The sequence below is a fragment of the Biomphalaria glabrata genome, chromosome 16 (assembly GCF_947242115.1).
Source record: "Biomphalaria glabrata chromosome 16, xgBioGlab47.1, whole genome shotgun sequence".
In the NCBI taxonomy this organism is placed as follows: domain Eukaryota; kingdom Metazoa; phylum Mollusca; class Gastropoda; family Planorbidae; genus Biomphalaria; species Biomphalaria glabrata.
In genome coordinates, this window is record NC_074726.1 from 166,140 (window position 1) to 454,497 (window position 288,358).

General features: G+C 34.5%; 5 protein-coding genes, 3 long non-coding RNA genes and 1 pseudogene across 27 annotated transcripts; 3 read left to right on the forward strand and 6 right to left on the reverse strand.

Moving 5' to 3' along the window:
* Nucleotides 1-2,273: 2,273 nt before the first annotated feature.
* On the reverse strand, nucleotides 2,274-20,025 carry LOC129923339 (uncharacterized). The gene is made up of 12 exons (XM_056013793.1): nucleotides 19,941-20,025; nucleotides 16,642-16,813; nucleotides 16,187-16,286; nucleotides 10,856-10,922; nucleotides 9,658-9,858; nucleotides 8,778-8,818; nucleotides 5,802-5,986; nucleotides 5,178-5,243; nucleotides 4,356-4,426; nucleotides 4,142-4,239; nucleotides 3,213-3,276; nucleotides 2,274-2,543 (listed from the first exon to the last, which is right to left on the reverse strand). Exons 1-12 carry the CDS (start codon nucleotides 20,023-20,025, stop codon nucleotides 2,509-2,511), a joined length of 1,185 nt encoding a protein of 394 aa, XP_055869768.1. The 3' UTR covers nucleotides 2,274-2,508.
* A 20,984-nt stretch (nucleotides 20,026-41,009) lies between these two features.
* Nucleotides 41,010-59,083, reverse strand: LOC129923474 (mitogen-activated protein kinase kinase kinase 13-like). Of its 5 annotated transcripts, none has more exons than XM_056014567.1 (8): nucleotides 56,651-56,849; nucleotides 54,837-54,945; nucleotides 53,661-53,770; nucleotides 53,271-53,387; nucleotides 50,069-50,194; nucleotides 48,535-49,516; nucleotides 45,307-45,618; nucleotides 41,010-43,591 (listed from the first exon to the last, which is right to left on the reverse strand). In XM_056014567.1, exons 2-6 carry the CDS (start codon nucleotides 54,900-54,902, stop codon nucleotides 49,354-49,356), a joined length of 582 nt encoding a protein of 193 aa, XP_055870542.1. In that variant the 5' UTR covers nucleotides 54,903-54,945; nucleotides 56,651-56,849; the 3' UTR covers nucleotides 41,010-43,591; nucleotides 45,307-45,618; nucleotides 48,535-49,353. The 5 variants fall into 5 exon arrangements, with proteins under 5 accessions (XP_055870542.1, XP_055870543.1, XP_055870544.1 ...); XM_056014568.1 differs by having other exon boundaries at nucleotides 56,619-56,849; XM_056014569.1 differs by lacking the exons at nucleotides 48,535-49,516; nucleotides 56,651-56,849 and adding an exon at nucleotides 57,720-59,083.
* Nucleotides 59,084-59,210: 127 nt separating this feature from the next.
* Nucleotides 59,211-79,972, reverse strand: LOC129923472 (peptidyl-glycine alpha-amidating monooxygenase B-like). 12 transcript variants are annotated; one of them, XR_008775440.1, is made up of 12 exons: nucleotides 73,146-73,259; nucleotides 71,440-71,523; nucleotides 68,928-69,074; nucleotides 66,215-66,373; nucleotides 65,048-65,120; nucleotides 64,670-64,809; nucleotides 64,403-64,488; nucleotides 63,777-63,895; nucleotides 63,454-63,586; nucleotides 62,805-62,941; nucleotides 62,276-62,481; nucleotides 59,211-62,078 (listed from the first exon to the last, which is right to left on the reverse strand). XR_008775440.1 is itself a non-coding variant. In XM_056014550.1 (12 exons), the coding sequence occupies exons 5-12, from the start codon at nucleotides 66,226-66,228 to the stop codon at nucleotides 62,347-62,349; spliced, it is 837 nt and encodes a 278-aa protein (XP_055870525.1). In that variant the 5' UTR covers nucleotides 66,229-66,373; nucleotides 68,928-69,074; nucleotides 71,440-71,523; nucleotides 73,146-73,259; nucleotides 74,268-74,675; the 3' UTR covers nucleotides 59,211-62,346. The 12 variants fall into 12 exon arrangements, 11 of the variants coding, with proteins under 11 accessions (XP_055870525.1, XP_055870527.1, XP_055870528.1 ...); XM_056014550.1 differs by adding an exon at nucleotides 74,268-74,675 and having other exon boundaries at nucleotides 59,211-62,481; XM_056014552.1 differs by adding an exon at nucleotides 70,894-70,971 and having other exon boundaries at nucleotides 59,211-62,481.
* Nucleotides 73,580-86,121, forward strand: LOC129923476 (uncharacterized). The gene is made up of 2 exons (XR_008775443.1): nucleotides 73,580-73,706; nucleotides 83,937-86,121. It is a non-coding gene; the product is annotated as an uncharacterized LOC129923476 (long non-coding RNA).
* A 2,026-nt stretch (nucleotides 86,122-88,147) lies between these two features.
* LOC129923473 (Fanconi anemia group I protein homolog) lies at nucleotides 88,148-113,282 on the reverse strand. Of its 4 annotated transcripts, XR_008775441.1 has the most exons (13): nucleotides 113,119-113,282; nucleotides 102,932-103,093; nucleotides 99,957-100,147; nucleotides 98,046-98,218; nucleotides 97,603-97,719; nucleotides 95,972-96,046; nucleotides 95,715-95,810; nucleotides 95,320-95,456; nucleotides 94,705-94,859; nucleotides 91,556-91,669; nucleotides 89,985-90,171; nucleotides 89,245-89,377; nucleotides 88,148-88,277 (listed from the first exon to the last, which is right to left on the reverse strand). XR_008775441.1 is itself a non-coding variant. In XM_056014563.1 (10 exons), the coding sequence occupies exons 4-9, from the start codon at nucleotides 98,097-98,099 to the stop codon at nucleotides 94,749-94,751; spliced, it is 603 nt and encodes a 200-aa protein (XP_055870538.1). In that variant the 5' UTR covers nucleotides 98,100-98,218; nucleotides 99,957-100,147; nucleotides 102,932-103,093; nucleotides 103,493-103,538; the 3' UTR covers nucleotides 91,556-91,669; nucleotides 94,705-94,748. The 4 variants fall into 4 exon arrangements, 2 of the variants coding, with proteins under 2 accessions (XP_055870538.1, XP_055870537.1); XR_008775442.1 differs by lacking the exon at nucleotides 102,932-103,093; XM_056014563.1 differs by lacking the exons at nucleotides 88,148-88,277; nucleotides 89,245-89,377; nucleotides 89,985-90,171; nucleotides 113,119-113,282 and adding an exon at nucleotides 103,493-103,538 and having other exon boundaries at nucleotides 95,320-95,469.
* On the forward strand, nucleotides 92,858-94,544 carry LOC129923475 (uncharacterized). Of its 2 annotated transcripts, XM_056014571.1 has the most exons (4): nucleotides 92,858-92,959; nucleotides 93,141-93,365; nucleotides 94,161-94,288; nucleotides 94,405-94,544. In XM_056014571.1, the coding sequence occupies exons 2-4, from the start codon at nucleotides 93,237-93,239 to the stop codon at nucleotides 94,511-94,513; spliced, it is 366 nt and encodes a 121-aa protein (XP_055870546.1). In that variant the 5' UTR covers nucleotides 92,858-92,959; nucleotides 93,141-93,236; the 3' UTR covers nucleotides 94,514-94,544. The 2 variants fall into 2 exon arrangements, with proteins under 2 accessions (XP_055870546.1, XP_055870545.1); XM_056014570.1 differs by lacking the exon at nucleotides 92,858-92,959 and having other exon boundaries at nucleotides 93,036-93,365.
* An 11,932-nt stretch (nucleotides 113,283-125,214) lies between the features above and the next one.
* Nucleotides 125,215-204,468, reverse strand: LOC129923406 (dynein axonemal heavy chain 6-like; annotated as a pseudogene).
* A 10,676-nt stretch (nucleotides 204,469-215,144) lies between these two features.
* Nucleotides 215,145-230,046, reverse strand: LOC129923255 (uncharacterized). The gene is made up of 3 exons (XR_008775170.1): nucleotides 226,914-230,046; nucleotides 217,197-217,361; nucleotides 215,145-216,488 (listed from the first exon to the last, which is right to left on the reverse strand). It is a non-coding gene; the product is annotated as an uncharacterized LOC129923255 (long non-coding RNA).
* On the forward strand, nucleotides 223,998-225,105 carry LOC129923254 (uncharacterized). Its single transcript, XR_008775169.1, has 2 exons — nucleotides 223,998-224,163; nucleotides 224,866-225,105. It is a non-coding gene; the product is annotated as an uncharacterized LOC129923254 (long non-coding RNA).
* Nucleotides 230,047-288,358: the final 58,312 nt, after the last annotated feature.

A 288,358-nucleotide genomic window follows, 5' to 3' on the forward strand; every position in this document is an offset into this window, starting at 1 on the left:
ATCGAGACATCGATTCTTGGGTATAGAAGATCGTACGACTACAACTTGTATTTGCTTGAGGCAGATAATTACCACCAATAGTACGAGTACCCTAGTGCTATTAGAGCATGGAATGGGTTGCCTGAGCTAGCCAGGAAAACCAGTGACTTGGCAGAATTTAGGTCATTGACTACATGCATGACGCGTAGAACGTAATCATCTTGTTTTTTTGAAGTAACGTCTGTATTATATAAGATAAGGCACGATACCTCGATACTGTATTTATAAGAGTGAAACCCTAAAATACTTCATTAAAATTCTATACCATGTGCATGATTTGATTATAGACCTAGGTTTAGATCCTTTGTATCTAGGAGAGTGGTAGCCATACTCGACTTCAAACATGACTTCATTGGCCTACGGACACGCGTAGGGCGTAATCATCTATTTGAAGTAAAGTCTGTATTTTATAAGATAAAATACACCCCTCCCCGGGTTGGCTTGCGGTAAAGAATGCTTCAGGAAGCAACGTCAAGGAAAAATCAGGAGTGAAGCCCCATAAGTTGGGAGTGTCAATTATAACAACTGGGTTGGTGCCAAATGTAACACGAAGCGTTCCATTGAATTTCACCAGCAAGGTCGAGAGGGGGATTGTGACCCATGGGTCACCCAAAGGCTAGTAATTGGCTGGTAGACCACAGAATCTCAATGTAGGCCTATAGCCTACAAGCACAACCTTATATTGAATTGCTGTTCTTTCTACAGCGAATCCTCTACGAAATATAGTAGTTATGTTGTTAGTTCATCACTTAGAATGGGAGAGGCTTGCAATATGGACCAGGATCAAACGTGGACCACCTCGATATTATAGAATGTACAGTATTGCCGTAAACCAAATATTTAGTACGCAGTAGTGACTGCCCTTACTTAGTTTCATATCTATGTTCATACATCAATGCACAGAAAACATTTCCCAAGTTTAAGTAATTTTGCGTTTTCGCACATTTTCTTCTAAACTTTGTTCGTTATTCATTTCTGTATGAAATATGGATCGTTTGTGTATTCTAATATAGGCCAGTGGTCTTCATTAGATTCTTGACCATATCGCTAGTGTTTTATATCAGATCCCATATGTATTATAGGCTAAGTTTCTGTATTTTTCATTTTCTGTATTGCCAGTAGTTGCTAACAGTGGTTAAGACAAGAACCTGTTTGATGTCTGTTGAAAACAGAGATTTGGGGCTGAATCAAAAGGCAAATACTTCTAAAAAAAAAACAACAACATGGACTGCAGCAGTAAATAGGATAATATTAAAGGGAAGCAACTTGGCAGAGTACAATTATTATCAGATGCCCGATGAAGCTGAAATAGTAATAAAAAACATTTCTAGGAGACTAGATGCTCTTTGGTGGTACAAAAAAAAAGGGGGCTAATGAAACTTGCAGATGATGTAGCTAAAAAGAACAGCCTCTATCATGCCTTGTTTGAGCAGTGAGATTGCAGCTATATATTCTTTTATATTCAGTTGCCTGTAGTTCTGCTAAATCGCCCTTTTGGTGCCAGTTACTTATATTGGTGAGTTAATAAGGCTTTTTGAGTATACAGTTTCAGTATTTCACATAACAGCTACACAGTCCCAGCTGTGACTTACATATAATGTTACATTCAGCAGACATAACAATGGTTCAGCTGTTATCACTTAAGGTTCTTTTTCGCCCGCTTCGACTTGTCTTGAATTTTCTTTTGGTTTCAAATGTGTAATTTCAGAACTAGTTTATAATTATTGATTTTCTTTCAAACTGAGATGTAGTTACAAAGTATTTAGATTAGTGCAGTACATCCCTCATTGTAATGTGCTGGCTGAGAAGTTATGAAACAATCTCAGTATTTCTTAACTTAAAACTTAATCTATTCAACACAAGAAAATATATTAACAAGCAAAACTATAATCTAAGGACATGTCAGTTCATTTATTCAATGATCAACATAGTCAACCGAGGTCACTTAGACCCTTAATTTGAAGCAAACATAAATACATGAAATCTGTGTGTAAAGCAAAAATGGTCCAGTAGATCCCACAGGACTGGAAGCAATGCTAGCCACTAACACTAAGACTTTGAACTAGGACTGGATAGGATTTCAATTGAACAAGTGAAACGATCAACTCAACACCTTGGTCCATAAGTTGAACTGTTTTGAACCTGGAGAAATGACTCAATATAATTTGACCAGAAGGCAGATCTGTTTCAACAAAAGCCTGAGTTCTAATTCATAAGTCAACAATATCAAGAAAAAAAAAGTGTCACTTTGTAATTTTACAGAACCAACTGAATGGCCAGAGTCTAATGTACATGATATCACACATTCACCCACACTAGATCTACAGATCAACATATGTTACTATCTAAAAATGTTTGAGAAATATATAAATCAATGTTTCAAAAGGAAAAAAAAAGGTTTAAAAAGCTGCACATTTGCCATCCAACTAACAATAGTCAACAAGAGACTGCAGTCTGGAAACATCCAGATCAAACTGGTTTTATTTTTTCTGTTTTTTTGGAACATGTGAGAAGAAGTTAAGGAAATTATACACTTTCAATCAGACTACTAACTTAAGTACTAAGAGGCAACATTATCTATTACTAGGCTCTAATTAGTAATATGATCACTAATATACCAAGACCCCCCTCCATAATGACGGAAATAAAAAGGAACAGATTACGCTGGGCAGGTCACCTTGAAAGAATGTCAGAGAACAGAGAAGCAGCAAAGATTGTTCACAAAACAAACAAAAAGCAGGCACCTCAAAGGTAGGCCACAGTACAGTGGCTTGACAATGTAGAGGCAGATCTAGAACAGCAGGATAGATCAGAATGAAAAGATGTGCTATAGTAGGTCAGGGCCCTCCAAGGGCTGTAGTCCCACCGGGATGGATGAACATAATGACTATTTTAAAGTTAAACTGCCATTATTACAAACTATTGAATTCAAACATGAGAAGGACCAACTGATTTTTATGTTTTTTTTTTAAAGTGACTGGATTTTTTTTTCTACCTTTCCCAATTGAAATGTTTAATTCCCAATTGAAATGTTTAATATACACACCTCACTCATGTATCTAGCAATGGAATGATTACTAGAAACTTTAAGACCAGAAAGTATTTACCATAAAGACTAAATAATTAAGCCCCAGCTGACTACATAATCAAGTCTCAGTCCCTAGATCAAGGATATGATTTGTCTCTCTTTTCTTTCATCTTCAGTTTTGGAGATCCATCTGTTTCATTAAACTGTTCCTGGAGAAAAGGAAAAAATCAAACAAGTCAAAACTTAAGACATAGAGAGGTATAGAGAATTATTAAATAAATTCTCTAATTCAAAGCAAATGAAAAAAATAAAAAAATAATTAAAGAAATGTGCACCCATGTAAAGCAATAGAACACTGCAAGTCAGACATGGTCATGCCTTATTACTGTTACACAAAAACTAACACCTGAATTGTATTACCAGCTTCAGATAAGAAAGATACTAAACAACTATTGTAAATTAAAAACACATATGTTTAACATGGCTTTACAATAGATTGATGCTTACTTAATTTGAAGAAGAAGAAAAAAAAAACTTTGTTTTTCTATTACTTGATTTCTAAATCAAAAGTGTATGTTATTAGTGGACTGTAAGTAATCTATGTACATTGTTGTGGTACTACTAATAGCATTGAATATACAATTAATTTAGTTACATTTTAGTATTTAAAAAATAGTTTAGATGTATGTGTATAAAATAATTTGAAAACAAAAGCTTTTAGACCATGCTTATTTATGTCAATTATTTCACATGTGAAGAATGGTTCTTAGTGAATATAACAAAACCAAAAAATCAGTTTTCTGTCCATAAATGTTTACCTCTGTAAAATAACACAAATTAAACCTTTATGGCAATATCAAAAGGTCCTCAGTGCTTGCAAAACTCTCCTCCAGGGAACAGCACCAGGAAAAAAAAGGAGACAGAGGAAGCAATGGGAACACAACATTAAAGAATGGACAGGCCTGCCAATGAAAGAGATTCTATTAAGAGGAATGGAGAAAGATGGTTGACCTATATTGTGTGGTGCCCCAATAGTTCAACAGACTAAGGGACAGGTGAAGGTGAAAAGTTTACCTTGCTCTTAGAGGAGTGACTCTGTTGTTTAGATTTCTCTTTATAATCTCTCTCTGCATACATTTTGGAGGATCCATTGGCTTCCCCATTTTGTTTGCCTACATTTAGTGGAGAAAAAAAAGTTTGGAGCCTTGAGGCAGTGCCTTCATCTCAAAAATATTTGTACAGAAGTGTGTAAAACAAGGAGTTCTAGAATGATTCTATCAATACGTACGTGAAGCTAGATAATGATCCTCACTTTTTCTTCTTTTGGAAAGTTCTGGGTCATAGGTTTCAACAGTGTTCCTGAAGAGAATCACTGGAGTTGATATAATACATTTATAATCTCTCCTAAACTAATTTGATACCACTTAACAATTATCCCAATGTGTCCTAGTCTACATTTTTATAGCATTTAAGAATAATACAATTCATAATCTTTTCTTAAAATATACACCAAAATGTTTTTAATTGCTTAAAATTTAATTTTGAATAGTTCCCCTTGGAATACACAGATTTCTTATTTTCAATCGTGTTTTTCCCAAAAAAAGGATGTTTTTCAAGAGTGGGGGCTAAAAAAAAAGGATCTATATTTAATATTAATTTTTCATATGAAAATGACATGGGATAGTGAGCTCAAGACAATTAATTTATGTTTTATATACATTATATATTAAGTTATGTTAAAATATGAATAACTATCATTAAGAACAGTTTTAGTTCAGTTTGGATCATAAAATATGGTCTAGATCTTAATAGACTTGGTAAGTCAGTAAGTTTTTATTTTTACATTCCATTATCCAAAATAAAATATCGGTTAGGTTTTATAAATATTAGTATTTATCTAAAAAAGGCATACAGTCCCATTTAATTCTATACCAAACTTAACATTTTCCGAAAACAAACAAACAAGTTGTTGAAGTTTAATCATAACAGGGGTAGTGAAATACATATGAGCAAAATGGATAATTCAGTTGGAACATAGAAAATAATTATGGAGAGAAAGAGTTAAAAAAAGATTTACACTAGGACACAAAAAAAAATAAAATAAACATACCCTCTTTTTATCTTTACGATCTTTTTCCATTTCAAAAGACTCATCAGCTTCTTGACTTGTGGGACTCTGTCAAATAATAAGTAAACTGGGAATTAGAGCTCTATATCTGTTGCTGTTACCAAACAGTGCTCTATCAAGTGGTATTTACTGTTAAAGTGTCCACTGATTGGTGTAAATACCACAATGAGCTTTAACATAAACATCTTTTACATTTCACAAATTAGTTGACCAAGTGCAGGCAATTTTCTTTTCTCATTTAAGGTATAAACAACAAGAGAATTTTTTTTAAAGAGTAAATCAATGAAACAAAAGCTGAGATTTTATCTAGGAATAAAATGTTTAAAGTTAACTGCAGACCATCAGAGATTGATGATCCCAAAATGACAGCTAAAGCAATTTAAATTAGTTTTATGTAATTTGATAGTCTAAGCCATTATGAAGTCACACTTTAAACAACGAATATCCAGGTATATATTGTATATCACATAAGCTAAGCCACCCCATCATTTTTAAAAATTATGTTTAGCTTGGACAGAAGATGCCATATCAAAAATACTTTTAGAAGGAAGCAGGCTAAAAGAGATGGGGCTGACTTAGTGTGTCTAGAGGTCACAAGGTCATTACCTTTCTGTGCTTGCTTTGTCCATCCACTGGTGACTCCTACAATCAAGAAGTAAGTTGCACAACATGTCAACATGACATGCAGTGGCTGTTGTGGTGGTAAAGAAGAAGATGATGTGGTGGCAAAGCATCTCATGTTTTGTTTTAGTGCCACAACCATGCCAGGCCAGTGTGCAATTCATCATGCCCTTATCTTCCCCCCCCCCCCCAAAAAAAAAACCAATGAAAACATTGCTATATCAAACAACATATGATCAGGGCATGATGAATTGAAGACAATTGAAACAGCTTTCATTGCAGCAAGAAAAATATTTTAAAACAATTAAACAAATGTTTCTGATAAAAGCAAGACACTAATTAGTGAAACTTTTATTTGACTTATGAGTTTAGCTTTTGCAGTTGTAAGACCTAAGTAGAAAATTTCTATAAGAAGTCTTGAGAATAAGATATGGTTTCAAAGAAAACCTATTACCCTATGTGATTCACCTTCAAGTTTGGGTTGAATGAAGGTGGACAGCACTATCTCTCATGATATTTAATATAGAAGTTTTATTTCTAGGTTATGTTGGTATCTTTTTTATGTTACTGAATGAATATTATTTCAAGATCTTTTTTTTTTAATTTGGATACATTCATTTCTTTCTGAACAATACATTTTACAAATAGGCCCACACATGTTTAGACTTGGGTCAGCTTTTACTTTCATATGGGTCTTGTTCTAATGGAAGTAAAACATTTTTGGTCAAAAAAAATGAAACAGGTTTACATCAATAAACAGAAAGAAAGTTTTGAAAAATACATTGGCATCCATCATTATCACTTAGATAATGGACATAAGTTACTTTTAGAACCAACATTCAAAGTGATGTGCAATAATGAAAAATAGAGACAGACAAAATCAATGTTGCATACAATCTACTGCTGGTTTGTTTATTCATGGACCAAAATGTACAGTACACTCACAAAACAAAGTGTACAGTACACTCACAAAACAATGTGTACAGTACTCACAACTGTTTCTATCAAGTTTGTTCTCCCACCTTCCTGTTAACATTTCATTTGTATTCTTACTAGCCAAGAAATGTACTCAGTCCCTCTCTACGGTCAACACTTTCTGGTCTTAAAAAGTTTCTAGTCATCTTTCCATTGCTACTTCGCTGAGACCACTGTATTGCCACTGATCACGGCTCCATTCCACCACCCCCTTTTTTTTTGGAACATGCTAACAGTGCAGCATAAAGACAAACATATTAATTACATTTCCTGTTATTTACATACTACAAAAGACAAGTATTGTTAACAGAAGTAAGACAAAGGAACAATCGCACTGGAGTGACAATAAGCAGCTACACGTCAAAACATCATCACAAAACAAGCTGACAGGTAAACAGGGGACCAAGAATGCAATGCAGACAGGTTGAGAGTCTAGTAGCCCTTTTATACTGGAAGCTTTAGTGATGTTATCTAATATATAGCATAGTGCAAAATTTACTCTCAACGTGGGCAAATTGAGTTGATGTCTACAGAAAACAGGTTATAACTCAAACATCACAAAGAAGCTTGTTTTAAACCTAATAACTATTTCCAATAGCATAAGTATCAGAATTTAAAAATGGATACCCATGGAGAATTCCAAATGGTCACTGCCTCAGAATACATGTCAAATCACAGCTTTCATCAATGTTAATATTTCTTATTGATATCTGCACTGAATTCTTGCCTTTTTAAATACTTTAAAACAAAATCCAGAAAGGGTTGGATGTTATAGGCCCTGCTAGTTGTTTTCATTTCAGTGGATAGAGGATGGAGAATGATTCGTTTCTGTATGGCTCCTTCAGTATGACCTTGTTCTTAGGTTGTTTCAGACAGCTGCAGAGGATGGATTAACTCTTGTATCACAGCAGTACATCAACGTAGCTGGCAGTCACTCAACATGCTGAAGACACCAACTTCACTTGAGACTTCTGACCAGGTGGGAAGACAGCACTGCTTCGTTCAGACAGCAGCATTTTATAACTTTGCTCAAATAATGACTTTCTTTTGATATCAGGACTCTGCTAGTCGAATGGTTTGCAGGTGGTATTAACAGCAGCAAGAAGAGATCATTTATTATCTTCCCTACTATCAACTTTCAAGGCGTCTATATTTCAGTCATCATATGTCAGTATCTTTCAATAAATGCTTCTTTGACTTTAACTGCACATATTGGTAAACCAAAGGCTGATGAGCAGCATGTTTCATAAGACCAATTTCCTCTCTTCACAGAAAGATTTTTGTTCACTACACCTCTATCTCCTCAAGAAAAGGATGCTTATCAAACAGATCAGGCTTTTGACACCTTGAAAGGTAAATTTCTTCCTCTGTTCCATTGGTTTCTTTGGCAACAATATTACATGACGCAATAGGCAGTCGTAGGCAGAGTGACGTTAGTTGGTTTCAAACCTGACCACTTGCAATATACATCAAAAAATAAGTTATCCATCCAAGATTTGTCTCTCTCTATGCAAGCTGCTTATCAATGTTATTGTTTTGAAGGAAGGGTTTCAAAGTGATCAAGCTCTTTGTTTTTAACATAGACATTTTCATTTTCCTTGTCACTGTGCTCTCTATGTCTGGGATTCACCTTTTTCTCAAGCCGCAATGTATCAGTATCATCCATTTTGTGCCTTCGTCTCTTGTCATCTGGCCCCAGCATTTTTGGATCTTACTGCCTCCATTTCTCTTGTTTATTCAAGCTCTCTTCTGTTAATTCTCTCCTTGTTTCACCTTCTACTTCCGTTTCCACATTGATTTCCTTATTGATTTGATCTCTGCTTTGAACACTTTCCATTTGATCTTGTTTTATTCACATTAGACTTTGGGTTATCTTATACGCTTTAACACTTGACGGAGAGGATACTCCTTAAACCATATTGTGGTTAGCTTGTCTGGGAGAACTTGTCTCAGGACAAAAACCTTCCACTACACTTGTATACTAACCTGAGATGACCCACTCATTTCCAGACGCCTTCGTTTAGGATCTGAAAAAAAATAATTAAGAAGTTTCCACTGAAACCAGATTTGGTCTTCAGAACAACTGTAATGGTATAGAACAAATGACAAATAAAGAATAATGCTTACAGTGATTGAGAAAAAGGATTGTCTGGCAAATGTGGACAAATAATCAGAGAATATTGGCATTGCTTTTGTTGCTAACTGATTGAATCAATCAAAAATGTATTCCACACTTGTAAAAGAAGAGCACTGCTTCTATTAACTGGATGTTTTATATCACTATTTAAAAAGCCCCATAGAAAATAAATAATATGGAAAGAAATCATGTGACTTAAAAGAATATTTTTTCTCTCTTCAGTAGAACTAGTATACACAAAACTGTACAACAGGAGGCAGAGTGGTAAAATGTCAAGCTTTGAAATAGACGTTTACAATTCCAGAGAAAAATGAAAGTTTAAATTCTGTATTTTAGGTCAGTCTATATTTAACTTAATTCTTAAAGGTACATTTAACTTAACTTTAACAGGTACATTTATTGGAAAACAGAAAAATTGTCACATTTTGCATAGATTAGAAACCAGCTATTTAGAAATACAGGTATCATAAGAACAGGAGATCTAGCCTTGAAAACTTAACTAACTGGCTACTTAATGTCCAGGAGATCTAACCATGAGAACTAACTGACTACTTAATGTCCAAGTTGGTCACAAGATTCCATCCCACTAAAGAAATGATGGAGGGCTAGCCCAAAAATAAATTGGTCAGTGAGAAGTTCACAGGAAGAGAAAGTTAAAAAAAAAAGGTAGATGAATAATCAACTTTCCTAACTGATCCTGAACTATTGATATTACAGTTGACTTTGTACCTCTTTCCTCCAAATGTTTGGGTGATGGCTCAGCACTATGTCTGTGGGAGGATGCGCTCAAGTTGTGGCTTGCACTGCTCCCTTCGTAGTCTTTCACCCTGGATGAATGTCTCTCTTCCTCCTTGGCAAAGGCTTCATGTTCTTTCCTCTCATGCTTCTCTTCTTTGGCTTTCTCTTTGGCCAGCTTGGTTGCTTCCCTGTCTTAGCGGTCACTTTTCTTCAATTTCTCCTCATTGGGCATTTCGGGCCTTACTGAGTCCTCAGTCTGATCTGTGCCTGCCTGCCTGTGGTATTGGTCAGGACTATCTCGAGCTTCTTTCTTTACTCTAACAAAATTGAAATAAATATTACAAGTTAAACCTGGGTTTAGTAAAAAAAACATGAAAAAATGTATTTTACTAACAAAGAAAAAAAGAACGATGCATTTATTGTACAGATCGATTGGGTTGGGATGTTTGTACAATTTAAATTGTCATTTGACAATTGTGGTAAAGTTTAAAATAAAGTCATAAACAAAGAAAACTAGCACAAGAGAACCACAATTTAGATATAACACAAAGGAGAAACTAGAGCTCCATTCTTCAACCTGATCAAACCACATGAAAGAAAAAGAAGAATTATGTAAATAGAAAATGTGAGGAAGTTTGCTTTCCTTTAGCACCAACTAGAACTGACAAGTTCAAGAAGTGACAGGTTCAAGAAGTGACAGACCTATAACCCTATAACTCCAATTAAAAGCAAATATTAAGAAAAAAAACTCAGATCAAAACTGTATGAAATATTTTGAATATGACAAAATTAATTTAAAAAATGTTAAAAACAAGTATATAATACCAACAAACATAGATAGAATGGAAGAATGATGCAGTACCTAGAGCAGGTAGAAGCAGTAGTCTGTGAAATAAAAGTCACTTGATGTCAGTTTACCAGTGTAGATTCTCTTTTTTCTCTGCTGCTCTCTTCTCTCTTTCACTTTCTGTAGCTCTCTTCTCTTCTCTTGAACTGAGTTCAGGTTTGACATCTTTGGAGCGTCCTGTTCAACATAAGACAAATATCACAAATGAATAAAAAAGATCAGAAGAATCATTGATCCTAAAAATAATTGACAAGTTTAAGCCTGCCTTAAAATCTACATCTCTCTCAATCACTGATCCTAAAAACATTCGACAGGTTTTAAACAAATTTAAGCCTGCCTTACCATCAACATCTCTCTTAGTACTGATTCCTGATGAGCTGTCTGACTGCCACTGCTGTTGTGTCTGATTCTGATTTCATTGACACTAAGTCATTACCATTCTTAATCTAATCATTGACATATTATTCTTAATGTAATCATTGACATATTATTCTTAATGTAATCATTGTCACTTAGACATTACCATTCTCAATCTAATCATTGACACTAAGACATTACCATTATTACTGTCATTATTGGCACTATGACATTACCATTCTCAATGTAATCATTGACTATAAGACATTACCATTCTCACTGTTATCATTGACACTAAGACATTACCATTCTCAGTATAATCATTTACACTAATACATTACCATTCTCAATGTAATCATTGACACCAAGACATTACCATTCTCAATCTAATCAATGACACTAAGACATTACCATTCTTACTGTCATTATTGGCACTATGACATACCATTCTCACTGTTATCATTGGCACTAAGACATTACTATTCTCAATTTAATCATTGACACTGACACAATACCATTCTCAATCTCATAATTGACACAAACACATTACTATTCTCAATCTAATCATTGACACTGACACAATACCATTCTCAATCTCATCATTGACACAAACACGTTACTATTCTCAATCTAATCATTGACACTGACACATTACCATTCTAAATCTAATCATTGACACTAACATATTACCATTTTCAAAGTCATCATTGACACTAAAACTTTACCATTCTTAATCTAATCATTGACACTAACACATTACCATTCTCAGTCTAATCATTTACACTAACACAATACCATTCTCAATCTTATTATTGACACAAACACATTACCATTCATAATCTTTTCATTGACACTAACACATTATAATTCTCAATCTAATCATTGACACTAAGACATTACCATTCTCAGTCTAATTATTGACACTAACACATTAACATTCTTAAAGTAATCATTGACATAGCATTCTCAATGTAATCATTGACAATAAGACATTACCATTCATAATGTAATCATTGACACTAAGACATTACCATTCTGAATCTAATCATTGACACTAGATCATTACCATTCTTAATCTAATCATTGACACTAAGACATTACCATTCTCAATCTAATCCTTGACACTAAGTCATTACCATTCTCAAAGTAATCATTGACATAGCATTCTCAATGTAATCATTGACACTAACATATTACTATTCTCAAAGTCATCATTGACACTAAGACATTACCATTCTCAATCTAATCATTGACACTAAGACATTAACATTCTCACTGTCATCATTGGCACTAAGACATTACTATTCTCAATGTAATCATTGACACTAAGACATTACCATTCTGAATCTAATCATTGACACTTGGTCATTACCATTCTTAATCTAATCATTGACACTAAGACATTACCATTCTCAATCTAATCATTGACACTAAGACATTACCATTCTCAAAGTAATCATTGACATAGCATTCTCAATGTAATCATTGACACTAACACATTACTATTCTCAAAGTCATCATTGACACTAAGACATTACCATTCTCAATCTAATCATTGACACTAAGACATTACTATTCTCAATGTAATCATTGACACTAAGACATTACCATTCTCAATCTAATTATTGACACTAGGTCATTACCATTCTTAATCTAATCATTGACACTAAGACCTTACCATTCTCAATCTAATCATTGACACTAAGACATTGAATCTCAAAGTAATCGTTGACATAGCATTCTCAATGTAATCATTGACACTAACACATTACTATTTTCAAAGTCATCATTGACACTAAGACATTTCCATTCTCAATCTAATCATTAACACTAACACATAACCATTTTTTATGTTTTCATTGAAATTAAGTCATTACCATTCTGAATCAAATCAATATTACTAAGTCATTACCATTCTCAATGTAATCATTGACACTAAGACATTACCATTCTCAATCTCATCATTGACACTAAGACATTACTATTCTCAATCTAATCATTGACACTAAGACCTTACCATTCTCAATCTAATCATTGACACTAACTCATTACAATTTTCAATGTTTTCATTGACATCATAAGTCATTACCATGCTCAATCTAATCATTGACACTAAGACATTACAATTCTCAATCTAATCATTGACACTAAGACATTACCATTCAAAATGTAATCATTGACACTAACACATTACCATTCTCAAAGTCATCATTGACACTAAAACTTTACCATTCTCAATCTAATCATTGACACTAACACATTACCATTCTCAGTCTAATCATTTACACTAACACAATACCATTCTCAATCTTATTATTTACACAAACACATTACCATTCATAATCTTATCATTGACACTAACACATTATAATTCTCAATCTAATCATTGACACTAACACATTACCATTCTCAATATAATCATTGACACTAAGTCATTACCATTCTCAATCTAATCATAGACAATAAGACATTACCATTCTCAATCTAATCATTGACACTAACTCATTACCATTTTCAATGTTTTCATTGACATAAGTCATTACCATGCTAAATCTAATCATTGACACTAAGACATAACCATTCTCAATCTAATCATTGACACTAAGACATTACCATTCAAAATGTAATCATTGACACTAACACATTACCATTTTCAAAGTCATCATTGACACTAAAACTTTACCATTCTTAATCCAATCATTGACACTAACACATTACCATTCTCAGTCTAATCATTTACACTAACACAATACCATTCTCAATGTAATCATTGACACTAACACATTACCATTCTCAAAGTAATCATTGACATAGCATTCTCAATGTAATCATTGACAAAAAGACATTACCATTCTGAATGTAATCATTGACACTAAAACATTACCATTCTCAATCTAATCATTGACACTAACACATTTCCATTTTCAATGTTATCATTGACACTAAGTCATTACCATTCTTAATCTAATCATTGACACTAAGTCATTACCATTCTTAATCTAATCATTGACATAACATTCTCAATGTATTTATTGACACTTAGACATTACCATTCTCAATGTAATCATTGACACTAAAAAATTACCATTCTCAATGTAATCATTGACACTAAAACATTACCATTCTTAATCTAATCATTGACACTAAGACATTACCATTCTCAATGTAATCACTGACAAAAAGACATTACCATTCTCAATGTAATCATTGACACTAAGTCATTACCATTCTTAATCTAATCATTGACATATTATTCTTAATCTAATCTTTGACACTAAGACATTACCATTCTCAATGTAATCATAGACAATAAGACATTACCATTCTCAATCTAATCATTGACACTAACTCATTACCATTCTCAATGTTTTCATTGACATAAGTCATTACCATGCTAAATCTAATCATTGACACTAAGACATAACCATTCTCAATCTAATCATTGACACTAAGACATTACCATTCAAAATGTAATCATTGACACTAACACATTACCATTTTCAAAGTCATCATTGACACTAAAACTTTACCATTCTTAATCCAATCATTGACACTAACACATTACCATTCTCAGTCTAATCATTTACACTAACACAATACCATTCTCAATGTAATCATTGACACTAACACATTACCATTCTCAAAGTAATCATTGACATAGCATTCTCAATGTAATCATTGACAAAAAGACATTACCATTCTGAATGTAATCATTGACACTAAAACATTACCATTCTCAATCTAATCATTGACACTAACACATTTCCATTTTCAATGTTATCATTGACACTAAGTCATTACCATTCTTAATCTAATCATTGACACTAAGTCATTACCATTCTTAATCTAATCATTGACATAACATTCTCAATGTATTTATTGACACTTAGACATTACCATTCTCAATGTAATCATTGACACTAAAACATTACCATTCTCAATGTAATCATTGACACTAAAACATTACCATTCTTAATCTAATCATTGACACTAAGACATTACCATTCTCAATGTAATCACTGACAAAAAGACATTACCATTTTCAATGTAATCATTGACACTAAGTCATTACCATTCTTAATCTAATCATTGACATATTATTCTTAATGTAAGCATTGTCTTTTGGACATTACCATTCTCAATCTAATCATTGACACTAAGTCATTACCATTCTTAATCTAATCATTGACATATTATTCTTAATCTAATCTTTGACACTAAGACATTACCATTCTCAATGTAATCATAGACAATAAGACATTACCATTCTCAATGTAATCATTTACACTAAGTCATTAACATTCTTAATCTAATCATTGACATAACATTCTCAACGTAATTATTGACACTTAGACATTACCATTCTCAATATAATCATTGATACTAAAACATTACCAGTGTCAATGACATAATTGACAATAAGAAATTACCATTCTTAATCTAATCATTAACACTAAGACATTACCATTCTCAAAGTAATCATTGACATTACCATTCTGAATGTAATCATTGACACTAAAACATTACCATTCTCAATCTAATCATTGACACTAACACATTTCCATTTGCAATGTTATCATTGACACTAAGTCATTACCATTCTTAATCTAATCATTGACACTAAGTCATTACCATTCTTAATCTAATCATTGACTTAACATTCTCAATGTATTTATTGACATATAGACATTACCAGATGTCTGTAATATCAGACCTATAAAATAGAAGAATGTCTATTGTATTAATATAAAATATAAGGTTTAGTAACTAAATATATTACAAAATGCATTTTCTAGTGTGTGAAATGGACAGCTTACATGGATAATCATGAAATCAGAAAGGCTAATTTAGCACATTGCAATGACTTAGTGAGGAGATTTAAGTTGTTTTAGTGAGCTTAACTTTTTATATTAGAGATATTTTAAAAAAGAATGCTTAAATGTGTAATAATTAGTAAACTTTATCATTAAAATTTTATATTCAATGCTTTGAGTCAGTTTATGGAATAGGCTTGCAACAGTAATAACCAAGCCAGATTGCATTATACAATCATATTTAAATAATGAGCAATGTATTATATTTTTATAAAGTCTTACATTATAGAACAAAAGTTTGGGTTTCCAAAGTATTGCAAAAAAAATTTTTCAGTTTCTATATACAAGGTGGCCCAAGAGTAGGTTTACAGGTTTACCATCCCAGACTACAGCCTAGTGTTTTTTTTTATATACTATACTACATAAACTACTATTTGTTTATCAATCATACTACTGCTACAAGTGTTGATATTTACTTGCTACACTACTTGCTATTATTTACAACAGATACTAGTATTTGACCTATTGTATCTTTCATCATTTCATGCCTTGTTCTAACTAAATACATTGTAATAAGAATTAAAGTAACACTGTAGAGAAACCTAAAACAAGGTTTTATTAAGCTAGAATGACACATGAACTGATGAAAGATACTAAGACAATAACACATTAAAATACATTCTCACAATGTTACACCAACATAAACAAGTATCAACTATTTTATCACAATGTAGCTATCATAGCTATCATGTTTACCATTAAAACTGATAATTTATACTCTGAGGAATGTTTTTATTGGTATTACTAAGCAAGTAGCTTCAACCATATGAAAGGTAGTTTAATAACTGTAAACTTACTTTTGGGTCACCCTGTATATCAACATCTGTAACAAGTCTTTCTGTAAAGCTTGCTAACCTGCTATTTCTATTATGTTTGGCTTTTATAGTAATCACTTACCAAGTATAAGAACCAACAACACTAATTGATTTGTTATGCAGATCAGAATCCCACCAAGCTACTGGATTCTCTAGAACCATTTGTCTAATAAACTTTGTTTGACCATCACTAAGTACTTCATGGGAGCCTGTCTGCTGGGCAAGATTGAATGGCTCCTGGTACTGTGGATAACCTAAACAAACATAGAAACAGTTTTAGAGTTATGTAAAGCTTGATAGTATTAAAGATAGTAATGAAGTTTGCATTACAAATTATGTTAGAAGGGGAAATCTAGCTAGAACTAATACTGTTTCTCATATTATGGGGTGCAAAGGCACTCAGTTTATGTTTCAAGGGACAAAAAAAGTATTTTTATTGTAATCATAATGCTTTAATGATTCTCTACAAACACTGAAAATAGATTGATGTAGCTAATTCAAGAGCATGTATCCCTTATGCCCTCCTACTGGACACCTGGTTATAAGTAACTGTACAAATGTTTTGGTAGTCACACTACTTTGACATAGAGTGAGATAGAATATACTCTGTAGGGGCGCACAGGGCTGGAGCCGGATACCTAAGAGTCTTGTAAATAGCTTGTATTGCTGAACATTTTACAAAACTGTTAAATAATATACTTATATTTGTTGGTATTATTTTTTTTCCTTGTATATACCTTATTGTTTTAAACTCTGTTACTGATTGATTTATTAAAGATTAACAGTATTTATAAACAGAAATTAATCTGTGTAGCATGAGCGTGTCTGTGTGTATGTATGAGGCCACCAACCATAAAGGCTGTGTGTTGGAGAGTCAATGTAAAATATGTTAGTATATATTTAACTATTTACTAATGTAAATCTCTCATCTGGCTTGAATGGTGATTGGATGTATGTGTTCAAGAATTTCTGAGCAACAACTGGTCATCAGATTTGTAATTTTTAGTCCAAAGACTGATTCTGGTTCTGGCTTTAAGGGCTTAATACTGATAGCTGTTAGTTAATAGTTGGAATCTTAAGCGTAGTAGGTCATATATTTATTAATACATTTGCGGCAAACGATATTTTATTAACAGCAGGAACATCCATTATACCTACTTATAACCTGAGCCTTAAATGTTGCGAAGCATAGATTTAATTGTAGTCTGTAGGCCTACTATTGATATCTATGTTTAGATCTACTGTTATAAGGATCTAAGAGAATTAGGAAAACCAACTATAGAAGAAGAAAAAACTCACCCACACCCTCCCTACCAAAAAAAAAACATAAATAGACTTTGTGTTCAACTGATTGTAGCAACCTGGTTAGATAGCCGTAGTGAGCCTACACATGTAGTCCTAGTGTAGTGGGTATAGATGATTGTGTTGACCCTCATGCATACGCAATAGTGTTTAGTGTGCAGGCAAAAAAAAGATAATACATTGGCATGGTCAGTCAAGCATATAGATAAATTATATCCGTATCTTAGTTACAGAGGTCAAGTGTTTCTTAACATTCCAGCATATTTTTTTCTTTGTTTGCTAGATCTAATTGTGGTGCTTTAGATCAATTTATTTTCTGCGATGTTAAATTTTACTGTAAGGTTTTCCTTTATATATTAAGTCAATAGAATTAAACATCGAAATTAGTTTTAATACAAGGAAAAAAAGATATATACATGCACACATGCACATATTTGTTTTATTTTATTGTGCAATGAATGTGTATTCAGCGCAAATGACATTTCTCTCCAAGTAAACAAACTTAGTGTCATCATCTAGTGACCTCTAAACAGTGTCAATGTTTCTCAACAATCTGCATTATCCATTCTGGCTTAAGAATGGTAAATGTCTATCAATACATTGTCATGGATTAAACAAATAAGAAGTTGGGGGTGTTGAGTCTCTTGAGCCCTCCCTTTAAAGATACCCCTGGTCAGTGTCTGTTTGCCTTGTAGTCCAGCCTCCTAATTGAGACTTAACTCAAACTAAACAAACTTATTACTTGGCCAATAGTATAAAAGGTGTGGCTTGTGGTCCAGACCCTTGATTGACAACCTATCTCATAATAACCAAACTCATACCAGATTAACCTTATAAAGATTTGGCTTGTAGTCCCCCCCCCTAATAAAAATTCTTCTCCAAGTAAACAAACTCAGTTTCCTCATAAGATGTGACCTCTAGACAGTGTCAACACGTTGACATCTGGCTTAATGTGGTCAGCTGTGAATTCTGTGAACTCAATGTTATGGACTAAAGAAACAAAAGGAGGTGGGGGTTGCTCATCTCTACCTCTGGAGATATACCTGCATATCTAGACAGATATGACGTAGTAAAGAAATATTACATGTTTACTTGACCACTCATAGGTCAAGACAAGCTTTTAAAAAGTGCCAGACATCACTGCTATGTATGTAATGCAAATTTTTAATGTAAAATTTTATTTCTTTTTAGATTAACACGCCTTGTCTTTGTACTAAAAAATATTTGATGCATAGTCATAGTTTTAAAAACCAATTCTTTTATTTGAAACAAAAACGTTAATGTATTTCAGAACTGACATTATTGAATCATGTCCACTTTTTGGATATTGGTATATTTTTATTAACATGGAGATTTAGTTTAAACTTCTTGTTGGACATCGTTTATCAGCGTCGACTACCATTATATTGTTTGCCTTTCGCCTGTGTTGTTTCGATATTTAAGTGTTACCTTCGTTTGGCGTATCTGGAAAAGACAGCGTGGAGGGGCCTAACAATATTAATAGAAATACAGGTGTAGCTTTTACTATCCGGTAGAACAAAAACGCGTGAATGCGGGACGGCGGAACATGTGAGCTTTTTTTTGATGATTTTGCGAGACGGTTCCGCATAATGCAGGATGGTAGGCATGTCTGTATAAAGCAAACATCCAACAAAACAAATAAAGTAAACATGGAACAGTGGAACACTGAACTGTCAACAGTTTTCTAACAGGATGTACAACAGAATTACACTGAACTATGTTGATCAAACAGTTGGTACTCATTTCTTACATATCACTTTTTTTTTCTTCCTCTTGAGATATTCAAAATAAATAAAGAGATCAAGTTTAAACCAAGGGTCAGAATGTGAGTCTAATAATCAATCAACAAAACCTTTTTTCTAACTAATTAGAGTGTGGGATGTGTGGCTGAGTGGGATAAACCAATGAGCTACCTACATCAAGAGAGCTTGAGTTCAAATTCACACTCTAGCTGAGCCGAGTTTGTTTAGCGCCTAAAGGTATCATGGAAAACTTCTCTCAGTTACCCCCTTCCCCCCTGTCTATGATGCTAGACAAATAATTTAAATTAAATCATACCATTGACGACTGGATTGGTTTTCAAAACTGAATTTGCCAAAAGTTTTCTTGATAAGTTAGAGTGCTGTTCCCTTGTCACACTCATGTAGAAACAAATGTCCAAAGACTTGACAAGAAAACATTAAGAGAAATATCAATACTAGAAATAAATTATATAGGTAATAATACATAATGAATGTGTATGCTGAAATTTATAATGAGTGAATATTCACCCCCTCAATATGATATTAATTGATGTTGAGACTTATTGTTAAGATGAACAAAGAAACTACATAATCCCCTGTTTTTGATATGTACATAATTTATTTAGGTTATTATTACTTCATACCACCTACGTATTTCTAAAGGAACTATGTTAAAACATTAATCTTATCAAATAAATACAAGAATACCAAACACATAGATGCCCAAGAATGGACAAGTAAAACAAAACCTTACCAAGGAGTACCAAAAAACAACAACCTTGGAAACATATAACATATGTAACAGCACTGGGGTCCACATTTTATGAGAGAAATTAGTGAATTATATAAACAAAATAAGGGACTGTAACAAGCAGGGCAATAACCAGTAACCCCAGAAACAGCCTTTATATATGTAATATGTTTGCATCATTCAGTTTCGAAGTGAGACTGCAATTTGTGTGGTCAGTTAACCAGGAGATTATTGCAAGCTTTATTTAAAGACCAATGTCTGAGTACCACTCATGGAATCAAATGTTCAGACAGTCTTACGTACATGAGGTTGAGTGAAGAAACATGAAGTCAATCTTAAAAAGAAATTTAAAACAAAAATCTAACATAAAATGGAAAACAAAATCTTACAGTCTGTGCTTTGTCTTGTGTTAAACGAACAGCCAAAAGAAGAAAGCAAAAGCTTCATGACACCACATCAGGTCCACATCTTTTAGTGCTCATCCCTTGATGTATATGACTCTATTACACCACTAGTAGATGACTTGCTTTCTGGTTTCCAACTCACAGGGACACAGCAGAATTGCATCTCTATTTTTGAAAAAAAAAGGTATATAAGGCTAAGCATTCTGATAGCTGAATGAAACATTTTTAAGTTTCTTGGGTTAAATTTTTTCTTTACAACTAATCAAGTTTTCAGTCCAATTTCTTTTGAAATATGGACAATCTTCTGTACAGTGACTCCCAAGCTGAGGCCACCTCATCCCATCTGTAGCAGTTTTGTTATTTTATCAGAGGCTTAAAGTACACTTTGTCATCAGTGTATATATAACAATGAGATGCCCCTGTACCTTAGAGAACTGATTACTCCATATGTCCCCCAGAGAGCCCTGCGCTCAATGGACTCAACGCTTTTAGTGGTGCAACGTTTCTCCCTCAAAAGCTACGGTCTGCGGGATTTTTCAGTGCACGGACCAAAGGTTTGGAACTCACTCCCCATTGATCTCAGACAGACAACATGCTATACCACTTTTAAGAAGAACATTAAGACCTACTTGTTTAAAATTTTTTTAGATTAGCTTTTTATTGTGATTGTCATGTTTGTGTTTGTAATGTTATTACAGCGCCTTGAGCCTACATTTTGTTTGTTAACAGCGCTTTATAAATAAATTATTATTATTACAACTCTGTTAAAGTTCTATTTATTATACACTGGTTGTATGTTTAAGCAATGGCCTTACCTCTAAAGTAGAATTACCATAAAACTCATTCAGGAACTCTATCAGACTGTCAGGGGCTAAGGTTGTAGCACAGACAATTACATGCTTCTTGTTGTTAGATAGACATAGATTGTAGTCTTTACCTCAGTGTATGTGGATAAGATTTCCTGAATCTAGAATGGCAAGAAATGATTAGTAACATTGTATTTTAATGAACCAGTTAGAAGAAATGACTTAAAATGTTTAATTTTAATTAGCATGTTTATAGTAAAGTACCCCTTTTTTAGATCTTGTGATTTATGAGGACAGATGATGTTAACGTCATTTGTTTCTTTGACCTGTGGTTAACAAGGGTGTCATGAAAACAGAAAAAAGCAAACACCACTTATGCTTTCCCCAACCTATATCTTATTTTATATATGAGTGTTTCTCAAGTACTGGTGACAAATAGGTATTGGTTCACTATAAAGTCTATAACTAAAAAAATTTGAATAAAAATGTCACTATTTTCTTTTCATTGCAATTAGAAATGGTTAATTTATAAATTGTGATATTTTGAGATTGAGAATCTAATAGTGGAATTTTAAAATTGTAGAAAATGTGTGAAAAAGTACATAAAATGGCCTCTTTTGATGTAACACGGAACATCTGTGTTAGGTTGAAGTAATATTAGCTGTCTTTTTATGTAAGGAAAAAGAATTTCAAATGTCTACATCAGGTTTTTGTTTTTTCTTATGTTACCCAGATGACTTTACCTCTTCTTAGGATTAAGAGAATATTTTTTTGGTTGGCTAAGTCTATGCTAATGAGCCCGGCAATACTTATTCTGTTTTTGGAGCTGTTTTATTTGATTCATAAGCCAAGTTGTTTTATTTTATACAACAAAAATAACAGGGTGTTTGAATTAAATTACAATTTTCTTACCCAAATTTATTTCAGACAGCCAGTTTTGGACATCAATGTTAATGATCTTATATTATATTTGTTTGTTTGTTGTTATTTTTTTATAGAGAATAAATGGGCAAATGTTTGTAGTGAGCTTGATACATTGAATGTAGTTAAATGCCTAGATCTAGACCTACTAGATAGATTTATAGAGAGAGAATATAGGGGATTCAGGTTTTTAGGCAAGAATGGCTATCCTAACCTGTACTATTCTACAAAAGATCATCTGTATTAGAAATGTATTAAATTAATAAACAAAAAACAAAAATTTAGTTAATATTAATGCCTAAATATAGAGACTGACTGAAATAAATTATATGGTCTCCGGAATAAAATAATGTGAGTCAAATTTGTCTGCATTAAATAAAAACACATGGCCTCTTTGCCCTTAAATATAATAACAAATATAGGTTAGGGGTACAAATATAAGTAGTCATCCTTATTCTCCTTAAACTTAAACTAAAGAAGATTTTGATACTTATTTCTTTTCTAAGTCAAACCATTGTCAAATAATGCGCTGTCAAAGTCAAACTTTGAAATTTTGGCCTATAGGTGTCCGAATAGCATAAACTACTCTAGATCTAGATTATAATAGATCTATTGTAATTTATTATTATATAAAATATATTACTATAGATCTAGAAAATCACAATAGTCATTATTATCATAATCATTATACTATGACTATCTCACACTATCTGTCTATATAGACTATAGATTAGTTACTAGACTATACTTAATTATAATACTAAAATAGTATGACTATCTCACACTATCTGAGTATCTGTCTATACTATTTGTCTGACAATACCGTCACTATAGTCACTATAGACTAGTCACTAGACTATACTTAATTAAAATACTACTATTTTATACTATATTTTTTTCATACTAAATAAAATTATAATATAGTTAATGGACCTCATTCACCAATCGTAAACAAACAACATTTAACCATGTGATTATCTATATCTTCTATACAAAGTACATGCCATCTATAGTGGCTGTCACCTGATACATATTTTTTATTGTTTTATCAATATTATGCCATGGCTAAATGTGTTTATTTACGATTGGTGAATGAGGTCCATTAATATTATTTATACTATATTTTTATATTATATAATTATAATAATATAATATATAAGTTATATAGTACTTTTATACTACTTATAGAGTCCATACTTTATTAAATTATTATAGTATTAAATTATAGTTACACTACTAACTAGTTATAGATCTAGACAATATAGTCATCTAGTCAGTAGATCTATGTTATACACATTATAAATAGTATTATACCATTTAGTCAGTTTAGTATAGATTTCTATAGATCTAGATCTATAATCTATTCAATCTAATCTATCTCTAGAGATCTATACGTTATTATATTATACTAATTATAGATCTAGTTTATATTAACCTTTTCACCACTAAACAGTTGTCAGAAACTATCTATCCCTAAGACAGGCTAAGAGAAGGGATATATAACTCTGTATCAGATATTTAAAAAAAATCAATTTTATGACTAAATTCACAGGAAAAAAATAATTAGATCTAATAAAACATAGCAAAAATGTCAAAAACATTCTTTTTATAATAGAAAAAAATAGACGTAGGGTTCACGTTCAGCATCATTGAATGATATTATGATATCATATTCACCGATTCATTCATCATGTTTAAAGTCATAAATAGGCCTGCAGAGCTCAAAAACATTAAAATATCACATCATATAATTTAGATTATTTTAGATTAGATCTAGATCTAGTTGCCTTCCAATCTCCCATTTCACTAGATCTATTCTAACATATATTCAATACTGGATCTACTCATCTAGCATCAATTTTTTTATTCATTTTCACTACTAAAAAAAATTGGTCTCAAATTTGTCAAATGTTAATGAGACAAATTCAACAAATTTATACAAATTGCTACCCAAATTGCTACTAGAAACTCTATATTAGTCTAGTTAACTCTAGTAACTAGTTCTAGATTTTTTCTAGATCTAGACTCTACTGTCTCTACTATCTACTAGAAATCTAGATAGATCTAGAATCTAGTTTACTCGTCTCTAGAACTATTATAGTCTAGATCTTGAATCTTCATCTAAATCTAGTCTATCTCTATAGTCTATTATTTATTTATTATATAGTAATATAGATGTACTTATTATAGACCTCTATACTCTATAGTTCTATAGGAGTCTAGTAGTCTAGTCAGAGTCAGACTAGTCTTAAAGTCTAAGCTAAGTCTAAGTCTACTACTAGAATTAGTAATTACTTACCCCAATCATTATTTATATCCATATTCTACAGCTGAAACATTAATATTCCCATTAGAATCTTATTCTATTAAAGCCTACACATAAGCCTAAATATGTTTCATTTTGAAGGCTAGTAAAGAGAAACGTAATTTTCAAAAAAACCATTCCAACATGCTGCAGAATGCAGATTTTTGCGATATTCATAAGCACCTAAAAATAGCTTCACTATCGCTCTTCTAGGTCAGAGTTAGTAAAGGTATAGACGTCTAAATAGTTATTTAAAAACTAGCAGTGCGTGCGTAAACGAAACAACCCAAAATCGGCGACTCTAATCGGCGCCTTCGACATAGCGGTCACGCTCTGGTTGTCTACCTACAGTGAAGTCCAGAAGGGCGTCGGCGCCGTAGGCGCCATTATCCCATTGGTGGTTAGAAAGGCTTTTATCTACCAGGCCTGGACGTAGGGCTCTTCACCTCTGTCCTGTCTGAGGCAGGGGCGTAGCTAGGAATTTTTCATCGATTGGGGGCCCGCGAGCTTGGCCTCTTTGGGGGCCCCTGCAGTTGCTTAATATTAAACTTTCAATGTAAAAAACACTCATTTGGGGGCCCCCTCAAGTGGGGACCCGGGGGGATTTTGAAATGCTCCCCCCTCCTACCCCCACTTTAGCTACGCCACTGGTCTGAGGGCCATATCGATTGACTGGGCCAGACCGGACCGTGACGTGTACACAGCGCACCGTCCCCGTTCCTGGGCCCCACTCGCTACAAGTGGCCGAGAACAGTGCTAACTTGGGGAGCTTGTCTCATATTCCTATACTGTAACCGCCACTGTTTCGTGCAAGGACCGCCACTCCAGCTAACGGGACACTGATGACGGCCCCCTTGTGGAACGGCGTGACGGACTTTTCGTACTGGGTTCCGGGCGTTTTTTTCCATCCCAACCCCGAGTGAGAGAAAAAAAAAAAAAAGCTCACCCAGGGAAGCCCGGCCGGGCCTGGTTCGCTACACGTACTTAGACTATCTAGTTTCCATCACTAGACGTTTCCACCGGAGGGCCACGCTGAGGCGACGGGTAGCTGGAATTTCCTCCGGCTAGTTGACTACCAGTAGCGGCGTATCCCGGCCACCAGTTGTCAAATGGTTAAATATTGACTCTATAGCTTGCCATGTTTGTGTTTCAGACGTCAATAAGATAAACTTCTTGCGGAAGTAATCTTTTTTGTAATTCATATTTATAATTTTAAATTCTCACTTTCTGGTCTTCGCCATAAATGCTCTAAATTTTAAATTATCTCGAATTATGTAATTTGAGATCGATCTAAATAAGAAGGAATACTAATAAAACAAATATTGATCAATAGTCTAGGCCAGGCCCTAGACTATGCTGACATAGTTTGAACGTAGAATTTGTGTACGCTATTAACTTACCCACATTTTAACATGTTCAGATGATTCGTTTAAAAAGGATTTTTCATTGAAAAAGTCATTGTGATAGATAAATAGATAAACTTAGATAGAGGAATTTAAGTTTGTAATGAACAAATTGGTTTTCAGAATACGCACATAGATTTTTTTGAGTGATCTTGCTCCTCGTCAGCAATGCAAATTACCTGGAACAAAAAGGTCTTTCAGAAGTACTGGATACACTATCTGGACAAGAATCATCATCATCATCATCACTCCTTTGAGTTCCTCATGGAACATAGGGCCTCGACAAAAACACGCCACTCTCCACGGTCTCTTGCTAGCTTTTTGATGGTGTCCCAGCTCTTCCCGGTCTTCTCTGCTTCTTCAAGTACACTGCGTCGCCATGTTCTTTTTGGTCTTCCTCTGCGTCTTGTTCCCTGGGGGTTCCACTCTAAGGCCTGCCTAGCTCTGTTGCTGGTATCTTTTCTAAGGGTGTGACCAATCCATCTCCACTTCCTCTCTAAGATCTGCATTTCTATATTTTTCTGTCCACTCATCTCCCACAGTTTGGTGTTTTCTACTTTGTCATACCAGTGTATTTTTAGGATATTTCTCAGGCATCTGTTGATGAAGGTCTGTATTTTTTTTTTGTTGTAGCTTCAGTTGTTCTCCATGTTTCAGAACCATACAGTAGGACAGCCTTGACATTAGAGTTAAAGATTCTTAGTTTAGTCTTGTTTGAGATGTAAGGGGATTTCCAGGTTGGTTTTAGCTGTGTAAATGTCTGACGTGCTAGATTTATACGGCGTTTAATGTCTTCATCTGTTCCACCTGATATACTGACTACACTCCCAAGGTATATAAAATTTTCTACTTGGTCTATTGTCTGAGAATCCAATACTATGTCTCCACTTTGTTTATTGTTTACTTTAAGTACTTTAGTTTTTTGGTGGTTTATTTTGAGGCCTACTCTTTTTCCTACTTCGCTTAAAGCTGTGACCTTTTCTTGCATATCCTGTAGTCTGTGTGATAATAGGGCTATGTCATCAGCGAATTCCAGATCTTCCAGCTTTTGTGTGAGAGTCCATTGGATTCCTTTCCCTGCGTTAGAGTAGGCTTCTTTTGTGACCCAATCCAGTACTAGAAGTAACAGGAGTGGTGAAAGAAGACATCCCTGTTTGACTCCTGTTGTGACTGGAAATTCCTCTGACAGCTTGCCACAGTGGGTTACTTGGCAGGTGAAACCATCATAAAGGTTCTTGATTATGGTTATTATTTTATTGGGGATCCCATAATGTCTCATTACAGTCCAGATAGATTCTCTGTCGACACTATCAAAAGCTTTACACTATCTGGACAAGAATAGGAACATAAAAAAGGCTAAATATGAAAATACTTTTAAAAAGCTTTTCTAGGGTATGGGGAAGAACTCCACATTCGCAACTATAAATTTCAATATTGTAAAAGGAAAGTTTCCCTTTCAGACCTTGCGATCTATGGGGCAGATGATGTTAAGGTCATCTGTTTCTATGGCAAACTTTTAACGAGCAGGGTGTCATGTGGCCAGCACAACGACCAACCGCCTTTACTTTCCCAAATTAAGTCAGGTCACCATTAGATTTGGGTGGACCGAAATTCAAAATCCCAGTCTTCACAAAGCCGAGCGCTTAACCAATATGCCACCACGCCCCCCTCCCCAGTACAAATTTGTTATTGATTCATGTATTTTCTTCGCCAAAGAATAATTGTGCTAAAGTTTCAACTTGATCCAAGAATGGGAATGGGAGAAATGACGTGTTCAAACTTTTTACCAGACAGACAAGATTTGGTATACGCTTTGTAAAAAACAGGTCTATTGTGTAAGTGATGTGGTTTTTTTTTTAAAGTTTCGGACACTTCTTTCGAAATGAAGATCATTCATTCCAGGCCAAACCTCATGCGTGACGTCGGGGGATGACGTCATTGACGACGAGCATTGAAGTGCATATCGCTCAAACAGGCGGCCACCAGGGGCGTAGCTAGGAATTTTTCATCGTTGGGGGGCCCAGGGCTTGACCTCTTTTGAGGCCTCCGCATTTTGCGTAATATTTATTTTTTTTTATATAAAAAAACACACTAATTTGGGTGCCCTCCCTATGGGGGGAGGGGGTTCCGTGGGGATTTTCAAATACTCCACCTCCCCTTCCCCAATGGACCTCATTCACCAATCGTAAACAAACAACAAAAAGTTTGTAGTTTTTTTTTTTAAGTATTTTTTTTTATTTTCTTGTTCATATATTAATTTTTAAGCGATGGGAATTTCAAGTCACTGTCCACTGAAAGAAAACCTAGATAAAAGTCAGCGCTATTGTGTCTCTAGTGCAGTGTTTCCCAAACTTTTTCCTTAAAGGAACACTTCGCACGTTCTGAGTATTTAGCGAAACTTTTCTCTTATTTTTTTTTTCACTTGGTGGCCTTAATTAGCCTTAATATGGATTGTGTATGTGTGTGTGTTTATATTGTTACGATCTTCTCTATCAGGCCTTTTGCAAACACTGCCAACAACACAACACATCTAAAACAACTTGACTACAAAAGCTTCAATAAACAAAGTGGCAGTTTAATGACAAATTACATCAACAACAGCCAATAAACACAATTGGCTACACTAACTGAAATGCTTTTCTTCACAACAGAACTGCCTAACTAATCCCTACAAGTCTCTCTAGCTCTCACAGCTACATCTTCGAGACTCTCAAGGTACTGCACAGTCTTTCTCTTGCTGTCTTGGACTCAACTGTCCTTTCTTTACACACTGAGTCTCTCCCCCGTAAAGGCTATCTGTCACATGACCTCAGCACAGGTCATACTTGCGTGCACTAGCAGTACTGTCCCCTTATTCAACAGCCCTAGACCTGTGTGATTGGCATGAGTAATGTATGTCAGTAGGCCGCACACACATTAACCCTTTCAGTCCGCCACTAAAGTTACTACAATATGGTGACGGTGGGAAGAGTTTAGCGGTTGTCCCTAATTAACATGCGTAACTAGATTAACACATGTATTTGATAAGGACGTAATTATATTTTTGAGAAACGTCTGTAATTCATAAGATAAAATAAGAAGTATTCTTTTAGCAACCCAATTCATTATAGTAGAAGTAAATAAGAGATTGTTACGTAAGACTTTGGTCCTTTTTTATAAGATGTCCGGCTAGATTAGGGTCACTATATACATGCAAGTCCAAGGAGCACAGAAAGAAGGACAAAGCCTTAAAAAGGAGGACAATGAAAATAAAACTTAAAAAAAAAAGTTTTGCAACTTAGTTAATGAAACGTGTCATTCAATCTTAAATTGCAAAACAACTCATAGGTAGCCTACCCATTTCAGACCTTGCTATTGATAGGGAGGGGTAGATGATGTTAAAGATCATCTATTTCAATGGCCGACTGTTTCAACGAGGGTTTTATATGACCAATACAACGGTCAACCGCCTTTACTTTCCCCAACTAATGTTAGGCACCCATTAGAGTTGGGTGGACTCAGCAGGGGCGTCCTAGGAATCCACGTAGAATGCAATTTTTCTGTTCTCTAAATGATTTGTGTACATCTGGTCACACACATGATTATATTTCACACCTATCTCCCATTCAATTCATCATTTGAGAGTGAGTTTATGTGATTAAAGCAGAAGATGTAAAGCAGTGGTTCCCAAACTGTTTTGTCTCGTAGACCCCTTGCCATTTTTTCTGGTTTTCGGTAGACCCATTGCTTAACTTGCAAATTTTTTGCAAATCCATAAACATTTTTTAAAAATAATTTCTAAATGTTGTTAGTTGAAGAGTGAAAATTTTAAACCTACATATGAAGTCATATAGAACTATTGCTGGCTGCCTGGTCGTGCGGTTTGCGCGCTGGACTGTCGTTCAAGATTTATCAATGGTCCAGGGTTCAAACCCTGCCCACTCCCATCTCCCGTCTTCCTGCGGTAGGTTTGGACTAGGAAGTAATTATCTTCAACTCTCAAGAAACATCCGAAAAATATAAAACAAACATTTATATTGAAATTTAAACCAATTAAAAAAAACAATTTATATGTATTGCTGGAATCACTAAACACACTGGAAATGTTGTTGTTTTTTTAAGGCTTATCCTCCGTTGCTATGAATATAATGCTTCATATAGGAATTTGTTGTTCTATGAAGTAGTCCTTCCAACATTAAATATTAATTAGTTAATTTTCTTGAAATATCATTGTAAAAGGTTTCGCAAAGAGCAGTTTCTTATGTATTTCTTGATTTTCACGTGTGGCACAAATATTGAATCTGCGGAACTGTTTTCATTAACCTTGGTTTGCTACCCACCTAGCAGACGGAAAACAGAACTCAAACCTTTGCTGCCTTGCAGCTATACCCAAACGTGGGAAAGGTTTTGTGGGTCACCCTGTGGAAAAATAAGGAGACGGCGTAGGCGACCATTAGGTAGTTTGTAGCACACAGCGCTAAACTATATGTAACCTCTTAATGTTGATCCCTGTATAGGCCTACCAGTGGTTTGGTTTGTTTCAATCAGGTTTTTCGTAATAGTGGCTAGCCCTAATCACACTGCACACGTGAGTCGGTATGACTTCCCCCTCCCCTGCATGTTGATGAAATAATTGATGGTATTACCGCAATTGGGGGGAGGGGGGGGTTCTTGTAGTCTCCTTTGTTCAAATGTTCAGTGTGTTCACGTGTTATTAGTGTGTTGGCAGTCTTCTGTTAGTTTTTTTTTTTTTTCTTCTTGTTCATGCTAATAAAATGGAATTGTATCTTAAACATTTTGGGTTGTAATGGGGTTGTTCCGAATCTCGATCTACTTTTCAAAAAGTCACTCTGTGGCGTGTTTACAGAGGCTAGGCCTTGTTATTTCCATTACTTTTCAACTGCTAATATCATAATATATAACATGCTAAAGTCAACTGAATAAATGTATGAATAGTTCAATTATTTTAAGCGTATTAAAGAAGGAACAACTGTTCCTACAATTAGTTTTTTTTTTTGGTAGCCTATATCTCAATGTCACTTTACCATTGAGATGTAGGCAGTATAAGCCAACTAGCCTCTGTCAAAAGTACTGATGCAACAAACGATAGCATATTTGGTCTAAACCCAGTTAATCTATTTGAATGGAAGTTCTTTTTTTTTATTTTATTTTATTTATTTTATATTTTTTGTGAAATCTATATCCAATAAATCCAGAAATACGATGTTTACAAACGATCTTGCAAGATAAAAAAAAGGCTGGTTGTAAACTACACACACACACACACACACAAACACACACGCGCGAATATATACCGGTATATATACTTATATATATATATATATATATATATATATATATATATATATATATATATATATATATATATAAGTAGTTATATATATATATATAAGTAGTTGAATCATTGGCATTGTTATACCCTTTTTTTTATAAACTTCAGCTATTAGTTCAACTTATGTATTTCATATACCGATAGTTCCTGATATATTATGCATATCAATGACATAATAAGAATTATTAAAATGTGTGTTGTATAGGCCTACATGTATTAGGCCCTATAATGTTTTTGCATTTTTTAGAAATTCAGTAAGTTACTTTATACGAAATGTTACAGCAAAGTTTAAAAAATGCGTAGACGAAATAGATCTCAAGACATTGTAGGCCTACTTGGCAAGTAACAATGAAAGGATGGGGTAAGACAAATTTGGCCTGTGTTATAGTCGATCTATAATTATCCTTGACCTTCAGTTGTGCTATTTATTCGCTAGACAATCAACCCTAGTATGCACAAGGAGACGGCAGTCTTTTCATCATTATAGCAACTAGTCGACATATCGAGACACCGACTACACGCTAGACTAGGCCTATCTGAACAATCCAACACAAACTAATGGTCAACTCTCCACCGTTTAGCGTTCTAGCCTGTTTATTTTAAGGCAGAAAGGGATGGGTGTGGATGAAAGCGTTACTGTTTTTTTTTCTAGGTTTGATCACCTGAATGCTCTGAGCATATAGCTTTAGTAATGTCAGTGTATGACCTATATGACCTATAGACCAACGCTTCCGAACCATCTGTCAATTGTTTAACTATCTTTTTAAGTGAAATTATAAAAAGATGTATATCTTAGATTTTCCTATTATTAAAATATTAACAAATTATAGTTTGGCGCTAATTAATTAATTAAAAATTAAAACCACTAAATATTGTCATAAAACGCTTCAGATTCCCACTCTAAACAAACAAAAACTAAGTACGGGGTGAGATGTAAACACAACCACGACGTGACTAGGAAGAAACACCCCATTAGATCATAAGTGATAATATGGTCTATCATCATTATCATCTTTCCTTTGCGTTCCTCATGGAACCTTGTTGATGTCCAAGAGCTGAGCCGAAGGCTCTTCGAGCTCTAAGTTTGAAAAAAAACCTGTTTGGACGCCAAACAGTAAAAAAAAAAAAAACTGTGAGAACACAGTTCTGTTTGAGAGAGACCCGAGTCAATGCCTATGTAAAACATTGCTGGTTCCAATGCCTTTGGCCCCGACGCATGCCTGGCTGCACATGGCCGAAGGCCGAGGGCACCGGGAGCCTCCGCCATTTTCCTTCGTTGTACCAAGCTAGCTGTGCGGGAACCGCCATTGATGTAACGGTCCCTTTGAGGAACAGCGCATGGATGTGGGACGTGTTCGTGGGGACTTTTTTACAACCCCGCCCGTACAATGGGTGGACTCTCGTCTACCCGTGGGCATCCCCACGGGAGTCTTGTGTTGCTACCCATTTAGCCTAGCCACTTCCTCTAATGGCCGTTTCCACGCGGGCGCCACGATGAGGCAGGGCAATGTTTGAACAATGATATGAAAGATTCTGGTTTCAAAAATAATTCCAATTTTATACCCTGCATTATGGATCATTGTACAAAGTTGTTGGCTGATTTCCCGTCTTTTATTTGGATACATTGCCGCCAAGAATCTCATGACATTAAAAAAAAAAGGACTAGAAATTTGTGATCGTTGAAATTAGCGGTTGCTATTTATAAAAACATTGACCCGGACACAAATACACTCCTAAAATCTCGTGACAGTTATCCAAGTCATTATTTTAAAACTTACTTTTAACAAAAGTTACAATTTCATAAATCAATCCTTCCCCTTTACTTTTTTTTCTACATTTTAAAATTATCTACTATGTAGTTCTGTAGCTTTGTCACTTTGGGATTCGAGGGCAAATTTTGACTATTGAAAGGAGTCCCCGGATCAAAAAAGTTTGAGAACCTCTGTTATAGAGTATGAAGGGGATATTATTTTTTCTGTTTTATTTATTTTGGTTCTTGTTACTGGTAATGATTAGGTCTGTTGACAAATTGTTATACTTTAAAATATTATTACATAAATTGCAGTATTAGCTTAGGCGCCCGAGTACTATGTGTATGGGTGTATTTACTCTATTGTCATCGGTTTTAATGAGATACTAGTATATGTGAATCGGCTGATCTGTAACTAAATCTAAGTTTGTACTTCATTGGGGAGTGTTGATATAGTCGTCGTTCACATTCAAGCAATCTAGAATGGTCAACCCATGTACCATCTCTTTCACATTTATATGTACTAACCGCTATCAGAATCATACTCTTTATCCAGCGTGTTGTTGCATTCACCCACACAAAGCCATTTGTCTACACAATACACTCAGCCCATCCGCATCTTTACACACGCTTTAAGGACCAGCACCCGAATTGCTCTTTCTTTTTAAAAGATGAAACGAAGTTTAAATAAAAACATTTGTAATACATGAAATGTCATTTGGCTTGGTTAATAACAAAACATGGATTGATAACTAGAACAAAAATATTACTTTCTTTTTTCTTCACTTGAAAAAGAAAATGACTTGCTCCGCCTCCCCCATTTAGTCAAGAGCTCGCACCCCCTATCCCGAGCTCCGAATTTACGGCTGTACTACACAAACTCACAAATATATTTATTTTTTTAAAACTAAAATTAGCACAATGAAATTTGCTTGAGAAATGAGATTCAATTTATTAGTATTCTTATTTCCATTTTCTACTATATGGCAAAGTTTTAGATCTAAGTATTATTTTTAAAGCGTGGATTTAAAGCTTCAGAAAAAAAATGTAGGGGCCTCCACTAACTCAAATCTGGACATGCTTCTAAGAAAGTATAAAATTTTCGAGAAATTCTGGCTAGTCTTTTCAATGGTCTGTAAAGAGAAAGTAGCAATGTTAAATTAGTCTAGTTCTTGAAATATTGATAGTAAAATTACAGTTAAATTATAGTTAAGTTGTTTTCAGTTCATTTACATCGGTTATAAACTGAACAGCTTGCCAGTAGAGATCACAATAAAATAAGAAGACGTGTATTTCTATTGTAGACTGTGTGACTTCGAAGTAGTCATACACACCGCTTAGTTCAGCAGCTCGAGGTCATTCTTAATATGCACCAGGAATTTGTTTTTTCGAAGGATTTAAAATTTGAGTCGAATAGAATGGACCTCACTTACCAATCGTAAACAAACAACATTTAGCCACGTGATAATATTGATAAAATATTGAAAAAACTGTCAGCCTGTGTGTATTACGTAATTTGTATAGAAGAGATAGAGAATCACGTGGCTAAATATTGTTTGTTTACGATTGGCGAATAAGGTCCATTCCTTTAACTGAGCGCCCTAAGTTAGTTTGGAAACATTCTTATACACATGTATTCCCTTTGCCCATTCCATTATTCTATAAATGAGATTGGACCCTAGTGCACTAAGCATGTTATAACATTAAAAACGCGCAATTTTTTTTTTTTTTGTGAAGGTCTTTATAGAATAGTAATAGACATACTAAACAGTAGTAAGGGACGAGTCGATTATTTTTGAAGTTATCCTATTGTATAAACTGGCTTTTAGAGAAGAATTTATTTTAATAGTATAGTTTTCATCTTTGTGTGGAACTTCCTTCGTCACGTGGAACCTTGAGATCCCCGGATACAGTATGAAAAACACTATGTGAAATAACAGTGCTTGACTAGTCACCTTTTTTCAAGTTTAATGTACAACAACACAGCTAGTTTCTAAATGCTAGCCACGCGAGTGAAACTCATGCACTAAAATCCTAGCCTATAGCACATGATAATAAAAACACGACCCAAAATACACGTGTCGACATGGCGACTTGAAACATTTGATTATATAGGATCATCACACACATGCGCATAAACACAAATACACACACACACACAGATACGAACAAATGAAATTATTTCTTATGAACAAAATCATGTTTTGGTTCAATGATGAACTAAGAAAGGCAGAACAAAAATTAATAATTGAAGAGACCAAGCAGTACACGTGCCCTAGACTGTTTGACCGCTGGGATACAACACATGATCTTTCGACCATCTTTCTCCATTCCTCTCTTTTGCCTTGGCTAGAATTTTTTTTTTGAATTACAGGCCCGTCCATTCATTTACGTTGTCTTCCCAGAGTCCCATCGCTTTCTCTATCTGCCTTTTTCTTTTTTTATGGTACTGTTTAATAAGGGAAGGTCTTTGCAAGAAATTGGACCTTGTGATATGGCCATAAAGTTTAGTTTGAGTTGTTTTTTTTACAGTTGTTAGCAAGTTGTCTTGGGGTCCAATCGTCGTTGTGATCCTAATTCTTATCGGTTCTTTTGTGATGCTGTCTTTGTATGAGATGCCTAGGATCCTTGTATATTAAATATTTACCATCTCAATTTCATTGATAGGATCTTCCTCTCTAGTTCCGCAGTCAGCGTCCAAGATTCACACACATAAGAATGTGGCAGTGACCAGGGAGCGTGTCGGTCTGAATTTTTTTTTTTGTTGAGGGCTATGCCTTTGTCTTTTTAAGTTGTTTCGCGTTTTTCAGATGCAGATGCCATTTTTCTCCACATTTCTTCACATTCTTATCTTCACAATTTCATTTCCACATTCTTATATTCACATTCTCATATTAACATTCATATCTCCATTTTTTCATCTCTACATTCTTATCTTCGCTTTCTAGTCTTAACATTCTTCACTCTACATTCGATGTTTTAGTATTAAATCAATAAAATGTGATTAAAAAGTTATTAACTTTTAAGTTAATGTATTAACTGAACAAAATAAATAAGTATTTTAAAACATCATAAATAATGCAATGCAACGCGCACTCTGTTCAAACTCTTTCTGCATCCCTTGGGATTCGCGTACGCCACCACACTTTGGAAAAACTGTGTTAGAAGAGACATTTTGCTGGCCGAGTCTAGATGAAACATTGAGGAATGTGAGAGGAATGTGTATGACCATTTCAAAAAGTGTAACAATTACAAAGTTATTTTTTTTTAAGGGAGAAGTCGTTGACCTTAATACCCTGTAGACTAGACACGTTATTGTCACGTGATTTAACTTATTACACTGTGCTAAACGAGGGAAATAGGGATGACATTGACCTAATTCGTGTTGGGGTGGGGAAGTGTCACATGAAAAAAAAAAGGGGAAAAAATCATTTTAAAAAATAAAGCTTATTATTAGAGTTATTGTATCAATATTTTTGTATTAGTCATGTAATCCAATTTGTAATAGATCTAGATTTTTAAAGACTAATAATAATTCTAAGCGATTAGAAATATATGTGAGAATTAACGTGTACAGGCTTTTTACCAGGCATACAGAGTGAGTTGATATAAGCTTTAAAAAAAAAGTTGACCTTCCATCTTTTAACAAAGACATCGAAGTGGCTACACATTTTTTTTTCAAATAAATTTACTAATATCTAATGTTTGAGAAAATATCTATCAACATTTAAGAAGGCCTTTTGTGTGTGTATGACATTCGACAAATATAATAATACAATAGATCTATAATTTTCATTTGGGGAAAGTTCTATTTGTAGAGTTCGAACCAAGTTTTTTATTTTTTTGTTAACAGAGTATGACGTGGATAAATCAAAAGAGACTCGATCGGATAGAGAATTATCTCATTGGGAACAAGAAACGGCGCTAAAACATCGCATGTGTTCAATGAAAAGGCTTTTATTGGACTTAGTGTTACAAAACTTTTTTGCTGTTGGTGTACTTGGTGATGGTCTTGGCTACCACACTGACAGCGTGCTGGGCCAACTCACCAGGAAGGAGGAGACGGGCCGCAGTCTGGATCTCAGAGATGTGATGGTGATGTGTTTGTTGCGGTGCGCCAAAGAGGTCATTGAGTTCATGAGGAGATGATCATTTTTTATTGCTTCACTCTTACGGTGGCTGTTTAGATTTGCCACGGCCTAGTCCATAGCTATATGACAGTCACTGGTACAGTTATATTTGTAAGGTGGTCCTTTCAAAGTAAGCCTATTTTAGAGTGGAGGCACCTTTGATTGAAGAACTATTCAAAATAGTGGTGACAACCACAGGTTGGTAGATGTCATTTATTTGTAGGCAGCATGAGTGAAAGAGGTACTTGCAAGACGGTTATCAACTTCTTTAATGCATTGGTTCAGCAGTTACCTTCACATTTGTATTTAGCTTATTTATGTGATACATGTAGCTTCTTTAATGCTAAAAAGGAATACAAGACCTAGCTACCCCACCTAAATGTCTCTGAATTACTTTCTAAAACATGGGGTCTATTTTATTTTTAGAATGCACATTTCTTAAATGAAATGAAAAAAAGACATCACAACTAAATTCAATCATTTCTAGTTTATTAGCTTACAGGCCTATTAGTTTATAACAAGTCAAGTTCAATACCTAGAAACCCATCATTTATTAATGGGAAGCATTATTCAGATTGTCTTTAGAATAATTATAAAAGATTTTAAAACCATATACACACAAATCATAATAACCATTTGCAGCACTAATTGACAACAATAACAACTGAATCATAGTCCTACAAATAACAACAAAATAAAATGGCTGCCACTAGAATGATTGTAGGAATCAGGAGAACACAAAAGAGTTGTACTGTCAATGTACAAGTGTTTGAATGTAATAAAAAAAATGGATTAGTAACAATTATGAATAATAACGTAATATAATATCATATACAAAACTGTTGTTTTTTTTTTAAATGTACTAATCACACAGCAAATTTAAAACTTAGTCAACAGGAAAGGCTTAAAAAAAAAAAAAAACGCCAAAAAGTGCTACCAAATATAATTTGTAAAAAATAAGTATTAAACAGATGTTCACTCAGCTTGTTTGCTTTCTTCAGACTTATAAAATGAGAAGCAAGACAAACTAAATGTAAATAAAACAAACCAAAAAGCAAACATAAAAAAAATTAATTAGAGGTCCACAGAGGACATTTTTGTTCCCCTCCCCCCTTCCCTAAAATTTAAACAACAGTAGTAGACATGGCAAAAATAAAACAATTGTTTCATGATTTTCCTGTCATTAATGTTTTGTATATTTGAGAGTGCCAAGTCAAACAAAAGCATAAAATAACATGAACTCTTTTCAATAAGAGGTAGAATCAAGGTGATAGTCCAGCCAGCGAAACCAATGTTTTGATGAAGCAAATTTTATCCAACAAAACTTGAGTTTGTCTAATGCATGGAATAGTGACAAAACTATGTTGCCAAATTAAACAATTATAATCTGGACATGTAATACAAATGTCACTGGTAAACTTTAAGACCAGTTCCAGACAAACGAAGCAATGTGTGTGTTAAAATAAATAAAAGGATCTATACAAAGAAATAAACACTTACAAATGTATGAAAGAAGAGTAAAAAGACACAGAAAAACTGAAATAAAAAAATTCATTTTTTTAAGATAATTTTTTTTTTTAAATTTTTTTTAGATAAATTTTTTTTTCTAAATTTTTTTTTCTAAATTTTTTTAAATATTTTTTTTTAGATAATTTTTTTTTTTAGATAAATTTCTTTTTTTTTTTTTATTTTTTTTAGATAAATTTTTTTTTTATTTATTTTTTTTAATTTTCTTTAGAAAAATTTTTTTTTTATTTTTTTATTTTTTTTTTTTTAGATAAATTTATTTTTTTTAAATTTTCTTTAGATAAATTTTTTTTAAAATTTTTTTTTTAGATAAATTTTTTTTTTTTTTATTTTTTTTTTTAGATAAATTTTATTTTTTTTAAATTTTCTTTAGATAAATTTTTTTTTTTATTTTTTTTTTAGATAAATTTTTTTTTATTTTTTTTTTTTTTTTAGATAAATTTTTTTTTCTAAATTTTTTTAGATAATTTTTTTTTTTAGATAATTTTTTTTTTCTAAATTTTTTTTTTAGATAAATTTTTTTTTTAATTTTTTTTTAGATAAAATTTTTTTTAAAATTTTTTTAGATAAATTTTTTTTTACTTATTTTTTTTAATTTTTATTTTTTTTCTAAATTTTTTTTTTCTAAATTTTTTTTTTTAGATAAATTTTTTTTTTATTTTTTTTTTTTTTTCTAAAATTTTTTTTTTTTAGATAAATTTTTTTTTATTTTTTTTTAGATAAATTTTTTTTTCTAAATTTTGTTAGATAATTTTTTTTTTTCTAAATTTTTTTTTTTTTTTAGATAAATTTTTTTTTTAAATTTTTTTTTTTTTTAGATAAAGTTTTTTTTTTTTTTAGATAAATTTTTTTTTTTAATTTTTTTTTTTTTTTTTTTTTTAGATAAATTTTTTTTTCTAAATTTTTTTAGATAAATTTTTTTTTTTTTTAATTTTTTTTTTTTTTAGATAAAGTTTTTTTTTTTTTTTAGATAATTTTTTTTTTTTTATTTTTTTTAGATAAATTTTTTTTTTAATTTTTTTTTAAATTTTTTTTTCTAAATTTTTTTAGATAATTTTTTTTTTCTAAATTTTTTTTTTTTAGTTAAATTTTTTTTTTTAAATTTTTTTTTTTAGATAAAGTTTTTTTTTTTTTTAGATAAATTTTTTTTTATTTATTTTTTTTAATTTTCTTAGATAAATTTTTTTTTTTTTTAGATAATTTTTTTTTTTTTTTCTAAATTTTTGTTTCTAAATTTTGTTAGATAATTTTTTTTTTTCTAAATTTTTTTTTTTTTTTTTAGATAAATTTTTTTTTTTTCTAAATTTTTGTTTCTAAATTTTGTTAGATAATTTTTTTTTTCTAAATTTTTTTTTTTTTTTAGATAAATTTTTTTTTTAAATTTTTTTTTTAGATAAAGTTTTTTTTTTTTTTTAGATAAATTTTTTTTTTTAATTTTTTTTTTTATTTTTTTTTAGATAAATTTTTTTTTCTAAATTTTTTTAGATAAATTTTTTTTTTTTTTAGATAGTTTTTTTTTTTTAGATAAATTTTTTTTTTTTTTTTTTTTAGATAAATTTTTTTTTTTTTTTAGATAAATTTTTTTTTCTAAATTTTTTTAGATAATTTTTTTTATTAGATAATTTTTTTTTTCTAAATTTTTTTTTTTTTAGATAAATTTTTTTTTTTAATTTTTTTTTTTTAGATAAAGTTTTTTTTTTTTTTTTTTAGATAAGTTTTTTTTTTAAATTTTTTTTTAATTTTTTTTTAGATAAATTTTTTTTTCTAAATTTTTTTAGATAATTTTTTTTTTTTTAGATAAATTTTTTTTTTTAAATTTTTTTATTTTAATTTTTTTTTTAGATAAATTTTTTTTTCTAAATTTTTTGAGATAATTTTGTTTTTTTTAATTTTTTTAGATAAATTTTTTTTTATTTATTTTTTTTCATTTTCTTTAGAAATTTTTTTTTCATTTTTTTTTTTTAATTTCTTTTTTTTTAATTATTTTAGATAATTTACTTTGACATTATTGTCATTATATAAAACTTCATCAAAATACACAAAACAAAAACAAAAATAAACTTTTATCTGCCTAATTTGATATTGTAAACAAGTAAAGCCTAACAAAGTCCTTTGACATATCACTATAGAAGTAGTGAATTCAGCACTAAATGTTAAGACACAACAAAGAGCTTAGCAATAAAATACTCATAAGGGGAGAATGTCCTAAATATTGTGCTGATGTCAGAAATAGATGATTCTAAATCAAAGAAAAAGAAACACCCAAAGAAAAATATCACATTCCATAGCTTAAATGTAAACAAGAAAAGGATGATATACCAAAAGTAAAGAAAGAGAAAAAAAAGTGAACAAAGAGAGAAAATAAATATCTTTGTTTAGAAGTATCAGTTAATGTCTTTAGACAATAGAAGGAAGTTAGTGTATAAAAAAAATTGGTCTCATTGGAGAGTCTGGTACAAAAACTTTTAAAACAAAGTGCAATGAGAGATAAAAACACGCAATTTCAGACAGCCAGGCACATCACTGTTGAATGTATAATTTGTAACATCTTGCCAATGTTGTAAGACTTGATACAATTAAAAATATTAATAGTATTAAAATGTTGTTGATGGTATAATTTCTGCTGTTGGAGCTGATCTCTGAGATTTGGTATTAATAATTACCAGACATATAAATTGTTTCAGAAGTGAAGCCATTTAATAAATGACATATTGAATAGGATTCCCTAAGATGAAAGAAGTAATAAAACTACATAGTGGAGAAAGTGACTATAGAGATGGCCTACTTATAGGTCAATCACAATGAATTGAAGCTAGACTGAGTTTAGCATAAGGAAATAAATCATTAGTGCAAAAGTTAATTCACTTTAAAAATAAATTAAAATATATAGCAAGGAAATGAGCATCATACACTTAGAAGCCTTTCTTCACAGGCCCACTTAGTTTTATTTCCAAATGTTCTCACAAACATCTGATGATTCTATCATTGGCTCTATCCCCACATGAAGTACCACCATTCAAAATCACTATATCACCACAGATGTAGTGGATACAGTACTAATTATTAAACTGATCTACAATGATTTTGGTAACTCATTGAAGTTTAAATATTATTGACTCCCCTGATAAAACTATATAAAAAAACGGGGGAGGGGGGTTAAGGGGGATTTTGGAAGGTAAATTTCATATGCACAAGATTCACATAGACTTGTTCAAATTGATTATTTATACTAGAAATAGAAAAATAGGTCCAGAGAAATGGAAAAATGTGTGAAAATCACTAATATTTGGAGCAGAATTTAACTAAATACATTTCAAAATTAGAATCTAAAGGTACTAATGTCCTTTGATCAAATCTCATTTAGATCAAAATAATTAATAAGGTAATTTTTTAAAAAAATCTATTAACCAGTAAGTAGTTAGTTCAATTGAAACAGCTGGTAGTTTTAAAAAGGATGAGTTCACAGAACTGTTAGAATGGACATAAAACAACAAAAATAAAGTTTAAAAAAATACTGCTCATCCTCCTCCACACAATGCAACAATGGCTCAGAGTTAGCTTTGAAAAGTTATTCTAGACTTGTATAAACCATTGACAAATCTGATATAAAATGACAACTTTTGATTCATTGATTTAGTGTATGCTTTTATTCTAAGTGTAAAAATATATAATTAAAGTTTATTCTAAGTGGGAAGCGTGGTCGAGAAGCTAAGTACGCTTGAACTTGGCTTGGCTACCTATGAAGGGGGCTCGAGATGCGACACTCAACTAAGGCATAGTTGTGTTTACTGAGCGCCTAAAGGCAGCACAGAAAACCTTCTCACAGATACCCCCTCCCCCCTCACTGGATCACGAATGAGATTGGACCATAGCATTATGAGGATGCCATAGGCATGAAATTAGCGCTATAATAAAGCAATAATTTATTTATTTAAGTGTAAAGATATACAATTAAGACATTTTTCATAGAAATTCTGTTTCTCCTGACTTGCTGTAGTGGTGACGTCAATTGTTAAGTTTTTTAAATTTGAGATCAACAATCAGTGATAATGAAAATCCTAATTGTTACATGACTTTAATTCAGATTTAAACGAATGCATTCCATAAAGGTCCTCATTTCTACAGATGGTGCACAATGATAAATGAAAATCCCTTTTTGTGCAATTGATGGTGGTCTCAGACCAAGAGCAGTGAAAACATTGGTTTGATGCACTGTTACATTCACCAAGTAATGCAATTCAAAGATGCTGTCTTTGTGTTTTAAGATGTTTTTGTTATAATGAAATTTTGAATCCATGACGTCACAGGACTAGTTTACTGCTTGATTTAAACAAATGACGAAACAGCGTAAATGGTAGTCTATCCGACTTGATGAATGTCCAAACAAAACATTGTAAATGGTTGTCTAACCATCTGTATCGATGTCCAAATGATGTTTATCTAGCACAGTTCACTGAACAACTGAACAGACTAATTGTAAGTGATAGAACTGATGACTTCTGTCTGGAGGAAATAGAACTAAGAGAAAAACTACTACCAGTGCGTACTAGTTTCTAGAGATCTGGTTTTGTGTATAGTTGATGAGACAGTCATGTCAGAGCATTCATCAGAACTTGAACTAGTTTCTGTATCACATTTCTAAAATGAAATAAAAATATAGTTACTAAGTGAAGCAGAATTAGAGTTACTTAGAGCTAATAGTGAATAATAAAAAATATTTGACATTATTCATACTTTTTATACACAGCTATTTGACTGCAAAATTACTTAAATTTTTCCAAGTTTACAGAGACAGCAGCTCATACATTATGACATATGGTTAACAAGTGTGTTAACCTCCCCCACCCTGCTGCTGATGAGGCAGATAATGAAAAAAAAAATACACATGAATTGACTGGCAGAAGAGACAGATGTGATTAAATATCCACTGTTGAATCTGCATAACATGTAGTTCCCAATCTCAGAGTTTTCTTGAATCAACTGTATCTGTAGGTCTCTCTGTCTGCAGCTGCACATATTAGGCAAGATTCTACCATATTTGACAAGTGTGTCAACAAAAAAGCTTGCTTTGGCATTCATACTCTTCTGGCTTAACTAATAAAATGCAACGCCAGCATGTAAAACTGATAAGCTGCAGTGAATTCAGAAACAAAACAACATGAGATTCTGTAGACTCTAGCATACACTTGATTGGCTTTCTGTGAGTACAAGATCAACTACAGGGTGGCCATACTTTGTCATTTTTGCATTTAGAACAAAGATATGCTCTTGTACCTTAGTGAACTGATCACTCCATGTGACCCTCTAAGAGCCTTGCTTTGGGCTAAACACTTCTAGTTTTGCCAAGTTTCTTCCTCAAAAGTTGAGGGTTTTTTTTTCAGTGCATGCAAGCATTGACCTTAGACAAGCAACATGCTTCATTACACTCAAAAAGAAAATTTTGACTTGTCTGCTCAAACCTTTTAAAAAATTGGTTTGTCATTTTAACTTTTTTCTTTAAGCCATGTTATCACAACACCTTGAGCCTACATTATGTGTGTTAACAGCGCTATAGAAATTAAAGATTTTTTTTTCAAATGATTTTGTTCTACTAGATGTGCGTCTTTCATGCAATAGATAAACCTTGGAGGTGTGAGGCCCCTAAAACCACAAGGCCATAGGCAGTCACCCACACTTTGAACCATTCTGGGGCAGATGATATAAAGGTCGCCTTGTTTCTATGACAGATGGTTAACAAGTGTGTTAAGTGGCCAGCACAATGACCAACTGTCTTCTGTTTAGAAGCCAAACAATCACTCTGCCACCATGCCCCCCCACCTATACTTTAGCCCTCTTAATTTTCTTTTCTATAACCTGAGGCAGTGTTTGCTTTTAAACTCTCTAATTAGCTGCATGAATGTTTTCCTTCTTTTCCCCCACATTTCTTCTATTTTCTTTTGAGCAGTACGCTACAACAGACATAGCTGTACATCTCATTAAGGAAAGTTTTCATGAAAGAGAAGTAGAGATGGCACAAGTTAGTATACCCCAACCTTTCACATTTTAACATGTGCTTTTACTTGAGGAAAAATATGCAGTATATGTTCCAGGCCATTTCAGTGTAGCCTCTTGATGTTCAGAGTTAATGCCTTTTTTTATTTTATTTAGTTTTTCAAATTTATTTATCGACAACTAGTTGGAATGGAAAGCAGGGCTGCCTGGTCACGTGGTATGCGCCCTGGACTGTTATTCCAATAATCCCTGGTTCAAACTTTGCCCGATGCCATACCCCATCATCCTGCAGGAGGTTTGAAAAATAATCTTCAAATCTAAAGGTACATCCAAAACAAACAAGACTAATAGTTTCTACTTACTTCAAATATTCTGTCATGGGAGTTGACTTTATTCTTCATCTTCCTGACAGTCTTCTCCCTGTCGGACAACCCATCAGGTATATTTGTAAACTTTGTCAACTCTGCTTGTAAATTTTCTGCACTGCCCGTAGACAACAAGCCATTACCGCCACTGCCATCTTGATGACCAGAGCGATTGCTAGTCATGTCCTCCTCAGACAACACACCTTCAGAACTGAGAGTTGAGAGAGACTGGTGACAGGGAGGGTGGCTACTTGATTCATCATCCTCACTAACATCTCCTTCTTCTTTGGACCATGAATCTTCAGAGTGCTGTGGGGACAGTTCAAAATGGTGTGATCAAAACATACAGTTGTCATTTAGTTTGAAGTTATAATCAATGAATGCACTGTGGATGAACTTATTTTTTTAACATTTGTCTTTAAACCTAATCTAAATTTGTCTTTAAACCTAAAATCTCATCAGTTTTCTTCACAGATTTTATCTAAAGAGAAGAACTGACTACTAAGTAAGTATGGCTTCTTAGCAGTGTGGTCTGTGCTTTGGCTGTCATTACAATGGCCCTGGGTTCAAACCTGTCATTCTGCAGGATGTTTGAACTAGGAGGTAATATGCTAAATTTCTGAAGAAAACATATAAAACAAAACTAACCCAAGACTTATAATTTATCCAAATTATGTTAAAGATTTTAAAAATATTTGCATCAAATAATTTCAGAAAGTGGTCAAAACATTTTCTAAGTTGGCCCAGATTGTTAACAATTTGTCTAGTGCAATCCCAAGCTAGAGCTTATAAAAATAATGAATGATGATAACTAGAACAAAGTATTATGTGAATGAAATCTTACTTCACAGAAACTATCTGATATAAACTTTTCACAGGTAAATTATGAGTGAGTCTGGAGTGAATGTACATTTTGGTTTTCTATAGTTATAATGTTTTGTTTGAAGTACCTGGTAATGCACAAATTGTAAGACAAGTGTCTTTACGGATAACAAAGATAATTATTATTATTTCATATCGACTGTACATTGAACACTAAAAAATTTGGCAAGAAAATATAGAATGTTTCATTTCTGACAATTTTTCTCACATAGCCGAATAATTGTGAGGTGGAAGGAAGCATCATCTTTAGGGTTTAATCCACAAAAGTGAAGGGGGGCAAGAGATCCTTTTTGATACCACCAGTTTGGAACCTACACATATGAGAAAGGCTTGACCCTTCAAAAGTCTTCAGAACAGGCAGCAGATCAACTCCAGCAGTAGCTCTAAAGTCTGACAATCACAGCCCTTAAACCAGACAAGCATGCAAGAACCACAGCTCATTGTTTTCCTCAAACAACCACTAGCATATCACCAGTTAGCCTGCAGAGGCCAGCGACTGTAAGATGTTTCACAATGCTCTTTTCAAAACATTCAAGAGGGTAAACTCCCTCAAGTTACCAGAAGGCACCAACTGGAGTTTGGCAGGCAATGTCCCCCATAGAGGAAGAAAGTAAATTTGCATACATTGCAAATACAATAATTATTCAAAGGAAGTATGTAATCGTTTAGATTTGTCATGTTCAAATGAAAGTTTCTAGATACATGTCTTATAAAGACTGCTTCTCCTCCCTCTTGTTTGGTGGGTGGTGGGGGGTTGGTGGGAGGGGCTAAGCCTACATACATTGGCAATAATTCGCCTTGATATCCCTGCTACAATTGAAAAGACATGGCAATGGATTTAAAATTTAACAAATTAATCTTGATTCCATATTTTCATAACTCATGAGGAGCATTTTCACCTTCAGTTTTTTTATTTCAAGTGTTGTTGTTTTTTACAAACCAGATGAAATAAGAAAAATGATACAAACATACAAATATATCATCTGTGATTTTATAAGTATCCCACTAACAAACCATATGCACCAGGAAATGATCATTTTGGTGCTAATAACTGGCTGGTCCAATTACACGGTGACTGGTTATTTCATCCTGTCACTTTGGTCAGATCATTCTCAATTAAAAATGTTTTTAGTCATTGTATAATTGTGTTGTTAAGGGTTTGCCTTTAAGCACTCATTGCATATAATATATAAATATTCTTATTTAGAATATTTTTTTTTATGTTTTGAACATGTTATTATAGTGTTTATAGTGTTCCCCCTATATATTGTAATGCAGGGTTTGTATTTAGTTATATAGTTTCTGTTTGTTGTAGGGATGTCAATATTATCCTGTGCATATTGCGTGATGTAATGACAAAAGGCCAAGGCATGGTGGAAGTGGGGAAAATCTTTTTAGAAATAGAAGTACAATTTGAATAATTATGATCATGCCACTCTGCTCTCATAAATGATCATCAAAGGCCAAGGTGTGGTAGTAGTAGTAGTGTAAATCTTTTGAGAGATGAGAATAGTTAGAATACTTATGACCATACCACAGATAAAGTATCACCTGACTGCCATCTTTCACTTTAACTTTCATTGTCAAACTTTTTTTCTTAAATATGTGCATGTCATTTCAAACCCTAATATATAACATTTTATTTATTCTAATAAACGCTGACTTCAAGACATATGCAACACTGGCCAAGAAATTAGGAACAATGTACAGCAATAAGAATCAAAAGATCTTCTTCTGTACCTACTATCAATAGCCTATCTTTTTTATTTCAATTAACAAGCAAAAACAATTTTTACATTGACATTATATTTTATTCTTATTTATTAATGTGTAATTATTATATTTATTATTATACTTATTATAATTATTATATTATAATGTGTAATAATAAAAATAAATATATGAAATATTGTTAATTTCATACTTTTTACAATTATAATTTGATGGATTAGAGAATGAAATGACTAGCGGATGAAATGACCATGGGATGAAGTGACCAGGGGATGAAGTGACCTGGAACCAATTAAATGATTATTCTATGTGATACAAGAACACTTTGGCACTTCAGTCCTGATTAGTGGACTGGTGTTTAACCTTTGGTGCAATGAAATTTATATGGTTTATGTTTTTTATTATCAAGATGGGGATTATCACCGCTGACACTGTGTGGAATAAATACTTGAGTCATGATCAAACTACAACTTTGGAAGACTACCACTGACACAGTGTGGATCAAAGTAACAGGGAAGTCAGGATTTTACTAAGATCAGTGTAGATAAGACCTACACAACTACACAACAAAAATGGTCATTTAACATTGATACAATATTTTACTATACTAACCTTTGTATTTCTAAACTTCTTCGGAGTATTGGTCTTCTCTGGTGACTCATTTCTTTTTTCTATTCCACTTTGGAAACAGTTGGTCTCTAAATTTCCTCGCGTATTGTATCCTCTAATGTTTTTATAACTCCTTTCCTCCATCAAATCAGATTCACGAATCCTTCTGGAGGGGCTTCTATTCTTCTGTCGCCTCATATCCTGACTGATTGGGTAATTTAAATTTTCATTTGAGTCTTTTTCTTGCACCAGATTTGATTGATCCTCCAGTATGTCAGCAGGGGAGGTAACTGGTGAACAAGAACATGAACCTGACCCAGTTTCAGGTCGGGATTAGATGTCAATATCCAGAGAGGATTTTTCACTCATAGTTTCCAAGTTCTGTTTTGGGCTGGGCAGAGGGGATAGGTCACATGTGCTCTCCACATCTGCACTGACCTGGGATGAGCGTTTGCTGCTACAAGTAGCATCACTGCAACCACCATCACAGCCAAAGCAGACATCATTAATGTTATTGTCTTGATAGGATGAAGAGTTCTGTTTTGATGCTGGTAAGTGTTTACTTACAGGTGAGTGTTTTGAGATTGGTGAGTGCCTGGTGGCAGAAGTGGATGAGTTTCTGCAACAACACTCCTGGCATTTCTTAATGTTGTTTTCCATATGAGTTAACCTGGTCTCTTGGCCATCAGCTTCATCTTCACTTCGATACTCCCTGATTGCAGTGGCAGGTCTCAAAAATTTAAATGTCCCAGTATAGGGTGCATGGTCAGTAGGATGAAGCCCAGCAGGGTTAAGTTTGATGTTTGGGTGTCCAGTGATGCTTCATATGTAGATTGAGATTTGAGCAGAGGTAATGTCTTTCATAGACCCTCTGCTGTTATTCCGACGATGACGAGACTTCCTGGCATGCATTTTTGTAGGAGACGCAGGTACCAGCTCAGAGCTAGTTGTCATGCTCCCTTCTGTGTTTTTCATAGAGTCGGGCCTAAAGTCAGAAGAGAAATAAAAAGTCTTTATTTTTATTATCTCATCTTCATCTCTTGTTATTCATCTTATAAAAACCACATATATATTCTAAAATTAAGTTCTTGTTTTCTTTTCCTGAATACCATTTTCATATTGTGACATATACAAATTTAGGGTCAAACATTTATAGGTCTAATGGCAGGTCATTTATCTATACAAAACTCAGCCTGTGCATCTTAATACCATTTGGTGAAGATATTCTTTATGATTGCTAGTTAATATTTACTTAACAGTGTTATAGATTACAAGTCTTTCCAGTTCCTCAATTAATGACCCTTACTTTGACATTAGGTCTACCTTGTCATTTCCCTCTGTAAGACTGTGCCTTGTCATTTCCCTTTTTGTCTATAAGTCTGTCTCTTTATTTCATTCTATACCTAAATTCTATCTTTTCATTTCTCTTTATGCTCTATGTCTACATGGCCAAGGATCCCTTGCAGTATGATAGTGGAGTGTGAGCTATAGATTGTGGATATAAAGATACACTCACATAACAAGAAAATTTACTTACGTTGTGACTTCAGACCCTGACCTATGTGTACGTTTTTTACCAAGTCGATCTAACTTTTCTTGAGCTTTTATGATTGGTCGAACGATACTCTTTCTATGTTTATTGTACAAAGTCAGTTGTTCTCGTCTGATAAAAAAAAAATTTCATGATTAAAATTGAATGTTCGCCATGATACAAAATAATCATACAGAAAATATCAACATCATGCATAAGTAACAAGAGATAGTCTCAAAAAAAAATAATAATGAATGAATGAAGAGCTGAAAATGATCCAAAATTATTTTATATAACTTTAAATCAATCTTGGGTTCAAAATTCATTTTTAGCATTGAACTTACCAATACTGGTCCTGATTTAAATAAGATATGCACTTCAAGAACCCAAAATCATGTAGTCATTTTTTTTTTCATATTTTAACCCAATAGCTTCTATTTCCGTTAGAAAAAAAACCTTTCAAGCCCCTAAGCAAAGAGGGATAACCTGAATTTAAAAAATCCTAAAAAATAGATATTTTGAAAAAATAATCAAACTTAAGATCTAATACTAAATAAACAAACAACTTTAAAAAATAGAACAATATGTTTAGTTTAAAAAAAATTATACTTTTAATACCTTTAGAATATAAAAAAGCTTCAAAAATACTCATTTTCTCAGGTGGGGGCTTATACACTGGGGTTTATGGGCCATTTCATTTGAAAAATTATTTAAACAATAAAAATCTTCCAGATTTTACTAAAAATAGAATCAATAATCTTCACAATGATTTATAGTCATGCTTGCAATGAGACTAGGAGAAATCTTCTATTTAAAAAAGTTTAAAGCAAGTAGGCCTATATTGAAAAAGGGGATTTTAGAAACATTCTACAACAGTTTACGACAACAATGACAGGAGAAAATGTTTCAGATTGCAGAAGGAGCTAATGGGTTAATTATAATAACAGTTTATCTTAGCATAAATTCTAATACAAAACAGAAAGTGTTTTACAAATTATATATTTTACATGTAAGGAATATTCTACCTTAAAAATAAGATAAATATTCAGCTAATTTTTTTTTCCAATGTGCAATATTTATATTCCAATATTTGGGAAACACTTATTTAGATACATCTATAATAGAATATTCTGTGCTTATGCTGTGGTTCATACAAAACATCTATATCAATAGTAAAATAGTAAGGCTTTCCAAAGTGGTAGTATACGCAACATTAAAGTTACTTTACTTGTATCTAAATGTGTATCCGTTGAAAAAGAACATTTACAACAAAAATTAACATAAATATAATATAAATAAATATAACTGATATATAATCTTAGTAAAATTTAATTGTACAATATAAAGTAATTTTATTAATACTGCCATAAGAAAGTTTTAAAAAATTTTATAAAAAAAAAAGGGACCAGATATGTGACTGCTCCTTGTCAGCAATTGGTGGGAGAGAATTAGACTAAAGCCCATAGCCCAAGACATCACAAAGCCAAAGTGGAGCTGGATAGGACACACCTTGCGAAAACCAGCTACTGATGTTGCAAGGTAGACACTTGATTGGAATCCGCAAGGAAAGAGGAAAGTGGGCAGACCCATGCAAACCTGGAAGAGGTCAGGCATCAGTGAAGTTGAGGGTACTTGAATGACAGGTGAAGAAAGCTGCTCAGAACCGAGTTTGGTGGAGAGGTGTGATTGCAGCCCTATACTCCCCTGGGAGTGCACAGGAATAAGTCAAGTCCTTGTCAGCGGGTCCTTTTGTGATATGGCCCACAGGTTGAGAAAACGGTACGTGACGTTTTAGCGCCGCCGTTTTGGCGACGGGACGTTTTGGCGCGAGCCGTTTTGGCGACGAGACATTTTGGCGCGAGATATCATTTGACGATAATTTAATAAGCACGTAGCTTTTATAACAATGTTTATTTCACTCTACCATAATATTGTATGTATAGTATGAATTCTAACACCGTTCAGGGAATTGTTTTTTTTTAATTATAAAGGTTTTGTTTATTTCATGAATATAGGTCTATAATAAGTCAGATTCCTGAATGGTAATGACATGCTATATATGAGTTCTGCTAATCGCACTGGATGACATTTTTGGTGTTCATACCAAAAGATTTTTTTTTTATTAGACATTTGTGTAATATACGAACTAGCTAAGTGTCACACTTTAATATAACAAAAACCATGTTAACATCTAAAACTCTATTACGCTGAATGACAACAATAACTCCACACATAGTAAAGATCAAGACACGGAATGTGGTCAGTACAAACGGTCAGTACAAACTCTAACGTGAATCCACAAATATAAACAAACACTTTGGGCGACAATAGATAGAAACAAATTCACGACACTAAGATACTTTGAAAAGATATATTTTGAGAAATTGGGTAGGGGTGATTTGGGTGACACATCTCGCATTGACACAAATGAAGACAAGACCAGCACCAAGCACTGGTCGTTGGCGTCATGCGTCTGGCGATCATCTCATTGGGAATGGTCATTACATGTGACACCTATCCCGCCCCCTCCCTTCTGCTCACATTTCACTCCTTGTATATACTCTTTCCTCCACCCCTCCCATGCGTAAAACCAATTCCAGCGACTTAGGCAAATAACCATGGTGTCTATGTATACTTAACTTAAAGTATTTTGAGAAACATGGTACATGTATTATATTTTTACTTATTATTAGCAAGTGTTTGGCATGTATGGCTGGAGATACCTTACAGTCATTAAATAAACAAATGTTAATGTAAACAAATAATTGCATTAATTTTTAGTCTATCATTGTTTCATTTTGTTTTTTATTTTTCTTTTTAATTTTAAAGTATTATCTTAAAAAACTTTTTGAAAGTAAAAGTGTGCCTCTTAATAAACACACATACACAAGCCAAAATGTTTATTAAAGAAAATGATGTGAAAAACAAACACACATTTATATTTAGTACGTGAAAAATATGTCTTAAAACAAACACTCATGCAAAACATAGATATGAATAATTCTTTTAAAAGAAATAATACAATAAACGTACATAATGTATTTCGCGCCAAAACGTCCCGTCACCAAAACAGCTCGCGCTAAAACGACCTTCGCGCCAAAACGGCGGGGCCAAAACGGCTGCGCCAAAACATCCTGCTTCGTGAGAAAAGCACCCCTAAAACATTGTAAAGCATGACTAACATTAACACCAAAGAACATGTCCTTACTTGATGAGCTCCTGTTCTCTCTTTTCCAGTTGCAGCATACAAGCTGTTAATTCCATATACAAATTGTTAGCACGCTCCAACTTGCTTTCATAATGCTCTCTGACATCTTGTGCATGTCTAAACAAAATAATTAACATATTGAAACATATTAGTTAACACTTCATAGCAACAAATAATGGAAATATCCAAATTTACTATATGTTTAGTCAAAGTCTATATAGATACGGCATGAGATAATTAAAAATATAATTGTCAAGCTTATTATATCTTACTTAAAAATAAAACAAAGTACTTAAAAGTCAAATGAAAAAAAAAAATTCAGTTGCATAAATAAATGATCTTAATTTCATGAGAAAGAAAAAAAAAACAAATACTCTCCATACAAAATACCTTAACCCTTCTTTTCTTCTTTTTATAAGCTCTTCTTCTAGCTGCGGTAAGTTGGAACCTTCAGCTTTCATTTTTTGGAAATTTTCACGAATCTCTTTCCTCCAAATTTCCTAAGCAAAAAAAGGTTTAAATATTTTCTTATATTTTTTAATATATATATAGTAGAAAAAAAAAAGAAATAATGAAAAAATATTTAGATAGGAATTGGTTCACTTTAAGAACTGATGACATTAGAAGATAAGCCAGAGCTGGAACAGAAAGGAGTTAAATTTGCTTTTTTTTGCATTAGGTCAAATTATTTCAATGCCATTCATGGTCAGAATAAGAAGTTTGAATAGAGTCTGAAAGAAGGTCACCATTACTACCATATAGCAGCAGGGATACTTGCAGTGTAAAAGCTTTTCTCTCTCAGAGTGTAAAAGAAGGCTAGAAAATAAGAGGCTGTCTCTTTTTTTTTGTATGAAGAAAGCTTAGAAGCTTTGCATTGGTTGAAAAAAGTTTTTTTAATCATTCAAAGCACTAGTTCACTTCTGGCTCTAGCATTGCTATCACACAGCTACATTAAGTACAAAGCCAACTTCTGATGACAAACCAAGATGCTGATACTAGAGTAATATCAATTCTTTGTACCCACCTAGGAGAAGGAAACTTCTGAATTGAAACCTCTGCTGCCTTGCAGCTATACCGAGTCATGGGAAAGGTTTCGAGAGTTGACCCTGAGAAAAAATCAGGAGACTGCAACCATTAGTCAGTTTGCAGACTAACCGCATCACCACTGATACCAAACTGTATCAGCACTTGCCACTCCTTTGGATACATCAGCTGCATGGAGAGGAAAGCAATATCATTCTGACCACAGCTGATGCCCAGGCATTCATCTTATTTCAATGAGATGATCCATAGTTGCTTTGTGACTGAAAGAGGCCATGATGTATTAAATATGTACTGTTAAACGTTAAATGCCATAAAAAGACAAATTTTCTAGCAGAATATGACAAGTCAGGAGGCCATCTGCTCTTTGCTCAAATAATAATGTATATATATATGCATTATGCACAAAGGCAGGTTTTTCATCTGTATATTTTAATTGGGAAAATGAGAACACCTCAGATAATTTCTTAAGAGTTTCTTGTTGATAATGACAGAACCCACAGTGTCAATCAGTAAAGGACTTACTTGAGATTCAGAAAAGTCCTCCCGACTGAACCGAAGTAATTCAGCAGTGGCAATCTCAAGGTGCATGAGAATTTGTCTAAATGATGGTCTATTTCTGGGCTTTGCACTCCTGAAAAAAGAAAAAGATATTTTCCATTAAAATAATTCTTTGGTGATGACCCTTTTTTTTTTTAAAGGAGTAGGTTGATGATTTATTTTTTAAATTTCATGTATATAGAGAGTGTGGTAACCTATGCATACAAATTTTTGCCAGTAAATACAAAGAAAAACATTTGAACAGTTTACGTTAAGATATAAAATGTTGATTAGATTAGAAACCTGAATAATAGTTATAAATTAATGTAAGCAATAAATTAATGTAAAATATACTACAACAATGCAACGAAGATGATAACCAGTTCCCACTTCTTAAACTTTCCTCAAGATCTTACTGTGTAATGTTATTCCTTGATTTATTGTTTGTTTGTTTTAAGTGGATCCTGTTAATTTTTTAACATAATTATACCATAAGAGATTATTAAAATACCCAGAGATCCAATCAACAGATCAACATAGCTTTATCTTTTTGGTATAAGGGGCAACTGCTATAGTCAAGGCTGTGAATTTTTTGCCTAATGTGTTTCAAATAATAAAGTCTGCTGTTGTGTAAATGTAAATCTTTCATAGTAACCTTTATTTCAATATATGTGGACTTAACTAAAACCTTTGACACTGTGAACAGAGAAAGTTTCTTGAAGATCATGTCAAATTATTATAAATGCACCCAAAAAAAAAATCATTAAACTATGGTGATGCTCTTTTGTTATATATATGTGTGGATTGTTCTTTTAGAATTGAAGATTACTACATCCTAGCCCAAATCTCCTGCAGGATAGTGGGGGATGGCAGCTGGCAGGGCTCAAACCTGGTCCATTGTTAGGACAGTTCAGAGCCCATGACCAAACAGTCCTCTCAATGGCATGAAAGCATGTGTCCAGGAGAGAAATTCATCAAATATTGATTTGCAAAACAGTATCCAATGGGTGCATATATACTTAACGAAAGTAATGTATGGAATAAATATAAGATTTAAATCCTATGATGGTTGTTTCAATTCCAAACATCACAAAGTAGCTAATGATTGTTATGAAGGTTTAATTTACTCAAGAGGAATTATCTAATAGAAGATTGTATTAATTTAAAGTCTCGTATTAGTATTATTACTCACACAGACCTGCCTACCAAAAAAAGTCCAAATGCGTAACGCTGATGGTCAAAGTGCGTATTTTGGCACCAGGATGCGTAACACTTACGCGATCCACTATTTTGTCATATATATATATAATATTAGATCTAGATGTCATGATTAGATCTACAATCTAAATCTAGATCAATAGAACAATAGAGATGATATCTAGACTAGATCTATGTCTTTATAATGAATATTATCTACTCTAGTCTCTACTCTAGATTTTTCTACTAGATCTAGAATCATTTAGATTACATTTCTACAACTAGACCAGACTTGAGACTAGTAATATTTAATTATGAGTATGAGGCTAGTAGTTAGTACAACTACTCACGGTACTAGTACTAGTAAGTAGTACTACTACTAGATCTACTTACTACTTAGACTTAGTATTTAGTTTATTTAGACCAGATGACTATAGAGTCTAGTAATAGTAATAGATCAGATGATCTAACTACATCTACCAGATGACTATAGAGTCTAGTAATAGTAATAGATCAGATGATCTAACTACATCTACCCAGAATAAACCAGATTCATTTAAAATTTATTACCGAAATCGTCAGTTATGCCTACAGTTAATTACCGTCAGTTAGAATCTGTTTACTAATCTCAATTGCAAGAGAATCAACAGAATCATCTAGACTTGATATGGGAATTTGAAATCTATCAATTTTCCCTGAATTTCTATGACAAACATTGAGTGTTGCCATTTCTTTTATTTTAGATCTAAATATTAATGTCACTGTTTTTTGTTTACAATGAATCATGAAAGGAATCTACCTAGGAGTAAGACACTAGGTCTATTCGTGATTTCAAAACAAATAAGCTTAAAAAGTTTTTTCTTTTTAAAAGCCACGAAATTAAACTAAATTATCAGTTACCAATGATATTTTTCAATACATCAATAGGTTTTATTTAATTTAAAGATTAAACGTATTTTAATATCCCGAATTTCATTTTCTTTGTCAGTTTTCTGTAGATCTATTCTTCTTACATAGATTCTAGATGTATGGCGCAACTAGATCTAAATCCTCCCCACCCCCATTTTTTTTTCCGCGGAAACGCTTCAAAGACCAGCTTAGGCGTCAACTTTCCTTGGCTGACAGAAGAGAGCACCTGGTTGCATGTGGCCTCAGAACGAGACAGCTGGAGGTCACTTACGAAGGCAGCGGGATACACATTTTAAAACCAAAAGAAAATCTGCTGTCGAGGACAAACGCAGACGGCGAAAAGAAAATCTAAATCGACCACCTGCGGACAATGGTTATGCTTTGCCTGGATGTGGCAAAATATGGGAAATACTGCATTCCTCACTGATCTTCGGACTCGAAGACTAGCCTTATTATTATTAGCAGGATGTCCAAAGAGTGGCCTTTTTTCCTAGTGCAGCCAGCTTTGCTTTGGACGACCCTTTCTTTGTGCTCCCTTCAGTGCCTCTCGACTTTCGACCCATAAAAAATGTTTGGGATCTACCTTTGAGCTGCTTACAAAATTAGTGCTGAATGTAAAGAAAGGATCCTGTTTTGAAAATTTCGATTTCACCAATGCCCATTGTCCTTTTCTTTTTAAAGCTATATTATAGGCAGCATTACTTAGGGAATTTAGGTGCCCTTACTACCAAGGCATCAGCATGCCTACTTTTCAATGTTTACCTGCAAGTGTTTTATATTGTTACGAATCTCGCTATCCAGGCTCTCTTCAAACTGCACCACACGACACAACGAACTTAAAGAACCTCACAACTCAGGGCTCCAAAGTAAAAGTAGCAATTTAATTTCAAATACAATACAACACTGTACAGTTGGCAACAATATTACACAAACTGTCCAAAAACCTAGCCTTGCTCCGCCTGAATTCACACACCGTACTGTTTCTAACTTCGCCTCGTACTGGTCACATTGCGAGGTAACGTGAAGTCCAGTCTTATTGACACACTCGCTCTTATATACTGTCTCTACTGGCCTTCTAGAATCGGATGGAACGTTCTTGACCACTCAGAATGATCACAATCGCCGTGACTTGCGTGCGTAATATTTACACACAGGTCGTTGCCGAACTAGCATGTACTGTCACTGGTCACAGTTGACCGCTCGTCCTGCGCTGGACTGGGGCGATTTGCGTCGGCTGACTACACACACACCACTACCCCCATCTGTTCCACCACCAGGTTTATAACAATATGCTTGTGAGTCTTGGACACTGACTGCAGAGCTAGAGAGGAGGATCCTAGCAATGGAATTGAGCTTCTACAGAAGGATCCTAGGTATCACATTTAAAACCGCATCACAAAGATATTAGAGGCAGGGATACTGCAGCGATTAGACCCCATGATGACCTGCTATCATAAAAAAACTTGAGCTAAAAATCTATGGCTATATTACAAAGTCTTCGAGGCTCGCTAAGACCTTCCTTCAGGGAACAGTACCAGGAAAAAGAAGAAGAGGCGGAAAGAAAGTGATGGAAAGATAAAGTACATAAAAGAATAGATGGGCCTGCCATTGAAAGAGGTTCTAACTAAGGTAAAAGACTAGTGGAATGGAGAAAGATGGTAAACAAATCTTGCATGGTGCCCCAATGGTCCAACAGACTAAGGGATAGGTAAAGAGGTTTTTCAGCAGCAGGTATCAAAACTCTCATGTTTCAAATTAACTTAAATCTCTTTACATGTTTTACAACTAAGAAATGAAAATGAAGATGTATCATTCCTTTTTGTAAAATAAATCACAAAAATTACTTGATATTTGTCTGCATTTAAAGATTCCTTGCTTTGTGGTTCAAATATTTAATTGGTGAAATGAGAACATTACTTTCTCATTATGATGTAGGTATGCAATTTCAAAACATAAGTCCACTCAGGTCTAAGAGCTATTTGATCTTGATTATTCACACTGCACTGTCAACATAACCTACCCTGACATTCATTAACTATTAATCAGATATTAATTTCTTAACCTGAAGAGAAGCATGTTATTATTTTTTTTAAAGCTAAATGATCAAGTTTTTTTTTATCTCAAGATTAGCTTTAATAAAGTCAGTCTGAGGGAACTTAAATTGTGCTTAAGCAGGTATGATTGGCAGTTTCATAATGGTGGATTTATTCAAGTCTGGTCATCTATTTAAGAAAAATGAAACAACATAATGAGTTAAATATTTTGTATTTTATTCTCTATACCCATAACTGTTACATATGATCACTTACAATACATCAAACACACATTAAGATAATAGACCACACAGTCCATGTTTTCTATGCTACTAACATTTGAGAAACAAATGACATTCCTATTTTGAAAGTCATTGTTAGTCCCATTTCATTTCAGAGATTAATATACATTGACTCTGCACCAGGTGTTTTTAGCAATGAACTTGTAAACATGTTTCTTGAATCTTAGCCACATTAAAATCAAATTAAGCATTATGCTCAGTCATTAAATAAAACATTATGTAGCACTGTCAGATGTTGATTACAATTAAGAACATACACAATAAAAAAAAGAGCAAAGTAAAAATGAAATGCTCTGAATGTGGTAAGTTTTAAAAATCTATAAACTTCTATTATGACTGGGATACTTTTTAGATTTCTAGCACTCCATAAAACACTCTAAGTGCAAGGTGGAGTACAATGGAAGTCAATGAAGGATGAGAAATTTTTACCAACAGCATAGAACCAATGTCTTGCATACCCCACCAACAAGAGACAATGTTGATGTAGATATCACAAAACAACATCAACATGTTAAGACAAACACTAACACACAAATATTATGTGAGTACATGACATCAATAAAGTAGTACAAATATTTTGAACTTTCAAAGACTAGGTGATCATTCACTTTTGATTTCATTTTTCACAAGAGACAAGTTAAATTTTTTTTTGTGGCAAAAACAAAATGGTTAAATGTCTCCACCAGATAAAAAAAAAATCGATTGATAAACCTTCAACAGCCTAAAAAATATAATTGATTAATGAAACTGTACATAAGTAAGTTTTGAAGTACTAATACAATACTTTAGGGGGACCATCACCAGTTGAAACCAATATCAAACCCATTAAATCTTACATTCTGATTAGTATAAGCAAATAGTATTTGAAAGAGATTAATAGAACTGCTTCAAAAAAGTAAAGTTATTGACAGTGCAGCATAGAAATCAAGAACCAAAGACTAAATCAAAAGCAGACAATGGATTGATGCACTAAACTAGCAGTAAACAGCTTGTTTATCAATGTTTTTGATTTATTTTAAAATTTTAGCTTTAATTCCAAAACTCTGCCTTAAAAGTTTAACTGTGTCTACCATGCTAATATCATTTCCTCTGAGTGTCTATAAATCTTTGCAGAAGTAACATCAAATAGGTTTGAGTATAAATATAACTATTACCAAGGAAAAAAATTCTGATCAACAGATTTAACTTGTGCTAATTTAAAATAAAAATTGGTTCAAATACATAAAAATCACACAAAAAATGATTAAGTTGTAATTTCATATTAGTTCTTAGTACATGTATGTAAATACATAAGTAAGAACTAAAAAAATGTGGGTTGAAATCTACGTATGTATGCACTAGAACTTTATACCCTGAACATGTAGAAAATAAAAACAAAAACAACTCATAACATAACAAAAAAATTGTATGTCATAAATATAAATATCTGATAACTTCTTAAAATGTAATCAATTCATCTGAGGTGAAACAACAGTCAACAATCTTTAATTGAAATGATTTTCAGTTTCTGTGTCAAATTAAAATTATGTGATGCATTCAAAAGTTGCTAACATAAATAATTCTATTCAATATAACTGTAACTATATTTACAAAAAATACAATTTTTTTCATTTAGGTTTTTAAATTTAAAATTATTTTTATATCATAACATTTTTATTTTGATTCATCAGAAATTAGCTAAAATGTGCTACTGATTTCAACTACCAGTGTTTGTATGTAAAATGCCACTAAATATTTTGATTGCACCAAATAGTAACACTTTGGAAAACAAACATTTGACTAAACAATTGAATTAACAAATAAACATTGTAATATGGCATAAAAAGTTGAGTGTCGAGAGATTTTAAACAAGCCTTAACAAGATTTTAAAATAAAGAAATGCAATACATGAATGAGAGTCTAGTAGTCAATCTAAGGAAGTCATAGTTTTCAAACACATTACATAAAACTAGTAACAATTTGGACAATGTTACCATCTAACAAGTTTTTTTTGTTTTTTAAATAAGATTTAATAATGACATGAGAAAGGGACCAGCAACATGGAAAGTTGTCTGGAACTCCATGTAGTCAAAAATGCTATAAAAAAACTAACCATATTATCCATATGAACATTTTAAAATTGTGCATAAAATGGCTAGTTTGCCAGGGTCACTAACACTAATGGTACATTCACTAGATGAAATAAAGCCAGCTTTAGAATTGAAGAAGGAAATGGTGGAACATAACAGGAATGTTGAATCATCACAACCAAGTGAGCAAACAATCATTTGGTAGCTAATTAAGTTTTGAGAATCATTGCAAAAAGAAAGTTGGCAGGCGTGTGCTTTGTAAATGACCTGGCATTATAACATCAAATCATTCATAAAATTAAAAAACAAAATATACTTATTAAATGATAATAATGCTGATAAATATTTTATTCAAAAGCAAACTTTCGACAAATATTAAACAAATTAATGAATTAAAAATTTTGATATCACATATTGAAATAAAAAGGTCAAATAGCCTTTGCTATCCAAAAAAAATCCAACATAGTAATCTTTTTTTCTTTTTTAGAATGACAAAAGCATTTTATAATTTTATTTTGAAATTTTATGAGCTCAAAATCACTTAGTTATTGTAATACAACTTACAACTAATAACATGTAATATGGCTGCCTGGTCGTGCGGTTTGCACGCTGGACTGCCGTTTGGATTTATCGATGGTCCCGGGTTCAAACCCTGCCCGCTCCCATCCCCCGTCGTCCTGCGGGAGATTTGGACTAGGAAGTAAACTATCTTCAACTCTGAAAGAACATCCGAAATATGTAAAACATTTTACAAAACATTTTTTTTTACATGAGGTGGGTCTATGGTTAATTATGTGTTTATGAGATTTAGTTGGTATCAGATTCAACATGTAAACAAGTTTAAACCCTGACTGTAATGGCAGAATATTATGATATGACCAACTAATAACAAAGAAAAAAAAAGATTAATTTACACAATTTAGTCAGCCTTGAACTTGAGGCTATGCTTTATTCGTCTTGGGAGGTGTCAAATAGTCTTTATCATCTAAATCATCTGGGTCAACCTCATGATCACTTTCCTCAGTACTAAGTCTATCAAAGCCTTTATGAGAATTCCAAGTAAAGCCTTTAAGGTTAAAAACCTTTCCCTTCTTTCCATGTCCATAACATTTAAATTTTCCTAATGAAAAAAAAAAAGAAAGAACAAATATTAAATTGTAGAAAACATCCAAATTTTAAGAAAAAGAATTTAAAAAATTAAATGCCTGTTATGTTGTAAAGGTTTTTAAATGACCTGAATATATTATACAACGCCCAATAATTTTTATTTCTTTTTATAGTATTGATCATTAAACTAGAGGAAAGGATTAAAAATTCTGTAATTTAAAAATATAAAAAATGTTTGAAATTTCATTCAATTTAGCTAAAAACTAAAACTAAAAAAAAATTTATAACACCAGACTGATGTGCCCTGACTAGAAGTAGCAACAAGATGACTGGTACCACAAGTAAGATGCCAATTGATGACAGAGGGAGAGACATCACTGCTATCTTTGATAGCCTCAGACAACTCTGTGGTATTGGTTTCACTCTGGTCCAATGGATTGCTGACAGTAACTGGCTCTGAGTACTTTCCTCAACTGTGGCATAAAATTGAATAAAGTTAAGGCATTGTAGCTTTTCCTAAGATGTCTACACAAATTACTTTTCACCTTATGAAACTAGGAAATTTCTTGAAAAATCTACACAGCTATTTGTAAACTTCAGTTGAGCCGAAGCAAAGTCTAAGTTATTTTACTTCTACCATTTTCTTTGCTCTAATAAAGAGTAAGCTAGTAGTTCACAATGACCACTCAATACGATAAATTCAATTATTGAAATGATTTTCTTTCTGTATTACAATCATCGCTTGCACTTCTAATCGGATTCAATTTGCTTTTACATGTCTCTAAGGAAAGTGATAAAATTATAGACAATAAAAGAGTCCAGGACATTTCATTCAGAGAGTAGTACAGATCACAAATACATATTTAGATTAATACTGATGCAAACGTTTTAACAGCCAATTATAAACTAATAACAGACTTTACAAATGAACATTCACATCAACATTCATTACCAGGTGAATGTGAAAGCAATCTTCCTTATTTACCTTTGTTATGCTGTGAACTTGACTGTACTGTAACAGGTCTGCTAAACTTCCAAACACTTTCAGGGTCCAATTCCCCTACATAGATGCTATGTGTTACTGGATCTGCTGCTACATAATGTGGGTTTTGCATGTTCTGAAAGATTGTGGAGATTTTAATGTAGTTTCCCACGAGGTCAATACATTCAAACATTTTTACTTTGTAAAAGTTGAATAAGAATAAATAAATAAAACATAACTTTGATAAATTATGTTACAATGAGAGAGATTAGCTATTTGTAGTTAAACTAAGCTGAGTTTTGTTGTCACATGAAATAGAACTTTACATCTGGTACATTCCACATTTCCAACAAATCTCCAGTATTTATGTCTGATGTGAAACCCTGGACAGTTGTATCAATGGGGCCATCAAAAGCAGGACCATTCACAGCATACAGTAAACCTCCTATAGAACAAAAAATGAGCTGTTTGATAATGCAGCAAACTACTGACCAAAATCTACAATAAAATATTAATGGTGATATTGTCACATTTTTCTTTGTTTACAAAATAATGAAGTCTCATCTTCTATTACCTATGTACCAGTAGAAACATAGTTTGAACTTTATAAAATGCTGATAAGGGGAAAAACCAACCAAGCTAAGCACATTTATGTAACCTAATTTATTTAGCTTAAAATCTTTATTTTGCTTAATATTTTTTTTAAGTTCTGGATGTTCCTTCAGAACTAAACATAACTATGTTCTAACCCAAACCTCCTGCAGGATGACAGGGGATGGCAGTGTTCAAAATCAAAACAATCCTGATGAGTTCGAAGGGCATACCACAAAATGTGGCTATTGAATACAATTCATATGGTATCTGGTTTTATAGTTTTAAATTGTTATCATGAAACATGACTTGAAAATCATGCACATCAAACTAAGAATCAGATATATATTTAGGAAGTTACCTGCACCAAACTGAACGTTCCTTTTCCCAAAGGACATCAAAAAAGTTCCATCTTTGGAAAATTTCAGAACTCTGCTATTACAGTACCTGTTTTACAAAAAGTAGGCTTGTAATAAAACAATCAAGATTTGATTATTTTTACATAATTCAAAATTTAAATTTAAAATATATTTTTTAATGCCTAATCAGTATCAATGGACTCATTTATTTAAAGCAATATTTGCTGACACAATATATAATTACAATTAATTGCAAAGCCTAGTATTACCCATCAGATACAAAAAACTCTCCAGACATAAGAACAGCTACATCAGTAGGGTTACAAAAAAGATTTGTATCTTCACCATGTTGGAACTTCTGTCCTAGTGTCATTTTTGGTACAGTCTGACCTGGTGGTATTTTAAAAACCTAAAGAGAAACAAAATTATATTAATTTGTAGACCAAAAAAAAGTACAGTAGTGAAGGAAATCAATCTTAAATAACTAAAACAAATTAATTATTTTGTTACATTTTTTCATCTGATATCAAGTGCTATAATATTTAGTGTTAGAATTCTTGTGTTTTTTTTAAAGCTTTTATGTTGTCAATAAGATCAATTCAATTTGTTTAACACATGTTGAGAAGAACAACAAAGAAATGTTTTACCTGATGCATTGCTACATCTGTTAACCAAATATTTCCTTGATGGTCCGCTGTAATACAATGAGGCATAAAATACCTGAAAATAATACAAGTTGGGTTGCAGTCATCATTCAGGTTATTGAAACAAAGTTTACAATATTTTTAAAAAAAGGCAAATTTTCAAATCTGTGATGTTTCTTTAATATCTGATTAGTCATATAACATATTCCCCTTGTTAATTATTTGTTTTAACTCTCTCTTAATCAAGGATATTAATAAACAGGTAAACCTTGGAAATCTTTTTGATAACTTTCATAGCAAAGTTTATGAAACAATATTAGGAATCAGCCTGCCATCTTTGTAAGCTAATGTTTTTTATGGAAGATAATACAATTACATTCTCTGGTATTACTCATTGGTTTGGTGTGCAAATTATTTTATTTAAAAAAAAGTGATTACACTTCACATATCCTTTCATTTTAATCAATAAATGAATTTAAATCTTGTACATTTTTTTATACAATGCTATCTACTCATTATATCCCTTCTCAATGATCTATATTAATTTCAAAAAGAAAGGACATGGTGCACTAGGGATTTATATTTGGATAATGTTTGTGACTAATGAATGAGTTTCATTCTAAGCTGCATTTGTTTAATGTACATGTCTTAATACTAAATTGTGGGATGTGTGGCATAAACCCCTTGGATAGCTAACTAAAGGGGCTTGATTAGAATTTTAAATCTGAGAATTGACTCAATCTGAATTTTGTTTACAAAGCACCTGCTTGACCTGAAATATGATCCTAGAACTTGATCCTAAAATGTGATTTCTAGAGCTTCCTAAGCCTCTAATCTTTATGTATTGAAATTTTTCTAATGTGAAAGACAATGTTTGTTTGTTTTTATTTAATCTGACAAAATGAAACAAAAAAAAAGGGAAAACTAGACATGTTAAAGTCTCAATTATAAAATTATAATGGCAGGATAAATTGTTGATAGGATGGCTGTTAAAAATGTATTTGCTATTGTGAATTGCTAGATTGCAAGCATATATAGCCCCCCCACCCCAAAAAAAAAGCATGCTTCTGGAAAAAGGATCTCCCCTAAGACTGCATAACATTCTAATCTCTAGCTTGTTATCTTAAAAGAAACTGTTCTTTAAATCATAAGCAGATAAAAATACTTTACCAGCACTGCCTCATCAGCAATTTAAAGCCCTCTGGGCAAGTGCCTGGAACAGGAAGGTGAAGGATATTGCTTCCCACTCCCCAGATGATAGCAGAAGAATCCACATCTTTGTAGGGTACTTCTTCTGTCAACAGTTCCCATAAGACAACACCATAAGACCTGTAATTTAAAGAGTAATATGACAAGATTCTTTGAAAAAAACTTATGACAAGTTTCTTAATATGAGACAGTGACTAAGGTTAAAGACTTAAAACCATTTCTTTATCACTGCACTTAGTTAAAATAGGTGAGTCTTTGTTGTTGTTTTTTTAAATTATAGAGCAATTATATTTATGAGCGTTGTCAGATCAAAAACAAAACACAATCTAATAAAATACACAGAAAGTCACATTTCCCCATATGAATTTTTTAAAAGTGCTCTTCTTCCCTAGTGCCATTACAACAAAGAACGAGTTGCCTAATCAACAAGGAAAACCAATAACTTAGCAAAGTAAGTCTTTAATGAACATGTAAAGCTTAACATATGGATATTTGTAAGATGTAAATATTCATAAAAACTTTTCTAGTAAGATCAAAAGCAAAATATGTTTGATGTTAGTGTAAATTGATAAGAATTTTAGTTGGATTCTAGTGTAAGTTGGTGAAACTATTCTGTTTTTTGTATTGATAATTGTTCATAAAAAGATGATCTATAAATTTGACATGAATTTGATGTACAAATATCCAATAATCTTTTAACTAATATGAATTTAAAAATCAGTAAATATAAAATTCTTTAGTTACTATATAGTAAACCTTGTTTGCATAAAAGTATAACATATGAAAAGGATTTCAGATATTCTAGGAAGCAAGTCTTCCATTACTGGAAGGGGAAAACGTTCTCTTATAAGTGCCTTGCTGAGAGGACAAGGATCTAAACAGATACGGAGTTTCCCAGATTTTTTAGTTGCAATCACATTCAACTGACCCAGTCAGTAAGTTTATCAACAGGCACAATGATTCCTTTTTCTGTTAGCAGTTCTAACTCAGACTTTACTTTAGCCTGCATAGCTAAAGGTACACGACCAGATGGACATGTAACTGGTGTTATGACAGGATTCACTTCTAAGTGTACAACACCAGGTAATTCACCCTGCTGATCATCAAATACATCAGAGAACTGTTCAACTATTTTTGTCGATAACCTTGGTAGAGGCTTATCAACACTTTCAAAAGTATGATAGTTTATTGTAATTAGTCCCATTTTTTCTGACGTTTTCTTCCCTAACAGGGGAGTTAAGTCATCTTTCACAACCACGAAATCAACACGATATCTCTTGTTGGTCTTTGGATTTTGTACTATGAGTTGTACCTTTCCAATAGGTATGAGCGTGCTACTGTCATACACACGTAGCTTGCTTTGAGTGGGACATATTTGTGCAGATTTAATAAGCTTCTTAGGGATAACATTAACGCTGGCACTCGAGTCAATCTGACACACAATCTCACCAGCTATGATCATTTCAGCTTTTATGATCTTATTGTTTGGTCCACCTTGTACAGCAAGCACAGCCTCATCACTAGAAGATAATGAATAACAATCATCACTGTCCTCCTGTACACATTGCAGTTTCTTTTGGTTGCATTGAATGCCAAAACAATTTTTTTGTTTACAGATATTACATATTTTACCCCATGCAGGACACAGTTCCTTTTTAAATGGGTGATTTTGTCCACAAAATTTACATTTGCGCTGTTTATGAGCAGCATTCTGTTGTAGAATATATTTGCGAGACAAAACAGCGAACGCCTCATCCTGAGGTGGTGAGGCATCAGATGTACCTGTTTCTAGTACCTTTAGTTGCAAGTCAGCAGCTTCATTTGCCTTGCAGATTTCTATACAAGTCTTGAGTGTTAGTTTATGTTCTTGTAAGAGTTCTTTCTTTGTCCTTGTGTCTCTGATGCCAACAACTACCATTCGGTCACTTATTAATGACTCTTCCATATGGTTGCAAAAATTGCAAATTGCTCATCAAATGCACATATTATGTCTTGAACATTGTGCTTTGGTTTAAAGGTGATACTGTTGTATACTGCCAATGCCTCTGGGCAGATAGTGTGCAAGAACAATGCTTTGGCATACTCTTCATCTATATCGTTTATTCTCTCTATAGTGCAATAGTTCAGCCACATTTGCTTGAAAAGCTTCCATTCCTCACACCCTTTCTTCACACTTAAAGGAGGTGGAGGGTTAATTCTTGGTTTAAAGTTAGTTTTACTTACAGTTTCCATTTTAGAACTTTTAGAAAGCTGCCTCCATGTTAAATTATCACAATACACTAACAATACTGATGTTTAAAATTTACACTCCATTTTTATTAACGTGAAACAAGGAGAGAACAACCAGCAGAGACTAATACACAGTGAATACACACAACTGACACACTTAAGAGTAAACCGTGAACATACTGAACAATAGAACAAGGTAGACTACAAGAAAACAAACAAACACACACACAAAATACATAAACATAAATACACATATAAATGTAACAATGGCTACAATGTTGTAAGCCATAATAAAGCAGTGTAAAAAAGATTATATGACAATGAATTATTTTCTAAACTAAAGTATTTCAGAACAAAACCAGTGTAAGTGTGTGTATATTATAATATAGCAGTAAATTGCGCCTGTTTATGTTTCTATACTAGCATTAGCAAAACAAAGACTTACCAAGTAAAGCATTGGTTTCATTCAACTGAAAGGCTATGTTTGCATTCTCATGGAGCCCAAACATTTCTGGCTCATCTAAAAGTGGTAGAGATTCAATGTAAGCCTTGACAGTAGCCAATGTTTTCACAAGAGGTGGATAGTAAATACCTTTAAAAATAGTTAAAATTAAAAAATTACCTTCCATGGCACATACAGGAGATTTAATAATAAACAACAATTTTTTTTTTTAAAAAGACTTTCTTTCTTATGGGGCTGATGACTTCTTGTAAGAGCAATTACTTTGCTCTTAATTACTGATAATAAATCTTTTAAAAAGGAACAATTTTTACCCGCCCCAAGGCGCACACCCCCCCCCCTACCTGAAAAATCCTTGTTAAGCACATGCATAAATCTAGTCAAGGTTAAGAAGTTACTCATCAGGGAACTCTTGTATGCTGATGATGCAGCTATTGTGACTGATTCTGATATTCAGCTACTGTCTCTGGTTGACAAACTATCTGCTGCTTGCCAGAAGTTCGGCTTAAACATCAGTCAAAGCAAAACTAAGATACTTGTCCAAAACACAAACACTGCACCTCAAGTAAGCATTAATGGCCAACCACTAGAAATTGTTGATCACTTTTGTTACCTTGGCTTCATCATATCCAGCAACACTCTACTGGATAAAGACATTAATAACAGAATAGCCAAGGCAATGGCCACCATGTCACGGTTGCAGAAAAGAGTCTGGGACAACATATTGCTGACTAACAGTACTAAAAAGCCCTAATCTACCGGACCTGTGTGTTGAGCACCTTGCTGTATGGAATTGAAACATGGTCAACCTACTCATGGTCTAAGGCACATCTTTAAAATAAGGTGGCAAGATAAGATAACCAAGGAAAAAGTGCTACGAAGAGCAGGGTGCCAGGACATCCGCTCTGTTATCAGCAGCAGGTGCCTTGGCTGGCTTGGCTATGTTCGTAGAATGCCAGTAGGTCGACTTCCACAGGACATTCTGTATGGCGATCTAATAGAAGGCAGGAGAGCTGCTGGTCACCCAGTTTTACATTATACGGATGTATGCAAACGCGACATGAAGCTCTTCAAAATCGACACTAGCAGCTGGGAAGAGGTGGCACTGGATAGATCCACACGGAGAGAGCATAAAGGAAGGGTCACAGATTGCAGATGTCATACACAACAGAAGCAGAAAGAAGGGTGAAAATGCAACAGCACATGGTGATTACATATGCCCAACCTGCGATCGCAGGTTTGTATCAAGGATTGGCCTCTTTAGTCACACAGGAAGTTGCAAAGGGAAAAGATCGTCTCTCTAGACGTAAAATGCCACAGGAAATCTAGTCAGAATATATAAAATTCAAGTTTGGTGATACAGACAGACATGGCAAAATTAAAAAAGAGTAACCTAGACTAGCATTTAATAGATCTAGATCTATGATCTACAAGGTTCTAGTTTGCAAAATATTCTATTAATTGAACTCTTTGATGGATGGCTGCCTGGTCATGTGGTTTGCACGCTGGACTGTCGTTCAGACTTATCGATGGTCTCAGGTTCAAACCCTGCCCACTCCCATCTGCCGTCGTCCTGCGGGAGGTTTGGACTAGGAAGTAATTATCTTCAACTCTGAAGGAACATCCGAAACATGTAAAACATTTTACAAACAAACATGAATATATGCAGGAATACTTTGCTGATGTATGTGTATTCAGGATATAGATTATCTAGACCTCCAGACCAAATTTAATTGTAAGATATTTATATTTTGAAAAATATAAAGGTCAAACCAGAGTTTTCAAGTGCGCCAATTAGCTGGTTATTCTTTTCCCCAAGTTATACTTAAATGGTCAAATTTGTAAGAAAATTGTTAAAGCAGTTTTCAAGATCTGTGTCCACCCAAGTATTTGTTTTTTTACCCTATGAAGAATTTGCAAGCTGATAATTATAAACTAAAAACTTTCTCACCCTGACAAACACAACCAAATCAGTCTTATTCAGATCTACTTTTACTATGTTAAATCTTTGCTCAAGTTGCATAGGATTCTGAAGTCAGATTAGAATGGATTTATTCTAATTTGTTATAACAACTTCAATTCTATTAGATTGCATCCCTCTCTATGACATGCATCTTACACAGGAATATAAACTTGATCAGTTTTAGCCTTTCTAAGCCCTGCATCATTTCTACAATCTATATAAAATGTTGATGTGCCAAAAACTATTGACTATAACAGTACCTTATCCTAATCTAATCCCTTTACAAAATGTTGATCTGTGTTAAGGACAATGTGTGTGTACTGACTGAAGTAATACTTGTACGAAGACTAAGATGCTACTTTTGAAGGTTGGATATGGTGTATAAAAGGAAAGTCACTACTGGTGAAAAAGGAAACTGGTCCATAATTTAGTTCTAGTTTGCAATCTGCTAATACACATTGACATATGCACCAAATAAATTGAATAGGACATAACTTCAAAACATACTTTATTTTGATTACACATTACAATTACCTGATTCCGAGTATTTATATTTTGGTTTTTAGGTTTCAGGTTTGAAAAATAAATTGTCCTTAAGACATCTTTCATCTTGGGCATCTGTAAAAGAAGTTTTTAAAAATTCAATTAATTGTGTTTTATACTGAAAAAACAACAACACATAAATATCAGCAATCTAAAATTTTGAAATTTTTGAATATTGATAAATTTGGAAATTATTGAATATTGATAAACTGTTAAGTCTTTGATGGATGTGTATAGTTTTAAAATTGTAGTGGTATTTTATTTTAAAATTATTTTTTTTTGTTGCGTTTAAGAAAATGTGACAATCATTCTTACTTCTTATAAATAATTAAATGTGGGCCATCTTTGGTCTAATGACAAAAAAAGTTTGGTCTAGCTGGTATATAGTTGCTGATAAAATACTTTTCTCTCTAAACTCATTTTAGAAAGACAGGCCCATTTCTGTTACTTCTTTTATCCAGCTAGGTGCTTAAAGCCTGATATTGTAAGTCTATCTGCTTAGCAAAATCCATATAGAAAGTCTATAATCATGTTTGATATAGCATGCACTGTTATGTCATTATCACAAGTATAATCAAATTTTAAAAGAAAGAAGACAGTGTAAATATTTTAAAATAATATATTTTTTGTTTATACATACAGATAAGCATATGGCATGCATAAATCTAGTCAGAATATATTAAATTCTAGTTTGGTGATACAGACACAGACATGGCTACATTAAAAAAGAGTAGCCCAGAGTAGAGTAATGGATCTAGATCTATGATCAACAAGGTTCTAGTTTGCAAAATGTTCTTGAATAAGTCTAAGTATTTATTTAACTCTTTGATGATACATGCTGATGTATGTGTATTCAAGATATAGAATGTAAAAACAACGAAGCCCAAACAGAATAAAAATGTAGAGATTGTTAACTAATTATAATGCAAATTTTTAAATAGCAGAATAGAGGTAAATGAGTTGCTCTTGTAACACTCTTGTTTAAAAAATGCTATATATTATTATGCAATAAAAAAAGTTTATGGATAGAGTGCTGATGAAAGATTGAGAAGACAATATTTGAATTCTTTGAGCTGTATTTAGTGTGGTCTTTTTTTTTTTAGTAATCTATTCTATGGTTAGATTAGATCTAGAATATAGAGATCTATAACTTATAACAGGAAAATTATTTTAGGTGTAGAATATTCTAGAATTTAAAGAATTTGATGTAGATGTAATTACTAATAATTACTAAGACTTAGGTCTAAATCTAGATCTAGATTATTCTAGATCTTAGATCTCATTCTATAGATCTAGCTAGTAGCCTTTACTATCATGCTATGATTTTAACGTATTTAAAAAAATCCTTTTCCTTTCTTAGAAACAGGTTAGTTTACTGTTAGATCTAGACTATAGACTATAGATCTAGTCAATCTAGAATCTAGATCTAGATGGTAGATCTAGCTCTTTATCTCCGTAAATATTTTCCACGTTCTGACGGAATTATTAATTTAATCCGATTGTAGTGCACTAACATGTTCTAATTATAATGGCATAACGTTTTTATTTACACTCATAGAATAATGAAATGTTTTTGATATTGAATTAAAGGAAAATGAATGTTCTTTTTAGATATTACAAAATCAAGTGCATAAATTAAAGTGTTATTGTTTTTTTTTTGCTTTATGAAAAGTAAAAATAAAAATCTGAAAACTCACCATTGGACGACAAAAAATTTAATCCAAGTCACATAAGAAGATCATTTCTATTCCAAACTGAATTTAATGCTATTGTTTCATAATCCTTATTCATATTTTCATGAAATTGAACCACTAAAACAATAAAAAACTCATGGAGTACAAAACTGGAGCACATTATCCAAGGTCACCACCATAGAAAATTTATGAGAAAAAAACAAACAACTTGCAACATTAAGTTTCAGTAAGAAAATAATTACACTGCACATGATATCTTTCAAAAAGTAATTCATTGCTATTTATATAATATTTGCCTGAACAAAAAACAACTTCCATGTTTTAACTGTGGCAATAAAATTAATCCATATGGATGTGTGGGACGTAACGACAAGTCTAATCCCATCATTGTAGTCGTGGCCAGAAATGTATCAATTTCATAGTTAGAAACTGGTTTCCATTTTGTAAAAATGGATGCCCTGCATACTGGAGTGTTTATTTTTATTATGTAGACTGCATAACTCTTTATTGCATCAACAAGATTATCAGATCTAGTAGAGTAAAGCTCAGTTGACTCAGAATCGAGTAAGCTCATGTTGACACCTATAATAAAATAGCCTATATATACCACATTGGCTGAAGTGGATTAGTAGATCTAGACTAATCTAGACTTATAACTTATAATCTTATTGGAAGGAATATATGTTACTGTATGTAAAATTGCTTTCTGTTTTAGTACGTATCTCTGCATTTTTCAAATTTGTTGAAACAGGCCAGAATCTAGAAATCTAGATGTATTCTTTGCGGTCTTTGCGCTAAGGCTAATACTAATACTAATACGTCTAGTTTTTAGGAGGGTCGTGGCAGGTTCATCAGCTTATGAACTATCAGATTCAGATCTAAAATCTAGATCTAGAATAATCTAGATCTAACAGTACTACTAGTTACTAAGACTAAGTTAGTAGTATAATTATTAGACCAGTCACCAGTTATTAGACTATTAATTTAAGTATTAACTATTACTCATTAAGAGTCATTAGTAACACTGAGTCACTGAGTGACTGACACTAAAACTAAAACTAGTAAAACTATCACAATGAACAGTTAAAACAAATCACTGTTATCTGAATCAATAAGGTCTTTTACATGTTGATCTGAATATAATTTAGATCTACAAGTTTTAGAGGATCGACCCATTTCCAAACATAAACAACAACAACAAAAAAAGACGACTTTCTGTAATATTAAACCCACGTTGAAGGAAGTAAACCGTGAACTCTTCTGCAAGCGGAAATCACGTAGATTTAGAATATAAGCATTTAAAATTATTAACCAAGAATAGGAACGAAACAAAGATGTTTAACTGCACCGACGACAATGTTGACGCTTAATCGGCTTTTACAAAAATGACCGACGCTATTATCGTCGCTTGGGAGATAAAGAGCTAGATCTAGAATCTAGATCTATAATTCTATATAGACTAGACCAGCGGTTCTCAACCTTTTTAGCTCCTCGACCCCCTAATCCAATTTTAAACTAGACGGCGACCCCAACCATACAATCTTTTTCGTTCATTGGCTGAGGTAAATGTGATTTACCTGATTAGATCATCTCCATAGAAATATTTCATTCCGCAATGGCGTTACGATGCAATTAATCGACAGTAATTTCGGTTGTTGAAAAAGTATACTGCAACAACGAAGATGTGGTCCGCAACAAATATTTTCAAATAACAATTATAAAACTGAAAAGAAAGAAGTAACTACCAATAAAAATCACGTCTACTTTCATTGATGATACATTCACTTAAGTGTCATTCGTATCTCCTGGCTATTTGTCAGTGTTCTTAGATCTATCTCTATTAGTATTACTCCCACTTTTTATTTTATTGATACTTGACGATCGTTTCATAATTTGTCCAGTAATAATATAATCTGAATGATTGTCCAAACCTACGTCATCTAAAAGTATAAATGTATTTCGACTATAGAACACATATGCTTGTTACAACACGTTAGAGCAGGGGTTCTCAACCTGTGGGTCGCCACCCCCTTGGGGGTCGATTGACCATTTGCCAGGGGTCGCCATCGAAAATATGGATTGTTATTGTCTACTCTTCTATTGCTGTATGTGTGTGTGTGTATGGGGGGGTCGCGGCAGAGTGGGGGATTGTAAAAAGGGGTCGCCGAACTTAAAAGGTTGAGAACCGCTGCGTTAGAGAGACACAGAAATATATTTTAAAAAAAAACAACTTCCGATGAAAATAGCCCCCCATCCAAAAAAAAATTATCTTAGGCGACCCCTCGCAAATAGTCATTTGACACCCAAAGGGGATGATTTAGCTCTAGATTTAGACATACAATACATCTAGATCTAGATTAAAAATCATTAAATGTAGCATTTGGCTCTGGATCTAGATTCTAAGAACATATCTAAATCTAGTATTATAGTATCTAGACTACTATAAATAGACTATATATCTAATCTAGATCTACGTATAGATTATAGTCTATATTAAGTATTTAGATCTAGATAATCCCGCTATCCCCTAGGCCTAGGCATTCGAGGACACATCAGTTTACCTGGTTGACCTAAAAACAAAACATGGGCTGCTCTATCTTACTCTAAGTATCTATAATCTATATAGTCTATATATATTAAACACAGTCAGTGTCTGACAAAAGAATAAGGCCCCAAAGTCAGTACTGAATATTTTTCCGGAGGGGGGCTAGCAAAAGCTATGAAATCTTGTGAACTGTGTTACCTATACATCTAAATCTAGATAAATTCCGCCTTCTCCAAGCCACCTGGATGACCAAAAAAAACAACGTATCTTCGAGCACGCTCAGTGTCTGTCGCACACACATACAAAAAGCATCAACGTACCAGCATGCTTAGTGTTTGTGACCTCATTAACGGCTTGACCTTAGCTACTTGGTCGATCAATAATTGGCTCCTCCCACTAGCATCATTGTTGTCAATAAAACTAGAGCAATGTTTTGGGGCTGTGTAGATGGCCTGGTTTATACCTGTGTGTTGCGCTTTCACTGAACTTTTTCTAGTGTGTCTTGACTTGGTCTGATGGCTGTGCGTGGATTGAGTCTTGAGATTTGTTACTTTACACTGAAAATGTGTGAATGTTGGAACGTGGCATTGTGTAAGGAGAAAGGGGGTGTAAACAGAATAATAGAGTTTGAGTGTATTATTTTATCCATTTGTAATGACATTATTATCTGTTTCAAAGGAGTGTCTTTGCAACACGTTGCGCTTTGTGGCAATATATATATTGAGAGAGAGAGAGCTGTGCTGGTAGGAGGAGCTAACAAAGGGGAAATGCGTGGTCATTTTTTTTTCAAGGACACAAAGTTTTTTTTTATTCGAATTTTATTTTTAAAATCAGTAATAATTATACAGTTTAAGAATAAATAATTATCTTAGCGCGGTATTACTGATAGCTTATATTAGAATAGTCACTAGTAGAACTTAAATTTACAAAAATCCTACACACACGTAACTGCTGCACGCTAGATCCATTTTGTCAAAAATAGGGCGGGGTAAGACACATTTGACCTGTGTAAAAGTGTTGGCCTCCTTCAGTCGTACAACGGACTAAGGTTATTCTCGCAGAACACTTTTTCTTGTATATAACTGTGGAGCCCTATTGTGGAGAGACACTCCAGTCCACATTTTACGCAAGTTAAGGTGGCATATTTCGCTTTGTTGGTCTATCTAGATGAGCCGGACATTTTCGAATAGCACGCTTTTTTTTTTCCAGAGCTGAGGTCCATGATTTTTCACTGTCCATACATTTCTTGGTCACCATCTCTCTCCAAGTAGTGCGTTCTAGGGCTATGTCTTCCCAGTATCAATTTTCACTGTTTTGAGGTCCCGTTTTATCTTATTTTATATAATACAGACGTTACTTCAAAAAAAAAAAGATGATGATTACGTCATACACATCATGCATTAAGTCATGCATATTAACCAATGACCTAAATTCTGCCAAGTCACTGGTTTTCCTGGCTAGCTCAGGCAACCGTTTTATTACATCCAGATCTAGATTTTTCCTAGACAAATGTTATTTGTTCGCTACTGAATACAAGGCAGTCTTTTCATCATTTATAGCAACTAGTCAACGTATCGAGACATCGACTATACACGCTAGGCCTATCTGACCAATCCAACACACGAATGGTCTACTGTCCAACTTTTAGTGTTCAGTTTAGAGCAGAGAGGGAGGGATGTGGATGAAAGTGTTACATTTTTTCCCTAGGGCTGATTACCCGAATGCTCTGAGCATATAACTGTCTGTGTAGATCAATAAATCTAGATATCAATACGGCAAACTATAGGATCTATAGGCCAACGCTTTCGAACCATCTGTCAAATGTTTAGGCCTATCTATAATATATCTGTTTAAGTTGAAACTATAAAAACAAAGATTCTCCTGTTAGTAACAAAGTATAGTTTGGTGCTAATTAATTACTTAAAACCTCTAAATATTTTGTGGGAGGGATTGCGAGCCGATTTATTAATAAAGAATCCTGACAAAGACCGCGAACTAATACCAAGAATTTAGCGGAGTTGCTTTACAAGATTCACCAACCCCACTTTTAATTATTTTTTTTTACACTCGCCTTGTAATTGTTTTAACTGCATTCTTCTTTCAAGCAACATTTCCTCCACTACTGCTACAAGCACTTATATAAACGCACTTTGTTGTGTTTCATATTATCGTTTAATGTTTTTGTATAGTTCCTTAAAATAGACACAATTTCTCTGCGAATCAAAAACGTCGGGTCAACCCACACATGCTTAAATTAAGAGCATGGTTCCACCCGAGTGGCTAAGAAGACTGCCCACAATGCAGATAGAAGTTGACTGTGTCACATTTGATGTCAAGGACACAAGGCGGGAGAGAAAATTTCCGAAACTTAAAAAGCTGATTAGTCCCTTTTGAATCTTTTGGAAACGTATAATTACCACAGAATGAAAACCACGAATAAAGAATCGAGATGCCCCAATTTTTTTGACATGCTGATATTCGATTTAATGTTCGGTTCGGTCGGATCTAAAGTTCGGTTTCAAGTTTAGTTGGATTTTATGAAATTAAGCTATAGCAAAACTAAGTAATTGGGTTCAATGCAATTTATTTGTTAAAAAACTTGAAACTTCACACATACAATGATAAAACAAAACAAAAAAACAACAACACACTAGCTATATCAAACCCGAAATATTCAAATTGCTGCAGTCAAATTACACATAGGATCGAAGCAGTAAAAGGGTTGACTATTGAAATAAAGTAGCTAATTATAGTCTACTGTCAGTTTATCAATCAGGGCTGCATGTTGTATTTGAGAAATATCACTATTTTTATGTTTCAGGCTTAGCTTAAGCCTTCGCTCACTGATTGTTAATGTACATTGAAAATACACTTCCACTGGCAGTAGGCCTATTTATGGCAGGCAGGGTTAGGTTTCAGCAATCAACTCAAGAAAACATTAAGATAGGGTGAATTGATATAAGCTATGTAAGAACACTTACAGTTACAAATGATGATACATAAATAAAGTAAGCTTAAAATAGTTTCTCAATTTTTTTGAGATGACAAAATAGTTTTAATCGACTTTGATTTGTTTTGCCTTTAAACAAAGTGGTTTATTGTGCTGTTATTCATAGTATGCGAATAGTAGAATATATGCATCTGTTTGGAATCTTTTGCTCTCTTTGTAATGCAAATAATTTTCGAATTTATCTTATCTTCTTATCTTATATAATACAGACGTTACTTCAAAAAAGAAGATGATTACGTCCTACGCGTCATGCATTTAGTCATGCATATTAACCAATGACTTAAATTCTGCCAAGTCACTGGTTTTCCTGGCTAGCTCAGGCAACCCATTCCATGCTCTAATAGCACTAGGGAAGAAGGAGTATTTGTACAAATTTGTCCTAGCATATGGGACGAGGAATGTGCCTTTATCTTTGTGTCTTTCAGAGTATTTTATTAAATTTTGTTTTTGTATTTGAAGATTATGGTTCAGTGTTTTATGTATGATTGCTACTTTACTTTTGAGCCTTCTGTCCTGAAGGCTTTCTAAATTTAGTGATTTTACTAAAGGTGTTACTCTAGTCAAATGTGAATATTCGTTTGTTATGAATCTCACTGCTCTATTTTGTGTCTGTTCTAGTTTCTTAATGTTTTCTTGAGTTGAGGGGTCCCAAACAGAGGATGCATATTCTATTATTGGCCTAACCAAGGTTAAATAACATTTATGTCTCGTGTCAATAATGTACTATAATAGAACAATAAGCATTTCACTGAATGATTGATTGCCTAACTTTTAACAACTAATAAATTAATAATATACGTTAAAATACAAGAAAAGTAATAATTTTTTCCCCACATTCAAAAAGGTGCCGGTACGCCGTATCGATGCCTTCCGTCACAAATAAAACCCTGCGTATATAGATCTGTAGATATATTGCTTTATATAGGCCTATACATAGAAAGAGAGACAGAGACATTTATACAGTATTATTATTTTTTCATTATTTGTAAGTTGTCTTTTTTATATTGACTTAGGCCTACATTTTTTAATAGATCTTTTCATGAAGTTGGATATTCATGTCATTTCTTTTTTAGCTTCTAAGAAAAAGAATCCTACCTTTGCGTAATAAATAATCCAAACTTTGCCTGTAATACCCGTATGATTATAATAATCCAATCTGTTGAAGAATCTAATTATTCCAATATCTGAACTTCACTGAAGCACATTTCTATACAAAAAGTAAATGATCGAAAAGAAATATGTGCGCGCATGAACTGCAATAACACGTCTGCTTTCACTAAAAATAGGTCAAACTTTTTTCCCGTGTCTGAAACAATTCATGTAAAATCAAGCTAACCCGGCCAATACAATGTTTGGTATCTCTCGCATGAATGACCTTTATTGTAAATTTACTATAAATATAGAATCTACTACCAAAAAACTACTACTACTAGAATCTACTACCAAAACATCTGACACATAGTGAGTACGCGATGGCGTGTGTAGGATACTATCTTGGATCGGATGCCTTCCAAGTTACTATTTTGAACCAACAGCATGAGTCTCAAAAGAAACAAATGAGATACAATGGTGACATATCAGCTTATTTCTCTGTAAAGAATGGCGTGAAGCATGGCTGTATACTTGCTCCGAAGACTCCAACCATCTTTCGTCTTACCAAAAGATTGCCTTTGGCATACGGTCGTCCCCCGTACGATATACGTGCCCTGCCCAGCGTCGCTGTCAAACTATTATAAGCAATCCCTCTATCATGTCCATATCGCATTCACAAGAACATCGCTGCTTGTGATGCGGTCTTGCGGCTCTTACCAGCGTATGTTCCTGGAGGAGCGCAGACGTCATTGGGAAAAGCGTTCAAGAAGTATCTGCTTTCTGTATAGTACCCATTCTCCGATCTTTATAGAAGGGTAGGGAGAACCACTTCTTGGTAGACACTGATCTTTGTAGACAGCCAGGGCGATTTATTCCATTTCCGCCACACTCTCGCTTGGAGGCGTCCGAAAACATACAAAACATTGAAAAGGATCATTTTTTAAAAGACATAATAAATGAAAATGTATAATGATTCTAATACATTGAGCACCAAAATGCCCTGTGTCAAAACGTTCTGCTTCGCACGAGCCGAGGAATAATACTAACAATAAAACTGCAGTAAAAAAAACAACAACACACACACACACACACACACAGATGTGACGAAGGCAGGGCATTTTCTTGAAAAGCAGCAAGCTGAAAATTATCGTTACAGCAACCGTACGCTTACTTAACAGACTTGAATCCACATATTGGGCATTGGCCAGGGAATACCCGGCATTTTGCGAAGTGGCCGGCCAAAGTAGAATAAACATTTTTAGTTACAAGTGATCAAGTAATGACCACACACCTGAACTGGCCAGTTTTAATTTGGGCCGATATGCCTGTATTATTTTAGTTTTACAATTATTCGAGGGTTTGAGGTCCTTTACAGCTGGTACGCTATGCTTTTTTTTTTTTTTTACTGTTGTTTTTGTTCAGTCCCTCCTAAATTTCGTGACATTTTGTTTTTCTATTCGCTGCTTCGCTTTTTTTTTTTAATTTCGTTCTTTATCAAAACGACACTTTTGTATTCGAGGGCATATTTTGAGTTGTAGGCATACAATTTTTCAAGCTGTTATCGCTTGTTGGAGTATCTTTTGTTACCCCAGTTGTTTTTTTTTTGTTTTGTTTTTGGACTGGTGGAACTTCCCTAATAGCCTCAGAGCTGTAGCCTATCTGTGTTTATTATTCTATTTTCTATATTTTCATTCATTGGCCTCCTTCAGTCTTAGAACGACTATGATTCATCTCAGAGCACACTTCCTCATGTGGCTGTGGAGCCCTATTTTGGAGAGACACTTCCGTCCACAGATAGCGCAGGTTAAGGTGCCTTTTGCTTCGGTGGTAGAGGAGCTGGCCGTTTTTCGGATTGTACGTTTTTTCTCCCTGAGCTGAGACCCATGTACTTTCACTGTCCATAGCTTTCTTTGTCAATGTCTCTCTCTCCATCTGTTTCGGTCCAGAGCTATGTCTTCCCAATTGTCTGTATTGATGTTTGCCAGCGCAAACTGCGTTGTCTGAGGGCTGTAAAGATGCTGCGAATACCTGATCACGCAAGGATCTCAGTATTGCACACTTTTTCTTGCCATGTAACATTCAAGATCCTACGGAGACATCTCAAATGGAAGGAGTTCAGTTTTCTCTCTTGCTTTGCGTAGGTGGTCCATGATTCACTGCCATACAGCAGTGTACTCATAACGCATGCCTTGTAGACTTCCATTTTGGTCACCGTAGTTAGCTTATTGTTTTCCCAAAGTCTTGGTCTGAGTCTAGCGAAGGTCGAGGCAGCCTTTCCTATGCGTTTTTTTTTTATCTCCTCTTCTAGAGACAGGTCATCTTTAATTGTGGATCCCAGATAGCAGAATTCGTTTACGGCGTCCAGCTATATTTAAGCTTATCGATTTGTGTGTCGACACCCTGGTCATTGGAGTCCGTCATATTGAGGTCTGCAAAGCGTCCTATATGTGTGCCTCAAATTTATTCAGGCTATTCAGGAGTCTTTCAATGTATTAGTTTAATGTAAATTGTATCCTCGTAGATCCTTGTTTTTTGTTACCTTTGTGTGTGTGTGTGTAAGTTGAAGGTCATTATAACAAGGTCAGAGTCGCTTCCAAAGTCAGCTCCACGAAAACTTCTTGTATGAATGCTTGACTAAAACGCTAGCGCAGAACCTACAGATAAGATTTGTGTTAGTGGAGCCAGGAGGTCCTACGCAGGACTTTTGTGGAGATATCTACCTTCTACAAGTTTCATTACAGATCTACTTGAGAAGACAATATACACTATAAACGCTTACGTACAGTAGCTCATACACATATGTGATTCAATGTAGTTAAGACTGTCCAATTAAGCTTGTCGCAGTTAGTAATGTTGTTGAGTATTTTTGTAAAAATGAACACAATCAAATAGGCGATGACGTCATTCGTTGTATTAATATTTTATGTATTTTTTTCCTTGTCGCATAGTCTTGTTGTGACGTAATTTATCAGCTCTTATTTTGAGAGCATTTTCGTCATATTGTAATTGATAGACAAGTTGTACTTTTTTTTTGTGGTCCTGAATGATTCATGTCTTTTTTACTACTGGCCAGCCTGAGCAAACTGCCTTGGATTTTAGCCTATTAATTCTTGTTAGGACTATTTGACCCCTGTTTAGGGTGAGTTGTATTTTATATTGTACGATACTCTTTGAACGGATTCGTTCGTCTTTGTACTTTTAGACGTTCGAATCTGTTATTTATTTCAATAGGGTTTCACTGTTTTATTTTTTTTTATTTCATCGTTGGTTCAATACTGTGGATTCTGATACTACCCTGAACATTGTTGTCAGCATCTTTAATTGTCTGTATTGTTGGTTGGAAGTTAACGACAGTCCTTGTATGCTGCTATCATGATTTATGTTCGTAGACAGTTTCTATAGTAGGCCTACCTATTACAGAGACGAATCCATAGATTATCATAAGTTATGAAACTGTGATGTTGTTGAAGTCAATGTTATCAAGCAACATAATATAAGATCTTTATACCTTTACCTATCACTTAGTCTAATTGACCGTTGGGGCACCATGCAAGATTCGTCGACTGTCTTTCTCCATTCCTCCCTGACTTTTGCCCAGATTAGGCGTTTAGTCGAATCTAGGCTTTTTAAAAATCTATTTTCTAGAGTATGACTCATGTTGCACTGACTAAAACTGACTTGAACTTTTTTTGTTTAGTATCCTACATTTTTACTTGCTAGATCTAGATTCTATATCTCTATCTATTAATTCTAAATCTAGACTTTTCTATTTTGATTATTATTATAAAACATAATTCTTAAAATGCAATCTATAGACTTGTAAAAATTTCAAATATCTTCACGCATAAACAATAGTTTTTAAAGAACTACAGTAAGTCTAATGGACCGTTGGGGCACCATGCAAGATTCATCGAACGTCTTTCTCCATTCCTCTCTGTCTTTTGCCTAGATTAGGTGTTTAGTCGACTCTAGGCTTAGATCTATTTTCTAGAGTATGACTCATGTACTGACTAAAAACTGACTTGAACTTTTTTGTTAGATCTAGATTCTATAATTTTTTTTAAGAACATTATATTTAGAAGTTTACTTTCAGACAAATAAATTATTTCTTTTATTAACATTTTGTATTTCTTTTTCTTGATTGCAGCCCTGTTTTGAATACAACTAGATCAACAACTTCTGAAACTCCAATAATACTACCTGCAAGGGCTGCTGAAAGAAAAATAACCTTAACAGCCTTTAAATTTACTACATAGATTCTAATGCTGACAACATCAATTAGATCTAGATGCTGCTTGAAGATTTCATGTCTGTGGCATTTTACCTCTCGAGAAAAGATCATTTCTCTTTGCAACTTCTTGTGTGGCTAAAGAGGCCAATCCTTGATACACAGCTGTAGTCACAGGTTGAGCACATGTAATCACCAGGCACCTATTGCATTGTCACCTTTCTTCCTGCTGCTGTTGTGTATGGCATCTGCAATCCGAGACCCTTCCTTTATGCTCTCTCTCCATGTGGATCTATCCAGTGCCAACAAGAACCTGTGTGCATCACACATTGTAAAGGTCGAAATTGAAAAAAATTATTTTTAAGCTCTGTGCCAAAAATGCTCCTAATATTCAATGATGAGCTCTGACCAGGATAACAATCACAGATTGAATTAAATCACAATTAAATAAAAAAAAAAGTTGTAAATCTTAATTATAAATTGAAAATATTGTCTAGAGCAAACATTAAGTGGCACTTTTGGGTAATGCTTCACAGACCAGACCAATAATTCTATTGAAAATGAAAGAACATTTACTTTTTTTTCAATTTCTGAAGTCGTATTTAAAATGCTTTCTTTCATCTGCTTTTTAAATAAGCAAGCCTTGCTAAATATTTCTTTAAATACATGATGACCCAAATTGATTTTTATGGATTTTTTCCTGTGTCAATGACACAGTAGGCCTACAAGATAATAAGCCAACAAATTGAATTTGTATAGAAAAATTGTCTCTTTTTTAAAAAAAGCAACCTATAAATGGCATTATAAAACAAATATGACAACATTTTTGGCTTGAGCCATGAATATAATATGGTTAAACTATGCCTATAGATTGGAGGACCGATGGGAATATTTAATCAAAAGAGACCATAAAATGAATAGGTGGTCAGGTTAGCTACAATGTTGCTCATATTTTAAGTAGATAAATGAAGCCATTTTCTGATGTGTAAAAATATTGATTAATGTAAGTACTAGATCCACTGGTATCTAATAAAAAAGTTTCAGTTCAATTTTATTTTATTACCTTTTAGATCATATGACCCGTGACACAAGTGTTGGAAATTAAAATGGCCTGCAGGTTGAATTAAGTTGAGCATCACTTTTCTAGACTAACATCAATACATCTGCTATTAGAAATTTTAACAATTGTTTTTATTTAGTGTAATTTCATGCTTTCTCAAGGTTATGATCCTATCAATTGTCTGAACCAGTTAGATAGGGGGTATCTTATGAATGTTACCATGGTTGCTTTTAAAATGCTTTTAATTAAAAAAAATGTATCAAGTACAATTTCTTTCCCTAGTTTGATACCACACAAAATATTTAATTTCCAAAAGTTTACAAAATTGATTCTTGATTTCAGGTACAATAAATAATTGTGCAAAGTTTCAACTTGATCCAAGATAGGGTGTGCAACAAATAAGTGTGCAAACTTTTTATCACAGTGAGTTGATATAAGCTTTAACAAAAATAAACCAATTTATGAAGTTAGATGTTTTATTTTATCTTGAGATGTCAGTAATGATTAATCATTTTGTAATTGATAGAATTATCTTTAAAAATGGTGTTAACCTAAGTGGCTTGTAATTGTTTATTAAAAGTAACCAATGGTTCCAATGTAGCTATTTGTAACTTTAAAGAGAAGTTTTTAAGAAAAATAAGAACCATACATTTTATTGACAATCTTATGTGTTGTGTGTGTCTTGGAAAATATTTTGTGTAATTGCTTTTCTTTATTATGGATGTAAAATTTAATATGATGATGTCTGTTAAGCATTAATAGTTGATAGTATTCAATTAAGCTTAAAAATGTGACAATGTGAACTGATACAGTGATGGTCAATACTGTTGTTGTGTATTCAATAATAGTTTAATTGCTTTTAGTTAGTTACAATGCTATTAATATTATAAGGCATTTTTTTTTAAATTTTTGTTTTTAATATTAGAGATAATGGTAGGCCTTTATTTGCTACAGTGTAGCAAATATACTGCACACTTATAGTATTCCTACTAGTAAATTATGTAATTTGTTGAATGCTATTAAAGAGCTTCCATATAAAATATGTCTTAACATAATTCTTTAGTTTTTATTTCATAATACTATTACTACTATTAATAATAACACCTTTATTATCCATGCAGAAAATGCCTTTACTTTAACTCTGTGAAAAATATTTACATGAACAATCCCATTAAAAAAAAACTATCTACATTGGATTTAAAAAAAAACAAATTATACTCGCTATAGCTCTAAAAATATTTTACTTAGTTTTTTTTTACAGTGACCAATAGTTAAGACTAAAAATTAAGGTGTAAAATAATATACAATACAGTACTAAAAAAGACATTGTTATCTTGGCGTAAATAGGGCTGCTTCATTGAAGGATGTCTTTACTGCTAACTGTTGATCATTGTGCAGGCCATATGACACCCTGCTTATTAACTAAAGTGTGCTTCAAGATTCTGCAGGCTTTTCATGACTTTGCTTATTTATCGTGCAATAGTAGATCATTAGCGGAACTAAGAACACTGATCTGGAAGCAGTCAGAAACTTGTTCTATATCAGCAGCATGTACATTCCTTTGAACTAAAAAAAATAATGATAAAATAAAAATAAAAATTACATTTTAAATGCAAAATATAAAAAGTATAATGCAGAAGTTAAATAAATATAAATGATGGTATCCATATCTTGAGTCCACTTCCCCATTAATGTTTTGTCAGCTACCCTTATGAAACTTTAAACTGCATCCTCTTTGAATGCCATCTACAAGACAAAGATGATAGTGCCTAACATTTGGTTTGGCAGTTTTTTGGATAGCAGTCAATCTTGGTACTGATGCCAAGGTGGCTGGCTGATGACATTTCTCATCATAAACTATTAGCTGGTTCAACATTGTTTTTTTTAAATACATTGACAAAGTTTAGTTTGTCTTTCCATTTTTCTCTTTTCTAGAATTCAGCATATTTTTATATTTCTATAAGTATGAGGGAAGAGGCTTCTGCCAATGACAGATCTTTTTGGAGACAGCTTGCTACCCAATGTGCCAGAGGGGGAGGATCTAAGTCTAAAAGTATGTCCCTTGTGTCGGTGGGCTGAAATCAATCAAAACTGAAATTTAATGTCTAGCTTTGTTTTAAAAACAAATTATTTCATATAAAACTTTTGAGGAGTACACATATTGGGGCCAAGAATATTGACTGATTTGGAAGGGTGGCTAACTTGGAGCAGTCTTCATATACACAGGAGCACCTGGCTGATGATATTGATGATAAAATAAGTTAGTTTGGGATTATCTGTGATAACAATCAGCCAACTTTTTGAGAAGAATACTGAAATTATTACGGTATAAACCTTATTCATTGAGCCAAAATATCAAACTACAGCCTATGGGAAACAAAAAAGTAAACAGAGATAGAACAAGAAATCAAATGAGGCACATGGGGATGCTTTGGGCACACAATGTGAAGAACAGCAGACAACATTGCAAGACTGGACTGGAACCCAGAGAGGAAGAGAAAGTCTGGTAGACCCATGCAAACTATCACTGATGAATGTGTGTATGTATGTATAATCTATTTTTACAATCTGCGCGAATGACCGTAAGTGTGTTGGTTGTTAGACAGAGACCAGCATGTGTGATATGCAGTAAAGCTGATTAAAGTTTATGTGTTTGATCTAGTGCTTTCATTGTTTTATTTCGTTAACTAGAACTGAACCAGGGACACCTAGACATATCGAGAACTAAGGTAGATTCTATAGAGTTATTATTATAAATATAATAGGGAATCTGTGATACAAACATAGATCAAACCTGCAGACCAAGAAGGAAAGTTGGCAGGATGGAAATGGATGGGGAATAGCCCAGAACAGAGTCAGAATGTAAAGCACAGATGCGGCTCTATCTAATTTCTTATGTTGCCTTTTTTTTTTTTTATTATGCATTCATTCAAAGATAGAAAGTTCTATTTAAAATAGCTATACCATAACCGTAGGCCACAGAAACAGAGATGACTTTATATTATTTGCCCTTTGGACCACAAGGTCTGAAAGGGAAACTATATCATAATGCTTTAAAAAATCTACTTGCCATGAAGAAGAATAAAAACAGGCCATCTTTGCTGCAGTTCTTTGTTTTCTATCTGTTCCTAAAATATGGTTTCATTAAACTGTGTGCAGCTCCTAATTCTTGATCACCAGGAAATTCTCTGCATCATTATCTGAAAAACATTTACAATTAATGATTTCACTAAAGCTGCACCATGTAACAATATATATAGAATCTTAAATTCTACCAAGTCTTGGTTTTACTGACAACCAGTTGACAAATGCAGTTAACAATAATTAAACCTGTAGCTTGTCTTTATTAAATTCAAAAGAGCATTTTGGCCCACTTCAAATACCTAGGAGCTATTGTCTCAGATGAGGGAACGAAACCTAAACTACTGACAGTCCACAGCAGCCCTTTCAAAACTTAAAATAATATGGAAAGACAAAGGCTTAGCCCTCGGCACCAAAATCAGACTGATGCGCTCTCTGGTCATAGCCACATTTTTATATGCTTGTGAGTCTTGGACGCTGACTGCAGAGCTAGAGAGGAGGATCCTAGCAATGGAATTGAGATGCTACAGAAGAATCCTAGGTATTACAACAGAAGAATCCTAGGTATTACATTCAGAGACCGCATCACAAACCAAGTGATTAAAGACAGGGTTACTGCAGTGATTGGACCCCATGATGACCTGCTAACTATCGTAAGAAAATGCAAGCTTAAAATCTATGGCCATATTACAAGATCTTCGGGGCTCACAAAGAACTTCCTTCAGGGAACAGTACCAGGAAAAAGAAGAAGAGGCAGACAGAGAAAGTGATGGGAGGATAACATAAAAGAATGAACAGGCCTGCCATTGAAAGAGGTTCTAAGGCAAAAGACAGAGAGGAATGGAGAAAAATGGTCGACGAGTCTTGCATGGTGTCCCAATGGTCCAATAGACTAAGGGATAGGTAAAGGTAAAGTAATGCATAGAGCACTTTGACACATAAGAAATGTAAAGTCTAATTATTTATGTAGTTTTGTTTACCCAGAAAGTGGTTCAAAGAAGCATCAATGTTTTGGATAACTAAAGAAGTCTTTAATAAAAATAACTTGCTATTGACATGGTAGTTATCAGATGTCAAAGGTTTCACCTGCTGTTCAGTGCTTGTATTGATTTGATCTTCCAGAATGATTCTTTAATGACTCCTTGATTCCACCGAGGACTAGTACTGTAACTCTAATGTTGAAAACTGTCCTCACGTGACCTTCACTCTTTGGTTCAAACTATAACATTATAAATAAACTTACATCAGATTAGTACATTTTCCTTAAATGAACTTTTATTTATACTTACATACTACTTCTTCTTTCTAGCCAGCTTTTTGCTGCTGAGCTCAGAGCTCTTTTGCAGACTGTGCCAAGGAAAAATAGTGCTTTGTTGTCTTCAGGGTGTTGGTTTGAAATGGTAGTAGGGTCTGCCTAAGGTGGATTAGGAAGGGGCATTCAAAGAGGATGTGTTTTACAGTTTCATAAGGGTGGGTGCAGTGGCTACAAAGAGGTAGGGGAGTGGGATTTATTTAACAGAGGTGTTTTTTTTCCTGTTCTTAGTTGGAAGGTTTTAGATTGCTCTTTGCAGGGGAGGAAGTTAATATTGTTCAGTTAGTTTGGAATGGTCATTTCTTTGTACATGGCTCTGCCTGTGTTTCCTGATGCCCATTGGCAGAACCACTCCTCTTTGTGACTGTTGACTAACATTGATCTTAGGGTGAGAGTTAACTGGTTGTTCCATAGTGATCCTGCCATACTTACTTTAAAAAGCTTAATGGAGTTTTATTAAAATCATTTATTGAAATATCTCTTAAATTGTACATAAAAAAAAGAAGCCACTTACTAGTTGTCATGTTACTTCTTAGATTAATATTTTGAATAGAGATTGTTGGATTTTGATAAGAATTATTGTTTTAGAGATTCCTTTTATCTCCATCGCTAATCTTAACTTTGTTCTCTATTGAATAGGGAGCAAAACAAACTTTGGACTCTCTTCCACTCTATTTTCTCATTTTACTGGCATCATGTCCCTGGGGAAATAAAAAAAGAAATTAATTTCAGCTCAATCCCAATGATCAAGGTCACTATTTGAAAAAAAATCCCTCTGGTCCTAATCCAATGATTCCCATGTTCATTTCATCAAAATCTATCAAATATTTTCAAGTCTTTGAAGTAGTAGTAAAAAATCTACTTGGTCATTGGAGACAATTACAAGATTCCCATTGTTATTTCTGTGCTGTCAGAGTATTACCATTGTCAAAAGTATTCATTATATTCAACAAGATTATAATAAAATAATGACAAGTAAAATATTTTCAGAGTTGAAGATAATTACTTCCTAGTCCAAACCTCCTGCAGGACGATGGGGAATGGGAGCGGGTAGGGTTTGAACCCAGGATCATCAATAAATCTGAACGACAGTCCAGCGTGCAAACCACACGACTAGGCAGACCATCCTGGGGTTTTTAGGTGTCCTAAATAATACTGCTAGTGATAATTAGTTGCTAATACAAAATAATCTTTTCCTTAGCAGTATTTTCAAAATATTCAAAAAACCTATGGATGCTATTTGTTGATGTGGACTGTCATCATGATGATTACAAGTTTGAACTCATCCCGCTGCCATCCTCCAACTCCTGTGGGAGGTTTGGACTCGAACGTAATAATCTTTATTTCTAAAGGAACTTCCAAAACAAAACAAGGGAGTCACAAATTACCCCACAGCCTTTCCACTTGCATTTCACTAAGTGAATAATAGTGGACCTTCCCCCCCCCCCCCCCCCCCCCCCCCCCAAGGTGCTTTTTGACGGAGGTCTGGATTGCACTACACCAGACGGAGGTCCTTGTCTCACTACATTCTAATACTAGACATAAATTCCTCATGAAGTGTTTTTTTTTCTGGATCTGGTGAATGTGATATCAAGGAGTGGAGTATAATTATTGTCATCAAATAAACTTTATATTTTGTCTGCCAAAGTGGATTTAAGTCAGTCTGTCATATCTATGTTTGTCATGTGTGACTCCAGGAAGCACTTAACCAGTATTCCATGACATTCGCATTAATAGTAACCAGTCTTATGTGTAATATTATAATACTACGTCAACACACACTTAACGCTGACATATGCATGGTTCTTAATTTGAAATAGATTTATGCATGAGTGCAAACTCTCAACCATAGTTAATGGCTTGTATAACATTTTTTAAAATGACTTTGCTATTTAATCCTCATTATTGTAAATTATTGCATTTAATATTTTTTTAAGTTTACCGTTTAGAGCTATCCTGATATTGTGTGAACTCATCTTTCAGGGGGCCTAGGCCTAACCCCAAGAGATCATTAATATGTAAAAACACAACCCTAACACTAAGCATCTCCTTGCAATGTTTGTTTAGGTCTTTATCACAACTCACCCTAGCCCTAGAGTGTTCATGGTAGTGAGATCTTCTTCTACAGAAATGGGTCTTTATTGTTGTCTGACATCATAGATATTATTCCTTTATTGACTGGATGTGATGGAACAGACCCTGAGTAATACAATGAAGAATGATTAGGACTTACTTCTGGTTCATGAACAGTGATTATCATTGATTTTTTAACACTTTCATATATTTTTTTCATGCAAAGTAAGGTTAACCCAATTAATGTATGAAATCTGAAAGTAATAAATTGAAAGCTCTTATGGAAGATAAAAAATCCAAAATATTGGTTATGACAGAAGAAATAAGAATTATGATTTCTCAATTACGAAAAGCTCTGGCCACTATAAAGGAATATAGGTGTTACATTGACATGGTAATTTTATTATAATTGCAATTTATAAATCATGTTGCTTAGAATTAACACAGTAACTGCAATGACCTAATATAGTTACTTTTTTTAAATATATATTTTATACCTCTAAAGGTACAATAATGTGAAACAAATTATTCTATAGATGTAGTTCAAAATTGATGGTAAAAAACTTGTTGATAATATGGTTATTAGTAAAAGGATGTTTACTTAGTTATGAGAGAAAAAAAATACTTTCCAACATTGCATTTTGCCAATATATTCAACTTTTACATATTTACAATACATTAAAAAGTATAATTTCAACCAATTAAAATGTATTCAAGATACAATGCCATTACAATTTTTTTAGTAGAATCCTCAACTTTGTCCATTATCGAACTTACAGTACATATCTATGTATCAAAACTTATTCAAAATTACTGTTTTAAAAACAATAATTGTGTAACCTGGCTGTTCATAGAATAAGTGAAACAGAAGACTGTGACTTTAATTTTCAGCTGAGAAGAAAGAGAGATCTCTTTGGAGCCCGACTAATAGAATCAAACATTCATGTTGGTTTATTCAAAAGAAAAATTGATAGGATTGAAAAAGTCATGAAGACATCTGCCTCTGGCTACCTTAATATGAACAATGATTCTTATATGCTTAAACTTGAAATAAAAAATTTGAGAAGAAAACTAAAGAATCATGAGATGTGTGAATTCACAATCACTACATTGAGGTAAATAATTTTAAATAATTTTTTTTTTTCACAAAAACATACTCTAAATCTTGACTTTAAGAACTATACTGTTTTTGTTTTTTTTAAACAAAAAAAAAATTAATATGCACTGTAGCTAAAAGGTTGAATTTTATTTTATTTCCTTACAAAAACTCAGATGACTTAAGACTTTTTATTTTCCCAACTTGTCAACAGACTAGAGCTTTCCAAAACTGCCAAGTTATTAGAACTAGAAAAAGCTAGAAATGTTGCTCTAGTGGCCACTAAGGAACCAATAGTTCACAGATGGAGAGCACTGCTGGTGAGCAGATTAGTCATTTAATAGAGCAAAGACAATAAAATGTATCCTTAACTTTCATTCAGTTAGAGAAAAAAAAATCTTTATAAAGTGTAAAAAAAAAAAAGCTCGCCAGAAATGACATTCAAGTAAGACATTTAAATCATAGTCAAATGTAAAGTTTCTTTCCACTTTTTATGACCAGGCTGCAGATCCATCCAAGTATGAACTTCATGTCAAAATCAACAGACTCACTTAAAGGCTCATTAACAAAACTACTGAAGTTGTTGAGAAGGAACAAATGATCCATAAAAAAGATCTTTGCTTTTTTGAGCTTCGAGCCCTTTTAGAGCGCCGTTTAGATCCTAATCTGACTGCTGAAATGTCCCTGGCTAAAGCCATAATTAGAAAACAACGTAAGCAAATGCAAGTAAGTCATTCCTAGATTTCTATACTTTAAATATAGTGAGGCCATAAAAAAAAATACATACATGATGTTGCAAAGAGCTATGGATCTATAAAATACCATTGATTGGATTAGCTTCAAAGTGGAAGGACTAGAAAACTTACAAAATCAGACTTTTTTTTTTCAGAATTGGGAAGACACATTCCCAGCAAAATGGTTGGCTGAGACTTATAAATAATCATAATATACATTTATTTAGGAAAATACTACTAATTAGCCTCACTTCGCTCTAGAGATTCTGTTATTAGCAGGTCAATTCTGTATTGATAATTGGTTATTTTATCCCAAATTCAAAATCAAACTTCCAAGTAATCATTTGTTTTTAAAGAGTTATTAGTTAGAGGAAATTCAAAGGTTCATTAAGTGCAGAGAAAATGCTTAGTTTTACAAAAAAAAATCCTTAATTTCTGTTTGTGAAGAAAGCTGCATTTCATAAAAGTTTTATAAATTTAATAAGATTTTTATGAACAGGGCCGAAATTAGAAAAAAAATTTGTGAAAAATTATAGTAGATTTCAATGATGCTTATAGTATTTTTTTTATTTAGCCACGATAAAGAATATATTTTTCTAACTCAAAAATTCTGATATAATCAAATACAATAAGAATTTCAAATCTTTATAAAATCATACTTGTGCATTAGTTTTGTCATTTCATTTAACTGTCAGTTATTTATAATAAAGCTTTTAAGATAACTAAGAATTGATACAGTTTTTGATTAAATCAGTTAAATTTAATTAAGCAAAACTTTTTATGCTAGGCACTTACAGCTGAGATCAACATGAATATTTATGATTTAGAACAAAAAGACATTGAATGCAATAAGAAACAACAAGAACTGGATAAAAGCAAAGCTAAAGTTGTTGTACAACAAAGAAAATATCTCAAGTAAGTAGGTCAAGGTTCTATCTGACTTTTCAGATAGAACTGCTGTGAGTTTGTTGTCTAGTAAGAAAAAAAAACAACATTCATGTAAATAGGGTTGAGTCTTTTGTCTTTTTCAGTTTACAGAAAAAACCTTTACCACCAATTGCTGTGAAGTCAATGTCATGTACAGGATCCAAACTGAGAGTATTTAAACCAACACTTCCATTACTCCAAATGTTCAACTAAAATGATGGAATAAACAAAGCTGACAAAATCATGTTATGTCTCCATACATCACTTTTAAAGTTAGCAAAGGAAATACAAATGTAGGCAAACATTGATTACATCTCTGGAAGGTGTCTCTATGTAATATTAAATAATGTTTACTGAACACAAATTTTGATATTTTTATATATTTTGATATTTGATTTATTTACCAACAATAAAGTCAGAAGAGAGTAAAAAAAAAAATGAGCTATAGCTAAATGTTTCTGGTTGTCTTTTTCTTTTTCTGTGGTGGTTGATGTTCACTTTTCTCTTCTTCAACTGGTCTCTTGTTTTCTTCATCATCATCATCATCCTCATTTGACTCCTGTCAACATTTAATGTCACAGGATTAGTTTATAAAGGCACTGTTTTAAGGTACTTGCTCAGTCTAAAACTTAGGTGCAAGTCCTAACAACAAAAGTAATATGAATGTTTATGTTTTTAGTTTAAACATTTAATACACTAAGGCTAAATAATTTAGATCATTTTGATTCAGACTTGTCTTTCTCAAAGAGAAGTGAATAGTGCAAAGAAATACATTGCAAATAGGAAGTACAAAAAAAAAGTAAAGTTCCCCTTTCAGACCCTGTGGTCTATAGGGCAGATGATGTAATGGTCATCTGTTTCTTCGGCCTGTGGTTAACGAGGGTGTCATGGCCAGCGTAACCACCAACTGCCTTTACTTTTCCCCAACCAAATATGAAGTAAACCACAATAAAATATTCAAGGGAGTAAAAAAATTATTTTACAGGGCTATTTCCAAACTACTTCAAACAAGAACTGACCTGAACTTCATTTTCTTCTGGCTCTTTAGAATTATTTTCCTCAGTTTCACTGTCATCAGAAATTCCCTGCTCAACTGCTGTATGCACAGTTTCTGTATTGATGCGAAAATCTCGAGATGTTGATCTTTTAAAATTCTCTGCTAAATTGACCTGACAATATAAGAAATGTAATTCTCTGATTCTTTTGCAAAAGCATAGTAGTAAAAAACAAGGTACAAACATAGGTGCAATATGAATGTTAATGTTTTGATGTATTAGCTATAAGCTAATTCTTTATAAACAATGAATTACTGTGGTAATCTAAGTGTATAGGTAGATCTAATGATTTGATTAAACTCAAAAGTTGGAGACAATACAAGATGTAGATTATAAAGATATTTCTTTAAGAACTATACCTTGGACTTTTTGCTCAGTTGAATTAAGAATTTTTCCAGTAGCTCTATAGTGCAAATGAGACTGGGTACCATTTTCCCTTGTTTCATGGCTTTTATCTAATAGATAAAACAAAATTTGTGTTCAAAGAATTACAAACTCAAGATTTGAGAACAAGAACACTATCATCTTACAACTACAAACCAACGTTAATTTAGAAATGTTTTCATAGGGGATTTCACTAATGCAACAATTTTAAATGAGTAACAAGTCACTTAACTATTCCTTTCTGATGTGTTGTATTTTTTTTCTTTCCTTTTTTCTCACTCTCTTCAGAGACATCTGATTCTAAAAGCTGTAACATACAAATTAATTATATTTTTTGTAGCAATGTACATATAAATGAAAGCTTATGTTCCATACAAATAAAACACACAAAAAAAGTGTTTTAGAAAAGAAAGCAAGTACGTAATTAAAAATTATTTCACATGATATTAGAAAATATCTATGACTTCAAACAACAGTTAAATTAGGAAAATAACATAGAGTATAATAATGTAATGTCCAAAAAACAATATATAAGTTGGCAAAAGTGAACATTTTCCAAAGCAGTTTTCAACATGATTTAAAACTAGATAATATCAAGGTTTTTATTTCAACCTTCAAAATTCACATTATAATTCACACACTTTCAGGAATGGATTTCTATAGCCCTTTGTTGTTTTTTTGTTCAACCATTAAACAGGCAGGGACACCCCTTATGTAAGCATTTAAAAAAAAAATATTTGTAATTGTATCCATTAGTTGTAGAAAATACATGTGCTACACTTCACTGAAAATTTTTATTTATTTTGACCAGAGCTTTTTTGTCTGGACATTAACACACGCCTTCATACAGCCATTTTATACTTGGAAAAAAATCAATTTGTTTCTATCAAAAGTTAATTTTTTCAACCTCCATTAAAAGAAGATATTCAGCTAGCTCAGTATTCACACATATTTACAATTGCAAGGCAGTGATTTAAAAAAAAGTATTATTTTGCATTTTTTACATTAAAACAAACATTTGAGAAAATTGATTGCAGGTTGTTTTGACATGAAGTGCATTATAAGTTATAACAGGTTCAAATTTAGTATTTTTTAAAATCACCTTCCTGATAGGAGAATTAGTGAAGTGAGTCTAATAATCTGCAATATTACACAAGTTTATACAGTTTCTGACATGTAGCCCTTAATTAAAAATACTGCAGCTATCTGGCCCATGACTCAGTTAAAAAAAACAACTGATCCCCTGTAGCAGAGATGAAACAGAAAAGGAGCTGCTGAAGCACTTATCTTATTTATCCCCTATCTTTCCCTTACTTAGAATGCAGCCTGATTAAGAGGCATTGTAAGCCACATGCACTGCTAGTACAGTCAGTGTCAGTGCCAAACGGCCCACATGAATAACAAAACTGGTCCTCATATACCATAAATGAATTAATTTACTATATCTAAAAAATATTACATGAATATCTACTACTAAGAAAATTATTTTAATTTGGATATTTCTGATAAAGAAGGACTTGTTTATGGCTCTTGATAAAAGTGAAATGCTAAAAAATATTTCCCACAATAAACACAAATTTTTGCACTAATTTTCTTCTAGGCAAAAAAGCTGTCTATTTCCACTGAGATTTTGAACATAACATATTGAACATCAATAACTTTTTACTGTAAAATTTGTATACAACTGTTTGTCTTTGGATTTTTGTCAAGCTCAAAAAAGTTCTATGTCATTCACCACATTGAATTATAGACACAAAAATTAAACTACAAATTGAAGTCTTACTATTAATGTTAAGTTTGACTGAAGTGCATGTGCCAAGTGTTCTATCTTGTGGCCATATGGTCAGTATTTAAGTGACTCACCTGGACATAGATGATCATGTTGTAAGTCTGGGGTGTAAGTTGCTGACTCACAAGTGGAACTAATTTTTCAAACCTACTACCAAGATGGCCGGCTTTGTTAGTATACAAGCTAATATACTGGCAAGAAATAAATAATGAGTCTTTATGCACTGATATATTTAAGAGATATATCATCATAACTTAAAAAAACAAAAGTATCTTTGATATGTCGATATTTCATACATTTTACCAATCAAACTTGTGCATAGTTGCTTATAATGAGATCACAAAACATGGTGTGAGGCTAATCTTGTTTATTCAAATAAAAGAACAATTTTTTAAAAATAAAATAAAATTCCATAAATGAACATGCTGTATGTTATAAGATCTTAAATGTGTGTGTGTGTATGACAGTAAGTTCTGAAAACATGCAGAAAAAATTCATGCTCGCCTCAATGACTTACGTGTTTGGTAAGTGAAGTGAGAACATTGAAGAGTTTTGTCACAGTCTTTAACATGGCATGTATACATGGGCTGGTAGTCACTGCATAGTGTGTCAGCTCAATGAAACTGTTGATTAACAGCCCAAGTCTAATGCAGATAGATCTGTCCAATGTTTCAACTTGGGTTGCTGTTTCTGCATTTAAAAAAAAAATTATTTAGAGACTCATTTGGTACGGAAGTAATAAGCCCACAGAAATAATGACAGGATATTATGAACACATTTACTTAGATACATGATGCGGGCTATGAAAACATGAACTTGACATATATGTATGTCTTTTATCTATTTATTAACAATCAATTTAATAATATACCTTTATGAAATTTTTTTTGGTCAGTAAAAAGTGTTAAATCTTTTTTTTTTTTGTTGCATTCTAGTAAGTCATTGACTTCGATTTGTGAATTCCAACCTGTGTTTCACAAGCCTATAGGCCTTAGCATTTGAACGATTAAAAAGATAATATTAATTAACAATCAAGATTATAATTTAAAAAAAAAATATATCTACAGGCTAAAAGAAGAAGAATGTGAAAAGTGAAATAGAACTAACAGTATTGAGATATGTGCCTGTAAATGTGCAGCTATTTAATAAGCTTTGTTTATTTTTAATTTTGCTTGTTACATTTCTTTCTTATTAGAGGCTCAATGTATTGAGAAACTATATTGTGATCTTATATTTCTGTATTACAGCATTGTTTCTTTATAAAATCAACTTGTCAGGATGTAACCTTATAAATTGAGAGCTTTAATTCATTCTTCTTCTAGCCACATTTTTGTTGCTGAGCTTTAAGCTCTTTAGCTGCCCACTTTTCCTCATTTAGACCTTGTGATCTATAAGACAGATGATGTATAGGTCATCTTTTTCTGTGGCCCACAGTTAATGAGGGTATCATGTGGCCAGCACAATGACCAATGGCCTTTACATTTCCCCAACTATTTCCAGGTACCCATTACAGTTTTGTTGACTCAGGAGCGCCCTTAAAATCCTGAAATTAAAAACCCAGTCATCACTCAGATTCAAACTCGAGACCCCTCAGTTTGAAAGCCAAGTGCTTTACCACTTAGTCACCACAACCTGTCCCATAGAAAAAAATGTGCTGTTTACTTTTTAGCTGTTCTACACTGACATACAGTCTTGGTTATTTTGTGGTAATTGGTTCTGTCTGCGATGAATTAACTTCTGTGAAATTTCCTTTATTAATTCACTATTGTGTTTATTATATTTCTAAGTAAAAAGAGAGAATGGTGTCAGATCATGTCTCAGTGGTTCAAGTGTAGTTACATAAATAATTTAGTGCTCTTGCCACTAGTCTGGAGCATAAAATTGAAAAAATTTCAGTAACTCAATGAAGTCTCATACAAACTAGAAAATCTTGATGAATTTTATTTTTATTTAATGTACATAATCCAGCTCAGGCTTTAGAACAGTCACAAAAACAGTGTTTCTTGTTTTAAACACCAAAGAGTTGTTTTTTTTTAATATTTGGCATGTTCAATAGAAGTGGAAGAAAGAGAGAAAGAAAAATATTGTGGGGTAATAGGTTGAACAAATTTGCTTCTTTAACTCTTAGTTATTTTTTTGTTGCCAGTTTCAACGTGACGCTAGGGCAGTAACCAGTAACCCCAGAAACAGTCTTTATATATGCAATATATATATGCATCATTCAATTTCGAAGAGAGACTGCAATCTGTGTTTTCAGTTAACCAGGAGATTATTGCAAGCTTCATTCAAAGACCAATGTCTGAGTACCACTCATGGAATCAAAGTTTTAGACAGTCGTACTTACATGAGGTTGAGTGAAGAAACATGAAGTCAATCTTAAAAAGAAATTTAAAACAAAAATCTAACATAAAATGGAAAAAAATCTTACAGTCTGTACTTTGTCTTGTGTTAAACGAACAGCCAAAAGAAGCAAGCAAAAGCTTCATCAGCTTGACACCACATCAGGTCCACATCTTTTAGTGCTGATCCCTTGATGTACATGACTCTATCAGACCTCTATTAGAAGACTTGCATTCTGGTTTCCAACTCATGGGGACACAGCAGAATTACATCTCTATTCTTGAAAAAAAAAAAGGTATATAAGGTTAAGCATTCTGATAGCTGAATTGAACATTTTTAAGTTTCTTGGGTTAAATTTTTTCTTTACAACTAATCAAGTTTTCAGTCCAATTTCTTTTGAAATATAGACAAATGGTCAACATCTTAACAAACTATATTTATTACAACTGTTTCTTATTGCTTTAAACTCAGATCTCAAAAGTGAAGTTTAGGAGATAGGTACTTGCAATCTATGAGAGATGATATAAAACTCTTCTGTTTATGTGGTAATGGTTAACAAGGGTGTCATGTGGCCAGCAAAATGACCAACTTATTTCAGGTACCCATTAGAATTAGGTGGATACCCCCTTTTGCCAGCACTGCTGAGGAAATGTATGTATTCCTATTCATTTTTTATTGATAAATTCTTAAAGTACAATGAGTAAAGAAGTGAATACACTTAAAATAAAACCAAAACCTTCCAATTTAATTTTTGGCCTAAAGTGACACTTTTTGTCACCAGTACTGGAGAAACACTCATATTATATATATAAATATATATATAACATATAGTTCGTCCATCGTGGTTCGATGATGACCACTTTGTCATCCAGGGGGCTGAAGGCTTTGCACTGGGGTTTTATGCCTCCTCATGTGGCTGGTGAGACCTATGTGTGCCCGGAATATTCGGACGCACACTGGGCAGGTTATTCCAGCTGGAGCTAGTGTCGTTTGCCTTGCTTTTCTTTTCTGGCGTTTTTCTTCTGCCAGCGTTGTTCTTTTTTTCTCAGCAACCTGTGTGCCAGTTTTCACAGCGCTACGCCATGATGCTCTGTCATGTGCCTCTGTCTCCCAGGTGCCTGGGTCTATGCTTTTTCAGAGAAGCTTTGAGGGTGTCCCTGAAGCGCTTTCTTTGACCACCTTGCCAGTGCTTTCCTTCGCTTAGTTGGCCATTCAAGAGTCGTTTAGGGATGCGGTGGTCTTCCATTCTGTAGATGTGACCTGCCCATCGCAGCTGGGACTGCATCAGGATTGTGTGGATGCTTTGCAGACACACTCTTAGAAGAACTTCTGTATCTGGTATTTTGTCTTGCAATTTGACATTTAGTATTTTTCTGACATGTCATGTGGAAGTGGTTCAGTTTCTTTGCATGTTTACTGTACACTGTCCATGTTTCTGAGGCATAGAGCAATGTAGGGAGGATGACAGCTCTATAGACCCCTAGCTTTGTGTTTGTGGTGAAGCCACGTCTGTTCCAGACAGTTTGCCATAGGATGCACTGGCCTTGGCGATACGCAGATCGATTTCACTATCGATTTTTCCATTCCTGGAGACTGTGCTGCCAAGATATGTGAATTTGTCCACTGCGTTTATATCCTGTCCATTTATAGTGATGCTTGGATCCATGTAGGCTTTCCCAGGAGCAGGTAGATATAAGACTTCAGTCTTGTTCGTATTGATGGTAAGGCCAAAGTCTGAGCATGCTCTTGAGAAGTCACTGACGATGCTCTGCAGATCGTTTTCAGAGCAGGCATTTAGGGCACAGTCGTCAGCAAATAGCAAGTCTCTGATTACTGCTGCATTTGTTTTTGATTTTGCTTTAAGCCGCCTCAGGTTGAATAGGCCACCATCAAATCTGTATGATATATTTATCCCGTTGTTTTCTCTATTTGTCAATGCATCTGTCAGCATAGCGGAGAACATGATACTGAACAGTGTAGGTGATAGGACACAGCCTTGTTTTACCCCGTTTGATACTTCGAAGGGCTTATATATATATATATATATATATTCCTTCAAAAGACAAGATAATTACTTTGCATTTCTTATGTCAATCTAGTCGTGCAAGTCAATCAGTGAATTACTCTGCTAAGTCATTGGTTTCCCTTGCTGATTCAGGCAACCCATATGAGGTAGGCATTAGAGTTTAGTGGACTCTAAGGCATACTTGATTCCAGAAGTTCAAAACACAGTCTTCATCTGTATTTGAACTCAAAATCCCTCAGTTTGGAAGCCAAGCATTTTACGACTCAGCACCCATGCTCCCAGGTATGTTTGTAACTAAATTTTTATTACATGGCTCAATCTCATTTGTGGACCAGTAGGGGGTAGTTATCTGGGAGAAGGTTTTCCGTGCTGCTTTGATAGATATTCAAGCCAATCTCAAGCGTACTTAGCCCCTAGATCCCACATCTAAAGGCAAATATTAGTTTTAAATACTGATGAAAATAAATATTTATAATGTCAAATGGCCAAGTCAAATACATGTCCATGTGTACCTGTCTAGATTATTTGTGTATAGTTAAAGAACAATGTATAACTAAGAGACATTACAAAATATTATTAACTTAGCTTCATAATGAAATATGTATATGATTGATTAATAATATTATGAAATACATTAAGATTATTTATTTGATAATGCCTAACTACATAACATTACATTGAGACATGGTGACTGAGTGGCTTCCGAACCAGGGGAGGTTCTGGGTTCAAATCCTGGTGAAGACTGGGATTTTTATTTTGGGATCATAAGGCACCTATGATTCCATCCAGTTCTAATGGGTACCTGACATTAGTTGTAAAATCGGTAGGTCATTATGCTGGCCAGATATCACCCTTATTAACTATGGGCTACAGAAACAGATGACATTTACATGATCTTCCTTATAGATCACAAGGTCTGAAAGGGGAACTATAAAATTACATAGCAAAATTATGAAATAACTGTAAAAATACTTAGCTAGATTATGAACTAATCCTAAAAATACTTAGACTAGATTATGAGACTTGAGTATGATTACCTGGCTAGATATAAAAACAAATGCCAGGGCAATGGTTAGAATCATTAAGAGTCGGCCCAGCCAAATGTCAGAGGAAACATCTCCATAGCCAACAGTGGAGAACGTGACAACAGCAAATTTGAAAGACTCAAAAATTTTGAAGTTTGAGCTGCTGCTTCCTCTCTGAATGTGTTGAATAGTGCAGATATTTGAAGGAAGGAAATCAAAAAGAAAACTTAAGTTAACTCATGTAAACCTATGTATATTTATGTTTATTACTGACAAAGAAAATAAGGCAAGCTATTAACTCAAGAAACTGGGTCAGAGAATACATGGTCACTTAATTATAACTAATTATTTATTCAATTTAACTCACACTCTGTTAAAAACTAACTCTACAGCACAATTTCTAGAGGCTATATTTTAGATTCTGATAAAAACAATATTTAGGCTATATTACATTTTACACAGCACTATATCTAGTCTATGCTACATATCACATAGACACACACACACAGATTTATTTATTATTGTTCTTTGGAATATACATATTATAATTAATAATAGCCAACACAAACGTACTTAGCCTCTGGACCATGCTTCCCAACATATGTCTTGATCTGTAAGTCTGTTAATAAGAGAATACTATGTGTACAGAAACAATCAATCTTCTGATCAACACAAACTCGACAGACCCAGATTAGACATATTATTGATCTAAATCAGACAATATGAATAATAATAACAATTGCTAGAGTTCTTAATGTCAAACGTGAAAAAGCTAATGAAAACATTGTTGCTTATGTAATGTGTCTAGAAGAAAGTGGACTCTTCTAATAAACTTGTTCTGAAGCAAATAGTCAAACAAGTTTGTGATACTGGCTATATCTCTGCATCAGCAATTGTACACAAAATAAAACTAAATGAATCTGAAAATTGACACAAAGAGATGCAGTGATAAAGGAATTGCAACATCAACAAAATACAGATGACATCATATGTAGCATCCTCTTGAGTGATAGTTAAAAAAACAGATTAGATTTTGCTGTGTTATTAGAGATCACATTAATGTGAGACACTTGAGACTTATTTAAAGAGATAGGCAACTCATTTATTAAATGTTTTTGAGTTCAATTATTGTGCTTTGGAATATGTGCTTTGTAGCCTAGATATAGTGCTGTGTAATATGTAATATTCTGTTCTACAGAATCTAAAAGATAGCCTAAAAATAGTGCTATAGGGTTAGTTTTTGATATATTGAATTGAGTACTAGAAATACAGATGGATGCCTGCCTGTTCATATGGTAATCGATCAGGCTGACTGTGTATTTTACATGTTTCTGATATTCCTTCAGATTTGAATATTAAATGTATTTTATCCAAGCCTAAGGATTGCAGGAGATGATGACAGGCTGAGTTTGAACCCAGGACCATTAAGACCAGCAACCAGGCAACCATCCTGTCATCTAGATGTTGTTCCAAGTTTTAACCAAGCTCATTCTCTGCCATCCAGCGAGAAGTTTGGGCTTGGTTGAAGAAATGGTTATTTCTGAAAGATGCGATAGGGTTAACTGTGTGTGATAACCTGACAAATGTGACCCAGGCCAGTAAAACAGTTCAGCGTACTGTGTTGGTGTACAAGGGACAGTACTGGTATGAATGTTACACATAAATATGACCCATGTGATTTTTTTGGGACCAAACTGTCAGTCTACCGTGAAGTCGGTCTAGGGACAGTGAATCCTTGAGTGAAGCAGTCACAAGTCCAGAATGAGATAGAGAGAGAGCTTAGTATGGCAATTTTGAGTTTATTAAGCATTTGTAGTCAGTGTATCCTATAGCCAATGGACCTCATTCACCAATCGTAAACAAACAACATTTAGTCACGTGATCTTATTGATAAAACTATGAAAAAAAAACGTCACGTGACAACCATCATGAATTAAACATGAGATCGTAAATTATATAGAAGAGATAAGCATCACGTGGCTAAATGGTGTTTGTTTACGATTGGTGAATGAGGTCCATTGTGTAGTATTTGATGTTATTTGTTTGTTATTAAAGTACCACATTATTTTGGAACTCTTGTTGTCAAGTTCTTGAGTTAGATGTGTTCTGTTGAGCAGTGTTTACAGAAGGCCTGTTAGAGAGAATCAGAATTATTACAATATACAAAACCAAACAAATATTTTTTTTTTCCAATTAATATCGAGAGAGGATTCCCAGACAGAATAATTATTCTTTTGCCATTTCTTCACTAAACATTGTGTAGGTTGAAGCTATGTGTTCAAATTGATCCAAGTAATTTTCAAGAGTTTCCTCTTTGATGTTAAAGTTATGGAATTTGGAGATGTTTGTGGGTCGATATATTAGGGTTTACTTTGGTTGCTTCTACTTTTGCTAGTTCTATTCATTCCTCACTTTCTTTTTGTTTGAGTTCTAAGTCTTTTAATTCTTTTTGATGAGCTCCTTGAGCTGCTCTTTCATCTCTTTCTCTTATTCCCCTATATCTGTTTCTAGTTTATCCCTCTCTTTCTTTTCAGCTTTTTCTAATTCGAATTCAATAAATTGTGAGAAATTAGTGGAGGGATCCACAAAGGCTATGGCACCTTACCCGAAAATAAAGGCAGCTATCCAGAGAGCTGAAAGGGGCAACCCTAACTACTTTGTCATATAAAAAACAAATACTGTTATGAAAGCTTCTACTCACAAGAAAACCTGGACAGATCTCAAAGGAAAACGGCCTCGGCCTGGAAAAGGACATGCAACATGCAAAGCCTTTATAGAGCAGGTGCGCTAGCCCAACTTACTGAAGTGTTAAAGAAATAAAGGATACCTCTTGAGGCCATACAGGAAACCAGGTGGAAAGACATTCTCAGAACTAAGGAGTATATACATACTATATTTTATAGTGGTGGAAGCATTAACTTAGGTACAGGTTTTGCTGTAAAAAGAAAATGGCAGATAATGTCATTGGATTTATACCTGTAAGTAATAGACTCTGCTCACTACGTTTGAGAGGAAAATTCTTCAACATATTATTCATCAATGTCCATACCCCTACTGAAGATGCAGATGGTAACACAAAAGAAGCCTTCTATGATGGACTGGAAAGAATTTATGATGAAGCACCAAAGCATGACATCAAAATAAATCCAAGGAGATTTTAATGCAAAAATTGGAAAAGAACCAGCATTCAGACCAACAATTGGCAAAGAAAGCTTACATGAATAGTCCAACAATAATGGCATAAGATTAGTGAATTTTGCATCAGGAAAAGGAATGTCTATCTGCAACACTAAATTTTAACATGAGAGTATTCACAAGGTAACCTGGATCTCACTCGATTTAACACCCAGAATCAAATAGATCATATACTCATAGATAAGAGACATGGATCAGATATAATAGATCAGAGGTGGGCAAATTACGGCCCACAGGCCACATGAGGCCCACCTAACTGTTTTATGCGACCCGCGCATACCTACAGAAATTAGGTGAGCTCATAGATTATACATATAAAGAATGCAAATATATAAAAAATAACTAATTTTAAATATCTATATAAATTATTGAAATTTCTGATTCTTATCAGTTATGATGAAGCGGTGAAAGAAATAGTCTCTACACATCATTCTAAAAAGCCTAAACTAAACCTAGCATAAATTCTTATTTGCAATATTTTAAAGATCCAGTTAAAGATTCAAACTCAGAGAAGTACTTGAAGATTTGGAAATAAAACATTCCAATGTTCGGTACCACAGTAGTGTCCGCTGGCTTAGCATGGACAAGATATTGAGAAGAATATAGAATTTCAAGGAAGAAATTGTTATGTTCCTTGAAGGACATTGACTATGACTTTGCTACTAATATTTCTAATGAAGAGTGGAAGACTCAAACTTTTTTTTCTTCGGAGGTAATGCACATGAAATGTATGTGAATGCTAAATCTTTTCAAACAAAACTTTCCCATTTTTCCAGGCAAGCAAGTGAAAACAGATTTTGACATTTTCCTTTGCTGAAAGGTAAAACTATTTCTAGTTAAACGGTTGAATTATTTAAATTCTTTGATTGTGGAATGGGCTGAATACTTTGAGGGGACAATGAAGTATATGAACTGTCACATTGGAGGACCAGATCCCTTAGAGAACCAACACTCATTGAAACATCAGAAATAATTAGGACCACGAAGAATCACAAAGCACCAGGAGAGGACCAAATTACAGCAGAACTAATTAAATATGGAGGAAAAGACTTAGATTCCCAAATACACAGACTAATATCCAGAATTTGGGAAGAAGAAGTAATACCAACAGAATGGGAAACAGCTCTTATAATCCCAATACACAAAAAAGGATCCAAGCTAAAGTGCTGCAATTACAGAGGAATTTCTCTACTAAATGTGACTTATAAGATCCTGTCTAGGCTTATAACTAAGAGGCTTGGAAAATACTCAGAAGAAATCTTAGGTGACTACTAATCTGATTTCAGATCAGATAGATCCACAACTGATCACATCTTCACACTAAGATTTATAATAGAAAAATGCCTTGAATACAGCATACCTATCCACCAACTCTATTTAGATTATAAAATGGCCTATGACAGTATCAAATGGAAATATCTATATGACACTCTACAAAATTTTTGAATACCTAACAAACTGACAAGACTTATACATATGACTTTAAATAACTCAAAAAGTAAAGTCATGATAGAAGGAGAACACTCACTGGAATTTAAAATTAAAAGAGGATTAAGACAAGGTGACTCACTTACTTGCATGCTTTTCAATTTGACACTGGAGAGTTATAAGAAATAAACACATAAACTTGAGGGGAAATATTACTAACTTTTTAAATACTTCAGGAGAGAAAATATGGTTCCACAACCAACAGGGACGATATATAGCTAACCTCTACAATACCTTGCTTATGCAGATGAATTGCCTTATTGGGTAAAGAAACCTCTGACATTGCTAGTTTTTTCACACAACTAGAAGCATCTCGACCAGCAGGACTTGAGGTCAATGACAGTAAACCCAAGTACATCGCAATGACAAGAAACAATCAAAAAGATAGGACCATATATTAAAATCATAAATCACAAATTTGAAAATGTCAAAGCATTAAAATATCTAGGAAGTACAATTGATTTAAAAAATGACCTACTAAACAGAAATAAAGGAAAGAAAAGCAGGAGGCAACAGGGCATTTTATAGCACCCACCATTTACTTAAGAACAAAACAATATAAAAAAACAAGAAAATAATATACAAAACCATAAGACCAGCTGCAGTGTATGCAAGTGAGACCTGAATGCTGACAAAGACAACCGAAAATATACTAAATACTTGGGAACGTAAAATTCTAAGGAAAATCTATGGTGCTATACAAGATGAAACAGGGTGGAGGACATGTACTAACCATGAGATATATCAATTGTATGAAGACCCACAGATAGTGACGGAGATAAAAGGCTAAGGAGAGATCTGAATGGAGGGATGTGTTGAAGCCAGCTAAAGCCCTCCATGGGTTGTAGTGCCATTGGGATGGATGGATGGACAGTGTTTCCTGCAAAATGACTGAAAAATAATGACAACATTAAAACAAAAAAAATATTTGCTCTATTCATATTTTACGATGTCTTAAGTATTTCTTTCAAAATAACTATTTTGTATTAAATAGGTTAAATAAGATCTAGATGTAGTGATAAATCTCATCATCTTGACATCATATGTGATACATGTACATGACTTGATCATCATATACATAAATCATACAGGAATGGACTGGATTTCTAGATGCACTAAGATTCTACATCATGCAACAATACAGGATTACAGGCAGCACTTTGGCTTTCTTACTGTCACTAATACCGTAGTCTAACTGTAATACTTGATCTAGATTCAGATCTAGACTCTAGTAGACTGTCACTTAGTTTACTCATAGTCATAGTCACCATATAGATCTAGATATCATAGTTTCGGTCAGACGTGAAGACCACCAGCAGGTGGACGGGGGATGGGAGTGGGCATGGTTCGATAAATTCAAACGACAGTCCAGTGCACAAACCGCACAACCAGGCAGCCATCCACAAATACTACATCTAGAGATATAAATATATATATAGAGAGAGATAGATCTAGAAACTAGAATCTATATATACTAATTATGTAATATAGATCTAATATAATTATAAAGAGAGTAGTTTATTTAATCCGGACATTACATGAATTCGGACACTAGCTGTTTGTGTGGTCATTAAATCTTTATTTTGATATTTAATATGAAACTAGCATGTCCATTTCCAATGATTCTGACCCAATTTCCTTCCATTTAGTTGTCTTTTTATGTAAGAAAAAAGAATTTCAAATGTCTACATGAGGTTTTTGTTTTTCCCTATGTTACCCGGATGACTTTACCTCTTCCTAGGGTTAAGACTATATTTTTTGGTTTGCTAAGTCTATGCTAATGAGCCCGGCAATACTTATTCTGTTTTTTGGAGCTGTTTTATTTGATTCATAAGCCAAGTTGTTTGATTTTATACAACAAAAATAATAGGGTGTTGGAATTAAATTACGATTTTCTTTACCAAAATTTATTTCAGACAGCCAGTTTTGGACATCAATGTTAATGATCTTATATATTATATTTGTTTGTTTGTTTTTTTCATAGAGAATAAATGGGCAAATGTTTGTAGTGAGCTTGATACATTGAATGTAGTTAAATGCCTAGATCTAGACCTACTAGATAGATTTATGGAGAGAGAATATATATTGTTTTTTTTTTTCATAGAGAATAAATGGGCAAATGTTTGTAGTGAGCTTGGTACATTGAATGTAGTTAAATGCCTAGATCTAGACCTACTAGATAGATTTATAGAGAGAGAATATAGAGGATTCAGCTATTTAGGCAAGAATGGCTATCCTAACCTGTACTATACTACAAAAGATCATCTGTATTAGAAATTTATTAAATTAATTTAATAAACAAAAAACAAAAATTTAGTTAATGTTAATATAGAATTAAAATCAGAGTTTATTGATGCCTAAATATAGAGACTGTCTGAAATAAATTAAATGGTCTCCGGAATAAAATAATGTGGGTCAAATTTGTCTGCATTAAATATAATAACAAACATAGGTTAGGGGTACAAATATAAGTAGTCATCCTTATTCTCCTTAAACTTAAACTAAAGAAGATTTTGATACTTATTTCTTTTCTATGTCGAACCATTGTCAAATAACGCGCTGTCAAAGTCAAACAAAGTCAAATTTTGGCCTATAGGTGTCCAAATAGCATAAACTACTCTAGATCTAGTTTATAAAAGATCTATTATAATTTATTATTATTTATATAAAATATATTACTATAGATCTAGACAATCACAATAGTCATTATTATCATAATAATAATAATAATCTTTATTATCCATAAGGAAATTTGTCTTACAATTTGTGCATTACACCAAACAAAAAACATTATAACTATAAGAAACCAAAGTGTACATACACACCAGACTCACTCATAATTGACATGTGACAAAGTTTGTACCAGATTGTTCTTATTTAATGATTTGATTGCCAGGAGAACAAAAGAGTGTTTGTGTCTGTTTGTCTTTGCTATCGGTGTCTTGTATCTCTTTTGTGATGGTAAAATCACAAAATCCTGACACAAAGGGTGATTCTTTATTTCGAGGATCTTGTTAGCTTTTTTAGAGATGTTTGTCTCAAACAACTGCCCAAATGGGGTTTGTTTTTTGCCAATGATTTTGCCAGCAGCATTTAGGATTCTATAAAGTTTATTCCTATTTTTAATGCTCAGATTGCCATACCAGGCAGTGATATTGAAACTTAAAATATTGCAGATGTGAGCGTGATAAAACATAGCCAAGGCCTTTTCGCTAACATTAAACGAGGACACCTGACGCACCAGTAGTTAAACTGGGTGATTTTAATAAATGCACCTTGAAGGGTGACCTACCCACCTTCTATCAACACATTTCATGTCCGACAAGAGAGCACAGAACTCTGGACTTATGTTATTGTAACATCAAAGGAGCATTCACATCTCGTGAAAAGCCACCACTAGGATCATCGGACCACAAAACAATACAACTGCTGCCTATTTACCGTACAAAACTTAAAGAAGGAAAAATCATTCAAAAAAACGTACAAGAATGGACTCAAGACAATATTCTCAAACTACAGGGATGTCTAGACTGCACTGACTGGAATTTGTTTAAAGAGACCACTTCCAATCTGGAAGAATGGGTCGACGCAGTGACAAATTACATCAAATTCTGCGAAAACATGTGTGTCAGCACTAAGAGCATCAAGATATACCCCAACAATAAACCATGGGACACTGCAAAAATAAAATGGGAAATAATAAAAAAGAAAAGAGCATTTATGAGTGGCGATGGACAGACAAGGAAAATTGCTCAACGAAATCTCAACGTCGTTCTTGAGGAAGGGAGGAGAAACTACCGCACCAAGCTGGAAGACTCAATTAATACAAGTGGCATGAGACAGGCGTGGGGCATCATGAGCAAAATGGCAGGAGCACAAGTCAAAATTAAAAATAATCTTGCTACAAGAGACGAAAAAACATTGGCCAACGAGTTAAATGATTTCTATTGTCGCTTCGACACGAAAGATTTTAATTATCTAAGACTCAAAGCCCTTGAGGATGTCAATGTTAACAACTATTTTGAATTATACTATGACTATCTCACACTATCTATCTATACTATTAGTCTGAGTATAGTCACTATAGACTAGTCACTAGACTATACTTAATTATAATACTAAAATAGTATGACTATCTCAAACTATCTGAGTATCTGTCTATACTATTTGTCTGACTATACCATCACTATAGTCACTAGACTATACTTAATTAAAATACTACTATTTTATACTATATTTTTTCATACTAAATAAAATTATAATATAGTTAATGGACCTTATTCACTAATTGTAAACAAACATTTAGCCATGTGATTATCTATATCCTCTATTACTATACAAAGTATGCCATCCGTAGTGGCTGTCACGTGATACATTGTATATTTTTTATTGTTTTATCAATATTACAATATTATGCCGTGGCTAAATGTGTTTATTTACGATTGGTGAATGAGGTCCATTAATATTATTTATACTATATTTTTATATTATATATAGTACTTATAGAGTCTATACTTTATTACTTTATTAAATTATTATAGTATTAAATTATAGTTACACTACTAACTAGTTATAGATCTAGACAATGTAGTCATCTAGTCAGTAGATCTACTTATACACATTATAATAGTATTATACCATTTAGTCAGTTTAGTATAGATTTCTATAGATCTAGATCTAATCAATCTAATCTATCTCTAGAGATCTATATATTATTATATTTTAGATCTAGTCTATATTAACCCTTTCACCACTAAACAGTTGTCAGAAACTATCTATCACCGAAGACAGGCTTGGAGAAGGGATATATAACTATAACTCTGATGTATCAGAATTTTAAAAAATCAATTTTATGACTAATTTCACAGGAAAAAACTAATTAGATTAGATCTAATAAAACCTAACAAAAAAGTTAAAAACATTCTTTTTATAATAGAAAAAAATACAATAGACCTAGGGTTCACATTCAGCATCATTGAATGATTATAATGATATTATTATTAGATCTAATTATTATGATGATCATTCACTGGTGACTGATTCTTTCATCATATTTTAAGTCATAAATAGGCCTGCAGAGCTCAAAAACATTAAAATATCACGTCATATTTAGATCTAGATCTAGTTGCCTTCCAATCTCCCGTTTCACTTTCACTAGATCTAACATATTCAATACTGAATTCTAATCTAGCTGCCTAGCATTAATTTTTTTTATTCATTTTCATTACTAAAAAAAATCGTTCTGAACTCAAATTTGTCAAATGAGACAAATTCAACAAATTTATACAAATAGCTCTAGAAACTCTAGATTAGTCTAGATCTAGTCTAGACCCTGAGTAGTCCTAGCCTAGTCCTAAGTCAATACTTAGTAAAGTTAAAGTAGACTATAACACTATCTATTAGATCTAGATTCTCCTAGATCTAGTAGTCGAGACCTATCTAGATTGTAGACTAACTAAAACTAAAAGTAAAACTAAAAAATTCAATTGAAATTCTAAATTAAGTAAATTACTTACCCCAATCATTGTTTATATCCATATAAACATTAATATTCCCATTAGAATCTTATTCTATTAAAGCCTACACATAAGCCTAAATATGTTCCATTTTAAAGGCTAGCAAAAAAAAATAATTTTCAAAAAATCTTAAAACTCCATGCTGTTAGAGATATAGATCTAGATAAACATCTAAAAATAGCTTCACTATCGCTCTTCTAGGTCAGAGTTAGTAAAGGTATAAATTTTTATTTAAAAACTAGCAGTGCGTGCGTAAACGAAACAACCCAAAATTGGCGACTTTAGTCGGCGCCTTCGACATTGAGATCACGCTCTAGTTGTCCAGAAGGGCGTCGGCGCCGTAGGCGCCATTATCCCATTGGTGGTTAAAAAGGCTTTTTTCTAACTACCAGGCCTGGACGTGGGGCTCTTTACCCCTGTTCTGTCTGAGGGCTCCCAACGGTAGACGGCCATATCGATTGACTGGGCCAGACCGGACCGTGACGTGTAGGCTACACAGCACCGTTCCTGGGCCCCACTCGCTACAAGTGGCTGAGAGCAATGCTAACTGAGGGGAGCTTGTCTCATATTCCTATACTAATACTGTAACCGCCACTGTTCCGTACAAGGACCGCCACTCCAGCTAACGGGACACTGATGACGGCCCCCTTGTGGAACGGCGTGACGGACTTTTTGGACTGGGTTCCGGGCGTTTTTTCCATCCCAACCCCCGAGTGAGAGAAAAAAACAAAACAAAAGCTCACCCAGGGAAGCCCGGCCGGGCCTGGTTCGCTACACGTAAGCTACTTAGACTATCTAGTTTCCACCACTAGACGTTTCCTCCGGAGGGCCACGCTGAGGCGACGTGTAGCTGGAATTTCCTCCGGCTAGTTGACTACCAGTAGCGGCGTATCCCGGCCACTCTAGTTGTCAAATGGTTAAATATTGACTCTATAGCTTGCCATGTTTGTGTTTCAGACGTCAATAAGATAAACTTCTTGCAGAAGTAATCTTTTTTTGTAATTCGTATTTATAATTTTAAGTTCTCACTTTCTGGTTTTCGCTTTAAATGCTCTAAATTTTAAATTATCTCGAATTATGTAATTTGAGATCGATCTAAGTAAGAAGGAATACTAATAAAACAAATATTGATCAATAGTCTAGGCCAGGCCCTAGACTGTGCTGACATAGTTTGAACGTAGAATTTGTGTACGCTATTAACTTACCCACATTTTAACATGTTCAGATGATTCGTTTAAAAATGTTTTTTCATTGAAAAAGTCATTGTGATAGATAAATTTAGATACAGGAATTTAAGTTTGTAATGAACATATTGGTTTTCAGAATACGCACATAGATTACTTTGAGTGATCTTGCTCCTCGTCAGCAATGCAAATTACCTGGAACAAAAAGGTCTTTCAGAAGTACTGGATACACTATCTGGACAAGAATAGGAACATAAAAAAAGGCAAAATATGAAAATACTTTTTAAAAAGCTTTTCTATGGTATGGGGAAGAACTCCACATTCGCAACTATAAATTTCAATATTGTAAAAGGAAAGTTTCCCTTTCAGACCTTGCGATCTATGGGGCTGATGATGTTAAGGTCATCTGTTTCTATGGCCAACACTTAACGAGCAGGGTGTCATGAGGCCAGCACAATGACCAACCGCCTTTACTTTCCCAAATTAAGTCAGGTCACCATTAGATTTGGGTGGACCGAAATTCAAAATCCCAGTCTTCACCAAGATTTCAAATACTCCCCCCCCCCCCCAACCACATTTTTTTGTACAAAGCTTATATCAACTCTGTCTGTTTGGTCAAAAAGTTTTGTAGTTTTTTTGTTCAAAAAGTATTTTTTTATGTGTTCTTGTTCATATATTAATTTTTAAGATGGGAATTTTAAGTCACTGTCCACTGAAGGAAAACCTAGATCAAAGTCAGCGCTATTGTGTCTCTAGTGCAGTGTTTCCCAAACACTTCGCACGTTCTGAGTATTTAGCGAAACTTTTCGCTTATTTGTTTTTGTGTGTGTTTATATTGTTACGATCTTCTCTATCAGGCCTTCTGCAAACACTGCCAACAACACAACACATCTAAAACAACTTGACTACAAGAGCTTCAATAAACAAAGTGGCGGTTTAATGACAAATTACATCAACAACAGCCAATGAACACAATTGGCTACACTAACAGAAATGCTTTTTCTTCACAACAGAACTGCCTAACTAATCCCTACAAGTCTCTCTAGCTCGTACAGCTACATCTTCGAGGACTCTCAAGGTACTGCACAGTTTTTCTCTTGCTGTCCTGGACTCAACTGTCCTTTCTTTACACCAATGTTTCTCAAACTGTGTGCCGCGGCACATTAATGTGCCGCCGAAGATTTGCAGGTGTGCCGCGGGAGTTTTTAGAACGCCACACGTGCAGCGTTACACAGGTCTGCCTACTATTAAATTTTGATTTTACGTTGCGATGACATCTCCACTTGCAATGACCAGTAGTAGTAGTGGATCTTTCCATTATGACGGAAAGGGGTGTTAGCTATTCAGGCTATGGAATTGTCCACTATACATATATTATTATAATGAATAAAATGTTGGCCGCCTTAGCAGACGCACAGCAGTTCTCGAATTGGTAACGATAATAATAAGCGATGTGTTTCAAGTAAATTGGTTAGGTGTATGCTAATAATAACAAATTAATAATAAGCCTTATTCATTGTTATCCATGGAGAAATACGTTAGCAAGAATGAAACTGCGAAAGCGTTAAATGAAAAGCAAGGAACCAAACGAAGGTACAAAGAAGATTACACCAGATATGGTTTCATATCTTCTGAACCATTGCCATTCTGTCTGATCTGCAATGCAACTCTGTCGAATGAGACGCTTGTTTCAAGCAAATTGAAGAGACACTTGGAAACTAAATATCCAGCTGTAAAAGCGCAACCGAAGAAATACTTTTGAAAACATCAGGGCTCAACAAAATAAACAAGCTAAGACACTTACGAACTACCTAAAGCTGCCAGAAAAGGGATTGATTTCAAGTTGGATTTTCTATTCATGACGAGATCTGGTGGTTAATGTGACGTTTCTCTCTGATTTATTTGACAAATTAAATTCAAGGACCATCGGAAACCATCATCACTGCATCCTCAAACTGAATCATTTGGTGAAAAATTGTCTTTGTGACAAAGTAAGATCTCGAAAGGAGTCTTCGACTGCTTTCCTACTTACAATGAATGTGCTTCAACTAAAGAAATCACCCCCGAAATTCTGGACACTTTGACACACTTGCAGTCAGCATTGTGGCATTAATTTTCAACACTTGGAAGTAATGAGAATGGATGGGTCAGTTATCCATTTGGAAACAATGAAGCTACAAATTTGACAACTGAAGAAGCAGAGAAGCTCATTGATTTAAAGCAACGATGCCGTTCTTAAGTCAAGTTTTGCAGAGAAAAGCCTGGATGTGTTTTAGATTTCAATCAACAAGTTATATCCTGCAATCAGTTTATAAAAGCAATCAAAATAATTCTTCCATTTGCATCTTCATGGTTTTGTGAGTTTGGATTTTGAGCACTGACTGAAATCAAGTCTAAGAAAAGAGAGAGACTTCTTACAATAGACGATGAAATGTGAGTTTGTTTGTCGACTCTGGAGCCTCGATTAGATCACATTTGCTCTCAAAAACATGCACACCCTTAACATTAAATATATTACTTAAAAACAGGTAATATATTTTTTTCTTTTTATTATAAAACAACTGTTGCTCTTCGTGATGTGCCGCGAAACTTTTGTAGTTCTTTTTACTGTGCCGCCAAACAAAAAAGTTTGAGAAACACTGCTTTAATAACACACTCTTACATAACACGCACAACAATAGGAGGTTTCTTACCAAGGGGAATAACTCTACACACAAACACATACACATCAACACAATGTCAACATCTCTATTTTTTTCTTTCTCTTTTTGTGTTTCTCTTCCTCTCTCTCTCGTCGTTTGGTATGCTTTGATTCTAGTATCCTCCCTTTGTTTCTACAAAACTGTATTAAAAAAAAAATTGAAGATAGCATTAGGGGCACGAATATTTGTAGGCCTACAATGGGCTGAAGGTGACTAAAGATTCTCTCTTTAGGCACTGGAAAACATTGAAAAAAAAATAACAAAAACATAAAAATAACATTTTTAAAAAGCACCAAAAAAAAAAACAAAAAAAAAAAACAATGTTACAAAGACATTTAAAAAAAAAAACAAACTAAAAAACAAACAAAAAAAAAAAACGGACAGAAGCGAGGCTCACTACCCGATGTTCGCCTATCCGCTTCCACTAACATTTCTACCTAGGCGCCACCTTAAGGCCAGGGGGATCTGGAATTAACTCGGTGTCATTGAACCAGCTGTCTCTGCACCATTTGTCGTGGCGCCTTTATTGACCTCAACCTATCCCTTGGTTTGTTAGCCCGTTGGGGCACCACTCATGATCGGTCAAGCGTCTTCCTCCTTCCCTGTCTATCCTTTCAGAGACAAGCCCCTCCCATTCTTTTATGTTTGTTTTCTAATCGCTTTCTCTGTCTGCCTCTTCTTTTTCCTGGTATTGTTCTCTGAATGAAGGACTTTGCAAGTACTGAGGACATAATGGTATTGCCATAATATATTTTTTAACAGTGGTCAGCAGGCCTTCATTAACCTATTATAATGTCTTGAATTACTTTCCTACGCTCTTGCGCGCGCTCCATTGGCTTCCCGTGAAAGCGAGAATCGATTACAAGGTCGCCACACTTTGTCATCAGTGTATATATAACAATGAGATGCCCTTGTACCTTAGCGAACTGATTACTCCATATGTCCCCCAGAGAGCCCTGCGCTCAATGGACTCACCGCTTTTAGTAGTGTCACGTTTCTCCCTCAAAAGCTACGGTCTGCGTGCTTTTTCAGTTCACGGCCTACATTTTGTTTGTTAACAGCGCTTTATAAATAAAATTATTATTATTATTATTATTTCCGACCCAGTGCAGTCTTGCCAATGTTGACACTATTTTGACGAGAAACTCGTGCGCTAATGGACACACGCGATGGCTGTGTTGAAGCACGGAGATACTTTTGGGCTGTATGACACGTTGCGGGATTGACTGCAGACACTTGGTACTAGATTGACACGTGATATGACGTAATTATTTTCCTTTTTGAAGTAACGTTTGTAATATGTAAGATAATTTTTATCGACCCAATCAAATGAAAATTGTTTGTCTAGAACTGACCATCTCAAGTAACTACTGTAACAATAACAATATAGATGCACGATATAGATACACATACGAATACAAGTGTACAAATACACATTTTTTCCCCCAAAACTATCATTTTTGAGTGTTTCTCCTGCCCTTAAAGTGGCCAAGTAGACCCAGTTGCGAACTGCATATTTTGCCACAAAAAAGCAGGTTCTCTGGGGTCTAAGTTCTTTTTTTTTTTTTGCGTCGACTGCGCCTGTCTTATCTGATGAATTACAGACGTTACTTCAAAAGAAAATATAATTACGGCCTGTGAGAATACAGTTATGCTAGTTAATTAGTGATTTAGTATTTGCTAAGTCATAGCTTTTCCTGGCTGATTCAGACAACCCATTCCATGCTCTAGTAACACTATTGAAAAGGAGCACTAGTACACATTTGTCCTAGCATATGGAACAAGTAATGTGTTTTACCCATCTGTCTTTCTGAGTATTTTATTATGTTCTGTTTTCAGACAAGATAATTTTTATAGACCCAATCAAATGAAAATTGTTTGTCTAGGACTGACCACCTCAAGTAACTACTGTAACCATAATAATATAGATGCAAATACGAATAATATTCGCACACGGAACACATACATACTTACAACCAGCGCTCTATAAGTTAGACTTCTATGTACGTCTCGATGACGTCAGATGACCTTTCGTGTTCCTTTTGTTGTTTTTTTTACATTTTTATCATCGCTGACATATATATAGAACACTAAGGCTTTTTACATACGAATGACAAAACAGTTCATAACGATACAGTACACACACACACACACACAAGCTGACCTATTCTATGGCTGTGCAGCTGGATGAGTCAACCTTGCTTGGTATTGGTAATGTTGCATTAATTTTTTTTGGTCGCATGGACATATGGTCATTTTATTAGGATCAAGCTTCACTCCCCCCTATATTATTTTCGAGCTCTGCCAAGCGCATTAAATTAGATCCATTGATTTCTATTTCCAAAAGACTTTTAGGCTAAAATGTCTGTAAAAGCTAAGAAACTTTTAAAAGGTAGATTTAATTGAAAAAAAATTATTTTGGGTAAGGACGATTTTGGTAACAGGAATTTCTATTGGCACAGATAAAGGCAAACAATTGAAGACAAGACCTCACTAAATGTAGCAGGCCTATATATAGCTGGATAGTCCATAAATTAATAAAATTAAATTAACCATTTAAAAAATGTTCCACTTAATAAACAAACATGCTCAAGCCAACATATGTGAAACACAAACATACATATGCAATAAATAATATATCACTTTATTATTGTGCATAGTGTGAGCTATGAAACTACGGATGGCTGCCTGGTCGTGGGATATTGTCTAGTGATATGTGGTCTGGAAAATCCCGGGTTCAAACCTTTCCTGACATCCCGTGGGAGTTTTGTTAATCCTCAATATAAAAATTAGGAAAGGTAAGATTTTTAACTGGAACCATGATACACCTTCTTTTATGCAAAGACCGGAGGCCAAGCCGGGACACTCCATATTTCTATTATACCAGCCTTTAAATACAATAAGTTATGTAATCATGAATGCATCAATTCAAGTCTCTATACAGTATCCTGTTCACCAAGGCTAACGAGCCCCATCTGCCTGAAGCTTATTAGTTTGTGCGGTCTATAATAATATTATCAGAGAGTCGACTTCTGTGTCATCTCCATCAAGTTGAATATAAATATTTATTTATTATACTGTAGTAACTCCAGTGGCGGACCGAAAGGGTTAATGTGTGTGCGGCCTACTGATACACACGACTCAGGTCAATCACACAGGTCAACGGGTGTCGATAGACAAGGGACAGTACTGCTAGTTCACGCAAGTATGACATGTGTTGTGGTCATGTGATCAAGAGCCTTAACGGCCGAGATGCACGGTGTGTAACAAGAGACAGTTGAGTCCAGAAGAGCAAGGCATAAGGACTGTGGTACCTTTGGTACCTTCGAAAATGTAGCTGTACGAGCTAGAGAGACTTGTTAAGTTAGGCAGTTCTATTGTGTTAAAGCATTTGAATTTGATGTAGCCAATTGTGTTGAATTGGCTGTTGATGTAATTGTCATTAAACCGCCACTTTGTTACTAGAAGCTCTTGTTGTCAACTTCTTGAGTTAGATGTGCTGAGTTTTGTAGTTAAGTAGTGTTTGCAGAAGGCCTGGTAGAGAAGATCGTAACAATACTTTAAATGACCCGAGTACAATAAATATTTATACTTTAAATGACCAGTACTCATTGCGCTATACATTTAGTATCACACCCATAATTCTTGCACAGTTGATTTTCTACAGTTGAGGGCATGGTATGATACCCCACTAAGAACCAAACCAACTTTCACCGGACTCAAATATATGAGCCACACATGAATTAGACTGGTTGTCAAAGGCTATTTGAGATGTATGCCATTAGGAAGCAGATATAGGTAGTGGATTGCTTATATCCATTACCACTTCCAACAATTACAACTTTGCGGACCTTGAGAATAATTTATTGCTTAACCATGCAATGTGATTCTGACTGAATGAGAGTGGATTTGAATGCCTGGATCATATAATTTCAACTGTACAGATACATAGTCTCATATTATTTTCTTTCATGTGTCAGAGTAGCTCAATGTATACAAATTGTATTTTATTATGACTAAATAGAAATTTTTATAAAGAATTTTTTACTTCATTTTTATAGTGGTAAAAAATATAATTATCTTAAAGTAGTTCAAGACTTTATTTTTGTGATATGAACACAAGATGTTCTAGATAGTGATCAGAGAAGAAAGTTGCTCACTAACATATCTAACATTGTGTAAGCCTACAAACAAACAAACAGGAGAACAAACACAAAGTAATAACTAGAGAACCATTTGTAATGGACATTGTTTTTATTGTTAAATGCTTTACAACTTATCTGTAAGCAAAATTAATCAGAAATTTGACATAAGAGTGCTGCACCTTTGGCTATCCAGTAATCTTGTGTGTTGCTTGAAGGAAGGTGGACAGTTACAACAAAGTTAGTAGAATGTCCTGCCAAAGAAACAAGGAAAGCAAAGTCAAAACAGTGGAGTACAAATATTTGGATGGCTGCCTGGTCGTTCGGATTTATCGATGGTCGAGGGTTCAAATCCTGCCCGCTCCCATCCCCTGTCATCCTGCGGGAGGTTTGGACTATAAAGTAAACTATCTTCAACTCTGAAGGAACATCCGAAACATGTAAAACATTTTAAACAAAACATTTTTTTTTTATTTATAGATCATACTATACACCTAGGGTGCAGCAGCTAAAAAAAACTTTTATTTTTTAATTTTCTCTAAAAATGTGAATATAATAGACCAGGGCAGAGGCTCCTAACATCATTGCATAAAGAATATTACTGCCTATTATTATAAAACTACATCTATAGGGTTATTAACTTGTATGAAATCAAAGCCTGAAGCTATAATCTTGGTTAGAAGATCTTGTCATCCACAAAGAAGCCCCTCACCTGGCAGCTGCTAGTTCCAAAGGAATGACAAAAAAAAAAAAAAAAGGATATATAATATTATAAAGACTCTATCCAGGATTTCTGCCAACACAACATAACCAACTTAAAGAACTTCACAACTCAGGCTCCAAATAATGTAACACTTTAATGTCTAATAAATACACAGCCAATACTGAATACTGAACAATAACTGTACTGCAGTCTAAGCCTCTGTACAGCTGTACCAAACTCTACAGGCCTTTCCACCTCATCCTGGATTTAACTGTTTCCTATTGCCTTCACAATGAATTGTGAGACCCTCAATCATGAATCATCTAGATTGACACCTTTGTTCTTTATATAGGGTTCTCAAAGACCTTCTAGAAAGTGATTGATGATCATAAGACTATCATCATGAATTACATATATATAGTATTCAGAATACAGATCATTCCTGAAGTGTCATCCCTCATCACAGTAGACCACTCACTGAGTTCTGGCCTGTGCTATCAGTGTCAGCTGATTGCACGCACAATTACCCCTACATGAATCAATAATAACAATATTCTAAAACACAAAAACACCCCTAGATGTCAGCCAATCTGTTTTGTATGCTGCAATCTTACACAAATAAAACACTTTTTAAATCTACTTAATATTAAAAACCAATCTATTGAATGGTCAAAGGTAATCTTAGAAATGTCAATGTGAACACATTTCGTCATTAACCCTAATAAATTATTGCCTATTTTAGCCTTTTATTATTATATATAAATATAACTTTATGCTTATTATTTAAAATCAGAAAAAAAAAAGTGTAAAATAAAATTAATTATGATGAAATAAGAACATAAAAAAATAGACATTAAATGCCAGCAATTAAAAAAAAATGCTAAAGCAGGCACTGAAGCCTGATCATAATTTTAAATTCAGTAATTTCTACTACTAAATGGTTGATTTTTTTTTAAAGTTTCTTATTTTTTGTTTTAGCATTTTGTTAACATCATTTCTCAAAATAGTGCATCTCTTGTTTCAGTCAACATATAGGAAAGAATAGAAAACATGTCTAGCTTTCTATAAAGTACAGTAGGTCCAATCCATACTACATCAAAGAAAGCTTCTACTCAAACAAACAAAGAAACCAGATAAGCCTACTATACCAGTATTGAAATACATAATTTGATTGGACAACCTGAAGTCATTTTCTGGGCAAACATGTCATCGGCCATTGTATAGAAGTAATGGCATATTGCTATTAGAAATACGCTCAGCTCATAATCATAACATAGGAGGCACGGTGGATGACTGGGGTCCAGGGTTCGAAACCTGGTGAAGACAGATTTTAATTTTTTGGGATCTTCTGGTGCCTCTGAGTCCACCCAGCTCTAATGGGTACCTGACATTTGTTGGGGAAAAGTAAAGGCGGTTGGTTGTTGTGCTGGCCACATGACACCCATAGGCCACAGAAACAGATGACCTTTACATTATCTGCCCTATAGACCACAAGGTCTGAAAGATGAACTTTACCTTACTTTATAATCATAACATATACACTTTTTCAGTTCCCTTGAATGTATCCCAAACAGTGGCATCAAATAGATCTATACCTAACTATTGTCAGACAATCACAAAAACTATGTGCTGAGCTGAGATCTGGACATATATTAAAACTAAGCTGTAAAGAAAATGGACAGCTTCAGGAAACCAATCATGTTAAACCAATGGATGTACTAAAGCTAAAAAAAAAAACAGAAAGCAAACAGGAACTTATCAAAAACCTCAATTACAATCTTTACACTGGAAAACCACTAGAAAGATCACATGCACTCTATATACTGTGACTAGCACAGCCAAAATGCAAACACCATTATTGATTTGATGAAACCAATGAATAAATCTGAAATGCAAACACCATTATTGATTTGATGAAACCAATGAATAAATCTGAGAGTTCCTGAAACACCAACAACACGGCTAGAAGCCTTATAGTAATACTATGACATCTTATATCTCTCTCTGATGCAGGTCTATTCAACACACAGAGACTGAAGACAAAAATATGTCTGCATTAGAGATTTGCTATTGACTGATGCTTGCACCCTGAATGCCTCAAATGAAGCAGAACTTATCCTTGTACACATTTTGGCTTCACAAACACAGTAGGCATGGAACCAGAAATACTATGACCATAAACTGCCTGATGTCAGGTCATTGATCGATAGGTTGAGCAGTATGCACTTTGGATTGTCATCAACCTAGTCCTGAGTTCAAAGCCTGCCATGTAGGAGGAATGAGCTAAGAGGTAACAATCTCCATTTCTAAAGGAACATCCAAAATGTAGAAAACAAAGAGTCAACATGCAATAATTTGTCCAGTTGGGGAGCACTGTAACAATATATGCTAATATAGATGATTAAACAAACTTTTTGTTACACATGCTAGTGCAGCATTTGGTAGACTTCAAGAACAAGGAGGGCCAAGGCGAGGACTCAGCATCAACAAAGCTGAAAGTCCACAGTTCTTCCCTCACTTTTATAAGCCATGGTCTCTATAGTCTTGACACATTCAATAGCTGAACTCTTTTTTGATCTGTGCCTCCTAAGAAAAATTTCACATGTAATAGTAAGATCCTATACATCTCAAATAAACAGTGTCCATACTTTAAAAAAAAAAGTCCAAACTCTGCTGGGCTGGGTATGTAGTAGGCATGACTTTAGTCCATTTCCTAAATGAATTTTTGAATGAATAGCTGTGCAAATGAGGATGTTCTCAACACAGAAATGATTGAGACATTCAGGAATCCTCTTCATATTCACAGAAAGACTAATTGTACCAGCTACAGAAAGACTAATTGTACTAGCTACAGAAAGACTAATTGTACTAGCTACAGAAAGACTAATTGTACTAGCTACAGAAAGACTAATTGTACTAGCTACAGAAAGACTAATTGTACTAGCTACAGAAAGACTAATTGTACTAGCTACAGAAAGACTAATTGTACTAGCTACAGAAAGACTAATTGTACTAGCTACAGAAAGACTAATTGTACTAGCTACAGAAAGACTAATTGTACTAGCTACAGAAAGACTAATTGTACTAGCTACAGAAAGACTAATTGTACTAGCTACAGAAAGACTAATTGTACTAGCTACAGAAACGATTGAACAAAAAAATCTATCTTGATATTTAACCAATCTTGTTATGAACAGGAAAAAATGTTGTATATCTATATACAGAGTAAATCAGTGAGAGATGTACAAAGAAGAAACAAGTGAGAGCTAGATCTTAAAATAAACAAGTTAGGTCTTGGAGAAAATAAACCTGTGAGAGCTGTAGCAAGACTTAACCAGACATGCCCATGAAAGCTATGGTAGGAGTTAACAAAAGATAGAAAGTGGATCCATGTGCATGACAGGCAAACTGGATATCATTTAGAAACAAAGAATTAAAGATGACTCAATTTGTATAGAAATAATGAAAGCAGTAATTTCTTTTTTTCTGATTTGTTCCCCTCAATATGACTATCAAAACAGAAAGTTGTTTCTTTTTTTTTATATTATGGTCAATTGATGGAGGTCATAAATAGTCCTACATGTTTCAAACTGCATAGTTCTTTTTACACTTTTATTAAGGTTAGCTTGAGGCCAGTGTCTTATGAAGAAAGCACAGATCTGAGCAACATTTTTTAGAACTATTCTACTTGGGTCTGTGTCGCTGGTTCAGATTTTCATCTTCCAGGGAATGCATTTCTAAATTACATTGTCCTATGTAGTTGAGTTAATTTTATTTTTTTTTCTTCAGGCTGAATTTTTTGTAGTGTGTATAACAGTCATGTTCACATAAATTGTGATGAGACTAGGACACTCTTGGTTTCATTTCTGTCATCACTTTCTCTAAGTCTAACAATATTTGTTTGCATTATTTTGGATCTTCCATTTTGTCAGTCATTTTTTTTATAGTTGAAACATGTTTTCAAACTTGCTTTTTGAACTTCAACGAGCACTGAGAGATGACTTCACTTCAGTCAGTAGAAGACAAGACAAATTCTATTCAGTCAGTAGAAGACAGATGGCTTCTATTCAGTCAGTAGAAGTTAGATGGCTTCTATTCAGTCAGTAGAAGACAGATGACTTCTATTCAGTCAGTAAAAGTTAGATGGCTTCTATTCAGTCAGTAGAAGTTAGATGGCTTCTATTCAGTCAGTAGAAGACAGATGACTTCTATTCAGTCAGTAGAAGTTAGATGGCTTCTATTCAGTCAGTAGAAGTAAGATGACTTCTATTCAGTTAATAGAAGACAGATGGCTTCTATTCAGTGAGTAGAATACAGATGGCTTCTATTCAGTGAGTAGAAGTTATATGGCTTCTATTCAGTCAGTAGAAGTAAGATGACTTCAGTCAGTAGAAAACAGATGACTTTTATTCAGTCAGTAGAAGACAGATGGCTTCTATTCAGTCAGTAGAAGTTAGATGGCTTCTATTCAGTCAGTAGAAGACAGATGACTTCTATTCAGTCAGTAAAAGTTAGATGGCTTCTATTCAGTCAGTAGAAGATAGATGACTTCTATTCAGTCAGTAGAAGACAGATGACTTCTATTCAGTCAGTAGAAGACAGATGACTTCTATTCAGTCAGTAGAAGACAGATGGCTTCTATTCAGACAGTAGAAAGGAGGAAGGAGTTACAGTTAAATATTGAATACAATGAAAAAGTAGATATTAACTAAAATACATTTTGTTTGTTATATCCATTACAAGACACACACTGCAATACATGTCAAGTTTGTGGCTTTACAGGCTATTAGTTTGCCCCATGTTGTACTATCTAAGAGTATTTAAGTATTGGTTCATTTAGCTAGATGATATGTAGCTGAATGAAAGTTGTATACAATATTAATAAGATCGTGTTGCAAACATTAATGCCAATGTGGCCTTTTTTTATGAGCTCTTACTTTGCCTGCATCTGGCCTTTCAATTGGTCACCAACAGTCATGTGATCCCAGTCCCAGGCAAAACCATCCATATAGAGTCCATGTACAAGCACTCCATCATCAGGAACATCCAACTGAAAATAGATAGGATTGAAATATAAGTTTACTAGATATGCTGTTTTTTTTTTAAATTAAACATGTTTGGGAAACATTTAAGTAAAGTAAAAGTTTCCCCCTTTCCGACCATGTTTTCTACACGGGCAGACGATGTTAAGGTCATCTGTTTCTAAGCCAACGGTTAACGAGCAGGGTGTTATGTGGCCAGCACAACAACCAACAGCCTTTACTTTCCCCAGAGTTGGGTGTACCCAGGGGCGCCCTAAATATCCTGAAATTCAAGATCCCAGCCTTCACTGACATTCGAACTCTGGCCCTCAGGTTCGGATGCCAAGCCCTTAACCATTTGACCACCACACCCCCTGGGAAGCATTTAGGTTCCTCATTATGTTATGATAAAATTAAACTCTGACAGAGGACGAGGAGGAGAAAACAACAAAAGTTTAATTAAATTTCTCTAATTTTTTTTTTAATTCCTATATTTCCATATTAAGTCTGATCATTTGTTAGTGTTTTTAATTTTGAAGTTCTATATTTTAATTTTGAAGTTCTATATTTTGATTTCGTAAACTGATTTAACCATTGTTTTAAAAATAAATATTGATTTATTAGAGAAATAATTTGATTTTAACTAAGAGTTTACATTTTGATCCATAGGTATTGTTTCGCCCTTTTTAACTGTACTCAACTGCTCCATAACTAGTGCTTCTTCTCTAGAATATGGCAGGAGAATGAACTTGAATGAGAGATGATCAATAGGCTGGTTGTACTTTCTAGCAAAATTTAGAAGAGTTCCAGTCAAGAAACCTGTAAATAAATAGAAGATATAGTCTTCAATAAGTTTTGAATTTCTTTTTTTTACTGTTTTAAAAAAAAATGTTTGCCAACTAAATACTACAAGTGGAATCTTTTACACATTTTTCTTCTACTTCCCATTCTTAAACCAAATTGAAAATGAGCACAATTATTGATTGTTGATGACAACACATGAATCAATCACAAAATTAAGCAAATAGTTAATTACCAGACAGCAGGCTTATTGTGAACAAGACAGCAGTAGGTCTATTACAAAGGCAGAAGAATACATAATTTGAGATCTAAAGGAAATCTACAGAGGACAGAAGTTAACTGGCTGCCTGGTCGTGCGGTTTGCGTGCTGGACTGTCGTTCAGATTTATCGATGATCCAGGGTTCAAACCCTGCCCGCTCCCATCCCCCGTCGTCCTGCGGGAGGTTTGGACTAGGAAGTAATTATCTTCAACTCTGAAGGAACATCCAAAACATGTAAAACATTTTACAATCAAAACAAACTACTGAAAGAGAACCTAAACGGATCACAGCAATGTCTACAACAATTATGTCTGCATTGGGTGTGGCAAAATATGTAGGTCACAGCTAGGACAGCCCAGCCGAGTGAAATACTGCACTCCTCCTTGAGACTCAAATACAAGCCTTCTCATTATTAGTCCTAAATGTACTAAGCTAAGTGAGATAAGCCTTGTGTAGAGAATAAGGCGACACATCTTTTTTAAGACTGTAAAACCTTCTATTTTTTATCAGTACTTGATCAGCTCAGTGACTAGTACGCCTTTCATCCTAGATACTTGAGACCTCCATTTCAAATACAGAATCAAGCAACTTTCTTACTTTAAAAAAAAAAAAATTGGTTTTGAAAGGGCAGCACCAAAACTTTCTCCCAGATTCAACCCCTTCCCCAACAGAAACTTATTGGACCATAGTGCACTGAGCAAGCTATTAGCATTAAAGTGGCAATAAACAAAAACAACTAATTAAAGTATTTCCAATTGCACAAGTTTATTATTATTAGTCTAGCTCTGTTAAAAATTAATTAGATTATTGATTCAAAATAAGTAATGCTATTAGTTTTTTAAAAGTACTTTTTATATTTCCCTTGTTCCTGACATGGTTTTGACACTTTAGCTTTGTAACAGCAATCATCTGCAGTTGCCTTAAATCAAGGTGATCATAAATGGGAAGATCAAAACTCATCCTTTAATATAGGGCAATAAAGTCATACCCAATCATGTTACGTTACAGCTTAAGAAACATAATACTCCGAAAAAACAGGTAGCACAGTAATTTATTTTCAAACACATTTTCATGATGTTTATAGGACACATAAAACTTTGTGAAAAGATATTGTAAGTATCTGACATTTAGATCTACAACTTCCCAACAAAATTACAAACCTTGTGGAAAGAAGAAGCCAGACAACCAAAAAGACTTAGGAGGTCCATTATTGATCCAATTGTCAATAAAACAACACCTCATTATCAGGTCTTTAACCCAAGATGCTAAAGACTTTAACGAAGGATAAGCGTTTCTGGCCCATAATTCTGGGACCTGAAAATGTGTATCAAATATACTAAAGTGCTTCTAAACATATTGTTAAAACTATTTGATTATTACTGTTACATAAAACACATTAGTGATTTGGAAAACTCTGGATAAGTTTAAACCATTAGTAAGCACAGTTGATTTAAGATATTCCATAATTTATTTTCATTGAAGTTCTATTTTTCTTTTTTGTTATAATATGTGAGATGTGTGGCTGAGTAACAAGAATTCCGTGGCAACCCATCGAGAGGAAGAGGGGGGGGGGGGCTGATTTTTATTCCAAACGTGTTTGCTGAGTGCCTGAAGGCAACCCATTGTCTCCCCCTGATCCACAAAAGGAATTGGACTATAATTCAAGAAACTTGCTATAAAGCAAGAAACTTGTGCTTTACAAACAGAAAGAAATAACCCTAACCAAATTAAAAATCTATTGAAGTTGAGTAAGTCATATAATTTACACAACAATGATTTTGTTAGAAAAAACATAATAAATGGAAAGTTGATCCATACATGTGTCAGGTTGTATTTTAAAGCCTTGCCTTATCTGTCCTGGCCCCCTGACACAGTTTATCAATTATGTCAAACAAGAAACACCACTACATCAATTCATATATTGACTTGATGAATGTTTAATGTTATGATACATTGAATGAAGAGTGAGGACTAGAAACTCAAAATACCTAAATAAATGAAAAGCTACCAGTGTCTTGGAATTCCCATATTGACATAATAAATCAAAAAAAAGACTATAGTTTATCATAAATGTTTGCAAATCAGACAGTAATATCACAACAAAATTCTATTTCACCTTAAACCACTATGCAAAATTGCATCTTAATTTGGGGGATCCTTCAACATGTGATAGATAAAGAATCTAAAAGATGTCATATAGAGCTATGAGGCATATCACAAATGGATACTTACATTAAACTAAATTAGCACCTTAGGATATCACTAAACATTTAGAGGAATTCCAAGACAAAACACTAGAAAACAAAGTAGTAGTAATACCTAAAACACTAAATTATAGCTTGCAAGTACAATAACATTATCTAATATAATACTCAAGAGACAAAAGGCTAAAGACACATTTCTTATTCCATATGCTAGAACAAATTAATATAAATAATCTTTCTTTCCAAGAACAATTTGAGAATGAAAAGGGTTGCTTGAATCAGCAAGGAAAAGAAAAACAATGAGTTAAAAGAATTTTAAGCTCTGTTTCACATGAGCCAGGGGGTAACAGGATGAATTCAGGTTGGACATTATTATCTTCTTTTTGAACTAAATTAGTGTAAGAGAAGCTGACTTTAAGTTGAAGCTTCCAATAAAATGTGTGAAGTTTTTTGGGAAAAATAAGACTAAAATTTAACAGATAGATCTATGTTCATTCTAAATGTAAACAATAAATTACTTACATGGTTATTTAAAAAAGCATTGTATACATTCTCCAATTCCTCACTCATCACTACGAAACCTTTGATGGCTTTTTTCAGTTGTTCTAATGATGTCTAAAGGAGTAAAAATAAATTAAAAAAAACTTGACCAAATTATCTCTTAAAATGAAGCTCTGACTTACTATCATTTCACCATTATCACGAGAATTCCAACAGTTATTGCTGGGTATTTTCTATTCTGGTATCCATTGAATAACAGTTTTTTTGCTGTTTTGTTGAGTTTTGTAAGTGCTGTTCTGAGGTTTTTAATACAAGAGGAATCAGAGTTTTGCAAGCTTTGGAGGGTTGTTTTCGCATCAGTTAGAAAGACAATCTGACTGTGTGGGGAACTTGGATGATTTGCTAGCATGGTAGCAGCTAGTGCTAGTGCTTCCCTTTCTGCTCTGTGACTGTCAGAGAGCTCTCCAGTTGCAATGGATTTTTCTAGTTTTCCTCCATCTGGCCATTCGATGAGTATTCCAGCTCCTCCATTTGTGGTGGCTTTATGGGATGAGCCGTCCCTGTAAACTCTGATCCACTGATTGCTAGGATAATTGGTTTGTAGAAAACAGTTCACTATTTCCTTGAGCTCTGTTGGTCTGTAGTCAGATTTTCTTTTTATGTTTTCAATATGGTGCCTTATAGTAGGAAGAGGGCTTTCGTCCCAGGGTGGAGATTCATTATAGTGTATCGAGGATTCCAGAGTAATTTTTTCAAGTTGTTGAATGCATTGAAAGCCTAGAAAATTGAATGGAGCTACCAACTTGCTTTTACAAGAAACGGCCAGTTAAGAATTTTTGATTTCACTACATGAGATATTGAGGGCACGGTGGCTGAGTGGTTAAGTGCTTGGATTTGTGATTTTTAGGACGCCCCTGAGTCCACCAAATTCTAATTTTAATTTAATTCTAATTTTAATTCTAATCCAAATTCTGACTTTAGTTGGGGAAAGAAAAGGCGGTAGGTCATTGTGCTGGCCACATGATACCCTGCTCGTTAACCTTGGCCAGCAAAATAGATGACCAATCTGCCATAAAGATTGCAAAGTCTGAAAGGGGAACTTATTCTGTGTCTAAATCATATCATAAGCAATCTTCTTGCAATTCGCCTCGTGAACTATTCGTTAAATAAATCTAGACTTCAGATTTTGTTTACATTAAACCTTTTATAATATCATTAAGGTCTTTGTATACAATACTATAAAACATACTCATTAATTATTCTATATTTATATCTTATTAACATGTACCTTGATTATTATAAGCAGCTTATTGAATCTTTCAGTTTCTTGCATCAATACTATGGCGTCAGGCTAGTGAATAAAGAAACAATATTTTGCAATCAATTTGTCAATTACTACTAAGCATATCTAATATTATTGAAAAAACAACAACATGGTTTTTGATATTTTAAAAAATATTGTATGCACTATTATGTTGTTTTTCTTTAAATAAGAAGCTTTTAATAATGTAGTAGTTTTCACATTCAGCAATCTATTATGTTAGGTATTATTGCATGCTAAGAGAGCAATCTATTATGTTAGGTATTATTGCATGCCAAGAGAGCAATCTATTGTTAGGTATTATTGCATGCCAAGAGAGCATTCTATTATGTTAGGTATTATTGCATGCCAAGAGAGCATTCTATTATGTTAGGTATTATTGCATGCCAAGAGAGCATTCTATTATGTTAGGTATTATTGCATGCTAAGAGAGCAATCTATTATGTTAGGTATTATTGCATGCCAAGAGAGCATTCTATTATGTTAGGTATTATTGCATGCTAAGAGAGCAATCTACTGTTAGGTATTATTGCATGCTAAGAGAGCAATCTACTGTTAGGTATTATTGCATGCTAAGAGAGCAATCTACTGTTAGGTATTATTGCATGCTAAGAGAGCAATCTACTGTTAGGTATTATTGCATGCTAAGAGAGCAATCTACTGTTAGGTATTATTGCATGCCAAGAGAGCAATCTACTGTTAGGTATTATTGCATGCTAAGAGAGCAATCTACTGTTAGGTATTATTGCATGCTAAGAGAGCAATCTATTATGTTAGGTATTATTGCATGCTAAGAGAGCAATCTATTATGTTAGGTATTATTGCATGCTAAGAGAGCAATCTATTATGTTAGGTATTATTGCATGCTAAGAGAGCAATCTACTGTTAGGTATTATTACATGCTAAGAGAGCAATCTACTGTTAGGTATTATTACATGCTAAGAGAGCAATCTACTGTTAGGTATTATTGCATGCTAAGAGAGCAATCTACTGTTAGGTATTATTGCATGCCAAGAGAGCAATCTATTATATTAGGTATTGCATGATAAAAACTAAGACACTACTATATAAAGCTAAACAATAAAGCATCACAAGAACTAAAAGACTATCATGTAATACTAGGAACTATGGAACGATAGGATCACTAACAATATTAGAAACAGAAAGGCCTACTAAGAATTAAAAGGATGGCCTAGGATAAAGGAATATGGAAATCCATTGCTGGTGGCCCATACTTCAATAGGGGTGATGGACTGTAAGTAAAGTAAGTACTAAGAATTAAAAGGATGGCCTAGGATAAAGGAATATGGAAATCCATTGCTGGTGGCCCATACTTCAATAGGGGTGATGGACTGTAAGTAAAGTAAGTACTAAGAATTAAAAACTACCATTTTTACTTGGAACTAATAATATTAGTACGTACTGTAAACATATTGGGATTCGCTCTTTCAATATCCAGTTTGTCAATCAATCGATCCAGGACAGCCTCAGCAAGTTCATAAGTAATATCATCATTTGACATCCCACCATCAGCTGCTACGATTCTCGGTTGAACATCAAGTATTGTAGCTAGATAAAAATTTGTTTTACTCCTTTAGTTCTGCATGAACAAAAATTTTTGTCTTAAATTCCAAACAACCCACCCTTTTTTTGTTGATTTATTTGAATGAGAAGAATCAATTGATTTATTAGTGCTGCTAACAAAACAGTAAGCTCAAGGTAATAGGTGAGCAAAACAGATATATAAAGCAAGAGTTTCGAACTGGTTTGAATATTCTTCTTGAACATTATCAAATGTGGTTCTCCTGAGATCAACAAAAAGCAAGTTCTAAACGACCCACAATCTGAATCTTTTTAGAGAGAAAAGTGGCAAAGGAGTCTGTCCATAGAGCATAAGACTCACTGATAGCTACAATGTTGTAAGCTATAATAAAGCAGTGTAAAAAAGATTATATGCCAATTTATTATATGACAATGAATCATATTCTTAACTAAAGTATTTCAAAACAAAACCAGTGTAAGTGTATATAGCAGTAAATTGCGACTGTTTTTGTTTCTACACTAGCATTAGCAAAACAAACACAGTCTTACCAAGTAAAGCATTGGTTCCATTCAACTGAAAGGCTATGTTTGCATTCTCATGGAGCCCAAACATTTCTGGCTCATCTATAAGTGGTAGAGATTCAATGTAAGCCTTGACAGTAGCCAATGTCTTGACAAGAGGTGGATAGTAAATACCTTCAAAAATAGATTAAATTTACAAAATTACCTTCCATGGCCCATTGTATTTAATACAAAACAATAACTTTTTTTCTCAAAGACATTCTTTCTTATGAGGCTGATGACTTTTGGTAAGCAATTACTTTGCTATTAATTACTCATGAATACTACATTTTAAACAAAAGAACAATTCCCTCTCCCCCATACCTGAAATAAATCAAGGTTAAGCGCATGTATAAATCTAGTCAGAATATATAAAATTCTAGATAGGTAATACAGATGCAGACATGGCAATATTTTAAAAAAGGGTAGCCTAGACTAGACTACTGGATCTAGATATTAATACAAGTAATCAAAGTTTCAAAGATGTCAAATGTTCTTGAAAAAGTTGAATGTATTTATTGAACTCTTTGACCTCCAGACAAAATTTAATTGTAAGAAATTTATATTTTGAAAAATTATAATGGTCAAACAAGTTTCAAGTGCGGCCAATTAGCTAGTTATTCTTTTCCCAAAGTTATACTTAAACTGTTAAATTTGTTAGAGCTATTTTTGAGATCTGTGTCCATCCAAGTTTGTTTTTTTTTTTTTAACCCTTTTGCCAGCTGATAAAAGGAATAGTAAAATAAACAATGTATCACGAGCTAAAAAGTTCCTCACCCTGACAGACTAACTAAAACAGTCTTAATCAAATCTACTTTCACTATGTTAAATCTTTGCTCAAGTTGCATAGGATTCTGAAGTCAGATTAGAATGGATTTAATCTAATTTGTTATATCAATTTTGATTAGGCTCATACTTCAATTCTGTAACTGGTTATAATTTATGTATGTTTTTTGTTTGCATATTTTTGAAAAGGAATTTTTGCTTTGATCACTCCATGCAACTATTTTAAAGTGCATGTTACACCCCTCTCTATGACATTGATCTTAATAGCAATACAAACTTTTGGATCAGTTGTCAACACTTCTAAACCCTGCAGCTTCTCTACAATCAATAGAGATCTAAATAATGTTGATGTGCCATAAGCTATTGACTATACCAGCATCTTAATCTTTTACAAATTATTAGTAGAACATTATACAAACTTACTGATGAGAAATCAATTTTGAATATTTGTATTTTACATCAAAATATGTTGATCAGTGTTAAGGACAATGTGTGTATGTGTGTGTGTACTGAATGAAGTAATACTTGTACGAAGACGAAGATGCTACTTTCAAAGGTTAGATCACAGATATGGTGTATAAAAAGAAAAAAAAGGAAACAGATCCTCAATTTATTTTAGTCCTAGTTTGAAACCTGCTAATAAACATCAACATCTGCCGCAAATAAATGAATAGGACTTCCTTTATAATGTACTTTATATTGAACATACAATTACCTGATTCCGAGTATTTATATTTTGGTTTTAAGGTTTCAGGTCTGAAAAAAAACTTTAAAATTGTCCTTAGACATCTTTGATCTTGGGCATCTGTGACTCAACCACCATAGGTAATCTGTGGTGATAAAAGAAGTTTTAAATCATTCAACTAATTGTGTATTATACTGTACAAAAAAATAATCATTCATAAATGTTAACCTAAAATTTGAAAATTAACGAATATAGATTAATGTATGAAGTCTTTTATGGATGTATGTAGTTTGAAAATTGTGGTGGTATTTTATTTTAAAATGCACAATTGCATTTTAAGAAATGTGATAATAATTAAATGTGAGCCATCTGTGGTCTGATGACAAAATGATACTTTTCTCTCTTGACTCAATTTAGCCCACTTCTGTTACTCCTTTAATTCAGCTTGGTCTCAAAGCCTGATATTGCATGTCTAGCTGCTGAGCAAAATCCATATAGAATATATGATATAATGTGCACTGTTTTGTCATTTTCGCTCCACATGAAGTGGGCATACGTGTCTGGTCAATTCCAATTACAAAATTATTAAATAAGTTGTCTCAAACTATTACAATAATTTCCTTTAAATTTTTTCTTTTTAATTACATGTTTATAACAAAGTCATGAAAAGTCAAGAGATAAATATTTTTGGCTTAGTGTTTTAGAAAGAAACTAAAATATTTATATCTCATGAGCAAATGACAATACACACAATACTCTACCTCTCCTGTTATATAGATCAGTGTCTCCCAAGGGATGTAACCATCTTTACAAAACATTTCCATGTTGAGCAATGCACACTCTCTATCACTATCACTAAAAGCGTACTAAAATAAAAATAGATACGACTTATTTATAAGAAAAACTGTATACATACATTTTGTTTTCTAAAAAGATAATATTTTGAAATGAATTACTTTAGAAAAGTGAAGAAATGATCATCCAGAGAGGACTAGTGACATTCAGAAACCCTATATAAAGAAAAAGAGAGAGTTGCAGAGTCAAGACGGTCTAGCACAGTGGAGTCCAGTACAAGATCAGAACAGTACAACAGTTATTCAATTAGAAATTTTGTGTTGCCAATAGTACACTATTTGGCATGTAATACATCAGACTCAATAAAGTACACTATTTGGTATGTAATACATCAGACTTAATAAAGTACACTATTTGGCATGTAATACATCAGACTCAATAAAGTACACTATTTGGCATGTAATACATCAGACTCAATAAAGTACACTATTTGGCATGTAATACATTAGACTCAATAAAGTATCACCCTATTGAGAATCTGAGTTGCCACATTCTCGCAATTGGTGGTAGCTGTTTTGATTTCAATCAAGAAACAAAGGAGAGAGACACAACAATATCATTATTGTTAACTGTGTTAAGTTCATTATGATTTATTAGTTGTTTAATTAACAGGTCCATATTGCTGCATGTTTTGATGCTGAACATTTTCTTTTTTAAAAAATAAAAGAAATATTTATACTTTATATGTGTGTTTGTTATATTTTTGTGTGTGTTGAGCATTTTTTTTTTTTATATTCATGAGCCACCAATTTTAGAACTTGCATTGCCAGGATGGTCTGTACTGAACAAAAACACAATTTTCTTCCCTAATTGCATTTTCTATTTTAAATTGAACAAATCTAGTCTACCATATATCACAGTAGCTACTCCCATAATACAGCCTCTCATTACTTTCAAACATTGATTATCTCTTTATCTCTTTCTGTTTTTTTTTTCTACACAGCACAGGGAATACATTTTTCTAATACATAACTTCCTTTGCCAGTTGATTAATGTCTGCCAGGAATCTTTTATCCAAATAAGATTTAATAACAATATTATATAAGTAATCATCCAGCTTCAATTAATTCTGACTCTATACTGGTATAGTCTTTCACAATTGTTATAAGGAAAGGTCAAAAAATGTATTTTCAATATACCAGGTAGATGAATTTTCTCGAAAAAAAAAAGGTTGTTAGACAATTATAAATGTTTAACAAAATGTCCTAGTAACCTAGAGAAAAGATTTATTTTTGAATATCCAGCACTAAATGAAATTTAATAATCTTAACACAGTCAGATGCCCCATGCCTAATTAGCATTAAGTAAGGCCAACTCTCGTCAAATTATTATTTTATATCAGCTTCATGTCATAATTAATTTAATGGGACAAGCCTTAATAAACAAGTTGATTCTTTTGGAATAAAAACAAACATTAAGTTCTAATAATAACAATAGAAACACTAAAAAAACAACATAATTCCTAAGCTTTTTCTTTATAGCCTCACTGTTTTTTTTTCCAGCTATTTTTTAACATAAATAACTTTTGATTTTTTAGATAACTTCATGACACATGTTGCTGAGATTGCTTTTCTATTCCTTTTCATTGTTCAGATTGTAAGGTTTTCTTTGCTGGAGGTGGTAATGGCAATAAGCACTATACTACTACTGGAATGACATGGGAGCAAATGAAGAAAGCTGCTCAGAACCGAGTTTGGTGGAGAGGTGTGGTTGTGGCCCTATGCTCCCCTGGGAGTGCACAGGATTAAGTCAAATAAGTCGTCAACTACAGCATTCATTTTCGTGACTGAAGGATTATATATATATATATATATTACTATGAATAAAGATAGGACAAAAGCAATTAAGAAAACTACATGACAAATGTAGAGAGTATAGATTCCCTATTCATCATGAACTGCCAGGTTTCTTTAATCCACTTAGTTTGCAATCTTAGGTACCCTACCCTGATTAAGTGTTGCCTGAAAAAGTATTTTGAGCACTGGTGCTAGCTCGTGGCTTAGTTCTTTAAATTAAGCTAATATGAGTTTTCTTTGCCTCAACTCTTTTCTTCTGACCCACACATAAGTCAGCTCTGCAAAGATATCTCTATCTGCAGCTGGGCAGATTAGACCAGATCTGACCATATTTGACAACAGTCAACAAAAAAAAGTTAGCTGTGATATTCATACTCTCCTGCCTTGACTACTGCAATCCCGTGCTAGCAGGTAGGTATACAGGACAACATCATCATTCAGCTAGAGCAGGGGTTCTCAACCTGTGGGTCGCGACCCCCTTGGGGGTCGATTGACAATTTGCCAGGGGTCGCCTAAGACCATCGAAAATATAGATTGTTTTTTTCTATTCTTCTATTGCTGTGTGTGTGTGTGTTAAGGGGGGGTCGCGTTAGAGTGGGGGATTCTAAAAGGGGTCGCCGACCTTAAAAGGTTGAAAACCGCTGAGCTAGAGCAAATTCAGAACAATGCTGCATGAATGGTCCTATGAAAAACAAGAAGTGATTCTGCTACTGCTCTCTTGTGTACACTCCATTGAATGCAAGAATTGACTACAAAACTAAGAATGTCCTTTTACTTTAGTGAACTGATCACTCCATATGTTAGAGAGAGAGCCCTGCAGTCCATGGACTCAATGTGACATGTTTCTCACTAAAAAGTTACAGTTTGTGGGCCTTTTCAGTGCTTGTCTAAAGGTTTCGAACTCACTCCCCATTGATCTCAGACAAACAGCTTGCTTCACTACTACATTCAAGAAGAACATTAAGACCTATCTGTTCAAAACTTTTTTTTTAGATTAATGGGTCATTTTAACACTTGAGTTTATGTCTGTTATGTAATAGCTTTAATAGTATCTAAAAAACAAAAAAAATTGAATGGGTCCTTACACTAATAGATAATATTCCAGTTCTTAACATTACTCTTACTGTAATATTATGGTTCTACACTCTAACTGTAATATCCCAGTTCTACAGTCTTAACATGACTCTTACTGTAATATTCCAGCCTAATGGTCCAAATTTTTTCCTCTCAAGAATAACAGCATGAAAAAAACAAATGCCAAAAATGATCTTCCTCCAGTCCATTCCCAGAGCTGTTATAAAAATTTTTTTAAATTTATATAGAAACAATAACACAAGTTAAGTCAGTCATTATTATTACTAATCTTTAAAATGTCTTTTTTTTTGTCATTTTTAAATTAAAAAATCAATCAACCTACACTATAATAACAAATATAACAAATATGGAAAAGCTCCAGACCTTTGTTAACAGATGCCTACGCCGCATATTAGGAATTATGTGGCCAGAAAAGATAACTGCTATCGATTTGTGGGCGAGAACTAGACAAAAGCCCATAGCCCAAGACATCACAAAACGAAAATGGAGCTGGATAGGACACACCCTGTGAAAACCAGCTACCAATGTTGCAAGGCAGGCACTTGACTGGAACCCACAAGGAAAGAGGAAAGTGGGCAGACCCAAGCAAACCTGGAAGAGGTCAGTCATCAGTGAAGCTGAGGGTACTGGAATGACATGGCAGAAGATGAAGAAAGCTGCTCAGAACCGAGTTCAGTGGAGAGGTGTGGCTGCGGCCCTATGCTCCCCTGGGAGTGCACAGGATTAAACCAACACTATAATAATCCATACACAATACATAGTGTAAATAACATTATTACTATTAACACAGAGGACTACATTATCATCTCTCAATACTATCATAGTGTTGGAATTTATTGTTAATTATTAAAAAAATTTTCTAACAAAAACAAAAAAGTCTTACGGTGGTCTTCAAAAAATGAAGTTGACATATCTATGAATGCCCTTCTTAGATTGGCTCTAATGCCCTTAGGTGGCTCATTAGTGACTTTGACACTATTCTGAAGAACACTGACAGGGAAATGTTTGGCAGGCATTGAAGACAGAGTCTAAAGTTACTGTGTAAAAGTGAACTGGTCTCCTGGATATTTTTTATAATGTCTTCCATGGCATTCATCCATGAAGAGGCTAAATGGCAATTCTAAAAAGAATTTTTCAGTTAAATTTAAACTAAATGTTTTGGTTTAAATAACTTTTTAAAGCAAAAAATGTTAAGTCTTTTAAAATTAATACAATCAAATTTTTAATTAATATATTTATAAATCTGGGGGAAAAAAATCTATGTTTATACAAAAATAACAAACATTGGTTTCTGTTTAGTCAATGGCTAGGAGAGATTATAATATAACAGTTACCTATATACTTTTTGAAAATGACAATTGGAAAGGTCTAAAAAAAAAAATGCTAGCTTCTGTTCCTTACCTGTACAAAAACCCATTCACCAAATTTGGTTGCATTCTTGATCATTTTATCCGCCACTGGACCTTGACCTTGGCCAAGTGAAATTGATTTCACACTATAAGTGAATAGTTAAAATAAGGAATCAAACCTACAAATTACTTTCTAAATGTGATGAGGATTTAATAAAAACAACCACAATGTAATTAAGCAATAACTAATCATCCATAAATAAAATTTAGGAAATGTCATGTCTTTCGTTAGCTCTAATAATAACATAATAATTAAATTTCCCTTAGGTGAAATTCAGAGAGAGACAGACCCCTTTACATCGTTTTCGTTGATCTTACTAAAGCCTTTGATATGGTCAGCAGAAGTGGCCTTTTCAAACTCCTAAGGATAATAGGTTGCCCTCCCAAACTACTGAAGTTTATTGAGTGCTTTCATGAGGAAACGAAATGTACTGTCAATTCAATGGAGCCCAATCAACACCTTTTGGGGTAAGCAGTGGTGTCAAGCAGGAATGTGTGCTTGCACCTACTCTGTTTGGCATATTCTTCTCCTGTCTACTGCATCATGCGTACAACGACATCAACGAAGGTGTGTTTCTCCATACAAGATCCTCTGGAAAACTATTTAATGTATCAAGGCTGCGGGCAAAAACCAAGGTTAGGAAGCTACTTATCAGGGAACTCCTGTATGTTGATGATGCAGCTATTTTGGCTGATTCTGATATTCAGCTTCAATTCCTAGTTGACAAACTATCTGCTGCTAGCCAGAAGTTAGGCTTAAACATTAGTCAAAGTAAGACTAAGATACTAGTCCAGAACACAAATACTGCACCTCAAGTAAACATTAATGGCCAACCACTAGAAGTTGTGGATCACTTTTGCTATCTCAGCTCCATCATATCCAACAATACTCTACTGGATAAAGACATTAACAACAGGATAGCCAAAGCAATGGCCACCATGTCACAGTTGCAGAAAAGAGTGTGGGACAACATATTGCTGACTAACAATACTAAAGCCCTAGTCTACTGGACCTGTGTGGTTGAGCACCTTGCTATACGGAAGTGAAACTTGGTCAACTTACTCATGGCAGAAAAAAAGCTGAATGTCTTCCACCTCCGATGCCTAAGGCGGATCTTTAAAATAAGGTGGCAAGATAGGATAACCAATAAGGAAGTGCTACAAAGAGCAGGATGCCAGGACATGCGCTCTGTTATCAGCAGCAGATGCCTTGGCTGGCTTGGCCACGTTTGTAGAATGTCAGTAGATCGACTTCCACAAGATATTCTGTATGGTGATCTAATAGAAGGCAGGAGAGCCGCTGGTCGCCCACTTTTACGTTATATGGATGTATGCAAACGCGACATGAAGCTCTTCAAAATTGACACTAGCAGCTTGGAAAAAGTAGCTTTGGATAGATCTACAAGAAGAGAGAGCATAAAAGAAGGGTCTCGGATTGCAGATGCCATACACTACAGAAGCAGAAAGAAGGGTGATAATGCAATGGCGCCTGGTGATCACATATGCCCAACCTGCGATCACAGCTGTGTATCAAGGATTGGCCTCTTTAGTCACACAAGATGTTGCAAAGGGAAAAGATCGTCTCTCCTGACGTAAAATGCCACAGAAATTTCCCTTAGCCAGCTTGCTCCAAATTAAAAGTTATACAAAGAAGAATTTATCAAATATATAATTAAACTGTATTAAGATAAAACAAATAAAAAATTGATAGGTTTCAAATAAGTAACACTTCTATCCTTCTGATGGTATTTATATTGTATCATCAGAGGGATAACATACCATCAGAACTTTTAAAATACAATGGCTCAAATATAACAAAATTTTTAGGACTATCTGCCAGAAAATATGGGATTAAAAAAAATATTGCCACAAGAATAAAACCAAATTTTTTTTTATTCCACTGCTCCAGAAAGAAAACTTGAGACAATAAAAAAACAAACAAACTATAGAACGATAAAGTCTAATAGTTATCCAAGCAAAATAATGCTGAAAATAATTTCAACAGACTCAAAAGTTGAGGAGGTCCTTTGCAAAGGTAGAAGCATTCTTGAACATATATTTAACATTAGACTGTTAAAGGAGAAAATGTCTTTAACAGCTAAATAAACTGGTACACGACTTCACAGATTTAAAAAAAAACACGTTTGACTGGTTTTGGCATCATGGTATGTGGTAAGTGATGGGGGAGTTCAGCTTGGATAAAAACATTATCAATAATATCGAAGCCCTACACCCTAAGGTAAACAGCTCAATACTTCTGCACAACAAAGTTGGAGAAAGTTTTAGGACATCCATTGGAGTGAGGTAAGGATGCATTATCTCTCCAGCTCTTATTAACATATTTCTGAAGCATATTATGATGGAAACTCTAGAAGGATTTACTCCTACTTGACCATATAGGCAGCCTTTGTCCATCTCGGGTTTGAAGAGGATATAGACCTCATTGGGGAAATTTCAGACCAGGTACAAGATATTACTTCAAAACTGTATACTAGAGCAGTCTGCATGGAAATCAGTGCTGATAAATTCAAAATACTAGTTTGTGCTGGAGATATAATGAGATGTTGAGGATGTTGGGGTACAGTCGAACGAACTAACATTAGAAGAAGTTGACTCATTTAAATACCTATGGTCAAACATTGGAAGAGATGGACTTCAAATCAATAAGAAATAAAAACCCTTTTAAGCTTGGCAGTTGCTGTCATAAGCAATCTAGAGAATCTGGAAAAGTAACAGCTGCATTCTTCCCTAGTGGTCTCTGAACCCCCACATGGTTGTGTAAGTTGGATACTGAACACAGAAAGAAAAAATTCAAATAAATGCTACAGAAAAATGCTGGGTTTTTACTCTTACAAGTCAACACTCTGGATGACAAAAAAAGGAGGAACTTCTCAAGTCTATAATGTGAAAAGACAAAGCTGAGCTGTTTCAGTCATATGGGTAAATTTGAGGAGATTACAGAAACTCTTGGAAAATGAGGAAGCAGGGGGAACACTGTAATAAGAAACTCTCAGTCTAACTAGAGTTAGAGCCTTGACTTTGTGAATGAGATGATGTAGATCTACTTGTATTAAAAGCTAGTGTTGCAAAGAAATCTAGTTCCCTATGTTGTTTCGTTTAAAACTTAATTTTCAAGAACTAACTGATATGAAAGGGCAGCAGACTGACACCAGACAAAAAAGATGTCACAAAAATGGCAGCAGTTTCTCCATGTAAGCTTTATGTTTCTCTTTTCCATAACAATCATATTTAAATTCCCATAGAATTTAGCTTAATTTAAAGAAGACATTTATGGTAGAAAACTAATTTAATGAATATATTTATTGAAAAATGTCTGTGTTTACTTTTCATGAACTCCCATATCTTTAGCAAAACGTAGAAATGATGTCATTGGATCTGATCCTGGAGAAAGAACGAAGACCAGTGGAGTAGTCTTAGACATACTTTCATAGAGTTCTGGCAATGTGACAGGAGGACTTTCAACAAATTGTTTCCCTAAACATTCAGAAACAAACTCTGTCACTGCAAATGTTGTCTAGGATAAAAACAGAATTGACATAATATAAAAGTTAACAATAAATCCAAAAAGGATATAATTAATTTTTATTCACATAAAACCCAAGAAAAATATCTTTGTTGAAAAAAATTTACACACAGTGCTTTATAGTTAGAAGATTATTTTGATCCTAACTGCTACTTTTTTCTATCATTTTTAATGGATCAACAATCTCAATAGCCCCAAGATATCTATTAGCATTGAAGGATAACCCTAGCATCAATTTAGATTAATCTAGATCTAGATCTATTCAATTAGTCTTTCTACCTCAACATTAAGTTAATTCATGTTACAGAGAATATCAACTCCTTTTAAACATTTGAACATTGTGAGTGTAAGCATTATTTTTAATTCATCATATTGTAAAAAGCCAGAATGAGCCTTTAACTGGGAAGAAGTTTGGTTAGCAGGCCATAGATCTAGATTATCCATTTGACTGCCCTAACCCAGGGATCTAAGATGTGATGTGATTTTACAGAGAACCTGTGCCGCAGAACATAGATCTAATATTTAAACTATGACCATGGTAAGAAAACTTAAGGCTATGGCGCAAGATCCTTTGATCCCCTTTGCCAGTTTCACAGTTAGAATAGTAGGTCTATGTACTGGTTTGTAAGACGTGAGTGTGATGCTCTTTCTTGGGCACACAACAAAACTTTTAATTGAAAACTCACCCTTTCCTCACGGAAAACTTTAACAAACATTAATTTTTGAAACGCTGTCAGGCAATCATTCCAATTTCCATTAACTCTATCTGGAAGAGGCAGATCACCATCGTTATATTCAGGGGGATCCAAGACAGCGTAGAGAAAGCGCTCCGGAGGAGGATTTGCTTGAACCTAAAGTTTTTGATATAAAAAAAATCATGCTTTCTCAGTTATAATCTATACAATTTTAAAACGCAAAAACTTTCACAAGCTTCTTGCATTCATAACATTGTAAAACCTAGACCTAAAGGCCCAAGTCAAGCTGAATATAAAATACATCCTTGTTAATAAAATGAGCCTTTTTAAAAATTTTTAACAGTTATTGTAAAGAAAAACACTTTTTTTCTCTTGCCTCCTGGAGTCGAAATACACTGAATGACTACACAACACACATCTCTAATATTTGCTGAACACATTCTTATGGAAAGTTACAAGCACACGTTAACATAACAACAACAACTGATACATTAAATCATTTTCATAACATTCACCCCATACCCCCTCCGGTTCAAATTGTGCCTAGGATTTACAAGGAAAGAACTAAACTAACCATACACCAAAATAATTGTTATCTTGTTCATTTTCTTTTTTTCCAACAGTTATTGTATAAACTTTATGTCCATTGCTTACATAGATTGATAAATCATTATGTAAAATGGGAATACCCACTAGAGAAAGTGAAATAAAAAACTTTATGTTTGTCACAAGGCACTATTGTTTTGTTATTGTCACAAGCACTACAATTTTTGTGTGAAAGATGCCAACTCACTTAATTGTTCCTAGTTGGAGGCTCAAATTTACACTCTTGAATTTAAAGGTTTATGTCTGCATCTTCTGCCTGTTGTTCCTTATGTCTGTATCTTCAAGGTGTTTTTCTTATGTCTGCATTTTCTGCTAATTGTTTCTTGTCTTAATCTTCATGCTTGTTTCTTTTGTCTGCAAGCTTGCTGGTTGTTTGTTAAGTCTGAATTTTTGTGGGCGTCTCCTTAATCTGCATCTTCTGCTTTTTTTTTTTTTTTTTATGTTTGCACTTTTGTGGGTTTTTTTTCATCAGATAACTGGCTTGATCAATAAAATGCATTTTGACCTCATGAATATTATCATCATAAGGTTCAACAAAAGCTGTTGCATTTTTGGTGCAAAGATAGCAACTATCTGCTCTTAATTTTACGATCTTCATTTGGTCCATTTGTTCAGCTTTTTAAGATAGTAATAGAGCTTCGTGAGTTTGTGGTCAGGAAATCCTGATATGAAGCTAAGAACTAACCAACCCAATAAATGTGACTGGACTTGCAATCTGAGTCTAATTCAGTAACACTGGAACTAAAGTACAGAGAGCTGTACACAGTATACATTAATGATTTCAACAACAGATTTTTATTATAGGTTCATCCAAATGTGTTCAGACTAATGTGAATTCTTTATGACCATAAGAAATATAGTGCTTATTTTGATTGTTCATTGCTTTATGTGTATTGGCTCACCAGGCTATATACTATTACAGAAAATGTGTTTGGCTAGCATTACAGAGTAAACAGAAGGGGTAGCAAGAGACTCTTGGGCACAGGATTAAAACAATGAATCTAGAATGACAAAACTAAATTTAGTCATCCTGTACGGAGGCCCCATCAGTTTCTTTATCAAATTGCAATATACTGCAGACAATTTAAAAATTATAATCACAGAATTAATGGGAAATAAAAGTAAGAATTCAAAACATTAAAACACATTTTGTTTTTAAGAGATTGGTAATGAGCCTGGGCTCACGGAACCCATTTGTGCCATGGTTACTATGCCACAAACTGTAAAATATTTTGTATAATTTAGAACCACAATAAAACAATTTAATATATGACAAGTGATTAAGGCATATTTCTCATTCTAAATGCTAGGACAAATTCTTAAAAGTGCTATTTATTTCCTATGCCTGAAATGGGTTGCCTGAATCAGCCAGAAAAACAATGCCTTTGCAGAGTTAAGTCTCTCATTATTATGTACAAATAGATTAAAGAGACAGATTTCAAAGAATGAAATGATCTTTATTGAAGATATGTCCTAATTATTAAGATATGTAGCCTTCAGTTTGATTGAGACTGATTGTTTTAATATTTTTTTATATGGGTAATGCATTTTGTTATCGTTATCATTACCTCAGGGCCTTCATCCAGTCTTATCCATACAGGTGTTTTATCCAAATCATAATGGATGTAACGGAAGTTTTCAGATGTGTCACTCATCTCGCAGGCCATTTTCCAAACATTTAATGGAAGCCACGTTGTGTTTTCTGGTTTGGGGACATTTTGCTGTAGAAAATGTAATGGCTTTTAATTACAATAAAAGAAAAAAAGTTTTTATTTTGATAGAAGTTGTGTGTTCTATAATTGTTTAACCTTCCTCTTTCAATGAGATTCTAAATAATCCATAAATATGTCAAGTTGTCAGTGGTGACAAAGTGTGTTGATTCTCAATGGTTATATAAATTTAAACTCTCAAATCTAATTGATTTGAATAAGCTACAATCTTTAAGATGTACAGAAAATTCTGTGGCATTCAGCATTTTACATCTGTTGAAACTTATAATCTTCCCTTTGTAACTTCTCTTCTGTCTTTTCTGCATAAAGAGGCTAATCATCGATACACAGCCACGGTCACAGAAAATCACTACTCCATACAAGTGTACTATTATTTAAAACTTTTTATTCCTAATGTATATAATAAAATGATAACATATTTATATATCTCTAGGATCTCTAGAAAGTCATTTCATTTCTGTGAAGGCATTTCCTAAAATAAATGAAGTTGAAATAAGAGAAGAAGAGAAATATTAATCAAAATGTCTAGTACCTTCTCTATACCTCCAATAGGTCCACGGAGAAAAAAATTCCACTCCAAGGGAGTTATTTCCCCTTCAGTTTTCATAATCTCTGAGCAAAGCAAAAATGAAAATACAAGCTTGTGTTTTTCAAAGAGACCTCTGAAAGAAAATCAAAGCAACCACTAGAGGAATATCTCATTTCACATGTCACATTAATCTGTAAGTAAGATCAAAGTTAATTTAGTTAATGAATTCTTTAAGATTTACAATATAAATAATGGGTACTTGACATTAGCTAAGAACACCCTTGTTAACCATCAGTAATAGAAACAGATGACCTTTGCATTATCTGCATCTGAAGGATGTGAAAGGGGACCAAGCATACTACAAAATAAAGCATGACCCACAAAACCATATACTAGAGGCACTATGAGATACATTTGATTATTTTATGGCCTCCTTCAGTTATGAAACAACTATTGGTCTCATGTAATTGAGATGAATACATAGGCTATGATTGGAACCATGTCACACATGGAGCAGTCCTCCCCCCTCCCAACCAGCTGATCTATCCAAATGAAGGTTAATGCCAATAAAGTTAAGGGGTAAATTTTATCGGCATCGCAGACTCTGCCAAGGTGTAGCACTGTAAGCTACCCAAGGGTCACTGGCTCTTGATTTTTCTTCAGGGTTGACTCCTGAAAAGTTTCCCCATGTTTGGATATAGCTGCAATGAGTAGAGATTTGAATTAGAGTTTTCCTTCTCCTAGGTGGGTAGCCAGCAAGCTAAGGAGCCCCTTCCTGCCTGAAGATTACTTGTTAAAGCACCAGTGCTCTTCTTTACAGATAACAGTTCAAGCCGGATCCAATATCTGAGTTGGACTAGTTGTCAGAGGGCTATTTGAGACGCATGCCTTTGGAAGCATTTTATAGGCAGTGGAGTGCTTTTTTTTGCATTACACCAATTCCAGTAATGTCAATATTACTGAAACCATGAGACACAATGCAGGTAACAATACAAGAATTACCATAAAAACATTCTTGTAAATACATACTGTAGTCTCTTCTAAGCAAATGTCCAGTCATGTTTGAAGGTCATCAGACTTCTCACTGGTTGAGATTGTATCGTTAAATAGCTGAATAAAATTTTAAAATAATAAAATGGTTAAGATGTTTCTGACTGAATCCTAAGCATTTGAAACATTGGAAAAATAAAGGCTAAAATTCAAATTAAACTCAGACATGATTGCCTAACTTTGGACTGGACCAATTTTCCTTTCAGACAATCAGATGATGGGGAGGGAGATTTTTTTTTTTTTTTTAATTTTATTAGTAATGTGGGTGTAGGGGAGAAAACTACTCTATTCTAGCATCATTTCATTTTTCAAATTTGTTTCAGATTTTCTAAAAAATACACCAAACTAATTTCTACTTCATATTCATACAGATGGCTCCTCGGTCCTTTTGACTACTGCCTAGTCCTGTTTTCGAACCCTACCAATTTATTACAGAGGCACAGATGACAAAAATGTTGACACCTTGTAATTCATTCTTTTAATCACAAAGAAACAATGGATTTTACAGAAGAATCCCATCTAGCCTTGTCAAGAACCATAGCTGCAGTGCTAAAATTTGTTGCAGGTTGGCATCATTATCATCTTATATACCGTCATTGTCATCTAATATACCATCTAGCAAAGCATTCATGGATAATAAAGATTATTATTATAATCGGCTTACAGAGGTAATGTTTAAAGTGGTTCTGCCCATCAGCAACACAATACACAAAGAAGCTAAACATTTTAAAATGAATTTTCTAAATTAGTTAATAATGACACTGTATTTCAAACTTTAACTGTAAATAATGGATATTTTGGATAAGACATATACTGATTGTCAAAGAATATGAGAAAAAAACACATGTGCTTATACATGAGTAAATTATCTGTTTTTATTGTTATGACTATCTATCTGGCTTCCTGGAAACACTGGACTCAGATTGCCGGGTACTTTATCAACTCTAATAAACTATGTCAAATACTGTACAGTTGGAAGTTTGAAAGACTGCACAAGCACTTCACTGTAGAGAACCTTACAAAAAGGTACTGCTCTACTTAATTGAATCATACTAGACTATCTGTTTTGTCCAGAACTGAACTGAACCTGGACTCTACCAGACTATCTTGACTCTGCCACCTCTTCTCTTTATAAAGGGCCAATGAAGGCCTTCTAGGAAATGACAGAATGTCCCCAGACCTTTTTTAGACAAATCACATGACCACATCACAACCTATTTTCAAGTAGAGTGTTCCTGAAGGGCCATCCCTCATCCTGGTTTAATGCTAGCAGTAGATGGCTTCTGTCACCTGTGTGAGCGCGTCATATGCACATCTAACCTTACCCATGTCAATAAGTTCATTTATAACAATATCCTTTTTAAATACTTGCAAAATGTATATGAAGTAAATATGGGTAAAGTTAAAAATTTTACATTTATGCATGGGCCCACTACCATTTGAAAGAGACCAACTTTGGGTACTAAGATCAATACTTATTGGTTTAGGAATGTAAATTACACATACTAATGTGATGATTTTATTGGCTTATCCATTCCTTTACCTGTTTAAAATACTTGAGAGAGAATTGATACATGGGATCTACTTCCCCCATGTCAGACACGAAAGTACATAACCGAACCCCTCTCAGCAACACAGCGATATTTCTCCCGGGCCACACTGATCTTTTCTTCTGTTGTCTCGGATTCAGCAAGTCTTTGTTTGATAACTGTTGAGGTGACCTGTCAAGAAACAATTCAATGTAAGTCTTTGATAACTGCTGAGGTGACCTGTCAAGAAACCATTCAATATTTTTCTTTAAGTTGATCAGAATTAAAAACTAGTTAATACATGTCTGCTATGAATTTTACATCTGAACTTATTTCAACAAGTGTATCTACACTGTTACTTGATGTTTTTACTTTAAATTGGCAACTAAAACCAATTTTTTCCCAATAGCAGTAAAATTTATTGGTAGACACCCTCATGATATAATTTTCTGGTAACATTGTTAGACCCATTTTAATCTTAGAATTTTGTTTAACTTTATGAACATTGTTTTTTCTTGAACCAAGTCTAATAAAACATGATGGTATTTTTTCTGTTTGATTTCTAGTCTTCTACATCTTTGTTTTCTAAATCACATTATAATTATATGATCATTATTATATATTAAACTCTGCTACTGGAATTATAAAAAAAATTATTTTAGTGCTGTGTTACTTCTGCAGAGAGATATAAGGAATGAGAGATCCTCAAGATGTACTTGGGACATTTGAATGATGCTTTAATGGTTATAAACACCCACATTACCAATGGAAACAAGTGAAACTCACACACTTCAAGGCCTATGTGATACTTGCCTTAGAATCATTCAATGTATTGATAAGTTCTTCATTGTCCAATATATTTCCTTCCGATTCAAAAAGTAACTTCAGAATTTTATCTTCAATAGATTTCAGCTGGTTCTTATCAGCATTGATTCTCATGATGATTTCATTTCTTTGTTCTTCCAAGTCTGGTCTCTCTAAACTGACAACATCACTACAACCAATAGAAAGAAAAACAACCTTTTCATGTCTGACCTATTAAATGTAACTAGTTGAAATTTTTACTGCTCCTAGTTAAAAATTAGTCTATTTAAAAACAGATTGTATTCCCAAAAAAATTATATATTTTCATAATCAAAACAATAAAACAACATTTACATAAAAGTAGATTTTATAGTAGTAATAAAAATTGTAATGTATTTAGTTTAACCAATCTTATTTTTTTTTTTTTTTAAACTTTTTAACAATTCGACTGGTTAATTTAGTCTTGAAAGAATGCTTTGGATGTTAAGCCAGAGCTAAAATAAAATGTATGTAACAAGAAAAAAAAAAATAGATGCGAAAGAAATTTTCAACCTAAGAAGTTGATCTTCAAGGCCTTTCTTGGTGACTGTGAAATTGATAACTGTTACTTTGATGCAGACTTCTGGCAAGTAATGTGGATTAGAAAGTTTGGTGGTCATATAGAAGCGAAAGTTTCGATCAGTCTATATCGCTATCCTCCAAGCGAATCAACACACGCCCACCCTGAAAAAGACAACGAAAAAAAAAGATTAAAAAGTAATTTTTATTCAATCAGAATGTTGGCCTAAAACTCTATACATTGGGTATCACTTTGAAAATTTAGTTTTTAACTGCAAGTTCTATCCTTCCAATTTCCTTTTAAGCTCATTCATGACAAATTCAATTATAATTTCACTCATGTTGATTTTATTTATAATAATCTCATTCATTACTAGTTGATTCATCATGATTCTATTTATGGTCATTTCATTTATTATAATATTATTCATGCTAAAATTTGTCCTTATTATTTAATTGATGGGAGTCAGGTAGTGTGATATGCTGGCTGGACTGTTGTTGGATGGTCTCAATAGTACCAGATTCATATCCTACAGTTCAGCGAGAGGTTTGGTTAGGATGAAATTACCATCAAATCTGAAGGAACATGTGAAATATTTTACATGTGAATAGACTTCATTACTTTTAGAAATATTACAAGATAAACTAACTTTTGTTTTAATTTTAAAGATTACATCCAAATAGCTGTTCATTGAATATTTCCTGTAAACATGAGACAGGAGCTAAGTAAAAGTAAAGTTGCCCCTTTCAGACCTTGCTATCTATGGGGCAGATGATGTTAAGGTCATCTGTTTCTATGGCCAACAGTTAACAAGCAGGGTGTTATGTGGCCAGTACATGACCAACCGCCTTTACATTCCACAACTAAAGTCGGGTACCCATTAGAGTTGGGTGGACTCAGGGGCAAATGAACTCCATCTTATATTTTCTTATAATTCCAATAAAATCTATTGTGAGCCTAAACATAAAACTTAGTTCATTCCCTTAGAAAAGGAAAGAAAAATTATCATAAATCAGCCTATAACATAGTTATAATGAGAATGATATTCGAGAATGTTTAAAATATCATTATCTAGATTTCAATCTACAAAGGAATATGGTAAGCAGACAAGATAGGATAAGATGATCTGTTCTCTGCTATAATATAACAAGTAGGCTGTGACCAGAAAATAATTTTCTAATTGGAAATACATTATGACTACATATACTCTATTAAAAAAAAAACCAGGAACATTCCAAGACAACCACTAAGGAGACCAGATACAACACTAAGAAATTCATTGAAAGCATTGGCAAATGGGGAGGGGGGAGGCATTCCATAAAATCATCCTTAACCTTTTATGTATTATCATTTTAGCCTCGCATTTTTTCATTCACAGTTACCTACAACATTATACTATTTATTTTTGTACAAAATATATTTTGATAACTTCAGCAACCAAGATTAGTGTTCTAAAAGATTACAGTAACATTTTTTTTCCTCTCTGTTCAACAATACATTTGCATCTGAACACTCTGCATTAACACTGTTCTGGGCATCTCTTTGAGAATCCTGGGATTAAAGCAAGCAATAGCTTTACTTCACAAATACCTAATTAGGAACACCAAAAAACTCAAAATTTTTTAATCTACTCTTATAGAGAAACATGTTAAGTCCTTAGAAATGAAGCATTTTCATAATGTCAAATTTGATAAAAGTGACCTTACTTATAAATATATAACTGAAAAAAGTCAATAAGGTTACATAAAAGGTTCAAATACCTAAAGGAGTTTAAAACTTGATATGTTACTTGTCATGTAAAGCACTTTAGTTATAGATGGAGAAATGAATTGAATGTTGCACTGACCAAACCCTCAAAACATATTGGAGTCCAAGGGTAGATTACGTAAAGTTGTAACAAGTCAGGAGACATAACTCCATCATTAAACCTTTTTGCTTTTACAAACACAGCTTTTACACACACAGAGAAAATTTTGGTATACAATAAAGTGTTTAAATGTTTAGATGTAATAGAAAAATGTTACCTGTATAAAGGTTTGTTTTAACAAGACAGGTTCTAGTGCTGGATCCAAAGCTTCACCAACATCCTCCATCAAAACAGGTAAACCTCCTCTTATGCAAGCTTCAAGTGTTCTCAGAAAGTTGGAATTTGATAATTTAATAATTTTAAGCTTATTTAGAGCCTCTCTATTTCTGATCCATCTGTTGGCCTGAAAGAAGTGTCAACAATAATACTCAGCTTTAATCAATACAAGTACATACTAGAAACATTATTTGTTTACTTAAAAACTTTACCTGTTCTTGTGGGTCAATCATCAAAGGCCACCTGCGACCTTTAGTTACAAGAACAGCGTTTTCAATTGAAACAGCATCTCTTGGCAGACCGTCAGCATTCCATTGTCGAATTTCATATATATCTGCCAAGACTGACACAAGAGTCATATTTTCTGTTGCAGGTATTTGAAGCTCAATCAATCGTTTAGTCCAACCTGTAGAAAAGTTTTTGTATCCAAATTATTAAATACATTCAAATGTCTTATAATGAATCTAAGTAAAATTAATACCACCTCAACATCCCTAATAATAGGCAGCATTTACAGACCACCAAATTCTAGTTTAGAATACATGCAGGAACTATGTAATCAGATTACTACACTTAAAGAGACAAATAAAAATGCAGTTTTTTGGATTATGGGTGATTTCAACCTACCTGATATAAATTGGAAAACACTAACCATAGATAAACACCAAAACCTTAAGGACATAAATGAGCTTTTCATAGAAACTTTACACAACCTAAGTTTAGATCAAATCATTAAAAAGCCAACTAGATTAAACAACACATTAGATCTCTTCTTAACCAACAGACCTGGATTAGTAGTTGATTATGAAATTATCCCTGGTCTATCAGACCATGAGATCATAAAAATACACAGTCAGATAAAAGCAGTAGCCAATACAAAACCCAAAAGAAAAATCTTACTCTGGAATAAATGTAACCTAACACAACTACACCAAGCTGCACTAAACTTTCAACAAACATTCTTATTAGAAAAAGAATTTCATTAAAAACCATCTTAAAAGCATAATAGAAAATCATATACCAACTAAATACACATCAAACAAAATAAATAAATGCTGGTTTAATAATAGACTAAAGAAGCTTTGTAAACAGAAGGAAAACCTCTATAGAAAATTTAAAGAAACTAATGCAGAAAGAGTTTACAAAAAGTATATAAAAATTAAACACTTAACCCAAAAAGTAAGCAGACAGCTGCAGAGTGAATACATAAACAATGTAATATCTAAAGATAACAACAAAAACCTATGGTCATACATTAAGTCTAAGAAAATGGAAACAACAGGCGTAGCGCCATTAAAAGATGAACATAACATAATACATAATGATAAAGCAAACATTCTAAACAAATACTTTGCATCAGCATTCTCAGCCCCAGGAGACAAAGACATATTACTGAATTTGAACCAAGTAGACAACATAGAAGATATAGTAGTACAAGAAAATGGAATTCAAAAACTATTAGCCAACACCAAACCAAATAAAGCTTCTGGACCTGATGGTATTCCAGCTAGATTACTCAAAGAACTAAGTAATGAGTTAGCCCCAGTTTTCAAAATACTCTTTCAGGCTTCACTTAACCAGGGCAGAGTACCAAAGGACTGGAAAGAAGCTAATGTCACCCCCCTATTTAAAAAAGGAGAAAAATCTGACCCAGGGAACTACAGACCAGTATCACTTACCAGCATCACATGTAAAATCCTAGAACACATAATATGTAGCAACATCATAAACCACTTAGACAAACATAATGTCCTCACACCATACCAACATGGCTTTAGGAAATATAGATCATGTGAAACACAACTAATAGGACTAATTGATGATTTTTCAAAAGGTTTAGATAATAGTGAACAAATAGATGCTATCTTACTAGATTTTTCTAAGGCTTTTGACAAAGTTCACCACCATAGTTTGCTTAAAAAATTAAAATATTTCGGCATTAATGGTCCACTGCATCAGTGGATTAAAGACTTTCTGATAGGGAGAGAACAAACTGTAATAATAAATGGCTCTAAATCAACACCGATAACAGTAAACTCAGGTGTACCTCAAGGTACAGTCTTGGGTCCACTACTATTTTTAATTTACATAAATGATTTACCAAATTGCATTAGTTCAGGAACAAAAGTCAGATTATTTGCAGACGATTGCATAATATATAGAACAATAAAAACAACACAAGACACAGATATTTTACAAAGAGAATTAGATGAATTACAGAAATGGGAATCAAATTGGAGCATGTCTTTCCACCCAGAAAAATGTCAGTTGTTAAGAGTAACAAAAAAACTAAAACAAATTAATTCCACTTATCTTATTCATGGCAAACCAGTATCACAGACTAAAAACGCAAAATACCTAGGTGTTATAATAAATGAAAAACTATCATGGAATCCACATATTGATGAAACTACAAAAAAATCAAACAAAGCATTAGGATTTATTAAAAGAAATTTCTATAAATCAAATAAGAACATAAAACTAAAATGTTACTTAACCTTGGTTAGGCCAATAATAGAATATGCATCCTCCGTTTGGGACCCCTCAACTCAAGAAAACATTAAGAAACTGGAACAGACACAAAATAGAGCAGTGAGATTCATAACAAACGAATATTCACATTTGACTAGAGTAACACCTTTAGTAAAATCACTAAATTTAGAAAGCCTTCAGGACAGAAGGCTCAAAAGTAAAGTAGCAATCATACATAAAACACTGAACCATAATCTTCAAATACAAAAACAAAATTTAATAAAATACTCTGAAAGACACAAAGATAAAGGCACATTCCTCGTCCCATATGCTAGGACAAATTTGTACAAATACTCCTTCTTCCCTAGTGCTATTAGAGCATGGAATGGGTTGCCTGAGCTAGCCAGGAAAACCAGTGACTTGGCAGAATTTAAGTCATTGGTTAATATGCATGACTAAATGCATGACGCGTAGGACGTAATCATCTTCTTTTTTGAAGTAACGTCTGTATTATATAAGATAAGATAAGATACATCAGAGTATTTCAGTCATATCAATTGGTCGTTGTGGTAATATTTAGGTTATGTTATGCTACTTTCTTAAAAATGTTCTTTCTTAATATAAATATTTCTAAAAGTTTTTAACAAATAATTAAATGTGAGAAATACAAGATACAGTTAAGTTAATAATAGTAAAGTAAAGTTCCCCTTTCAGACCTTGTGGTCTATAGGGCAGATGATGTAAAGGTCATCTGATTCTGTGGCCTACAGTTAACGAGGGTGTCATGTGGCCAGCTCAACGACCAACCGCCTTTACTTTTCCCCAACTAATGTCAGGTACCCATTAGAGCTGGGTGGACTCAGAGGCGCCCAAGGATCCTGAAATTAAATATCCCAGTCTTCACTAGGATTCAAACCCCGGACAACGGTTAGGAAGTCAAGCGCTTTACCGCTCAGCCACCGCGCCTTCTAAGTTAATAATAATTGAAGTAAAATATTTTGTTTCTAACTACTAAATCATATATCTGAGAGTAAAGCATAACTAAATAATGAAAAATCAAGCTAGACCTAGTAATATTTTCAAGAGTTATGAGAACAAGAAGTTTGTATAATTTGATGTTTGGCCAGGAAGGTATACAGTCTCAAATGATCAATTCAAAAGCAGAAAGCAGGAGGTTTGGACTAGAAAGTAGATTATCTTTATCTTTGAAGGAACATCCGTAACATGTAAAACATTTTATAAACATTTTTTTAGAAACAGCCTTCACCATTTTCAAAACCTAATTCATTTTGTACTTTTCATATTTTCTTATTGAGGATGATTAGTTGCCATGTATCAAGATTAATGGGCAATTAGGAAAACTTATAACTGAAATGAATCAAAAGCTGCTACAAAGGTCTAAAAAATTTATTTATGTATCCAACACAATACTTAAGCTAGTCAAAAAACAATCAGTTAATATGGTATAAGCAGACATTGCATTAATAAAGGTTTTGTTTTTTAAGTTTTGGACATTCATTCAGAAATTAAGATTATCATGTACCAATCTAAACTTCTTGAGAACCAAAGCAGACAGCAGTGGGAAGGGTTCAAACTGATGACAGTTTTAAAGGCATACCACACGACCAGTTTTCTCTCTTAATGGTACTAGTTTTCAAGGGTGTCTGTATCTAAACATTTTAAAAGTACATTGTTTTTGATGTTTAGACTTACCTTCTACAAGTTTTTGCCTGTAAGTAGAAGTAAAGGCTCCATAGTAAGCTACACAAGCTGCTGCTATAAAAACATCTCCTACTACATTTTTCAAATGTACATCAAATTTGGCAACACTTTCCTCCCAACGAACCTATAAGAAACATGATGTAGAAAGAGAACAAATACTATGGCCTCTTTCAGTTGCAAAATTACTATGGAAATGAGAAATGAGATGAATGCCTGGGCATTAGTTATGGTTGGAACAATGTAACCCAAACAGCTATTTTCCAATTTCTCAGCACAGCTGATGAATCCAAAGGAACAGCAAGTGCTGATACAGAATGCGAAATGCGGTGGCGCTGGCTCTGCAAACTGCCTTAAGGTTGTCTGCTCCTTATTTTTCCTCAAGATAGACTCCCAAAGCCTTTCACATATTTGGGTATAGCCGCAAGGCAGCAGAGGTTTGAATTCAGTTTTCCTTCTCCTAGGTGGGTAGCCAACCAAGGCTAATGAGCCCCTTAAGCCTGAAGCTTACTGGTTTAGGCACTGGTTACACATTTTCCCCAGTTAGTGATAACATTTCTCCCATATCTAACATCTAACGGGTAGAGGCTGTTTGTCAGAGGCTATCTGAAAGCCATTGAAAGTATTTTTTAGGTAGTGGAGTGCTTATATCCATTACCACTTTTAACAACCTTGCAGAACAGAGAATAAATATTTCAAGGAGCAGAGAATAAATATTTCAAGGAGCAGAGAATAAATATTTCAAGGAGCAGAGAATAAATATTTCAAGGAGCAGAGAATAAATATTTCAAGGAGCAGAGAATAAATATTTCAAGGAGCAGAGAATAAATATTTCAAGGAGCAGAGAATAAATATTTCAAGGAGCAGAGAATAAATATTTCAATGATAAAGATGAGAACTAAATGAGTTTCTAGTAATGTCCCATCCTTATTTAAACATGAAATCATGAGATTGAGATGTTGTTTCAAAGATAGTTGAGCTATTGAAATGTATATTTTTTTAAAGTAGAAATATGAAAAAAAAAAATCACACCAAAAAAGTGACAAAATCATTGTAGTCTCACACTTCTTTCTAAGACTGTGTGCCATGTATGTCTCATCTCCAGTATGGAAATATGGTTTTAGTGAATGAATGCACATATTTTCAAATCGTTAATTTATTCCTCAAGGTGATATTTTTGTTTGATCATTTCAATTTATCTTTGATATTATAAAAACTACGCCCAGTAGGCCAAGTCTGACTAAGAATCATATTTTAATGTTATAATAGTTCTCACAGATTTTAAAATAACCTACTTGTTCATCAGCTAAGGCTGTTGTCAGTTTGGAAGAGCGTTTCAATCTGGCGGCAGTCACAGCCATGTTTCTTTCCATACTCTTGTCAAAGACAGCCTGAAGATTTTTAATTTGTTTCTCCACTTCAGCCAGTTGGTCTTGTTTAGCTTTGAGGACACTTAAAACCTCATTGAGAACGTCTTGAGCCTCAGCCAGTCTGACAAGGAAGAGATAATACATCTTGTAATAATAATATACCAACTATACATATACTTCTGTAATAATACTATATATATATATCCCATGTTCCACTGTCAAAGTGACATCATTATGATTTAGTACAAAGTTTACTAATTAATGACCACTAAAGTTGTATTAAAACAAGTCTAAGAAAACAAATATAATTGAATATTTTTTTACTTAGACCTAGAATGATTTAAAAAATAGCAACACTTTGACTGCTAATTATTTAATGCCTTGACTGCTAATTACTTACGCTTGTTTCTTTGGCTCAACTTGTTTAGCTACAGCAGAGTAAACATCAATTGCTCGAACCCATAGGACTAAAGTTTTACAAGCCTGGACGAAGAATAGATTTATCAAACAACATTCCATCATTACTCTGTGGTTATAACAATCTTCAAAACATTAAATCACAAATATTTTCAGGTAAGTAGTTAATGATTTAAGATGTACATTCACTATGAAACTTTTCCATAAACAATGTGATTACAAAATATAATGTCTACTAAAAAAAAATAATAATGCATCTATAGACATTTTTTTCCACACCAAATACAGAAATTGTTTTTCTGCTTAGAAGACTGCTGGTTGGCAAATAAAAAAGAAGCAAAAAAACAAACAAAACAAAACAACATTCAATGAAAAGTGGAATTGTTTTGACATACTGTGGGCTTAACTTATTAGACAGATCATTTTATGAGTACAACATTTGTGGGTGAATGTTAGACTGTGTTAATCTTCAAGTCTCTGAACCAAATAAAAGAAATGATTTCACATTCACATTTTGTTGTGTAGTGACAGTTGTTTTTTTTAACACCAGATCTTCTGTAGAATATTAAACACATGACTAGCCTAGTTGATCTAATTTTAAACATGTATGTTAATCATCCCTCTTTGCTTTTAATATAGACAATATCATCTCTTTCTACTAGGTTTTCTCCTTGACGTTGTAGTGGTTTTTCTTGGTTTTATTTATTCTCAACACCTGAGTTTTCTTTTCATTGATTTTTAAACCAGTTTTCTCCACTTCTATAATGATCTTGTTTAATTTTATACGAGCATGTAGTAGTTTTTGGAGGCAGATATCATCTTGTGAAATCTAGATCCTCCATTTTTTTGTCCATTGAATGCATGTGTTGCCAGCTTTTTACCTTTTCATTATCCAGTCTAATGAGTTTTTTAATGAGTTTTTAAATTAGTTACCTTTGAAACTTTGGCTACAACGTCAGGTACAAAACTTGGCATGGATGTATATTTCCTGACTTTAGCCAGCTTGGCGGCTGGGACATTTTCTTTGTCATATTCATACATTTTTTTAAAGAAGTTTGTGTCTGCCAGCATGGCTTTACAACTCGCCCAGTCTGTCCTGAAAGAAATTATTGCATATGCAATCAACATTTTAGTGCAATGAATTACTGAAGGTCACGGTCATTAGACGTTCACCAAGTATAAAACATTAATGTTTCGTTTGTTTATTCCACTTACTTGTTGCCTAAGAGTATGGCAACAGCTTCTAGAACTGTCTGAACAAGCTCTGGAGGTTTGGTAAATACTCGTATCTCAGCAATGTCATTTTTGTCTAGTGCTAACAAAGCCTGAAAGCGCAGAGTCATAACAGATCATTGTCATTCTTATTATAAAAACTAAAACAAATAAATTCCACTTATCTTACTCATGGTTAACCAGTAACACAGACTAAAAACGCAAAATACTTAGGTGTTATGATAAATGAAAAACTGCCATGGAATCCCCATATTGATTAAACTATCAAAAAAAATCAAACAAAGCATTAAGCATAACTAAAATGTTTGTTAAGCTCATAATAGAATATGCATCCTCTGTTTGGGACCCCTCAACTCAAGAAAACATTAAGAAACTGGAACAGACACAAAATAGAGCAGTGAGATTTATAACAAACAAATATTCACATTTGACTAGAGTAACACCTTTAGTAAAATCACTAAATTTAGAAAGCCTTCAGGATAGAAGATTCAAAAGTAAGGAATCAATTATACATAAAACATTGAACCAGAATCTTCAAATACAAAAACAAAACCTAATAAAATACTCAGAAAGACACAAAGGCATATTCCTCGTTCCATATGCTATGACAAATTTGTACAAATGCTCTTTCTTCCCCAGTGCTATTAGAGCTTGGAATGGGTTGCCTGATCTAGCCAGGAAAATCAGTGACTTAGCAGAATTTAGGTCACAGGTTTATACTCATGACTAAATGCATGACGCGTAGGATGTAGTCATCTTCTTACAAGACTGTCAATTATTTTCTTATAGAATGTCACAATTTAATTGAACTGAACAACCTAGAATAACTAACACTCTGTAAGGCAGTGTGGAACAACTAGGAAGAACAGCATGCCACTGCAGAGAGCCTACAGCTAAGCTGAGTAGATGAAGAAGATGAGAAAATGTGGTAGAGCTCATGAGTTTAATAAAATTAATTTATTGTTTCCCCAGCATTAAACTCTTCAGTGCTTTCCAGCAATCAACTCTTCTAGGGTGACAAGTTATCAATACTTCATATGCAAAGTGGTTATGTGTAGATCTTTTCTGAGAGTTTCATTAGTTCACATATATATAGTTTTTTAAAGTTTAAATTTAACTTAACATTAGGTGTTTAAAATTTTAATGAAGTGGTTAATATGAAATTTAAAATTTATTTATGTGTTTAAAATTTGAAAAAAAAACCAGCATAAAACAAGACAAAGGCAAAAGTCAAATATGATTAAATCAGAGATCTGCTATTCACATATGGCTGCACTTTACTTCCCTCAAATATAGTGGGTCTTCAAAAGAGCTTGACCCTCTTCACTAAGGCAAAAACTTTGGCTTCAATATCAATGCAGCGAAGACAAAAGTTCTGTACCAACCTCCTCCCAATAAAATTGCCAAGAAACAAGACATTTTTAAAGATGGCCAGAAACTAGTAAGCGTAAAAATGTTTGTCTATCTGGTAACTAAATGCCAGCCTATATGCTGAGGTAGACTTCCATGTTGCATGCCACAGTGCCTCAGACTTTAAAAACAAGTATGGTCAAGAAGACTTAGCACTTGTACAAAAATTAAAAATTGACAATACTGTAGTCCTTCTATGCTTCAGATTCCTGGACCTTATGTTCCAGTCACATCAAAAAGCTGAACTCTTACCATCTCTGATGTCTAAAAACTTAACCAGTTAAAAATGTTTGACTACATATGAGATTTTAAGATCTTTTGCCACATCAAAAAGTTCAGAACTATGATGGGCTGAACATGTAGTTCTTTTGCCTGAAAATTGCCTCCCCAAATGACATTTTATGTGGAGCTATGAGCTGGAAAGTGCTCCCAAGTGATATATAGGCAACTCTCAAGAGATCCCACAAAGAAAATGAAATTGACATTTATGACTGTGAAATGCTATTTATTATTGCACCTCATGGCATGAAGCCGTGTATGGCAGTATTATGAGATTGAAGACAAGGAGATTATGGTCATCAGTAAAGAACATTCTCGCAAATTTTTTTTTTATCAAAGTGGGCAACTCTCAAGATACCCAACCTTTTCATGCCATGTGTGCAGTTTTTCAAATGAAGATAATCTTCCCTAGCAGTTTTTGAGTTAAAAGAAAATGAGATCATTTTTCAATGACAGAGAAGGAACTACTACCTTGTCATGCAATGACACTTTGTGAATGACAGAAGATTAAAAAGTAAAGTAATAATACATTCTTTCAAGGAAAACCAAGAAAATAATATACAAAACCATAACAAGACCAGCAGCAATGCGTGGAAGTGAGACCTGGACACTGACTAAGACATCTGAAAATTTAATTAATACTTGGGAACAAAAATTCTTAGGAAAATCTATGGTGCCATACAGGATGAAACTGGGTGGAGGACACACATTAACCAAGAGATATATCAATTATATGAAGACCCACCAATAGTGACCGAAATAAAAAAAGAACAGACTATGTTAGGCAGGTCACCATGAAAGAATGTCAGATAACAGAGGAGAGAAAATCGTATACAGACAAAAAACAAAAGGCAGGCAACCCAAAGGAAGACCCTGAATGCGATGGATTGATGATGTGGAAGCAGATCTTTAACAGTTTGGGGTTAGAGCATGGAGACGAAGGGCCCAGGAGAGATCTGAATGGAAGGATGTGTTGAAACAGGCCAGAGCCCTCCATGGGATGGGATGGAATAATAATACATAAAACACTTAACCATAAGTTATAAATACAAAAACACAACCTAATGAAATACTCCAAAAGACACAAAGATAAAGTAACAAGTAACATTTCTTATTCCATCTGGTAGGACAATTGGTACAAGTGTTTCTTCCCTATTGCTATTGCAGCAAGGAACATGTTGCCTGAATCATCCAGGACAATCAAGACTTAGGTGAGTTTAAGTCTGTTATTAACTTACATGACTAGATTAACAAATGGATATGCTTAATCTATAACTCTCTTCTGTTTAGAAAGAGTGTCTGTAATTTATAAAAATGTTTTACTTTCTCTGCAACTTCCAGCGCAGGTAGCGCCTCGTTCAAGTCTCGCTGAGCATCATCTGCTATAGCCTGAGTTTCTTCAGCAGTTGTTTTCGCTTTCGCTTCATCGATAGCCACCTGTTTCTGAACCTGATTGATAAATTGAAAGAAACTGTTATCCATACATATTAAATATTTCATATTGATTAGAGCTCTGAAACAATCCACAGCAGCCATTTCTGAGCCTAATCAGAACATACTAAAATAGATCAAAAGCAGCCTAGAATCTCATTAGTGCATGGAAATACTGATGGAGGTCTTTTGTTCTTAAATGTTGACTGGTTTCTACATCAAATATTAACTTTAATAATCACTCAACTTATAATTGTTATTATCAGTGAATTTTATTACACTGCAATTGTTCAGGGAACAGTACCAGGAAAAAGAAGAGGCAAAGAAAGTGAATGGAAGACAACATCAAAGAGTGGACAAGCCTATCACTGGAAGAGATTCTACTTAAGGAAAAGAAAAGGAAAATGGTCTACAGATCATGTGTAGTGTCCCAACAGTTGAACAGACAAAGGGTTAGGTGAAGGTGATGTTTTCATGGTCTAGAAGTGCCAACTTTTCAGGTATTTGAAACTAGAACAGTAATTTCAATAGCCCTTGAATTTCAATATAATATACAAAAAAGCAGAGATTTGTTTTCTTCTTATTTCCTACAAATCAAACATTAAATAGTCCCAAACAAAGTCATAGGGCTTCAGACCTCAACTATAATTTATCTACATAATAGTGTCACCCCTTTTATATCTATTGATTGAATCAGGTACATTTGCATTTTGTTGTGTTAGGTACTATTCAGCCATTGCTTGTCCTTTCTTTTTTTAAATACTAATTGCCAAAACAGCCCTTAGTTCATCAAATCTTAAAATGTATCATTAAAAAGTACAATTAGTAAACAATGACCTATGTACAATTTTATTTTCTTAGTGACCACATTTAAAAAGGAACATCAATACTATATTACTACTAAAAATCAGTAAGTTTAAAGTACAAATTATATTTTGACATGATTGTTTCTTTAAAGTAAACTTTATTAACATTCTGACTTCTTTAGTCACGTTTTGTAATCCTATTTCAAATATAGTGATAATATAAAGTTCATTTCTGTCTCTCTTTGAATATATATACATATATTTTTTTTTTCAAAAGCTAAATTAGAGTTTGACAGCAATCATTCTATACTTTCTTAATAATTACCAATACTACCATACACCTGATGATCATTTATTAAAATTCCATCATTCAATGAAACTTGAACTCATACAACATTACTTGTCCCAACTTCAAAAATTAAATAGTTAAGATAATTGAATGATGAATGCACAAAAATAATGCATTATGTTATAAATAGAAACATCCTATTTCCAAATGTCAACTTACAACATTAGCTTTCTCTTGATCTATTTTAAGTCTTTCCATCAAGGCAGCAGTGTCAGCAGACTTCTGTTTAAGTTCAGGCTCTAAGGCAACAAGTTCTTTCTTCATATTGTCAACCAAATCATTGGTTGAAAACAGTTTGGAAAGTCCATTAGCTACTCTCTCACGAGCAGTCTTAATATTACTACAAGAAATATATGCAACAGAAGCATATTAAATAAACCAACATGAGTGTCACAGTCCAGTTTTAGAACCTCTGTGACATGAAGTGACACTCAGTCACCTATTGTAATATTCCGTGCTGAGAACACGAGAATAAGTTTAAGGGACTCAAAAATAAGGGTCAATATTAATCAGTTAGTGAAGAACTCCAGCAGAGAGTGGCTGTAATATAATTTTCTCTGTCTGTAACGTGTACTATAACCAACTTGATCTAGTGTTAACTTAAGAGATTTCTTCGGACTTATATTGTGAACATTTTGTTGATTACTTATTCTACATGGCATGAGCAGCCAGTATTTTATTGGTTTATATTTTGTGATGGCTGAAGTCGCCAATATCTTTTGTGATCTATATCTTATATGTAATAAAATTCTTGTCTGCTACAAGAGCGTTTATTAATAATTCAGAACGTTTGTGCTTGGAGAGTTCAGTACGCTAGTGTACTCACGCACCTGCAAATCTAGTGCGTATGAGAAAGTACTTAATTAAAGAACATTACAGCAATATCTACAACACTCGGACACATTCGCGTCGCAACGCCTACAACCAGAACCAGGCAGCGACAATGAGTAAAGCTATTAACATTTTCTACAGCCTAATCTAATACGTTAGTATTCTTTAGTTGATCCTGATTACATTATAAGATGTCTGAGTAACAAATATATTACTTTTATTATGACTAAAGATAATCCTAGCTTTAAAATATGTCTACAAAACTAATTGATGTCTGTGGACACTTATAATGATACCATTTGAACTATCCCTTTTTAATACAACTACACTATAATAATAGTAAGGCTTTTTCTTTGAGTCCAAAGATTAATGAGGAGTACAAAATTTTACATGGCTACACAGTCCCAGCTGTGACCTGCAACTGCACTATAGAATAGTAGCACAAAAAATGACTAAATTAGGATAAGCATTAAGAATTAGCCACCAGCAATATATATCAGTGCATCCAGAACCAAGGAGATGAACCATTTAGTGACAGTCATAACTTAGATAGAAAGATCAAACTTCCGTTATATCCAGATTTAGCTTACTATATTTACAGCCATCAGCTCTACTACAACTTAGCTATTTTTAACTAACCTCATTTGACAAATCTAATAACTTATTCTAAACCAATAATATATACTTATGTCAAAGTCAAGCAAAAGAACATTACTTTAAGGATAAAAAAAATAGAGAAAGATTAAAGGGCTGAGAAGAGTCTCTCTGAAAAGGATAGATTTGTGCAATGGTCGAAAAGGATAGATTTGTGCAATGGTTGAAAAGGAAGAGCAAGATTTAGTACAATCCAAGATAAATGTTTTTTTTTTACATTAATAACATCCAAAAATGTGAAATAAGTCTGGCTTTATTTAATAAAAAAATATTTATAAGGAAGAACTGACATTTTTATTTTGAAATATTAGAACAATAGACAGTAGTTTCTATTCTAGGATTTAATAGGAAGTGCAATTTATGATCACTTCTTTCAAATTATATTTATTTAGAAGAAATTAGTGTACCTTGTTTTCTCTTGTACCATGGTAATGTACAGGTTGATCAGCTCAAGGTAGGAAGTGGGTGTGGTGTAGTAACGACGCTTTAGCTCGGTGAAGAATCTCTCTGACATTTCTGTAACACTCATATGAATTTCTACACACATTTTAGATACATTGTCCTGTAAATGAAATACTCAAACTATTACAAAATTTGTGGGACATGATAGTCAAATGATGAAGCACTTGGCTTCAAACTGATGAGAGGGATTCAAGTTTGAAAAACAGTGAAGAGTTTTAATTTTGAGATTTTTTGGAGGCCCCTGAGTGCACCTACTCTAATGGGTACCTGATATATGATTTATTTTGAGGCCTTGAGTGCACCCAACTCTAATGGGTACCTGATATATGATAGGTACAGAAAAGGCAGTTGGCATTGTGCTGGCCACGTGACACCCTAGTTAACCTTTGGTTATAGAAACAGATAAGCTTGTTTGTTAAACATGTTTCAGATGTTACTTCAGAATAGAATATCCTTATTTCCTAGCCCCCACCTCCTTCAGGTTGACAGGGGAAACCAGTGAGCAGAGTTTGAACCCGGGGCATCAAGATGACAGTCTGGAGTAAATACTGCTTGATCAGGCAACACAAGTTTTATTCATCTGCCTTTATAGATCACAAGTTCAGAAAGAGGAACCTCTATATAATATGTGTTTAGGGCAATAAAATAGCAATGTCAAACCTATGTAATCAAGTCCTTTTGATAAAACACCAATGTAAAATGAATAAGAACTTTCTTGTTGTAATGGTTCAGATGCTACACTTAATTGTAACTTGTTGACAAAATATTTTGCTACAAAATATTCAAATTTGTTTTGCTCTAAATTAAACATTTCTTGTATGTCTATTCGTATTAAGTGTCAATATTAATATTTTTTTAAGAACAATTTTAACTATTGAGTTTTGTTTGTTTACTTAAATAGTAAACATTATTTGTTTGAAGATTAGTTTGCTTCATATTTTTTAAGTGGTAGTTTCTAGAAAAATGCAAGTCAAGTTTTTCAATTGAAGACTTGAGTGAATGTTAATGATCATAGATATTTGAGAATCACATTTTCTTTCTAATGCTCAATAAAATAATAATTTAGTGTAAAACTTACTTTGATTTCATCTGAACGGTTTTAAAGAAAGACTGTGCCACTCCTAAAAGAGCTTCTTTCGGCCATTCAATGAACCAGTCTATGGTGCAACAGTTGACCAAAGATGGAAACATCTGGCATCTTGATCGAAAGGCAGAGCCCACCGGAGACATGCACAATACTATGTGCAGATTATTTCTGGAAAAAAATACAGACCGATAAAGTGCAATTAAATTTAAAGGACAGCTTTACAGAAAATAATATTAAACAAATTTATTATGTCTGGATTAAAATATTACAACAGTACAGAGTCTTAAAGGATTTATTTCTCTGAAAAGTTTTCTTCATAACCATCAAAATAATTTTTCTATCTTATCAGTCTACAGATATTCCTTGTTAATCTAGTTATGCACATTAATTTTAGACCTTAACACTTTTGTAATTTCAGCTCTTTTGTTTTCTTTTTAAGAATGTCCAAATGAAGATCTAAAGGGTAAAAGTGTTGACTCTATCACAACATGATATCTATACTCTAAATTCACTTTAATTACTCTCAACAAATCTGCAACTAATAGTTCATTCTTGAGTGCCTTCTAATCATCTTGTCTTACTTTTTTTTTTATTTTGTAAAATAATGTTTTACATGTTTCGGATGTTCCTTCAGAGTTGAAGATAGTTTACTTCCTAGCCCAAACCTCCCGCAGGACGACAGGGGATGGGAGCGGGCAGGGTTTGAACCCTCGACCGTCGATAAATCCGAACGACAGTCCAGCGCACAAACCGCATGACCAGGCAGCCATCCTAACTTTTAACTTTTACTGTGACTGTTCATTCGTCAAATATATATTTACCTATGCATGCACAAATTGTTAACTTGTATCACATACAAAGATTATATTTTCAAACTTGGAAATCCAAAACAGGATTACAATTTACAATGGCAACCAAGCCCCATGATGACCTTCTGACCACTGTTAAAAAACACAAGTTAAGACTGTACAGTGAGATTCTCAGGGCTCGCAAGAACTTGTCTGCAGGTAACAGTACCAGGGAAATAAAGAAGGTGGTGTAAATGGAAAGGATAGGGAGGACAACATTAAGGAATGGATGGGGCTGTCTACGGAAGAAACTCTAATCCTGATAGAGAGAGAAATGGAGAAAAACTGTTAACAGATGTTTATGGTGCCCCAACAGTTCAACAGACTGAATGACAGGGTAAGGTGAAGATACCCATATGTATGTAGTGCTACACACCAGTCAAGTGACAAGCACAATTCTCTGAACAGATGTTTATGGTGCCCCAACAGTCTGACGGACTAAATGACAGGGTATGGTGAAGGATGGCTGCCTGGCCGTGCGGTTTGTGCGCTGGACTGTCGTTCGGATTCATACATGAAATATAGTAAGGTCATATGTGCCTGACGGTTAAAACAATAATGTCAACTGTACCTGACACAATGGATACAGTTAGGTCTAGTGTCATTTATACATGAAATATAGTAAGGTCATATGTGCCTGACGGTTAAAACAATAATGTCAACTGTACCTGACACAATGGATACAATAGTCATAGATAGCATCTCTATTTCCTTCAGGAATTCCTGCCTCTTTAGCACCTGGTCTGCAGCCTATTATCAACCTCTCATACTCGTCAGGTTCAAACAAGTTTGGAACTTCTCCAGAGTTCAGCATGTTGTTAATATATTCTAGAAATTCTTCTACCACAATCTGTAAGATGACAAAACTCACATATTTTTTTCTGTCTTTATGTTGTAGTATAGCTAGCACATTAAAAAACTATTGAGCAGTAGTGCACATGTATGATTATTGATGTTTATGGTCAATTATATTGAAATTATTGCAAGGGAAACATTGATGACAAGGCATTTGACCACCATCTTTTGTAAGACAAGTTTTGTGGATGTTATTTTGTTGTGGCCATATTTAGAGGGGATCATTGTGACCTACTTGTAAAAGAATGTTATCTAAACAAATTAAGTGGACACCCATAAAGGCAAGACACAGATAGTCAAAGGTAATTGTACTGAGAAAGGCTTCAAGATAATGGATTGCTTTGTTTTGGAAAAAATTCCAAGAGGATGGGAGAAGGGTTGCATTGCAAGAAAAAACAATTTCTAAAACTAGTTAAAATGTAGATTCTATTGTTGCTAATTGAAAAAAAAAAAGTGCATAAACACTAAATATTTTAATAAGACATAATAATATGGACTAATTAATTAAAATAAGTACTATATGCATAGTTCTATACAGGATTTTACAAATCAAGTTTTCATATAGATCTAATGATTTTAAAAATGTTTGTTATCTTTAATGATCTCAGTATAGGCATAAAATGAATATTTGTGTATGCAATATACAATTTTTAGGTTATTTAAATATCAAATATTTATGACTATGAAACTGATCAAATAGACAGTTTACACCAATCTACTTTTATCTACAGTAGATCCAATGGCTTTTTAACCTGTCTTGACTTATCATCAAAATGAAGAAACTGCATATCCTGATCAGGGACTGCTGTTCACGACAATAAGGTGCACACCTACCATTTGCAAGAAAGATCACAAAAACTAGTAAATGCTCTGGTTGTTGCATGTCAAGGGTTCTTACAATAAGTCTCACCAAGACTCAAGTCTTGCACAAGAAAAAGCTTCTGCAGCAGTGGCAAGACTCTCTAATTATGTCTGGCAAAATACCAAACTGACCACAGCGACCAAAAAAGCTGCATAGTGTGAACTCTTCTTAATGGTAGTGAGAGCTGGTCAACAAGCATACATCACGAGAATAGATTAAACAGTTTACCCTTGCACTGCCTGTGACACATAATGTCCTTTTCCTGCAGGGTTTGTGTCTCCCATCAGGAAGTTTTGAAATTAGCCAATACACACAATATCTATAATATTATGACACAGAAAAAGACTAAGTTGGCTTGGACATGTCACTTGCATGCCAAATGAAAGTTTCCTAAGCCCAACCACTATGCCAAGATTATGGAGTCTCACCCAAGGGATGCCCAAGACTAACCAAGCAAGATTTGATGATCACAGGCTTCAATGAAAGTATGTGGGAGAAGAATCACCCAAGATTGGACATACTGGTACAAACATCACCCAAGATTGGACAGGGTGGAGGTAGACTGAGCACACTGGTACAAACATCACCCAAGATTGAATAGCATGAAGGTAGAATGTGCACACTGGTACAAACATCACCCAAGATTGAACAGCATGAAGGTAGACTGTGCATACTGGTACAAACATCACCCAAGATTGAACAGCATGAAGGTAGACTGTGCATACTGGTACAAACATCACCCAAGATTGAACAGCATGAAGGTAGACTGTGCATACTGGTACAAACATCACCCAAGATTGAACAGCATGAAGGTAGACTGTGCATACTGGTACAAACCTCATTGAGAACAAAAGGAATGAAGCAGCTAGAGACAAAAAGATGATAAAGAAAGCTGTCCTGTCACATAGCCCTTTAACAGGTGCATTCATATACACTAACTGTGGCAAACATTGACACTTAAGAATTGGCTTGTTTAATAACACCAGATTCTGCCCAGACTCAAGAAGAAACTAAAACCGATGATGCATCTAGGCTTATCCATTGTCTTTCAAATAGAAGAAGCCATATAGTATAGTACCAGTATTAGATTTTTCAAATATTAATATGTATCACATTAGTTTGACAAACACACATGATCACACAGATATTCACATACATACAGTTTGACAAACACACATGATCACACAGATATTCACATACATACAGTTTGACAAACACACATGATCAAACAGAAATTCACATACATACAGTTTGACAAACACACATGATCAAACAGATATTCACATACATACAGTTTGACAAACACACATGATCACACAGATATTCACATACATAGATATGTCTCTCTCTCTCTCTCTCTCTATATATATATATATATATATAAATATATATATATATATATATATATATATATATAAAAACTCTTTTGCCAACCTGTGTATCAGTAAATAAAAAAATTGTGGGTTTATTTTGAATGCCTGCTGTATCATACAATTTTTTCAGGTCATCGTGGAATGAAGAATAGTCATAGCCTCCAAAGAGCTCAATCTGGAAGCAGCGATAGTTACACATGTGGGCAGACAATCTGCACACACAAAAAAAAAAATCACATACTTAGGTGTGTTTTTATCTACTAGTATATATAAATGTTCTTTTAAAACTGTAAAAAAATGATTATTTTAACTCAACAATCTGGTAAAAATATTATAGATATTTATATATTGAACCTTGTTAATGACTGTTTTCCTGTTCCTCCCACTCCAACCAATAAGGCATTGCCTCTTTCTTGTTGAATCATCCTGACTAGTCGAGTAATATGTTCCATTGCATCCATAAAGAACACAAAACGCATTTCTTTAGGTGATGTAAGGTTAAGGTCATCTAGATACTGTCTCAAACAGAAGGAATTTCTACATAAGTAAGTATTACAAGCTTTGTAGAGTTCTATATAAGATGTATTTTAATTTAGATGATTTAATAAAATATAGAGGTTAGACTATGAAGTGCTTGATGATAACTTTTGAAATGGTTAAAAACATTATACCTATATAACTATTTGAAGTATAAAACTAAGTTTCCAAATGTCTAGAACTTTATCGTTTTATTTTGATATTTTCATATGAAATTTTCATTACACAATATAAATTTTAGAAATCATTAAATAGCAGTTTGTTACCTCCCCTAAAAAATGTTGAAGTTTGTTCATGTCAGATATCTCCTCATAAAATTTCTCTTCTGGTGGGCATCCCATCTTCATGATAAATGAATGCGGATCAAAGTTCTGAAAATAATTAAAAGAATTCTTTACTGGCATTGATATTTGATGAGGGTCAGATATTTGGAGTTAATTTTAAAAATTTTTAAAAATTGACATTTGTATTTTAGATAGGATGGCCAAGTGATAAAATGATGGTCTAATAAATAGGGTAGTAAGATCTTGACAATCTCAGTTCAGGTCAGGAGAATGAATGAGATTTAGGCTGGTTTGTAGCTTCATTATTCATGCTTATGGTAGTGCGCTATGGTCCAATCTATTTTTTTGTGTGAGTATGGGCTATCTGTGAGAAATTTCTGTGCTGCCTTCAGGAACCCAGCAAACACAACTCAGATCTTAGTCGGGTTATGAGCTTGAGCCCCTTTGATGGATAGCACAGCAGTTTAAGCTTTTCCGCCACTCTTCACAGATCCTCTCCCCCCCCCCCCCATTTTAAATGAAATATAGATTCCATTGCACTGAGCTAACTAAAAACTATTAAACATGTATGTTATGGAGTGTGTGCCCATGTTTGTATTGACAGAGAACTGTTGCTGCTAAATTCAGATTTCTACAGTTGGTAAAAGAAGCTTAGCAGCTGATGAAAGAAGTAGGAGATGAGAGACAGAATGTGTGTTAATTGTAGGTGTTGAAACATTTTCAGAATTTATTTAGAGTTTTGTATCAAGTAAGCTAAATGCTTACTAGAACTACAACACAATGACAAGCTCATCAACAATGGAATAAATTTCTATACAAACATTCATCAATCTGAATGAATGTTCACATTGTAATATGAATAGGAACAAGACCATGGATGCAAGCAACAGAACCCCGTTTTGCCTGCAAGGGGGGGGTCGGCAATCCCAAAAAACCTGCAAGCATGATGCCTCTTATACTTCTCGACATAAATAAAACATTTACCGCTATATATATATATATATAAATATATATGTCTTTAAATACAAACTATACATTCTAAGCTTTTACTTAAATTACTATAATCTACATGTATGTTTAAACTTTTAATATTTTTTTTTATATATAATATGCACATAGATAGGCCTACCTACTACTACTATATTAGTATAAATCAAACTTTGTAGCACCTATGTTAAAAGTTAACTCTATTTCAAATAAAAGATCTAATAGATCTATATATTTATTGGCTGACAGAGTAGTCAGTAGATCTTACCAAATATAGAACTAGTTAACTGGATCTTCTAACTAATAGTAGCTTAGAGTACTTAGTCTTAGACTGATTTTTTTACTAGATATCTAGATCTAGTCAAGATGTTATTTTAATTCTATGATAATAGTAACAAAGTAGATCCATCAATTTACATCTATCTATATCTAGGTCTAATTAATAAAGAAACTAGTAAGTATTAAGTTAATTAAGTATTACAGATCTAGACATACAATATTCTCTGAGTCTAAGTCTAGACTTTAACTTGTCTAGGAATAGAGTGTCACTAGAGCTACTATTTAACTAGATATTAGATTTTCTCTAGATTTAGGTATAGACTAGACCTAAATCCAAATTATATACTCTAGATTTAGTTTCAGATCTTGAAGTTAGATCTATATACACTAATCTAGTAATGCTAGATCATAGAAGTGAGCCCTGCCCCTACTAGCCCTAGCTAGAATCATCTACTAGATTACTAGATCTAGATCTAAATCTAGAGTCTTGCCTTTTTTAAATAAGTTTTTTTTATTATTAGATCTAGAATCTAGATTTAATTAGATCTAGACTTTACTAGCAGAATATTATATCTGATAATAGATTATAAAATAATACTAATAGATACGATCTACTTTTGATCTATGCTGCTTCTGCCCAGGGACTAGACCTAGTCAGGCTACATCTAGTGGTAGATTGTAACTGTAAGATTCTAGATAATTATTCCAATTATCTAGATCTAGCCTGACTAGGTCTAGTCCCTGCGCCTGGATATAATTAAATCTAGATTCTAGGACTAGATCTAATAATAAAAAACTTATTTTAAAAAAGGCAAAACTAGAATTGACTAGATCTATATTATTATATAAGTTTTATAACTATCGTTACTATCATTATTAATACGGCGATGATCCGGTACGGTAATTTCGCATTTTCGGGTAAATATGTTCAACTTCTAAGATCATTTTAAAATGTAGAAATAGATCTAGAATCTAGATCTCTAGACTAGATCTAGCCTTTAGGTCTGGTTTCAATTTTTATGCCGGCAGATCAAACTTATTAGAATTAGATCTAGATAAATAGATCTACTTGCTAGATCTAACTTAGGCGTCTCAGGCCGGGGCCATAAGGATTTGTTTCTAACTTTTGTTTACGTTTTTGATACAAAGCGAAAGTTCGGAAATAGCGCATGCGCTGTAACTTAAGAATTGTAACTTCCTGTCTTTCTTTGAATTCGACTTATTAAGTTTTAGTTTGAAAGTACAAAACGTGAATGTGAAAAAAAAAAAAAAAAAAAAAAAAAGTCCGATACTGAATCGGCAATCAGTCGGACTGGCGTTTGCCGGCAAGCTTTTTTTTAAACTTCGATTTTGCCGGCATGCCGGCTATAGCCGGCGATCTTGCATCCATGAACAAGACTGTTTGCACTTCTTACACCAATTTAAGAGCATTGACCTAAATGTTCACATTTTAAAGAGTTATTAATAAAGATTATTTTGCCTCTATTGATGCTATTACTTCTATTGATGATTGTATTTATTTCAGTTCTAATTAACATTACTGATTAGATTGGAAACAATAATTAAATAAATTAAAAATAATGATAACAGTAATTTAAACATAACCTCATTGAATGTTTTGTACACAATTTCTGCCATAAGTTTGTGGAAGAAAAGCTTGTCTTCATTGTTAATCAGTCGATCATGGAACACTCTTTGAGTCTCGTGAATAAATAGACGAACAATTTGAATTTTTTTCACGGAAGATTCCTGCATCAGCCTGCAATATACCTACAAAACAATAAAATGTCATTACAAATTTGAAAATTCTAACAGAAAATGAAATTGAGATTCTAGCAATAAAATTACAAGGAAATGGTTTGTTAAAAAAAAAAAAGAGTAAAAGTGAAAGAAGAAATAGAATTTTTGCTATAATTTCATCCTATGAAAATATCAATCTAAAAATACTATTAAAAAAAAAAATTCAGAAAGTCCAAACCATTTTTGTGAGACTTTGTAATCTATTTTTAAAAAATGTGTTTAATTAACCCCTGCTTTAGTTACTGTAAATTAATGTAGCTCTAATTAAAAAATCTGTGCTTTTATTGTGGAACTATTTAAAGTTGTTTGATATGAAATTGAATTTATCAACTTCTTCATTGAAGAGCTGTTTCTCAATAAAGTTAGTTTACTTTTATTTGTAATCAGAACCAGTCTGCATTCTAGGCCTTATGGTCACTCTCAAGCTTTGAGGTGATAATAATTTTCAAACAACAATTCTTTCACTTAGACATTCTAAAGCTTTGTAGTGAGATTTGGCAGGCGTAGGAAGTAGGTCTGAGCTCATTCTAAAATAGAATTCAACAGCTGAGTTAACTATTGGTTCAGCTAATGTACGGGCATTGCGAGAGAAGTCTAGTAAAAACCCATTGATGATTGCCTGGAAGTAAAAGTGAAGTCAAACATAATAGGCCCAATAACCTAAACTATGTTTTTATTATTAAGTACATACTTTGTTCAATGACTGAAAGAGGCCAACAAAGTCTTTATCAAATGTATTTTAATTTACTAGTCAAAAAAGTTATATTTTATCTAATTATCTTTTTTTTTTCCACAAATAGTTGAAAACATTTTATATTTCAATAAATTGTAATTTATTTCAATGTGTGTTACAGGACAGACATTCTATCTTATCTTCTTATATAATACAGACGTTACTTCAAAAAAGAAGATGATTACGTCCTACGCGTCATGCATTTAGTCATGCATATTAACCAATGACTTAAATTCTGCCAAGTCACTGGTTTTCCTGGCTAGCTCAGGCAACCCATTCCATGCTCTAATAGCACTAGGGAAGAAGGAGTATTTGTACAAATTTGTCCTAGCATATGGGACGAGGAATGTGCCTTTATCTTTGTGTCTTTCAGAGTATTTTATTAAATTTTGTTTTTGTATTTGAAGATTATGGTTCAGTGTTTTATGTATGATTGCTACTTTACTTTTGAGCCTTCTGTCCTGGAGGCTTTCTAAATTTAGTGATTTTACTAAAGGTGTTACTCTAGTCAAATGTGAATATTCGTTTGTTATGAATCTCACTGCTCTATTTTGTGTCTGTTCCAGTTTCTTAATGTTTTCTTGAGTTGAGGGGTCCCAAACGGAGGATGCATATTCTATTATTGGCCTAACCAAGGTTAAGTAACATTTTAGTTTTATGTTCTTATTTGATTTATAGAAATTTCTTTTAATAAATCCTAATGCTTTGTTTGATTTTTTTGTAGTTTCATCAATATGTGGATTCCATGATAGTTTTTCATTTATTATAACACCTAGGTATTTTGCGTTTTTAGTCTGTGATACTGGTTTGCCATGAATAAGATAAGTGGAATTAATTTGTTTTAGTTTTTTTGTTACTCTTAACAACTGACATTTTTCTGGGTGGAAAGACATGCTCCAATTTGATTCCCATTTCTGTAATTCATCTAATTCTCTTTGTAAAATATCTGTGTCTTGTGTTGTTTTTATTGTTCTATATATTATGCAATCGTCTGCAAATAATCTGACTTTTGTTCCTGAACTAATGCAATTTGGTAAATCATTTATGTAAATTAAAAATAGTAGTGGACCCAAGACTGTACCTTGAGGTACACCTGAGTTTACTGTTATCGGTGTTGATTTAGAGCCATTTATTATTACAGTTTGTTCTCTCCCTATCAGAAAGTCTTTAATCCACTGATGCAGTGGACCATTAATGCCGAAATATTTTAATTTTTTAAGCAAACTATGGTGGTGAACTTTGTCAAAAGCCTTATCTGAATTGAAGATTAGAACATCCTAGTCCAGACCTGACAGGAGTGACCAACATGACAACATTCACAAATACTAAATGACCAGGCAGTTTACCCTGACATTTGAGAATGCAGTCAATACAATTTACAATCACTATTTTTTAACTGAAAATATATATTACACTCAATATTAATATTTTAAGTATAAAATATCAATACCATTAAAAATTAAATTATAACATGTTTAAGTGAGGCCCTTGTTAAAATGGTTGCCTGATGATACGGTAGGAGCTCTGGACTATTGTCTGAATGGTTCCTAGTTCAAACACAGTCACCATCCTCCACTACCTGAGGGAGGTTTGGGCTACAATGTAATAATCTTTTAATTTTGAAGGAACATCAAAAACACATAAAAAGCAAAAACAAATATTGTACTAAAGAAAAGTATCCATACAAAAAACAACTTACTAAAAACATCTGTTTTAGGCTCATTTCAGTTGGGGATGGGATGGTGAACATGGAAAAATGTCGAAATAACCTTGGTGACACAGGATTTCTACCGCCACCAGGAGGCGAACAGGCAGCAGCAAGGGTTACATCCTGTAACAGAGAAAATTGTTTGAGTCAAGCTGTGTAGCAGTGCATCAGCTTTTTTTCTTTTAAAATGGACTAAAAGAGAATTTGAAAGATTATTTCATGGAATCTTGAACACAGGATTAAATATGTCCACTTTGCTGATTGTCAGTAATGGTTTCTCTGGTTTGATGATAGATTATTTTGTGAAAGCCTATATATCGCAAGGGTTACATCCTGTAACAGAGAAAATTGTTTGAGTCAAGCTGTGTAGCAGTGCATCAGCTTTTTTTCTTTTAAAATGGACTAAAAGAGAATTTGAAAGATTATTTCATGGAATCTTGAACACAGGATTAAATATGTCCACTTTGCTGATTGTCAGTAATGGTTTCTCTGGTTTGATGATAGATTATTTTGTGAAAGCCTATATATCTCCACACCTGTACCTTCTTGGCAGCACTAAATTCTCTATATAATTCTGATAATATAACTTCTGGTAGCCCAACTTTCACTTCAGAATAGATTCAGAAACAGGACTATCATTTCAAACCAAATTTCTTAAGTGAAATAAACACTCAAAATATCTTTAAGAATGTTAAATATTAAAAGTGCTACTTGAAACTCTTTGCTGAGTGAAAATATTTGAATTAAATTGATCATCTGAACTTCTGTGTTGCAAAGCCTATTTATTCTCTTATCAAAATCTATCCCATCATTTAATGACATTAACACACACACATATATACTTTTTTTTGGGGGTAAGTTTCTACAAGGCTGGAGGAGTAAAGATGATAAAGACACTTTTTAAGATTTGCAACAGGATCTGGCAGTCAAGAGACTGGCCCAAGCCCTGGTTTCAATCACTCATCATCACCCTGCTAAAAAAAGGCTATTTGCAACTCTGTCAAAACTACCATGCCTCATAAGCCATCCCAGCAAAGTCCTGTTAAAAATTATATTATACCATCTAAAACCAATAGATGACAAAAATTTTAGTAGGACAAGCAGGTTTTAGACAAGGTCACAGCACAACAGAAAAAAATCCTAAGCTTCAGGATACTCTGTCAAGTCTTAATAGATTTTAAGAAAGCTTTCAACATCAAAGGTTACAAAGGTACTGCAAGCATTAAAGGAAGAAAAATTACTAACTTGTGCTTTGCTGAATACATAGATGGTCTGGCAGGGACTAGCTTACTAGTTGCTCAAAGACAAGACTTCCACAGCATAGGGTGTGCAAATCAATGTTGAAAAAACACTAATTATGACTCTAATAGCCAACAGACATTAGTATTGGAGGCTTAAAGAAAGTTGACAAGTAAATTTAAATACCTAAGAGCTATTGTTTCAGATAAAGAAACCAAAACTGAACTACTGGCCAGTTCACAGGAGCACTTGGTTAACTCATAGCAATTTAGAAAGACAAAGGTATAGCCCTCCACACTTAAATCAGACTTTGGCCATGGCCACATTCTTATATGCTTGAACTGCAGAACTATAGAGGAGGATCCTGGCCATAGATATATGCTACAGAATGATCCTAATTATCACATACAAAGACTGAAACATAAACAAAAGATTAGATACTGGATCACAATGACAATCGGGCCCAGAGATGACCTGCTAACCACTGTCAATAACAGAAAACTAAAACTTTATGACCATATTCCTTTATGACCACAAGGTCTTCAGGGCTCGCAAAAAACTTTCTGCAGGGAACAGAACCAGGAAATAGAAGAGGCAGCACAGAAAGAGATAGGAAGACAACATAAAAGAATGGATGACCAGTCATTGAAAGAGATTCTATTAAAGGCAAAAAAAAACAACCAGAGAGGAATGGAGAAAGACAGTCGACAGATCATGCGTGGTGTCCCAACAGTTAAACAGGCTAAAGGATATGTGAATTCTTTAAATGATATTTGCAATGACAAAATTGAATACTTTTATATTTAGGCCTATTTAAAACAACTTTATAGTCTCTTCACAGCTTGTCAGTCCAAGGTGGAATTAGTTTTAATGATTTCAAAATTGCAGTCAAAGAGGGTTTCCAGTATGAGCCATTCTGAATCTTTTAAAATTATTTAACATTTTATATCATGGCGAGCCAGTATATTAAGAATGCTACCCTCTAAATATATAAAGGGTAAAAAAAAGTGGTCCACATTGCAAGACTCTCCCCATTGTTCTTTGGCTGTTGTTATCATGCCAGGTACATCAGTTTACAAGAATCGATTACAAGGTCGCCACACTTTGTCATCAGTGTATATAAAAACAATGAGATGCCCCTGTACATTAGAGAACTGATTACTCCATAAGTCCCCCAGAGAGCCCTACGCTTTTAGTGGTTCCATGTTTCTCCCTCAAAAGCTACGGTCTGCGGGCTTTTTCAGTGCACGGACCCAAGGTTTGGAACACACTCCCCATTGATCTCAGACAGACAACATGCTATACCACTTTTAAGAAGGACATTAAGACCTACTTGTTTAAAACTTTTTTAGATTAGTTTTTTATTTCTATTGTCGTGTTTGTGTTTGTAATGTTATTACAGCGCCTTGAGCCTACATTTTGTTTGTTAACAGCGCTTTATAAATAAAACTATTATTATTATCAGTTTAATCAAAAATCTTCAACTCATACACATGCACTCAAACAGTAAACATTTTGTTATCCTTTATGAAAAAAAAAACGTTCGCAATTATTTTTAGCACCTGAATCTCTTTCCAGGTCATTGTTTCTCTGTCATATAAACCATCAAAGTCTAGATACTGTCGTAAAAGTTCAATAGGTGGCTGAGAGCCGTACGTGTCCAGTTTGGGCATGTTGAGATCGTCAATAAATATGACCACTCGTTTACCTTGAGGTGCACCTGTACACAGAGAAAAGCATGACAGAAGGACATTGGTATGAATAATGAACATTGATCAAAGTTTTGAGGAATTAAGATGTAAGTCTACTGGTACTTTTCAAGAGTTGTATGTTACTACTATGGTCTTGTATGTCAGCCATTAAGGATAGGATGGCTGCATGGTCATGTGATTTTCGCACTGGACTATCGTTCAGATTTATCAATAGTCCAGGGTTCAAACCCTGCCCGCTCCCATCCCCCTCATCCTGCAGGAGGTTTGGACTAGGAAATAATTATCTTCAACTCTAAAAGAACATTCGAAACATGTAAAACATTTTACAAATATGTAAGTAAAGGCGGGGCTTTAAGTCAAAAGGGCAGGTCGTCACAAATCCTCAAAAAAACATAATCTGATGCGCTATCGAAAATGTAAGACTACAGTTGAGATGCTTATAGAAACAAGTATAAATGATGGTCAATTATAGCCCCTGCCACTTCTTTGTTCCCAACCTACATCTATTGGACTGTATTGTTTTTTTAATTGTTCTAAAAGTGGAGTTCAATTTTCTAAAATTTTGTAATTAAACATTAATACTACTGAAACATTAGGTCAGTTTTAGACTATAATGTCACCATGCATTAGTTAAACATTGAAATTGTTCTTATTCTTAATTTCAATCAATAAAAAAGTTGGTTAATTTAATGTATTAAAAATTGCTCTAGGACATGTTGACCTCCAATCATGATGAAGCATGTGGGAAATATTAAAAGTACAATTAGGCTACAAGCAGATACCATGTCATTATGCTGTCATTACTCTGAACTACCTAACAGCACAATGTTATGTACAAAACAAAACTACAGTTGATGTGTGAAAAGCAAACAAGAAAAAAGAAATGCAGGTTAAATTAAGACCTGACAAGTTTTCTTGAAAGAACTTGAAAAAAACATTTAATGGTGCAACTGATCACTGCCTCAGAAACATTTCATGAGTTTACTAGGTAGACCTGAGAGAATCAGGACAAAAATAACTAAAAATACACAAAGCATAGACTAAAAATCAGCTTGCTGAGTTAGTTGGGTCAGGGCATTATAAAAAGAAATGCCAAAGCTGAAAGGGAAAAAAATTGTTGTAGCTGCTATTGGAACTGTCCAAAACAGGATATAAAAACCACTCTTTCACCACCAGCAGGTATATTGAAAGGACAAAGTCTATTTTTCATACTGCTTTTAGCCACAACCATGATCCAATTATGGTGATTTGTGTGTGGGTGATTTGTTACATGTAACTTTAAAAAAAAAAGAAAAAAAAAAGAAATGTAGCCTATTTTGTTTGTTCTACTAATTGTTTGAATGCATTTGTTGCAATGTGTGAAGTGTGTTACTTATACATAGATGTAACCCATCCAGACATTATTTGTTAAACAGATGTAACCCATCCAGACATCATTTGTTAAACAGATGTAACCCATCCAGACAATCATTTGGGGCGGGGAACCACTCTAGATCCTTAAAGCATAGCTGGCAAAGCGTATCAAGTGAACATAACTTTTTTTTATAAGTGTTTCAAACATTGAAGATGTTATAGAACTATATGTGTGTTAGTCATTAAAGACATATATGTTAGTTTTTAAAAGATTTTTGTTGGTCATTAGAGAAGTACATATTAGCAGTTGAACACAAAATGTTTGTTAGTAGTTGAGGAAGAACATGATCTCTTTCTCAACTTGCGCTCTTCATGTAAATTTTTTTTTTTGCAATAAGCCCCTGTCGATTCTTTTTGCACATAAGATCAAAACAGTAGCCTATATAGCCTGCAAACTTTGACTCAATTGGTAGGGTTTTGAAAATATAGAAAATTATTTTATTTTAAGTAATCAATTTTTAGCATAAAATGATATTTAATTTTATAATTACTGAAATTAATTTTAGTACTAAAATTATCTTGAGAGAGTAAATAAAGAAATTAATAAGTCAGGATATTAACCAAAAAGACATACAAAAGACATACAAAAAAAAAAAAAAAAAAAAAACTGAGATCAGACATTTAGTTTAAAACATAAGACTGTATAAGAAGTTAAAATGTTACAGTTATAGACAAAAAAATTAATTTACCAATAACATTTTTCTTTCGTTTCTCCAACTTCCCTTCAATAATTTCTTGAGTTCTTCCGGTGCTGGTTTGTGCAGAAAAGTTAATGTAAACTGGTACGTAGTTCATTCTCTCAGAGATGCGATCAAGTAAATCTAGAGCAAGTTGAAGGAGACAATATATTCATTCTTTCAGATATGCAGTCAATTATTTCAATTACACAAACATTAACCAATCAAGATATATTCAGAAGTTGCAACATTTTTTTTTTAGTTATAGTTTAAACAAAAACATTAAATCAACATCTTATAATCATATCTTTAATGAAGGTAAATTGGTAAACTAATTTCATACTACCTTGCCCACGCCTGTCCCTCCTGTAAAGAGCACTGGTTTTTGAACAGAAAGTAACCGCTCTAGGAAGTAGCCATAACGTGCTGTGTCCACAGTGGGCACCATCATTTTAAAAAATGAAATGGATTTGTCAAATCGAAAGGATGAGACAAGACGTTCCCACAGATCCATTCTCTTTGAGTCCACCTCAATGTAATAGCTCCATAAAGGATATGTTCCTGGCAGCTGAAAGGTTATATTAATAATAGAGAAACACTCCATCTTGCAAATAATTTCAATGTTCATAACTTCAGTATTCTTTTTAAGGACAACATAACATCAAATTTAAACAGAACATGTTGTCATTTCAATAGTACTTCAGCAGTGCATCTAGAATGCACTACATCTAGACTTCTTTCCAGCTACTAGATTACTCAATGAAGTAAGCTATAAGCAAGCATCAGTATTCAAAATGCACTCACGTCTCTGTATCCAATCAAAAAAACTATTTTTTATGCTTATAAAGAAGACTCCTTGGTGTATGTTTTGTTAATTGTTTTCTACTATCACTACCAATGTAGTCTTTTACTAGATGGGTTTAGTTTTTAATAAAGTCAATAGGTTTAGTGAGTAGAAGAAATATACCCAGTTCTTTAAGGTCCAAATTTGTTGTTATATTATCCAACAATGAAATCAACTCTGAGCCAGTTCAGCACTAAATTGTCTATGATGTATAAATAGAATATCTGATTGAAACTATCAACACATAATATTGTTTCAGTTACCTTGGCATCTTGATTTTCATCAAATTGTTGTCGTATAAACAGATCAAAAGCATCTCTGTAGTCATCATTGAGGTTAACCCCAAGAGCCCAAAGGTAACAAAACACAAAGATCTGGCACAGAAATCGAAACATCTTGGAGGATTCTAGTGACCAGTCAAATTACCAAGATTGTAGAAGAAAATGGCTTCAAGCAATTTACAAAATGAGTTTATTTTGCTGATATCTACCTGGAAAATAAGAGTACAGATCTAAATGTTCAGAATTCTTAAGTCTACATTGAAACTAATTTGTTCTTACTGGTATGGATATAGTTCTTTAAGATACTTTGTATTTAATGCAACATCATTTTTAAAAAGCACTGGAATCTTTCTTGGCACCTTGATGGGTCAACCTTAGCTAATAGCATCTGCATGCTTCTATCATTACATTATTCACTACCTTCCATCTCTATCCATTTAACAGTGTAATGATATAATCTTGAAATTCAAAAAGGTGAATACACATTATCATATACACTGCACAACATTTTTTTTTTTGGTTAAATAATTAGAGTTTAAAAAAAATTTTGTTTGATTTTCAATATGAATAAATGTGTTGCCAATTATGTCTTAGTAACTCTTAAGCTGTCACCACCTCAAAGTTGGTGCCATAGAGTAGAAACCCTAATTCTGTATTGTGTATGTTAATTCCATATTGTGAATCTTATTCACAACCCATGTGGCACTAAGGTGAACACTTTTGACCTTAGGTGAACCAGAGAGTTAAAGGCAGGCAGTCCACATAGAGATCTTGTAGCAAGCACTTGTATTGAGTCACTTAAGATATAAGCAGTAGAGTTAGATGTTTAAAGTAGTTGGTTATAGAATAAGTACTAAGTTGTGATATTCGTATATTACTGTTGGATTAATACTGACCACTCCTGGGTCGAATTGTATGGTGTATTCACTATGTGGTGTTATATTAAACTTATTGTGTCTGCTACACCCAGCGTCATTTCATTATTCTGAGATCTGTAACAAGAACCCAATGTCACCACCACGCCTACATTGATAACCACAGCCACATTCATAACATATAAAACAACACAGTGACATTTTTGGTGTCAGAAGTGTCAGCAAACAGCAATTATAGTGTCAGAAGTGTCAGCAAACGATATTTTATGATGTCAGAAGTCAGAACTGCTAACTTAAAGGATTTATGAGCACCAGAGGAACAAGTCAAGAATTTTTTTCCTATTGCTGTCAGAAGTATTTTAATACTACAGTTACTTACAGTAACATTTATACGGATATTTTTGAAGTTGGCAAGTGAACTATTTAGTTAACACATGAAAAAGTAACTCTAAAAAAATATTTGTTTACACATGACGCCACTCAACGAGCAAGAAAGCTAAAACCTGATTATTACAGACTCTACTATTTTTCTCATTTGGTCATTCAGCGACACATTCAACATTATAGAGATGACCTAGATCTACATTTATTGAGACCAGCACACAATTTTTCAAGTGAGATTCACGTGATCCAAGAGTGACATTATTATTATCTTCAGCTAGTCTAACACTACTAACAAAAACAGAGCTGAAATCGAAAGTTAACTGTGCCTACTATTTTAACTTGTACTTCAAGATTGAACTTTACATGAATTGCAACTAATCCAGTTTTTATTAAATTTTTTGACTACACACTTGGTATCTAGACCTACTACTACATGTCATATTGACCTGCCATGACACAGTTACCGTTAGCGAGCTATTTTTTTCATCTGTGATGAAATGAACAATTTGAACTGTTCCTGTCTGAGCTGTATTTTCAACTTTTCCAGTTGACTACTGTCCTAAGTGTCATTTATCTGGAAGCCTGATTTATGTGGTTGTACTTTTACACCAGTTGAGATAGCTTTAGGAGCACAGCATTGTTCAAAGTTACTTTAACATCCTAAGCGAAAGAGATCAAACATGATATGCTGAGACAACCTGATCTTACAACCTGTGTGGGTGAAACTAGACAACCGTGATACTACAACCGGTGTGGGTGAAAATCTAGTACTACAAGTCATTCAAGTCATCGTTTGAAGACAGCTGATATATGGTCAGTCGAAGTAGCTGACATATTCAAGAATCATCTACATCGAGTGCTCGTCATAATTCTAATGACACACTCATATTGTCGCTGTCTAACAGCACATTTAATAAGAGAGCGCTCTCACTCTTAGACCTCTCTTGTCGTCACTACCTATGGTCATTTTTAGTTATTTATATTTGTTTCAGCAACTGTATGAAAATGGATTACCTGTCAAACATCTGAAGTATTTATTGGATTACTTATGAACTGTAACATTGTACTGTGGATTTAACAAGTGGATTACTTATGAACTGTAACATTGTACTGTGGATTTAACAAGTGGATTACTTATGAACTGTAACATTGTACTGTGGATTTAACAAGTGGATTACTTATGAACTGTACCATTGTGCTGTGGATTTAACAAGTGGATTACTTATGAACTGTAACATTGTACTGTGGATTTAACAAGTGGATTACTTATGAACTGTACCATTGTGCTGTGGATTTAACAAGTGGATTACTTATGAACTGTACCATTGTACTGTGGATTTAACAAGTGGATTACTTATGAACTGAACTGTGGACATATTTTATGTGGAGCATCACCGGAACTTTATGTACAAGTCAAGCATCAAGTGAATATTTAAGGGAAGTAACTTTAATTACCCTTAGTATTATCAATATTGATTAGTTCTCTTTGAACTACACCACATTTTTTTTCATTGTTTACATTTGTATTTATATATACATTTGACTTTAGGGACTAAATTTAATTATCTATTGAGTCTGAGCATTTATATTTTTTTTCAAGTAAGCATCCAGGTATTGGTAGGGACTCTTTAGATAAAGTAAATACTTGATCGTATAGCTGTATTAGTTAAGTTTGTATTTGTCAAGTATCTATCATATTGTTAAACTCTTGTATTGATATTGTCTTGTTTACATCTGTTGAATTTTCTTTTTGCGTCATTGTTATTTCTCATTGTAATTCTTTTGTCTACTATTTCTACTATCTTGTAATGTCTCTTTAAAGCAGACTGTTTAGTATCTATAGTGTATTTATGTTTGTCTAATTACTTAATATATATATTTATTTTACTTCTTATTTCAACCTATTTTTTATTATTATCAACACTACACTACACACTTGATACACTATGGGATGTATTTTGATTTGAGATTGACAAGATTTATATTGTATATACTCTTCAAACACATTCAACTATTTTGATACTATTGATACATTGATCACTATTTACCAGACTAATAAGGCTCATATAATTGTGAATTATTTGTTGCAATCAATTTTTACATTGCAAGTGGAGATACTAAAAATACATAATCACATAATTGATCAGTAAAGTATTACATTACGAACTAGACAAAGTACCAAGAATAACTTAAGATACCTCATAACCTCAATTGTTTCGCACAAAATATATATCTACTATTACCTGCAATTACTATTTGAGCTATAATAATTATTTATCGTACAATATTCATTTACAACTACCTAGTGTACACATATCTATTAATTAACTATATTACTAATTTGAATCTTTGAAAATGGCTGAGTATGAGAAACTAATAGAGATAGTGGATAAACTAAAGTTAAAAGAAGATGATAGAGCTGCATTCATTAAAATTGAAATAGACAGAATTAGAGTAGAAAAAGACAAGCAACGGGAAGAGAGGCTACATGAAAGAAGACTGAGAGAGAAAGAACAAGAAAACTTAGAGAAAGAAAAAGAACGCCAACATGAAATAAAATTAAAAGAACATGAAGAAAAAATGGCCAAGCTAGCGAAGGAAAATAAAGACAATTCAGCAAGTCAAACTTCATCTCATCATCAGTATCATAGCAAATTTAGGAACTTTGATCCAAAAGAAGACACATTAGAGAATTTCATTATTCAATTTGAATACATCTGTCAAACAGCAAATATGAATAGTGCACAAATGGCTCAACAACTTCTAGCTAACCTAAGAGGTGAACCACTAAACATCATCGACACACTAACTATGGAGCAAAGAAAATACTACAACACAGTAAAACAAAGACTTATTGAACATTTTGGCAAAACGGAGGAGCACTATCGAAAACTTTTTAGGGAAATAAAACTAGCAAAGAATACAGATTTAAAAAGAACAATACATGACATGCGCCAGAACATGACAAAGTGGCTACAACTCGCAAACTGTAACTTAGATGACCCCAAACAGATATTAGATTTCTTTCTCATTGAGAATGTGCTAATTAATGTTACAGATGCAGCATTCTCATTCCTGAAGGAGAGAAAAATAAAAAATGAAGCTGAATTGATATCAAACTTAACAACATACAAGGACTCCCACCCAAACATCACCATTGACAAAAGGGAATTGTACAATGTAGCTGCAACAGTGACAGAAAACCATCCAAGAACTACAAATAAATTTAAATATGCCAAGAGCATACAATGTTTTTTCTGTGGCATATTGGGTCACACCAAAGCAGAGTGCAGAAAGAGAATGGCATCAGAAAAACAGCAATATGTAAATAGAAACCATAGATATGGAAGAGATAACAGAACTTTCCAGAGCTTCAGTCCTAACTATAATAGATCCTATCAACAACAATATAACAGAAGAACATGGCAAAGCTACAGTCCAACTAACAGTAGATCACATCAAACAAACAGAAGATGGCAAAACAACAGAATGTCTAGAAGAGATCAATTTCAAGATAGACAACATACTTACCACAATAACAATCATACCAGACAAAACATAGCAGCTGTAGCAACTGAAACACCAATAGAATATGAAACAGTAGCATATATACAGACAAAGGTAGCCAAATTAAAAGTGTATCCTGTCTATGTGGATGGCATTAAGGTATATGCATTACGTGACAGCGGCTGCACCTCAATCATTGTAAAGAAATCACTAGTAAAACCTGAACAGATCCTAAAAGACAAGGTCACACTGACTTATGCAAATAAAGACTTATGGGAAGTATGTGAAACAGCATTAGTTTTCATTGAATCACCATGGTTCACTGGTCAATACAAAGCCATAGTAATGAACAACCCAGCTGAAGAACTAATTATAGGGAACATAGAGAACATAGTTGAACTGTCAGAAGAAGCCTTAGTAAAATGGGCCAATAGTGTAAATCAAGAAAACATTGAGTTAGCATCAACTACTAATTCACATGAGTACAACAATGTCAGTATACATGAAGGAACTAAAGATAATCAGTCAATTACAAATAAAATAGACGTAGAATGTCAAACAGATTTTAACACAACACTAAAAGTAACTAGTGAGATACAAACAGAGGAAGTATGTTCCTATACAAATGCTCATAGAGATGAATACAGACCTCAATACATAGCTACTAATGAGAGAATGGCCTTAACATTTAAAAATAGTAAACAACTAGAACTCTATACTGCATCAATTAATGAACGCAATGTTAAGTGCATAATAGATGAAGAATCTACCACAACTTTTGTAGATAAATATTTAGTCAAGCAAGAGAACTATTTAAATGACATAGCTATTGTTACTTTGCCCAACAGTAAAATCATACACTGTAAAACTGCTATGGTAGATATCACATCACCATGGATAAATGGGAAATTTAAGGTTGTTGTTCTAGAAAACACTATCTGTTCAATTATTATTGGAGCATATCCAAATTTGGTCAAACCTTGGGAAAAGCCACAAATTAGAACTAATCTATGTCTATACAAATTGCCTGGTAATTGTTCATTGGATGATATCTTATCTTGTGTTGAAAATGTATCTAGTAATTGTACCTATAGTAGTATTGAAGAGCATCCAAAATATGGTTACTTTATGTGGTTAGATAACAAAGATTTTGAGGAATACAAGAAGATTTTGCATGAGATGTATGAAAACACTATTCAAGGTCAAAGAATTAAAGTCACCATTGTAAATTTCAAAGATTTAAGATTCACACCTTAAAGTAAACACAATTAATTTTACAACCAACTATGAGCATTATTCTGTAAACATTGAGCATTATTCTGTAAACATTGAGCATTATTTTGTAAACATTGAGTACTATTTGTAAACATTGAACTAGAACTAAGACTTCATTTTTTTAAAAAACTCTATTTGTAAACAAACTTTGGAATTTGATTACTTCATTGTAACCTACATTTTTTCACATTCTTTTGTCAACAAGAATAACATTTTTGTACTCAACAATGTAAACAAACATTGAATTTTTTTCCCAACTTATTCAGTACCTAGCTTAATTTTTTCCATACAATGTAAACATTATTTTTTCTCATTGTATTGAGAACAACTGTGACAAATTTTTTTCTACAGCTATTGTAAACAAGATTGGAATTTTTTTACTATGTCATTTATCACAATTATATAACTTAGCCACATTTTTCAATACTATTGAAAAAGGAGATTGATTCATAATGTAACTTATTTATTTAATGTCAATTAGTGTAATCAAATATTGACATACACTTGTATTTTTTTGAAAACATTTTTGTCAAACTATTCTTATGGACTATATTTTTGTAACAATCATTGATGTAAACAAGAAGATTGTTGTACAAACTTTTTGATATTTCAAGTACTGAAAGAGACACTTGATATTATTCTTTTAAATTGGACTTACACATTTTTTCACAACAGATTAAAATGAATACAACTAAACCATTATGATGTTATGCTTGTATATATATGCTTGAACAAATTAATGTAAACTCAAAGATTGTATCACAACTGACACATTTTCTCAGTTGAATCTTTTTTTGACTAAAGATTTTTTTTTGAACTTTGTACACAATAATTATTTGATAAACAATGTAACATTAAACTTTTGCCATTACTAGCTACAAATTATTTGAACTGTCATATGGAGAAATACTTAATTGAAACATAAGGTGCATGCAACAAGCACTATGAAAGATATTTATTTTGATTTGATGTTCATACTTTTGATCCAATATTTTGATACTTGAATTATACATATTTACTTGTGTAATATTAATGCACAACAATTTTTTATGGAGATATCAAACCTCATATTGAAGTAAACAGATACATTGAATTTGTAACAATGATCATTAATCAATTTGATCTTGAATTTTGACACATATATTGAATTTTTCTATACTTATCACTTACATATTGAGACTTACTTGTATCATTTTCTACATGATTTGTACATATTGTACTATTGGTGTTAAAAAAAAAAAAACAGACTTCTAACATTTCTATAGTGTCAAAGATTTTTTTATAAATAGATATTGTGAATAAAAACTTGTATTAATTTTTCACATTGTGACATAGGAGATTGTCATTGAAATTTTCGTCACACTTTGCACATATTATTATGAAAAAGACTTGTAAATATTGAACACATTTGAATATTGATGTATATATTAGAACTACATGTAAAGAATTATTTGGGATGTTAAGTATTTGACTCAGAGAATTATTTGAATTGCCTTACAAGAATATGATGAATTAGAGAATTTTGCCCTTGTATGAATTTTTTTTTGATTCAGCAAATATTTTGTGTAACACCGTCATATTATATATTTTATTGCAAGTTTGTAGTTCTATTTGAACTCTGCAATTGTACATTTCATAGACCCCAAGAATTCCAATTGATCCTACTTATGATAATTATGTCGTCAAGCTGAAAAAAATTTCTTCAAAATTTTTTTCAAAAGGGGGGTGATAGGTAATGTCACCACCTCAAAGTTGGTGCCATAGAGTAGAAACCCTAATTCTGTATTGTGTATGTTAATTCCATATTGTGAATCTTATTCACAACCCATGTGGCACTAAGGTGAACACTTTTGACCTTAGGTGAACCAGAGAGTTAAAGGCAGGCAGTCCACATAGAGATCTTGTAGCAAGCACTTGTATTGAGTCACTTAAGATATAAGCAGTAGAGTTAGATGTTTAAAGTAGTTGGTTATAGAATAAGTACTAAGTTGTGATATTCGTATATTACTGTTGGATTAATACTGACCACTCCTGGGTCGAATTGTATGGTGTATTCACTATGTGGTGTTATATTAAACTTATTGTGTCTGCTACACCCAGCGTCATTTCATTATTCTGAGATCTGTAACAAGAACCCAATGTCACCACCACGCCTACATTGATAACCACAGCCACATTCATAACATATAAAATAAACCCGGTGGCATAAGCATAGCATCTATTACAATGTATTACAATCTATTACTATGGACACTTTGACCACCCCCCCCCCACCCCTAAAAAAATAGAAATGTTATGTTTATGTTAGGGCAAAAATTGTGAAAAAATTGCTACTTTTTCACATTTCTAGGACAATTCACACATAAAGGTGTTGACCAAACTTAGTGTATAGGTTCCCTTTTTTTTTTTTTTAAATTTAAATGTCATAATTACATCAACATACAAAAATTACATTTCAAAATAAGACAAATCAACACACATTATCATTGTCGCGGGTGAAGCTACGGCAAGATCCTGCACCTCAAAGATCATGTGGATGTAAGGTGTAAATTTGATTCTCTCACTATTGGCTAAGCATAACATTTTGTTGTCGTCTAACACTGTGTTCATGTTCTCTATCCATAATGCATCCACAGGGGCGTCACATACTATCCACTGATGATCTTTGGTTGTGTCCTAAAGAGTTCAAAATAATGCCAAATGTATTCACAGGCTAGTCACAATAATATACATTTACACTTCATACTCATGTGAATAATGTAACCTACCCTTAAGTAAACAATAGATTCTAACACTTATCTTAACGCAATATTTTCCTGCACATTTTCAAACTAAATCTAACTGCTAAACTCTTACGTTGACACAAAACCTGACAGTCAGTCCCATCAGCCCATCTTTCCACTCAAGCGTTTGTTTGTCCACACCTCCATATAATTCATTCATAGTAATAGATTTTGGATTCATAACATACACATGAACTGGTTGATAGAATTCATTCTGTACACCTTGATTGTACAAACTGGTCAAGGCTTTTTCTAGAATCTAATGAAACAAGTCATCAAAACTTTAAAACATTTTTTTGCTTACATAGATAGGGTTTTTATTGATTTAGTACCATGAAAATGAAGAAGAGGCAGACAGAGAAATCAATGGGAGGACAACATAAAAGAATGGATGGGCCTGCCAGTGAAAGAGGTTCTAACTAAGGCAAAAGTCCGAGAGGAATGGAGAAAGACAGTCGATGAATCTTGCCATGGTGCCCCAATGGTCCAACAGACTAAGGGATAGGTAAAGGTAAATTGATTTAGAATTAAAATACATATTATACCTATTCTAATGTTATGTCTTTTCCAATGTAATATCAGATCTGATGCTTAATCTAATGCCTTAATAAGGTTGAAGCACAAACACTACACAATACACATTCACCAAACTTTAGGCATTGGCAGTAGTTAATCTTTTCATTCACAATAACTGAATATTTTTTTTTTTTAAATTGTGTAAAAAAATATTATGAACAGAATGAAAAGTGTTTAGGTTACAAGCTAAATAGTTAGGAAGGAACTGCACCAAATAACTAGCAATGAGTCTGACTACCCTACAAAACATCAGGGGTAGGTAACAAAGAGCTCAGATCATTTAAACAACTGCACAACAAAGCCTGCCAGGTGTCAAAATTTGTATTGATTCTTTTTACTTTCCAAATAACTGTCTTTTATTTTCTTTTTTCATTTTAATGATGCTGTTAGAATATTTTCAAAGAAAATTTGACAACAGTTAATAATTGTTTATTTTGGTTGAGTAAAAAATTTCAGATAATCCTTTAGCAGCTGTATGCATTGTAAGACATAATTGCCTTAAAATATCAATGATTCTTAACCTACACCTACATCATGAAAAAATTCAGAAAACTCAGAATCTGTCCAAAATAGCTAAAACAACACATGTATTTTTTACATCTAACAGTCCATCTTTAAATGTTCTAAGTGTAAAAGATAGTCTTTAATATATTTTAACTCTTTCTCTCCTACTGACGATACCAGCGTTGATTCCACCAGAATGTGGTAAATAATTATGGAGAGAAAGAGTTAAATTTGTTCAAATTGTTATACATAATTCCAAGGGAGGAGCCTTTTTTATTTCTGGTCTTTGTCTCACTGGTGCCACAGAGAAAGTTGATATTGAATGTGTTTAATTATTGATTGTTGTTAACTTTCAATGTATAGACCTAAGAAACAAGGTCATTGTACAACAAAAGGACATAATGTGGATAGATGACTATATATTTTTTTTAAATACTAGCTTAGTAGATCATGTACTTTTGATGGATTCCTTATTAGCATCATTAAACTCTGCTTTTAGGCCCTGTTTCAAACTTTTCAAATGCAAGAACATAAAGTCATTAATTTAAAAACAAATGCAATCTTTCATTTGTAGAAAATATGCTTGAATGTGATGACTGAGAATTGTGTGAGTCACAGAGTGAATGAAAACTTACAAGTTTAATATTTACGTACCTAGATTTGATTTGATTTGGATTTTAGGCACATCAGCACAATTTAGGCCATGTCGTGCCTGCAGTCCCTTAAGGACTACTCTCTCTCTACATAACAGGGGCTAAATTCTATACAGTTAAATCATTAAAATCAAGGTCTATTCACAGTTAAAATAGTAAGGGTAGTAAAAATTTAATAATTTGGTAAAAATCTAATGTAAATAGTACATGTTCACAGATTCATAAATCAGATCTTTGTAGACAACCCCACTTCCCGGATAAAGCCCAGTACCTTCCCAGGGTCGACATTGTCGAATAGTGTTTTTAAGTTAGTGGCTCTAAAACACTACAATTAGAATGGCTACAAATTAATACACTACCCTGTAAATTGTGGTCTTTCCACCCCCAGTTGGTCCAACTAACATAACACCATGTCTGACAATCATAGTCTCCAAGAACTGTATCACTTTCACAACTTGCGTGTCCACCACTTGGAGCTTCATTTCTAGTTGGATGTTCATGATCTCATCTTTCAGCTGGCCATAATCATGTTCTGGTATGTTAACACCAGGAAAAAGATCTGAAAGTATGGCCTGCAAAACATTATAAAACCACTCAGTGAACAAGTTTCATAACTATTTCTTCACATTATTAATACTTTTTTTTATTCCACCCAAAATATAATTTTTAAAATTTTGATTTATCTGTAAGAAATATTCTATTTAATGCTGGTGATAAAACCATAAGAAAACTTTCCACAAATGAATTGATAATTCATAGATAACAATGTTTGTCTAAAAACTAATTAAAAGCTTAAGCTCCATGTAAGTAAATACACATTATTAACATGTAATATGAGTGATAATTTAGTTTATGGAATAATAATAATATACAGTCTTTACTATTGTATGGTTCAGTAAGCTTATAGTCAGAAGTAGGGCCTACAAAAATAGACGTAGTGGTTTATTAATCAACAGATTGATTTATCCATTCATCAAATGGTTCACATTTATTACAGGGCTTAACACTGTGGTTTTTACTTCATCTTTCTTTTGTTTTGACATTTGTTGGAAGAGTTTATATATATAGCTGTTAGTCTTTTATAACAGTTCAAAGCATAAAAATAAACAAATAATAGTGATACTTATACTAATAATAATAATAAATGAAAAAGTAAAAACCGAGTTACTTTAAACAGTTTAGCATCGTTGAACAAAAACTTTGGAAGATTTCTATCACGAAGCGCTCGAATCAGAACTACATCTTCCATTTTGTCAGGATTCTGTCTTTTTAAACTGCCAGCCATAACCAGGACAGATTTTACAGTTCGCATACCTAAAACAAAATGTGTATATTATCATAAATTTGCATATTTTATTTGAGTGTGTACATGTCTTTATTTTTAGGATATAATTATTCATGAGTGTCTACTATTTTTAGGACATTATTATTTATGAGTGTGTACATTTTTTCTAGGAAATACTTATTGATGAATGTGTCAAGGTTATTACCAAAGTCATAATGATCTTGTTGCGAGAGTTGTTCACTACACAGTTTGTACATTTGAACCATTTTCTTGGCTAATGTTCTGGAGGACTCAAATCCTTCTGAGTACAAGATAACTTCAGCAATCAGACCTAAAAGAAAAGAAGCAATAAAATATTAGAACTGGAAATAATTTATCTACAAGGAGTCACTTTGTACAGGAGTGACAATAAACTACATATAAACATCATCTGTAAGTTGATAAAAATGATATATAATAAACACTGCAGCTGCATACATAAACTAAAAGAAAAAGAGAACACATAAGGACTAATGGCATTAATGGAAAAAGCTTCATTTGTCTTACAGCTGAAAATGAATGAATATTGAGAGGAGATGAAATGAATTAGCCCAAGTTCCCATCATCTAAATAGAGAGACAATATAGCAAATCTAGCATAAGATCCAAGCCATCAGAGGCTGAGAAAGAAATTGCATGTGATACCAGAGATAAAAGTAATAAAACATTCAAAAGGATCACTCAACTTTAAACTGGTTCATAGGTTTAGGTTCTATTTTTGTTGTCTTATAAATTAAATACATAAATAAATGTCCTTAGGAGTCAAACTTTGGCCCGAACCATGCAAAGTACAAGACAATACACGACAATGGACTGTTCTGCACAATGAACAGTTTGTTCAGGCATCCATGACAGGCATCATATGTAGTTGCAGATTTGGGCCTTTTGGGATTTTTCTAAACACTTAGCCATTGTTGTACTTTTAGCTTTTGAATACTACTAAGGAAAAGACCTTCTAGATGTTTCATCATCTTACCATAATCTGGTACCATCATTGATATAGGTCTAAACAAAGCCTGTAAATTATCAGGTAATTCTGTCCGTCCAGCGTAACCAGGATTCATAGTGATGAAGGCTGCACATGTATGAACCAGTTTGATCTCACGCCCTTCAAACATGAACCTATTGAGCTATAGAGGGAGACAACATAGAAAACTTTGTTCTTACCAGTCTAGTAATCTAAAGAGAGAGACAATTTTTTTTATTGTTTCTAACACCAATCAGGTTAACCAATTTCATTACCAAATCTCCTTGACCATAACCTACATGGAAACATACATGCACTACATGCAATTACCAAGCTTCTAAGGATTTTAAAACTTAGAATAAACGCACCCACCTCTCAAACCATCACTAAAACAGAGGTAATGATAATGAATAGTCAACAGTAAATTGGAAATAATGATTATGACGATCTCAGGAATATATTAATATATGGTGTGGTGTAAAAAAGAAAATATATGAAAGTTTTAAATTGCAACATTAGAAAATACAAGAAACTGCTTGACACATAGAATTTGGAAAAATAAGTAAAACAAAAACACTGCCCATGATGAAATATTGTTGTGTTATTCTGATGAAATATTGGTGTGTTCATTTGATGAAATATTGGTGTGTTATTCTGATGAAATATTGGTGTGTTATTCTGATGAAATATTGGTGTGTTCATCTAATGAAATATTTGTGTGTTATTCTGATGAAATATTGGTGTGTTATTCTGATAACTCTTTGAAAGATTGATTTTGTTTCGCTTTTTAAACCAGAGTGGCTGATTTATTCACATTTACATACACACTTGTATCTACTGATTATAATATGGAAAGTTTGCAGTAGTATTTAGTATAAAAATTCCAATCCCATTATTCAAAATCTACAACTTAGAGAAGTCTATAGACTTGTGAGGAGCAGAATAAGTTGAATAAAATTATAGGAATGAGGTACATTTTCTCACACTGATCTTTGTATTTTATAATGATGGACTTATTGGAGTTAATATGGTGTCTTTATTTACTGTGCCTTGTACAACTGAAGTTATTTATTTCTTAGTCTGCAACACTTTTCATAAATATTACTTCCAAAAAAACTAAGCCTAACGATGTTCGCCACTTTTTCTAGAGAACAATGTTTTAGTCTGATTAATTACATTGATTGTTTAACTCCCTTTCCATATAATGTTTAAAAAAAACACTCTTCTTTTAGTAGGCAATAATGGAGATTAATAAAGGACTAGATTGAAACACAAGAGGCAAGCATGTAGGCCTTGAGTTTCATGTCAAAAAAACAAACAAACATGTAGTCCTTGAGTTTTACGCCAAAAACCAACAACAAAAAAACATGTAGGTCTTGAGTTTCATGCCGAAGTGTAATCTAATAAAGGTAAACTTTCATCTGGGTCGTTAGACCTAATAAAAACACAAGAAATCTTCATTCAGAAACCTAGAACCCAAGTATTTACTTTCATGCACAATGTTCAATATGAAAATATTATTTTCTCATTAGATTCTTTTGCTAATATTTTTTTTTTGTCTTTATTACAGTTTATCCTATATTATGATAACCGTATTAAAGTGATTACATTTTGATAAAAGTCACTTTATCTTGATTAGTTATTATTTTATTTATTTTTGGGCTACACTTTATAATTGACACTTCCCTTGATGGTAAGACATGCTTCATATTAGCTGCTTTAGCTTCATGCCTATGTTACTTTTGAATCCTGCCTTATGTACTTTTGATTCCTACCTTAGCTACTTTGGCATTTCTGATAGTAATAAGTTGTTGAGCAATAACAGATAAAACTTCAATATTGATTCGGTTGAACTCATCAAAACAGCACCAGGCCCCTGACTGTGCTAGCCCAGAGAAGAATCCTCCCATCATCTGGAAGAATACAATGGAAATTGAAACTATCAGTTATGTTAAAATAACATAAAATTTTAACATCTAATAATTGCTCAATAAAACAGTATTTAATATAGCTGAAGAAGTCAAACCATAGAGCAGTGATGCCCAACCTAATTCGACCTGCAGGCCATTTTAATTTCCGACACTCGTGTCGCAGGCCACATAACCGAAAAAGTAACAAAAATAAATGCAGAAATGAAATTGACATTAAACTAATTTTATGAGAAACCCATGGATGTAGTACTTACATTAACTAATGGGATATTTGAATTTTTTTTTCACGCATCGAAAAATGGGTTTATTTCTCTACTTCAAATGTGAGCAACATTTTAGCTTTTCCCACCGACCCATTTTCTTGTCTCTTTGTGTTAAATATTCCCATCAATACCGCTATATTTGTTTCATAATGCTGTTCATATGCTGGTTTTTTTTTTGTTAAACAGCCACACTTTCTTTATAAAACAAATATGTTGGCTTATTATCATGTTCCGAACAAAAAGTAAAGATCTGTTCACTTTTTCTGTTACATTTTACATCTAAGTGTTAAATGTCATGGTACCAATCCATTAGAAAAAAGAGAGAGCCCTAACGTAGGCAAAGTTACATTTTTCAACCTTTTTTTGGGGGGGCAGAAGGTATGGGTGATTATCTTAATTTGGTTTGGCGTTTCAGCGGGCCGGATAGAACCACGTCATCTGGCCCGCGGGCCGTACTTTGGGCATCACTGCCATAGAGTAATCATTATCATCATTGACAGACCTCTGTCCTAAGATGACTATGGCTATCCCATAGAGCCTTCCTTGTTAGGGCTATAGCGCCAATGCATACTATGTAGAACCTGGTAGTTCCAGTCTTTTCCATTTAACTGGCTAGGTCAGCTGAGATCATTGCTACATCATTGCTGCATTGCTGCTACATCATTGCTGCTACATCATTGCTACATTGCTGCTACATCATTGCTACATCGCTGCTACATCATTGCTGCATTGCTGCTACATCATTGCTACAACATCATTGCTACAACATCATTGCTACATCATTGCTGCATTGCTGCTACATCATTGCTGCATTGCTGCTACATGGCTGTTCATTGAGTGTCTCTCTACCACTTCTCTACACATGGTGAAGTCTAGATCTATGTCCATGTCTTCCCAAGCATTTATATGCTCTTCTATTCGTTATTGTTACGATCTCTCCTCTACTGCCCAGGCTCTCTTCAAACTGCACCACACGACACAACAAACTCAAAGAACCTCACAACTCATCAGGGCTCCAAAGTAACAGTAGCAATTTAATTTCAAATACATTAGAAATACATTACGGTTGGCAACAACATCACACTAACTGTCCAAAACCTAGCCTAGCTCCGCCTGACTTCACACACCGTCTGTCTCTAACTTCGCCTCGTCTGGTCACATTGTGAGGTAACGTGAAGTGCAGTCTTTCTAACACACTCACTCTTATATAGAGTCTCTACCGGCCTTCTAGAATGGGATGGAACGTTCTTGGCCACTCAGAATGATCACAATCGCCATGACTTGCGTGCGTAATATTTACACACAGGTTGTTGCCGAACTGGCGTGTACTGTCACTGGTCACAGTTGACCGCTCATCCTGCACTGGACTGTGGCGATTTGAGTAGGCTAAAAACACACAGCACTACCCCCAACTGTGTCACCACCAGGTTTACAACAATATGATTTGATGCATTCTGAAAGCTTCATTTGTACATGATGATCACACCTTTATCATCAAGAGAGTTAAGCAACTATTTTCTTTTTAAAAGTAGGGATCACCACAAAAGTTGTTTTTTTTTTTCCTTTTGATCACATCCACTTGGCAGAGGTGGGGACTTGTTTCACATACATTGACCATGTTTTGTACTCAGAACGCATGTATTGTAGACTTGCATCTTTTTGGGGTGAGTTTTAGTTTTATCAGACTTGTGAGCCTAGTCTAATGAAAATGGAAGCAGCCTTCCCTTCCAATAGCATATTAAGAAATACATGAAGTTTAGAACACTAGAGCATCGCCAATAAAAACACACACAAAAATATAAATCTAGAGAGGATTAATTTACTTCTGTTATAGAATTTATTTATCTTAAAATATATTGTTATATAATTATCTAAGTCACTGAGCCTTGTGGAGTTATATGTCATTCAGTTTTGTAGTGTTTATGTCACCCAGTCTCATCAGTCACATGTCTGTATGTAAGCCATTAGCCATGGTGTTTTTCAATGAAAGTAAGCTTCTCTATACCATTTAGCTATGGTTTGTCTGCCCCTCAGCCATGGTGTCTCTGCCTAAAGGCAGCACGGAAAACCAACTCCTAGATACCCCCTCCCCCCCACCGGTCCACAAATGAGATTGGACCAAAAGCGCTCTGAGCATGCTATAAGCATGAAAGTAGCGCTATATAAAAGCTATAATAATAATAATAAGTCAATGAACAATTTGAACTAAATATTCAATATTCACTAATTCAAATAAAGTCTTTATAAAAGAAACATAATTATATTTAAGGTCCTAATCACCTTATAATCCAAGCTGTCTGAACAATTAAACACTACACACCATATAGCCAAAGCTTTAGCCAAATCTTTAGTTGTTTCAGTCTTTCCAGTACCAGCTGGACCTACAGGTGCTCCACCTAGATCAAGTTGTAGGGCTCCCATAAGGCAGAGATGGCATCTGTCCTATGAATGAGCAATGTGGCATGAATAGAAAACTAAAGATAGAGATGGTTGCTGTTTTAATGCATAAACTAGAAAGATGAAACTTATCCTTCTAGGAGGGAGAAAAAATTTTGTCAATGTCTCTATGATTGTGCTTTGATTGTGCTTATAACTATTTGTCAAAAAGTAACATCTGGCATCACTTACAGATTTTGAGCTCCCATTCTACTAGATTACTAATGAATAAGGTACTAATATGTTAATCATAAAATCTTCAGGCTAGTTAAGCAACTGAGAATTTACAATTTAAAAGTAGGGATCTACACAAAAGTGGTAGCTGTTTTTTTTTTAAACTAAAAGCATTGCTATTAAGTTTATTTAAAACTAAAGAATTTATTAGCAATTAATTCTGTTGTGTTCAGTAAATTTGTTAAACGTGTTTGCCCAGTTAATAATCATTGATGAAATGGATATGTCAACTTAGTTATTCAAATATTTTATTTTTTTAATTCAATAGAAATATCCACTTGAATCCTCAAATAGTCAGCTAGGCATGTTCTGAAAATTAGTCAGGTCATGTCATATTATTCAAATGTTTTATCCTGACATTAATTCAAATGTTTTATCCTATCAATTGATCAAACAAATATGCCTGTCACTTGGAAAAATATAAATAGTCCAACGATACCCATATCAATAAACTTACAGTCAGAGGTGTAATCACTAGTCTAGGACAGGCTCCAAGGTACTCATAGCCATAGGTGTAGACAGCAATTGACATTCAGACAACACAGTTATATCTGAGTTGTTTTTGCCATTCAAAACTTAAAAGTTCTGATACCTGTCAACACAAGTTTTGTTGTTTCTTCATTTAACAAACAAATGAAAGAAGGCCAAAGAGATTCATGAATCTAGTAGATCAAAAGAAATGCCACACCAAAAAACTTGGCTAAAGAGATTTTAAAACTGCCAGCAGCTACAACTTACAACTTGAAATATATATAAGATATATTTCCTCTAGATTGTAAATGTTTTGAATGCACATGCAATGTTTCCATTCATGTGCAGAAAAGAAAATGTTTTTGTTTTGTTCCTAGCATTATACTGATCCCCAGAAAGATTTTTTATTTATATGCAGATGATAATGACACAGACCTAAAGAGACTAAAATGAGTCCTATAGTTACAAATGTAAAAGAGGTAAAGCACTGTGCTACATTTCATCACCATTACCGAAACTATTCTTTATTTTTAAAAACAAAAAATTTTCCCAAAACACAGTTTGTAAAAGCGAAAGAATGAAACTGTAACTTGTGATTTTCCTTTCTATCTTTTTAAAAAGAAGATCTTGTGTTTATTTAAACGATGTTTTTCTAAATGCTCTTTTTTTTTTTGACCATGAAGTCTTGAGTGCTGATTAATATAGGCATAATTAACCACATTTGGGACAATTAGGATTTTGTCTTTTTTAAAATGGATTACCATTTTTAAAATTCCATTTGACTGATTAATTTGTAAAGCTTTGATTTTTTTTCAGACATACTATTTTTAAGATATTAGCTATAGATATTACATTCTAATACAAGATTTTAAAGCTTTTGGTAATCTCAGGGCTGCATGTAAAACATTTCTGTTACCTCAAGGGTCACACAAAATGGTCTTTCTTTTTGCACAGCATGGAGGGATAGATAGGGTACTTGGGGCACTATAAGGTGTTGTCATTACAGATTTTACAATGAATACATTTCATTTAAAAATATTTTTAATGCACATTTCACCAGTCATCTTTTAAGAAGAGGTCTTTGTTGCATGAAGCAATATGTATTTTCTAATGATGTCAAAAAAATTGATTTAGCCATCAAATGGAATTTAATAATATTAGGAAGATGAAAAAGTTCAATGTCAAAAAATGTCTGACCTGTTTTTTTCACCATTTCTGAAATTATGTCCCGTGCATGAACATTGATTGTAATAAGAGCGCAGAGTGTAGCTCGTGCCAGTTTAGGAAGTTCTCCTCTCACTGCCCCAGCTAGAAGATTTAACTCCTGTTGATAGAAAGTGATTTTGAAAGTACTGATATATTTTAAGTGCTGATACATAATGGTAGAAAAGATAAGTTTTGTGAAATATAAAATCAAATAAAAATTTTTACTGTAAAGCTTCTTTGTTCGAAGTCCCTCATTCCCCTGATAACTGTTCGAGAGTCTCTAAGAATAGCTGTGACATCACGGGTCCACATCATTTGACATATTGTTAGAACAACCTAAGAACAGAATTGATGTTGAAGAACAATGATAAAAATGGTTAGCTCTATCATATACAAAAGTCTGAGATCAATATGTGTCTGAACTCCAACATAGCAGCAAATGAATTCATTAAGTTTTTCCAAAGCGTAGGACAAATACAAATTAATGAAAGTAGAAATAAAGATGTAAACTCAGAAATCCAAGATAAAATTAAAGAAAACAATCCAGCTTACTCCTTGGGAATGACCACTAATCTTAAAATGAAGGAACTAGATGAATCCCTAAAAGTCCTCAAACCAAAACAAGCCCCGGGTCCAGACAAATTATCAAATGACATGCTTCTTCACTTGGGTCCTCAAGCCAAAAGAAAACTGCTACAAATATTCAATGCTAGCTGGAAATCTGGCAGAATTCCAAACATCTGGAAAAAAGCCATTATGATCCCTATAATAAAGCACGGCAAACCAAGAAATAAACTGGATAGCTACCGTCCCATCATCCTCACTAGCTGTACTTGCAAACTGATGGAAAGAGTGATAAATAGAAGGCTGACATGGATCCTTGAGTCAAATAACCTACTCACTGAAGCCCAGGCTGGCTTTAGAAAAGGCAGATCAACAGAAGATCAAATTGCCTTCATCACACAAGAAATAGAAGACGGCTTTTAAGAAAAGAAACCAACAACAATTGTGTGGGTTGACTTAGAAAAAGCATTTGACAAAGTCTGGGAACAAGGTCTCTTGCTCAAGCTAATCCAGCATCACATATCCCACAGAATGTACAACTGGATAAAGGAATACCTAAATAACAGAAAAGCCTTAGTTTGCATGCAAGGACAAAGAAGCCACACAGTGGGTATAAAAAATGGCATCCCCCAAGGAGGAGTCCTATCCCCAACAATTTTTCTAATATTCATAAACGATCTAAATCAAAACCTACCCAAAAAAGTTAAAAGCAGCATGTATGCAGATGACCTTGCCTTAATTAGCACAGAAGAATATGTAGGAACATCGAAATTTCGATTACAAGATGCTCTTGATAAACTCAATAATTGGTCCAAAGACTGGGGCATGTCCATTAACACAAAAAAGACAACATATACCATATTCTCACTGTCAACAAAACAACAAACAATAAAATTAACATTAGATAAGGAAGCTTTAGAAAAAAATGACAGCCCTACTTATCTTGGAGTCACCTATGACCCGAGACTAACCTGGAAAAACCAAATAGATAAAACACAGAGTAAAGGCATCCAGAGACTATCCCTCTTGAAAAAATTAGCTGGCACAGATTGGGGAGCTAATCACAACATCCTGAAAAAGACCTATACCAGTTATGTAAGACCTGTACTAGAATATGGTGCCACAGCATGGGGCTCAGCAGCCCAAACCAACCTAAGAAAAATAGACAAGGTTCAAAATATTGGTTTAAGGATAATGACAGGAGCAATCAAAACAACACTCATTAGAACTATGGAGGAAACCGCTGCCCTGATCTCTCTGGATGAAAGAAGAGAAATAAAAATCCTTTCCCAATTCACTAAATTGGAAACCTTTGAAAGGCACCCACTTAGAACAAAAATCCACAAAACTGGCACAAAAAACATCTCAAAAGGACCAATTTCATACAGGAATCTCTAAACCTAAAAAAGAAACACCAACTTGAAAAAATTACTCTGGAATCCTCGATACACTATAACGAATTTCCACCCTGGGACGAAAGCCCTATTCCTACTATAAGGGACCATATTGAAAACATAAAAAGAAAATCTGATTACAGACCAACAGAGCTCAAGGAAATAGTGAACTGTTTTCTACATACCAATTACCCTAGCAATCAGTGGATCAGAGTTTACACGGATGGCTCATCCCATAAAGCCACCACAAATGGAGGAGCTGGAATACTTATCGAATGGCCAGATGGAGGAAAACTAGAAAAATCCATTGCAACTGGAGAGCTCTCTGACAGTCACAGAGCAGAAAGGGAAGCACTAGCACTAGCTGCTACCATGCTAGCAAATCATCCAAGTTCCCCTCACAGTCAGATTGTCTTGCTAACCGATGCAAAAACAACCCTCCAAAGCTTGCAAAACTCTGATTCCTCTTTTATTAAAAACCTCAGAACAGCACTTACAAAGCTCAACAACAAGAGCAAAAAAACTGTTATTCAATGGATATTAGCCCATATACTTACTTAGGTCCTCCCGCGCCGTTCGGCGCATTGGGCGGCAAGCTGTCTCCATAATGATCTGTCACTGGCAATGTCTGAAGCCTCTTCCCATCTGGTGTCCACTGTTCTGAGGTCCTCCATGAAGGTGTGTCGCCAGGTAATACGAGGACGTCCCTGTTTGCGCTTTCCTCGTTTTGGCTTCCATGTTATCGCAACTCTTGGTGTGCGTAATTCATTTTGACGTAGAACATGTCCCGCAAACCTCATGCGACGCTCAGTCACAACCTCACTAAGTGTTCGACTCCCAGTTCGGCAAAGGATTTCCTTGTTTGAGATCCGGTCTGTGTAACTGACTCCCAGAATCCGTCTCAGCCATCTCTGTTGAGCCACATTTAGTCTTTTCTCAATTTTGACAGATGACTTCCATGTCTCACATGCATATGTAGCAGTTGGAATGACGATTGTGTTGAGAAGGTGTATTTTTGTCTCGAGTCCAATGGCTTGGCTAGTCCAAATAGGCTGCAGCCTTTGGAAAATGCTCCCTGCCTTTCCTATTCGGCACGCTACATCATGGTAAGCATCTCCATCATTTGTTATGATGCTGCCAAGGTACGTGAACTTGTCCAGCTCTTCAAGCTTTGACTCGCCAAGTCTGACGGGGACACCCTTTGCCTTATATCCCACTCGCATAATTTTAGTCTTATCCAAGTTTATGCGGAGGCCAATTTTGGGTGCCTCTCTGTCTAGGCTCTCCGTCATTTCTTGAATGCATTTATTTGTAGCCCCGAGTAGTGCAACATCATCAGCAAAGTCCAAGTCCGTCAATTGGAGTTGTTCATGCCATGGAATACCAAAGGCAGTCTGGTTCATTGCTCTCCTCATTATGTAGTCGATGGCTAGGAGGAAAAGGAAGGGAGATAAGATGCACCCCTGTCTAACACCTGTCTCGATTGTAAAAAACTCTGTTGTTCCCTCTTCTGTTTTAATGCAGCAACTAGACTGACTGTAAAGGTGTCGTAGGATCTGGACGAATTTTTCTGGTATACCGTATTCTCTAACTATTTTCCATAGTGATTCTCGGTGGACACTATCAAACGCTTTTTTGAAGTCCACGAAACTGATCGTTAGCCGTTGTTGGTACTCAAGACTTTGTTCTATGATATTTCGTAAAACGAAAATCTGCTCTGTACATGATCTGCCTCTTCGGAAACCTGCTTGTTCTTCTCTGAGCCTTTCATCTACAGACTGTTGAAGCCGTCTCAACAAAACAGTGCTGAAAACTTTGCCTGGGACAGAGAGGAGAGTAATGCCCCTCCAGTTGTTACAGTCTGCCAAGTTGCCCTTTTTTGGAAGCTTTACAATCACTCCCTTTTGCCAGTCCTCTGGGACTTTTGAAGTTCGCCAACAGAGATTTAAAAGATCAGTCATTCTGTTAACAATGCACTGTCCCCCATATTTTAGCATTTCTGCTGATATCATGTCTAGTCCTGGTGCTTTGTTATTCTTTAGCACTGCAATGGCCATGGTAACCTCCTCAGCAGTTATTGGGTCTGTCTTGACCTTGAGATCATTGTCTGGAGAGGGGTCCTTGAATATGTAAGTTAGGTCTGGCGACAGTTGGTTAAGGGTCTCTTTAAAGTGCTCTACCCATCTTGCATCCTGTTCTTCTTTCGTTAACAAAGTTTTGCCTTGCTTGTCTTTTATTGGTGCCCCATGTCCACTCTTTGCTCCAGTGAGATCTCGGACAATACGATGGAGGGTTTTTGTGTCATTTCTGCTTGCAGCTGCTTGTGCCTCTTGTCCCTTCTGCTCAATCCAGTCCCGTTTATCTTGCCGACAGCTTCTCTTTACTTTCAGATCTGCTTCCCTATAGGCTTCTTCCGCTAGGCTGCGATCCTGTGTTTCATTTTTCTGATCTCGTCTACGTTTGGCCTCTTTCCTCTCATCTAATGTAATGTAATGGGACCATATGGCTCTGCAGAAAACATCAGTGATAATGGCGAGCGTTTGATTTCTCTCTGCGCATCCAACAGCCTTTCAATTGGAAACACATATTTTAAGCACAAACAAATACACAAAAAAACATGGCGATCACCAAATGGAGAAACCTTCAACGAGATAGATTACATTTGCATCTCCAAACGATGGAGGTCATCTCTGTTAGACGTGCGGACCCGCAGAGGAGCTGATATCGGCTCAGACCACTACCTTGTCAGTGGCAAATGTAAGCTCCGATTGAAACGCCAACCAAAACGAGCCACACGACCCCGCCCATTTAATGTAGAGAAGCTTAAAGACGGCAATACTGCAGCACAGTTCCAATTGAAACTAACGAACCGCTTTGAGGCTCTTGCAGATATATTGACCCTTGAAGAAGAGTGGGCCAACTTCAAATATACCACTATTGGGTGCGCAGAAGAAGTTATCGGAAGGAGGCGAGGTTCATACAAGGAACGGTGGATACAAGACAGAACATGGAAATTGATAGCCCATATACAACTAGAAGAAAATGAGAAGGCTGACACACTCGCCAAGAGTGGGAGAACTAACTCTCAAATAAACTCTGCACTCTATCCAGAAGAAATGAAGAAATTAATTGTAAACAAAATAAATGAGAAATGGACGAGCTCTCATCCAAATCACAAGAAAGATGAAGCTTACTATAAGCTATCCCGAAAAAACCAACGTCTAATCTTTCTCAGGACCGGACACAACAGAATGCGACAACACATGCACCGGAAGCTCAAAATTGGAGCCAGTGAAATCTGCCCATGTGGAGTATCACCAGAGAATGCCGACCACGTCCTCCAAAACTGCTCTCTTTACCAAGAGGCCCATATAAGACATTGGCCCCAAATCACCCCAATAGAAAGAAAACTATATGGAGAGCTCCCTGATTTGGAAACCACCGCGCAGTTCATCTCATGTATTGGTCTAGTCATATGAACACTCCAACATAACAATGAGAACGATGAAGAAGAAGAAGAAGAATTAGTTATTAAGAGTTACGAGCAAAGTAATCCCTCTTACAAAAAAGGAGGGATTGTCTTTTTTTTTACAACTTTTTTTTATGTTACTTGCATACTTAGAATGAGAACAATACACTGACCTAGACAAGAATAGTGAAAGAAAGAGGGACAGAAGGAAAAAACAAGAGAGACATAGAGAGAGGACAATGGAAAATTCAAGCTAAACTAAGCAACAAGACCTAAAAGACAGTGGTCTATGTCTAGCAGAATAGAACAAACTAAATGTTGATGACTAGCGTACTGATTAACTATTGATAAAGATTTCATCTCATATTATACTGACTACATGTTTGTGTAAACTCTTAAAAATTTCAATACCTCAAACTAGCTAGATCTAACATGGACTCATTACTTTTTTTTTAATTTAAATACACAAAACTTTATTCTTGGCTAGTGGTCTATGTTCTCCTATAAGGTTGTTAAAGTTTGACATTTAATGCTGAGGTTGACTGAAAGAAAAACCAAAGTCTTTGAGAGAATAGAACAGAAAAATGCAGGGTATCAAATACCAGGAAAAGAAGACTGGCTGGCAAAAAGGAGGAGCTCCTCAATACTGTGAAGAGATGAAAGCTGATGAACTGGTTTGGTCATATTGTAAGACATGACTCATTGCCTAAAATCATTCTTCAAGGTACAGTGGAGGGAACATGAGGAAAGGGTCAATCTGGCTGGATAACATAAAATAATAGATCTTAATATCCTGCTAAGAACACCTGCTGATGAGGTAAAGTGGAAGCATTTGGTTATGTGAGCTGTCAAAGTACCCCTAGACCAAAAGTCAAGGGACAAATGAAACGAAGTGATAGGGAAAAATGAATGACTAGATTAAAGCACAAATAGAACAAATAAACAACTAGATTAACACATTAATAGTAACTACCAATACGTCTATAAATAACAAGAAACAGGATCAGTTACTGATAATACTTTAGATACTGTACCTCCAAATACTTCCAGTCATGTAACAGACCAATGGGAAATGAGCTAATGTATCCAGGAACAAAGCCTCAGGCCTGAAACATTTAAAAAAAAACAAAAGGCTATTATTAAAATATTCACTTTATTAAAAAAATGCTAAAAAAATTTTGATAGACAATACTAATTCAAGATATTTCTTTATAAACCCATACTAGTAAAAACAACTAAAAATGAAAAGATGTGACACGAAAAAAAACTACTATATTTTGTGCAGAAAACTACGCCATAGGACGATCCCAAGCCCAGCTGAGAAAGGAGGAAGTTTGGGCATAGGGAAAAACCTTTAGCTTCAGTAATAACAAATGGCAAATAAACAGAGGACACAGACCTGGAAGAAGATGGACCTCCAGCTTGAAGGTTTAAGATGGGCAAGACATGGGAGGGGGAGTCAGTGGCTGAATAGTTAAGTGCTTAGCTTCAAAACCTGGGGATTTTTAGGGCACCCCAGAGTCCACCCAACTCTAATGGGTACCTGAATTTAGTTGGGGAAAGTAAAGGTGGTTGGTAATTGTGCTGGCCACATGACACCTTTCTTATTAATTGTTGGCCAAAGAAACAGATGACCTTAACATCATATGCATCAAGGTCTGAAATGGGAACTTTACCTATTTTTTTTAAGACATGAGAGCAGTTGGAGAGACTCGCCCAGAACTGAGACTCCTAAAGGAAGATGGTTGGTAGCCTATGCCACAGACAAGACAACAGGCAGAGATGAGATGATGAGACCTAGGAATTTTTTTTATTTCATTGCCTATACTTATAAAAATATTTTATTATACTTACTGGTCTTCAAGTAACACAACTATTGGACTGAAAGCATATGGGTCAATGGAAGAAAATCACAAGGGAATGATAAAGTTGAATATTCCTCCTGAAGCATGCTCTGCCAAGAGTTTAACTAACTGGTTAAATCACCTGGTGGCATTCTTGTAAGCACAATGTGGAAAGACCTGACAAATGAAACACAATGATTGGATAACAAAAGTACATTATAACATTGATGTGTAAGTTGTTCAGAAACTGAACTTTATATGTAGTGTAGACCAAAGTTACTGCCCTTTGATAAGTTTAATTTTTTTTCAATCAAGAATTCAACATTGTTATCCAAAAACATCACAGAGATAGATGAACCAGTATTTCTTCTTCTTCTAGCCAGCTTTAGTGCTGCTGAGCTGTGAGCTCTTTTGCAGACTGTGCCAAGGAAAAAAAAGTGTGCTGTTTTCTTCAGTTGTTCAGCACTGCCGTACATGGTGTTGGTTTTATTGGGCTGTAGTGGAAGTAGGGTCTGCCTAAGGTGGATTAGGGAGGGGCATTCAAAGAGGATATGGTTTACGGTTTCAAAGGGGTGGGCGCAATGTCTGCAAAGGGGTAGTTGTGTGGAGTTCATTTTGATCAGGTGGTAATGTAATAGTGGTGTGTGTCCTGTTCTTAGTTGGAAGATTGTAGATTGTTCTTTGCGGGGGAGGAAGTTAATACTGTCCAGTTTGTTAGGAGTAGTCATTTCTCTGTACATGGCTCTGCCTGTGTTTCCTGATGCCCATTGGTTGAGCCACTCCTCTTTGTGATTGTTGACTAACATTGACCTTAGGGTGAGGTAGTTAACAGGTCTATCTGGTTGTTCCATAGATGAACCTGCCTTTGATAGCTTATCTGCCTTTTCATTTCCCATGATGTCAATGTGTCCAGGGATCCACTGTAGCGTAATATTGATATTTAATTTTGATATCATCTGGTGGATTATCACAATGAGTGTTGTCAATTCTCTTGGGCTGTTTGAGGTGCTGCTGTTAAGTGCTTGCAGAGTAGATTGGGAGTCTGTAAAGACAACAATATCTGATGGTGGTTGCACTCCTTCATATAATTTGTTTTCCCCTGTCTGGAGTGCTATGGTAATTGCCTCAATTTCGGCTTGGAAGTTTGAGCAGTAATCACCACAGGGTGCGCTTATCTCAAAGTGTTTATTTTTAGGGAAGACCAGGAAGGCACCAAAACCAGCATTGATGGTAGCTTTGAAAGCCGATCCGTCTGTATAAATATGGATAGCTGTTTTTTGATAGCTTTCGATAGTTTCAAGCGTGCCTACTTTGAGCTCCAGTGGATTTGATTCTTTTGTTAAGGTGTTATTTAGTAAATGTGTTTTGATGGTTGGTTGTTTGTAGTTTAGTCCGGGTGTAATGTTTGAAAACCTGGTAATTTTTTCTCTTTTATTGGGTAGGTGGTGTTTTAGGGCTAGTTCGTCAGTAAGTTGGATCAGAGTCCTTTGCTTTTTTTGGTTGTTTTTCCTATTTCTCTGTGTTCGTAATTTATTAGGATGATCGTCCTCCAACCTTCTGTATCTCTCAATAGCTTCTAATGCTGCTCTGTTGCGCCTTAACTTAAGAGGTTCAATATTGGAGTCTATTTCACAGGCTGCTGTGGGAGTAGTTCTCATACCTCCACTAATTAGCCGCAAGGCTTGGTTTTGGATTGTATCTAATGATGATTGATAGGTTTTGTTGGCAGCTACTTGTATGGAGAGACAGTTATCCATTACAGATCTGACATATCCAGTGTATAACTGTCTTAAGGTTTTCTTTTCAGCTCCCCAGGATATTCCTGCTAGGTGTTTTATTATGTTTAATCTTTGTGATGCCTTTTCTTTTAAATCTGCCATAAAGTGTTTTAGAGACAGTCTTTGGTCTAGTTTTACACCAAGATATGTTGGATTTTCTTCTTTATTTATTGGCTGAGAGTCTATTTTTAGGATGTAGTTTCTTTTTGCTGTTTTGTTGCTGTGGCTAAAGATTGAATAAACTGACTTTTCTTTTCAGTATTTCCATTTTCCATAATTTTGAATATGTGGAGATAGTTTGGATCTAGTCAGCACTGGATGTTTCTCTGTAGTCCAAATTAAAAGGTCATCTGCATAAGTGCCTTATTGACCGAAATGAAGTCCGGGAGGTCATTCATGAAGATTAGAAAGAGAGTGCAGCTAAGGGCTGAACCTTGTGGTAGTACTTCTTCCAAACTTTTTTTACTAGAGATGGCACCTTCGAGTCGGGTTTGAATGGTTCTGTTTTTTAAGAATGCCCTGATCCAGCTGTACATTTTTCCATGGATGCCCATTTTTTTCATCTTCAAAAATAGACCTTTTCTCCACACTTTATCATAGGCTTGCTGCAAATCTATAAATACTGCTGTAGTGTGCTTGTTTTCATGAAACCCTTCCACTGTGTCCTGGATAAAATGAAAGAGGTGGTCTTCTGTTCTACTTGCTTTCCTGAAGCCAGCTTGTGCATTGTGGAGTGAGCAAGTACTTTCTAGCCACCAATAAAGTCGGTTATTGATAATTTTTTCTGCCATTTTGCCAATGTTGGATGTTAGAGATATTGGTCTATAACTTTTTGAGTCTCCAGGTGGTTTATTTTTCTTTAAAATGGGTATTATGTTTGCGGTTCTCCATTCCTGTGGTATGTCTCCAGTTTTCCATGTATGGTTGATAAAGTTAAGCATACAGTTTTGTGCCTGTGGTCCTAGTCCCCGAATCATTTCATTTGTTATTTTATCGGGTCCAGGGGATTTTCTTGACTTGAGGCTTTTTAGGGCAGTATTGAGCTCATGTAGAGTGAAGGGAGTGTCAAAGATCTGACAGTTGACTGTTGGAGCTTTTTCTTCTTTCTTTAAGATATTACTGAAGGCCTGGTCCAGTTGTTTTCTTGGCTTTGACTTGTTAATGCTGGCAAAATATTTATTGAAGGTTTCAGCCTTTTTAAGGTTTTCTGTTATTATGTCGTCAGTGCCTTTTATAGGTTGGGGGTTTGTTATTTGTATGAACCAGTATATGACACATTGTTAGCAGGAAAAACATGTTTTGTTATTTTACAGTATTTTTTTAGACCTACTATTATTTGACATATTATTTATATTTGCATTCTTACTGTACTATCTTATGCCCTACAAATCCAGAATTTCTCTATCTTTATTAGACAGAGTATGTTGGAGTATGCATTCTAATACATCCTAATTATCTTGGCCATAAAGTATGTTGTGAGAGACATAAGGTTATATTATAAGTGTGCTTAGAAAAATTGAAGCTTTCGTCAGAGTATTCATTTTATATGACAGGGTTGTTAGCCCTGCGCACAACCGTCTGGGGGAGTGAGCCTTTTGCCTCTATCAATAGCTGCCTTTTATTTTTGTGTAAGCTGCTCTAACCCTTTGTAGATCCCTCCACATCCTGCAAGGCAGCAAATTTGATTTTGCTTCACCAAGGGTATGTTATATTATGAGAGTGCTAAGAAAAATTGAATTTTTCAAAATAACAACTAAGATCTAAGTTTACCTTTCCCAATTTCCCCATTCTAAGCAGCACAAAGATCTTGGTTCTAGCCTGATGTGAAAGTTTGTTTTGCCAAAACCTGATGACATTGTCATGGGGGGGATGTCAATTGTTAATCTGAAAAAAAATATTAAAAATATATATATATAAATATGAAAATAGAGACTTTATTGTACAGATGTCCTTGTTGGAATGAAAAATGTGGAATGCGGAATATACACGCATTAATTGTCTGTCATCATTTGGTCATTACAACAATGAAATAAAGAAGGCTACATTTAGACACCATATTTCAAGTTGCTAAGAACTTATTGTATTTGCCTATGATTTTGTCTACCCTGACATAATCTAACCCTTAGTCCCAGCTGTTTCATGTCTTTGAAAAATGTTTGTTGTGAGTTTGCCAAAGACTAGTGATGCTCAGTTTCCATCATCATCATCACTCCTTTGAGTTCCTCATGGAACATAGGGCCTCGACAAAAACATGCCACTCTCCACAGTCTCTTGCTAGTTTTTTAATGGTTTCCCAGCTCTTACCGGTCTTCTCTGCTTCTTCAAGTACACTGCGTCGCCATGTTCTTTTTGGTTATCCTCTGAGTCTTGCTCCCTGGGGGTTCCACTCTAAGGCCTGCCTAGCTCTGTTGCTGGTATCTTTTCTAAGGGTGTGACCAATCCATCTCCACTTCCTCTCTAAGATCGGCACTTCTATATTTTTCTGTCCACTCATCTCCCACAGTTTGGTGTTTTCTAATTTGTCATACCAGTGTATTTTTTAGGATATTTCTCAGGCATCTGTTGATGAAGGTCTGTATTTTTTTTTTGTTGTGGCTTCAGTTGTTCTCCATGTTTCAGAACCATACAGTAGGACAGCCTTGACATTAGAGTTAAAGATTCTTAGTTTAGTCTTGTTTGAGATGTGAGGAGATTTCCAGGTTGGTTTTAACTGTGTAAATATCTGACGCGCTAGATGCACACCTGATGCACATACCTTGCCGTGGTGTGACAGCTTGAGTGCCTCAATGACCCTCAGAGCTATACCGGCGGGAGCTCATCACTCCTGGCAGGTACTACCAAGCCAGACAGGTCTGCTAGGAAAGAGGCCAGACAAAAGGTGCATCCCCCTTCCCGGGACACAGGTATTGTTTGATAGGCTAACAACCTGTCCATTGAAAAAATAGTGTTATAGAAACCAGAACAAAAACACAAACACTAAACATTGTCAGAGGCGAAAGTAGAGCTCCACAAAGGAGACTTATGAAGCTATGCAGGGAAAGTCGAACGAATCCTGTGAGGCCGACCACTCTACTTAAACCAATGAAAAAGAAACACTTCCTTATTCAGAAGGCAGCATTTAACTTGGGAACATGGAATGTCCGTACTTTACTAGAACCAGGTAGATGTGCACAAATTGCAAAGGAAATGGCCAACTACAAACTACAGATCCTGGGAATGAGTGAAGTTCGATGGAACACATTCGGTGAAACAAAACTGCAATTAGGAGAAACCCTTCTCTTCTCTGGAAAGGAAAAAGAAGATGACTTACATGAAAATGGTGTAGCACTACTACTAAACAAGGAAGCTTTCAAAAGTCTCAGTTTCAGAACGAATAATTAGAGCAAAATTTTTGTCTAAGTTCAAAAATGTTCATATCATTATGTGCTATGCTCCCACCAACCTTGCAAGTGATACCGACAAAAATACATTTTATGACCAACTGCAAAGTATAGTTGACAAAATGTTTTGATCTTCATGGGAGACTCGAATGCCAAAGTGGGAAGTGACACAGAGAGAGAGAGAAAAGTATGGGCACCCTGGGACTTGGCATCATAAATGAAAATGAGGCCTCTGAAGTTTTGTGGGAGAAAGACGAAAAAAAACCTGCATGTCATTTGCCAACATAACCCATGATTAAAGATTACTTACCTCAAGCCTTTCTTTATCATGTGGTAGTCTAACTATTCATTTGTGTTTGTTTTGTTATAAGTTCTATGCCATGAGAATCAAAGCGAAATAGCTGACAAAATTAAACTATTTTGTTATTCAATTTTAAAAAATTTAGCCACATATCTCTTTGCAAGTTGATATGATTCAATCTTCTGTAAAATGACTCCCAAGCTGAGGTTACCTCATCAAATCTGTAGTAGTTTTGTTATTTTATAAGAGGCTTAAAGTACAACTCTTTTAAAGTGCTATTAATGGTCCTATATTTAAGCAATGGCCTCACCTCTAAGTTAGGATTACCATAAAACTCATTCAGGAAGTCTATCAGGCTGTCAAGAGATAATGTTGTAGAACAGACAATCACATGCTTCTTGATCTTAGTTAGACCCAAACTGTAGTCTCCACCACAGTTAACTCTTTCCATGTATGTGGCTAAAATTCCTTGAATCTAGAATGGATTTATAACAATGAACCAGTTAGAAGAAATGAGTTAAAATGTTTAAGTTCCATTGGAATATTTGTAGTAAAGTAAAGTATCCCTTTACTTAGCTAGATTGGGAGACTTGAGTATGATTACATGGCTAGGTATAAAAACAAAGGCCAGGGTAATGGTTAGAATCATAAAGAGTTGGCCCAGCCAAATGTCAGGGGAAAATTCTCCATATCCAACAGTGGAGAACATGACAACAACAAAACAGACTCAAAAATTGTGAAGTTTGTGCTGCTGCTTCCTCTCTGAATGTGTTGAATAGTGCAGTATACTTAAGGGAAGGAAATCAAGGAGAAAACTCAAGTGTCAACTTATTTATATTTATGTTTATTTTATTACTGACAGAAAATAAGGCAAGCTATTGACTCTAGAAACTGGGTCAGAGAATACATGGTCACTTAATTTTAACTAATCATATATTCAAATAAACTCATGTAACTCTCAAAAACTAAATTTATAGTGCAATTTCTAGGCTATATTTTACATTCTGTAGCACTATATGGCTATACAGTACATATATTTCACAGTATACAGCACAATACCTAGGCTATATCTAGGCTACAAAGCACAATAATTAAATATTAGTATATAAATCTATATATATAAAAATATATATATATATATCTATTGAATTAGATACTAGTAATGCAGATGAATGCCTGCTGTTCATGTGGTCATTGATCATGCTGTTTGTTGCTTTTACATGTTTCTGATATTCCTTCAGATTTGAAAATTTATTACATCCTAACACAAACCTCCTAAGAATTGCAAGAGATGATGACAGGGGATAGTGAATTCTCAAGTGAAGCAGTATGAGTCCAGAATAGATAGAGAGTTTAGTATGGCAGTACAGCAATTTAGAGTTTAGTAAAGCATTTTTAGCCAGTGTATCCTGTAGCCAATTGTGCAGTATTGGATGTGATTTGTTTGTTATTAAGAACCACATTATTTTGGAACTCTTGTTGTCAAGTTCTTGAGTTGGATGTGTTGTGTTGATCTGTGTTTTACAGAAGGCCTGTTGGAGAGAATCATTACAATATATAAAACCAAACAAATAAATTTATTTCCAAAAAATATTGAGAGAGGATTTGTTTTTCAGTAGCCTCACATGCTAAATAAAAAAACAAGTGATGTTGACAAACAGTAGCACCATCTGCTAAAGTAATGTCACTGACATAGTTTGGTTTGTTAGGTGGAGATCATTATGCCAGAAAATTATTGTGTTATTTCATTAGTGTGATGGTCTGGAGAATCAAAGGGAACCTTATGATACTTTTATTTTTTTTAAGACAAAGATCATTGTCTCAGAATGTATTAAAAAAAATGAACTAATTGGTTCATTATTAAGAGTTGCAGACACAGGAGAATAATAATAAAACTTCCTTTGCTAAGCAGATCTTAAAATAGCCTATTGGCTGAAATAAAAGGAATGACTAGCAGCAGGCTACAAGCATTTTATAGCACCCAGCACATACTTAGAAGCAAAAGTAAAGTGTATATCAATGAAAAGAAAAAAAAAGTATATATAAACATCATAAGACCAGTAGCCATGTATGCAAGTGAGACCTGGGCACTGACAAAAACTACAGAAACTCTGCTAAATACTTGGAGATAACAAATCCTTAGAAAAATGTATAAAAAAGAGCAGATTACATTGGGAAGATTTGCCCAAAAGAATGTCAGAGAACAGAGGAGCAAAAAAAGTATACCAACAAAAAACAAAGGGCAGAACATAAATAAAATGGATTGAAGATATAGCGACAGATCTACAACAACTTAGAGTTTCGGCATAGAGATAAAAAGCTAAAGAGAGATCTGAATGGAAAGATTTTACTAAACTCTAAACTACATACTAAATTTAAAGCAACGATATTTTAAGAATATTATAGACTCATGATTCTTGTTCTTGAAAAGCCTACTCTCTGAAGAAGCTGAAAGGAGAAGGTGACAACAACAAAGACAGTTGACAGCCATTCTCTGATTCTGAGACTAAGAATAAGACTACTTAAGTTAAAGATCTAGATAGATTCAAGTCATATCAAAGTTATCATAGTAATCTTTATTGTTAGATCTATAGGATATAGATGTAGTGATAAACCTAGTTATGAGGACATCATATATGTGATAATATAATGTGATCATCATATAGATTATACATAATGTCATAAATCGTACAGACTTAGTCATAGGTCAGACTAAATTTCTAGATGCATTAAGATTCTACATCATGCAACAATACAGCATTACACTTTACAGGCAGCACTTTCACTTTCTTAGTAAGTGTTATTGTAATACTAGAATACCTAGATCTAGTACTAAGTAGTAGGGACCACATTGATCTAGATTTCTATATATATAGAATATCTGTGTGGCATTTTACGTCTCGAGAGACGATCTTTTCCCTTTGCAACTTCTTGTGTGACTAAAGAGGCCAATCCTTGATACACAGCTGCGATTGCAGGTTGGGCATATATAATCACCAGGCGCCGTTGCATTTTCACCCTTTTTTCTGCTTCTGTTGTGTATGACATTTTGCAATCTGTGACCCTTCCTTTATGCTCTCTCTCCATGTGGATCTGTCCAGTGCCACCTCTTCCCAGTTGCCAGTGTCGATTTTGAAGAGCTTCATGTCGCGTTTGCATACATCCGTATAACATAAAAGTGGGCGACCAACGGCTCTCCTGCCTTCTATTAGATCGCCATACAGGATGTCCAGTGGAAGTCGACCTACTGGCATTCTACGAACGTGGCCAAGCCAGCCAAGGCGTCTGCTGCTGATAACAGCGGATGTCCTGGCATCCTGCTCTATGTAGCACCTCCTCATTGGTTATCTTATCTTGTCACCTTATTTTAAAGATCCGCCTTAGGCATCGGAGGTGGAAGACATTCAGCTTTTTTTCCTGCCATGAGTAGGTTGACTATGTTTCACTTCCGTACAGCAAGGTGCTCAACACACAGGTCCGGTAGACTAGGGCTTTGGTACTGCTAGTCAGCAATATGTTGTCCCAGACTCTTTTCTGCAACCGTGACATGGTGGCCATTGCCTTGGCTATCCTGTTGTTTATGTCTTTATCCAGTAGAGTGTTGTTGGATATGATGGAGCCAAGGTAACAAAAGTTATCAACAACTTCTAGTGGTTGGCCATTAATGCTTACTTGAGGTGCAGTGTTTGTGTTTTTGACAAGTATCTTAGTCTTGCTTTGACTGATGTTTAAGCCGAACTTCTGGCAAGCAGCAGATAGTTTGTCAACCATGGACTGTAGCTGAATATCAGAATCAGCCACAATAGCTGCATCATCAGCATACAGGGGTTCCCTGACGAGTAGCTTCCTAACCTTGGTTTTTGCCCACAGCCTTGATACATTAAATAGTTTTCCAGAGGATCTTGTATGGAGAAACACACCTTAGTTTAGATATATAGAATATAGACTTATAGATTCTATCTAGATCTATATCATAGACTAGTGTTGGCGTGGGTGTGTGAGTTACTGTGAGACTGAACTCTTAATCTGTGACTGTGACTCACTGTACTGTAAGTGTTACTCACTGATGTCAGTGTCGTCAGTGATGAGTGTGAGTAAGAGACTGTCTCTGACTCTTAACTTAACTCAGACTGTCACTGTGAGTCACTGTAGTTACTATAGTAGTTTATTTATTTCGGACATTACATGAATTCGGACATTCGCTGTTTTTTGTGGTCATTAAATAATTATTTTAATATGTATTATAAAACTAGCGCGCTGTATAATGTGCTATTCCAATTTCCTTCCATTTAGCTGTCTTTTTATGTAAGAAAAACGAATTTCAAATTAGTTAGTCAGATTGTTGTTTTTTCCTGTTACCCGGATGACTTTACCTCTTCCTAGAGTTAAGACTATATTTTTTTATTGGTTAAGTCTATACTAATGAGCCCGGCAATATTTATTCTGTTTTTGGAGCTAATTTATTTGATTCATAAGCCAAGTTTTCTAATTCCATACCAAAAAAAAATTAATATGGTGTCCGAATTAAATTACGATTTTCTTACCAAAATTTATTTTGGACAGCCAGTTTTGGACATCAATAAAAATGATCTTATATTATATTTGTTCATTTGTTGTTGTTTTTTTAAATAGAGAATCAATGGGCAAATGTTTGGAGTGAGCTTGGTACATTGAATGAAGTTAAATGCTTAGATCTAGACCAGTGGTTCCCAAACTTTTTTCTCTCGTAGACCCCTTGCCTTGTTTTCTGGTTTTCGGTAGACCCCCTGTTTAACTTACAAATTTTTTCAAATTCAACAACATTGTTTTACAACTAATTTCTATCTGTAGTGAGTTGAAAAGTGAAAAAGTAATTTAAAGCTACATATTAAATTATAGAGATCTAAATTTTTTTTTTATTGATAAAATTCAAATTGAAACAAATTAAAATAAAAATTAATATGTACTGCAGGAATCACCAAACAAACTGGAAATGTCTTTTTGCAGGTTTATCATCCGTTGCTACAGATGTGTTTCAAACAGGAATTTGTTGTTCAATGAAGTAGTGCTTCAAACATTAAATATTAATTATTTAATAAAGTTTTCGCAAAGAGCAGTTTCTGGCGTATTTCTTGATCTTTCAAGTGTTGCTCATATATTGAGTCCGCAAACATGTTATCACTATCAGGAGAAGGGGCGAAGCCAGTAAGCGTCAAGCATGAAGGGCTCATTAGCCTTGGCTGGCTACCCACCTAGCCGAAGTAATGAATTCAAAACACTCCTGCCTTGCAACTAAATTCAAACATGGGAAAGGTTTTGTGGGTCAATCCTGAGTAAAAAAAAGAAAGGAGCCGGCGACTCTAATGCAGTTTGCAACACACATCACTACACCCTGTCATAGCCTGTGACACCGCTGATCCCAAACTGTATATATGTCGTTTGCAAATAATAATAAGCTTTTAATTTTATAACTCATGCCACTGACGTGTCCTTGAACTGTAGTGTTGCTTAAAGCAGTTCTTTTAATAATACCAGGTGTAGGTTTGTGTGAAACAGTGTTTACAACTACAACGGCTGGTAAAATCAATGTTTTACCTTTAATGTTTTACGTGTTTTGTCATAAAAAAGTGAAGTTTCCCTTTCAGATCTTGTGATGGTGTTAAGATTATCTGTTTCTTTGGCCAACGGTTAACGAGCATGGTGTCATGTGGCCAGCACAACGACCAACCGCCTTTACTTTTCCTAACATAAGTCAGGTACCCATTAGAGTTGGGTGGGCTCAGGGGAGCCTTAAAAATCATGAAATTAAAAATTCAGAGATTCGAATCCAGGAGCCCAGGTTCAGTAGCCAAGCACCTATTTTGCTATAAGTAAACAGATAGTGTAAGACACCCACAAACCATGATCTTCTCTATATGATGTTGAAGAGATTTTGTGGGTCTAAGTTTTTCTAATTTTTTTTTGTCAGGGTGACATTGTCTCAGTTGATTCTCAAGCGTAATTAGTTTAATATCGCCATAAAAAGGCAATTGGCATGTTTGATAAGGAAGGAATGAACAATTTTAAATAATCAACGCTATACAGTTTACATTTCTTTTTGCTAAACATTACTTACATGTAGACACAATTAAGTTACTTAAATAATTATTGAAATTAAATACAACAATTTTTCGTTTGAATAGCAGGATAAATATTTGAAGGATTAACTTATGCACACATTATATGTTAGTGTGAAGAATTAAATTAATAGGATGTAAATATTAATGTCACAACGTGCTTAAATGAAATCTATTATCGTAGACCCCCGTGGACATCTCATAGACCCCCAATTTGTTTTTTCACTTTCGTAGACCCCTTGGAAGTCTTCATAGACCCCTGGGGGTCTATATAGACCACTTTGGGAATAACTGATCTAGACCTACTAGATAGATCTAGATTTATATAGAGAGAATATAGAGGATTCAGTTAGGCCTACTATACTACAAAAGATCATCTGTATTAGAAATTTATTAAATTAATAAACAAAAAAACATAAACATTCAACACACATCTAATCATGCAAAACCCCAAACATTCAACACACATAAAATAAACAAACATAAAATAATTCCAGAAGTCGGTGCAGAAATCACTATTCCAGTGACCTAATTTTGGTAGAATAAGTGTGTTCATATTTTTATTTTTGTGTTCGTATTTATGCATAGTTTGAAAACATCGTAATGATTTCATGTGAGGGGCTATGCCTGGGGATCTTAAAATTTAGTTAATGTTAATATAGAATTAAAATCTGAGTTTATTGATGCCTAAATATAGAGACTGTCCGAAATAAATTATGGTGTCCGGAATCAAATAATGTGGGTCAAATGTGTCCAAATTAAATGAAAACACACTGCCTCTTTGACCTTAAATATAATAACAAATATAGGTTAGGGGAACAAATATAAGTAGTCATCCTTATTCTCCTTTAAGTTTAAAGACCAACTGAAGAGGTTTTTATCGAAATTGAGATAACTATTGATTATGATAGTAGATGGTATCAAATATAGTTCCTAAAAATTTGAGTTAAAAGAAATACATATTTATACTAGAAGAAGTCATTTGAAAGTGTCAAAAAAATAACGAGATTTGAAATGGCTCTGTCATGGCCGAAAGCGGAAGTGACGTTATAGTATGGAAATCACGGAAAAATGTCGAGCTCAAGACACTAGATCTAGCTAGACCGCCTAGAGGATTCTAGATCTTGTTTTTTTGTTATTAAGACCAGCTTAACGTAGACAATTTGGTCTTATTACTAGATTGTAACTAGATAGGGATTTAGATATCTAATAATAGATTTTTAGCTACATAGATCTATTTTTTTTTTTTTACTAGTCTTAGTTTAGATGTAGATCTAGGAATTCTAGTCGTAGATCTAATTTAGTATAAATAAATTACTATAAAAAATAAATACAAAAAAACAATAATATAGGAATATAAAAATATAGTCTTATGACTTATATAGTGACTAGCCTAGGCTATAGGGCTAGGTCACTTCACTAGTGTTCTTTAATATATAGATTCTATGTCCTGGGGAAGGTTCTGTCTAAATCTTTAGTTGGTCTGTAAAAATAAGTCTATTCTTGTTTTGTAGTAGGGCCTACTACAAGATTTAGAAGACTATTATCACTTATAGTCACTATAGTGTCTATAGTAACAATAGTTTTTAGAAAGCATATAATTTTTACATATCATTCTTAAGGAAGGTATAGATCTAGATTTATAAATTAATAAAATCTAGACTTATTAAACTCTTTCATCATTAGACTCCAAGAATTATAAGAATTAAGATAGATCTACTATAGACCTTTATAGTATATAATCTATTTATATTTTAGTAAAATAGCACTTCCTCTAGGCTGATATTAATGTTCATATTCATTTAATATTACTTAATTTTTCATTTATGCGTGTATCTATTACTAAATAAATATATAAATATATTTTTTTTTTATTTATTGTAGAAACCTGACATTGGCTAAAAGATGATCTGATGTGTCCAACAGTGGATGGCTGCCTGATTGTGTGTTATGCCAGCTGGACTGTTATTTTATAAGACTGTTGAGCATCTTTTACTTACAAATCTAAAAGCTGATGCTATGACACTCAATGGCTTAGAAGAAATTCTGTCAGTTTTATATGGTTATGACAATAATCTTTAATAAATAAGTCTTATACAAGGACAGTAAAGATTATTATTATTATTATCATATTTTCAGTTGTTTTGTTTTAAGCTAACGTTGTCTTAAATTTTTAGAATTAACAAATTTGTTACATTTTCTTTATAAATACTCAAAAGTGAAAAAATATTCTTTTGGATAAATTTCAACTTTGTGGGACATGCCCTTTATATTTAATGCAAGCATAAAGTTATAAGGCATTATCTTCGATTCCGAAGATTAAGGATGAATGCAGCATTTCTCTTGATCATACAAACCCAATTGCAACTTGTATATTTTGTCATATCTAATTCATTATACAGACAAACCAGTGGTTTCTATGGCATATAGGAAAGCAGATTGTCTTTGAAAGAAACAGCTGAAAAGCTCTGACGAGCTTGCTAAAGACAGACGCAGACGATGAAAAAAAATTAAATTATTACAAATGCGGAATGCATAGTTTGTTTATATTTATAAATTAGTTAATGAAATGTAAATATTTCCAGTAAGACACTGTTTACAAAGATATTTTAAAGAAAATTTAGCACCCAAAAGTTATTTAGCCAGATAAATAATTTAATATTAGAACTTGAAATATTTAATAGCTTGAACCTAACTGATCAAATATATTACCTCAGCTGTTTCTGCTCTTATTATCTTATTTAAATTAAAGTATTCTGATAATATTCTAATAGTTATAATGTTTTTTGTTTGGACAATAAAGATTATTATTATTATTATTATTATTACTTTGAAAATATGTTAATATAAGAAAAAGTAAAAGTGAACTATTAGTTAGCAATTCTGCTTTATAACAGCATTAGGAAAAACAAATTGAGCTCTTCATTGCTATCAGCTTTTCATTGAGCTAACTGCTTCCAATATGGGGATTACTCATAAATTTTTAGATCATATAAGTTAAGGAAGCTGAATTTGTACTTAGTGTGTAAGTAACTATCTAGCTTTGACTTGTTTCTCCCCACCCCATCTCTACACACAATTACACATTATCATTCCAAGGGCATTTGAATAAGTGAATTCCATTAGTCAAGGAGCTGTTTCTGCAACCATAGTTTCTAGCATATAGATCTATTTTACTATCATCGTTATCAGAACAAAAAATACCGGTAATTGAAAGAATTGGTGATAAAAAAAAAATTGCAGCTGTACTGCACGATATGGTGGACAGAAACACTGTGTTGTGGTCAAATACTGGGTACGCATGAATGGATCTAAGTTAAACCGGCTTGCTAATTGTGATTAGCTTACACTCATAGTCATACAAAACCACACGTGGACTGTAACAAGAGGTATAGTAGACTGATCCACGTTGTACGGTGGACTAAAACTCGATACTAGTACGCTTGATTGGATCTAGGCTAATCCGGCGAACATTAATTCGCTTACCTCTAAATTTAGTAGCGTGACCTAGTTTCCAAACTATGACGTCACGGACCAGTGTAGTGAGGGAGAAAGACATCTCGAATGGCTACGAGACTAAGACTTTTTAGTGTCCCTAAAACCCACATTAAAATGCTAATATCTCATTAACGCCTGAAAAGTTATAGAAAATATTTTGCATACACGTTTTTTAAAGCATTATATTACAGAAAACAAGTATTAAAACGGTTTCTGTGATTGACCCCAAAACCTCTTCAGTTGGTCTTTAAGTAAAGAAGATTTTGATATACGTCATTTTCTTTTCTATGTCAAATCATTGTAAAATAATGCGCTGTCAAAGTTAAACTTTCAAATTTGGGCCTATAGGTGTCCGAATAGCATAAACTACTATAGTAACTTACAACTTTTGAACTTATATTGAACTTACACTCATTACAGTTACACTGACTTACACTGTACCACTCGCGGCTGAGTGAGTGTACCTGGGCTGTGGTCTTCATCGCCATCGACGCCATCGTATGAAATTTATGAATAATTCAGAAAATACTAGAGTAGATTCTAGATCTAGTAACTATAAAGATCTAGATTACCGTGATGAAATATCTAGCGTCTATATACCAGACTGTAAATTAAAGTCTAATAGTCAATAGAGCTAGCTAGTCATGTTAGTTTCAGACGTCAATAATAAAAACGTGTTGCGGAAGTCATCTTTTTTTATAGATCTAATGGGAGCATCCATTGTCTTCTAAGACATGGGGAGCCATCATTTATAATTTTAAGTCCTCACTTTCTGGTCTTCGCTTTTTCTTTTTTAAACTTTAAATGCTCTAAATTTTAGATGATCTCGAATTAAGTAATTTTAGATCGATCTAAATAAGAAGGAATACTATCAAAACAAATATAGATCAATTGTCATTCATTGTTTGAATGGCTGCCTGGTCGAGGATGGCTGCCTGGTCGTGCGGTTTGCACGCTGGACTGTCGTTCAGATTCATCGAGGGTCCCGGATTCAAACCCTGCCCGCTCCCATCCCCCGTCGTCCTGCGGGAGGTTTGGACTAGCAATTAATTATCTTCAACTCCTGAAGGAACATACGAAACATATAAAACATTTTACGAATGTAGAATGTGTGTACGTTGTTAACTTCCCCACCTCTTAACATGTTCAGATGATTCATTTAATTGAACAAGCCATTGTGATAGCTAAGTCTAGATATAGATCTAAAATCTAATTTAAAAAAAAAAAAAAAAACAGGAATTTAAGTTTGTAGTGTACTTGTTGCTTTTCTGAATAGATTTTTGAATGATCTTACTCCTATCCAGCAATGCAAATAACCTGGAACAAAAAGGTCTTTCAGAAGTACTGGATACACAATCTGGACACGAATAGGAACAAGAAAAAGGCAAAATATAGAAATACTTTAAAAAAAAAAACTTTTATAGGAGGAAGAACTCCATCTTCGCAACAATAAATTTCAATATTGTAGAAGCTATTTTAATTTTTCCATATCAAAATAATTGATAACCAATATATAATGGACCTCATTCACGAATCGTAAACAAACAACATTTAGCCACGTGGTTTTCTATCTCTTCTATATAATTAACGATCTCGTGTTTAATTCATGTTGGTTGCCACGTGACAGTTTTTTCCGTTGTTTTAACAATAAAATCACGTGACTAAATGTTGTTTGTTTACAATTGGTGAATGAGGTCCATTGGCAAATTGGTTAACTTTTAATTGATTCATGTTTTTTTTAGGTACAAAAAAAATTAATGTTTAAAGTTTCAACTTGATCCGAAAATAGATGTGGGAGAAATAACGTGTACAATTATCTATGGGGACGAAACCCTACATTACATATTTAGCATATCTGTGACTGTTAAATGATTAATTTCCTTTGTTGGCATTAAACAAAATATTTAATTACCAGTACTTAAAAATTGATTAATTGGTTAATTTTTTTTGTTATCGATTCATGTATTTACTTCACCGAGGAATAATTGTGCAAAATTTAAGCAGGATCCAAGAATGGGTATGGGAGAAATAACGTGTTAAAACTTTAGACCAGACAGAGTGAGTTGATCTAAGCTGTGTAAAGACAGGTTGATTGTGTAAGTGATCTCCCAATTTAAAGTTTTGTTTTTTCAAGTTTCGTACACTTATTTTGAAATGAAGATAATTCATTCCAGACCAAACCTCATGCGTGACGTCAGGGGATGACGTCATTGACGACTAGCATTAAAACGCATATCACTCGAACAGGCGGCCACACATTTTTTTTTACTAAGCGTATATCAACTCTCTCTGTCTGTCTGGTAAAAAGTTTGTACAGTTTTTTTCTAAAAGTATTTTTTAATATTTTCTTTTTCATATACTAATTTTTTAGACGGGAGGGTATTTCAAGTCACTGTCCACTGAGAGCAAACCTAGATAAAAGTCGGCGCTATAGCATGAGCAACTAAACGTGTGTCACTAGAACAGTGTTTCACAAACTGTTTCCTTAAAGCAGGGGTCTCAAACACGTGGCCCGCGGACACTTACGCAAATTTAAAAAAAAATAGATAAAATTTACAATGACCACATATCAGCCGTGAAATGATTTACAACTCCACAAATCAGTAAATGAGGTGTCACTGTCGCCCACCGACCGCTTAGGCTTTCAGAAGAAACTGGGTGAACGGTGGCCTGATTCTAACCGCTGGCCGCTAGCGAGTCAGCGACAGATGTTCAACAGCAACTGATTGCCGCTGCAAAAGACTTTGTAGCATATTCCATTGCACTGGACGAGTCTACTGGTGTAACAGACACCGCATACTGTGCTGTATTTATTCGTGGGGTCGACGAAAACTTGAACATTGTTGAAGAGCTATTGGACTTACTACCTATGAAAGGAAAGACGACTGGGCGAGACGTGTTTCAAGATTTGGAAGCTTGTATTGACAGCTGTGGGCTACCGTGAGAAAAACTTGTTTCAGTGGCTACGGACGGTGCACCAGCAATGTTTTCAGAGAAGGTTGGTGTTGTTGGATTAATTGTAGAGAAACGGAATCAGCTCAGCTTGGCGGGACCTTTTGCAGCCATACATTGCATTCAGCACCAAGAAGCACTCTGTGGCAAAAGTCTACAAATGAAGAACGTGATGGATGTTGTCGTAAAGACGGTGAACTTCATACGTGCACGGGGTCTCAACCACAGACAGTTTGTGTCATGTCTAGCTGATTTAGAAACGGAATACGGAGAGTTGCTGTATCGCAGTTGACGTGAAAAACGTTCCAGAGGAAGTCCAGATGGATCTACTGGACCTGCAGTGTGACACTGTTCTGAAGCAAAAATACGCTGATGTTGGCGTTCCAGATTTTCTACCAGTTTCTTCCCAGAGTGAAGCTTCCAAACGTATTCTGCGCAGCTGCTAGAATTCTAGCGATGTTTGGGAGTATGTACGTTTGCGAACAGTTTTTATCCAGAATGAAGATCAACAAAACAGCATTACGATCAAGACTGACTGATGAGCATCTGAGAGCAACCTTGCGGCTTGCCACTACACGCGACTGCATGCCTAACGTCGATGGTCTGGTCTCTGCCAAATGCTCTCAGATGAATGGACAGAAACATGAGTGACGAGCTAACTGCAGTTGGCCTAGTAATTATAATTTTTTTATTTCTTTTTTTTTTTTTTTGGGGGGGGGGGGGGAAATACAGTTTCTGCTTTTTTATTAGTGACAGACTCAACGTCAACTTATTTTAGTAATCTAAACTGCCTGTGCATGTTATAAACTACACTAAATGTAATTAATAATTATAAAAACTTTATTTTAGCATTTAATTGCAGTGTTCGTAAAATTTAATGGAAAAACATACTCTTTTCGTGGTGCGGCCCGCTGACTGGTTGTTACTTCCCACTGCGGCCCACATGCTGATATGAGTTTGAGACCCCTGCCTTAAAGGAACACTTCGCACGTTCTGAGTATTTAGCTGAGCACTTCGCTTATTTTTTCTATTCACGTGGTGGCCTTGTTATGGTGTGTTTGTGTGTGTGTGTGTGTGTATTTATATGGTGATGGTGGGGAGAGGTTAGCGGTTGTGAATGATGCAATATAGGTGGCATTGACGTCACTTGGTCTTAGGACAGACGACTCCAGAACGGAAGACTGAACGGTTGATTTATTGTAGTGAGTTAGATTTTGTTAAGAAATATGAATTATTACTTAAGGCTACTACATCTATTTCATTAATCACAAGTTGATTTTGTTTATATTATAATTAAAATGTTATTTTGTTTGTTCAGAAAATGAAGTTATTTAAGTTATTTGAAGTTTTTAAGTTAAGATGCATTACGCCTAACAACGGTTTAGTTGTCTTCCAGCAATCTGGTGCTACAAGTCAACGACCGGTAACAACCGTGACTTTCGTGATATATCGAAGGCGCCGTAACAACAGGCCTACTAGTTAATTATTCTAGTAGTCCGCGGAACACCTATTCAGGCCTAGCGGAACCCTACAGTTCTGCGGAACACAGTTTCGGAAACACTAATCTAGAGAATGCTGACCACGTCCTTCAAAGCTGCCAACTTAATCAAGATGTCAAACAAGTTCATTCAGAATATTCAGATTATGTTATGTTTTCCCTTTTTCTTATTGCGTCCTTTGTTTGGGTTGGCTGCCTGGGCGTGTGGTATGCACACTCGACTGTCATTCGAAAGGTCCCATTGGTCCTTGGTTTATACCCTGCCCACTGCCATCCTGCGTTTACCTGCTCGATGTTTGACCTCGGATAAAATTATCTTCAAATCTGAAAGAACATACGAACGTAAAACATTTTGCAAACCTTCAACTGAAGAAAACATGAAGACATTCGAACAGACGCGGCCAATAGAGTAACGCCAATAGTCAAATCACGCAATTTATAGACACTTTAGCACAGAAGAATGACAATAAAGTAGCAATAATACATTGAACCATAACTTACAAATGCAAAAATACAACTCAATAAAAAAGAAACTCAGACACAACGATAAAGGTACATTTCTTATCCTATATACTAGAACACATTTTTGCAAGTACTTCTTCTCCATAGTGCCATTAGAGCATAAAATAGATTGCCTGAATCAGCCAGGAAAACCAAAAACCTGAGAGTTTAAGTTCCTAATTAACACGCGTGACTAGATTAACAAATGTATTCGATTAGGACGTAATTATCTTTTTGAGAAACGTATGTAATTTATAACATCAGATAAGAAGTATTCTTATAGCAACCCAGTTCATTAGAGTAGAAGTAAACAAGAGATTGTTACGTAAGACTTGAGACTGATTTTGGTACTTTATTATATGGATATTTTTTAAAAAGATGTCCGGCTAAATTAGAGTTGGAATTAGGATTAGATTAGGTGGACGTATGAGCGTTCTAAGAATCCACGTAGAATGCACTATTTCTGTTCTCCAAATGATTTGTGTATTTCTGGTCACACAAATGATTATAATTCAAAACCCATCTCCCATTCAATTCATCATTAGTGAGTGAGTTTAAGTGATTAAAGAAGAAGATGTAAAGGATTGATTTAGATGGCGTTATAATTTGGCTTTGTAGTATACAGCAATTGAAAGCCGGACATTTTCACATTTTAGACCAGTGGTGCCCAACCTAATTCGGTCCGTGGGCCATTTTAATTTTTAACACTCGTGTCGCGGGCCACACCACCGAAATGATCAAATAAAAAAGAAAGAAAGAAAATTGACTTGAAATCATTTTTATGTAATTATTCACACATTAATTGCTTGTTAGAAATTTATTCGAAAACATACTTCTGACTATCTGGCTGCATAGATGAGACACTAAGTCAGAGCACTGAATCCAGACTCTCGTCCGTGATACGAGGATTTAATATTGGTTTCGCCTGTTTCATCACTGAAAAAGTTTGTGCTTGTAAACAAGGTGACCATCCTTAACTCTTGTTTCGGGGGACTTAGACAAGTTTCTGCAGGCACCACGGAGTAGAAATCAATTGTCTGCATGGTTAGAAATGTATCAAGAAGTGATGTCTGGCTTTGCAAGTCAATCAGTTCCAGTTACAGGGATGACAGGGCTCTTGACACATCAGCCGCTAATGGATTTTCGAAAAGACTTATTTCATTCTTTAAAAATGTGAAAATCGATAAATCTTTCAGTGAATAATCCTTCATTGGCCTCAGAAATTAGATCGTTTTTTGATCTTTTTGGGATAGACATATTAAGCTGCTTGTATTTTTGTAGAGCGGTACAGGCTAGAACTTGAAAAGATGCACCCCTTCCCATGCTGAATGAAGAGCTGCAATGTTGTTCGAAAGCGCTTATGTCAGCATAAGACATGCTAAGAGAAATCAAATTTTAGTTTGATATTGAGTTCATTCCGATGTGATGTAATGTCTCATCAAATAGCCAAATCCCACAACTTTGTGTGGTAGTTCAGTTGAGATACTTGCTTTGAATGCTCTGTCTCAAATATTTATTAAAAAAAAAAACGTTTTAGTACCTTATCATATGCTCCAGGTTTAAACCCTTGTCACAGAGGTTTAGTTGGTGAATAAAGCAATGAAGCTGCAGACACTTGGTTCCATTTGACTAGACAACCTTTCTAATAACTCTTGCTTCCAGTCCACAGTGGAATCCAACCATACTTTTAATTTAAGTCATTGGTTAATATGCATGACTAAATGCATGACGCGTAGGACGTAATCATCTTCTTTTTTGAAGTAACGTCTGTATTATATAAGATAAGATACTTCTGGCGCCATCAGAAGTCACTCTGATAACTTTCTCCCAAGAAAAATATCCTTTATGATGGTTGAAACCTTTTTGAACAGGTCTTTGCGTGATGGTCCCATGCATCCTCCTTATAGCTATTAACTCCTCTATTATTGCAATATTGCTGCTTATACCGTAAATACCAAGAGTTAAGCGGTACCAGATATGCCTGTTTCTCTTAAAACATCCACAGTATCTTATCAAACAAATATGTTGACTCACTATCATGTTCCTGAAAAAAAAAGTAAAGGTCGTTCACTTTTCCAGGAAGATTTCAAATTGAAGTTTAAAAGGTCATGGTACCAATCTATCTATGAAAGCGTGACTGTCCTAACATAGGGAAAAATACATTTTCATCTTTTATTTTCGGAAGGGGGAAGATTTTCTAAGCTCTATGCTGACGTTTCGGCGGGCCGGATGGAACGACGTCGCGAGCCGGATCTGGCCAGAGGGCCGTATTTTGGGCATCACTGTTTTACACTATCACCCAGCCACACCCCTAAAATGAAGTGTCTTTAGTTGGCTACCCGGTAAACGGTTGCCTAAATAAACATGATTAAATATAGATTGACCGGAAGTGTGTTTGTTCTCAGATCGTGATTAGACATAGCCCAGCTTGTGTGATATGCCGTAAAGATCATTAAAGTTTATGTATTTGATCTAGTGATTTAATTGTTTTATTTCGTTAACTACAGCTGAACCAGGGACACATAGAGACGTATCGAGACCTAAGGTAGATTCTATCGAGTTATAAGTAGATAGTTATATAATAGGGAAGCTGTGACATATTTTGGAGGCTCGTTTATCTAGTTACTCGACTTAGTCTTGGAAGACAGGCAGAACTGCGGTTTGCCATTGTGAAAAGGTCAAGGACCAAGAAGGCCGTGAAGTGTGTGCGCTCACGTGCAACGGCGGGAGAAAAAAACTAAGTCAATCAGCCGAGACGAAACTAGGTCAGACACAGTGATAAAATAATTTGTTTTGTTTATATTTGATGCTACACACATAAACAAGAATGGCAGACAAATTATCACAGATAATAGCCGCTGGAAAAGAGATGGGACTGACTGGAACCGCTTTACAAGAGTGGGTTAAAAAAAAAAGAGAAGACAAAGATCGAGATGAAAGAGCTAAAGAGAGGAAAGTGAGAGCTAAAGAGAAAGAAGCTGATGTAGAAATACACAAATTGAGAGTAAGAGAGTTGGAGCTTAGGGAGACGAAAGGAGAACTTAAAGAGCATATAAAACCTGTATGGAAACCAAAGTTGCCACCTTTTAATGAGAATGTGGATCAAATGGATGCATATTTGGCGAGATTTGAAGTACATGCTCAAGCTACAGAAAGACCTAAAACTCAGCGGGGAAGTCATCTATACACATTGTTACAGGGAAAGGCACTGCAAGCTTGTATCAACTTTTCTAAGAAAGATTTAGAGGAATAAGCAAGTGAAGGAAGTACTTTCTAGATATGAGGATATATTGACGGATGTACCAGGGAGAACTGCAGCAATTAAACACGACATCATTCTCAAAGACTCTGAACCGGTGAAACAGAAACCGTATCCAGTACCTTTAGGGTATATGAAGGAAGTGGAAGAAGAGTCAACGCACCAGCAATGTTCAGCAGAATGATGAGAAAGGTATTGCAATAATCTACCCCATGTACTGTGCTACCTAGACGACATCTGCATTCATGACATTACTTGGTCAGATCACCTACAACATCTAGAAATGGTTCTAGATACATTGAGGAGAAATGGTTTAACCGTGAGACTATCTAAAGTGGAGATTGGTTGCAAGAACATTTCCTTTCTAGGATATGTAATTGGAGGACACTCACTGAAACCGCAACCTGAACTACGACAACGGATTATGAATCTTCGTCAGCCAACAACCAAGAGACAGGTCCGTAGTTTATTAGGACTCTGCAACTTCTATCGAAGATTTATAGCAGATTTTGCGGAGATGACAGCCACTCACAAACCTGACCAGAAAGGGAACACCCAATGTGATCAGATGGTCACATGACTGTGAAATATCGCTGCAGAAGATAAAGAAGGCGTTTGCTGAGGAACCGATCCTGCGTCTACCTGAATGTCAGAAGGAATTCATACTAGCTACTGATGCATCTGCTGTTGCTATCGGGGGATGCCTTGCACAGGAATCACAGGGCATTCTACATCCCGTTATGTACGTCAGTAGAAAGTTGTCTTCAGCAGAACAACGATACAGCACCGTAGAAAGAGAGTGCTTGGCAGTTGTTTGGGCAGTAACCAAGTTGGCCAGGTACCTGTTAGGCAGAACATTCGTACTCCGCACAGATCACGCACCCTTACGTTTTTTAAACACAAGTAAGTCGGTGAATTCCAGGGTAACTCGCTGGGCCCTGATGCTTCAGGACTTTCAGTTCGAAGTGCAGCATATTCCAGGTAAAGGAAACGGGTAGCGGACATTCTGTCACGCTTATCATGAATATAAGCCTACGTGGCTTCTTACAAGCATGTGTTGCCTGATCAAAGACTGTGTGTCATCAACTAAGACTGTGTGTCTTCAACTAAGACTGTGTGTCTTCATCTTCTAAGACTGTGTCTTTATCTTCTAAGACTGTGTGTCTTTATCTTCTAAGACTGTGGTTCTTATACTAAGACTGTGTGTCTTAAATATAGACTGTGTGCCTATTACATTGAAGTCTGTGTGACTACATTGAAATCTTTGTGACTATGTTTTAGTCTGAATGACTACATAATCGCCTGTGTGGCATATTCAGAGCCTTTGTGGACTATCGAACGAACATTTTTGTTGTATTGTGGTGTAATGTTTACTATTTGTTTTATAATCGTTTTATTTAGTAATCTTTGTAAAAATCGATTATAATTTTAGGAGGGGCGAGATGTCACGGCTGAATGTGTGTATGTATGTAATTCTAATCTATTTTTACACTCTGCGCGATTGACCGGAAGTGTGTTTGTTCTCAAAGGGTGATTAGACATAGCCCAGCTTGTGTGATATGCCGTAAAGATCATTAAAGTTTATGCATTTGATCTAGTGATTTAATTGTTTTATTTCGTTAACTACATCTGAACCAGGGACACATAGAAACGTAGCGAGACCTATGGTAGATTCTATCGAGTAATAAGTAGATAGAGTTATATAATAGGAAAGCTGTGACAACTACCATATGCCAAAGGCAATATTTTTTTAGTGAGCTGAAAGGTGGTCGAAATAACCCCCCTCCCCCTTTTTTTTCCCCGAAACGCTTTAAAGGTCAGCTTGCTTTAAATGACATACAAGAGAGCACCTGGCAGCAGGTGACTTACAAATAAAACACCAAAATTTACAATGTTTGAAATGTTCAGTTGAAACTGGAACATTCCAAAAACTAAAGCGGCCATGACCTTCGAACATTTGTTTTAACCAAACAGGATGAATAATAAAAAGAGAGGGAAACAAACGCTTTTGTAACGTTTAGACGTAAAATCAAGAATTTCGCCCCCCTCTCCCTTTTTAAGGCCTACTAAAATACTTTGATAAACGCAGAAGATAGATTTCTTATGATTTCTTATCCTGAAGAGCGTGACATGTGACCCTATATCTATGCATCAGTCAAGCAGAAGACAGTGAAAAAAATCCGTGGCCTGGAGTGGGAACAATGTCTCCGTTATCTTCATAATTAGATTTACATGATGGGAAGTGAAAGAAGATAAAATTGCAGCACTGTCATGAGAAGAATGAATCTTCGGTTACATTAACAGTTTATTTCTTTTTGAGCTCATTCGGAGGGGCCTGCTGAGTGGTATAGCGCTTGGCTTCCGAACCGGGCGTCACGGGTTGAAATCCTGGTAAAGACTGGGTTTCTTAATTTCGGGAAGGGTACCTGACATTAGTTTTGGAAACGTAAAGGCGGTTGGTCGTTGTGCTGGCCACATGACACCCTCGTTAATCGTAGGCCACAGAAACAGATGACCATTACATCGATCTGCCCTATAGATCGCAAGGTCTGAAAGGGGAACTTTACTAGTTCATAGGGGGTGTGAATGGGGGATATCTGGATTCCGGAGATACTAATTATGGCAGTGATGCCTAGCTTACAGGCCTCTAGAATCTCCGGCACGTAAAAGGACCCCATATCTCAAATAGATCAGGGACTTTTCAATTCTAAACACGGCACTGAGGTTGGATAACTATTGACTTATGGGAAGTTGGAAACCTCTTTATGTAAATGCTCTCGTGTCGTTTTACGGTGTGAAGTTACGCTATCAATTGATGGAATGGGTGATTCAATGGTGAGATGAATGGTTTATGTATTAATAGTTACATAGCAAGTGACCTAGCTAGGGCGGGGGAGCGGAGGTAACTCACCAGGTGACATCCGTCAGTGCTGACACCACAGTGAATAAATTTAACTTTTGCTAAAGAAAGCTACAAATATTTTTTTAAAATTTATTCCTACTTAATGTTCAAATAACAGAATGAACTGAACATTCCTATTAGTCATTGTGCAAACAAAAAAAGTGAAACAAAGGCCATTATGTAATCAAACCCATGACATTTTTGTTATTAGCGCTATGCTCGATCAACTTAGCTATCCAGCTGTCACAATCCGCCTATACATGGGAGGTTACCCCTGCTGGATGTGAAAGTCGTTTAGAGGGTTGGATCACTGGCGAGCAACTCCAAACCCTAGTTCAGTCTCTTGACGACTGGAACATCTTATGTAATAGTGGAGGATTAACATACTCTCCAAAGAGACACAACTCAGAACTTTATAGTTAATGAAACACTTTATTGACTATACACATTGTTTGCTAGTACGTTTGTGGATCATCAGATCAATGGAGCTCATTCACCAATCATAAACAAACAACATTTAGCCACGTGGTGCTCTGTCTCTTCTATATAATTTACGATCTCATGTTTAATTCATGATGGTTGTCACGTGACAGTTTTTTTCGTTGTTTTATCAATAAGATCACATGACTAAATGTTGTTTGTTTACGATTGGTGAATGAGGTCCATTCAACAAAAATACATCGTCCAACATGGACTATCTACGATAGGAAAAAACTTTTCTACTCTCAAAACTCTCCACTAACTCTCTCTCTCTAACTTTAGTCTGCGACTCTGACAATATCCGTACTCTCACTCTCTCGGAGCCCAGTCACCAACTAACTTAAAAATTCCTACATCTCATCTCTCCCTACACACATTCACGTGGATCTGTTGATCACAATCTCACTATCTCGTGCAAGCCATAGTAGAGTAAAACTATACATTTATCCCTACCATTACAATAAGCAAACACAGTTTGTAACATCAGCCATACTTTTATTTGCGAAATTTGAGCTTGAAATACTTGTGCCTTTTACCTCGTTCCAACTTTTGACCTCCCTCCACATTTTATTGACAATAAAAATAAATAAATAAAAAGAAGTATAAAAACAGGCATCTCAAATATTTTTTAATACTAATAAATGGACAGGCCTCTCCCTTCATATCCTGCTAAGAACCACTGCTGACCTTAAAAAGTGGAGGGTTTTGTTATGCGAGCTGTCACAGCACCTCTACGACTAAATTCAAGGAACAGATGATGATGATTATAAATAGAATACTTAGATACTGTCCTTGCGAACGCCGGTATGGACAGTATAGAGAGACTTCTTTTGGTCCGACAGTCACGCTGGGTAGGGCACGTATCCCGTATGGGAGACGAACGTATGCCAAAGGCAGTCTTTTTTGGTGAGCTAAAAGGTGGTCTACGTAACAGAGGCGCCCCACGGAAACGCTTCAAAGACCAGCTTAGGCGTCAACTTTCCTTAGCTGACATAGAAGAGAGCACCTGGTTGCATGCGCCTCAGAACGAGACAGCTGGAGGTCACTCACGAAGGCCGCGGGATACACATTTGAGACCAAAAGAAAATCCGCTGCCGAGGAAAAACGCAGACAACGATAAGAAAATCTAAATCGACCACCTGCGGACAATGGTTATGCTTGCTTTGGATGTGGCAAAATATGTAGGTCACAGCTAGGGCTGCGCAGCCACTTGAAATACTGCACACCTCACTAATCTTCGGACTCGAAGACAAGCCTTATTATTATTAGATACTTATATCTTAGTTCCTTGTGTTCAAATATACGGGTAGACACTGAAAAAAAGAAGCAGCAGGACTATTGCCAAACGTCTTTTTACAAAACTTATATTTATATTAACTCACTCCGTCTGTCTGTCTGGAAGAATTATTTTACGATTTTCTCCCTTTTCCCATTCTCGAATCAAGTGGCACATTTGCACAATTGTTGTTAGTAATGTTGATCGAAGACAATACATGAATCAATTAAAAAATAATAACCAGTTAGTTTATCAATTAGTGGTAAGTAATAAATTTTGTTTTATATTGAAAATGGATAGGCAAGCCTTGCAGTTTTGATAGATGTAGCAGTGATTGTGCAGTGCTTCCTCTAAGTAAATTTTTTAAAAGTATTTTTTAAATTAGTTTGTTTGTTTTACAAAAGCTAGAGGCGCTTCAACATGTATCTCGATGAAAAAGATGAGACCTTAGATCCAAATGCTTATAAGAGGTCTCTCCCCATATCAAAACAACATGATATTTTTGCTGAAACATTGCCGAAACAAAATATCAAAAGCGCAGACGCCAGGTGCCTTAGTTAATAGACAAGGGAACAAAAGATGTATTAGACTATGGTGAATAGATTGTTTTTATACACCGGGTAGAAAAAAAGGGTGAAAGTGCTCAAGCGTCTGGTGACTACAGATGCTCAACTTGTGAACTTGTGACCGCAGCTGTGTATTAAGGATTGGCAAAGGGTGAACACTACCTATCGAGACGTAAAATGCCACAGATAAATCAGACAGCGTATTCTGAATAGGCCTACTGTTTCCCTAAGCATCTCTTTAAAGAATAATAAGCAAAACATGTTTCTGGTCGCGTAAACTTCGTACTGTGACCTAGGTGGTCCGTGTCGCCCGCCGCCATGAGAGAATTTGGGTCTAGGATGTAATACATTTTTAATTCTAATGAAACATTCGATAAATATTTGTAAAACAAAATTGCAATGGCAATTATGAGCATTATTAAAATTTCATAAACAACTAATGTTGTTTAAAATAGAATCGTTTACATTTCTTTGTTTTGTACCTATCTATCAATGTAGTAATTAGCTCTTGTATTGGGGTTCAACAACGACTTAAACACCTATCTTTTTTTTTTCTTGAGCTATAAACTCACCTAACGACACATGTGTAGAGTTGCTGTAAGTCATAAATAAGTGCTTTCTCTGTCATTGCTATGAAAAGATCTTCTGCGATGTTCTACACATTTACTAACACATCGTACGTTGTATTTGCATAAAAGCCTATATATACTTATTGGGCGCAATGGTTTCGTGGAAAGAGTGAGAGTCTCGACCTTGAGTGACATGCCCCTATTTCATTCAATAAATGAATAAGTTTATAATAAAAACACGTATGAACCAGAGTACGAAGCTAAGAGCATAGCCACCCGATGTAAACAAATTTTGCAATCTTTCTAGTTTCCCCTCTCTCTCTCTGACTCTCTGTAGCTCACCTCCATCAAATGACAAATATCTTCTTTAAATTTCCTTTTATTGAAAGTCGAGTCTTATGTTCGTTTCCGTGTTTGTCTTTTTTTTAAATAATTGTTTATTATTTATAATTTTATAAAACTCTCTGCTTAAAATCCATGATAGAAGTTTTCATTGAAAAATTAAAGAAAATTGATATTTAAGCACGTTTCATTTTCCCAATTTATTTGTATTATTTTTTTTTAAAGGGGGGGGGGGGGGCTGCCATGTTTGACATTAATGTTGTACATGTTTCGGATGTTCCTCCAGAATTGAAATTAATTTACTTCCTAGTCCAAACCTCTCGCAAGACGATGGGGGATGGGAGCTAGCAGTGTATGAACCTGCGACCATCGACAAGTCCGAACAACAGTCTAGCGCGCATAGCGCGTGACCAGGCAGCCATCCTACATGTATGCTAAGAATCGTTGTTTGTTTTTAAGCCAAGGATAAGAGGTCAGTTGGGGTCAACATTCCAACGTCAGGACAGGACTGTATTTGACCAGTTGTTCTGCTACACATCCACACATACGAGTGTGTGTACACGTTGTTTTGTTTTATTTATTTTATTGTCACGTGACCAGGAGACCTGGTCTCAAAAGAGGCAGGATGACCTGGGTACTTATGTTATATAATACAGACGTTACTTAAACAAATAACATGATCACGTCCTATGCGTCATGCATATTAACCAATGACTTACATTCTGCCAAGTCACTGGTTATCCTGGCTAGCTTAGGCAACCCATTCCATGCTCTAATAGCGCTAGGAAAGAAGAAGCATTTATACAAATTTGTCCTAGCATATGGAACGAGGAATGTGCATTTATCTTTGTGTCATTCTGAGTAATTTATTAAATTTGTTTTTGTATTTGAAGATTATGGTTCAGTGTTTTATGTATAATTGCTGCTTTATTTTGGAGACAAAGCATAGTAAAGTTCCTCTTTCATACCCTGTAGTCTATGGGGCAGATGATGTAAAGGTCACCTGTTTCTGAGGCCTACGGTTAATTAGGGTGTCATGTGGCCAGCACAACAACCAACCGCCTTTACTTTTCCCCAACTAATGTAAGGTGCCCATTAGAGCTGGGTGGACTCAGAGGCACACGAAAATTCCGATATTTAAAATCCCAGCCTTCAGCTGGATTCGAACCCCCGGACCACGGTTCGGAAGACAGGCTTTACCACTCAGCCACCGCGCCTACAAAGCGTAGTCGGCGGCTTTTTTTTTTAACCGCCTACGGTTGTTTTTGTATTGTTGCCATATAACTTCACTTACACAACGACCAGTTGAAACAGTCGCGCCTAGCGACAAGAGGTCTCAATCGAATTGTCCTATTGCAGGAAGCAAATGCAAAGCAAAGATTTTATTTTAGAGAGAAGGAAAAAAGAAATGAGGAAAAGGCGGGAGGGGGAAAGAGTTGCTGTAAAAAAAAAAAGCAGTTATTTCCCTTTTACGAAAGTTAGGCGTTACACAGCCATAAATAAATATATTTATAGTGCCTAGTTTTTGTATTGATCGATTGGACCTGATATATTGGATTTCAGAACATTAACTCCACTCACAAGTGCGAATATCTATTCATTTGTTTTTACTGGCAAGATGAACGAAAGGTCAACTTTGTAGGGGAACTAATTAGTCGAGAGAAGTGAAGATGTTACTTATAAATGAGTACTCATTATATTTTGGAAACTATAGAATCGTGTCCCTACAGGTAACTTTGGTGCATATATACTGCCCTACAGCTGAGATTCAATGTGGTAGAACAGGGGTTCACAACCTGTGGGTATTCTTCAATTGCTGTGTGTGTGTGCGGGGGAGGGGAGGGGGTCGCGGCTAAGAGGGGGATTGTAAAAAGGGGTCGCCGAGCATAAAAGGTTAAGAACCGCTTTGGTAGAATCTCCCACCATTTCCAGGGCTGTTAAGTTGCCACTTTGATCTGCCAAGAGATATCTGCTCTGTGTATCTAAAAAAAAATTCGTAAAACCAAGTTAAAGATATATCTTCAACAGAGAAAATATACACGTCTTACATATATTAATGTGTTAATCGACCAAAGTATGTGGGAGAAGACAGCCCAAGACTAAGCTCTCTCTCTCTCTTTCTCTCTCTCTCACACAATTTCAAGGGTTTGATTTTCTATTTCACTCAAATTTTGAAATTGCCTTTCTGAATTGGTACAAATACATTTTGTGTGAGTGAGAGAGAGAACCTATTTGTGAATCCTTTCAAAGCGAGACATTGCTGATAATAATTCATTCTATAAAGGATTGCTTAGGCTGCTTTTCAAAATCATGCATTCTTTAATGCGTTGCATATATTGTTTTCTTTTAAAGAGCATTATATTCGTGTCTTTTCAGAATTAATATTCCCATGACAATTTACTCCTTTTGTACCTCTACTGTCTTTTTATTTATTTATTCCTAAATGGACCGATAGTTTCAGAATATAGTGACTCGAAACACAAAAGCCTTTGACGGTGGGCCGTTTTCAACTTTTCGTAAACTAATGATAATGATTATCACGATTGGATTTTGGAGAGATGTGCATTTTGTCCACAATCATCTAACATACGCTGGATTCGGAAGTGCCTATAAATTTGTGAAACACACCTCTAGGACAAAATGAAGCAACTCAGCCTTGAATATTTTTCTTCAATTGATATAAAACTGTGTAACTTAAATGTAAGCCCTTACTTACAAGCATGGGTTCTAAACTTTTTAACCCAACAGGCCCAGTATGTTAAAGTCAACAACACAAAATCACCAACTCGAGTACTATGTACGGGTGCTCCATAAGGTTGTGTACTTTCTCCTGTACTATACACTCTTTACACTAGTGACATAAGAAGCATCTATGACTCAACTTAAACTCATGAAATTCGCTGATGATACTGCCATAGTCAGTTTTATTTCAGGAGACGAAACTCAGTATCGAAACAAACTGGTGTTTACAAACTGGTGCACCGACAACTTTCTAGAACTGAATGTAACAAAAACTAAAGAACTAATAGATTTTAGAAAGAAAAAAACGAACTATACGTGAACTGCAAATAAACACTACATCTATAGAACAAGTAAAGGCATATAAATATCTAGGCGTTATCATCAACAACAAGCTTTCATGGGAAGACCACCTTGGAACTGACAAAGAAAACAGCCCATCGACTCTTTTTTTTCTATACAAACTCAATAGCTTTAAACTAAACAAGAAGATCCTTGAGACTTTTTACGGCGCGACTATACAAAATCTGCTAACATACGGAATAACTTGTTGGCAAGGCAACGCCTCATCTAAACTGTTGCGACGTCTAGAAAACATCATTAAAATAGCATCAAAAATTACACTCACAACATTACCACATTTAAAGGAACTTTTTGAACAAAAGTGCCTAAGAAAAATCGAAAAATCTTGGAAGACAACGGCCACCCGCTCCATCAGAACTACGTCAGGTCGTCGCGAAGTGGGCGACTGCTGTCAATCAAAACAAGAACGGAGCGTTACAAAAACTCGTTCGTACCTCACTCGGTCCGGCGCCTTCGACACGGAGGTCACGCTCGGTCAGACTCTATCACCGCCACTCATTGATCAGGGAACATGAAATGCACCACGATACCTGTGTGTAGTCGCTGAATGAACTCTTTATGTTGTCTGTTGTATTTATGTGTATTTTTCTGTTGTGTTGTCTTTATATGAGAAAAGAGTCCTTGTAATCACAACAAATTTCCGTAAGGATCAATAAAGCAGTCTTAGTCTTAGTCTTAAAATAAATAATCCTCCACTTTTTAAGGTCAGCAGTGGTTCATTATACATTGACTTGAAATAGGCCTAAAACAGGTTAAGGCATTTCCTGGTGGCGACCCGTACATGATAAAATTTACGTTCGAGACTCTCTTAGAAGCTGGGGACCTAGAGGAGTGATGTAGGCTCCCGCAGTAGGTCCGTGAGAAAAAAGTTGGTCATAAGTAAAACGCAAATAAGTTTCACTTTTCATTTTTACTAATTTAACGCTATGTTTAGAATCCAAGATTACATCGGGCCTAATGAAATTTTACTAAAACGAGTTCGTTGTCTTTGGTGTTTTTTTTTAATAGTGTTGGCTACATAATTTTAAGCGTTGTATAAAGTTCTTACTGGAGATAGAATTGAACACTCGGCGGGTTTCTGCTCAAGCCGGCAAGCGGTCTGATTTCGAGGCCGGGTCCCGGCGCTCAGCGTATTGTGGTGTTAACAGCTTCAGAAATTCTTTCTCCTTGTTTTTACACTTTTTTTTTCGTAATAAGAAGAAAGAATATAAAAAAAGGTCAATATTAATGAGTTTTCTTTTACAACGCACTATTCATCTCAATAAAACAAAATAATCTAGTAATAAAGAGGCAGCCATGGTTAATAGTATTATTCGAGGAACATTCTAGGTAAAAAGTAGGTATATATAGCACACGGATAATGGGCGTGATGTTTTTAAAGATCATCTTCGTGCTAAGTAAGACATCTCTGTCGCGGAGCATTTTTAAATATTTATATATAGATATATATCAAGTAGTGAGGGGCATGTCGATAGTTGCTGAAATTATCATATTGGATAAACTGGCTTCTAGAAAAGAATTCATTTTAAATTGTATACAGTTTTCATGTTGTGTGGAAATCCTTTCGTCATGCCGATTCTTGACGTCCCCGGATACAGTATAAGAAACATTGAGTTAAGTGCTATGTGAACTAATAGAGCGTGACTAGTCACCTTTTTTAGAGTTTAATGAAAAACAACACAGCTAGTTTCTAAATACTAGCCACGCAAGTGAAACTCATAGGCATATATACTAAAATCTTAAGCTATAGCACAAGATAAAAAAAAAACACGACCCAAAATACACATGTCAACATAGCGACTTGAATTGAAACATTTGATCGTATAGGATCATCATTCACATGCGCATAAACACAAATACACACACACACACACACACACCGATACGAACACATGAACATATTTATGTTTTGGTTTTGTGATGAAATAAGAGAAGCAGTACAGAAATTAATAATTGAAGAGACCAAGCAGTACACGTGCCCCTAGACTGTTAAACCGCTGGGATACCACACATGATCTGTCGACCATCTTTCTCCATTCCTCTCTATCTTTTGCCTTGGATAGAATCTCTTCCAATTACAGGCCCGTCCATTCATTTACGTTGTCCTCCCAGAGTCCCATCGCTTTCTCCGTCTGCCTCTTCTTCTTTATTCTGGTGCTGTTTAATGAAGGAAGATCTTTGCAAGAAATGAGGCCTTGTGATTGGGCCATAAAGTTTTAGTTTGAGTTTTTTGACAGTTGTTAGCAGGTCGTCTTGGGGTCCAATCTCCGTTGTGATCTTAATTCTTATCTGTTCCTTTGTGATGCTGACTTTGTATGGGATGTCTAGGATCCTCATATATTAAATATATATCATGTAAATTTCATTGCTAGGATCTTCCTCTCTAGTTCCACAGTCAGTGTCCATGATTCACACACATAAGAATGTGGCAGTGACCAGGGTCTGAATTTAGTGTCGAGGGCTATGCCTTTGTCTTTTCAAGTTGTTTCAATTTTGTGCAGGTGCAGCTGTCATTTTTCTCCACAATCTTATCTCCAAATTTCTTCGCATTCCCACATTAACTTTCTTCTCTTCACACTTTCATCTCCACATTATTATATTCACATTCTCATATTAACATTCTTATCTCTACATTTTCATCTCTACATTCTCATCTTCACATTCTTCTTTCTATATTCGGTGTTTTAGTTGTAATACATCAAATAAAATGTGATTGAAACGTTATTGACTTTTAATGTATTAAAGGAACGAAATAAATAAGTATTTTAAAACATCATAAATAATGCAATGCAACGCGCATTCCGTTCAAACTCTTTCTGCATCCACACTTTGGAAAAACTGTGTTAGAGGAGACAATTAGCTGCCCGAGTCTAGATGAAACATTGAGGAATGTGTATGACCATTTCAAAAAGTGTAACAATTACAAAGTTATTTTAAACAAGGTTACAAAGACAGTTGGTATGGAAACACAAACTCAAAATCAGCACCCGAAGTGGTCTACCCAGGCAGGTAAAAAGGCAGATTTCAATATTTTCAGAAAGAATATCAGAATAAAATTCTATCAAAAGCTAATGACAGAGAAGATTGGAAAAAGAAAGTTGACAGATCCTGTGTGGTGCCCCAACGGTCCAGCAGACCAAGGAATAGGTGAAAGTAAAGGTGAAGCTAAATGTGAACGTGGACGGACAGACAAACCACATAAAACTAATAGAGTCGTTTCCCTTTTCTGGGGCCGCTAAAAAAAGTGAGAAGACGTTGACCTTAATACCCTGTAGACTAGACATGTGTTATTGTCACGTGATTTAACCTGTGCTAAACGAGGGAAATAAGGAAGATGATGACATTGACCTAATTTATGTTGGAGTGGGAAAGTATCACATATCAAGAAAAAGAAAAAAAATATCACTTAAAAAAATAAAGCTTATATTTAGAATAATTGTATCAATTGTTTTGTATTAGTTATGTAATCCAACTTGTAATAGATCTAGATTTTTCTAGACTTAATATTAATAGGAAAAACAGTGACTTGGCAGAATTTAAGTCATGCATGACTAAATGCATGACGCGTAGGACGTAATCATCTTCTTTTTTGAAGTAACGTCTGTATTATATAAGATAAGAAGATAATAATAATTGTGTGCGATTGGAAACATATGTGAGAAAAAAAGTGTACAAAACATTTTACCAGGCAGACAGAGTGAGTTGATATAAGCTTTAAAAAAAATAGTTGACCTCCCATCTTTTAACAAAGACATCGAAGTGGCTATACATTTTTTTATCAACATTTGGTGCACTTGGTGATGGTCTTGGTACCCTCACTGACAGCGTGCTCGGCCAACTCACCAGGAAGAAGGAGACGGGCGGCAGTCTGAATCTCAGAGAAGTGATGGTGATGCGTTTGTTGTAGTGAGCTCAACTGTTAGCTTCAGTGGTGGTGATGTGTTTGTTGTAGTGAGCTCAACTGTTAGCTTCAGTGGTGGTGATGTGTTTGTTGTAGTGAGCTAAACTGTTAGCTTCAGTGGTGGTGATGTGTTTGTTGTAGTGAGCTAAACTGTTAGCTTCAGTGGTGGTGATGTGTTTGTTGTAGTGAGCTCAACTGTTAGCTTCAGTGGTGGTGATGTGTTTGTTGTAGTGAGCTCAACTGTTAGCTTCAGTGGTGGTGATGTGTTTGTTGTAGTGAGCTCAACTGTTAGCTTCAGTGGTGGTGATGTGTTTGTTGTAGTGAGCTAAACTGTTAGCTTCAGTGGTGGTGATGTGTTTGTTGTAGTGAGCTAAACTGTTAGCTTCAGTGGTGGTGATGTGTTTGTTGTAGTGAGCTCAACTGTTAGCTTCAGTGGTGGTGATGTGTTTGTTGTAGTGAGCTCAACTGTTAGCTTCAGTGGTGGTGATGTGTTTGTTGTAGTGAGCTAAACTGTTAGCTTCAGTGGTGGTGATGTGTTTGTTGTAGTGAGCTAAACTGTTAGCTTCAGTGGTGGTGATGTGTTTGTTGTAGTGAGCTCAACTGTTAGCTTCAGTGGTGGTGATGTCTTTGTTGTAGTGAGCTCAACTGTTAGCTTCAGTGGTGGTGATGTGTTTGTTGTAGTGAGCTCAACTGTTAGCTTCAGTGGTGGTGATGTGTTTGTTGTAGTGAGCTAAACTGTTAGCTTCAGTGGTGGTGCGCCCAAAGAGTTCATTGGGTTCATGATAGAGATATGGCTTTTGAGGAGATACCTAGTGTCACAGTGCTCTTGTTTCCAAACTTTGGAAATGTAGATGCTATAGCTTTCATAAGCTTTCCTTTTCTTTTACCACCGGTGCGTAAAACTCTAACCTTGCCGACTTTAATTCTTGGCTCCACTTGACGATACTTTAAGTGACCTAGTTTTCAATCTGTGCGTGACAAAATTGAGAGTGACGGACGAAGAGGTCCCTTGCGTGGAAATCGGGCGAGCATGCCACAGAAAACGAACGCGTCGAACCAATAGGAGTGCTGCTTTTTTACACTATTAATATATATAGATCAAAGCTCTTTGAAAGAACATACACTTTTTAAACCAGGTTGACACAAAATGAGTTAGTGTTGCTCCCATATGGTCTGCCTAGTGTGCAGTCGAACTACAAACCGTCATGGGCATATAATTGTGATGTTTCGTAGCACGCTTTACATTTATTATCGTTTATAAGATTGATCCCTGAAAATTTCTTCTCATAATTAGCATAGAGGGTTTTATTTTTTTTTTTTAATAAGACTTTTAAAAAAAATTCCTATTTCAGACCTTGCTTAAGAAAATTGATGTGAGCTGGGTGGACTCACCAGGATTCGAACCCCGGATCCGGTTCGGAAGCCAAGCGCTTTACCACTCAGCCACCACGCCTCCAAAATAAGACTTAAATCAAAATTATTTTTAGATACTAAGTAGATTTCAAATTAGATATATTGATATTGGGGCGATGTGGCTGATTATTTAAAGAAAAATTACGATGGTTTTTCAAATTCGGGCTATTGACATATTTAAATTCTGCGTAAAAAGTTGTGATAGTAAACATTTTTTTGTTGCTTCACTACTCGACCGGCGGTGTAGTATACGCCGCTATTTTGCAGGGTCGGCTTTAGGTGACCGCAGTGGGCTCCGCACTTTTGCGACAGCAGGGCGCCCCGCAATTTCATAGGACCCGCGCTAATTCTAGGTTTACGTTGTGACGTTGGGAGTTTTGCTATTACTCTGAAACTTGATTCTTCATCGTCGGTGAACATTCGACCTGGCTAGAAGATACTATTGTTACCTTGAACAGTTTACAGAATCTTTGTCTTGAAATGGAATATTGATGAGGTCAATACTATTTCTATATAATACTATTTAAGTATTTAAATTGAACTATGCAAACGCGACATGAAGCTCTTAAAAATCGACACTAGCAGCTGGGAAAAAGTAGCAATGGATAGATCTACATGGAGAGAGAGCATAAAGGAAGGGTCTCGGATTGCAGATGCCATACACTACAGAAGCAGAAAGAAGGGTGATAACGCAACGGCGCCTGGTGATCACATATGCCCAACCTGCGATTGCAGCTGTGTATCAAGGATTGGCCTCTTTAGTCACACAAGAAGTTGAAAAGGGAAAAGATCGTCTCTCGAGACGTAAAATGCCACAGATTTAATTTGAACTATATCTATATATATATATATATATATATATATATATATATATATATATATATATATATATATATATATATATATATATATATATATATATATATATATATTCATTTATTATTATCATTAATCACATGTCATTTTCATTGTATAACTATTGTTATAAACCTGGTGGTGAGACAGATGGGGGTAGTGCTGTGTGTGTTTTGGACTACGCAAATCGCCCCAGGCCAGCGCTAGACGAGCAGTCAACCGTGAAGAAAAACAGTACACGCCAGTTCGGCAAAGACCCGTGTTGTAAATATTACGCACACAAGTCACGGCGATTGTGATCAACCAGGGGTCAAGCGACGTTCCATCCAATTCTAGAAGGCCTATGGACCCTATATAAGTGCGAGTGTGTTAGAGTCACGTTACCTCGCAATGTGACCAGTACGAGGCGAAGTCAGAAACAATCACCACACTGGAAATTCAACAACTCACTTTTAACAGACACAAATTACTTTAAAAACATAACAACTTTAATACAAAACACTTTCGACACAACAGACCCAAACACTAACACAGAAGACATTTGGGCACTACTTAAACGAAGCATAAAACAACAAACAGTAATAATAGCCACTCAAAACAACAAGCAGCGCACACAAGAAAAACATCTGAAAAGAAAAACTCCAAACACTACAAGAAGACTCAATCGACATCGAGACAACATAAGAACTACAAACACTATTAGACTATACATACACAGGGGCACAAAAAAGATGCAGACAAAGAACCATAACAGAAGGGCCAACCAAAGCCTTCCTAACCATAGAACAGAATATACAAAGAAAACGCAACATAGATAAAATAACAGACACACTAGGCAACACACAAGAAGACAATAAAAATATAGCTGAGGCATTCAAACAACACTTCCAAAGCATTTACACGAAAGAACAAGGTTACAAAGACAGTTTGTGTGGAAACACAAACTCAAAATCGGCCCCCGAAAAGGTCCATCCAGGCAGGCTTCAATATTTTCAGAAAGAACATGCAAATGAAATTATATCAAAGACAAATGAGAGATAAGAATAGAGAAAGAAGGTTAACAGATCTTGTGTAGTGCCCCAACGGTCCCGGAGATCAAAGGATAGTTGAAAGTGAATGTTAAGTTAGATGTGAACCTGGCCTAACTAGTTCCCTTTTTAGACCTTGTGGTCTATAGGACAGATGATGTAAAGTTCATCTGTTTTTGTGGCCTACGATTAACGAGGGTGTCATGTAGCCAGCACAACGACCAACCGCATATACTTTTCCCCAACTAATGTCAGGTACCCATTAGAGCTGAGTGGACTCAGAGGCGCCCAAAGATTCCAAAGCTGATAATCCCAGTCTTCACCAGGATTTGAACCCGGACCCCCAGTTCGGAAGCCAAGCGCTTTACCGCTCAGCCACCGCGTCTCCCTTGGCCTAACTGATGTCTTATAATCGATCCAATTGTTTTGAAAAGGCTCAATCTCTTATTCGAATCCTCAAAAAAAAATAATTTCCGCAATAAAAAAAATGTTCATACAAATGGAGTTTATAAGATTACTATTCATTTTAAATTAGGTCTAACTTATAATGCATACTAATTAGCCTTTTCTCTTTAAAAAAAACTGCTTGCATAACTGATTTTAAAAATTAGATTTTTCGCTTTCAGAAAAAAAAAGTAGCCGTTGCATCATAACTTTGAATGGTCTAAAATATTGTGATGTCGGATTTTCAATATCTTTTCTAGTTTACGAGATCTAAACGGGACGGACGGTCAGACGGACAGGCGGACAGACATTTCGCACAAAACGAATAGCGTCTTTTCCCCTTTCGGGGGCCGCTAAAAAACAGACGCAGAGGCACAAAATGAAACACTAAAATTTTGCAAACAACTAAAAGAAGACAAAACCGCAATAGACACACTACTCACACTCCGTGACATAGAGATTTTAGCAGTCAAAAGCCTTCAAAACGATAAAACATCCGGACCAGACGGCCTAACAGCGGAATTCTACAAAGCCTTTCTGCCCCTTATAGGCCCTATCATTTTAACAATTTTTAATAATGCACAAGAAAATGGCAAACTTCCGCATCTCTTCAGTGAGGCTTACATCACTGTGCTAGAGAAAGACAAAAACAACCCAAAATTAATAAACACCTACAGACCCATCTCCCTTCTCACACAGACTACAAAATCCTAGCCAAAACACTAGCGAACAAACTACACCCAAACCGACACTGCAGCACATCAGGAAGAAACATAGATACAATGATCCACCGCATACGCGACATCAGAACATACGCAGACATAAATAACACACAACTAGTAGTCTGACCATCGATCAGGAGAAGGCATTCGAATGAGTAGACAACTTCCTATTCAAAATTCTTGAAAACAAACAACACAGGAAACAAAATAATAAAGTGGGTTAAGCTAATGTACGCTGACCCACAGAGCAGCTTACTAGTGAACCACACCTTGTCTAACCCATTCCCTGTGGAGCGATCAGTTAGACAGGCCTGCCCCCTCTCCCCCACACTATACACATTATGTATAGAACCTCTCCTACAAAAGATTAGGGAGGACACAACAATAAACGGCCTAGCAGTCCCGGGCGACCAAACCACCATCAAAATACAAGCATACGCAGACGACACCACTTTCCTCATAACACACACAAACGACATAGCGAACATAATACAACATTTTAAAAATAAGGCCAAGCCAGTGGTTCCAAAATAAATTTAGGGAAATCCGCCATAATGGGAGTAGGCAAATGGAAACACAGAAAAGATTTCCCCGAAGGCCTACAAAGCGGAAAGACCCTAAAGATATGCGGGACCACGAGGACGCCAAACCCCTACATACCACACAGTGAAACATGGGATACACTCATCCAAAGAGCACAAAAGACACTAGATAAATACAAACACATAGGTATGACAATCTTTGGTAGAGCCCACATATACAACACACTAATACTCCCCAAAGTCATCTTATCAAGCAACCACAACAGAACCCCCACCACAGTTCATACAAACACTAAATAAAATCACTCGCAGCTTTATTTTTAAGAACACAATAGCAAACGTAAAACATACAACACTAATACAACACAAGCATAACGGCGGCATAGGACTGCAAGACCTCGCAACTAAGATTCGGGCTCCGAGGCTCAAGAACGTGGGGCAACTGGCCTTCAGAAACCTGCACAACGAGCACATCTCTCCGAGGTCACGGGAGGTCGCCTACCGTTTGATCTTCAACATGACCCCGACCTCGGAGAGAAAAGGCACAAAGAAAGCGTGCAAAATGTGCAGGACCGGAGAACTGGAAGATGCCCCGTCGTCCAAGCAGCAAAAAACACCCTGGGAAGGCTACTGTCCGGGAGCACTGGGGTGCCGGTGGACGTGGCCAGGCCATCACGACAAACCAGATTCCGGCAGCCAGGAGGAGGGAGGCGGACATCCTCGGCAACATAATTGCCGCAACATACAGACAACTGGTCTGATGACAAGGACAAAAGTCTGGATGAAAGGCAAAGAAAAGACGGCGGAGAGACTAGAGGAGGAACTGAGAAATATGGTCGACCACCATATCCAGAAAATTAAAATATAAGCCCAAAAAAAAAAGCACGGCGACTCGTTTCTGGAACTCTAATAGAATTAATCGAAACTCCCGGAAGAAAGTCTTGTGCCCCAAGGGAATGTAGATAAAAATTGTGACAGAGCGGGTCAAAGTGCAACATAAGGGCAGCCATTCTAATGGCTTGAAAAAAAAGAAAGGCTCCCACCTTCTTAAAAAGAATATATACCAATGTGTACATACAATCCCCTCACCCTCCTGTATATAACCATGTCACCTTTTTTATGCTGTATATGTAATTTTGTATTTCTAAAATGTCACCATTTATTTAAATGAAAATATATGTTATCATCTGTAAATATCCATCAATCACCTTTTTTATACATATATATATATATATTGGGGAAAAAAATTGTATTGCCGTATTTTAAATGTTCCATATTTCTATAATTTTTTACCATAAATACTTTCTTTGTCCTGTACCTCTGAACACCACGTACCATTTTTTTTTTTAAATTGAAAAAAAAAATAAAATAAGAGGCAAAAAGACCAAGAAAAGAGGCAAGAAAAAGCCCACCAAAAGAGGCATGAAGCCCAACTCTAATGATGAAAATCAATAAATGCTGAGGATTAAAAAAAAAAAAGAAGTCAGAAACAGCACGGTATGTGAAGTCAGTCCGGAGAGAGGCTTGGTTTTTGGACAGTCAGTGTAATGTTGTTGCCAACCGTACAGTGTTTGTAATGTATTTGAAACTGTTACTGTTACTTTGGAGCCCCGAGTTGTGAGGTTCTTTTAGTTCGTTGTGTCGTGTGGTGCAGTTTGAAGAGAGCCTGGATAGTAGAGATTCGTTACAATATCATTAGATTAAATGTTTAGTTTTATTTAAATCATCATACACATCGTTTATTAGTTTATGATCAGCTGGGTGTGTATGGTGTGTCTGTTGGGCTGAGCTTGGGAAATAAAAGTAAATAAGTTATAAGGTAATTATAACATTCACACATTGCCATTAATATTACTTTGAATACCTAGACACATTAATATTCAATAATTAAATCAACGAAGACCTGACACCTACAAAAATTAAAAATAAAAACAATCACTATTAGTCAGTGTCATATACAGAATGTCGTAGGCCTCTGTAAAAATAATTAAGACATTATTTAAAATATTTTAAATGAAAGAATTAGAAAAAATTTTAAAAAAATGTTTTAAATAAAGCCTAACTAAGCTATGTGTGGTGACACGGTTACTGTGTGGTCAACAGTGACACACGGTCAAGTGTTGAGTATCGAGAAGTAGGGGACTTGGGGGCAGTGACTAGTGTGTAAACAAGAGGAGAGAGAGAAAGTCAGCGAGTGAAGTTGGGTATCTGTCTATAACGTTGTCGTGTATATATGTTTTGTTAAAATGTTCCACAATTAAAAGACACTTTAAACGTAAAAGGACTTGTTTCTTCACACTATGTTTATTAAGGGAAGGAAACCGCTTGCTAGGTGAAGAAAGAAAACGCTTCAGGGACACCCTTAAAGCTTCTCTAAAGGCGTTCAACATAGACCCAGCCACCTGGGAGACAAGAGGCACATGACAGCATCATGGCGTCGCGCTGTGAAAACTGGCGCAGAGGCTGCTGAGGAAAAGAGAACAGCGCTGGCAGAAGAAAAGCGCCAGAGACGAAAAGCAAGACCAATGACACTAACTCCAGCTGGAATAACCTGACCGGTGTGCAGCCAAACATTCCGGGCTCACATAGGTCTCACCAGCCACATGAGGAGGCACCAAACCCCAGTGCAAAGCCCTCAGGATGACAAAAGTGGTCATTATCGAACCACGATGGACGAACTATATAAACTAAGCAATGTAGTTATAGGGCCTTCTTATGTTTTCTTTTTATCCTTGTCATGATTGTCTTGTTAAAATTTCTATTTAATGAGACCATAATCCTAATTATACCTAGCCACGATATTAGTATTTAATACGTAAAAATAGAAAAAACATCGAAAGGAGCGGGCATCCACAAGAACAAAATTAATTATAAACAATTACACCTCCCAAATGATTTGTTAAAATGATTGACCCCTTTTAAAATAGTATCATACTCTCTTATAAAAAGAATTGCTTTTTGTACATTTTTATGATCACTGACATAGACTTGCAGTGGAACAACATGATTGTAATAACCTTATTTAGAATGTAATAACCTTATTTAGAACACTAAGGCTTTTTACATACGAATGACAAAACAGTTCCTAACGATACAGTACACACACACACACAAGCTGACCAATTCTATGACTGTGCAGCTGGATGAATCAACCTTGCCTGGTGTTGGTAATGTAGCATTATATAATCAGTAAAAAAAAGTTATTTATCATGGAAAATTCCCCTTAATTTTTTTTTCACACAAAAAAGTGTAATTGTTTCTGTTGATGATAAGTGATACTTTAAATAGTAATATCTTCTTTGTTTTTGAAGACTTTTATTATGTTCTAGGAAAGTTGCAAACAACTGATAGATGGCTTTAAGCCCTACTGAACTACACAACTGCATAGCAGACATAAATGTTTTTATTGCAACTGACAGTCATATGGTTAGATTTGTAAATGTTTTATAATGTGGTTGGTTAATAGTCTTCAAAACAGAGATTTGCTACTTTGTATTTTAAGAGTTCTAATTTAGTATTTGAATGTACTAATTTGGAATAATTAAGTGATACAAAATAAACACCCATACTCATTCATTTCACTGCAAGCAATATTTTTTTTTCACATTTTTTTGTGTATAGGGCATCTTTCATGCTTATAACAAGCTCAGTGCATTAAGATCTAATCTCTTTTAGTGGAAACATGGTGGAAAAAGGGTTTCCTTTATGCCTTTAGATGTTTAACAAACACAACTGAGCTGTAGCAAGGTTTGAAGCTCAAGCCCTTTCTATAGATAGCAAAGTGGTTTTATCCCAATCAGTTACACATCCCACTTTTTTAAACATATTATTTTTATTTTATTAATTACCCCATACAAATAAATATGCTGACAGCTGATAATGAATGTCTTTGTATCTTTCTCTACACTCATAGATTTAGCACTTCAAATGTATGTGTGCAGACATGAAAGAATGCTGAGTGTAAAGTAGTAGTGAATGAAATGTTAATAATCAATAAAAAAAATTATTAACAAATATAAAGTTGTAGTAATATAAAAATAACTTCAAGTTTACATCCATCACCTTTTTCTAGTATCCTCGTGAAATAATATTTTGTTGATCAGCCACATAAATCAACCTTGCAATATAACAATTTATTCTTAGGTCCACTAAATCCAAACTTGTTACACCCCATTTTGAGGTCAGAACCTCATGTATTTTAAGACTGTTTTTATTTGGCAGATGTTATGGTGTGTGTGTTTATATAGGTGATGGTGGGAAGAGATTAGCGATTGGTTGTGAATGATGCAACATAGGTGGTGTTGCCATCCTTTGGTGTTAGTTAGGGGAGACCGCTCCAGAACATGAGACTGAAAGATTGTGCTACTATAGTGAGCTAGTTTTTTTTTTAAGATATTATTACTAAAGTCTACTAAATTTATTTCATTTGATCATAAGTTATTTTGTCTATATTAGAAATAAAGTTATATTTAGTTTTGTTCACAAAAGTTATTCAAGTAATTTGAAGTTTTATTAGTTAAGATATATTACTCCTACAATGGTTTAGTTGTCTACCAGCAGTATGGTGCTACCAGTCAACAACCAGTAATAACAGTAGGAACATCTTTAATTTAATATAACATTAGCATATGTAACCATGGTGCAGATGATGTAAAGGTCACTCAATTTTATGTCAGATAATTAAGGAGAGTGTTATGTGACAAGCGCAACTTCATTTGCTTTCTTCAGCTAAATTCTAAAGTCAAGTAGACATTAGAATTTGATGAAATAAAGATCAATTCCAAAATCCTGAAATTAAAAAATCACACTCTTGGTTCACAGTAAAGTTAACCTTTCAAACTTTGCAATCTATGGGGCAGACAATGTAAAGGTCATCTGATTTTGTGGCCCACGGTTAACGAGGGTGTCATGTAACCAGCACAACAACCAAGTACCTTTACTTTTCCCAAACTAATGTCAGGTACCCATTAGAGCTGGGTAGACTATGGGGCACCCAAAAAATCCTGAAATTCAAAATCCCAGAGCTCCCTGATTTGGAAACCACTGCGCAGTTCATCTCACGTATTGGTCTAGTCATCTGAACACTCCAACATAACAATGAGAAAGAAGAAGAAGAATAAAAATCCCAATCTTCACAATCTTCATTTGAACCCAGGACCACAGGTTCAGAAGCCGAGCACTTAACCACTCAGCCACTGCGCCCCCATCAGTAATATGTGTTTGCAGTAATTTTTTTAAAAAAAGGAATTCAATTACTTACTTCCTACAGCATCTACTTCATCAAAGACAAGCTTTTTTAGCTATAGCCATTTCGAAAAATTCTCTGATCATTCCGGCACCCTGAAAGTATTACATAAAGAAGTAAAAAGTAAAGGTACCCATTTCGGATCTTGCATATTTTGGACACAGATGATGTCTATGGCCATTGGTTAATGAGTCATGTTGCCAGCACAAAGACCAACTGTCTTTACTTCCCCAGCAAAAGTACCCATTAGAGTTTGGTATATTCAGGGGCATCTTAAAAAATCCTGATCTTCAAATCCTAATTTTCACCAGGATTGGAACTCTAGACCTGTTGCTTGTTGCCATGTGCTTTACTACTCATACTACACCCCATACAAGAATAAGCTAGTCAAAATTTAATAAATACCAACATTTTTTACAAACAAAAATAAAATAGAATTGAATGCATATCATGAAAACTGATTTGACATGGCAGTTGATTTTTGTGCTGGCCACAATACCCTCATTTATCGTGGACTACAGAAACTGATGACCTTAACATCATCTGCTCTATAGACACATGATCTGAAAAGGGAACTACTTTACTTTTTACTTTAATCTATGGGGTGTGGTGGTAAAGAGAGTGTAAAACAGACTAAGAACAGATCAACAATGTCAAATTAAGAGAGGCTGTAAAAAAATATAGTCTTTTTTCAAGAATTCTTTCATTAAATTTTGAAAATACAGACATAATTCTGACAGTAGTTAGCAGCCTTGTTTACAACATAAATACAGTGTGACATCACAAGCAATGAAGAGTCACATCTAGAATAATGTTATATATCTGTGTATTTTCCCAATACCTTCCTCTATGTTCATAGTGTAAAGTAGTCATTAAATGAATAAGACACCGGTCCCAAAAACCACTATAGGGCCCTATATAGAGCAAAAACTATTAGGAGAGCTACCAGATCTGAAAACCATTGCACAGTTCATCGTAGGTATGGGGTTACTTGTCTGAAACCTCCAACATATAAATGAGAACAGAGAAGTCATTGAATGTACAATTATATCTTTTTTTTCCACTGAAACTACCAGATGAAAAACTTAATAAAGAGTCTAGCTATGCTAAAGAAACTCAGGCTTTTCTTCCACCTGAAATACATAAAATCAACTCGAATATAAACCATAACAGATATTTTCACATTACTATCTGTAATAGAAAACATCATAATCATTGTAATAAGGACATTCCTCTGCATTTTGTTTTTCTTTGCCGCCTTTGTTCTAAACAGCTTACTTTATGAATATGGATGTGTGGCTAAATGGCATAAACCACAAGGCTACCTATTAAGGGGACTTGATTTAAAAACCCAACTCAATCTGGGTTGTGTTTGCTGAGCATCTAAAGACAGCTCAAAAGGGCCTCCTCACACAGATCCACAAAAAAAGCAAAAAAGATTAGACCATAGCCCCCTGAGCATGCAATAAGCAAGAAAAATGTGCTACACAAAAGCAATTTTTAAAAAGTTATGACCTGCTTTCTTCATTAATGAAGTATGTATTAAGCAAAGGAAAAAAACAAACTTTATTAGAATTAGTTCAAGATAAATATTTTCTGCACTATGTAACTACTTTTTTTTCTATTATTGTTGTAATGAAAAGATTTTTAAAAATTTATGTTAAAACACAAATGTATAGAACATGGGAGGACACCTGGTGAATCCAAGCAATCATTTATCTTCAAGAAAATGATGTGAAAAAAAAAATCAAAAGATATAAATAGAACTCCATTTAAGTTTATATACAATTCATGATAGTTTAGAACATAATATTAAAAACAATTTATTCTTTGTCATCTAGCCAGTTTTTTGTTGCTGATCTGTTCTTCTGAATTTTTCTGCACTACTAAACAAAATGTTGGTTACCCCAGATGTTACATGTGCATAATAGTGTGAAAGTGAAATGGTACAAATGTGTGTTGAAATAGGAAAGATAAGAGATGGATCAAAAAATGGAGTAATGTAAACGAGATGTAACATATTATTATTTGTTGAACAAGATTATAATTCTATTGATTGCTCTATTTGGTGTATGCTTAAGAGTCTCAGATGCTCGTAACAATAGGCTTTTGATGTGATGGGGTCTGCCTGAGATTAATTAGACTGGGGCATTCTAAATGGTATGTATGACAGAAAGTTATCATCAAATTTGATGAAATGTTTGATTATAAGAAGTACAAAGAACACTCTCATACCAAAAGAAGTATCAACTTAACACAAAGAATCTGACACAATCTAAAAGCATGGCAAGGCAATGACAGAGCAACAATATAGGCACTTTACAGTTTACAGTGCTGTAAACCTACATCAAACAGTTGAGTCAGCAACAGAGAATGTAAGCAAAGAACATAGCTTAGACATGTTTTGTTGTTGTGTTTCAAATTATTTTTTGAAAATTAAGTTTTGTTGCTTAAATGCCTAAACCTACCACAAGATGGAGAGAGGTAGGATGGTAGAGGGTAAAATTCAAAGCCAGGACCATCAAGACAACAGTCATAGCACATACTACATGAAATGAAAACCAACATTATAAGATATTGCACCCTCCTTAAGAGATGAACTGGATGGGTGACAAATAGAATAAAGCTTTAAAGAGTTGACAGGCTATGCAAAGTAAAACACAGACTAAATGGATAACTTGTAGAACTTAGCTTTAAAGAGTTAACAAGCTACATAGAGTGAAACACAGACTAACCGGAAAACTTGTAGAACTTAGTTTTAAAGAGTTGACAAGCTACACAAAGTGAAACATGGACTGACCGATTAACTTGTAGAACTTAGCTTTAAAGAGTTGACAAGCTACACAGACTGACTCGATAATTTGTAGAACTTAGCTTTAAAGAGTTGACAGGCTACTAAAAGTGAAACATGGACTGACCAAATAACTTGTAGAACTTATCTTTAAACAGTTGACAAGCTACATAGAGTGAAACACAGACTGACTGGATAACTTGTAGAACTTAGTTTTAAAGAGTTGACAGGCTACACAAAGTGAAACATGAACTAACTTGATAACTTGTAGAACTTAGTTTTAAAGAGTTGACAGGCTACACAAAGTGAAACATGGACTAACTGGATAACTTGTAGAACTTAGCTTAAAAGAGTTGACAAGCTACACAAAGTGAAACATGGACTGACCGAATAACTTGTAGAACTTAGCTTTAAAGAGTTGACAAGCTACATAGAGTAAAACATGGACAGAACGAATAACTAGTAGAACTTAGTATTAAAGAGTTGAGAGGCTACACAAAGTGAAACATGGACTGACCGAATAACTAGTAGATTTTAGCTTTAAAGAGTTGAGACGCTACATAAAAGTGAAACATGGACTGACTGGATAACTTGTAGAACTTAGCTTTAAAGATTTGAGAGGCTACACAAAGTGAAACATGGACTGACTGGATAACTTGTAGAACTTAGTTTTAAAGAGTTGACAAGCTACATAGAGTGAAACAAGGACTGACTGGATAACTTGTAGAACTTAGCTTTAAAGAGTTGACAAGCTACATAGAGTGAAACACAGACTAACTGGATAACTTGTAGAACTTAGTTTTAAAGAGTTGACAGGCTACACAAAGTGAAACATGGACTGACCGAATAACTTTTAGAACTTAGCTTTAAAGAGTTGACAAGTTACACAAAGTGAAACAGACTGACTGGATAACTTGAAGAACGTAGCTTTAAAGAGTTGACAAGCTACACAGACTGACTGAATAACTTGTAGAACTTAGCTTCAAAGAGTTGACAAGCTACATAGAGTGAAACACAGACTAACTGGATAACTTGTAGAACTTAGTTTTAAAGAGTTGACAGGCTACACAAAGTGAAACATGGACTGACCGAATAACTTGTAGAACTTAGCTTTAAAGAGTTGACAAGTTACACAAAGTGAAACATGGACTGACCGAATAACTAGTAGAACTTAGCTTTAAAGAGTTGACAAGCTACACAAAGTGAAACATAGACTGACTGGATAACTTGTAGAACTTAGCTTTAAAGAGTTGACAGGCTACACAAAGTAAAACACAGACTGACTGGATAATTTGTAGAACTTAGCTTTAAAGAGTTGAAAGGCTACACAAAGTGAAATATGGACTGACCGAATAACTTGTAGAACTTGGCTTTAAAGAGTTGAAAAGGTACATAGAGTGATACACAGATTAACTGGATAACTTGTAGAACTTAGTTTTAAAGAGTTGACAAGCTACACAAAGTGAAACATGGACTGACTGGATAACTTGTAGAACTTAGCTTTAAAGAGTTGACAAGCTACATAGAGTGAAACGAAGACTAACTGGATAACTTGTAGAACTTAGTTTTAAAGAGTTGACAAGATACACAAAGTGAAACATGGTTATCCAGTCAGTCCATGTTTCAGTCCATGGATAACTTGTAGAACTAAGTTTTAAAGAGTTGACAAGCTACACAGACTGACTGGATAACTTGTAGAACTTAGCTTTAAAGAGCTGACAAGCTACACAAAGTGAAACACAGACTAAATGTATAACTTGTAGAACTTAGCTTTAAAGAGTTGACAAGCTACACAAAGTGAAACATGGATTGACCGAATAACTAGTAGATTTTAGCTTTAAAGAGTTGAGAGGCTACATAAAAGTGAAACATGGACTGACCGAATAACTTGTAGAACTTAGCTTTAAAGAGTTGACAGGGTACACAAAGTAAAACACAGACTGACTGGATAACTTGTAGAACTTAGCTTTAAAGAGTTGACAGGCTACACAAAGTGAAACATGGACTGACCGAATAACTTGTAGAACTTAGCTTTAAAGAGTTGACAAGCTACATAGAGTGATACACAGACTAACTGGATAACTTGTAGAACTTAGTTTTAAAGAGTTGACAAGCTACACAAAGTGAAACATGGACTGACCGAATTACTAGTAGAACTTAGCTTTAAAGAGTTGAGAGGCTACACAAAATGAAACATGGACTGACTGAATAACTTGTAGAATTTAGCTTTAAAGAGTTGACAAGCTACATAGAGTGAAACGAAGACTAACTGGATAACTTGTAGAGCTTAGTTTTAAAGAGTTGACAAGCTATATAGAGTGAACTACAGACTGACTGGATAACTTGTAGAACTTAGTTTTAAACAGATGACAAGCTACACAGACTAACTGTATAACTTGTAGAACTTAGCTTTAAAGAGTTGACAAGCTACACAAAGTGAAACATGGACTGACCGAATAACTAGTAGAACTTAGCTTTAAAGAGTTAAGAGGCTACACAAAATGAAACAAGGACTGACTGGATAACTTGTAGAATTTAGCTTTAAAGAGTTGGCAGGCTACACAAAGTGAAAAATGGACTAACTGGGTAACTTGTAGAACTTAGTTTTAAAGAGTTGACAAGCTACACAAAGTGAAACATGGACTGACCGATTAACTTGTAGAACTTAGCTTTAAAGAGTTGACAAGCTACACAGACTGACTCGATAATTTGTAGAACTTAGCTTTAAAGAGTTGACAGGCTACTAAAAGTGAAACATGGACTGACCAAATAACTTGTAGAACTTATCTTTAAACAGTTGACAAGCTACATAGAGTGAAACACAGACTGACTGGATAACTTGTAGAACTTAGTTTTAAAGAGTTGACAGGCTACACAAAGTGAAACATGAACTAACTTGATAACTTGTAGAACTTAGTTTTAAAGAGTTGACAGGCTACACAAAGTGAAACATGGACTAACTGGATAACTTGTAGAACTTAGCTTAAAAGAGTTGACAAGCTACACAAAGTGAAACATGGACTGACCGAATAACTTGTAGAACTTAGCTTTAAAGAGTTTACAAACTACACAAAGTGAAACATGGACTGACTGAATAACTTGTAGAACTTAGCTTTAAAGAGTTGACAGGCTACACAAAGTGAAACAGGGACTGACCGAATAACTTGTAGAACTTAGCTTTAAAGAGTTGACAAGCTACATAGAGTGAAACGAAGACTAACTGGATAACTTGTAGAACTTAGTTTTAAACAGATGACAAGCTACACAGACTAACTGTATAACTTGTAGAACTTAGCTTTAAAGAGTTGACAAGCTACACAAAGTGAAACATGGACTGACCGAATAACTAGTAGAACTTAGCTTTAAAGAGTTAAGAGGCTACACAAAATGAAACAAGGACTGACTGGATAACTTGTAGAATTTAGCTTTAAAGAGTTGGCAGGCTACACAAAGTGAAAAATGGACTAACTGGGTAACTTGTAGAACTTAGTTTTAAAGAGTTGACAAGCTACACAAAGTGAAACATGGACTGACCGATTAACTTGTAGAACTTAGCTTTAAAGAGTTGACAAGCTACACAGACTGACTCGATAATTTGTAGAACTTAGCTTTAAAGAGTTGACAGGCTACTAAAAGTGAAACATGGACTGACCAAATAACTTGTAGAACTTATCTTTAAACAGTTGACAAGCTACATAGAGTGAAACACAGACTGACTGGATAACTTGTAGAACTTAGTTTTAAAGAGTTGACAGGCTACACAAAGTGAAACATGAACTAACTTGATAACTTGTAGAACTTAGTTTTAAAGAGTTGACAGGCTACACAAAGTGAAACATGGACTAACTGGATAACTTGTAGAACTTAGCTTAAAAGAGTTGACAAGCTACACAAAGTGAAACATGGACTGACCGAATAACTTGTAGAACTTAGCTTTAAAGAGTTTACAAACTACACAAAGTGAAACATGGACTGACTGAATAACTTGTAGAACTTAGCTTTAAAGAGTTGACAGGCTACACAAAGTGAAACAGGGACTGACCGAATAACTTGTAGAACTTAGCTTTAAAGAGTTGACAAGCTACATAGAGTGAAACGAAGACTAACTGGATAACTTGTAGAACTTAGTTTTAAAGAGTTGACAAGCTATATAGAGTGAACTACAGACTGACTGGATAACTTGTAGAACTTAGTTTTAAAGAGTTGACAGGCTACATAGAGTGAAACAAGGACTGACTGGATAACTTGTAGAACTTAGCTTTAAAGAGTTGACAAGCTACATAGAGTGAAACACAGACTAACTGGATAACTTGTAGAACTTAGTTTTAAAGAGTTGACAGGCTACACAAAGTGAAACATGGACTGACCGAATAACTTTTAGAACTTAGCTTTAAAGAGTTGACAAGTTACACAAAGTGAAACAGACTGACTGGATAACTTGAAGAACGTAGCTTTAAAGAGTTGACAAGCTACACAGACTGACTGAATAACTTGTAGAACTTAGCTTCAAAGAGTTGACAAGCTACATAGAGTGAAACACAGACTAACTGGATAACTTGTAGAACTTAGTTTTAAAGAGTTGACAGGCTACACAAAGTGAAACATGGACTGACCGAATAACTTGTAGAACTTAGCTTTAAAGAGTTGACAAGTTACACAAAGTGAAACATGGACTGACCGAATAACTAGTAGAACTTAGCTTTAAAGAGTTGACAAGCTACACAAAGTGAAACATAGACTGACTGGATAACTTGTAGAACTTAGCTTTAAAGAGTTGACAGGCTACACAAAGTAAAACACAGACTGACTGGATAATTTGTAGAACTTAGCTTTAAAGAGTTGAAAGGCTACACAAAGTGAAATATGGACTGACCGAATAATTTGTAGAACTTGGCTTTAAAGAGTTGAAAAGGTACATAGAGTGATACACAGATTAACTGGATAACTTGTAGAACTTAGTTTTAAAGAGTTGACAAGATACACAAAGTGAAACATGGTTATCCAGTCAGTCCATGTTTCAGTCCATGGATAACTTGTAGAACTAAGTTTTAAAGAGTTGACAAGCTACACAGACTGACTGGATAACTTGTAGAACTTAGCTTTAAAGAGCTGACAAGCTACACAAAGTGAAACACAGACTAAATGTATAACTTGTAGAACTTAGCTTTAAAGAGTTGACAAGCTACACAAAGTGAAACATGGACTGACCGAATAACTAGTAGATTTTAGCTTTAAAGAGTTGAGAGGCTACATAAAAGTGAAACATGGACTGACTGGATAACTTGTAGAACTTAGCTTTAAAGAGTTGACAGGCTACACAAAGTGAAACATGGACTGACCGAATAACTTGTAGAACTTAGCTTTAAAGAGTTGACAAGCTACATAGAGTGATACACAGACTAACTGGATAACTTGTATAACTTAGTTTTAAAGAGTTGACAAGTTACACAAAGTGAAACATGGACTGACCGAATAACTAGTAGAACTTAGCTTTAAAGAGTTGACAAGCTACACAAAGTGAAACATAGACTGACTGGATAACTTGTAGAACTTAGCTTTAAAGAGTTGACAGGCTACACAAAGTAAAACACAGACTGACTGGATAACTTGTAGAACTTAGCTTTAAAGAGTTGAAAGGCTACACAAAGTGAAATATGGACTGACCGAATAACTTGTAGAACTTAGCTTTAAAGAGTTGACAAGCTACATAGAGTGAAACATGGACTGACCGAATAACTTGTAGAACTTGGCTTTAAAGAGTTGAAAAGGTACATAGAGTGATACACAGATTAACTGGATAACTTGTAGAACTTAGCTTTAAAGAGTTGACAAGTTACACAAAGTGAAACATGGACTGACCGAATAACTAGTAGAACTTAGCTTTAAAGAGTTGACAAGATACACAAAGTGAAACACAGACTGACTGGATAACTTGGAGAACTTAGCTTTAAAGAGTTGACAGGCTACATAGAGTGAAACACATACTAACTGGATAACTTGTAGAACGTAGTTTTAAAGAGTTGACAAGCTACATAGAGTGAAACACAGACTGACTGGTTAACTTGTAGAACTTAGTTTTAAAGAGTTGACAAGCTACACAAAATGAAACATGGACTGACCGAATAACTTGTAGAACTTAGCTTTAAAGAGTTGACAAGCTATACAAAGTGAAACATGGACTGACTGGATAACTTGTAGAACTTAGCTTTAAAGAGTTTACAAACTACACAAAGTGAAACATGGACTGACTGAATAACTTGTAGAACTTAGCTTTAAAGAGTTGACAGGCTACACAAAGTGAAACATGGACTGACCGAATAACTTGTAGAACTTAGCTTTAAAGAGTTGACAAGCTACATAGAGTGAAACGAAGACTAACTGGATAACTTGTAGAACTTAGTTTTAAAGAGTTGACAAGCTATATAGAGTGAACTACAGACTGACTGGATAACTTGTAGAACTTAGTTTTAAAGAGTTGACAAGCTACATAGAGTGAAACACAGACTGACTGGATAACTTGTAGAACTTAGTTTTAAAGAGTTGACAAGCTACACAAAGTGAAACATGGACTGACTGGATAACTTGTAGAACTTAGCTTTAAAGAGTTTACAAACTACACAAAGTGAAACATGGACTGACCGAAAAACTTGTAGAACTTAGCTTTAAAGAGTTGACAAGATACACAAAGTGAAACACAGACTGACTGGATAACTTGGAGAACTTAGCTTTAAACAGTTGACAAGCTACATAGAGTGAAACACATACTAACTGGATAACTTGTAGAACGTAGTTTTAAAGAGTTGACAAGCTACATAGAGTGAAACACAGACTGACTGGTTAACTTGTAGAACTTAGTTTTAAAGAGTTGACAAGCTACACAAAATGAAACATGGACTGACCGAATAACTTGTAGAACTTAGCTTTAAAGAGTTGACAAGCTATACAAAGTGAAACATGGACTGACTGGATAACTTGTAGAACTTAGCTTTAAAGAGTTTACAAACTACACAAAGTGAAACATGGACTGACTGAATAACTTGTAGAACTTAGCTTTAAAGAGATGACAGGCTACACAAAGTGAAACATGGACTGACCGAATAACTTGTAGAACTTAGCTTTAAAGAGTTGACAAGCTACATAGAGTGAAACGAAGACTAACTGGATAACTTGTAGAACTTAGTTTTAAAGAGTTGACAAGCTATATAGAGTGAACTACAGACTGACTGGATAACTTGTAGAACTTAGTTTTAAAGAGTTGACAGGCTACACAAAGTGAAACATTGACTGACCGAATAACTTGTAGAACTAAGCTTCAAAGAGTTGACAAGCTACATAGAGTGAAACACAGACTAACTGGATAACTTGTAGAACTTAGTTTTAAAGAGTTGACAGGCTACACAATGTGAAACATGGACTGACCGAATAACTTGTAGAACTTAGCTTTAAAGAGTTGACAAGCTACACAAAGTGAAACAGGGACTGACTGGATAACTTATAGATTTTAGCTTTAAAGAGTTGAGATGCTACATAAAAGTGAAACATGGACTGACTGGATAACTTGTAGAACATAGCTTTAAACAGTTGACAAGCTAAACAAAGTGAAACATGGACTGACCGAATAACTTGTAGAACTTAGCTTTAAAGAGTTGACAAGCTACATAGAGTGAAACACAGACTGACTGGATAACTTGAAGAACTTAGCTTTAAAGAGTTGACAAGCTACACAAAGTGAAACATGGACTTACCGAATAACTTGTAGAACTTAGCTTTAAAGAGTTGACAAGCTACACAAAGTGAAACATGGACTGACTGGATAACTTGTAGAACTTAGCTTTAAAGAGTTTACAAACTACACAAAGTGAAACATGGACTGACCGAAAAACTTGTAGAACTTAGCTTTAAAGAGTTGACAAGATACACAAAGTGAAACACAGACTGACTGGATAACTTGGAGAACTTAGCTTTAAACAGTTGACAAGCTACATAGAGTGAAACACATACTAACTGGATAACTTGTAGAACGTAGTTTTAAAGAGTTGACAAGCTACATAGAGTGAAACACAGACTGACTGGTTAACTTGTAGAACTTAGTTTTAAAGAGTTGACAAGCTACACAAAATGAAACATGGACTGACCGAATAACTTGTAGAACTTAGCTTTAAAGAGTTGACAAGCTATACAAAGTGAAACATGGACTGACTGGATAACTTGTAGAACTTAGCTTTAAAGAGTTTACAAACTACACAAAGTGAAACATGGACTGACTGAATAACTTGTAGAACTTAGCTTTAAAGAGATGACAGGCTACACAAAGTGAAACATGGACTGACCGAATAACTTGTAGAACTTAGCTTTAAAGAGTTGACAAGCTACATAGAGTGAAACGAAGACTAACTGGATAACTTGTAGAACTTAGTTTTAAAGAGTTGACAAGCTATATAGAGTGAACTACAGACTGACTGGATAACTTGTAGAACTTAGTTTTAAAGAGTTGACAGGCTACACAAAGTGAAACATTGACTGACCGAATAACTTGTAGAACTAAGCTTCAAAGAGTTGACAAGCTACATAGAGTGAAACACAGACTAACTGGATAACTTGTAGAACTTAGTTTTAAAGAGTTGACAGGCTACACAATGTGAAACATGGACTGACCGAATAACTTGTAGAACTTAGCTTTAAAGAGTTGACAAGCTACACAAAGTGAAACAGGGACTGACTGGATAACTTATAGATTTTAGCTTTAAAGAGTTGAGATGCTACATAAAAGTGAAACATGGACTGACTGGATAACTTGTAGAACATAGCTTTAAACAGTTGACAAGCTAAACAAAGTGAAACATGGACTGACCGAATAACTTGTAGAACTTAGCTTTAAAGAGTTGACAAGCTACATAGAGTGAAACACAGACTGACTGGATAACTTGAAGAACTTAGCTTTAAAGAGTTGACAAGCTACACAAAGTGAAACATGGACTTACCGAATAACTTGTAGAACTTAGCTTTAAAGAGTTGACAAGCTACACAAAGTGAAACATGGACTGACTGGATAACTTGTAGAACTTAGCTTTAAAGAGTTTACAAACTACACAAAGTGAAACATGGACTGACCGAAAAACTTGTAGAACTTAGCTTTAAAGAGTTGACAAGATACACAAAGTGAAACACAGACTGACTGGATAACTTGGAGAACTTAGCTTTAAACAGTTGACAAGCTACATAGAGTGAAACACATACTAACTGGATAACTTGTAGAACGTAGTTTTAAAGAGTTGACAAGCTACATAGAGTGAAACACAGACTGACTGGTTAACTTGTAGAACTTAGTTTTAAAGAGTTGACAAGCTACACAAAATGAAACATGGACTGACCGAATAACTTGTAGAACTTAGCTTTAAAGAGTTGACAAGCTATACAAAGTGAAACATGGACTGACTGGATAACTTGTAGAACTTAGCTTTAAAGAGTTTACAAACTACACAAAGTGAAACATGGACTGACTGAATAACTTGTAGAACTTAGCTTTAAAGAGTTGACAGGCTACACAAAGTGAAACATGGACTGACCGAATAACTTGTAGAACTTAGCTTTAAAGAGTTGACAAGCTACATAGAGTGAAACGAAGACTAACTGGATAACTTGTAGAACTTAGTTTTAAAGAGTTGACAAGCTATATAGAGTGAACTACAGACTGACTGGATAACTTGTAGAACTTAGTTTTAAAGAGTTGACAAGCTACATAGAGTGAAACACAGACTGACTGGATAACTTGTAGAACTTAGTTTTAAAGAGTTGACAAGCTACACAGACTGGCTGGATAACTAGTAGAACTTAGCTTTAAAGAGTTGACAGGCTACACAAAGTGAAACATGGACTGACTGGATAACTTGTAGAACTTTGCTTTAAAGAGTTGACAAGCTACAAAAAGTGAAACACAGACTAACTAGATAAATTGTAGAATTTAGTTTTAAAAAGTTGACAAGCTACACAAAGTAAAACATGGACTGACTGGATAACTTGTAGAAGAAATACACTCTATAGAATGAATCAACTAGTTTATAATCTCTAATCAGGATATGTAGATTCCCTTGGTAACGGTCACTATAGGGCATGTATCAATAATTATGTGAATGGGTGAAATCCAGAATCTAACCCACTATAAATGAATACTGTCCAGTACAGTGTAGCACAGATGTAATGATTATTATTTGTTTTTTTTCCATATTTGGAAAGTTCCTTCAAATTTGTAGATTATTACATCCTAGCCCAAAACTCCAGCAGTCAGGTGGGGGATGTCATTGGGCAGGGTTCAACCCTGTGACCATCAAACTACCTTCTAGAGTGCAAACCCCATGCTGGCAGGATCTTTAAAACTTTTTTTTTACTTTATTTAATTACTATATTAGGGATACTTCATTAAATCAGGTTAACAAAATTATCTACTTTGTCAACCTTTCTTGTAATTGTCTTAGTCTATTTAGCAAGCTGTGTGTTTCATTAAAATGTTTCTAAGTGTCATTAAAGCTATTATTAACCTCATTTAGCCAACTTTCAAATCAGCATTATATAATCATGTTTGATGAACAACTGTGCTTTTTGTCTATAATACTATTTTCGTTTCATGATAAGAAAGTGAAGAAAAGAAAGGCCTTTAAAACTCACTAATTTCAAAGCATATATTTTACAGTGGTTTTTTTTTATAAACATTAAAATTAATTATTTCATTCTGGTATTTTTCTATCACATTCATAAAATTACATAGTTTTTTTTTTTATACAATCAAACATCCACATGTACAAACTAGAGATGGGAATCGAACCTAACTTTCAAAGTTCTGGTTCCATTCGGTAAGATGTAAGTTTGGGTTCTGTTCAGTACGATTATGAGTATAGTTCAGATTGGTTCTGTCAGGTCTAAAGTTCGGGTTCGGTTTGATGTTATGAAATTAGGTAATAGCAAAATTAGGTACATGTAATAATGTTTAATTAAATTAAAAATTTGATAAAACAGATTAGATAAAACAGCTTTGTGAAACCTTATTCAGCCAGTGGGCCATTTTAATTTCCTACACTCAGGTCGCAAGCCAAATAACAGAAAATTTAAAAAAAAACATCAAGTAAAATAAAGCACTTTTATTATAAGTCTGTGGACATGTTTAAAAAATGTTACTTTCAGACCTCATGATTTATAGGGCAGATGATATAAAGGTCATCTATTTCTGTGGTCAATGGTTATCGAGGGTGTCATGTAACCATCACAATGACTAACCGCCTTTACTTTTCCCCAACTAATGTCAGGTACCCATTAGAGCTTGGTGAACTCAGAGGCTACCTTAATATGCAGGATTCAAACCTGGGACCCCCTCAGATCGCAAGCCAAGTGCTTTACCACTTAGTCACCGCACCTCCCACCTGAATATAATATTTACACTAATTCATGGTATATAGGCTGTTTATCCAAAACCAACTTTTAAATATCACACTGTATTGATGAGACACCAAGTTGAAGCAGTGAATCTAGATGCTCGTATGTGAGGCAATTACACCACAATGGTTTCGCCACTTTCAGCCTGCTAAATGAAGGATTGCTGTTTCATTTAGAAGATACATATATGTCAACCTAATTCTACTTCTTGCCACAGAGGTTCTGTTTGACTTGACAATTTTTCTAATAACTCTTACTGCCAGTTTGCTATATCATCTAGCCATACTCCGACTAATTTCTCCCAAAGGAAAGAAGTATCCTCCATGATGTCTGAAACTTCTTTGAACAGGTCTTTGTTAGTGGTTGTCCCAATGCATGTTCTACATAGCAGATATATTTTCTGTGATTCAAATATTGCTTTTCATACTGTTAATAAGTTGCAAGAGTTGAATGGTTTTAGATATGTCGGCGCTAATGGTTAACATTTCCAGCTATACTACTCTTTCTCTTAGTTTTTAGTTGACCTTTTTAATTGTCAAGCAAAAAAGAGTGGCAGCTTCAACTGCAGTTTTATTTTCAAGACACACTTCTAACATTACTGATAGTAACCCCCCTCTAAGCATTCCCCATATGTCGAAAAAAAGGTTTTATTTTACTATTTAAAATGCGAGCAACTCTGTACCAAGCCCATACTGCTGACTCATTTTCTTGTCCCTTCTTGGTAAATATTCTCTTCATCCTCTAATTTCTAGGCGTTTCTTAGCAATATTTTTCTTAGTGGCTCAAACTAAGAATGATGAGTATAGTTCAGTTTGGTTCGGTCAGGTCTAAAGTTCGGGTTCAGTTCAATGTTACGAATATAGGTAATAGCAAAATTGGGTATATGTAATAATGTTTAATTTAATTAATAATTAGATAAAACAATCTTCTAATTTGTTCTTTGTGGCTCAAATTAAGAATGCTGCAATATTTGTTTATATCATGTTAATGTTGTATTTTTTAAAAAAAGCTACAAACATTTATATACCAATAAAAAATATTGACTTATTTTCATACTCCATAAAAAACAAAGATCTGTCCACTTTTCTTGGTAGTTTCTACATTCTGAGTCTACTTTTAAGTTTCTCTGATTCTCCCATTTCATTAAAGCACAAATGTTAAATGTTATGGTACATTGGCTGTGAATCAAAAGAAGATGACCCAAAATGATCCAGCTGAGTTATCCAAAAATTAAAAATAACTTTTTGGCATGCAGCAACTGATGAGAGAGCTCAACAGAGATAAAGGCATTATTGATGTTATCAAAGCCCTACATCAAAATAAAGTTGACTCATTTAAATACTTAGGGTCTGGAACAATAAAATCAGCTTCCTAGTAAAATTAAAACTGTATTCTTCACTAGTAGTCTCTGTGCTTATATATGGTTGTGAAAGTTGGACACTGAATGCTGAAGCTTTAAGAAGAATTCAAGCCTTTGAGAGTAAATGCTACAGAAACTTGCTGGGTATCAGATATGAGGAAAAAAAGACAAACGAGTTTGTACATTAGCAAGTCAACACTCTAGCTGGCAAGAAGGAAGAGCTCCTCAATACTGTGAAGAGACGAAAGCTGATCTGGTTTGGTCATACTGTAAGACATGACTCACTATCAAAAGTCATTCTTTAAGGTACATTGGAGAAGGGGTCATCCAATGAATAGCTGACTAGATAAAATAAAAGAATGGACCGGCCTTTCTCTTAATATCCTGCTTAGAACAGCTGTTGATCAGGAAAAGTGGAGGGCATTGGTTAGTGAAACTGTCACAGCATCCCAATGGCAAAAGTCAAGGGACAGGGTGATGATGAGATAATTTTCTTGCTAGATCAGTGATATTTAATTTTATAAAATTATAGGCAATTTCTTTACAAGGTATGCAGTAAAGTAAACTTCCCCTTTCAGACCTTGTGGTCTATAGGGCAGATGTTTCTGTGGCCTACGGTTAACAAGGGTGTCATGTGGCCAGCACAACGACCAACCGCCTTTACTTTTCCCTAACTCATGTCAGGTACCCATTAGAGCTGGGTGGACTCAGAGACGCCAGAAGATTCCGAAATTAAAAATCCCAGTCTTCACCAGGATTCGAACCCCGGTCCCCGGTTCAGAAGTCAAGCGCTTTACTGCTCAGCCACCGCACCTCTAAGGTATGCAAACACTGGAAATATTTTATCACATTTTGAAAGAATTCAGATTTTAATCTTTCAGACCTTTCTTTGAGAAGTCAGCAATGAATGCTTTGGCATCCTCATTACCTCAATAATCACTAATAACAAAAATATTTAAGATTTTTTTTCAGACATAATCCTAATTAGTCATTGAACTTGTTTGTAATTAAGAAGCTGGGCTAATGAGTCTGCTGAATAGATAAACTTCCTAGCTATTGCATCCTGGGTTGTCTTTATGGTCCTGGGCTCATACCCTCCCTGCTGCCATTTCCCATCATCATAGGTTAATAGGGCTAGTAAGTAGATTATAATCCTCAGCTCTGAAAGAGCATCTCAAAATTTAAACAATCAATTTGATTCTCATTGTCATGCTAAGAAAGAGATTATGCTCAACCACCAATTCTGACAATGTAACCTTTGACCTTCTCACTTTCATCTCAAAAGAACTCTCTCCTGAATATGGTGGTTTAAAAAAATCTAGAATGTAAATCTAGTCCTAGACACTATGCTATTAGAGCATGGAATAGGTTGTCTGAGCTGGCCAGGAAAACCAGTGACTTGGCAGAATTTAAGTCATTGGTTAATATGCATGACTGAATGAATGACGCGTAGGATGTAATCATCTTCTTTTCTGAAGTAACATTGGTATTATATAAGATAAGATATTATATATAAATGCAGTTTCATTACCAGTTATTCGGTTTCAGTCTATAGGCTTTTTAAATGTATTTTAAAAATCAAAAGCAACAGTACTGTCCTGAATGTGAAATACTAGCTCAGCCAATTTTGCCACTATTTTATTTTAGATTCTGTGAAGGATAATAAAGCACATCAATAAATCTCTTTGTAAGATGACAGGAATAGCTGCTTTTAAGTACACCTAACTCTATATCTAATAGGTCTAGATTCCTAGAGCCACTATTAGAAACTATTATAGTAGTAACCTAGTGCTACTACACCTAGTCAGTAGTTTCTAAAGTAATGGACATAATCATCTTTTTTTAAGTAACATCTGCATATATAAGATAAGATATAATATAATAAGATCTTAATTGATTTAGCTCTAGAATAATTTTATATCTAAGTCTAGTACACACCTAGTTGACCTAGTCAGATCTGGAATCTAGACTAGACTATAAGTATAATAGTTCTAAAAATAGATCTAGATCTGGATTTATTTTATTTTTTAGATCCTAGTTCTAGATCAAGACTAGATCTAGTTCCAAATCAAGTTACATAAACTGAGTGAGGTTGAGATCGTAAAACGCATTATGATCTCAATGTCAATATAAATTTATAAAATATCTAGATTTAGATTTAGCTAGACTTAGTCTAGAGTCTAGACTGTATAAAAGTCCAATGGACAGTGATGGTTATTTAAAAAACAGACAAAGATTCTTCTGTTCCCCTGGCAATCTAATCATTGAATAGAATTTAATCGATCTATCTGATTACTGAATGATTGTGATACTCACTGATACTACTGTTACTTGATTATTATGAACGAATAATAACAAGACTCTGGATATAACAGGAACGTATAAGAAATGAAATCAGCTGTTTAATCTAACGCCATACTGTTTGACAACCACAGTTACAAGGGATGTTACTCCCAAATACAGATTGGTGCAACCTATATAAAACACACATCAACATCCTTCCCTTTCTATAGCTAACAAAATACATATCAGAAATATTTGCAATTAAAATAACAAACATTAATAACTCATCTTATTTTATAAATATTATAACAACTAAAAATAAAAATAAATTTCAATTGAGAGTGTGACACATATAGAATAAATATTTCAACATGCATATTAATATTGTCATAAAAATTCTTAGTACATATCATAATCCCTATGCCACACAGGTCTATTTGTTTCTCAAGTGCTAGTTCTTGCTGGCATATTTCTATCGCAATTATTGTCTGGTACATGAGAAACTACTCTAGACTGTGCTGCATGTTGAGAACAGTTATCAGCAAAATTTGGCCTTTCATTATCTTCATCATCATCATCCAAGACATTCCCATCATAGACATCTGTGTCAGTGTCTTTCAAAATAGTTTTACTTGGCCTAATATGAAATCTGTTGCGTATGTAGCGTCCTCCATTATCCTCCTTGATCTTATAAGATCTTGGAGATGGTTGTTCCCTGATTATTCCAGGATACCACCCAGTTTGACCTGGGTTTTGGTAATAAATAGTTTGCCCTAGATGGAGTTTTGTTAAATCCCGAGCTTGCTTATCATATTGTCTTTTTACTTGTTGTTTATAATTCTCTTTCTTCTCAGCTACAACATGTTCACTTAAACACTTTGAAGTGCTGGGAATGTCCGAGGACTTCTTTTGAGACACATTTCAGCTGGGCTAAATCCAGTACATTGCCGAGGTATATTTCTGAGTTCCAGTAAAGCTTCATATGGATCATCACCATTATGTTTAGTTTTCTAATCTTATCTTATATAATACAGACGTTACTTCAAAAAAGAAGATGATTACGTCCTACGCGTAATGCATTTAGTCATGCATATTAACCAATGACTTAAATTCTGCCAAGTCACCGGTTTTCCTGGCTAGCTCAGGCAACCCATTCCATGCTCTAATAGCACTGGGAAAGAAGAAGTATTTGTATTTTTCAGTATTAAATTCTTCATTATCTTTACAGCAGCTTCCGCCTTCCCATTTGGTCTCGTATAACCAGGATCTGATCTGATGTGATTGATGTTCCATCGCCTTGTGAATCTCAAAAACTCATTTGAACTAAATTGTGGACCCCCATCTGTTACTAACATTTTTGGAGCACCAAAACGAGCAAATTGTCCTTTCAATTTTCTAATCACATCTTGTGATGTTGTTGTTGAAAGATTATGGTGGCAGCGGTAACAAGTGTAAGTGGAGAAATATTCCAGAAGAAGTTAACAGAAGCATTGTTAGGATTAGAAGGATGCATTAATGTGGCTGATGATATCGTGATTGTGGGATGTGGTCAGTCCAAAGAAGAAGCAGAAAAAGATCACTCTGACAAACTGAAGAGATTAAGTGACATAAAGAAGATCAAAGCTATTCTGGAAATGAAGAAACCAGAAAATTGCCAGGAAGCAAGAAAATTATGTGGAATGGTGCAGTATTTGTCAAAATTTTTTAACAATCTAGCCGAAGTGTCTCAACCATTAAGAGAACTAACAAAGAAAGATTGCAATTTTAGATGGACTGAAAAATGTGAAGAGGCATTCAATAAGATAAAAACAATGATTACAAATACTCCAGTCCTTATATTCTACAACCCTGACAAGAAACTTGAAATACAAGTGGACAGTAGTCAACATGGACTTGGAGCTGTACTAATGCAAGAAGGACAACCAATAGAATTTGCCTCGAGAGCATTGAAACCAACTGAAAAACGGTGGGCTCAGATTGAAAAAGCACTACTTGCCGTAGTTTTTGGGCTAGAAAGATTTAATCAATATACATTTGGAAGACATGTCATAATAATAAATGATCATAAGCCACTTGCAAACATCTTAAGGAAGCCTCTAAACCAGGCTCCAAGAAGATTACAAAACTTGATGTAGAGGAGCAATCGTTATAATTTCTCATTTCAGTGGGTAGAAGGAAACCACTGAAATGCTGACACATTATCACGACTGTGCAATCAAGAGGAGAAGCAAGATGAAGTTTTTAACATATGCCAGACACAAGTTGTGGACATACCGGATCCGTTATTAGAAAGAATAAAACAAGAAACAGACTTAGATGACACATTAAGTAAATTATCAAAGCAAATTATGAATGGATGGACTCAAAGAAAACAAGATTTAAAAGAAAACAAGATTTAGACAACAGGGTAAAACCATATTTTTATTTTGCTGATACTTTAGGACTTAGTAATGGAGTAATTTTGAAAGGAGAAAGGGTAGTCATACCTTTCAGTATGCGCCAAGAAATGAAGAAAAACCTGCACACAGCACACATTGCATATGATGGAATGATGAGGAGGGCCCGACAGACGATGTTCTGGCCAGGCATGGCTGATGAAATAAAGCAGATGGCAGAGACATGCACTGTTTGTCAAGAAAGAATACCTATGAACCAGAGAGAAACACTTATACATTTATACAGGATGGCTGCCTGGTCGTGCGGTTTGTGCGCTGGACTGTCGTTCGGATTTATCGACGGTCGAGGGTTCAAACCCTGCCCGCTCCCATCCCCCGTCGTCCTGCGGGAGGTTTGGACTAGGAAGTAAATTATCTTCAACTCTGAAGGAACATCCGAAACATGTATATATATGTTCTAGTTCAAAGATCTAAATTAAAATATTATCTAAGACTAATTAATATCTTGTATTGTTTGAGTGAAACTAGCCGCTTACTAGCGTGAACCGTTTAGAACGTATATTTTATTTCTATAGATCTAGTTGTAATGTAACTTTTATGCACAAATAGTAAGACAAATCTTTAAATAGATAATATGGATAATAATTATTATTATTGTAGTTAGGAGCGCATTTCACACTCACACGTAAAAAAAATAATTAAAATTACAGTTCTCATTTGATTTTTTATAATGCTTGATCTCTAAATTAAACCATCTATAATTAGTGTTGCTCCACAGACCTATATTATTTGTCTAGAGTGGAAACGGTCCGATTTCGTAACAGAGCTTTATTTAATCGTTACGTAATTATTTTTTTTTTCCTTTAATCGTTACGTAATTTTTTTTTTCAAGTTGTAGGCCAAAGGAATTCGCACTATGAATCTTGGAAATTGTTATTCTGTCTCAGAAAAGTAATGATTTTCTGTTTTCAAAGTTTATCTTATCTTCTTATCTTATCTAATACAGACGTTACTTCAAAAAAGAAGATGCTACAGAAAGATCTTCAGCATCACTTACCTTATCTTATGTTATATGATACAGACGTTACTTCAGAAAAAAAGATGATTACGTCCAAACGCGTCATGCATTCAGTCATGCATATTAACCAATGACTTAAATACTACCAAGTCACTGGTTTTTATGGCTAGCTCAGGCAACCCATTCCATGCTCTAATAGCACTAGGGAAGAAGGCGTATTTGTACAAATTTGTCCTAGTATATAGAACGAGGGGATTTTAAATAGTAATAATCCAATAATATTAGGGCAATAGATAGCTATCATTCTGTGTGATTCTAGATCTAGCCTCAATCTCTTTGATTAAGATGAGTTGCTACCTGCATTTCAAATAGAAAATTAATCTTAAAAATTGCATTCCCATAAAAATAATTTATATCACGCATAAGGCCTATATAAGTCAAGCCTTTTATTATTATATGTTATATAGGTTAGGTTTGTGTAGTGTTTAGAGCAGGGGTCTCAAACACGTATTTTGTGTGGCCCGCGACCACGTCCGCGAATTTAAAAAAAAATAGATAAAATTTACAATGACCACATATAAGCCGTGAAATGATTTACAACTGCACAAAGTAAATGTGGTGTTACTGTCGCCCACCGACCGCTTTCAGCTGGGTGAACGGTGGTCTGATTCTTACCGCTGGCCGATAGCGGCTAGAATCTGGCCACCATTATATCACTGCTCCGACCAAAACAGGAGAAAGAAAGGGAGATGGGGAGGGATGGGGTACATGTGTCAAGATTCTGTGAAAGCAAGCTTTGTTGTTAGCGAGATGATAGCAAAGGCATCACGACCATTCAATGAAGGCCAGTTTGTAAAAGAGTGTATGCTACAGGCGTGTGTAATTATCTGCCCCGAGAAAAAGAAGCCCTTCGAAGGCATAAGTTTGTCTGCGAACACAGTTGCAAGCAGGATCACCGAGTCAGCGACAAATGTTCAACAGTAACTGAGTGCCGCTGCAAAAGACTTTGTAGCATATTCCATTGTACTGGACGAGTCTACTGGTGTAACAGACACCGCATACTGTGCCGTATTCATTCGTGGGGTCGACGAAAACTTGAACATTGTTGAAGAGCAATTGGACGCTGTGAAAGGAACGACGACTGGACGCGACGTGTTTCAAGAACTGGAAGCTTGCATTGACAGGTGTGTGGGCTACCGTGGGAAAAACTTATTGCAGTAGCTATGGATGGTGCACCAGCAATGTTTTCAGAGAAGGTTGGTGTTGTTGGATTAATGGTAGAGAGACGGAATCAGCTCAGCTTGGCGGGACCTTTTGCAGCCATACATTGCATTCAGCACCAAGAAGCACTCTGTGGCAAAAGTCTACAAATGAAGAACGTGATGGATGTTGTCGTAAAGACGGTGAACTTCATACGTGCACGGGGTCTCAACCACAGACAGTTTGTGTCATGTCTAGCTGATTTAGAAACGGAATACGAAGAGTTGCTGTATCATACGGAAGTTGGTTGAGTAGTGGAAAAGTGCTGCAGAGATTTTTTAAACTGAGACGGAAATAGCATTGCTCATGGCAATGAAAGACTGAGACATACCTCAGCTCAGTGACCTAATGTTTTTGTCGGACCTTTCTTTTCTTACTGACATCACGCAACATCTCAATGCAATCTATTCACAAATACAGGGCACAAAGCAGCTGATTACCGCGATGTTTGATTCATTCAGATGCAAGCTGACTTTGTAGGCCACTCAGCTGGCAGATGGAAACCTGGCTCATTTCTCTTTTCTACAAAGCATAACGGTTGAACTACAGCGCCTGAAAGACTACTAGACATCCTCTTCAGACTACTTGAAGATTTTGAACACCGCTTTCAGCAATTCACTGCTCTCGAACCACAGTTTTTCCTTGTTGCCACTCCGTTCGCAGTTGACGTGAAAAGCGTTCCAGTGGAAGTCCAGATTGAACTACTGGACCTGCATTGTGACATTTTTCTGAAGCAAAAATACGCGTTGGCGTTCCAGATTTCTACCAGTTTCATCCCAGAGAGAAGTTTCCAAACTTATTTTGCGCAGCTGCTAGAATTCTTGCGATGTTTGGGGGTACGTACGTTTGCGAACAGTTTTTCTCCAGAATGAAGATCATCAAAACAGCATTACGATCAATATTGCATCTGCATCTGAGAGCAACCTTGCGGCTTGCCACTACACGCGACTTCAGGCATAACGTCGATGGTCTGGTCTCTGCCAGACGCTCTCAGCTGAGTGGACAGAAACATGAGTGACGAGCCATCTGCAGTACGCCTAGTAATTATAGTTTTTTTTGGGGGGGGGGAACTACAGTTTTTGCTTTTTTTTTTATTAGTGACAGAGGCAATGTCAACTAATTTTAGTAAACTAAACTGCCTGTGCATGTATAAACTACAATAAATGTAATTAATAATTATATAAAAACTTTATTTTAGCATTTAACTGCAGTGACAGTAGTGTTTGTAAAATTTAATGAAAAAACATTCTCTTTTCGTGGTGTGGCCCGCTGACTGATTGTTACTTTCCACTGTGGCCCACACGCTGATATGAGTTTGAGACCCCTGGTTTAGAGTTTAGGGCAACCTTTTTGCATCGAGGGCCGCATTTTTTAAAAATTGGGAATGGCGGGCCGCATATACTATTTAAAAAAAATTGAACTTGTATTTTTATAAAAACAATATCCCCGCAAATATGCAGTTGTACATATTGTGCAGTATTTTACTTTTTACACTCGTGCATAATGTTCCGGAACTGTGGAACTAGCTTACTAGTTGTTGCCCTTGTGACTGCTGTCAAATAACAGTCAGTCAACGTCGAGCAGTGATTATACCTGTTTAGGTTTTTGAAAAATGTTTATTCACTGAATGAGACAATATATGTTCCGAAAGTTAAATGTCGGGACGAGCTAAGCCTGTCATTGTTAAACATCACCAGATTATGATGACCATGTCCTTCAATTGTGCATACTAAAACAAGGGACCCGAACAACACTCAGAACCCGAAACCCTTCCATATAACAAAACCTATTTGGAGAACTGCCAGATCTAGAAACCAGTACTATTACTATGTAAATTTTCCGAAATAGAAATTTGCAATTATATGCAGCTTTGTGCAAACTTTGCTGTTTAAAGTTTATGGTTGGGATATATACAAAATAATAATAAAACAACAACTATTTTTATATTCAAAGCACGAACTCCATCAGTTGTTACATTTGCCATCTTGTTTTAAGCATAATCAATATTTAACACATTTATTCATAGCATTTAATAAATACTAGCATGAGATTGTGTCTTTGACTGAGTGTATTGATGTATAGCCAATTAGCTTAATCTTAGTTTACTTAACACTTTTTATAATGAAACAGTTTCAATAATTTATATAGATATTATTTTTAATATATTTGCATTTTTAATATGTATGTACTGTGGACACACCTGATTTCTGTAGGTGTCGGCGGGCCGCATAAAACACTCCGGCGGGCCGCATGTGGCCCGCGGGCCGTAATTTGCCCACCCCTGGTTTAGAGGTATGCGAGTCCAGTGTAGATACTGAGATAGTGTGTGAATTACGCAAAAAGTCGTATGCCCCTATAAAAGGAACAATAAAAAATTTCAAGGCATTAAAAGAAATTTCAAGTAAAAAGATTTGGGTGTAAAAAAAATTATTAAATTTGCCTAAGCTTAATAGTTACTTTTTTTTTTTCTTGTTTTGTTTTAATTTTTACCGAAGTTTTTGTTATGATTGACAAGACGTTTTTTATATCAAAATTGTTATTTAATGAGCCCATAATCCTAATTAAGCCTAGACCCAACTAGAATTTCAATTAAATATTTTGATATTAGTATTCAATAAGTACATAATAGGAACATGGAAGTCTGCGGTCGATCACAAAACAAAAAAAAAACTATAAACAGTTACACCTCCATTAGATTTTTTTAAAATGATTGATCCCTTTAAAGAAAATAATTTAATGTAAAAAAAAAAACAAGTTCCTTTTTTCTAACATTGCGATCTATAGGGCACATGATGTAAAAGTAATGTTTCTATTGGCACGGTTGACGAGATTGTCGTGTGGCCAGCACAAAGCATCTTTTGTAATATTTAATATACTTCTCTTAAAAATGTTAAAGGGAAACTCCGATGGTTTTGACAATTTTTTATATAATATGTGTTTTGATGTACAGATAATGAATATATGATTCTTTTTTTTTTCCTTTGCAATAGTATTTGATGTTTTTCCGACGTAATTTTCCTGCGCATCCAAAACAGTCAGACTTTCACCGGGTTTCTATGTGACGTCACAAATGTGTTTTAATCTATTGACTTATTGTATAACAGAAGACCATAAAGCAAAGTTTACATTGTTGTAAAAGAAATATATCTTGGTCTATGCAGTTAGATCTAGATCTTGTAAGCAAAGAAAAAATGCGTATTAAAAGTAGATTTACATGCTTGACTAACCACGGCAGTCTGTATTGTCTCGCAAGACCACTCAACACACAACAAACACTATCGCTTGGTTGTCTTGTCATGACCGACTACACGTAGTCTCGACTAGCCTTACCTTGACCAGTTTATTCGAATCAGTCAGACACACGATCTATTTACTTCTTGGGACAGAGAAAGGCTTAGATAAAAAAAATGGTACTCTTTTTCTCGAGTTGATTATCCTAATGCTTTTAGATCTATCTATACACGTGTGTGTGTCTGTGTGTGTGTGTGTGTGTGTGTGTATAACTGTATCATATCTCTGGACTAGGCCGTCACTAAGCCTAACAGCTACTGTACGAATGAAGCGATACGATTGGTCAAATCTAGTTTCTCTTTCAGTGTTGTTGATGGAAGTGACGTATGAACTAGCTTAAAACAAAATCTCATAGAACCCCGTTTTTTTTTAGATGTCAAGAATTTACTAACTAATTTATTAAATATAAATGTTTCTAAGCATTTAAATAAAAAATAGTAAAATATTTACTATTACAACTTTTTACGCAGAATTTAAATATGTCAATAACTCAAATTTGAAAAACCATCGGAGTTTCCCTTTAAAGTAAAAAGGTGTTCTTTTAAGATCAAGAGTTTAAGCATCCGGCGTTTAAACTGATCGTTAAATCGTTTTCGCGGGGCACTTGTTACTCCGACTTCCTTAAACAAAAAGATTGCCTTTGGCATACGGTAGTTTGATTCCGGAAACATTAAACTCAAGGAAAATATATTCTACTGCAGTAAATCATCAGTGTGTTGAAATAGAGGCACATCTGCTTATGTCACGTCCATTTGTGAGACAATATTACATCCGAAAAACAGCTTGTGAAAACTATAATTCTACAAGTATAGATGGTTAGCCAATACAATAATTGTTTTGTGCTAATATGTTGATATTACGTCATTGTTTGTTGTGAATGTTTATGTGAGAAAGTACTTGAAAGGATAATGTAATAAAAATGAGAGTCTTCAATGTCTACTAATATCAACACAAAGTCTCAATTTATTAATTGTTATTATTAATGTCTACAGTATTTTTCTATAACAAAACAGCAGAATGTGTTTTCAGAGCACTGAAAGGTATTTTTGCTAGTCATGGCATAGCAGAAGAAATAGTGAGTCATTCAACGTTCAATATGCCATTCGACAGCTATCAATATAGAGAGCTTGCTTCTGAATAGGGTTTCAAGTTAACAACATCAAGCCCCAGGTACCCTCAATCAAATGGTCAAAGTGAGGTGCATGTATGTATCGTAAAGCAGATATTCAACAAAACATATAAAAGTGGAAAAGATCCATATCTCGCTGTACTCGAGTACAGAAATACTCCGATAAGCGATAAGGGACATCATTCCAACAGATCCTAAAGTATTAAAACCATCGGTAGCTGAAAATGCTGAGACATTACTCAAAGAACGACATATGAGAAACAAAGTGAAATACGATGTTCATGCAAGCTTACTTTAAAATTACTCTGTCGGAGGGAAAGTGAGAGTTCGTCTAGGACAAACATGGCAGAAAGCAGTTGTTAAAAAAAAAACCCAGATCTTACATCATAAAGACAAACGATGGAAAAACCTACAAATGAAATCAATGCTTTTTTAAATAAGTTTCGTAGAAGACATCTCTGGGTACTATGATACCGATGAAGACAACGAACAGCAAACTGTTGAACAAATAAAACAGACATTTATAGACCAACGTATAGACAACTTGTGCCAGTCAAGACAACCCGAAGTGGTCGAGTTGTTAAAGTTCGTAGTAGATATCAATCTTAAGAACTTTAAAATGAAGGATGTGATAACAACCTTAAAATGAAGGATGAGTTAATATGTTTATATTACTTCATTGTTTGTTGTGAAGTTTATGTGATAAATTACTTGAAAGGATGTGACGTAATAAAGATGAGAGTCTTCAGCCTATACAATAATTGTATAAACACTGAAAAAATCTTTTATTACGGCGATTGGACGCACGATCACATGCAAACTACTGTAAAAAAAAAAAAAAAAAGCAAAACTAAAATTATATGGCGATATTACAACGTCCTCGTGACTCGCAAAGACTTTCCTTCAGGGAAAAAGAAAAAAAGGCAGATAGAGACAGATATGGAAAAACAACATCAAGGAATAGACGGGCCTATCATTAAGGGAGAATATGCCCAAGGAAAAGACATAGAAGAACGGAGAAAGATGGCTAACAGATCTTGTGTGGCGCTCAAAGGTTCAATATACTAAGGCAGGGGTGGGCAAATTACGGCCCGCGGGCCACATGCGGCCCGCCGGAGTGTTTTATGCGGCCCGCCGACACTACAGAAATCAGTTTTGCCCTGTCTCATTATTAAAAGTTTCAAGTAAACGAAGATTATGCTTATTGGCTATACATCAATAAACTCTATTCAAGACACAATCTCTGAGTGTTGGGTAGACTTGGAATAAGATGGCAAGTGTAACAACTGATGGAGCTCGATCTTTGACTGTAAAAAAATAGTGTTTTTTATTTAATAAAAAATATCCCAACCATAAACTCTAAACAGGAAAATTTTGCACAAAGCTGCATAAAATTTCAACATTACAATTGCTAACTGAACGTAGTAAAGAAGCTTAATAGAGCTAAGGATCGTAACTACGGATAGTTCCGATTTATGAACGAAATAAATAATATGTATCCGCTAGCTTAGCATGGGCAAGGCAAATGAGAAGAATATGAATTCTTAAGATAGAAATTGTTGTTACTTGAAGGACATTGACTCTGGCTTTGTTACCAATATTTCTAATGAAGAGTGGAAAAAAGATTTGATATTTTTTATGAGCTCTAATGCAATTGATTGCTTGCATGTGAAATGTAAATGTGTGTTAAATCTTTTCAAACAAGGTTTCCCATTTTTACATGCAAGCAAAAGAAAATAATTTGTGTCATTTTCCTTTGCTGAAAGGTGAAACTATTTCTAGTGAAATGATTAAAAGTACAACACTAGATTCCATAATTGTGCAATTTGTAAAAGCAAATTTTAAGACGTCAAGAACCTTGTTCAATACCATCAGCTCACCTTAAGCGCAGAAGCTGATTCAGCTCCAGATGATATAGCTCAAAGCAAAGAGAAGTTCCAGTCAGTACTTAGACGGGAGTCTTATTGATGCCAGAAGCTGTATTTCCACACTTTAAAAAAAAAACTTTGCTGCTGTTCATACTATTTGGGTACACATACATCTGTTCTTCTTGCTCTTCTTCGTTCTCATTTTACATGTTGGAGGGTTCAGATCAGTAATCCTATATCTGAGATGAACCGCACATTGGCTTTCAGGCAGTTCTCCGAATAGTCTTTGGAGGGCTCTGGGGCCAGAGTCTTGTTCAGGCCTCTTGATTTTGTATACACCATTAAATGACATGGCCAGCATTCTCTGATGATACTCCTCAAGAGCAGGTTTCACTCGTCCCGACATTTAACTTCCGGAAGGTAAATTGTCTCATTCAGTGAGCAAGTTTTTTTTTTTTTTTTTTTTTTGTGGAAAATAAATAAGTATAATCACTGGTCAATGTTGACTGACTGTAATTTGACAGCAGTCACAAGGGCAACAGCTAGTAATATAGTTAACAGTTCCGTAACATTATGCACGAGTGTAAAAAATAAAAAATTGCACATTAAGTACAACTGTATATTTGTGAGGATATTGTGATTTAAAAAGAGAACAGCAGTTGTTTTTTTTTAAATCGTAAAATTGGTTTCAAACATTGCTATTTTTTGTTGTATTTTTTCAACGTGGAGTGTGGGAAAAAAAAAGAAAGAAACGTGTTAGCTAGTGTATCTTTCTAAGTTATATTATATATATATATATATATATATATATATATATATATATATATATATATATATATATATATATATATGCGGCCCGCCATTCCGAATTTTTTTTTAATGCGGCCCTCGATACAAAAAGGTTGCCCACCCCTGTACTAAGGGATTAGTGAAGGGGAAATATCTTTCAAATAGCATTACGCACAGGTTACGCCAGTTGATTTGTTCCAAGGCTATATATTTTTTAGGTCGAAACATTCTCTTTTTAAAACTTTTTTTTAAGCAATAAACGATACAACTATTCAAACAACATATTGAAATATTAGGCAGCTCATCGCTAAGGGAACAATAGCAATATGTATGTATTATAATTAATTCAAGAACAGTTCTCTCCCGCCATCCACCCATCGTCTGCTCTCCATAATGCGTTGGTGCGCACCGAAAGATCACTGCAGGACATTATTACCATAGACATAAATAAATATAGACTGGAAAAAGGAAGTAACTTCATGTAACTTGAAAACATGTACACCTATTGTATTCGGATTTTCGAAATATGAAAAGTTGCATGATCTTCATTCTTAGAGATTAAACAAAACTACACTGCCTCCTTATTTACAATATATATAGGTGTGTATAGATATGAATACTTAACTTTTATACTGCTCATAAATGCTTTATAATAAAGTACACAAAATTGCAA

Coding starts and splice junctions, on each gene's coding strand:
- LOC129923339 (XM_056013793.1), bottom strand. CDS start 20,025: ATGAGTGTGACAAGGGAACAGCACTCTAACTTATCAAGAAAACTTTTG. Junction 5,244..5,801: donor GACAAAGCAAGCACAGAAAG/GTAATGACCTTG, acceptor ATTATTTGACAG/AGTCCCACAAGTCAAGAAGC. Junction 3,277..4,141: donor GTCACTCCTCTAAGAGCAAG/GTAAACTTTTCA, acceptor CCTTTTCTCCAG/GAACAGTTTAATGAAACAGA.
- LOC129923474 (XM_056014565.1), bottom strand. CDS start 48,729: ATGAGGCGACAGAAGAATAGAAGCCCCTCCAGAAGGATTCGTGAATCT. Junction 45,619..48,534: donor AGAAGTTTAGAAATACAAAG/GTTAGTATAGTA, acceptor CTGTCCCCACAG/CACTCTGAAGATTCATGGTC. Junction 43,592..45,306: donor CCCATGACAGAATATTTGAA/GTAAGTAGAAAC, acceptor ATTTCATTTTAG/AAATGTGATACAGAAACTAG.
- LOC129923472 (XM_056014553.1), bottom strand. Junction 64,810..65,047: donor CAGATGTAGCAATGCATCAG/GTAAAACATTTC, acceptor GTTTCTCTTTAG/GTTTTTAAAATACCACCAGG. Junction 62,942..63,453: donor AAGTTCACAGCATAACAAAG/GTAAATAAGGAA, acceptor TTTATGCCACAG/TTGAGGAAAGTACTCAGAGC.
- LOC129923475 (XM_056014571.1), top strand. CDS start 93,237: ATGATCCATAAAAAAGATCTTTGCTTTTTTGAGCTTCGAGCCCTTTTA. Junction 93,366..94,160: donor AACAACGTAAGCAAATGCAA/GTAAGTCATTCC, acceptor TTTTTATGCTAG/GCACTTACAGCTGAGATCAA. Junction 94,289..94,404: donor CAACAAAGAAAATATCTCAA/GTAAGTAGGTCA, acceptor TGTCTTTTTCAG/TTTACAGAAAAAACCTTTAC.
- LOC129923473 (XM_056014563.1), bottom strand. CDS start 98,099: ATGTTAAAGACTGTGACAAAACTCTTCAATGTTCTCACTTCACTTACC. Junction 95,811..95,971: donor CAACACATCAGAAAGGAATA/GTTAAGTGACTT, acceptor TTTATCTATTAG/ATAAAAGCCATGAAACAAGG. Junction 95,470..95,714: donor AACTGAGCAAAAAGTCCAAG/GTATAGTTCTTA, acceptor TTATATTGTCAG/GTCAATTTAGCAGAGAATTT.